The sequence below is a fragment of the Netta rufina genome (genome assembly GCF_964035555.1).
Source record: "Netta rufina genome assembly, chromosome: 3".
Taxonomy (NCBI): Eukaryota; Metazoa; Chordata; class Aves; order Anseriformes; family Anatidae; genus Netta; species Netta rufina.
This window is the reverse complement of record NC_140125.1, coordinates 55748652-56037009: the sequence shown is the minus strand read 5'-3', so window position 1 is coordinate 56037009 and position 288358 is coordinate 55748652. Positions and strand designations below refer to the sequence as shown.

The 288358-nt window shown below is 38.1% G+C and overlaps 4 protein-coding genes across 6 annotated transcripts; 2 read left to right on the top strand and 2 right to left on the bottom strand.

Moving 5' to 3' along the window:
* Window positions 1-90351: 90351 nt before the first annotated feature.
* NOX3 (NADPH oxidase 3) lies at window positions 90352-130049 on the top strand (the record flags this gene model as incomplete). The annotated part of the gene is made up of 13 exons (XM_084284049.1): window positions 90352-90396; window positions 91068-91163; window positions 91379-91489; window positions 93286-93370; window positions 102198-102343; window positions 105343-105524; window positions 108302-108431; window positions 111458-111550; window positions 112708-112961; window positions 116184-116346; window positions 124423-124569; window positions 127665-127789; window positions 129923-130049. 13 exons carry the CDS (start codon window positions 90352-90354, stop codon window positions 130047-130049), a joined length of 1704 nt encoding a protein of 567 aa, XP_084140175.1.
* Window positions 130050-152379: 22330 nt separating this feature from the next.
* Window positions 152380-179715, top strand: TFB1M (transcription factor B1, mitochondrial). The gene is made up of 8 exons (XM_084283767.1): window positions 152380-152438; window positions 152974-153164; window positions 154734-154885; window positions 158125-158233; window positions 159946-160097; window positions 164248-164367; window positions 175997-176124; window positions 178811-179715. The coding sequence occupies exons 2-8, from the start codon at window positions 153032-153034 to the stop codon at window positions 179061-179063; spliced, it is 1047 nt and encodes a 348-aa protein (XP_084139893.1). The 5' UTR covers window positions 152380-152438; window positions 152974-153031; the 3' UTR covers window positions 179064-179715.
* CLDN20 (claudin 20) lies at window positions 168206-168911 on the bottom strand (the record flags this gene model as incomplete). The annotated part of the gene is made up of 1 exon (XM_084283936.1): window positions 168206-168911. Exon 1 carries the CDS (start codon window positions 168863-168865, stop codon window positions 168206-168208), a length of 660 nt encoding a protein of 219 aa, XP_084140062.1. The 5' UTR covers window positions 168866-168911.
* Window positions 179716-179950: 235 nt separating the features above from the next.
* TIAM2 (TIAM Rac1 associated GEF 2) lies at window positions 179951-268223 on the bottom strand (the record flags this gene model as incomplete). Of its 3 annotated transcripts, XM_084283886.1 has the most annotated exons (25): window positions 179951-180906; window positions 181761-181915; window positions 182485-182572; window positions 183116-183221; window positions 184020-184078; window positions 185219-185327; window positions 186511-186629; window positions 187977-188156; window positions 188790-188898; window positions 190109-190234; window positions 190611-190679; window positions 192318-192497; window positions 210272-210375; window positions 228451-228711; window positions 229768-229860; window positions 230611-230689; window positions 231181-231285; window positions 233966-234133; window positions 238906-238968; window positions 242675-242821; window positions 244023-244208; window positions 254303-254527; window positions 255572-255744; window positions 260735-261170; window positions 267027-268223. In XM_084283886.1, 25 exons carry the CDS (start codon window positions 268221-268223, stop codon window positions 180266-180268), a joined length of 5178 nt encoding a protein of 1725 aa, XP_084140012.1. In that variant the 3' UTR covers window positions 179951-180265. The 3 variants fall into 3 exon arrangements, with proteins under 3 accessions (XP_084140012.1, XP_084140013.1, XP_084140014.1); XM_084283887.1 differs by lacking the exon at window positions 238906-238968 and having other exon boundaries at window positions 231175-231285; window positions 233966-234130; XM_084283888.1 differs by lacking the exon at window positions 238906-238968 and having other exon boundaries at window positions 231175-231285; window positions 233966-234130; window positions 242678-242821.
* Window positions 268224-288358: the final 20135 nt, after the last annotated feature.

The window sequence follows — 288358 nt, the reverse complement described above, 5'->3', positions numbered from 1 at the left end:
GCAAATTTTGGCAGGGAGGGATAATATGTTTTATCCCCTTATGATATGGGGAAAAAATTATATAACCTCTCCAACACCTAAGTACTTAACCACGTCTCAAATACAAACTTGAAACAAAAGCTTGCAGTAATAAATGGGTGGTCTGTGCTAAAAATGTTACGGCCCAAAAAGACATATTGGATCAGGTTTACTTTCAAAGTAGCTGAAATCTAGCTAAATCTTGGCACTGCTGTCACAGAACAGGTACTGCTGTTTTATAAAAGAAATTGAAACAATGACATACATTTCCTTATGAACTATCAGATGTTATTTTCTCTATGGTTTCTACTTTAGTTTAGGATCATTTTATTTTGAATAATTTTCCTTATTTAAGAAAGAGGGAAAACTTCAGACCTCATGGCCAAAAAGATATTTTTTTTCCTTATAAAATAATAAAGTTGAAAGACCTTTTTAAGATGGCTCATGTTACTTTTGTGATCATTACTGTAAATACTCCAAAGTGGTAGGTAATCTTAATGCACCTACGTTAACTACAGTTTTCTGGCAGATGCTTTTATGGTGCACTTGCTCCACTGAGGTTACTGGGCTTTCAGATTCCTACTCATATTCTGTAGAGAATTAGAAAAATACTACATATATTGTTTCATAGCTGTACTCACAATGTGCAACACAGAACATCACTTACAATTTAAGGGTCCATAAAACAGAGAGCTTATTTAACTCCTTTGCTTCAGTGGGTACTGAACTTGCAGCACCCTTTGATTTGATTTTATGATTCTTCACACTAAAATATGACAAACCTCAATATATGCTGTAAGACATTAGAACTTTTTTTTTTTTTTTTTTTTTTTTTCATGAGGATACTGGACTTCAGGCAGCAACATTCAGTTGTTACCTTAATACCCAATTGAAAGGCCATGACAAACACTGAAAATAAAAGTAGAGTAAAATCTATTTATGGAACAGTATATCTTTAAAAAAAAAATCTTTTTTTTTTTTTTTGTTCTTTTTTTCTTTTTCCCCAAAGCAAGCCGTCAGAAACCTCTCAGTGCAGTTGAATTAAAATCTTGCATTTTTGCCAGAATCACTATGCAACATGTTGCCAAAAATGCCGGGAAGTCAGCCTAATTTTCAAAACCATGCACCTTAATAGGATATCCAAATTGCACATTTGGTTACTTACATGGATGCTTAGATATGTAAATGTCCACTCTGTGGATTTAAATACTAATTTGAGCATTCCTGTCTGAGATTTAGACATGCTATTAAAGCATCCATATTGTACCCATAGTGCATATACATATTATTAATGTTTAAATAGACCAAGAGTATATGAGCCAACTATGTATTTTATATAAGACTGGGTATCTGAACACATTTCTTCTGTGTAGAGATTGTATATGATAAATTAAAAGCATTGAAATTCGCAGTAAGTGTACAGAGAATACCTTGAACATATCTTTGATGGAGAGAGTATGCATTCTCTACAGTGTAAAATAAGAACTTTCAGGAAAATCTTTTATTTCTAAATACATGCACTATAACAATGTTAGGTATATAAATGTAGAAATAATCTCTGAACCTTATTTTTGCTCCACACAGTTCTATTAGAACCCGCAGAAAGGCCAGTTATTGTAATAAAGATATTTATGGTTTCAGATGTTTCCCTAAGCAGCAGTTGCCCAGTGTGTTGGATATTAAGCATTCCAGACATACCAGACACATAGCCTCATTCGGTCAGGAATTCGTGTCTCTACCAAGCTTTTTCATTCCCTCCCCTCTTGCTCATTGAACAATCTTCTTTTATGTTTCTGTGGGGCTTTCCAAGCACTCTTCCATGTACTCTAGCTTAAACATAATCTTCTGTGTTAGAAGCACTTCAGGCATAAAGAAAACATGATTAGGCAGGAAAAAAAAAATTGCAATCAACCTAGCCTCCCATGGAACTCCTCTGAGAGGTTTAAGAGCATTCTGAAAACTGTTGTGTTGTCCTTTTAACGTGCCAAAGCATTTTGGGGGGGGGGGGGGGGGGGGGGAAGAGGGCAGTGAAAGTATCAAAATACTGTGAAAGACTTGAATGGGATTATTTATTATTGTTATTATTATTCTTTTTTAATGTCACACAAATGATAAGAACTATTTGGAGAAGGATTGGCAAAGGATTGTGAAGGAGGAACCTGAAGGTCCTAGCACATATATCATGGGTCCTTCTCATTGTTTCCCTGCCTGAGGACCAAGAAAATTGGTGGCTCCACCTCAGCTATTTCACCCAAGAGCTGAGAGGAATCATATCAGCTTTGCTTATGTGCAGGTGCAGGAATTCTCTAAATGGCTTTTTTCTTATCTGCAAAAGAAATGGGAAGGTAGAGCTGTACCAGGCTTTTCCCTGAGGATGTTTGTTGCAGGTACTACCTCAGTGATCGGTGGCTTACTGAGCTCTTGTTTATGAAGAGTTGGTGCAAGATCTAAAATATGCATCAGGCAGGAAAAGGCAGAAAGCTTATGAAAATGAATATAGAGAATGAAAGGATAGGGGAATGGGTAGGAAAACACACGGGTCTTGGCATTAGTTAGCTAAAAGGAAAAAGGGCAGTCTGAAGCAAAAGTACAAGTAAGTAAACCTGTTATTTTTTTCACTATAAAAAGATTTTATTTTAGTCAAACATCTCAGATTACAAAAGAGTGACATAATTTTCAGAGACGCAAGTTACAATTATCTTAAACAATCAGGCAAATATAAATTGAGTTAACACTTCAGTATGTGAATTAATGAACTCTATGTCTGGTTTTTAGACCATTCACTTTGTGGTAACTGGGAATAAACAATGATTTTTAATATTTTGAAATACACAAGAGGTTGCCTAAAATACACTTCAACTAATTTTAGGCAATATTTTTTTAAAGCTGGCAGTTAGCTTTTCTGTTCTGCATAGCTTGCAGGATATTTTAATGCCATTAGTTGCCATGGTAAAATGTATTGCAAAGACATATTCACTTCTGATGCAAAAGAATATAAATTGTGAGTTGTTTTGCTTATAAAGGGCCTTATAGGTTAGGCCCATTTTCTTCCCTGTACTTGAAGATAATGACCATTTATTTTGTCACTAAAGAAATTGTCTTTGCTCATTGTGCATAAAGGCATGAGTGAACTCAATAGTGAACATTATTCTTGATTAATAAAACTTTTAAATTAATTTGAGAAACACTGACTTAACATGTAACAGCTGTTGCTGAAGAAATATGTTATGTCAATAAAAAGAGATTACCTTTATATTTCAATATCAATAATTTAATATTAAACATCTAACTTCTTCAGGTGGGAAAAGTCCCCCCCATATAATTCATCTTTAAATATAAATTTAGGATCACAGTTTATATGATTTCAAAATAAATGAATGACTTTAAGAAAATATTTAATCAACTACATGAATATGTTGTCTCATGAAATGTGACACAGTAAAAAAGAAGATTTAATGAACCAGTAAATCTTACTTATACTATAACAGTTTTCTGGACTTTTATTCATCTGTATTTTTCAGGCTTTTTAAGTTTACTAATGTCACAGTAAATTGAATACATCTACCAAAGGTTACCTGTTCCACTTAAGATTAGTAAACCCAAATTAAACACTTGAGTACAAGCCTTACAATACTTCACATAAACAATGCACAACCACAGATGTTGGAAGAAAACTTTTTTTTGGCAGACTAGTAGTTGATGTATCAGCCTGACAGTGATTTGTTTCACCAGCAGACAATGGGGAAAGCCAATATCTTGTCACCATACAGACTCGAATGTTGAAGTATGCAGTTCTACAACTGTAGACTCTTATTTATTTTTTTTTAGTGGAAAAACAAACCAAATGCAAAAAATAATGCTTCATTGAGTACTGAGAAAAGTATAAAGCTTCAGTGAAGGTCAGTTTTGAATAGAATTGTAAAAATTCTTCAGCAGTCCTTACAAAAAATAAAAAAATAAGCAAATTGAAAAACAAAACAAAACAAAAACCTACAAACAACCTCATCTCAGATCAAATTAATAATTAGTGTGTTTTTTGTTACATTTTAGGAGAACTAAAGCTTTTGTAGCACTAAATAGCTTACATAAATGTTGCCTGCAAACGAGAGTACAACTGTGAACCTGACACCTTATAAACCAGGTCCTCAGGGCAACCACCTGAGATCAAGGACACCTATGCTGAGGTCCTCCTCTCCCCTGGTACTGTCTAGATGTTTTCTGCTATGCATATCTTGTGAGATAATCAATGGCTAAAAAGACAGAAACAAGCTCTAAAATTTCTGGACAAAAACACTCTGAAAGAGGTGAGGAAGTCCTATGCCTGAAGCAATGTATTTTTATTAAATGGGGTGAAAAGAAAATGACTTTTTGATTTCCTTCATGGCAATAAAACACATATCAGATTTCTAGCTCTTGAATCCAAAGGTATTAAAAGTTTAAGAAATGTCAAGATGAACTGGTCTGATGTAGGAATGTGGATTTTTTTTGTTGCTGTTGTTAGAAACTATTAATTACATATGACTCATATTTTTGCTCAGACACAGAAATATGATGAATTCATTTTTATAAAATATAAATAAATTACTCTGTTCTATTTGTATCTTATAGATTGTGATTTGCCAATATCTTATCTAAATGTTACAAACTGGCTAAAAATAGAATTCAGTTATATACAGTACTTACTTTCTGTGTCTGTCTGTCTTGAACTAGAGATGGTCTGCTTTCCATTTCCTACCTACTGAAGATGAACATGTGATGTTACAACACTTGCATCCTTTAAAAGAAAATTATTATAGTTCTGAACTACAGGTGGTGTAAAACAGAATATATTTCAATCAGATTTCAGTCTGAGAATATCCAATGCATTTTTCAAATCAATCCAAGTTTATGAGGATTTTGTTGTTTTGGTCTTTGGCATTTGAAAACAGAGATTATTTGTCCTATCTATTACATTAAATGCCTGTGTCTGTGCTCATCTTTGAAAGAAATATTTTGTGAACAGTTTAATTTGAACAAAAGAAAATATCTGTGGACCTTTGATCATCCATATATCACTCTTTTGCTTCATCCATTGCAATTGAAACTGTACTGCAGTCAGAAAACATTCTCATCTGATTCTGCAAGGAATCTTGTAAGATATTAAATGCAGTTAAAGAGAAAGAAACTGCTTCCTTAAACTTCTAGTCAGTTTATAAAAACCTGGCAAATCCTTTGAAATGTCAGTAGTCCAGCTTAATGCTGCGTGAACAACCAAGGTTGCATAAGTGATAAAACTCAATGAATATTAATCCGAGTCAAGCACTGTGCATGGAAGATTTTTTTTTTCTTTTTTTTTTTCCCCACCTGAGACCATTTTCAGTGAAATACTCCATTATAATGAAAAATTAATGCTTTTAAACATGAATCTAGGAGAATAGAGAAGCAAAGACATACATATATATTTTATTGCAAACTGGTCTGTTGTTCTGTTTATAAAATAAAGTTAGTGAGACAGTAGTTTGAGCGTATGGCATATTCAGACACCATCAATCAGCTAATTAATAATTAGGCACATTTCACCTTAGTTTTCAGATTTCTTTCTTTCTTTTTTTTTTTTTTTTTTTTCTTTTGCTTTCATCTGGGTCATAAAGTTGGCAGATCATTTTGTTTATTCACATTTTTGTAACAGATTTGGAATTCAGAGAGCTATGTCTCATCTCTAATTTTATCTTTCACAGGGCATGAGAGATTGTATCTAAAGCTTCTTCCAACTGAAATCTTTCCTAGACAGTTATAATCCTACTCTTCTATGGCTGAACTGGACGGTTGTAATCTTATTCTTCTATGGCTGATCCTCAGAACTGTATGAAAAAAATAATGGTTATTAGCCTCATGGTAATCATTTGTTTTCCTTGGCATCTTGCAGATATTATTTTTGGCTGAATTTTAAATTGTGATCACATTTTGGCAAGATAAGATTACTTGATTGCAGTCTATTTAATAAGCTACCGGAGACAATTTTACTCCTTCAGCTAATTTCATTATTGCATGAATTATTTAATAGAAGCTGTATCTTCTGTTGATTTACAATAATAATTCAACTGTATTGACATTTTCTGATTCTTAAATGCTCTGTCTTGTTGCTCAATGTTCTTTGGAGATGGCATATTTGTATGGAACATACCATGTAAATCTATGTGCAGATATACGTGATTGTTACTTTCAGATCTTTTCAGCCTGAGATTGAGGTTATGACAGAACTATTTCTGTGTTCAGGGAACTTTGATCATTCCTTCACCAAGCTCAAAGAGTATTTTTTTCTTAATGCTTTTATCTGTTCTTGAAAGTTTTGAAACCCTTGTGTTGGTGAAGTATGTGATCTTTTCACATTTTGGAGGGGGATTTCTGTATGCTATACTGCCACCAGAATGACATAAATGTTTTTTGCAAGCATAAGGTGCGTTTCCACATTGTGAAGTTTTCTTGCAACAGCTAAATAGTGAGTACTTTCTAAAGCAGGCAGGTCCAAAATCTCAGTCAGCTGCTTAGCAATACCACTTTCAAAAACTAATATGAGCTGTTATGTCAGGGCTTTACAGTGCTGACAGCCTATGCCAGGCATGGGAAATGGAGAGTTTAGATATAAGTATTGATTTTATTTATTTATTTATTTATTTTCTGTGATACAGACCATGATGTTCTGTGACCTTTGGACTTTATAGAGATTTAACAATATTTCTCCATTTACCTGAAAATGGTTGACTCTTCACTACACCTCAGGTGTTGTGTTGGTATTTCCCATTGCACTTGTTGCCTCTAATTTAGCTCCTCTTTTCTTAGCAATAATTATAAGCAGATCGAAAACGCATTTGCCTCTGTGGATTTGAAACAATGCTGTCTGTCTTGCTTAATGCAGAGTAAAAGTTAAAGCAAGAAAGAAAGAGGAATACATGCTGAGTAAAAGTGCCCAATAGCAAATCCCACTATTGGGTATCTCTGACTGACTGAAGGTCCCAGGGAATGACCCACCATCTTGGATGAGATCAGGTCTTGAGACAGAGTCAGGATTGTCCTGAGTTAAAATCCAGAAAAATTCTGCTGCTTTCTTTTCTATCCCCTCCCTTTCTGAAGTTATTTTGATGCTCTTAGCTATGGTCCTTTCCACCGTAAAGGGCTGTATGCTGCACTGACTGGAGAAGAGAGTCGGGGACCTAGCTGATCAGCTTGGTGACTGAGGGCCCAGTTATCCTGATTTCTAAGGCTGCCTGTAGTCCTAATCTTGCTGATCTCATCACGCTTGCTGATTTACTGTTATAAATGCGTTCCTGAAGCTGGTGAAGGAATAAGCAGTAGGCTGTTGGGCAGCACACTAGAAAGTAAGCTATATTAAAAAAAAGGGGTAAAAAGGGGAAACAGGTAACATGATTCAACGAATAAGGAGAAAACCAAAAGAAGAACTAAAAACTCTAAGTGAAAGCCAGAAGGATTCAATTGAAAGATGGAACATCAATTGAATGGGACTATAGTCAGATATACTTCTGGGTGTATCTGAACAACTGAATGTTCAGTTCAGTTGTTCAACTGAATGGTGTTTTAAACATACCATTTATCAATGAGATAACTGTAGCTAGCAAGGGGCTAGAGAAAGGGGAAAACAAAGCTGGGGAACTTCAGGTTGCCTTGAGACACTTTACAAGTTAGCAAGAACTCCTAGATTTCTATCTTGTTTCAACAAGACCCAAGCACTTGAGATGTGATTTGGATGAGTGCACAGCATGACTAAGTTATATCAAGGCATGGGAGTGAAAATTATACCTCCTTGTGCCAGAAAGAAGGTATAATTTGATTGCTGAAGGGAAATTTCTCAAAGCTAAATTGCAGGAGGTAGTAGCTTTAAAATCTGCTAGAACTGTTTGGAGAAGCCTGTGGTATATTTTAGTGGTCTAAAGTAGCTGTACAGGAGATGTTTTATTGCTCCTTTGGAGACATTTTCTTTGCACTCTACATTTCTATTTCATACACTTTGCTAGACAGGACTTGAAAAGAATTATGAGTACTTCTTGGTTAAAGAGCTGCCCTTTGACAGAAAAAAAAAAAAAAAAAAAAAAAAAAGTTTATGAGGTTAAATCCTTAACCTTGGGGAAAATAAAATGATATTTAGAAGAGATGTTGTTGTTCTGGATTGTGATCTAAATTACACCACCAGTATTTTGCAAGTTTATATGTCAGTTCAAGATCTTTAAAATGGAAATACTTTCCTCTGTAGTACAGAAGGCTATCTAGGTTTTTTCTCAGATATGAAATACTAGAACAGTGGAAGAAGTGGAATTGCTCATGGAAAGCTCTTTACCATAATAACACTATGATAGGTGGCAGAAAGAATTAATGATAGAAAGAGTAATAGGGCAGCATAGAGATTTAAGTGAGTTTTTTTTTTTGCTTGTTTTTTATACTATTATTTATTATTTTTTTTAAGTAAGGAAAAGACAGAAGGTTATTTCTTTTTTTATAAAAATATGTAACTTCCTTAATGTAATTCATTTTGATGGATTTTCAGCTGTCCATATAAAGCACTTGGGATTTAAAACAAGTTTTCAAATGTTTTCAGAATCAATATTAGGGAAAAATCTGTTTGCTGAATGTGTCTGATACCCTGTTTTTCTGTTGCACCCCTTAGCCTTGACATGCTTCACAGAACAATGAATTAACACACACTACAAATTGGGCATTTTTAGCCTCTATTTTTTTTTCAGTCTTTCTCAATTCTTTATGCCTTCAGATACTCTTAGCACAGATGATCATGCGTTTAAAATGTCATCTTCCTTGACCTCTTGTACTTGTCATGGTGACTCTCCTACCTCTCTAGGATCTCTCTTCCAAAGAGCTGCCAAAAGGGATTCTTATTCATCCCTTTATTGGTTCTTCTCTGTTACAGAAAACAAAACTGATTTCCTTGTCTGTCGTCATTTTGTATCCTTGCCCTGCTGCTGCCTTAAATTCAGACAGTAGGTCTTTTGGATCTATTCTTGGGCAGGGCCTCACTGCCTAGGAAACTGGTCTTTGGTAGATTTGGGTTCTTTGGTAATGCAATGGATGAATAAGAATCATAAGTCTAAGGTCTTTTCCAGTCCGCAGTGAGGCGAAATGGATACAAATGAGTAAATGATCAGCTGAAAATAAGACAAATTTCCCTAGCAAGAAGAAAGTGACAAAAAATGTATTGACTGTATAATTGCAAGTAGGGTATGGTGAAAGTAGTGCCTTCAGAGTATATTGTAGAATTTAACTCGATGTTGACTTCATTTTGATATATCAGTAAAAAATTATGTTACCTTTTAGTTGAAATGTGTTCAGCTCTAACAGAAAGTGGAATGCAAAGATATTTTCCAAAGTTGTACCTTCCCTTTTTTGTTTTTAATTTTTGGTTCTTTCCCTTTCCCAATACTTACACAAAACAGTACCTAAAGAGTATGTTTACAGGGTGAAGCATTCTGCTTTGCAGATTTTGCTCTATAGGACATTTTATGGATCAATGACTTGCTCAAGAGAGTTTGTATGCATATTTACGAAGCCATGTCCTGTCTGTTGCAGTAACCCAGATGCAGAAAATACTGTACAAGTGAAACAAATGCAAGTCTCAAGTACAAATGAAGGTTTGATGTAGTTGAAGCACTCTGTTGTTGGAAACAGGTCACCAAGTCAGTCATGCAACTGAACATGCCACCTTTTCTCTAACAAAATATCATCGTTAAATTAAACTGGTGAATCCCTGAGTGACAGAAAAATATATGAGCCAAGACTATTAATTAAGTAGCCAATACCAACCTCATTCCAAATATTTGCAATAAGCAACATGACTGAGTGCATAGAAGCAGGATTGCATTTAAGCCCCAGATACTTATCGATACTGGTAGAAAGCACTCCAAGAAATTGGATGTTGTTTGTAGTGGATCGTTTCAGAAGTGATTCATCAAATGCTATCATACATATCTGACAGAACTCAAAACTGGCAAATGTTCTAATGGAACATAATAACAATGATGAGTCGTACATTTGTAGCACTTACTAAAAAGAATTCCAGGATTGACAAATTGGAGTGGCAATGTTGGCAGACTTAAAATGAAGCATTTGTACAGTATATACAGTACTCAGAGATGTGGAATAGATTCCAACAAGAAATGCAGAGAGGTTTCTTAACATCTTTCTGAAGCTCCATGCCAAGACAGTGCCTAATTTTCATCCTGTCACTCACAAAACCCTTTGCATCTGTTGTTTCAACATGTGAACAGTGACCCGATTCAAGCTGCTGCTAAAACTTGAGCATTAATTAATAAGGGAGAAACTGGCTGATGGATAATTAAGAGCAAAGAAGGAAATTCTAGACAATGTATTTGCAAATTTGCACTTGTAAGAAAAATGTAGAGTGGATTAAGAAAAGTAAAAGTTATTTGGAAATAACATGTTTAGGGCGGAGTATTTGCAGAAAGTACCACACATTTCAATCATTATGGAAGGCACCAACCTTTCACCTTTCTGGGAAAATGCACTGTAATCTTACCAGCTGTTGGACTGGCCTTGTATTTGAATCAGAGCTGCATATCATCTCTCAACAGCACATAAGCAATAAATCAAGTTTTAAATGGCTCTTGCTTATCAGTGCTACTTGTCATTGCAGGTCTAATACAGGAATAACTGCTAATTTGCCTCTTCATGTGGACATCACTAATGAGGAATTAACAAAAGGATTCTCTTACAGCAGTCTTCACAGAGCCCCCCAATGAATACTATGACAGTACTGTAGGAAAACCCCCTTTCATCACCAAGAATCACTCGAGGCAGAAGTCCTGTGGCATCTCTGTGTGGACATTAAAATACTAGTTTGTGCATGATTTTTGAAGCATCACTCAGACAACTGCAGTCTTTCTGTTCTAACTATGGTTGCCACATATTTGTGTGGAACTTGTCTTAAATCTGTTTGTCCATTACATTTATGATTTATTTCTCTGCGATGCCAGGAGGCAGTTCTCAATATTGGCTCATCCTCAGTTACATCTGTGCTTTAGATTTGCTTTTCCATTATCATAGAGATTAAAAATTGTCCACAGTCTTCTAACAAGACACATTGTGTTGTGCTAATCTATTGTACTTTGCCATCATATGCTTATTAAAAATTCTTCTTTGAAAGTGTTATCTATTTTTCACCTTCTCTTTTCTTATTTCTCTGTTGTTGAACATGATAGGGCAGTAATTTGGATCAGAGCTTTCCACAAAATAAATAAACACAATCTCATATGTAGCTCTACAGAAAACATTTTGTATGTCCCTGGAGGTTCTTTTTATCTACTGCTTACTTCACTTTAAAATATTTTAAAATACAGTACCACCAATCTGGTTGTTGTTGTTGCTGCTGTTGTTGTTTTTATTTATTATTATTATTATTATTATTATTATTATTATTATTATTATTATTATTATTATTATTATTATTATTATTATTATTATTATTATTATTATTAGAAGGTGATCAAGTTAAGTGGAAAACCACTAGCTAGATACCCACAAAATTTAGTTTACACTCATCCCAGTTTTCACTGACATGTAAGATCATGTTAAACTATTTTATTCAATGGTATTTACCACAGCTAAAACACTAGGCACAAATTTCTAGGAAGCAATCCCTACCATTTTTTTGTGTAATAACCACTAGTTTGTACTGCTACATGTACAGACACAATTGTCAGAAAACACAGTAAGGGCTCTGGGATGATGAACAAATCATCCATATTTGCTTGAACAAGTTATACTAGGAAAGGCACAATACTACAATTGGATTTTCTGAGAAGCATCCCTGTGCACTGGAACTTCTGGTGATGTCAAATCTGCCTCTTGAACCACTGCTGATACTTCTTTCATATATCTCAGGTCTTTAAGAAGATGGAAAACAAGATCTGAACAAATTAGTCAAAAATCATCCAATTAAACTCAGTAAGTCCTTTTATGGCACATACCTTGATCAGTGTCACACAAATGTCCACATACAGGTTTATACACACACTATAAAAATGCATCCCAGAACTGAAAAAAATAAAGATGTTATCAGAAATAAACATTTTATGTACCTGAACAGAAAGTCTATGTACTTTCCTTCTCTTCAGTTACTTTCTTCTAAGCACTTGCTTTCCATTTTTAAACTTCACATTCAAAAAAGATGCTTTAATGGTCTTTAAATACTGTATACATTCTGCAAGGAAGATGGCTTCTTCTATAGAAAATGAGATGTAGCAGAGCAAATTCTGCTGGTCATGTAAATGTGATCTCGGGAATCCCAACAATCTTCCATTGTGGAAATGTGTTTTGTTTTTGTTTGTTTTGGTATTTGAGGCACCCATGTCCACAAGGTAAGAGAAAAATTAAATATTTTTTTAAATTCTACTTATCTGAGAAAAATACAATTGTTATTTCACTTTAACATTATTTATTTATTTATTTGCTCATTTATTTATTTATTTTCCAGGTAAGTAAATAAAGTAAGTGCTTTCTTCGGTGCATCCAAGTGCTTTCCTTTGGATGAAAGCAGCTGGACTATATTTTGTTCATAGATGCTGGGTTCCTGATGAACCTGGCAGAAGCAAAGAGCCAGCAGCTGCCTCTGCAGAGAGAGAAAAATTCTACCTGAAAGGCAGAGAATCTGTTTTGCAGATGGAGCTGGATTTTCTCTCTGGTGATGGGTGAAGGTTGCTGGGTCACTGCTCCCACCGTAACCTTGCTGCTGCCAGGGGCAGAGACTTGTCTTGTGGCACCTTGCTGCGGAGCTCAGCAGGGTGCAGTGGGCCCTGGAGTGAGGCCAGGTGAAGAACAGACCTGAACCTGCTGCTTTGCAAAGCCTGCAGAGATGCAGTGGGAGAAGTGGTTACTGCTGAGCTCTTCCAGGCACCCTGCATGGAGACCCCCTGTAAAGAGACAGAATCATCAAAATAGGGTAGTTATGTATCCTGCCTCCTTCACAGCTGCTCTGGCCCATTGCATGCTGTATGTATAAAAACATCACTCTTTTCAAGGTTTGAGTAGACACAGCATGTAAACATCACCTTCCCCGGTCTGAGAGGGTTTCCGTTTTCCTCCCCTTTCCTTGAGCAACAAGGTTAGAACCAAAGAACATCATTCATTTTATTTATGCTTCTGTAACTTGGGAGTAGCTCCTTTACGGTCAATAGCAGTACATCAGGATGAAAACAGTGAGCACCAATTCCTGATGCAGTTAAAAGGATGGTAGAAGAAAAAAAATAATCTGCAAATAGTACTGTTTCCAAGCAGGATTTTTATTTTTTATTTTTATAATACATGAACTGTAAATTTAATTATTTGTACTGTTCTTGTAGAAATTCCATTTGAAACAAAGATCACTCTGTATTTATATGTATAATACTGACAGATCTGTTCTATGAGTTGAAATGGTTCATTTTGGTCCAAACATCTAGTTTTTATTTTGTAATTTGGTAATTTGATTTAGAGACTAATGCTCTAGGTATCTTTTTTATTTTTATTTATTTATTTATTTATTTATTTATTTTGTAAAACATGATATCCTTTTTCAAAATATTTTATAAACTAAGATAAAAGATAATATTGTTTAGTAGCTCATGTCATTTATATATAAATATGTTTCTATATCTAGACTGCCAAAACACTATAGTTGCTAGTCCCAACTCCTTTATGCACATGACTGAAAGGTGTTGATTGTACAAAGCAGGAAGTATTAAAAGATTATGAAAAAAATCTTTGTAACATGTCTGTTCTAGCAGTCTGCAACAGGATGGGCTGAAGGGCTAGAGTAAAAACAAAATATATTGGAAAACATACACTAATATTCACTTCAAATAGCCATAATTACCTAAGTTTATAATGGCATGTAATCAAAATATGATTTAGGAGAGGTGTCTTTTCCACTGCAAAATCCTTTCTTGATGAAAAAAAAAAAAAAAAAAAAGGAAAAAAAAAAACAAACAAAAAAACATCATAACAACCACATTTTATGACAGTCAAGATGTAGCTAGATAATGATTTGATGTGCTCTTTCATAACTATTTCAAGGTATTGGCACATCTGAATGTCATACTTTCCATGGAAAACTATTCTACTTTAACATCACTGATGTCAGTATGAAGGTTTTTAACCTATTGTATTAGGTTAAGATCCAAAAGAAGTTTGTGTATGGTATCTGCTGCAAATAAAAATCCTGTGGTGGCAGGTGCAGTTGAAAGCATGGTGAGAGGTAAGAAATCCTGATTGCTCCTCAGTACAGATTTTGTTCGCTTTTTTCCTAGGATTTTTGGTGAACAGGGAACTTTATAGGCTTTGGAATCTGTAGGTCACTCACCCTTGAACTACAACCATCCAGAAAAATTATTATGTTTTAAGGTGTTCTGGACTTCATCAATATTATTTGAGGAACACAAGAAACTCTAAAGTGTCTCATTTAACGCTCTATCCAGAACATTTAACTGTCATTTGAAATTTTCTGGAAACCAGAGCAGCCCTCCAGCCTCAGAAGCTCAATACCATCCACAAGAACTGGAAGGGTCTAGAGTGAAAGAGATTGTGTTATCACTCACTCCTCAAAACTCCTGTTAATTGGCACGGTTAGAGGTAGCTAGAGAAAAGGAGAAAATGTAGTTGTTTTCTCCCATTAGGCTTCGTTATGCTTCTCCTTATCACTGTCTACATTCTGAATCCAAGACTTGACTCCCCCACAGCAGTTTGGAGCTTGCCTCTCTGCCTGAAACAAATGAGAAACTTCCCTGCTTCCATGCAGAAGAAATAATAGTGTGGTACCCTCTTCATTGACTTCATTCATTAATTTTTTTCAGACGTGACTTCCTACCAAAGCAGATCTCAGCCTAATATCTTATGAGATCAAGCATGGCATTAGCTTAAGAGGTACATGTATGTGAAACTGGAACCACTTTGTGCTTTCCAGACTCAGCAGTGAGGATGAATTCTCCGTATGACTGATGCAACCTACTGCAGACAAAAACTGAGGCTGGTACTTGATGTATAATGAGTAAAGTATTCACCATTATAAAACAAGGAAAAGTCTGGAAACAATCTCTAGGCAGTAGCATTTAGAGGCAGAAAAAAAAAAAAAAAAAAAAAAAAAAAAGAGAGAGAGAGAAATGAATCTGGGGATTGTGCACCTCTGCTGAAAACTAGCAGGCGGTTCCCACCTAGCTGCCCCTCTGCAGGGGACAGGCATGCAAGGCAAGCTCCTGCAGATTAGTGTTTAAGTGTGCCTGTACAAATATTAGGCAGCATGTCATCCTCACATTCAGGCAGTGCCATTTGCACATGGAAGGGATTGGAAGCACAGCTGAGGGCAAAGATGTTGAGGAGGTAATCAGCAACAGCAGCTCTTCGCCAAGCAGACACGTACAGCGCTTCTTGCTATAAAGTGGCAGAGTTCTGCATTTCTCCACACTCTCTCTGTTCTGCAGTGAGCCATTCCCTGGAGAATTCAACCTGCCGGAGTACCTGCTGATGCTATCTGGCCTTTCAAGCCTTACATGCTCCCAAAATTGTGTGTGCGTGTTGTTGTTAAGCTTTAAGTATAAAGTCTGTATATTTATACTGTTGTTTAGCCTGCCATACAGGAATACAGCTCCATGCTATAATCACCAGAGAATAAAAACAAAACACTTACTCAGCAGTATTAAAATATAGTAACCTCTGAATATTTTATGACAATGCTTTAGGTGTAAAATTTTACCAGAGGCCGCTACTAAATTATTGTGTAAGGAAATGAAAAGAACAAGTGGAATGTGGAATATGGCAGGAGAATTATACAAATTAAATCATCATTTACTGTCCTTTTCCTTTATATTTTCCTTGTACCAGACCAGACTTCTCTTATCATTTAGAGGTGATTAACACCAGTGTCCCAATAAAAGTTATTTTTCCACCAATAAATATATATAATAAATAAACTTTCTCTGTCTGACATATATGAGGATTTGCCACAGCAGCCTATCTGAAGCAGAAGATGTAGAACACGACACATTATGCATTTGCGTAGATATATAAAAATGGATTTTTCCCTGAAGCATAAAAATGAACCAGTTCCCAGACTTTGGTGGTATGTTCCCCATAGCTGGAATGGGATGACATAACATTACCGCTATTTGTGGCAAATTATTGCATGTTTCTATATGTGTTTAACTTGACCTTCTGTGTGTTATCACTTGGACCACTGGAAATTTTACAGGATGTTGTTGCTTAAGTGAATTTTCCCACATGTTCTTCAAACTTCCTTGGAAAACATGCAGTCAAAATATGTACAATAATTTAAAAGTAAATTCATGCAAAACCAAAACAGAAAAATATGCCATGAACTATAAATATGAATAGCTGCATTTTAAAATTCTCCCTTACCTACTATGAAAATTATCTGTCTTTAAATGTTTCCTTTACCTTTCTGCTCCTCTGGAATATTTCTTGTTGTCTTTTCTTTTTGTGATGCAGCTTTTCTGTCCTGATCCTCAAAGATCTTTTTAAATCTTGAACCTTCTCTTTGTCTTTGATTTCATGAAGATAAGGAAAAAGAAAGCCTCAAACCGTAATTAGTCTGGAAAGATATTCATAATGAATGTTCTTTGTCAGCAGGATTGGATTAACAATAAAGTTTATTAGCAAAGTGTAAAGTTTATTAGCAAAGTATTGCACTACTTTATTTTTATTTTTATTATTTATTTATTTATTTGTTTTATACAGAGAGCGTCATCAATATGCTTCAGAGGTAACAATCAGGAATGGAATGGAACAGGGAGAGTAAGTCTTTCAGGTGTGTGTGTGTGCAGAAACAGACTTCACATTACTGTGGTGTTCTGTATGGAGGCAGAGACATTTGACAGTCTATTTATTGAGTTTGTTGGCAAAAAAAAAAAAAAAAAAAAAAAGTGAAAATATTCAGTGTTTAACAGATCCCAGGGTTGTGTCAAAGCAAGAGGTTCTATGGCAGTCCATTATCTGAGGAACTTGTCCTTACCCTGTGGAAGTAAAAAATGCTTTCCACAGTCACTCTCATTTCTTCAAGTGCTTGTTATGCAGAAATAGCTACTTTATGAACCTGTACTTTATACTGTACCTCCCTCCAAAAATCTTTTCAAACCTGAATAGTTCTCCAACCTTAAGAGCTGTTCTTTACCTGTGAGAGTAGTTCACATAGCGTAGCCTAGGTCACCATTTCACCATCTTCACAATAATCATATATATTTTATTATATGCAAAATAAGATATGAAACAACTACTCAGACCAGTCTAAAGCGGTGCAGATCTTTCACCTTTATATATTTCCTCCAGGTTGACTGAGTTTTACAGAAGTAAACTCTGAAGGTGCTTTCACATGTAGATAAAATATTTATTAGCATGTGCCAGTAAATGAATGGTAACATACCAACATAGAAAACATCTCTGTAGTTTGAATGTACCTTTATTTCCTACATAATGAGTTTTCCTCAACCTGTTAAAGCCTAGCAACTACATCTGCCTTGTCAGTACTGTCATATTACCCACATTTGCAACTACACAGTTAAAAACAAAAACACCACAAATAAATATATTTTTCCTTCTGCTGATGGCAGAGGAGGAGGAGCTGTGACACAGGGAGGAGCTGTGCTTGCTTGTGGTTACTACTGTTTTCTGTCTCTCATCTGTCCTGTTCAGCCCTATCACACACTCACATTAGGGGTAAGCTGGCCTTACAGCATGTTACCTAACCACAACATCAGGACCACATCCATATATCAGTGGGAAATATTTTGGGTGTGGATATTATCATAAGTTTTGAGGAGTCTTTGATAACATCTTTGATTTCCTTACCCACCCTTGGGGATCCTTAAGCAAGGGACTCTCTGAGGTTTGGTTGTGCTCTTCGATAACTCTATCATTAGTTCGGTGTGTGATAAAAGTAGATTTAATTTCTACTTCTTCAGGCATCACAACTTGCTGTCTAATCTGCTAATTGGGTTGGAGAAAAGAGGGAGGAAGTGGAATAAAATGGGAGTAGTGATGATAGAGGGTGAAAACACATTGCTGTCAGGATTAGTAACAGGTCTACAGAGGAACATGTGTTCAAAAGTTTTCTGAAAGATCAAGGATTGTTCAGACCTGCTTTAATCACATAAGAAATGGCAGCTTTCCTCATAAGTTGTGGTTTCTCTCTGTGCTGTAAAGTAGCCAAAGGAAACTTTCGCATGCACTAAAAAAATGCTGCCCCTCTGTCAGAAGTTATGTAGCCATCTAGATCAGTTTTCTAGTTGCTCCTGTTTCCAAATCACCATTTTATTATAATTAATGTGCTATTGTACTTTTAAATATCATTTATAAATATGCACAAACTGAAATAATCTGTATCAGAGAGGAACTGGAAGTAAAAACATCATGAAACCCATGACTCTCCAATATAAAATATTATAATGTAAACATATTGCACATAATTACATATAATGACAAATGTGTTTCTGTGTGGTATGATTAGTACTGCTATAACAAAAGAATAAAGAAGAAGAATATATCAGTCTTGTTGTCAGTTATGTCAGAAAATAAATACAGATGGAACACCTCTCTCTCACCATTATTGTTTACACATTAAATGATCACTACAAACAAACCAGCAACTTGTATTCAACTATAGAGTTACAGAAATGAAAAAAGGAAATATAAAAAATGATCAGCCTTGCCCCTTTACTGGGGACAATGAGCTGGATTCAGATTTGTGTATCTCATTTAGACAAAGAATATGCACAAAATGACTTATTAAATTCACAAAGAGTAGGGGAGCTTGGCTGGAGTTATTTAGAAACCAGATGACAAATTATGACCTGGCCATGTCTTCAAAACATGGGAAGTCTAGAAAATGGTTGGGCCATTAGAAAATAGAATCTAAACCATATTAAGTACAAGTTCTTATAAGTTCTAGGAAACTTCAAAATTTCCATTTCCATGGTCTTTCTGAGAATATACATAAAGGATAAACTTTTGTGAGGAAATCTATGGAAGAACACCACCATCACCACCCCCAAACAAACAAACAGCAACAAAAAACAACAACAGAGAAACAAGCTTGGAGCTAATGATGTAAATAGAATTGTCTGGGACTTTCTAACAATCCAAAACCTCTCTGTCGTTTCTCAGGCCTTACCTGGGAAGAAAGTCAGCTTGAGAGCAAACAACAACCAGCCCCTTAGTAGGATGGGAGAGGCCGAAAGTAAATTCAATGCACTAAGTAGGTGAATGGGCCAACCATTCAACCATTGGTAATTGAACAATGTCTTGGTCTTGACATCTCTCTCTCTCTCTTTTAAAAAAAATTTCTAAACATCACATTCCATGAATTAAAATTCTTGTTTTCTGGACAGGTTGGACACAGAGAACCTACCACTAAAGGCTGAATCCAACTGTCCTGGAAATAGAATGATGAAAAGTAACACGCGTGTCCAATGCTAGCACTGTGTTATGTTTCTGACCTTCCAGTCTGTCCAGGAGTGCTTGTAAAGTACAAGCATGAGAGCTGCAGCCAGCTATGCACAGACAAAAAGTGGAACAGGAAAAAATACTACATGTTCCCTTCCACATAAAATAACTACTGTGACAGTATAAACCAGTAAATGGTAAACAGAAATATAAAGGTAAGCCATATTTGTCTTGGCAAACATAAAAGTAATTCAAGTAAATGTAGAACCTGCTTAGAAGTCTAAGCCTATTGCTGGCTAAATGTCCACAATAATTTTCTTCAGACTTGAAAAATGTACACTGTCTTTTTGAAATTGTAGACTGAAGGAGAGTGCTTCTGTAATTGCTAACATAGTAATAGACATTTTCTTGCTGTCCACACCAGTGGATTGTGGAAAAAAATAGCAATCTATGAAATATTTTGTGGGAATTATACAATAAATCTCTTCTCTCCCTCTTTCTTCCTTTTATTTTTTGAAGAAAATTAAGTAACTCATGAAAGACCAACTGAATATCAATGAAAAACACACACACTTTTTTTTTTTTTTTTTTTTCTGCATGCAAAAGATTAATGATCAGAAAGCAGTATTTATTATGGTGCTTTCTTTCCATAAGAGCCCTTGATTGTGCCAAGAATGAAAAATGCTTATCATCTACCTACAAAATCACATTTTAAGGTGAAACCAAAATATCACAGTAGAGCTCCTGCAAGCAGAGGGCTCCAGCCCAGACTTGCAACAATGAGGCTTAAGGGGCAAGAGGGGAATTTCAGGTGTGCAGAAGGACCTTCTCAATGGGAGAGAATCTCTTAACTACAGGACTGTGGGGACCCTCCTCTGGGCCCTTCCCTTGCTACCCACTTCCCAAAGCAACCTTTTCCTGAGCTTCTGGGGGTGATTCCTTGAAGGAAGAGAATTAAGAACTGGGCTATAAGCAAGAAGGCCTGGCAGGAGGGAGGACAAACCTACTGTGTTTTGGTGGTGCAATTCATTTGCAGTAACTGCCTACTCAGCATAGGATAGGAGGCTAGCTGTATATGGCTTTTAGCTCTGAAGTCTCATGTGATATCTATGGTTTCAGATACTATTTAATATAAACCTGGAGAAGATTTATCCAACTTACTCACGGAACATTTCCTTCCCTGTTTCTGTAGAGTGCTCTTTCTCTCCATGTGCTACCCAACCCACAAAAAAACAAAACAAAACAAACAAACAAAACAAAACAAAACAAAACAAAAAAAAAAACAAAAAACAAACAAACAAAAAAAACACAACACCTAATTCATTGTCTGAGCTGTAACAGGAACTAATAGTGAAAACATTGGGCATCCACCCTTAAGTTCCTGACAAGGGAACATAACAACATAACACCCTTGCTATGTTCAACTGCTGTTGAGAAAGGAATGGAGGATCTTGGAAAACTGGAAAACTGAAAAAATATTCTGTGTTTTTTTGTTTGTTTGTTTTTGTTGTTTGTTTTTTTTATGATAAGGAAGGCTGAGCAGGAAACAGGCATGAGCCTTCTTTCAGACAAAATATACTGGAACTAGCGATAGCTAATTCAAGGGGGGTGGGCTGTGGGGGAAGTGAAGGAAGAAGTTGGATCAGCCCAATTAATTTTTGGACTGTCTGTCACTACTCTAAAAGCAGGGCTGGGTGGAATACCACATCCCCTTTTATAACCTAGTCTTTGGAATTATTCTTGCAAGCACTGAAGAATGCTTTCATAGAGAGAGTCAGAAACCTTAGAGTCAGAAACCTTTTCTGTCCAAGCACTACCATGGGTGCATCCTCTGAATGGAAACGTGGAAGAACCATTGCAGTGACAGCCACATTTCCCCCTGCCTTGTGATAAACTGCTGGCTTCTGCTAACAGCTGCAGCATCCCAACACACATTCATCTTGTGATTACAAATACTCAGAGGAGAAACAGGGCTGTGTTCTGAAAAGATTTTGTTGCTTGTAAGATAGACTCTTCTGTAGGGCCTAAAGCAATCTCAGACCTCTGGGATCTTTTGTTTATTCTTAATTGGCTTTTAAGATCTGAAAGAACTATTTCAGAATGTCACTTTTAGTCAACATAAGGCTCGCATTTCTCATCTCTTTTTGTAAGCATCAAGGCCTTCTGAATTTTTTAGTAAATTTCATCTTGGACTGCAGGCTTAAAGTGGTCAGTTTGGGAAACTCTATTTCAACATTTTATTTAAAATGTACTGTGAAAAAAGTACATTTTCAAAGGCAGTTTTTGTAGCCAGTTTTCCTGAAGCAAAGTTTCTGGTAGGGGATTTCAAACATGTCATTTTACTACTAGTTTAAAATGTTATCTTATGTTACATCAGTTTAAGACACATCTGAGAATCAAAACTGAGACCCCGCAAAGCCACCTATGAGGAGTTCTGGAGCAGAAGAGACTGCAACACCAGAGCATACAAGTCTCCATTCAGACTGGTCTTCCATCTCATCTGTATTTGATTTTTGCTGCCTGATTGGAAGAGGTTTTGAATTCTGAAATAGGCAGGTATACATTAAGGTGAACTCCCCCTGACCAGATTGCTAAAGGTTGCCGAACCCCACCAACCATACAAATTTTATCACTTTCAAAACTATTAGCTTTAAGTCTTTTACTAGCATAACAGTGGGTATTTTTGTCATTTGTTAATGTCATTTGTTTGTGGCTTGTTCTGTTTGGCGTTTGCAGAGCTTTCATAATTTATTGCCTGATTATGCCACTGAATAGCATACACAACTCTTATTGACTTCAAGGGGAGTTTCACACAGAGAACATGGCAATACAATGCAACACTTCTAAAGTACTTCCTATAACTATTCATGATTTTGTCTACATTGGTGTTAAGATGTAAACTGAAGAATGGAAAATCATTCCAAGTAATTCCTTTTGTCATACTCTACTTTTGTGCCTGTTATGAAGACAATAAGAAATTGCAACATTATGGTTGCTATCAGAATAGAAGAAAGCAAACAATTTGCCATTTAAAGTCACTACAGAAGCAGACCAGATACAAACCTATTTTCAAAGTTTCCAGTACACATGAAATTGTGATAACTGACCTGAGCTGTTCTATAAAAGGGAAATGTCAAATGTTAAGAAATCTCCCAACAGAATAAGAATGATTGCAAAGACTTTTTTCTGTTATTATATTGCACATAGATTATAGCAGAATATTCCCGCCTCCCTGTTAAACACAGGAAAATGGCTGTGCAAACACAGGACAGCCATTTTAACTGTTGATGCACTCTCTATTAGCAAAGGTAATTGTTGTTCATTTGCTGCATTTGGGAACAGATATGTTAGATCATAGAACTAGCCTCAATGCGGGCATTCTACCAGCATATGAAATTTGGTAATCCTGATGAGAATCAACTCCAAGGCTCAACAGATATCAGAGTTGAACTCATTTACCTGGCAAATTTGAACCTATATTAATGAAGATAGGATGAGGAGGAAGATAGAAGATTAGTTCCAAAATAATGCAATATCTGGAGTGTCCTTAAATGGAAGATTTTGTTTGCAAATCTTTTTACTGAGAAAAGAATTCAGAAAGGACAAGAAATCTGCCTTTGCAAGGATGAAAGAAAATTCTGGGCATATAAATTCTTCTTAAGAACATAAACAGTGGTTTTTTGATTCAGGTAATTTTTGATTCTATGTGCAGAAAAATGAACTTCAGCAGAGATTAAAAAAGACACTCTGGAGACAACTCACATTGCATGAGGTGTCAAGTTCAGAAAATAATTTGCTTAATTTATTTGGTATTTTGGTAGGTTATCGCAACAGGACTTTTCAGGAAAAACAGCGAAGCATGATACATTAAAGTGTTCAGCCTGCAAGAAGCATTCAGTAAGAAGCAGTGTAATCCTGGCAAATGAAGTTTACTTGTGAGAGAAAGAAAGGAAAAAAATAATTCATTCTTCTGTTTCTTTTAACCTGTGTTAAATGAAGACTGGTGAAGGTGGATGAAGAAAGAACTTCATGGAAGGTTTACATCATATCCACAGAGTTTTTGAGGTTCCCTCTCTTAAGATATTGGCAAGTGGAGATATTTCCAGTTCTCTTCTGATATTGCCTCTGTGGCATTTGAGTGCATTTACTGTAAGAGAGAAACGTCCACAGAGCCCAAGGGCTTCCTATGGATGCAGCAGGAAAGTGGAAGACAGTCATTGTTGAGACCTAATCTTAACAGCCAAGGGCTTGTCACTTGCATAGCTCAGAAATGTATGAGGAAGAAGAAAACCAGACTTCAATCCCTGGTAAGACAGTACAACTGTTTGAAAAGTTCAAAACCTCAGGGAGTTAATATCAGAAGCTGCAGCTGCAAAGTGTCTGACTTGGAAGAACAACCTGTGAGAGATCTTGGCCAGGCACCTTCAGAAAATAAGAACCATCTAGCTGGCTACTGAAAGAAGCATGGCCGAATGGGTGATACCAAGATTCTGTTCTAGAGCAAGGACGAGAAGCCATTTATTTGATTTAATGTTGGCAGTTGCAAGCAAACTGCAAGGGCTGGGGAGATTTTAGGTAGCTCCTTTCTTTCCACTGTACCATAACTTCTAATGTGCCAAAGAGGACAGAGAAGAATGAGTTATGATCCTTCATGGCCCTTTCTCTCCTTGGCTCCCCTCTTTTTTCTTCATTTTGTTTTCCCTTTTTGTGATTATCCTACCACACCCCTCTCAGTCTCATCAAAGGATGAAGTCAGACATCTATTGCATGAACCAGGGATCAACAGAACAAAAGGGGGGGGGGGGGGGGGGGGGGGGGGAAGGAGAAAATGCAATGAGAAAGGGGAACTGCTGTAGTTACTGAAGAAACAGATATTTTATTTTCACATACATGAAGCAAGAATACTGCCTTAAGACAGAAGATGTTATCAGAATATAGTACACACACATCTGGTGTTAACTGGTTTTGAGCACACTATGCACTGGTTGTAAAGTACCTCACTACAATGCCAGTGAAATCAATGAGTGAAATACTCTTCTGTTACACCCCTGAAAACCTGCAAATCTTCAATGCTGCTGTATGTACCTGGAGGAAAAATTGATCCAAGGTGTAAAGTGTATTCTGGAAGATGCTTTGAATATGTTATGATCTGCATTTAATTTCTTATTTTTAACTCAGATATGAAAAAAAAAAAAAAGTTACATGTTTTTTCTTTGTTTTACTAAACAAACAGTAAATTGGAACTTGATCAGGTGAATAAGATAGAAGAAAAAATTAAAATTAAAACTCTAAACAGTAACTTTTGGGAGCTGGAAGAATTACTGGATTATGCTAATATTCAGCAAGTACTATAAAACCAAAAGTTTCCATAAATGCAGAATAATGCTTAGGTTCTTTCAAATTACCAGTGTCAAAAAGATAATTTCTGAAACAAAAAATGCACATACACAAAAATTAGAACATACACAGATATAACCTGATCAACCTTCTCAGGAAAAGCAGACAATCAGAAAATAATCCTCTTCTTTATTTAGCAAATTCTTTCAACTATGTTACCTGCAGTATACAAAACCATGTACTGCAAAAGCAGAATAAATGTGCTGATGTTTTCTGCTATACCCAAACCCTTCTTTGTCACCCTGTCTTTTGTTACAGCAAATTGGTGAACAATATTAAACACCTAAAAGTGGCAGCAATATCTTTACTAATCATTTTAAAGTCATCTGTTGTCTCACTTTTAATGCCTGGCTTCTTATTTGCATTCTAGAAAGACTGTGCCAAAGAGGTCCCCAGAATTTGTCAGAGTTAACTATTTCACTAAACTTAAAACTGCCACCTCTGGTGATTAATCAAATTTTGCTCTAAATAGGATTAATTCGGGTGTATGTGTGAAGAAGACTGTCAGAGTGCACATCCCTCTTCTCATCTGTCCTCGGGTCTTTTTTTCTTGCTGAATTTAAAATGAAGCTTGAGCTATAATCTTGCATGGCAGATACTGGATCGTTCCTTTGATAAACATCTAAAATGCTAATGAATGTGGGCTGCAGTTCTGAAACAGCAAAGCAAATGATTTGACAAGAATCTGGAGGGTAAAAGAAAAAAAAAAAAAAAAAAAAAAAAAAAAGAACTTTCTGACTTAAAAGAAAAACTCTTTTTGTTCACATAGAGTATTGTTTCCGCAAGAAATTTTTTTCTGCTCTGCAGAAAACAGAAAAAATCCTACTACATCAAAATGCGGAAGCATGAAAAACTGATGAGCTTTCAGATTGTCCTCTTTTGCATGCAAATCATATCAGAAGTTCTCATTAGCATAAATGCATGAGCAACTCTAAATGCTTTTAATTTCCAATCTCAGCCAGCAGAGGAGTAATTTGTCACTGTCAGGGTGAAAATCTAAAAAGAAAAAAAAAGAGAGAAGGACTCCATGCTAAATTGGAATCATATAAATTTTTGATTTGCTAATTGACTGATGCTGCAGTTCAATCAGCTGCCTTGAAGGTGTAAATAATTCAGTGTACAGTCAGAAATAAAAGCATAATGTGCTTCTACTGAAGGCATATTAGCATTCACTGCACCAGGACACACCTGACCATGTCTTCTTCACAGATAACCTTTAGTCGTGTTCTAACTCTATGCTGCCAAATGCACTACACTACTAAACAAATCTGCTGCTGGAAATACTGAGGCTTTCATATTAAGAAACATGTTACAAACGACAGTTTAAAATATTTTCACTGCAAGTAATCTAGTAAACCAGTCCTAGTACTTGCAGAAATGGTGGAATACATTTGTATAACACTAATGCAATTATAAAACATAGAAAATGCATAAATGGAAATCCAACATTTCTACCAACTTTTAATTCTCTCTTTCACTTAATCAACTGCATTAAATGTCATATGCAAAGTGTATTTATTGCAAAAATGCTTCTCATTAGTATGTGTACAATAAGGGCATGTTTGAATCTGTATAGGTAGTTGCAATAGTGTGTGATTTACAATACAGGAATGATATTTGGATTGCTTTGTAGTATTTGTGTAAATAAAAAAAAAAAAAAAAAAACAAAACACTATATTTCTTTGCAAGATATTGCTTAAGTAAAACCTATTTTCAATAGAATACACATCTTCTCCTTGCCTAAATCAAATAAGATTAATAGCCATCTTACATATTTGTAATATAATTATTCTTCCAAAGAGGTAAATGAATAATTAACAGAAAGTACCCTAAATATACAAAAACCCTCCTATGGAACACCTATGAGGAAAAAATCTGGTTTATAGACTAACAAATGCATTAAGTTAATCATTAATATTTTGTCTCATGGAATGGTGGATGTGAAGATAACCAAATATAGCCATACTGGCCCACAAAATGAGTAAATGCCTTAGCTGTGAATTACATTTTGCACAAAATCTGATTGCACTGTTTTGCTGACATAGTTAAATATATATATATATAATACAACTTCAACTTATCTGATATTCAGATGCACTGTCAAACCTGTTTTTCCCTTTCCTCACCCCTCCAAATATATATTTAAAACACAGTGTTTTTAAAAGGGTTGCTTTAAACAATTGGTATTGAGTCCTTATCCCAGGCAAAGAACAGATTTAATTGCCAGTAGCAGTCTTGTGATGTTTTTTGCAATGGAAATTTTGGTTTCTGATAATGAAAGGCTTATACCAAATTCCCTCGTGTTTTCAATGGGGATTTAATCTGAATAGTCTGTAGGATTAAGTTCCAAGGTGCTCCGTTTGATTCAACATTTGACTCTACTTTCAGTGAAATCAATGATGGCCTTGATTCAGTCTTTCACACCATTTGCTATAAATTCCATATCTCCTTTTAAAATAGTGTAAAAAAATGAACAACAATAGCCAAGTAGTGAGAATACATGAGACATAAGGGACTAAATGCAAGTGGAAAGAACACGGTTTCCAAAAGAACAGTTCCTGTTTAGTCTGATAGCTAAGGAGAAAGGATAAATCCACCCTACATCAACCTAGGGAAAAAAAAAAATATATATATATATATATATATATATATATATATATATATATATGTGAAAATCAGATTTATGATGATAGACAACAGTAATTTCAGATTACCAAAAGGGGGTGGCAGAATGGGCAATGAAACTGAAGCCTTCTGCTTCTGTCTCCCCATCACTGTAACAGGGTAGCTGTGCCTGCCCAGCCTGCCTGCTGGCTCATCATGGTCCCAGGCACTCGCCATTGCTCAGCTAAGAACCACTTTCTGTAGGTTGTGCTTCTCTTTTCATCAGGGTCTTTCACTCTCTGGGATCCCAATTAAAGGGGAGCTTTATGGGGGAAAGTTTTACTGAAATATAGGCTCACCACTCGAAAGGGAAGCTGCTTTGTTCTGCTGGTCAGAGTGAGTTACAGCCTGAGTCCCCAGTGGGAAGAGAAAGGGATCAGCAAGGGGAAAATGAGCTGCATCACAGGATTAAACAGTGGGGAAATATCCTGGAGTCTCATTCAAACTGTAAGAAGGCAATTAAAATTTTGCTTTAAATGAAGAAAGCTCAAAGTATAGAATTTTTATTTTTTTAAATAGCTTTTCAAGTTCCCTTCAAATATTTGTATTTTGGTGGTTTTAATCTCTTCTGTAGCTGCCTCTAGTTCTCCTGTGTCTTGTGCATGATTCTGGCAACAATTGTGGCAGCCAGTTAGATGCAGCAGAAGGGAGATTACTGCAATGAGCAAAATGCAGACTTGCTCTATCCAATTGTTTCTATCTATATTTTAGTAGTTCATCTGGAGTACAGCTATCATCTCTGACAAAAGCATCACAAATAATCACAATTGTAGCATTATAATAATTTAATACCCATATCAATATATTTGCTTATCTTTTTTACATAGTTTGTGAGGATTATAAGAAGGAAGGGCAAATTTGGAAATATATTTTGTTAGTAGGATTTTCTTACGATTTGTAAAGCTGGGGCTCATTCTCTTCAGCCATAAGACTCTGGCCAAGTTACTGACTGCCCACTGGTACAAGTCCAAGGGTGAAGCAGATTTCACAACCCTCACGCTCCTGTGCCAGGAACTCTTGGATAGGGATAAATGCAGTTATGTTATGGGAGCTTTATGGCACACTAGGAAAGGGCTGTTGAGTGGATGTGCTGCAGTCCTGCAACCTCTCCCACCATCACACCAGTAGGAGCACATTTGATCAAGCAGACTGTGGTAATAGGTGAGTTGGTAGACTTGTGAAATGAATGTCACAAATTTCCACCTGGTCATTGTCCAATACCAACAGAAAATTGTACTGTATTTGTCTGAAAAAAAGAAAGAAAAAAAAAAAAAAAGACTTTTCCTTTGCCCTCATTTTCACATTTCTCAAATGAGCAGACAGAAGTGGATATATTCATTTGTTTGTTTTCTTTTTTCTTTTTTTTAAACTTTGCCAATGATAGATATGAAATACTGAAAACTTCTTGAGGCTGCCAGGTTCATTGCTCTCTCTTCCTTCCTTTCTCTAGTGATTTTTACTCCAATTTATTGTACTCACCTTTAGATTTAAAAATAAATAAATAATAAATTCATTAAAAAACAGGGCCCAGATAGTTTACTTCTCAATGCACAGAAGCAAAATCATGGCTGTAACCCCCATAGGAGATGCAGGGTGCAGTGAGGGCTCACTGCTGACTGTTGTAATCCCTTCAGTATGCAGACACAGGATTGCTGCTGCTCGTGCGGCAGCAAAGAGGTCTGATTAAGGTGCTGAGCTCCAGGGCAAGGAGGGCAGCTGCTCCCCGCCCAGAGCTTCAAAAGACTACTTTTGGAATAAAGGGAAGTCCTCTTTTCAGTATTCACTGATGCATTGCTTGTCTGGTAAATCCCAGGGCCAGGTTGTGTTGGACATGGAGCCTGGGGACCACACTGGGGACATCACCAGCCGTGGGGAGCATGTGTTCAGAGCTCAGTACTGAGCCAAGCTCATCTGTTCTGTTTGGATTTAGCCCCCAGACACTCTTGTGATGACCAGACACACAAAATAGGACTCTGGTTTATTACAAGAGGAAAGACAAACCTTTTTTTTTTTTTTTTTTTAACATGAAGGCTTGGTCCTGAAATGTGTTATGTGATTGTACTTCACCTTTATTTTCATTTTTTTTTTTTTACTATTTTTTTTTAATGTATGGTAGATTCTTTCTCTTTCAGATGATTCTTAGAGCTTTTTTTTTTTTTTTTTTTTTTTCCCATAGTAACATGGTTCACTCTTGCAGAAGTGTATGCAAATTAACTTTTTATGAAAAATGGGGGCAGAAATAAAATATTATGCTGCTCTTGCAAAATAAAAAAAATCATTAGTGATTGCCAAAAGCAACAAAGTTGATCTCTTGGCAGCATATTGTATATAATTACAAATTTTCTGTTCTACTTTAGTCCTGTGAACATTAGAAGAATAGCCCTACCATAGGACACAAAATAATTCTGACATTATGGTAACTCTCTCGTCTACCTCATTCTGACCAACTTCATATGTGCATTGTTTCAGACAAGCCACATTTTCAGTGGTGCTTTGAGAAAGAGGGTAAAAGCAAACACTTTTTCATTACTTGGAAACTGCCAAGGATGCTATAAGCATACCTCAGGCAGATTTAATTGTAATATTAATTAACTGGTTCACTTATTCACTAATTAATCTGCTGCCCTCTCTTTTCACATTGCTTTATTTTAGAAACAGGTTTAGAAGAAATGTTAGAGAAGTTTGGTTTTTTTTGACAAACTGAACTGAAAGTTTGCAAAATATATGTACAAAAATTGCATTAGGATCAGTGGCAAACTTACAACCTTCATTTGCTCTAGTAGGAGTAGTCAGCTACTTATTGTCTGAATAACATGATTAAAAACAATCAAAATGTATCTTGAGAAACAATCCTTTCAGATGCTATATGATAATAAATGTAGGTACTAGTGGTATCCATGTAACAGGTAACAGCAATGTCTTCAATTGCAAGACTTTCTCAGCCACATAGAAACACACAACAGGTATTAATATTAAATTAGTATTAAAAAAATACACAGAAAACTGCACATAGGTTGTATTCTGCACACTGTACCATATTACTCGTTCTCCTTTAATTTCTTTCAGCTACTATGTGCAAATAACTGCTCCCATTTCTAAGAAAGCCAATCTGAAACAAACCCATTCCTCTACTGGCAGCATTTCCACCTTGTTGATTTGGAAACTAGACTTCTGTCATCAAAAGGAGGAGACTGCCAGTCTACTGATGAGATGTACAACACTGTTGTTCAGTAAAGTTTGATAACACTGGAAATTAATCTAAGGTACTTTTATGCATAGACCAGGTTTAGAAGCACTTTCAATATATTGGTTACAATTTTTGACTGAAAAACTTTTCCAAGAGAGCTTCAATTTATAAGCAAATGGACAAAATTGTAGTTCATATTTTTCTTGCTGCTTTGCTACTATGAGGATAGTCCTTTGCAGAAAGCTTCTAAAGGAAGACCAGGTAGACAAGAACATATTCAGACCTCTTGTTTTAGGCTGTGGTAAATATATGATTCAGGTGCTAGTTGAAGGGCCAAGATAACATTTACACATGCCACAGCATGATAAACTGCAGCCTTGCAGCCATTGCCTGCAATTCTAAACATTGAATGCAAACTTTCATCACCTCTTGGGACTCAGGACCTGTTAAAGATGGAAGAGCAAACCACAAAGCCTATGAGCAAAGCCTATAAGCAAACCACAAAGATCTCACTGTCCCAAGATCTAACCAAATTGGGTTAAAATAGGAAGCAAGTCAATGTCTTCAAGAGATATTTAGCACTGAGGCCCCTTTTCTGCCTTTAACCTGCTTTTAGAGGTAGGTAAAAAAACAAGTGTCATATATAGAAGCATAGCATAACATAACTTAATGTGTTATTGGCAATCTCTTGGGACAGATTGCATCATTTTCTCATGGCTTCAGTACACTGAGGGTAAGTTATTTCCCTAAAATCTAATATTTGCCAAGCCATGATCTATTTCTTCCTCACTAGAGTTGAACTTTTATTTAGATAAAGAGACAAATGAATCTTGCTAATAAGCATTGTTAAACTGTTTCATATGGATAGTTCAGTGTTTTGGCTCAACTATTCCTCTAAGGGTTCATTCAAGCTTATACCTCCAACAGTGGTGATGAAATCAGTGTTCAATCTTCAAGTGAACCATCTCTGAGACTGCAATAAAGTTAAAACATTTAATACTCTTTTTGTTGGAAACAAACAAACAAACAAACAAGAACTATCAGAACCAAATAAGGATAATCTGGTTTATGGCTAAAGATATTGATTTTACTAAGCTAAAGGTACTAAGCGTCTTTCTGTGGGCTACATGAAGCAATGTCAGTGGTCTAATTTATATTTTTAAGTAGGAGAGATTACCAGTGGTAACATTTCAAACAGAAAAGGATCAAAATGGGTCTAAAATATTTAATGAGCAAATGTTTGAGACTTTTTGGTTAGATGAAGACCTGATTCCACTGTATTAATAATTTTTACAAGAGTTGTGTCTAAGCAAGACGTGGTGACTATTACACATGCCTTTATAAACAAAAGTTGATAAAAAAGAAACTAATTCTAAAGTCTTATAAATTATTTCATCAAAGAGACACAGGAAAAACATCGTGACATTAAGTCCCCCATAAATTATTATTATTTTTTATTTATTTTTTTACACTGACTAGGAATTTTACTTTGCTGTCATAAGCCTGCCACAACTGATATACTTCTTCCAAAGCTTGGCCAAGAAGACCATTTCCCTTCCCATTAAAAATCTGCCTGGGAATATTATATATTTGCTATCCGAATTCTTAATATGCTTTGCAAGTAAATGGTCCAGCTGTCACAGCGGTAAACCAATATACATTTTAAGGTAAAATGCTCTCTATGAGAAAGGTGCAAGCTGATATTTGAAACTGCATTTCATATTAAATACATTTACATTAACTGTTACTTATCCATACTGAAACTTAGTTTCTTGCAGATATTAATGAAGAAGTGGGAGGAAACTTCTTTTTGTAGCAGCCTTTCAGGAAGCTCTGCATCTGTAAATGATTTAGGTAATTTGTTTTCTGTTCTGCATCTGTAGCTGAGCCCTTTCAAAAAAGCAAAAGTTTCATTGGCTATAAATGGACTTTTTTCTAAGTGAGGTGGTAAGTTTCTGTTTGTATCATTTTAATGCCATACTCTGTTTACAGAAGAACAATTTTGCAGCAATTTCTAAATCTATCGGATTACTCCAGATTTTTAGTAATTTGTGTAGACTTGGTTGGTATTCAGCATTCTGCAATACCTTGTGTTCACTTGCAAAAACAAACAAGAAGGAAGTTAGCCTATATAACTGAGAGTGAATATAGCATGCATCAGTGTGTCACTCTCTCTTTAACATCTAGCTCTTGATAGAAAAAGAAATTTTTAAGAGCATACGAGTCTGAGAAAATATGATTTTCTGAAAATTGTTAGACATTTTCCTTGCTTTCTGGATTAAGAATTCACCATGCATTTCTCTACTTAATTGCTGTCCTATTTTAAAGATGGTCCACTTTTGTTTTTGCAAATTTAGAGATGGTAGTGGCAGTTTTTCTTGTGAGGCAGTAGCATCTCCCTTTCAAATTGCTAATGAAAGCCTACTTTAACTCAGTGAAGTAAGAAATATCATATGTGTGAGAGGGAGTTGTCTTAAGAATCGTATCTAGACAGGGACATATTTATATTGCTTTCTGGGCAGGAGAGTCTTGAAACATTATAAAATAGCCCTTAGATTCAGCCAGGGCATTTTCAGCTCTTTTCAGTCATACGATGAACATCTTCTGGTCACTAAAAAATGAATCCTGAGGCTTATGAAATAGATTTTCTCCTGAAGTCTGGGTGAAGTAGGAGCATTTGTCACCATTTGGATGTAAGCCCTGTAGAGAAGCTACTGATGGGCATACTTGCTATTTAAGTGGTAGCCATATCCATACTGGTGTGCCAGTGAGGAAAAAAAAATATTTATTTGGGATAAAAACTTCATATATTTCTAAATTTTATGGAGGAGAGGAGAGGGGAGGCGAGGCGAGGCGAGGCGATTCCTGGTTGTGTCAAATCTGTATATATATATATTTCAAATAGGCAGAGAAGTGACCATATTTTACTCAACAAAATTCTGAATTATCCTGGATGGGGTGGGGGAAAGAAGAAAAATATTTAATTATTTTTCTGATATATAGAAGAAAGGAAAAGCGTGTGGACTCCAAAATGGCACCTTTCCAGGAACTTGATGAAAAATCTGTTATATTTTGAGAAAGAAAATAAGTTCTGTAGGTTTATAAAATGCACAATGGAAAGCTTATATTCTGCAAGCATTCTTAAGATTTTTTCTCTACATTTTCGAGGAGCTCCTGTTGTTCTAGTTTAAAAGGAGGTATATATTTACTGGATCTGAATGTGTCATCTATAGCAAAAGCATAACTCCTTTCTAATCTGATTCAGAGATCACTGACTGATACCTTCCAATTTTACTGCATGTAAATCTATTTCACTAAAGTAACTAATGCACAGCTACTTACAAACCTTTACTCTTGTATAGACCAGATACAATTACAGTTTTAATAACTATTTTTAGCAAAAGTCTCAACATTTGAGATAAGGACAGGGAGATCACTCACCAATTATCATAATGGGCAAAATAGACTCATCATAGGGAGATTAATATAATTTATTACCTATCACAGGCAGGCTAGAGCAGTGAGAAACTAAAAGAAAAGTAAAAATGCCTTCCCCCACCCCCTTCAACCTCTTCTAACTCCTCTCCCTGAGTGGTGCAGGGGAACAGGGAATGGGGGCTGTGGTCACTCCCTAATGCTTTGCTGCTCCTTCACGGTCACTCTCTGCCCCTACTCCAATGTGGGGTCCCAACGTGGGGTCCTGTATTCTACAGTATGAACTATCAGTTGCTGAAAAATGGGATCAAAATCCTTATTGCCTCATATATATCAAGTTAAGTATCTGCTTTCCCAAAGAAACAAACAAAAATGTTTTTATGGCACTGGATGAGCAACAAAACTGTGTCTAAACCAACAAAAGCAGAGCATTACACTTGTTCAACAGAAAAAAAAAAAAAGAAAAAAAAAGAAGAAAAAAAAAGAAAAAAAAAAGAAAATATTAAAGGAAAGTATAAAGGATATATGGTATATTCTGGATTATTAAATTACTGCATAAATATGTACATATTATAAATTTGTTTACATAATTTATGTCTTTCAAGGATCTTTCCTAGGAAACTGGGCAGCACTTCAGGCAAAAATAAATAAATAAAATAAAAAGCACGACTCCCAAAGAGGTGTTTTTTCTGTGTGTGTGTTTGTTGTTCTTTTCTTGAATGGCTTTATTTAAAGACATTTGGTAAATGTATGTTAAACAAGCATGGGGTGCAAACCTGCAATGGGACTCCTAGGGCTAAATTTATCGCAGCATGCTTTGGAGTTAGTATATCTCTAAATGAATGCAGGGTGAAACAGTGGGTGGAATCTGGAAATTTACCACTCTTGATGCTATACCCTAGAAATAAATCAGTACCTGGCTCTTGTGGCCAAGACACTTGTTACTTTCTAACATTCTATGCTGTCTTGTTGCAGACTCCACACACCTGGACTGCAAAAGGGCCAAAAGGCAGAGCACCAGTGAAGTGACTGAGGGTTGCTGTAAATGCACATATTTATTGTCTGACAAATCCCCTGGACAACGAGTAAGAGTTGTGAAACAGCTCTATTTCTCTCTCTCTCCCCCAGTGCTGAGACCAAAAGGAGATTAAGGAGGAAACTAGTGTATAAGCATGGCTCTAGTTTTTGATCTTCTCATGGGATGTTATAGATATGTGCTGCTTGCCAAAGTGGACCAAAAATTGTAGGCTATAGTCTAGATCACACATTTGCAATCTAACAGCCTACTTCATAAGCTACAAGTTTTTCATCCAGTTTTGGTTTCCTGTGTGCAGTATCTGCCAGCAATGTGCACTGGAATATCAGGCAAAATCCATTAAATTTTCATATCTATAACTTCAGTGTGAATTTCTGTAAACTGTCTCCTGTGTACATGAGCAAACTGCGTGTTCAGTATTTCTATTCTTAGTGAGACAGATTCAAATAACTGAAATATCACAATGGTGATTGGTAAAATTCTAAAAGATGCATTTTTTAAAGACCTATATATTTGTTCAGGTAGAGGTGATCTGTGAAGAAGCTAACTGATAAAGGGAGGGAAAACAAAACAAAACAAAACATTCTCCAAATCTGCAATCAATGTCTGCTTGGCACTATAAGGTCCCAATCCTGAGGAGGTACATTTCTACTGTTAGTTCTTCTCAATGCAATCAAATGCAAGAAGCTTTGACTTCACAAGTCTTCACCAGCAGGGGCTGCCTATTTTACCCACTAGAAATTAGATGACAGATCAGCCCTTGAATGTGGCAAAGCAGAAGAGAGAGTGTCCAGGATGAGGGACACCAACATTTATTTATTGTAAATTAACATAGTGAAGGACATATCTAATTCATAGGAGCACATTCTGACCTCTGGCTTCTGATGCGCTATGAAGTAATCAAGTAATCACTACCCAATTTTCTCATGAAAGCTGTTTTGCTAAGAACAGCCTGGTGGTTTTGTTGTTGTTGTTGTTGTTGTTTGGGGGGAGGCGGGTGTTTGTGTTTTGTTTTGTTTTGTTTGGTCTTCTGTTGGAAGCACAGGTTTACTACAGCAGGATCTGTAACTCTCCAGAAACCAAGTTATTTTTACTTCTCTTTAGCCAAAGGAAGATGATTGACTGAAAACTGACTGCTATGAGTCCAACATGGAGGGAGCAGCTCCTCTTTGCCTGGAGGGCAGTGTCTTCATTCTTGACAGTTCCTAGTCCTTGATTTAGGTCCTTATTGAAGGTCTGGCATCCTTATACCTTGTGTTTTGATGTCACACTAGGGGCAGTAGGTGCTGTAATACTAGTTTTATTATTAGTTGCTGTAATACAGTTTTATATTTGGATCTAGATAGTGATAATCCAGCCAGTATAGTTTGCCTTCTATGATTACTCAACAGACCACTGTAAAACTACATGTAAATGTAATTTATACCCTACAAGTAACCTATATCTCATTCTCACAGAAAAGTATGCATCTTGTGCAAGTATTCAACTAAGAATATTTGTAGCATTTAAAAGTAAACTAATCTCACTGATGTAAATATATTCTAAAACAAAACTCTCTTAGAATATTAGACATTGTAAATGTTGTACTCTTTCTCAATAGGATCAAATTAAACTTCGCAGATGTTATTACTGTGCTACACAACTATGATGTTTTTTCTCAGAAGAGTTGGGTAAATTCATTGTTCTACTTTAGTCAGAATAATGTGATCTATAGAATTTGGGTTTCAATAGGTTCTAAAAAATCATACACACAGACATGAGATTTATACACATAGAGAAATACAAAGAGAGAGTTCAGAATATGCAAAAATTTAAATTAATTCTGGACATGGCTTTAATGTTTTCCCAAACTAGAGGGGTACAGAAATGGAATTACTGAGCAGAACTTAATGTCTCATATTTATATTTCATAGGTTTGGGTCATTAGTCATCAGTTTTTTGTGTCATATTAAATTGTTCACATGTTGTCACAATATTTCTATTAAGACTGAGAAGCTTTTCTAAATGTTAAATATTAAATAATAAGGAGAAGTTAAGAAAACAATTAGAGAAAAACACAAACCAAGCCAAAGTTTACATGGGAAGAAACAGAGAATGTCTTATTGGCAGAATATTTTTGTGTTTAGGTTGGGTTTTCTGGTCAAGAGTAGACAGAGATAAAAATCCCATATAAATGAGCAATGTAACAAAGTACAATGTTTTACTGAATATGGGGGTATGAGAACAGCAATCGAGGACGTTCATCTTAGCTGTCAGCATCTAGAGTAAGTGCCATAAACACAAGGCTACCAGCCACTCTGTGGGTGATGTGACCCTAAAAATGTGAAGAAAACTTCTGTGGGTCTGAGTTCTGACAAGAACTGAGCAGAAGAAATCTTGAAAAATCACAGTTCAGTGGGACGAATACATTGTTTCCTGCTTGATTATGTTCATTAGTTGTTGGTCACTGAATATAGAAAAAGAAAATGAAATGTGATGTTCTGACATAGTTTGCTAAAAGTTATTTAGCTAAACAATTAAAAATATATACATATCTGTAAAATAAATATTCAACATTAAGCTCCCAATGAGTTTCTTGTGTAAAACACATAGACCACTGATCTGATCTAGGAGATCATTCCCTATTTAATACTTTATATTATTTCTAACAGTGCTCAGAGGACCAGTTGCAGAGGCAGCTATAAAACTGGAAAATGAAGAAAGTAAACATAACTTATGCAGATATATATGTACCTATGGAACTCTGTATTTATTACATTATCTAATATTACATAATATGAAATTATTTTTAAAAAGACAAAAGCACATTTTTTCCCACTGCAGTCTAAGAAGTTTTTGAATTGAACAGTATCAGCTCAGAATAGCTCGGCTCATACTTTATATATGGTAATTTAAATATATATATATATATATATTCACAAAGGGTAGGTAGTCATCCAAAAGTGTTATTCTTGCAGAATGTACTTTTATTTCTATGGAGCAAAATATGTCTACCACTATTTAATTCAATAATGATCTGTGCACACTCAGCTCCCAACAGCTGGCCATGTGATTAGTTCTTCTAGACAAATAGGATTGTTTCTCCACTCCTGTAATTGATTCTGATGTGCAGGTCTGGACATTGTTTCTGTGTTGTGCCACTTTGATTCGCCTATTTAATTGAAAATGTGTTATGTTTACAGAACATCAGAGGGAGCATATAATCTGTTTATAAAAGTCTGTTAAAGCAACTTTAAGCCACAAGATGGCAATGGTGTTTACATTTTTTATTAGCACTTAGATTATGTTCAGTTATATAATGTGCAATTTGGTTTATGATGAAAAATAATTGAGATTTCACTCCAGAGAGGTTTAAATCTCCACTGATATACCCAAATATTTCAAATGGCCTTGACAGCACCAGGGACCATGCAGTGAGTCACACTACGGAAGTCATCCGATTAAACTCTGCCAGTCACCTTTCCCAAGCCAAAGGAAAGCACAACAGATGTCTCTGTGAGGCACCATGAGTCCAACGACCACAATTCATTCACTTTGGACTGTGTTTGAGCTACCACACCTCTGCTGGTCTGCTTGGCATTGTGCTTTACCATGCAGATGGACTTTGCATCCTAGATACTCCAGCCAAACATATCTATACCTCACTGCTTTATATTGGATAGATAGAAGCTGGCATCCTGGCAGAAAGCAAAGCCGAGAAACCCCTGATAGAAGCTCTGTGATGGTGTATAACAAACTTCCTGACTCCCTGATCCCTTCAGCGTGTCCCTGACCCCTTCCACTCCTCCCAAGCTTGGGCAAAGCAGCTCTGACTGTCCCACAAATACCTGTGTCCTGCAATATGGGCTGCTTTAGATATAAACATATAAACTTTTTTTTTTTTTTTTTTTTTTTCCTGGAGATGTTCATTTACTAGCATGGATATATTTTCTTCATTAACATCCTAATATCCACACTTAACTGCTTCTGAAAGTTTAATTGTCCATGTCCTTTACATTTGCAGCCAGCTGACCATCTTTGTTGGTTAGAAGAATTTCTGTGTTAAGGTGGTTTCCTTTCTTCACCCTTTTGGGACATAATATAAAGCTTACTGGAGGGAACAGAATAGCAACCTTATTTCAGCACCTAAAAATTCAGTGCTCCTGACAATTAGTTTCCTCCCTATGCCATTACCTCCAATCCATTCTTAGTCCACCATGATTAATATAATTAATAAATCTATATATGCACATTAACACCCACAACAGAAATAAAGAAAAAAAAAAAGAGAGAGAGAGAGAGAGAAGCAACAAAGCAAATAGAGGATTGTCAAAGGAGACTCAACCCTGTAACTACTTTACATTCCTCAGCAAGAGGCTTAGGATTTAGTTTATTTAACAACATGGTTTAATTTGTAGTATACAATTTTAGGACAGGGAATATAAGCGCCTTTTTTCTTTTTTCCTTTTTTTTTTTTTTTTTTTCCCCCAAAAACATACCTACATTACAGCTCTGGACAGAAACGAGTAACACAATATAGAAACATTATAACATAATAAACATCCTTACAATAATCAATATTTCTGGACATCATACTGTCTGCTTCATTATGATCTCAAGTAGAGTAAAGTATAGTATGTAATGACTTCAGACAGAATGCACCCACAAGGTGGCTTCAGAACATGAAAATACTTTTCACAGACAAAAACAAGGGGGACAAAATGAGGTCTTAAGGAAGAAGACATGGTTCAATTTTGGCCATGAGAAGATTAAATCAACATTAGGAACTCACGAAGATGTATGAATGAGTCTCTCTGACACTTGTGTTGGGCAGAGGGAAGCGGGATGGGAGTGGACAAAGAGATCTCTTAGAGATGAAATACTGAGAGATATTGTGCAGAGCGATGGAGTATTGATCCCAAACGTAAGAATTATAAAGAGTAGCATCTAAACCAGAGCTGCTTGGGCTTTAGTTCAGAAAGGCATATGAGTTCATTGTTGCCCTGAACATAAATGCTCTTAATCACAGTTTTCTGAATAGAGTCCTAAATAAATATTGAGAGGTAGGAGATAAGACAGCAGAGGACTGAGCTGTGAAAACAAAGGGAAGGTAGTATTTCAAGGCAGTTACCCTAACTTTGAAATGCAAGGAGAAGCCAAGGAGAAAGAAGATAACATTTGATTATGAGTATGGCATTAGTTATTTAAGTATGATCAGTGTTAACACTATGAAAATGGTCTGAAGAAGGTCTTTGAGGAAGTAGTAAGGGAAGAACAAGGGGCAACAACAGCTCAGGGAAAGGCAGGTGTTGAATACAGGGTTGGGAGCAAAAGTGCAGAGAAAGTTATCATGTGTGTTGTGAAGTGGTGGTTGTGACAGGAACAAGGATTATAAAAAAGATGGAGAGAGGCAGCAGGAATTGGAAATGGAGCTTTTGAGGAAGGGTGAATAGGATGAGAAAGGATACCATGCAACTCAGCTGGCAGCCATTAGGACCAATTTGGTATATATAATGTTTCAGTTCAGCTCATCAGTTCTCCCCAGAAGATGGTGGCAACCTATGCTGGTGCTTCTAGAAAATGCAATGCTTCTTCCTGTGTCTGCTGCTGTTAAAACAGGTGATGCTGAGGAACAGTGATTGTGGATGGAAATGGGGCTTACTGAGAGCCAATGCTTCCTCTTGCCTTTTACTCTGCAACCTTGCTCCATATGTTCTGCATCAGCTTCCTGCTGCCCTCCATTGTGCTCCTGAGAGGTAAATATTCAGTGAGGTTCAGAGTGAGTTGACTTATAGCTTAAACATGATTTTATGTTAAGACTATTTATCAGAAAACTTCTTGTGTCATCAAAAGATGGAGAGTGATGGATGTGCACTACAGTGCCTGGCTGTGTATGCTCAGTCGAAGGCAGCTGGCATTTTACCTCAGTACAGATTGCAGAATCCATCTACATGAAAGAAAGATTTCAGCATCTCACTCTAAGCTTGAAGAATCAAGACTGGATTTTCAATCCTATTTCTCACCCTAGCTACTTCAGTGACCTAAGGTAGAACATTTTATACTACGGCTTTCAAAATGAGTGGTAATTTTGGTGCCACACAGCCTGATCTTAAGACATGTTCAGCTCCAATTTCCAGCTTAAAAATTGAAGACTATATTTGAAAATTGCCTCTGGCCCAATATCCCTGTTTGTAATAAGGAGTTAGCTTATTTCCCAAGAATGCTGAGAATTTAATTACATAATGTCTGTAAAGCAATTGCAAGAAAAGCACTATATAAGTGTTAAGCATTATAATTGTATTAAATGTGTATTCCCAGTATTGCAGGGAAGGGATGTGATTATCTAATAAGCAATGACCTCTCATCACCAGCAATAAAAGACTTTGTGAAGACCACAATGTTTTGCTGGAATAGGATGAATTAAATGTCAAGAATATCAAGCAGTGCTTTCTAAGTTTTCATTGCACAGAAGGTTAAAAGAATTTCTGTTAAAACATGCGTTGTCCAATCAGAATATTCTCAGTACTAATGGTTTTACAAATACTGGTACAGATATTAACTGGAAGAGCTAATTTAAGGTTATCTACTGCCACCAGTACAGCTTTAGATGAATGAATTTTAATCTGACCCTCAAGAGCCAGTGTAGCCGAATAACAACAATGAAAAATGCATGAGAGCAGCAATTTCAATATGGCTATTTCACAGACAAGCTTATTTTATGCATCAATAGCAAATAAATCAAGAAATTGGATGGTCTTTCTGAATGTCTTTCACTGTTCTAAGTAAATCCATCTAGCTAGCATAACCATCAGTTCTAAAGATTGGAGAGTAAACAGGGAAGGAATATTGATTGATTGCTTTATTTGGGATAGAATTCTTAATGTCACCTTTGCCAGAAATTTAGTTTATGGGAGTGAGACTTACTATCTTGTTTAAGTAAGTTGTAAGTGAGACTTACTATCTTGCTTAACTGCAAGATATATTAATTGCTAGCACCTGGATTTCACTGATTATCTAAACAGAAACTCCATCTTAAAAAAGCAGTTGTGCAAACTTTATTTAAATACCATGGCCCAAAAAATAACTATTGATCATTAGCAACAGCTTGTTGTACAGCATTTCTAGAAGGGCCTAGTGAAGTGTTTTAAAAAGATGTCTTCAGAATCTACTATATAATATCCATTCTAATTAATAACAGTGAGATTTACATGTTGTCACAAAAAAAAAAAAAAAAAAAAAGGGAAAAAAAAAGAGAAAATACGGTTCAAATTTAGGTGCCTAAGAAATAATTCAGTCTATTTTTTCATAAGAAAATGGACTATCACTTCTTACTCTAAAACAATTTCCAGTGAGTACATATAATGTGCCACTATTAAACAAACTAAAAAATATATATTTTTGATGTGTCATTTGTCTTCTGCTAATATTAGATCCTCAGATTTATATTTTGGGCCTGGTTCCCAGGACATTTTTCATTTGATTTGGAAGAAGGCACAGATCTTTGTATTAACACAACACAGACAGGTTTTTCTATTAGTATTTACCAATGGATTCAAGAGGAGTTCAAACAGCTAAAGTTTCTTTAAAACCATTAAGCACTAAACAGTAGCTTATCAAAACAACGGATTATACTTTATTTTTAAAAGAAATTTTGACATATTTTACTTGAAGAGAGTTCAGTTTTGCTATACAAGAACTGTTGAGCCTCAGAACAATATTCCTTAACACAGATTGCATATATTGCGGTGTCTGAAAATCTACAATATCAAGATACTGAAATCTCTCAGACTTTTTAATTATGATTTTCACTGGAATCCTCAAGCATGCTCATATGTATTCTTCTTCTGTTGAATAAAGTGTTGTAACAGTTCTATTAAAGAGAGGCAAGCTAGATTATTGAAGCATCATACCTTAACAGGTGCACAGGAAATGACTCCTGGATGTTACTATTTTAAATGAATGTACAAACATGAATGTTTGTACACACACAGTGCTGAATGGCTAAGACAGAAGATTATTTTTGAGAAATCTTATTTAAAAAAAAAAAAAAAAAAAAAGCTTGCTTCATTTGCCCTGTCTTGTGTTTATCTCCACACATGTGGGTAATTTAAACATGATATCAGAATTACAAAGGAAGTAATTTACTGGAGTTGTATACTTACTTACTGGAGAATTGTATAGTCAAGAACAGAACTAGGCAAATGTTAATGAAACTGTTATTTTCCAAATCTGGCAGAAAGGTGAAAGGCCTTTGGAGCTTTCTTTTCTAATATATCTCTCTCCTGGCCTGATATTTGCAGATTGATACAGATGAGAAAGAAATCCTTGCAGGCTGTTTGAGGCAACTGAGCCCATTGTTTTCTGAGCAAATTCCTCTGTGAAACTGAATTTATGTGTAATATATCAAGAACCTATCTGGAGAATGGATCATCTAGGAGAACAGTTAGGGGAAATACCCAACAAGATTCAACAGTAAAAGAATGTGATTTCAAAGACAATAACAACAAAGAGGGGGTTGTCCTTAATAGGACAAATGGAAATAAATATACATTTTTAGTGTTGTAACACAGGTATTTGAAAAAGCCTAATTTCATATATCCAGAAGAAAACCAGAATAAATCTCCACAATATCCATCCTGCCAGTCATGTCATTAAATCACATCTCAAAGAAAAGTTAAAGTTCCGTGCCACATGTTCATACTACATAATTAACATCACTATCATCGCAGAGACTAGGAGGCAATATAATACCTCCACTCTACTAAACAGAGAAAAACATTCTTAAGTATGAGTACAAATATTCTCCAGGGAAATCTCTGTCCCAATGTATTAAGCAAATATTATATCATGAATTGAAATAATGAAATCTGTAGAAAATCTACTGACAGCTTTGTACATCTGATACGATTCAGGAGCATATCTGGGTTTACTCTTGTTAAACATTTATTTTTAAATATAATACCATAGCAAATGAGCCAAGATAAGTGCTATCAACAGCAAAAGCCACATCATTGGAAAAGAAATCTTGGAAGGTCATGAGGAAGATGAATGTAAAGAGGTTGAATATTAAAATGTGGGATATGTTTGTTTCTGTAACAAGGGATTGTGGTCCAAAAGCTTGAGACAAAGCTTGAGCCTCCCTATTCTCAGTTGGATCAAAAGTATTTTCAGAACAAGTATATTTGGCAAAGTAGATCTTCAGTCCTACATTAGCACATCAGATAGAATGATTGCAATGTGTTATTCTTTCAATACTTTCAATGCTTGTAAAAAGTGTTCTCAAAGTATGATAGCGTGAAATAATTGCTGGAGGTGACTTAGAAATTAAACTTATATTCACACTTCTAAGAAAAGGTACAACACTGAAGAACGTGTTGGAACGTGGGTGGAACGTAGCTGCATTCCATAGAAATTTTCTAGGTCTCTAGCCTTAGATGTTGACCACACCAGAGAAACTTGGTGTGATAACTCTAAGATAAATTCTAAAAGAGTGGAGTGGAATGGAGACACTGTCCAAGCTCTGTGATAAGTTGGGAACTGAGAAACTGCGCATTTGCTATCCTGGTCCAAAGGTCTGGCATGTTTTGATAAAACGCTGTCCTTTTGGTGAACTTTGTCCATTATAATATAATTAAAATACCAAAACTCATCCCAAAGGCTACCCGCCTCCAAGGTGCAACCACCCCTCACCAAGCTTGCACTTTAAATTTTTCTAGTCTATACCTTTAAAAGCAAAGAGAGAAAATTTAGCACCAATCATAACAAAGGTATGTATGACTAGAATCATTCACATTCCACCTAAAAGATAAAAAATGATATAGATTAACTTAAAGAAGAGAGGATGTTACAGAAGATGCCATCATGTAAGAAAATACCATCATGAAAGATACCTTCTGACTTCTAGGATCAGTCAATGGGCTGAGCCTCTCTTCCCATCAGGACACCTTTGGGTAAGATTCACACACTTGGCTATGCCAAGTGCCTCCCCGGGAAACTTATAAATCTCTACAGAGTCACTTTATATCTTTTAACGTGTTGGCAGCCAGGCTGTATTACTCGTACTTCTAGTATTTGCACGTGTTTGCAGACAGTGAATTTATCACTGGTAATCCAAAGAACCTGTGTATCTGTTGCTTTAATAAATTGCACTGCTCATTAATCTAGCCATGATAGTTCTCACTGAATGCAACCAAACTCTTGAAGTGTGTCTGTGGTGATTCATGGAACGCAACTAGATCGAGGGTGTGTTACATTATTTGTGCATCCATAATCGTGATAGTTCAGTATACTGAAAGCGACTGGATTTATAATGATGCATTGGGCATCACTCCCAATTACTTTAACCTTTAACACAACAGATAGCTATCTAAAAGCTTCACAGTAACAAATGGCAAACGTACCAAATTAAGAGTATTCACGCCCTCCAAACAAAGCTGAATCCTACAATGAAAATGTGAAACTAACAATACAAGTAGGTGTTTCACAAGAGCAAGTGAAGGGGCGTTATTGGGAAAAGGCACACAAGAAACTTAAGCAAATTATAACTAAGATTGAAGGACCCAAAGGCTGGAAGTTAAGCCTTACACTGGGAATAAATACATAAATAGAAAAGAAAAATATATATATAAAAAAAAGAATAAATGCTTTCTCTAGCTGGACACTAGAATATCCTTGAGTGCACGAGGAATTTACACCCAAAAATATGTGAGATGGAATTTCCTGTCAAGTCAACATACATGGATTAAGCTCTTGTTACTTCATTGGCATATAGTCTATCTTTAATAGCATACAGTGCATTCATTATACCTAGTTTCCAATACATTTTTCATGCTACGCTGTGTCAGACTTGTCAACATCTATATGAAATTCTTAGTGTCCCACCTTGTCAAACTCACGCTCCACAAATGAATATTACCTTCAGAATATCTTCCTAGTGGACATACCTCTCAGCTGTTCTCCGTATAGCATCTCTGCATAGAAAGCAGCTTTACCAGCTGAGCATTAACAGGTAAAACACATGATTCTTGAGAAAACTATCAGCTCACTGAGATCACCTTATTATCTTCAAGTTACAAAGCATGAACTGAAAGTGAAAAGCAAACACAAAGCAAAGTGTTCTCTAGCAGATCTTTTCCGACAAGTTTCATGGGAAGATATTTTTTTTTGAAAAGTAGAGGAAGACTTAAGGAGAAAAAGCGTCATGTGATATTACAAAATATTTGTGCATCTGAACATAAACCCACAGCATAAATGAGGGAATTGTAAAGAAATAAGAAATCATGAAGAAATGAAATATTTTCTCTCTTTAGGTTTGCACTACCATGCATCTCTGACCTCAAATGGGTTCACATGGCTTTTAAAACACATTCAAATGAAAAACAGGTTTCCTGAGTAGAAGAGGCTACTGCTGAATAAAGATTAAATAGTGATCCCTATGAAACTGTCTTTGGAGATTCAGAAAGACTCTTGAGGGATCCCTGTGCATACTGCTAAGTAAAAGATAGGGAAGAAAGCAAACAAAAAAGTGTCTTACTGGCAGCATGAATGTACAGTTAGAAGAACTAGTTTCAGATTGTTTCATTTGTGCAAAATATCAGGACAAAGCTGCAATGGACCTTAGACAGTTTGTAAAGAATCCAGCAGAGCCTGGCGACAACTGACCATAGAATGACATACCTGAACAAAGAGAAACTACTATTTCTGCTAGTTAGTTATTGAAAATTCATTTATGAAGTAAATTCAATGATGTTATTCGGTGCTGTGATTAATCATACCATAGCAATGTGCATCAGATTTGGCTTCAGAATGAGCTTGTTTCAGCTAATGGCTTACCATATGTAATCAAGGTAATCAATGTAAACAAAACAAAACACCAAACCCCAACCCTCAAATATGTAGAAAAGGATTCAAAGGATTCAAAAATCATAAATGTCTAAACACTGAAGTTCTCCAGTATAACAATAACAAAAAGGTTGAATGATCTTTGAATCTTTGGTGCCTTGTCATGCTAAGTGAACCTGGCATACTCTAGGACAACCACTGTCTGTTAGTCTTGTAGCCAAACAAACATATATATATATATGTGTAATGATCATATATTCCACTGAATTACTTAAAACTAGGCAATGCAACTGCCAGGTCTCACAGTTGTCACTTCTCCCAGACTCTCTTTTAAATTGGTGGGCTTTATTTTATTATTATTATTATTATTATTATTATTATTATTATTATTATTATTATTATTATTATTATTATTATTATTTATTTATTTATTTTAAGAAACACTCAAATATTTAAGCTAGATTCACAGCAGTCCCTGGCAGGATAAATACCACTGAAAGTATCTTGTTCTTGCAATACTCTATGTTCCAAAGAATTAGACATTTATTTTATTTATTTTTTTTCCTGCCTTGGACAAATGTGAGTTCTTGAAAAATGAATAATATAGGTTTTATTGTTTGCTAATGAGTATCAGTAAAGAAATTTCTTCTCTAATGCATTGTACACCTGGACAAACAACAATAAAAATTTAAAATAAGAAAGGGAAGAGGAAGAAGAAAACAAATATAAAACATAATTGAAATTATTTTTCATTTTTCATTCAATTAGCAACATTTTTAAAAAATATATTATGCATGTGGACAAGAGACAATATAATTGTTTTTCAAATACTTCTTTGGCTTCTCTGATTTAGGGAGGAGATCTTCCTGACAGCTGGGATGAGCCATAGAGCAGTAATTGCTCCTGACTTTCACTTGGTGAGGAGCAAACCCTTTTGTCTATCTTTAAATAAAGTTGCTGTAAACGTTCTGCCAGTGCATTTATGAAGAATGTCTGAATTCTTAATGGGAAAAGTACACTGTGCAATTCCTAGAAAAACTAACATGATGAGGAATGTATGGTAATACCCACACACAGTTACAAATGCAATAATTTCTGTTCTTCATTTAGGGCACACACAAAAGAAGCTGCCTTATTCAGCGCAGATGGTTTATTATACAGCAACATCCTTTGTTAAATTGCAACAGTTACTTGGGAAATAATAAATATGGAACAGTTATTTCCCACTTGCTACTGAATCTTTAAACTGAAGGCAAATTTATTTCACCAAATTTACAAGCCTACAACATTGTGAGCTTGTCACTTTTCACTCCCTTTATAGCTGATGGACAGAAAGGAGTATTGTTAAAGAACAACTCATTTGACCTAATTTGGATGTTCACTTTTGAAGAGTCATATTTTAAAAGTGCCTCTGTCTATGGACTATAAAAGAAGTCTAGAGGAGCTGCTCAAAATTAGGCCTACATAATTCTTACATGTGTAAGAATTCACTAAAGAAGTTCTAAATTGTTTTGATATTATTGATTTATTACGTCTTGTAATGACAGAAACAACATCTTGTTTCTGTCAAGAAAGCATTATGAGAAGAACCTGACCAACCTGATGTACACACTTTGATTTTACTGTCAACATTTTTTTAAACTATTTTTTTTTTATTTTGTTTGTTAGTTTGTTTTCCCTCCAGTTGTTTCCTGCATGTTATTTGAATTCATCTAGAAAATCTAGGATGAAGTTCAGGTATTAATATGTCACATTTAGAAATATTTCCAATAAATTATTATTTTATCTCCAAATCAGCTAGAAGATCTGTTCATTAGTTAAGTATACATCTTAATCTTATGCATGACTAGATAATAAACCATGTCATAATGTTGTATTGGTAAAGCTCAGCTTCATTTTTCATTTTCAGCATGGTATCATTAAAATCATGGTATTATCTTTATTGAACATTGCATCTCTTTATCAGACACATTAGATTCAAAATAGTTTACCTCATATTTTATGTGTCAAAACAATATCTCTCTTGACTTAGTCCAAACACATTCCAGTCCTAACAAATCAACACATCATGAGGTTTGCTATAATAATTAATAACAGAAGTTGTCTTTTATGTCAAGAATTAATTATCTGTATTCTATTATACCCCACAGTCCAAAATATTTTAGCTCAGTAAAATACATATAGGCATAATATATATATAATAGATTTTGTCTTTCTAAAGTCCATTCTTCTCTTACTAGCTTTAATAAAAGAACTGAAAGCAAAATCTTTACACAGAAATGAATCCCACCCAAGAAGAAAGGCATCCTTCAGAAACAATAGCATGTGTTCATGCATATAAATAAGACAGTAGAGTTAAGTCTGTGTGGAGAGTCTTGACTTATATTTTCACAGTCTAGAATGCTTTGATCTACTACCTTTAATGTATTTACTTTTTTTTTTTTTTTTTTTTTTTTTTTTCCTAATACAATTAGGGAAAAGCTATAAACAATTTTACCAAACACAGTAGCTCAAAGATTGCTATTCAGGATTCCACAGCAATCCTATCACTGTGATACCTTATGCAACAAAATTTGCAACAGAGATTTAACTCAGGCATGGAAACTATTTATGGGTCTGATTTATCTTTGCAGTCCTGGGTCATTCTTGCTAAAACTTCTGCCAACCCTCCTATTGAATATGCTCTACTATAAACTTAAGAAAGGTCCTCTGCATGAATAAAAACAAAGATGCTCAGTTTCAACTACACCAGTGTTACCTAATTTTTCCAACACTGTTCTGACATCTTCTATGAGATAAAAAAAATGAAAAGGTTTTTGGTTGGTTTGTTTTTGTTTTGGTTTGTTTTTCTGTTTTCTAGGTAGCAGAAGAAATTGATAGGAAAAGGTGCCTGATTATTTATGGACTACCACATTGTCTATATAGGCCAAAGTTAGGCCAACAGAATCAAAAGTCTCCTCCCAGTATGCAAACAGTGAGATAAAATATAAAAATATTAGAGAAGACAAAACCCAGAAGAGAAGTGGGATTATTTTTCAGAGTTGTGGAGAAGGCAAGAAGGTATTCAATAGAAGAGAAGAGTGGGCACAGTTTACATTTATTGTAGTAAACTGAAGTGTAGGAACAACACTTGAGGACCAACGCAACCATAACATTACTCAGTGCTTAATATTTAACGCACTCTGTATCATGGCTGTGGCTGAGCCAGCTACCATCTCCCCAGTCAGTGTCATGGCATGAACTTCTGGATACCATAGCCAGGAAATGATTCCAGTGAGATGTATGGGTGGAGGCATCTGTTTATGAAGAATGAAGAATGGAATTTAGCTGGACAGGTGTAAGCCAGGATATGCCCTGAGGTCCAGAGAACAGATCCTGGTCACTGCTTTTTATCAGTTAGCATAGATTTGGTCACAAATGTATAGAAACATGGTGGAATAGCCTTACCTCGTTCCTGACACAAAGTATTTTATTACCCTATGAGTCATAGGAGCCCAACTTGGTTGTTGGCATGGGGCAATGAGAGAGAATGGGAATTTTACTACCTTTGTGGGAATTTACATACCCATTATAATTATTGCTGCAATCTCAACAAATAAACTAGACCTTTGACTTCATTTACCAAAAGTCTGAGAGGACAGAAAGAAAAAAAATCTTCCTTGTTATCAGAATTGCACTGTGTCCACTACTGAGTAATTTTACTGTGTTTCCCTGCATGAGTAAAGATTCTCTATAGTCTAGTAACGACCACCTGATTAGAAACCTTGCGAAGATGTTCACAGTTTAATAGAAGTGACACTTATTTGCCTACAGCCATCTTTCTAGTAAGTAAAGTAACTTAATGAATAATTGAAACATTGCTGTTTGATACCTGCTCAATTATTCAAAGGTAAAAGAATATAAATTTTTGTAAACATTGCTATCCTGAATTTGTTTAGCTGTGGTGATAAGATCAGAGTGACATCTTTATCCACAGTGAAAAAGGCCAGAAGTTTTTGAGTTGCGCAGCAAGATATTTTTTATGCTTGGCATTGAAAATGGTATCTTATAGAAAATACCAAATTAATCACAGAACACTGGAGCTGAGCTTTCTACAGTTATTGACTACTGGATTAAATTTTCAGCAAAAATTTTAAGAAAGACAAGATAAAATAATTAGTCTGAGGATTTGAAGAAATAACCAGTGCATAGCTTTGGGAAAACAAAATTTATTATTATTTTTTTTTTTTTTAAAAAAAAAAGGATTTGGGTGCTCTAGGTTACACAAGTAAACTGGTGACCCAGAAGAATTATTTACAGAAATAGAATTATGTGTGCATCAAAAGTTCAGATATAAACAGAGAGTTTATGATTTCTATAAGAACTGGCAAGAATGTTTGAATGTCTCCTTTGGAGGCAGGTGGTCTGAAGCGTCTTTAGGCTGGTTATAGTTCTCACCTACAACAAACTGACTTCCTCCAAGATGTAAAAAAGTCACTGTGTGACTTTTTAAATAAATAAAGTGTGCCTAGGCTTTCTGGAATTAGCTTTTCTTACTCCATCAGGTATCAACCAGACATTCAGACCTGTTTAATGGGTAAATTAAATGTTCTGAGCTTTGCTCTTTGTATAGAATCAGACTATAAGTAGAAGTCACAATTACTTTGCATGCACATTAATGATTCTACAACTCTTTTTGAGGACTTTCTAGTTCTAACTTGACTAAGTGCTCCCTTGTGAGCAATGTTTTTTTGCCTCTGTTTTGTCTGGAGTAGGTATATGTGTACATTGTTAGACATGCATACCTTACATGTTAGACACAGTTTTAATGTCATTAATCTTTATTCCTGTAGGTGTAACTTTTGCTTGTGTTATCTCCAAGAACCTGAGGTTCTAGTAAAATAAATTTGTTTACATTTCAACAAAAGATATAGCTTGAACTTCTAGATCTCTTGCAAAGGCTACTTAATAGTCCTTTCATTGTTTATTCTAAAAAAGACAAAATATTGCAAGAAGAAGCATAATGGCATGATTTCCTAAAGTAATTTAATTGTCCCTGATGTTTTCCCAAGTTTGACAGCAGTATCAGAAGAAACGAGGTACTGCTTCCACAACTTAATGATAATGCCTTCATCCAGGACAGCAATAATTGAGTTTTAATGTCCTGCACTGTTGCTTGTCATAAATCCTCTCTATGTGAAACTCTAACCTCTGCTAGGAAAGATTAATGGTTAACAGTGTATATAATATTTATTAAACCTCTTTTTATATTGCTTGGCAATCTGTGCTACCATCAAACAACTTGAAATAATTGACATTTAGCGCATCAACCTTCTTTTGACTAAGAAGCATGACATTCATGTAGATAGTAAACATTTGGCAATTGCTGTAAATGTCTCCAAATTTAACGCCATGACCTTTTCTCAGGTAAATGTTTTGGGATAAAATGTAAATAGTGATTTGCTGTATGTCAAATATCATGCAACGTCAAGTTTACTGTCTTGTTATTCTTGAGAGGTTTGCAAGTTGATTTTGACCTGTTGCTTCATCTTTTAAACTCTCTTGCAAAATACATACAAGTCTCTCTCTCTCTCTCTCTCTCTCTCTCTCCCCCCCCCCCCCCCCCCACCCCACCTTTATTTTTATCACTTGAAGACTGGGAGAAGCTCACTGGATCTTTTTAATTACAATTGTTATTATTTTAGTTTTACAGTTCTATTTATAAGAACACAGTAAAATTATCTCTAAAATAAATAAGATAAATAACATAAATTTTAGCAAGGTGACCTTAGCAATGTTGCATATTTCAGAGCATGTTTTGAAAAGATTCGTTTGTTCTCTTCTTGTCCTGTCAAGGACAAATACTTTGAAGACAGTACTTGAGAAACAAATAAAAGAAACAAAATTCACAAAAGAAAAAAGCAGATGAAGAAAAAATTACTTTAAAAACAATAAATGTTGGTTTATTCAGGGTCAAAAAGGCATTATTACATTGTGATTGATTTGGTCCAGAATGACCACAGCAGGTGTCTGATTGCATTTGAGGTCAGCAGGTAATTATGTGTATTTAGCTAGGAGTACAATGAATTAGGAAAGAAAAAGTGGAACAGTTCTATATATGTCTGTGGTTTAGAAATGAAGGTACTTGGTGACTCACAAGGTTCCTACCAGTGCAAACACATAAAAATAAGGAAACACTTTCCTGCAGTGACAGGAACATATGGATTTACTAACAGATCTACTTTGGTCAGTGGGGAGCTGAAGCAGTATGTTATTTAAGAACAAAGTCCCTGAGACTTAAAACACCAAACACGCAAGTTTGAATCTCCCAACTTGTCTTCCAAAAGACATCCTACTCTGTTGCTGATTGGCTCAGATTTAACATATTCCTTCTAACCCTTGACCATTTTGTGAGGTCCATAGAGATAGGAGTAGCATTCCTGTTCCAGAAGAAGCCTCAGATGTCTGAAGGCAAACCCAAATCCTTCTGATATTGCTGTCTGCCATTTTAGTCATGAATTTGGAAACAGTTTCTAACAGTTTGGAAACAGTTATCTCAAGGACAATCATAGATCAGAGCATGTATTTGCTATGATCTGACTGCAGTTGTTTATCGTTGTCATCAGTGGCCTGGTGTCACCTTTCTTTTCCGAAGGATGGTACTGCTCCTCCCTAATTTTCTGCTTTCAGAATAACAGTTTACCCAGGAAATTCCAAATACAGCACATAAACTTCAACAACAACTACATGTGTAACACTTAGCTTTGCCTCAAAGATCTTTTTCAGTTCCTTCCCTTCATAACTCCATAGAGTGTTGCAGGACGCATGAAGAAGTTGGGTTGCCATTTAAGAGCAAATGTTTCTCTAGAAAATTAGATGCCCTATAAATCTCACACTTACTGTCAGAAGACAACAAGTAGTCTCTACTTCTAATCCTTCACCCTACAGAACTTGGTATATGCCAAGAACAGACTCTTCCCCAACCAGCATACTTCCTATCAGTAGGCAGCAAAGTGTCTTGTCTCTACAAGCTAGTGAAATCCTCTAAATGGGCAGCCAGAAATAGCTTTCCTTTTTACCAGCTGTGTTGTGTTTGTTGTTAAGATTCACTCCTCTGTGTTAATGTGTTACTAGTAGATCTCAGTTAAAAACAAACAAACAAACAAACAAACAAACAAAAAAACTACCAAAACTCAGTTGGGAATGTATTTCCATTTCTATTGATGAAAAGGGTATAAAAAATGTCATCATATTTTAAACATGGGACAATGTGACGGATGTGGGATAGAAGTTAGAGGAAGTCATTAGTGTCATCATGAACAACAGCACAACCTGAGAACACTCTTACAGTCTACCAGAAAGAGTCAAATATATCTGCAGAATAGCAAGGAGCAAAAGTCCCATCCCAAGAAATCCATAACTCAAAAGACTGAGTGCAATGTTCTGTATTATTTTATGACTTACATGACTGCTGATGGGACAGTAAGGATGAAACATATTTTGCCAGTCTGTCACTATCTGCAGACTACCAAATAATATGTGTGCATATGCTTTTTTAAGCAGTAAAAAATTAACTTTGTATTCACAGTGACATATTCAGTGGCTGAAGATGTCTATCAGGTAACTACATATTTGCAGAACAGGCAGTATAAAACTCATTATCTCTTGACTCAAACAACATTCAAAGACACTGATGAGCAAAAGAGCTAACTCCATCAAGTCATCAGTAGCTATTATCAATAACCAGAGCCACAGGTTTGGCCATCAAAATGTAAGTGGCAAGAGAAGATAAAAGCAGCCATCTGTTACAGTAATAATGACCCTATAGTCAATAATAATGTTTCAAACATATAAAAGTTCAGTTGGATTTCACCAGCTTCTAATTTCCTTAGATACTTTGTTTCTGGATCACATTTAGAAATTTTGACCTTCCCTATTGATTAAACGGCAATTTCATATGGCCAATGATTAGATAATCCAATCTTATCTGCCAAAAGTGATCAACTGTATATGAAATAAAGGGCAGAAGTTGTGTAATTTACAATACAAATGAGCTGGTTCCTGTGGCTCTGATTAAATAAAACAAAAAATCAAATTAAACAGTGATCAAATTATAAGGGTGGCACTGTAACAATTTTAATTTTTCATGATTCATTTAATTTAAGACAGCACTTAGCTAAAAAATAAATAAGAAAGAAAACCCTTTTTACTACTTCCTTCTTTGAAGTTAATTAGCCTTACTTAAAGCTATTTCTTGAAATGCCATGGTGCAAAACACTGAGAGATATTTTCAAAATCATCCAAGTATTCTATACCACACAGAAAAGTGCTGACAACATTCTCAGTGATAAATTTCACTTGAAAATAATGCTTTCATTTTTTTAAAAGATTTTTCCCAAGCTCTTTCTGTCCATCACAGAGAAGGTGCTTCCAGTATAATACAGAAAATATATCTTCAATGAATCATCTCAATTTATTGTGTCCTAAAGCTCACCAGACTATTCAGCCTGGAAAATATACAGTTTAGGAAACTATATCTGAGCATCCACTTGATCTCTGTGCCCACATGCAGCAGAATGAGAGGAGGCAGGTGGTTCCACCAGTCTGCTCCTGGAGGACTGGTGACAGTGGTCACTGATGTGCTTCAGGCAAAAGATATGGATTTGAAGGGTGGACCATCCAGTGAAAAAGTAATTGGTTCAACGGCTGCACTGAGAGAGTAGTGGTCAATTGTTCTATGTCCAAGTGGAGGCTTGTGATGACCAGTGTCCCTCAGGGACCTGTCTTGGGACCAGTAGTTTTCAATATCTTCATCAATGATGTAGATGGTGGAACTGAGTGTACCCTTAGCAAGTTTGCAGATGACACCAAGCTGAGAGGTGCAGCTTCCTTCCAAAGAAGGAAGAGATGCCATTCAAAGGGACCTGGACAGGCTGGAGAAGTGGGCCCATGTGAACTGCAAGAGATTCAACAAGTCCAAGTGCAAGGTGCTGCAACTGGGTCATGGCAATCCCAGACAGGTGTATAGTCTGGGAGAAGGACTCATTGAGAGCAGCCCTGCAGAGAAGAACTTGGGGGTTCTGGTGAATAAAAGGCACGACATGGGCCAGCAGTGTACGCTTACAGCCCAGAAGGTCAACTGGGCTGCATCAACAGAGGAGTGGCCAGCAGGTCAAGGGAGGTGATTTTCCCCCTCTACTCTGTCCTCTTGAGGTTCCACCTGGAGTACTGCATCCAGATTTGGAGCCCCCAGCACAAGAAGGATGTGGATCTGTTAGAGCAAGTCTTATAAAAAAGATGGAGAGGGACTCTACTTGGCTAGGTAATGAATGACAGGACAAGGGAAATGGTCTTAAACTAAGAGAGGATAGATTTAGTTTAGACATTAGGAAGAAATTCTTCACTATAAGGGTAATGAGGTTATTGACCAGGTTGCCAAGAGAAGTTGTGGATGTCCCATCCCTGGAGGTGTTCAAGGCCAGGTTGGCCAGGTTGGATGAGGCCTTGGCCAACTTGATCTAGTGGGTGGCATCCCTGCCTATGGCAGGGGGATTGGAATGAGATGATCTTTAAGGTCCAACACAAGCTATTCTATGATATGATATTCTATATCTATGATTCTATGATTATTAGACAGCTTTGATTGCTTTGATTTGCTTTGTTTGCCAATAATATGGAAATAAATGTCCTCTGGCTGGAGAATTCATATCAAGCTTGTGCCCAAAATGAATGCCCATTTTTAGTAAAGAACAAAGCACTAAAAGGTAACAAGACTCTCACCATGCCTCTGATATCCTGATCAATAGTTCAGATGTACAAGAATGCATGGATGGTAACTTTTTAACAATATGGGGTCAGAGAAAAATAAATAAATAAATAAAAATGAGCCAGGGAAGCTCATGGAGCAGATTATCTTGAGTGTCATCACGCGGCACTCACAGGGTAAGCAGGTGATGAGGCCCAGTCAACATGGGTTTATGAAAGGCAGGTCTTGCTTGACAAACCTGATCTCCTCTATGACAAAGTGACGCGCTTGGTAGATGAGGGAAAGGCTGTGGATGTGGTCTACCTTGACTTCAGTAAGGTTTTTGACACAGTTTCCCACAACATTCTCCTCAAGGAACTGGCTGCTTGTGGCTTGGACTGGCGTACACTTTGTTGCGTTAGAGACTGGCTGGATAGCCGGGCCCAAAGAGTTGTGGTGAATGGAGTCAAATCCAGTTGGAGGCCAGTCTCTAGTGGCGTCCCCCAAGGCTCGGTACTGGGACCAGTCGTCTTTAATATCTTTATCGATGATCTGGATGAAGGCATTGAGTGCACCCTCAGTAAGTGTGCAGATGACACCAAATTAGGTGCATGTGTCGATCTGCTCAAGGGCAGGAAGGCTCTGCAGGAGGATCTGGATAGGCTGGACCGATGGGCTGAGGTCAACTGTATGAAGTTCAATAAGGCCAAGTACCGGGTCCTGCACCTGGGGCGCAACAACCCCAAGCAGAGCTACAGGCTGGGAGATGAGTGGTTGGAAAGCTGCCAGGCAGAGAAGGACCTGGGAGTGATGGTTGATAGTCGGCTGAATATGAGCCAGCAGTGTGCTCAGGTGGCCAAGAAGGCCAACAGCATCCTGGCTTCCGTAAGAAGCAGTGTGGCCAGCAGGTCTAGGGAAGTGATTGTCCCGCTGTACTCGGCTCTGGAGGCTGCACCTTGAGTACTGTGTTCAGTTTTGGGCCCTTCGTTACAAGAAGGACATCGAGGTGCTCAAGCAAGTCCAGAGAAGGGTGACGAAGCTGGTGAGGGATCTGGAGAACAAGTCCTATGAGGAGCGGCTAAGGGAGATAGGCTTGTTCAGCCTGGAGAAGAGGAGGCTCAGGGGCAACCTTATTGCTCTCTACAGGTACCTTAAAGGAGGCTGTAGCAAGGTGGGGGTTGGTCTGTTCTCCCACGTGCCTGGTGGGACGAGGGGGGATGGGCTAAAGTTGCACCAGGGGAGTTTTAGGTTGGATGTTAGGAAGAACTTCTTTACCGAAAGGGTTGTTAGACATTGGAACAGGCTGCCCAGGGAAGTGGTTGAGTCACCATCCCTGGAGGTCTTTAAAAGACGTTTACATGTAGAGCTTAGTGATATGGTTTAGTGGAAGACTTGTTAGTGTTAGGTCAGAGGTTGGACTTGATGATCTTGAGGTCTCTTCCAACCTAGAAATTCTGTGATTCTGTGATTCTGTGTGAAAGTGGAAAGCAGGCTAAAATAAAAGGAGACTGAGGTATATTTAGTGCATTCTTTATCAGTATTTTTTAGAGACAAAAACAATGCTGTAGAAAAGAACAATGGTTTAAACGCTAAATGGAACTGGTGAAAGTATGACAAGATGGTTTTAATAACTGGTTTCCGTTTCTAAGAAACATACTAATTAGATATAGCCTTAGTGTTTCACTAACACTTTTCTTCTGTATGCCTTTTTGTCTAGTATTCTATTCAACTGTTTTGGAACTGAATAATTCATTACTATAAATTCTAAATTATTGTTAGAAGTCTTTCTGAACTGTGTACTCAGGGTATTTTCTCCTCTCTTAAACTCTAAATTGGGTTTTAGTTGGCTGGGAAAACTACTTCATGAAGACCTATGAGTGGAGTGAACAAAAAGAGACTTCACTGGCCATTTCTTGTTTTGCAAGTATTTGTTCTGTCAGTGAAAGGGAGAAATAACAATTTGTATGGAAACAATATGGAATCACTTTGACCTACTAAACAAATGTGTCTTCTCCTCTTCTTCCTCTTCATTTCCCTCTTCATTTCCCTCTTTCTTTCTTTCTTTCTTTCTTTCTTTCTTTCTTTCTTTCTTTCTTTCTTTCTTTCTTTCTTTCTTTCTTTCTTTCTTTCTTTCTTTCTTTCTTTCTTTCTTTCTTTCTTTCTTTCGAGTCTTTAGAGTTTTTTAACTCTATTAAGCATTGGTGAAGTCACACATGAAATACAGTGTCCAGTTCTGGACCCCACAGAGAGACCTTGATGTACTGGATGTTGAACTCTTGTTCAACAGAAAGCCACCAAGATCATGAAGGAAGTGGAGCACCTCTCCTCTGAGGAGAGACTGAGAGAGTTGGGCATCCTGGAGAAGAGGAGTTTCAGGGGTATGTTATCATTGTCTACAAATACCTGAAGGGAGGGTGCAAAGAAAGAAGATGGACCCAGGCTGTTTTCAGTGGTTCCCAGTAGCAGGACAAGAGGTAATGAGCACAAACTGGAATACAAGACATTCTATCTAAACATCAGGAAACACTTTAATGTTCAGGTAACCACACACCGACACAGGTTGCCCAGAGAGGTTGTAAAGACTCTGGAGATCTTCAAAAGCTGCTTAGACATGATCCTGGGCAATCTGCTGTAGGTAGCCCTGCTTGAGCAGGGTGGGGGGTGGACCAGATGGCCTCCAGAAGTACCTTCCAACCTCAACCTTTCTGTGATTCTGTGATTCTATAAAAGGTATGAACAATTCAGGGTTACATTGGTGCCATTGTTTATATTGGATTGTTACCTCAGAAATAGTTCTATTTTTAAAAGGCTGACACTGAGCTATCAGAAATATACTGCAAGTCAATCTAGACAGGTGACCAACATATGTGTGTGCCTGGAGAACAGAAATTTTGAGACTTTTTTTTTTTCCTCAATTCTCTCTCTGCATTAATGCATTGACCTGCATATAAATTTGTGTGTTTCAATAGTTTTAGCATGTTTACATGTTTTCAGTTAGGGTATCCTGGCACTAGGAAGGAAGGCAAGAAGAATAACGATTAGAGATAATCTTTTAACACTAAAGACAAAAGTGTAACTTTGCCTTGTTCATAACTACTGTTTATTTGATGAGCTATTAATTTTTTGAGATCTTGAGCACACATTAAATTCAGTAAGAGGATACTACTCAGAATTTATTTTTTTGGGTGGGGTGATACCTATAAGAAGTTATGCAAATTTAGTCAATTTCCAAACTTATGAAATTTCAAAGGCTCTGAAGAGCCATGAATGTAGATGGCCTGAGTAAAATGGGTAGTGATCTGTGTGGTTTTAATATATTTGCATATAACAGGATTTGTTTTCATAATCACTGTAAATAACATACAAAAAGAAGAAAATTACAGTTGCAAATTCAAACACATCAAAGGTGATGCACTCTTAAATCAGCTCTCATTTATTATATATCATGATACTGTCTTTAATGACATGATAACATACCCCTACTTCATTAAGTGTGCAGAATGTACTGTGATTAAAGGAAGAATATTTTACAGTAGGGAAAAAAGCACCTTCTGTTACAACACAGGATGAAAGCCCAGGAAAGATAGATGTACCTGTGGTTCTGTCACAGTTTGCATATGTGAAGGCTATCAGAAGACAGATAAAAAAGGATGTGGAATATGACTGCGTGGCCAAATTTGTACTTGCTAATTTCTGAATACATGGCATTTTCAGAGGTATCTTTCCCTTAGCATCATTTTCTACATGAAATATAAGTTACATGCAAGACAACTACAGCAAAGTTATGAGATGCTCGGTTATTTTTCTGTTGATGATAAACTATTTCTTATTTCAATAAAATTAAAATATATAGTAATTCTTAGGAATAGTAAGCTAGAAAGAGTTACTTTTACCACAAAACAGAATCAATTGGTACAAATGAGTGCAAACCAATAAGGAAATTAAAATATTCTTGCTGTGTGAGCTCATCTGACACACATTTAATGATTCAGTCATGAAACAATGGACATTTACAATATTCAAAATACAAGTGTACTTAAACATTTGATCTGTCCCAATAAAGCTCTTCCGTACAAGGCTTTTTGTTGGCAGACAGTCCCTCTCTACACAAACAAATTCTAATTCTACACTTGAAAATACCCCACTGAAAACTAAGCAGTGCCTTACATAGCTAGGCTTTCTAGATATTTTTCAACCAACTTTTCATTAAAATGCTTTCTTCCATGTTTGCTTTCAAAGTATTGCAGAATCTCTTTCTGAAAGCCAAGCAGAAGGCATTGTTTCAGTTGTAAAAGATACTTCGTATAAAATGAGTGGTAAAATAAAGAATACGTTAAATAGCAATTAGTATACTAAATATTGTCAAAATGTAAATGAACATTTTTATTCTCTGACTCACTACTTTCTCATTTTATACAGGAACATGTTACACATTTTTCAGAATATTAGCTAAATTGCAATAGGCGTCTGAATCAAAAGTTTAGTGGCAGTAAAAATTTTCATCAACTGTTAGTTCTGCTAAAATTTGAGTTAATGTAATTATTAAAAAAGAATAAAATGCTATAATTTGAGAAACTGTAAACCAAAAAAATCCGCTCTGATAAGAAAGAATTTTCTCAAAGAAATTCTTGTGCTCCCTGAAACTTAATTCTAGTTCATAAAGTCAACTCTACTTTTTTTTCTGCAAGCTAGAAGTTATAATAGAAGTTAATACACACAAGTACTGCTTACAAATCTGAAAAATAGATGTTCTAAAGCCAGGAATATTATGGTGTTGGTTTTTTGTTTGTTTGTTTGTTTGTTTTGTTTGTTATTGAATGCTAAAAAAAAACCTCTTTTTAATACTACTGCAAACAGCAAAAGTCCATCATGGGGGAAATTAAAAAAACATATATGAACTCACTTCCAATTTGTCAACTAGTTCAGGATCAGGTTTTGAAACTCATTTTAGAATAGTGCGGTATATTTAACTTATTTAAGACTTATTTTATATCCCTACCTCTAATTATCTTATGATTGTAATTCTATAGAAATTCATAATTTAATCAACAAGAAGGAGTAAAAGTGCTCTGAAATGTGGAAAAGGATATTAAGGTAGTACTCTGCAAACACTGTAACTGCACATTGCCTGTTGTTAATCTTAATCAATGTGGACTTTCCAGGATTAACAATTGTAGCTTGAATGTTGAGTTTTCAGTATTGCTACAAATGCGAAAAAGATTTAACATATCTTGGAGTATGGACTTTAATATAAGAGGGAAAGGAAGCTATTCAGTAGCAATTTAGAGAAGATTTCAAGTAAAAAAAAATAAAAAATAAAATAAAATTCATCTAGGTTATTATTTCCACAGAACAGACACTTTCCCTAGTATAAAATGTTAGAATATTCCAGATTTTCACTGTTGCACTAACAGTACACCAATTTAAACTTTTTTTTCTTTTCTTTTCTTTTTTTTTTTTTTTTTCTTGGTTTATAACAAGTTCAGATTAGACTTCATCAGTCATGACATCCTAAAGTGAATGAAGCTCCTTGATTTTATATTTCCAGTGAAATCAGCATTCAGGACACTTTCAGAGCTGACGTTGCAGCTTAGGCATATGAAAAGACTTTTCATTTTCTTAGGATGGCTGAAAATGGACCAGAGATTCTGAAAATAATTTGTAATTTATACCTGAGGGGACCAGTTAAGTGTTTTTAATTTATGAATCAGAAATCGGGCTCCATGAAACCATTTCTCATAATGTCCTAGCTACTTGTTCTGCTGTTATAGAAAACAGCCATCTGTAGGTAGGGAGTACTAAGACTCCTTTTGAACCTCCCTGCATTAGTTGTTTCCTGGAGGAAGCTATGTTGTTGGATAAAGCAATTCAGTGACTGCTTGTTTCAGGATTGTGGGCACAGCAGGAAAGGGATATTTGCATCCCTTCCACTCTACTGTGGACTGAATACAGCTGAGCCAAGTCAGAAAATACAAATCTACACTGCCTGCATGAATCCTGGGATGAACTACGTAATACAAGATGAAAAAATAGCATAGATAAATATTGCAGATTTATATGTAGCAAAATGAGACTGTGGGAACTCTGTTAGCATCAAAAATGTTATCTATGAGATATTGTTATTAGGACATGTTTTTACTTAGAGAGCACAAACTGCTTTTAGAATAACAGGAGGGACACGCTTCTCCTGTCCTAACCTCTGGAGGACTTCATCTGCCGCAAAGAGCTTGTAGCCTGAGCTGCTTAAAAAGTACTAATTTAAGTACAGTTAAAAAGTACTCATTTTGGTAGGTGGGTGGGGATCTTGATATATTTTATTTCCCAGTCTTCCTCTGGTACTAAGCTGAATGTCTGCCAACCTTTGGATGAGCACCTGCCTGACACTATGTTTTTATCCAAGTGCTGAAACTATTCTTAGACAGTGTTTGTTTAAATCTTACCTTTTCAATACTCTTGCTAGTTGTCGATTTCTAAATTATTCTGTACATTGACTCACTACCCAGCTTACCTGCAAAAATTCCAAATCTTAATACTTGACCTCTATTATTTTGGGGATAAATCATGATTAATATTTTTTAATTTATATTTTACAGTGTTTAATTTCAATTTGAGGGGAAAAAATGAAAAACTTGAAACACCCTTAAATTCATGAATCTGTTCAACTTAAGCTCATGAAGAGCTACAGGAGTTCTGATGTCAAGAAGATAATCCATTATATTTCCTGGAGATAAGACAAAACACAGGAATGTTCTCCATTAAATAAGGTGGGATCAGGAAACTCTCATAATACTTTTACCTTAAAGCCACAGAAGCTTTCACTTATATACATCATAAAGTGTCTCTGTAAATGCTGGAATACATATAGAAATGTGTAGTCAAAGGCCATCCAAGTCATAATCACTTCAAGATCTTCAAGAATATCAAGTTCCTGAACCTACACTGACTCCCAAAGGCTTTGGTGACCTGAATAGCTTTGAAGAGAGACTAGTTAGAGAGACTTCATATTTTTTCTCTTGTCCTCACATGACCAAAATGCCCGTTCCTTACAAGAAAGTGACTATTACTGCACAGTGCAACAAAAGGAGACTCTCAAGCGTAAAATTTCTTCTCTTAAGGAAACAGTGAAAGAAGAACTCTGCAGGAAGTGTGTCCTAAACCCAAATGTTGTCACTGAGATCTCATAGTCAGCAATGGAGAGTTATCTTTTCACATGAGATCACGCAGATTTTGTGTTGATCTCAACACTAGATCTTTTTTGCACAAATGAATCTAGATGTATTTTGCCTCTTCTTGTGCAATTGACATAAGGCAGTTTTTAATGTATGAAGAATGTATGAAGAATATATGAAGTTGTTGAAGTCTCAGTGTTTCCTTATTAAGGTAAATATTCCCAGAATAGGGGATGGACATGTGCCCTTGATGGGCAGCCATATGTAGACCGATAATGTTATGTTTCAGCAGTGTTCTGTTCTAACAGAAATTCTCAATGTAAAAGAGAAAATTAGGATAATCAATGTATTTTTATACAAAACACAGAAATAATTTACTAGCTCATCTAAAATGTTCTGTGTAGACATCATAACAACTCTTTAAAATAAAATACATAGAAAAAAATAATCAAAATCTTAAGCATACATTTTAGAAAGACTAGAAATGTAGTCATAATCAGCTCACTAATAGATGTAAAAATTGTTGTTATTTTTTTCCACATAGTGCAGCTACATGCATGGAACTACCTCACTGTGATGTACCAGATAGTTTTTGTGACTGATTAGCACCAGAACAGTGTACCAAGCTGAACACTCAGACAAAATGCCATATTTCTGATAGTATTAGGAAAATATTTAGTGAATAAATAAAAAAAGTTATGAAGCTGTAACTATAAATAGAGCTTTGAACATTTTACTTTTAGCTCCTTTTCAGCGATCAAGCAAACCAGTTATTAAGTGCAAAGAAATTACTAGTTTTCAAATGTGGTTATTTTGAGCACACTTACCGAGTAATAGCGGTACTATTTAGGTTAAAATGCATGCTAGTAAAATGGCTATGAATTGCTAATAATTAACAGGAGAAAATACAAAAGTAATCTTTTCCTTTGTTAGTGAACTGATGGTAACTAGTTTTTATCATATTCCAAATACATATGTTTATATTAAAAAAAAAAAAAGTGAATCAAGTGTTAGACAAATAAGATTATAGACAAATGTCAAGAATCAGAAATATACATCAGTTTAATCCTTTACTTTGTCATTGGAGCAGCACAGGAATTTGTTTTCACATTAAACATTTTACAGTGTACTGCACACAAGAATATATAAAATTAAGTGCCGAAAGATGATGGCTCACAATTTAAATTCTAGAATGTGATCTGCATTTAATAAATCTGACAGCCAACATCACTTTAGAAGGAGCAAAAGCAAACCACAAGCCGGCAGAATCAGATTTCTTCCAGCTGCCAGGAAAATTAAAGTCTTAAAAACCCACATCCAAATTGGCCAACGTTTGCATGTCTTAAACAAGCACTATCTCTACAGACAAGTGCACAAAACTTGGTTCCAAGCATAGGATTTTCTCCCAAGTCTCAAAGATTAATTCTTTTTTTTTTTTTTGGTCTTCTTTTTTATTATTTATTTTTGTTTTTATTTTTATTCTTTTCAGTAGAGTAAAAAGGTAATGACTGGGCAAATGGTTCTGAAAATATAAACTGATGAGACTGTATTGGAGCAGAAGAGTTTGCTACCATATTTCATCTTTCATAAAAAATGAGGAAAATTGAAAATATGGGAAAGATACATTTCCTTTCCCACAACAGAAGCAACATGTAAGACATCTAGCACCAGCTTTCAGTGAAATCTGAACAGCTCCCTGCTTTAAAAATAAAAATAAATTATTATTTCAAAGATTTTTAAAAACAATTATCTCCTCAAAGACTCTACTAGTGACTGTAGTAGGTTCTCTGCCAATAAAAATCGTTCTTATCCTTACTAATCTCATAGTTGTTTGGTTTAGTGATCCAAAATATTTGACCCTTCTTTGATTATGTAGCTCATTATTACATTATTTAAGTGCTTGAATTATTTTTCTCATTGGAATAAAAAATACAATGACTTTTCATCAGTTTCATTGTTTCTTGGGGATGGATGCATCCTTCTGCCCTCTTTTCTGTGCAATCCTTATTTAGAAGCAATAAGATTTTTGTTAGAAAAGGTTTCCCTCTATTTTTTTTTCTTCTTTTTCCCACATCTTTCCATGAAGAAAATTTAGATAAATATAGGATTCTAGCTTGCACCTAAATGCTTGCTGTGAATGCATGGTCAGTAGATGCATTTCACTTATGACTAAAAGCATCTGAAATGATAGCATGACAATGTTGTTATGGAAATGCCTTACATGTGAAGCCATATGACACAGTACTTTTAAACATACCTTGTCTGAGAACTAGGGATGAATTCTCAGCTGTATCACCAACAGACATATGGTCTGAAATCTGTTCTGTGAATGTGAAACTTTTGCCAGTGGAATTTATAATCATTATACTGAGTGGATTAGTTGATAAGGCTTTATTTTTCTTATTGACTTTAAATCCTGGAAAAGAAAAACACACTTTTCAGACTGAATAAATTTATAGCATTTTCGCAAATCAGCAGAAGTGTTAGAGGTAAACTATAACTCCAGTTATTTGAGTTGTTATTAACAAAAGGATGGGAATGCAATTGCTGATAAACAGATCTATGGGATGTAGAGTGGAAATTCCTGAAGCAGAAGTCACCATGTGGAAGCCAAAATGGGTGATTTAAATAATACAGTAGATGTAGCCAATCAGTGTGAGATATGTTTCCAGTCCGCCCAAGTTTATTTATTTATTTATTTATTAAGTAGAGAGAAGGATGGATGAGAAGTAGAAGGCAGTGACAACCTTTTCTGAGCAATTATTTGAAATAACAAATCAGTTCTGACATGGTTCTGTAAAGGCGATGAAGTTAGAGGGGGAGGAGGCAGAGACTGGGACTCAACTTACAAGCACAACGGATTTTTTTCAATGCCCACTCACCTATTGTAATTCCTACATGGAAGTACTTGGAAAAAAAAAAAAAAGAAAAAAAGAAAAAAATAAAAGAGTAAGAAGCCAGAATACAACTCTGTAAATCTCTGCAAGATTCTCATTCATAAGGTGATATTTGAGAGAAACTACTCCTGAAGTGGGAAAAGCAGATGAAATACTTGCTCTGTCTAAAATCCTCTGCATTGAGCTGATGTTCTTGATCTTTTGTTCTGAAGATCTGAAGACACTAAACATTTTTTTCTGTCTGTGTTTTATGACTGTGTGTACAAACTTAAAGTTCGTTTGTTTGTTTGTTTGTTTGTTTTTTGTTTTGTTTGTTTGTTTGTTTCAGGCACCAAGTCTCAAGCTTATTCACAAAAGTGCTCTTTTTGACACCAAAGTTAATCTATGTATACCAGAGTTCTTTCTTTTTTCTGATACAAAAATTCAAAATAATTTCTCTTGTATTTGGCGTTCTGTAATCTGTTGTCACTTTATCAGTGAATTTAACCACTTAATTCCACTTCAGATAGACTTATTACCAGAGGTAACATATCTTAGAAAATATCAATGCTTCAATTTAATGGAAGTGTGTGTCCTCCAACAAGAATGATTTCTCTTCTTTGGGGCAAGATGAAACAGGCAGCTGTCTACTTCACGGGTTACAAGCTGCAACTCTGAAGAGGACCAAGATTGGCAAAGAGATGTTGGATTGATCTTTATTCTCCTGATCTTTATTCTACTGATCAGCTCCTTGCATTTTGAAGCAACTGTGTAAATCCTGACAAGTTTCACCAGTGTATGAGGCTATCTGCAAAGTGCTGCAAGTTTGTATTCCTTTGCTTACAACATCTTGAGGGCAACCTACAGTCTGGTGTTAATAATTTCTCAAAAGCACTGATGTCACCTGAGAAAGAGCTAGAGGTGGTGAGGCTGAGGAAAAGCAAAAGGTGTCAGTGTTTTGTTATCTTCTTCTGTCAGTATCTGTTTTTCCTTTTAAATGGATTCACTTTCATGAGGGAAAAGATCTTGGAGGCTTACACATAAAATATTTTTTTTTTTACAGATCTCAGACATATTGTGGCATCTAGTTCAAACCCTAAGGCTGAGGCCCAGTTTAACATTTGCTTTATAGTAAAGCCCCACTCTGAAAATATTTCCCTCTAAAATTGGTGAACACTGTTTTGCTGGTGACAATCCTAACTTCTCTTTTACTTCCACAAGATGGGAAACATCTCTGAACCTCCTTTTAGAACTCTCAAAGTCTATCTGCTCCTGGAGACTTTCACAAGCATCACACAATCCGGCTATTTCCCTAGACATCACTCCCAAAGTAGCTCTGTTATTAGACACTTGCAGAGATCACATTTATACACACTGGAGGGAAAAAAATCTGTCTAGATAAATTCAATTTCCCACTGCTTGTTTCAGGTAAGCTGATGACAAATGTGCAACCATGCACGTTTAACCAAATAACACATGTAGAGCTAATTTCAAACTAAAAATTTGAACATTACCCTAACTGATTTATACCTAGTTAGATGTTTGTACAGATTAACTTTACCATAATATTAAGGTTAAGGAAAACAAACAAACAAACAAAAAAACATAGGGAATACAATAATAGTCATGAATAAATTCAGTAGTGGTTCAACTGAAGGATCCATATTACATTAAAGAAAGTGTGAAAATGAATTATTATAGCTAGATGTGTATGTTTTATTGTTTTGAGTTTCATAACTAATATTTCCTTTTTTTTCTCAAGACAACATAATTTAATGTAAAGATATATTAGAATACCAGAAATGCCAAAGCCAAAGCATAAGATGTGACACATAATGTGAAATGTAAAGAGGATAGGCATGACCCTATCCTAGATTTATTCCATGAAATAAAACGGAATCACTTAACTAGCAGATTTTGAGAAATATTGCCAAGTACCTTTTAATTATACTAACATTACCAATGTCCTTGAAAGTATTTGCGATTCAACAATTAGGAGGCATATAATTTTGTGTCTCATAGATTGCCTTTTCTTTATTGTTATTTTTTGTAATGGATAGTGATATAGTTGCTATTCCATATGGAATTTCTTCACCAACTTCATATAATTCCATTTCCTCTTAGAGCACAGATGCCTTTATAGCAAGTTGAAAGTCACCAGATGATAACTATGCTCTGCTTAAGCCAAAGATAGATACCAGAATTTCAATCACTGTATCATAGGAGCATGCTTTTGAATTTAATGTTTACTGAGTAATTAACAGAACACATAAACAGACTTAATGACAATATATAAACCATGATAATAGTGATGCAATATTACACATCAATACAAAATGCATCTTGACAGCTCACCTACACAATTAAAAAGTTGAAAGATTGTGAGACAAGTTTATGATCTTTTATAGAAATAAATTCCTAACTCAATCTTAGAGTAAATACCTTCCTCTTTCAGATATGTTTCATCAACTAGACTTGTTTTAACCTAATAATTTAATTCCAGTGTTTGACCCATCCTTAACTATGAGTGTTTCCTTAACAGCTCCATCATGTAGTTAGGTTGTGAAAAAAAAAGTAATTTCAAAAGTCCCCAAGTTTAAAGCTATCTTAAGGAAATTAGTTTTGAATAATTGAGTACCCAAACTGTATAAAGTGACTGGTAAGTAAGGTGTTAAACTGTATAAACTATTCAAGTTTGATCTAACAGCTTTTACTGTTACTTTGTTGTGTGTTTTATTTATTTATTTATTTATTTATTTATTTATTTATTTATTTATTTATTTTTCTCATCATTTAGAAACTACATCTTCTTTTGCCTACCAGATTAGAGGTGTAGGTTATTTTAGTTCTAATTTATGCCATGTTGATTAACAAACAAAACTTAAACTTGCTTACCTAATTTTGCCACAGTAAAGTGGACTTATACTGCCCTATTTTGGCACTCAGTACCATAAATCAGCAAAGTCAGTAGTGTGTATTTCCAGTTTGACTTCAAACTTTGCATGTTGTTAATTATCTCAATGTTGCTGTTGGAATTGATTAAAAATAAGAATTCCAGTATTGTTCTCAAATGTTACAAGTCCTATAATCTTTTCCTATGAAATAGAAAAGTTCATTCAACAGTCATAGAACAGCCTTAAAGCAGTTGCATCAGCAATAATAATTGGAAGACAACTTAGATACTTTTTCACCTTCCAGTGTACAGGTGCTTCCTTCTAAGGCAAAAATTTCAGCTCTAGCTACTGATATCAGCTGAGGCATTCACTGAGAAGTATCTGTGGGCTATCATCATCCTCTGAGGCAGATAAATTTAGAGGAAAAGTGAGTGGTGCAACAGGCATTTTTAGCAGTTCTAGAGTGTGACATACATTGGTTTCATTAGCTAAAGTATTGTTGGATGCATTGAATAATTATATAAATAACATAGAAGCCTTTTAAAAAGTAAAAAAGTAAAAAAATAAAAGAGAGAAAAATACTGATGCTTCCTATCTGTATCACTCTGATAAGCAGTTGAAGATGTCACCTGACATTAGCAGTTAGATTCCAATTGCTCGTTTCATACTTCTGCAGATGAGAAATAAACTCAAACAGTAATCACTTGTCATTATCACTCCTCTTGTTTTTTTTTTTTTTTTTTTTTTTTTTTTTGTAAGACTTAGGATACATTATTTGTTTTGTGGTGTGCTCTGATCTTTAACATTATGCAGAGACACCTGAAATTTCTCTTAAGATCAGAATTTAGCCCTCTTAGTGTCAGTGATATTTACTGTTACTGTGATTCAGCTTTCATTTCTAATCAATGGAAATTCACTGGAGATCTTGTGCCAAACCGGTGCTAATTCCCCCATCATGCACACTGTCAGAAGGTGGCATTTGCACTTTGTCCTCTAATTGTGCCTGGGAGATAGCCCCACAGCAGCCCTGAGGGTGGGTTGATGGAGAAATCACACAGAAGCTTGGGTAGAAGAGGAGGAATAGCTTTTTAACTCATCTTTGCATGTGTCAGTGTGCAAAATGAGGCAGGCTAAGCAAAACTAGAATTCATATATTATCTAATCCTCTTTTTAAAGCCTTACCTTCCTTCAGAATTGAGTGTTTTCTGGATTTTTATTCCTCCTTTTTTGTCTAGGACCATGAATAAGAATCTTGCAGTATAAGGTAAGAAAACAAGAAAACAAACAAGCAAACCTGGTAACAAGGAACAGGGAATAAGGATTTGACAATATCTTGGATAGTTAAGAGTTTATTATTGTGCTAGTCATTATTAAAGAAACAAAAGTAAAATAGTTAGAAAGAGCTAGGGCCACTCAGACAAGAAAATGATTGCACATAAATTTAATAACTTTCCTTTACGGATTATGTGAGAATACTAAAGATATATCATAGAAAAGTATTCATAAAACATAGCTCCATTTATACACACAGCATGGGCAGTTTTATGAAATGATTCTTTTGATCAGCTTTAGATGTAGGAGAAAAATTTAATTTCAAGATCATTTTTGTAAGTAGAGTAAGATTTCCAGAACAAACCACAACAATACTAATGTGGGACAGGCTATCAATTTTTCTGCATTAAACTGTACTGGTTGCAACTAAATTATGAGAGAGCTTTAAAAGCATGTTTATTGTATTAAGAGCTCGTGGAAGCCATTAGTAAAAAGTATTTTCCAAAAGTAGTAAGTAATATTTTCATTTTTTTTTCTCTGCTTGTTTTTATTAAAAAAAAAAAAAACTCATATAAAAATTTCTGTTGCTTAGGAGTACATTTGTTCCATAGGGATTTTGATTTCAAGCTAGGAAAAAGCAGCAGCAGCAGATGAATTCCTATGTGCATATTTTTATGCAAATATCTCTAGTAATCAATAGGAAAAAGTGATAAAAAACATATATGCTGTAGAAACAGAATTATTTCTATATAAAATGTTTTCAGAATTTCCCATGAGAAGACTATTGTTTTAAAAAGTAAGTTGCAAATGCCATCCCTAAACAGGGAAAAAAAAAAAAAAAAAAAAAGATGAATTTTTCACAATATATTTATGAAAGGCATAGAAATAAAGATTTAAGGATGCATGCACTGTCAACTTCGGAAACAATTCACATTAATTAAATATGTGCACCCTTCTAGCAATGACACTGAAAATACCTCTATGGGAGCATCTGGCTGAGCACTCCTTGTCAGCTAGTTACCAGGTTACTGCCAAGGAGGGTATAATCCAAATATTTTAAGCCTCAAGAGTTTCAAGAGAGCCCAAACACTGTCTCATGTCCCTGCTCACTCAGGGAATGCTGCTGTGCTGGTTAGATTCTTCTATAGAGTTTCCTCTCCAGAGACGCTTTGCCTTCCTGTCTTGTTCTTATTGCCTCATTGTTTTTATCACTTTTTCACTGTAATACAAATTTGTCTTTTCCCATTATTCCTATCAAACCTGCAAGTTTTCTGGTTTCTACATCAGCTCCCTAGAAGGTACACCATAAACATGCAGTGTATAGGGAAATGAAGTAGATGCAAATGCACCATAGATTGCCATAGAATCATAGAATATCCCAAGTTGGAAGGGACCCATAAGGATCATCAAGTCCAACTCCTGGCACCGCACAGGTCTACCCAAAAGTTTAGACCATGTGACTAAGTGCACAGTCCAATTGCTTCTTAAATTCAGACAGGCTTGGTGCAGTGACTACTTCACTGGGGAGACTGTTCCAGTGTGCGACCACCGTCTTGGTGAAGAACCTCTTCCTGATGTCCAGCCTAAACTTCCCCTGCCTCAGCTTAACACCATTCTCGTGGGTCCTATCACTGGTGATTACAGAGAATAGGTCACCTGCCTCTTCACTCCTCCTCGCGAGGCAGTTGAAGACTGATAATGCATTGCATTTTCTTGCATCATTACTTCTTTCTCAGAAAGATAGAGCCACTAAGCATTCAAACACTAACTTCTAGAAAACAGTGCTGCTCAGGGTGTTTTAGACTTCTCAGTTTAGCCAGTTATATTTAAGGATACTTGCAAGATCATGGTTGTCTGCCTTGCCTATAAAGAGACTTGCAGCTTAACAAACATGCAAAAATGAAAGGTCAAACTCTTGCATGACTTCTCCAGTTGTTTCCCACACCCTTTTTCTTCTGCCACCTTGAGATTATTTTTCGCACTATTGCATTTATTCTTGTTTTTCAATCCAGTCCTTTGAGACACCTTTCTGTGGATCAGGTGCAAAAGCACCTTCTTTCCATTGCAGGAAGCCAATAAGATATACTCATCTTTGCCTAAAACATGAAATGCTCCCAGCTCATAGTACATATGCAGATACAGGTATTAATTTGCATGACTTTAAGAGTATCAGATATATTCTGTCTAGCCCAAATACAAAACGGTCTTGAATCTAAAGCAATCCTCTCCTTCCAAACAGCAAACGTCATAAAAACAAACAAACAAACAAACAAAAAAACACATTTAAAAAATGAAACAGCCAATGCACATCCCACTGCCTTTTCGGTCTGACTCCATCCCCTATTTTCCTCCAGCAGGTAGTTGCATGAGAAGTAGGAAGCTAAAGAAAGTTCATATAACTTGTTTTCTTCCTAGTACTGTGATATTTTTTTCTCTTTGAGGAGTTATACAGATAAATAGCCTTTAGGCTGTCATCCACTAACAAAGGGTGAGTGGTATCTTTCAAATCTTAATGACTCAGGTCAAAAATCTGGCTTTATGTTCAAGATAATCTGTTGAAAAATTCTTAATATTAGCATTAACTCCTAAACTGTATAATTAGTTTCCTGAAATTATTGCCTCGAGTCAATCAATGATCAGGTCAGGGTGAGTTCAGTTTCACTGCCTTCACTGTCCTTTGGGCAAAGGGTATATAAGCTACAAAATAGCCCACCCTCAGTCCATCTCTAGCAATAACAAAATCCCTTCACTGCATAGTAATTTTTGTATGTACTTAGCTAAAAATATTCACATTGAATCTAATAAATACTCAGAAAATGATGGGAGCTTTCAAAAGAGAAAATTTTATACAGAAATTCTAAGACCGTTTCAGTATTGATAGGAGAGTAATCAATACTGGGCACAGATAACTTCTTATTTCAACTTCTTTTACTCATTCTTCACCAAAATAAATAAATAAATAAATAAAATAAAACAGTTTTCATAAACTTGCAAGCAAACACATAGTCATGATTATTGAATCTTTATCAGTCAACTTGCTGCACAGTTTTAGTGGATGTCTCACTTTTGTCAAACTTTCTATGCCATGAAAAATTCAGGCTGTGAATTGTTTTCTTTTCAAAATTGAGATAAGGAAACTGTTGTAATGATAAACAACTCAAATACCACTTAGGATAGTAAAACTGTTTTATTAGTATCAAATATAAGAAACTTTATATAACTATTTTAATCTAATTTATGATAATCTTTCTTTTCAAAGACTAAAAAAAACAAAGCTCAAAAAATATAAAAGGATGTTTTAATGTGCTTTAAGTATAAACTACCAACGTAAGCAGGTATTACCAGATTTAATATCATATTTTTGACCAATACAAATTGGACCAAATAGTATTCTATGTTGGAAAATTGAATATCAACAAATTTTATGATGGCTTTGAGGGTCAGAAAAAGGATGAAAGAGAATGGAATTTAAAAAAGAGAAAAAAAGGCAGAAATTGACATTCAGTGTATGTTCAGACAGTGTAATTTATATGTATAGGAGACAGAGTTAAGTCATTAAATAAAAAGGAAATTATTGGAAAGGGAAGTCAAAATCTGTTCCCTTAGGACTTTAATTAGCCACTCTCATCATTGCTTTTTCTCTTTTAGGCACTTCTGCCCCCTCTCATTCAAACTGCTTGGTGTTGCATGACACCTAAATTCAGGGATAAATTGCATGTTTTAATAAATATACCCATCCTTTGACAGGCTCAGTCTGCAGCTTGTCAGTCTTCATGATGTTGCTAAAGTTAAGCCATCTTTGATGGAAGATTTGCTCACTTATTGCAGCCCAGATTTATCTGTCTTGGAAGAACAATCTGAGGCAAGCTCCTCACACTTTGTGAAACTGCATTGGAAATTTTATGGCAGTAAATATTTACCTTTAAGGATTCTTGTACATGAAGATGTACAAGAATATTATTTTTTTTATTTTTTTTATTTTTTTTTATTTTTTTCCCAAAATGATAGACAAAATAATAAAATTCCTGTGAAGTGCTTATGAGATCTGCCTAAAAATTCTAAATTTTATTCAAGCCCTACTAGAAATTGCCATGCCTCCTATGGCAAGTCATGTCCCCTTCTGATTATTTTTTCTTTTTATAATCTTATATTTTTCATATAGTATTTGATTTAAAGAATAAAATGAAATGTTTGTACTGTACTTTAACTGTGACAAGAGCTACCAAAAAAAAAAAAAATAGTAGTTTTTTTGAATGAAATCTATATTATTTCTCCATATCAATTGAGATATGCAACAAATAGAACATTTTAACTGAATCTGTGTTAAAATGACTTAAAATTTTTCATGATTTATAAATACAGTTCCCTCAAGGTTCTTGTTTTGTTTTTAAATGTTATTCAATTTTTATATTAATAGCATTTAACTGATAGTCCATTAAGTGTCTTTTAATTTCTCTATTCTCAAAGCATAGTCAGTTATTCAAATTTTTATGAGATCTGAAATGAGCAATATTTGAATATAAAGCTACTTTAATCTCTTCTGTTTTAAAACACTATATTGGGAAAACCTTTAATAAAATCAAATTCATTAGATTAATTTGTAACTACAATATAAACAGGCATACGTTAAAGACTTTAATCACCACATCCTTGCAGTTACCTTTATTTTCCTACTGAAAATAAGGTGAATTTATGGCTCCACAGCACGCAGCTCAAAGCTGGAGAAGACAGGCAGTGTTCATCTAAGCTTGGTGTGATATGGTGTAAGTGCTGACTTCCCCAAGGCCTGGTGATGGGGTGATGCCATGGCAAGTAGTCAGGGCTGTAGTGTGGCTACGGGGCTGGGGTAAAGGAGTGGTGATGGGTCAGAAGGGACATTGCTGGTCACTGCCAGAGGGGAGCTGACTGTGCAGCTTGTGGTGCTTTCCCAAAGCACCATGGCAGGAGACCAGCAGGTGTATGGTCATGACTCTAACTTGGTATTTGTACTCAGTAACATCATCGACTCTGTATTTTGGAAACTGTATCTTGGAAACTATTAGCAATTATACCTATTGTTTTTCTCCATTAGGGAGTCAATCTGTGGAGGGGAAAGGAGAAGATATTTTTTCTTACTTGATTACTCTCCCTTTCTCCTGAACCACCCCTGTATCCTCCTGGATCACTATGCCTTCCTCCTTCACCACCCCCTCACAGCTGAGAGGTCGCTGTATAGGTGAGCAGCTTGTCACCTGGCTGCTCCGATACTGGGACTCTGGAGCCAATTGTGTGGAATTAGACGGCAGGGAAACCAAGCGACTGGGATCCCTTGCTAGAGACGCAGGCATTGACAAAGCAATTGCAGATGGAGCACAATCTCACAGCCTCTGGAGGCATCTCCTCTAAGCTGTGAGGGAAAGGTATCCCTTCAAGGAAGAACTTTTATGTCTACCAGGCAAGTGGACCACTACGGAGAAGGGAATCCAGTACCTGAGGGAATTAGCCATACGGGAAGTGATTTATGAGGATCCAGACCTCAGACAAACATCCAAAGATCCAGATGAAGTCAGGTGTACACGACCCATGTGGCGGAAGTTTGTACGGAGTGCACCATCATCATATGCCAGCTCATTGGCAATAATGTCCTGGAAAGAGGATGAGGAACCCACAGTGGATGAAGCGGCTAAACAACTCCGGCAGTACGAAGAAAGTCTCTCTTCTTCCTTACAGGCCTGCATCTCAGCTGTGGAGAAACTTTCTGAAAAGGTTCACCAACTTGAAGAGAATCTATCATCCTCCCCACCTGAACCAACCAGTGTCCACCGACCAAAAGAGAACACTTGGGAGAAACTTTCTGAAAAGGTTCACCAACTTGAAGAGAGATTATTCTCCTCCGCACCTGTACAAAGCAGTGTCTCAGCTATCAGGGGTAGGCGTTCATCCACACAAGGAAGACGATATGGTGGGTACTCACCCCGTGCCACCCTGTGGTTTTACTTACGAGACCATGGAGAGGACATGAGAAAATGGGATGGAAAATCTACTGCGACCCTAGAGGCATGGGTATGTGAGTTGCAAAAGAAAACAATCAAGAAAAAGGGATTCTCTGAAAAGTTTGCTGCTCCAACTTCCAGCAGACAGTCCTTCAAACACAGAAATGAAGAAGATTCTGACCGGGATTAGGGGGGCCCTGCCTCCAGCCAGGGGGAGGAAAGGGACAATCGAGTTTATTGAACTGTGTGGATTCGATGGCCTGGCACGTCAGACGCACAGAAGTATAAGGCTTTAGTAGACACCGGTGCACAATGTACTATAATGCCATCGAGATATAAAGGACCAGAGCCCATCTATATTTGTGGAGTGACAGGGGGATCTCAGCAGTTGACTGTATTGGAGGCTGAAGTGAGTCTGACTGGGAATGAGTGGGAAAAGCACCGCATTGTGACTGGCCCGGATGCTCCATGTATCCTTGGCATAGACTATCTTAGAAGAGGATATTGCAAGGACCCAAAAGGGTTCCGGTGGGCTTTTGGTATAGCTGCCTTAGAGACAGAAGGCATTAAACAATTATCTACCTTGCCTGGTCTCTCAGAGGACCCCTCTGTTGTGGGGTTGCTGAGGGTCGAAGAACAGCAAGTGCCAATCGCTACCACAACTGTGCACCGGCGGCAGTATCGCACTAACCGAGACTCCCTGATTCCCATCCATAAGCTAATTCGTCAATTGGAGAGCCAAGGAGTGATCAGCAAGACTCATTCACCTTTCAATAGTCCCATATGGCCAGTGCGAAAGTCTAGTGGCGAGTGGAGACTAACAGTGGACTATCGTGGCCTGAATGAAGTGACACCACCGAGTGCTGCAGTGCCGGACATGCTGGAACTTCAGTACGAACTTGAATCGAAGGCAGCCAAGTGGTACTCCACAATTGATATCACTAATGTATTTTTCTCCATCCCTCTAGCAGCAGAGTGCAGGCCACAATTTGCCTTCACTTGGAGGGGAGTCCAATATACTTGGAATTGGCTGCCCCAGGGATGGAAACACAGCCCTACCATTTGCCATGGGCTAATCTAGTCTGCGCTAGAGCAGGGGGAAGCTCCTGAACACCTGCAGTACATCGATGACATTATTGTGGGGGGTGACACAACAGAGGAAGTTTTTGAGAAAGGGAAGAAAATAGTCCAAATCCTTCTGAAAGCCGGTTTTGCCATAAAACAAAATAAAGTCAAAGGACCTGCACGAGAGATCCAGTTTTTAGGAATAAAATGGCAAGATGGACGTCGTCAAATCCCAATGGACGTGATCAACAAAATAACAGCTATGTCTCCACCAACTAACAAAAAAGAAACACAGACTTTCCTAGGTGTTGTGGGGTTTTGGAGAATGCACATCCCAAATTACAGTCTGATTGTAAACCCGCTCTACCAAGTAACCCGTAAGAAGAATGAGTTTGAATGGGGCCCTGAACAACGACAAGCCTTTGAACAAATCAAGCAGGAAATAGTCCATGCAGTAGCCCTTGGGCCAGTTCGAACAGGACCAGATGTAAAGAATGTGCTCTACACTGCAGCCGGGGAGAACGGCCCCACCTGGAGCCTCTGGCAGAAAGAACCTGGGGAAACTTGAGGTCGGCCCCTGGGGTTTTGGAGTCGGGGATACAGAGGATCTGAGGCCCGCTATACTCCAACTGAAAAGGAGATATTGGCAGCATATGAAGGAGTTCGATCTGCTTCGGAGGTGGTCGGTACTGAAGCGCAGCTCCTCCTAGCACCCCGATTGCCGGTACTAGGCTGGATGTTCAAGGGAAGGGTCTCTTCTACACATCATGCAACCGATGCTACGTGGAGCAAGTGGGTTGCACTGATCACTCAGCGGGCTTGAATAGGAAACCCCAGTCGCCCAGGAATATTGGAAGTGATTATGGACTGGCCAGAAGGCAAATACTTTGGGATATCATCAGAGGAGGAGGTGGGTCGTGCTGAAGAAGCCCCACTGTACAACCAGTTACCAGAGAACGAAAAGAAATATGCCCTGTTCACTGATGGGTCCTGTCGTATTGTGGGGAAGCATCGGAGATGGAAGGCTGCTGTATGGAGTCCTACACGAAGAGTTGCAGAAGCTGCTGAGGGAGAAGGTGAATCGAGTCAGTTTGCAGAAGTGAAAGCCATTCAGCTGGCTTTAGACATTGCTGAACGAGAAAAATGGCCAGTTCTCTATCTCTACACCGATTCATGGATGGTATCAAATGCCCTGTGGGGATGGTTACAGCAATGGAAGCAAAACAACTGGCAGCGTAGGGGCAAACCCATCTGGGCTGCTGCTTTGTGGCAAGACATTGCTGCTCGGGTAGAGAACCTGGCTGTGAAAGTACACCACGTAGATGCTCATGTGCCCAAGAATCAGGCTACTGAAGAACATCGAAACAACCAGCAGGTGGATCAGGCTGCTAAGATTGAAGTAGCTCAGGTGGACCTGGATTGGCAGCATAAAGGTGAATTATTTATAGCCCAATGGGCCCAAGACACCTCAGGCCATCAAGGTAGAGATGCAACATACAGATGGGCTCGTGATCGAGGGGTGGACCTGACCATGGACGTTATAGCACAGGTTATTCATGACTGTGAAACATGTGCTGCAATCAAGCAAGCCAAACGGTCAAAGCCTCTTTGGTATGGAGGACGATGGCTGAAATATAAATATGGAGAGGCCTGGCAGATTGATTACATCACACTCCCTCAAACTCGCAATGGCAAGCGCCACGTACTTACAATGGTGGAAGCAACCACCGGATGGCTGGAAACATATCCTGTGCCTCATGCCACCGCCCGGAACACTATCCTGGGCCTTGAAAAGCAAGTCCTATGGTGACATGGTACCCCAGAAAGAATAGAGTCAGACAATGGAACTCATTTCCGAAACAACTGTATAGACACTTGGGCCAAAGAACATGGTATTGAGTGGGTGTATCACATCCCCTATCATGCACCAGCCTCTGGGAAAGTTGAACGATACAACGGACTGTTAAAGACTACATTGAAAGCAATGGGCGCTGGGACATTCAAAAACTGGGATACACATTTGGCAAAGGCCACCTGGTTAGTCAATACTAGGGGATCTGCCAACCGAGCTGGACCTGCCCAATCAAACCTGTTACGTACTGTAGATGGGGATAAAGTTCCTGTAGTGCATGTAAGAAATATGCTGGGTAAAACAGTCTGGGCTACTCCCGCCTCAGGAAAAGGCAAACCTATTCGTGAAATTGTTTTCGCTCAGGGACCTGGATACACTTGGTGGGTGATGCAAAAGAACGGAGAGGTCCGGTGTGTACTGCAAGGAGATTTAATACTGGGTGAGAATAGCCCATGAACTGAATTGTACCATGTTAATTAATATATAATACTGTATGTTATCACTACTATGACTACTGTAGGTGACTAATTAGAATCTCTGGAAAAGAGTGTAACCTGAGCATGACATAAATGGTATGGAATAAGGGGTGGATAGATGTCCTGGTTTCAGTTAGAACAGAATTAATTTTCTTCCTAGTAGCTGGTGGAATGCTGTGTTTTGGCTTAGGATGAGAAGAGTGCTGATAACACCCCGATGTTTTAATTGTTGCAGAGCAGTGCTTATACCAAGCCAAGGACATCTCAGCCTTTCGCTCTGTCCTGCCAACAGGCAGGCTGGGGGTGCAGTAAGAGCTGGGAGGGGACAGACCCAGGACAGGTGACCCAAACTAGCCAAAGGGGTATTCCATACCATCTGACGTCATGCTAAACAATATATAGGGGTGGCTAGCCGGGGGGAGGGGGCCGGACTGCTCGGGGTTAGGCTGGGCATCAGTCAGCGGGTGGTGAGCAATTGCATTGTGCATCACTTGTTTGTACATATTATTATTACTTTCCTATTATCACCATTGTATTATTATTATTATTGTTATTATTATTTTGTTATTATTATTTTCATGTCTTATTAAACTGTCTTTATCTCAACTCACGGGCTTCACTTTCCATTTCTCTCCCCCGTCCCAGAGAGGGAGGGGGGAGGGTGAGCGAACGGCTGCGTGGTGTTTAGCTGCCGGCCGGGTTAAACCACGACAGGCAGGTAGAGTAGGAAGAGGTCCCAGTGCCTTGTCAAAGGAGAGGGGAAGTGAGAAAGGGGCATGAGCTGGTCTGTTGCTTTCTTCTCTGTGTTCAGACTCAGACCCCTATTAACTGGAAACTCATCCATTGTAGTGGGAAGGAATGAGCTTGGGGTCTTATTTAAAAGAAATCACTAAACAATTTCAACTCTGAGGATCAAATCATGAGATACATTAAGAACAATGATCTGGCTCTTTGGAATGGATCCGACGCCCTAATACCTCATTTGTCCATAAGTGCTTTGTCCATAACACTTTAAATCAAATGTGTTACAGACTGTAAGTAAAAGATATTTTACTTATGCACACTATTGCTGTGAGATGTTGGAGAAGACTGACAAAACTAATTAGTTTTAGTTGCTAAAAATTGCAGAGCTTTTAGGAAAAAAAAAAAAGTTTGGGGGAAGAGATGAAGATGTGAGGAGAAAAAATTGAAAGGAGAAATAGCAGGCATCAGCTGGAAATCTTTGCTCACAAGGGTATTATTGCTTAGACTATGAAAATACGGTTTGAATGTGTCATCTTCCCAATTTGTCTTTATTCATTGTATCTTCTCCTTTTTGTGGTGTATTCATCCATTGTTCTCCCCTGCTGCCTATGTCTCTTCATGGATTGTTCTCAAAACAGAGAGATTCTTTATAGACAGTGCCACCAGCTTATTTGAATTTAAGGTAATGGAAGCAAATAACGTTTTAGTGGCAGAGAAATGATTCCAGAATACTTACAGCTTATTCCTTTATATATTGCTATACTGCAGTGTTAAAAATGATGGCCTGAAATTATTTAAAATACAATTTCCACTTTGAACATGCTAGAAAATGCTGTGAACTCTTAGCTCTTGACCTCTCTTGTGCGCAGTAGTGAATAGCCATCTGGAAAGGTTGTAAGTATTGCTGCTCTTCCTGTGAGTGCATATTATAACTGACACCAAGGAGTACATACAAATGACCCCTTAATCCTCCTGTGTGTTAAGCAAACTGTATTTTATTTTTAATTTAATATGGATCTAGGTTTTAACACTAATCTCAGAATGAATTTAGGAAGAAAATAAAGTCCAAACGAAGAGAAGTCATTCACTGTCTAAAAATTGTTCAGATAGCATACAGTTTATCAACTCTAGTAATTTTAATGCTACACAAATGAGAAATTTGCATGGTTATGTGTTTTTTGGAAAAATGTGATTTGTGGCAAAACAGTCTTAAAAACATACCTATATATAATGCCTTACATTAATTTAATGAAAGTCTTTATTCATGTCATTGCAACTCATTTTAAGGGTATATGAAGTCACTTAAATATCTATGTTTCCCCCTTATCATTTATTTTAATGTATCCAGTGAAAGAATCTAAGACTGACTCAATCAAAAATTGCCATAAAATATTCCAATGAAAATATCCAATCCAGTACTTGGAAACATTTCACCCTCATAAAAACTGACGGCTAATGGGATCATGAAGTTCTGAGTAAGAGCCCGAAATAAAATCAGACAAATCTAATAACTCCTTCATGAAAATTTTAACAAAAGATAAATTAATTTAGTTAAAATAAGAATGCTCATAGTCTAGGTTCGAAACTTCATAATGCTCCAGTCACTTTTTTTTCTAGTAAACTAAGATGAGATCTCGGCACCACAAAATGGCTGAGGTAGGAAGGCCCCTCTGGAGATCATCTAGTCCAACTTCACTGTTCAGAGATGGGTCAACTACAGGAGGTTGTTCAAGGTTGTGCCCAGATAGGCTTTGAGTATCTCCAAGGATGGAAACTCTTGGGCAACCTGTGCCAGTACTCAGTCACACACACAATAGAGAAATGTCTTCTGATGTTCAGAGGGAACTTCCTGTGTTTCACTTTGTCCCCACGGGTTCTTGTTCTGTCTGGACACCACTGAGAAGAGCCTGGCTATATTTTCTTTGCATCTTCCTTGAAAGTATTTTATACACATTGATAAAATCCCCCCTGAAATTTTTCTTCTACAGGCTGAAAAATCTCATCTCTCCCAGCCTATCCTCTCATGAAAGTTGCTCCATACTCTTGAACAGCTCTGTGGCTCTTCGCTGGACTCGTTCCTGTCCTTCTTGTTCTGGGGAGCCTAGCAGTGGACTCAATGTGGCCTCACCAAGGCTGATCAGAGGGCAAGGATCACCAATTGGCAGCACTCTTCCTCAAGCAACCTAGGAAGGTGTTAGACTTTGACACAAGGGTGCCTTGATTGCTCACAGTCACTTTGTGGTCCACCAAAACCCCCAGTGTCTTTTCTGCCAAGGTTTTTTCCAAAAGGTTAGCCCCCAGACTGTCCTGATGCATAGATTTATTCCAATGCAGATGCAGGACTTGACATTTCCCCTTGTAGAATTTACCGGATTCATTTCAGTTCATTTTTTCCACTGGCTAAACACAAAACCTGTTATCACAGAAGGTTATCAGAATGTTAAACCACATTTCCCCTTAATAAAATCATACTGACTGCTCCTAATCACCTTCTGGTCCTTTACATGTCTGGAAATATTTTCCAAGAAAATTTGCTTCATCACCTTCACAATAATTGAGCAGAGGCTGACCAGATTGCAGTTCCTTATAGTTCTTACCATTCTTGAAGACAAGAGTGATGTTTGTTCTTTTCCAGTCCCTAGGAACCTCCTCCAGTCATCATGAGCTTTCAGAGTAATTATGAGTGCCCTTGCAGTGAAACCAGTCAGCTCCCTCAGCACTCATGGGTGCCATCCCATCAGGTCCTGTGGACTGGTGTAAGTAGTAATTAAACTGCATTTGTAAAGATGAACAAATGCTGCTACAATTCCTTAGAATTCCTTAGAATGCATTTTTCACTTCTTAGCCCTTTTGATAAGAATATTATGCTCTACTACTTTTTAATTCTCTGAAAAAAAACTGAATTACTGCCTGTATAAAAATGAAGCCTAGAACCCTGCTGCACTGGAGAAGGCAGATGTCAGACCAAATAACTAAATAGAAAGATGTCAGACCAAATAACTAAAGTGCTTGAACTAAGTTTGAGGCTTAGCTTTGAAAGGAGAAGGCTTTTCCCTCAGAAGCAGGAAGATATGTGTATTTTGCCATGTTAGTTGGAATGGCAGTTTGGATGTACAAGAATGGTGTAAGGGAGGGTTAGTGTTGCTGCTGTGATAAGGTAAGGGTGTGTGAGAGGAAAATACATGTATGAGAAGTGACTGTATGGTGCAAGCTGAGCAACCTGGTCAGCACTGGAGAGCATGAAGGGCATTATACATGTGCAGCAGTGCAGGGGAATTTTTGTGATACCCTTGCTCTGGAGGAGGTGAATAACTAGCTGGCAGCCTTCCGCCTAGTCCATGTCCCCTGCAGATTCAGCTGCCCCACTAACCCTTGCCACCCTACATCCAACAGCAGCACAGTCCCCACTCATCCCGGTCTCTGGCTTCCCTTTTCCTTGAAGCTACTCTGAGCTGTGGTGAGCCCAGGTGTCTCTGCTTTCCTTCTAACATAAGGGAGCAACACCCCCATGTCACGCTCTGCCAGCAACTTGTTCATTTCAGGGCACTGTTCTGTTCTCCCTCCAGCCAATGTCACATAGTGTAGGATGTAAAGCACAGCTGCTCACCCCACATGGAAAGGTGTATATGGATGGGGGGGACATCACCCCCCTCCGTCACCCCACCTGCCAGGGCTATGCCGTCGCTTATCCCTTACCCTGGGTAATCCTCAGCCTGGCAGAGCCTGCACCTATAAGGGGTATCTTGTGAGCACAGTCCTGCAAAAAAAGTGTCATGGGCTGCAGATCAATGGACTTAGTAGTTGCACCTGGTACAGGAGATGAAAAGCTGGAGAAAGGCCAGCTGATGCACAGCCTAGTTGTGCTCTGTTGGAACAAGGCCAGATGAAAAATATCTTCTCTATTATGGGATTTTTCAAGTCTGTGACACAAGAGAAAACATGGATATTACTGTCATCTCTTTTTTTTTTTTTCTTCTTGCTCCTCATTCTTCCCATTTCTCACTTCATTTTTAACCTCTTTTCTACAGCTTGCTACCTATAAAAGAGCTAAAGCGAAAATCCGTCTGCATAACCCATGGACATCTCTCTCTCCTTTTTTTTTTTTTTTTTTTTTTTTTTTTTACAAGATTTCTGCTGCTTTGAGAGGTTGTTTTGTTTTATTAAGCTGGAAAACAGCTCTTGTGGGAAAACCAACATTTTACACATATAATTAGGAAGGTAGGATGCTCTATTTCTGGAGATGTACAGTCAAGAGCTGGGAGATTTTGGCACTTATTGAAACAAATAGCTTTTGAACATCTGAAATTACTCCTGAATATATTTTGATTACAGTGTGAGCATGGTAATAAAGGAGTCCCTTGAGAGATAAAAGATTTGGATTCAAATATTAATATTACTTGGCTGGGAACTGATTATCTCCCAAGCTAAAGCTGTTAAACAATTTCTCATTGATAAACTCTGCCAGCTTGTGGAAAGACTCAGCATTGGGGCTGCCCTGTATAAATGGGGTGAGCCCTGCTTCAGGTAGTAGCAATAGTGGTTCCCAGACTGGTCAGTGACAATCTTCCTTTTAGCCTCCAACATGACGTTTGATCTTAATTGCAGATCCCTTATGTTTTATTGTTTCAGCTCCTTATGTTGATTCCCCTGAGTGTATATGATGTAACCTGCAGTTGCCAGTCCAGGCACTGCCCTTCATTTGAGGTAGCCACCAGTATCAGGTCCAATAACACAGGGACAGGAACCACACCTGCATATCCATTATATTCCATTGGCTCATGGAATTCAAGAGGAGCTGGACCTACCACAAAAAGCTGTTTCCTCCTTTTAAAAGACTTTGTTCTTTTCTGCACAAAGACAGAAGTCTTTCTCTCGATTTTGTGCATTGTAACTGATGTGGTGCATTGTAACAAATGCACAAAATGGCTTGTAGACATACTCCTTGCTAATGGACATAAATATCTTTTAGTTGTGTTCCACAAAAGCAAGTTTTAGAAATTAAGAAATTCTTGGGGCCCTGCTCCAGGCAATTGGTCATAAGCAGAGTAGAGAGATAACCACAAGTACAAAATCTACTCTATCATTGTTAATTCTGGCAGTTGTATAACAAGTGTTTTGATAATTGCATTTATTTTCTTTTCAATCCTACTTTTTGGGCCAAGATTTTTAATAAAACTCGTGCTTTTTATTAAAAATTAAACATATTGTTACTGAAAAAAGCTGCAAATGAGGGGCCATATGCTCTTGAAGTCTCCTTACTCATCACTGTCTCCCCAAAATCCACACTATCTTTTTTAATTTCATAAATTTTAGAAGAATCTGATGATTTTTGAATCTTCAACACTGCTGAGTCTAATATTATTTAGGCTTTTAGAGCTTTAGGGATTTTTTGAATGCACTCAAACTCCAAAACAGTTTCCTCATCTGTAATGGAAGTTCATTTAAAAAAAAAATAAATCCATTAACATTAATGAGACACTTAAAAAAACTATAAGAAAATCTCTAAAAATGATGTAGCTGTTTTTCTCTTACTAGTCACTCAGTCACTGTTTATAGATATTCAATAAGTTCCTTTTACAAAGCTGGAGTTAGAGCACGGAAGAATAACCAAAGCTGAACCTTGGCCTCTGTTCCTTCAGAATTGTCTCTAAAAGAAAAGCAAGCAAGCAAACAAACAAGCAAAACTATTTTAAAAGGAGAAATTTGCACTGTAGTTTCAAGAGCTTCCATCTCTCCACAAAAGTTGAATGGTTTATCAATTGTATTGTTCAGCTCCTTCACCATTCAGTGAAGACAAATATCCCTCTCACTTCCTAGACATTATAAGAAAATATTTTATAACCATAATGTAATGATTAGAGAACCCAAATCCTCATTTGGTATACTCTAATACAAAGTGAGTCTAATACACTCTGATACAACCAGCATGCAAATGATTGTTAGAAGGTCTGCAAAATTAGAGCACCCTGATCCTCTGGGTCACTTGTTTACCTGTTTATATTTATCCACCTCTTTATGTAGCATAGTGATGTTTATTGAATTCCTTGAGGTTACTAACAGACATAAAGACAAGAACACAAAGAAAACTATGAAAGGTCTACGGCAGAGTTCAGAGTCAACTGAAATTATTTTGCCTTTGAGAAACAAGGCATGCATATCTAATAGTAAAATTAGGACAGCCTAGCAAAATGAAATACATATAGGTATATGCATACAGTCTCATGATAATAATTAATTTGTCTTGTAAAGGGCAAGCACTGTTGAAAGTACTTTAAAAAAATTACTAACAACCTCAGACAGAGATTGCTGTCAAACAGAACTAACTGCAATACAGATCTGTAGCAGTAATTGATATAAACATTGACATTAATGTCGAGATAGTTAAATGGAAGAATTCAGCACCTCATAAACCTCTTTCCATGCAAAAACTGACCTTTCAAAGCTAATGACAGAGTTGCTTGTCTTTTCCATGGGAAGTTAGCATGCCCATCACTGCTTTTTCCCCAGTCTGCCACAACAAACCTGTTTTCATCCTTATTCTATATACTTTTTAGGACAGTTTTATCTCATGATAATGATAAAACAATATAGAAATGAAACACAGCTAGTTCTTTAATCAATAAAATATCCTTTCTTGAGTCTTGTCTGAACAGTTTGTGCTAGAAATTGGCTAAGATAACCACAAATCAGTATAATAAAATGATGATGACCAGTTCCTTTGTAGAAAATGAAGCAATAAAGTGTTTTTGTTTTAGCATTATGTTTTTATTGATAGATACCATACTGAAGACCACACACGTTATCGTTATATATGAGAAAAAACATAGCTGTTTCAACAGACAAAAAATAAAGTGCAATTGATTCATCGGCTCCTTTAAGAGCACTGGCATCTGGACCACATGCACTTCAAAGTCTAATGCTGTACTGAGATGTGCTGCTTTGAAGTACAGCTGCTGATCCAGACAAATTTTGGAGCCTAAACCAGCATATGAATCTGCTGTACTCAGAAAAAAAATCTATTTCAGATGCCAGTTTTGACTCATTTTAGAAAATTGCTGTCTGGATCGGCTGAACTTCAAAGCAGTACATAGCAGTGCAGCATTTCCCTTTGAAGTGTAGCTAATCCAGATAGCTTTTTTTTTTTTTTTTCTTTTTTTTTTTTCCCTCCCCTTTTTTTAAAGTAGTTAAAATTGGCATCTGACCTTACCAGTATTTCTCCTCACTCTCTACACATTTTTCTTCCATTCTCCCTTATTTCCTTTTCTTCTGACCTCTGAGAAATACAGCAATACTTGTTATCTTGTTAGCTTCTGCATTATCAAAGCTACTATAAAGAGGGTGGTTTGGGGAATAGCCTCTATCAAGTCACATAATAGGCAATGGCCAAATAATGCACATGGCTTGTCACAAAAATTTATTGATAAAGAATTCATAATTATGCTATCTAGAAAAAATAAAGCTGAAAATAAATTTATTGTAAATGCTTGTATTCAAAATATTCATAATCATGTTTCCACGGTTCTGGTAACTCATATTTGTCATTAGTACTAGTTTAAAAAGTAGATGAGCTTAGTAGCAACTGAATTGAAAATAATAAAAATAAAAATAATGATTTTAAACTATATTGTCACCAAAAGGTCTTTGGGGTCAAGTCAGGAAGGCCTCAAGGAAATGGTTTTACTGGGTAAGGAAGGAGATCACAGGCAGAGTTTGCATAGCTTCGGGGAAGGGGTCCAAGGGCAAATGCAGATCACTCATCAGGACAGGACAGAAAAGGAGCTAAGACCAGGTCAGGGCCTTCCTGCAGAGGCTGTTGACCACATTTGAAAGCAGCCTGGGGGAGAAACCTCAGCTTCCTTCCCCCAGTAAGATCAGCTGCTGTCAGTTCCACAGTATAAGCAGAGCCAAGGGGAAGGGATTCCCCTCCGGAGAAGGGCAGAAAAGGCACTAAATTATTATTCTTTCTTAGCAAAGGAAAATCAGAAAATATGTTCTTCACAATGAATCAAATTATGGTGCTGGCCATTCAAATAACCACCTACTAAAAAGTCCTGGACAGACTAACCTTATTCTCTGATAAACTGACCTGTCAAAAGGTTTTGATCTTCCTGATAGATACTGAGATCTCCTCACCCATTTTTGCAGGTGGCTCATTAAATCCTTGCTGGAACAAACCTCTGAGGAGAAGAAAATAGCTGAACATCCTCAGTACAAACTTGGCGGAACAGAAACATCTGGTTTTGTAAATAAAAACAAATCCTGGAAAAACGAGTAAACTCTAGCCCTGGACAGTATTTGTGTATTGCATTTGGAAGAGGCTTGTATTTCCTGAGTACCTTAAGTGCTGCCAAAGCCACATCAGCAGAGAAATTGTGGGAGCAGGGTCAGGAGCACATGAAGAGCCACCTGCCAGGCTGCTTTAGCCACACATGTGAGAAAGGGACACAGCTTTCCTAATCCCTTTGTACTCAGACCTCTGAAGTAGGCATCCTCCCCTTACCTCATAGATAACGGATGAAGGCAGCTGAAGTTTGTGAGGCTTGACAGGGAAGCCTGGGAGGAAATTACTTTTTGCTTCTCTCCTCCTAGAAGAGAGGGAAGGAAGCAGAATTTGTGTCCTTACACCAAAGAGTAATAGGAGAAAGTAACTGCGTATTTTTCATTGCAGTCAACTGAATGAAAAACTATCATGCATTTTAACATTACCATAGTCACAAGAAATCCAGATGAATGTTACAGGGGCACCCTTTATTCTGACAATTCCTGACTCCTGACTGGGTGGCTTTGCCATCTCCAAGTTTGTTTTGTTGTGTGGTGTTTTTTTTTTTTTTGGTTGGTTGGTTGGGGTTTTTTAGCAGTTCTGAGTACAGTAATGCACAAATACGGAATACTCTCATTTGCTACTAAATTAGAAGACAAATCATGAAGAACTGTGATATTCTGCTCAAATTGAAAACAAACAAAAAAAAAAGTGAAAGGAAAGAAAAAGCGAACAAGACAATATCAGTACAAGAGGACAATTTAGTGACAGCATCTCTCATTTGCTGAGAAATAACTTTGAGGAGAAGGACTGGACAATGACCAGCATTTTATTTACACAGGTCACAAGACACGTCATTTGGGTGATCTGCTCTTGTCGCGGAGTCCTTAATTAGAAAATTCCTAGAGAGCTCCTGCTCCCAGTAGGTGCTTATTAAAACCTAAAGACAAGAGGAGTTAGTCGAAAAGCCTGAGGAATGGATGGAGAACTCAGGTTACACTACAAGGCAAGAGTCAGCTGCTCATAGCATAGGAAGAGGCACTCAGGATGGCATGTTGGATTTTGAATGAAAAACTCTCGGTCCTGTTATTAGTGAGTATTTTTAGTACTAAAAAGAAAAGAAAAAAATAATTGGATATATATAAATATTTTAAGCTTGTTTAAAAGACATTTTATGGTTTGCTTACAGTAATACTCCCAAGCTAAATGTAAAACTTGCTATAAAATATTCAGCAGCCTTTTTATAACTAGTCTTAAAAACAATTTAAAGTCTTACTGTTTTATTTTTAATTATTTCTAAGTCCATATACATTACTCCTCAGATAAAGGCAACTGGGGTTTGGAATTGTGATTCAATTATATTCTGTATCATTTTCAGAGGTTTTGGTGAATGCATGGGGGGCAGAGAAAGGAATTTCCTTAGCTCCTAACTCCCTCCATTTCTGGAATTCTTTAATTTTAGCTTTTATTGCCTTTTTAGAGACCAGACTAAGCTCTGTGTTTAAGATCAAGTTTACCACCACACAGTAAATGTCATCTATATCCTCTGTTGGGGATGTGGGGATAAGGCTATAATCCTGCATTTGCTAAGATAACCTCATTCCAGCAGGCATTTGTGATTTCTATCATCTGTGATCAAGAGCTGCATTGCACACTGATTTTGAAGTATCTCTCAAATACTTTTCAAACTATAACCATAACCAGTTTTATATGCATTAAAAATACTCTAAATGTCACTAATCTGCAGCCTGTCTGCTTTGTAGTTGGTGTGGCTGGGATTGAATTTATATTTGTTTATTGATACCTTCTATTGGTATGAAGACGAAGATGCTTACATTTATACACGGATTATGCTGGGAGTAAGTACAAATTTGATTGTTAAAGTGCTCCACAAGAAGAATGTATGCATAGTCTGATTTTATTCACAGTTTTCATGATAGTATTTTTTTGATGCTTCAACGGTAATTTTCACATATAAAAGTATTATGTTACTGTAGTATTTCCTTTTCTTTTTTTTTTTTTTCTTACTGTACCAAACTTGTAATCTAATTTCTTTATAATGTTATATATACAGTCAACACTGGCTTGGGCAAGAGCTTCTGCAACGTGCCTTAATTTTAACTGCATGCTAATCCTGTTACCAGTCAGCAGAAATCTTATTTCATTCTTAAGAGGAGCAAACATTGTAAGTACCATTTCTCATATAGACATATTATCCTGCCCCTTTTACTTCTGTAGTTCAGCAATATTGTCCATATCAAACAATTTCCAAGGAACTTTAATTTTTGATAGACAAGTTTGTACATTGTTGCCTAGCTATTACCATTTAAATTGTCAGTATTCATGACCGAGGAGAAACAAATGGCTTATTTAACACAGCACTGAATGCAACGCTGATTTTGGCAGCCACTGCATAGTATGGTGTCATGAAGTGAAAAGTGAGGAGCTACAAAAAAGGGACATAAGAATGCAACTCGGACAAATGGAGACAATATGTATCCATCATGAGTATCCTGTGTAACTGCAAAGTGAAAATCAGTAAGAGGAAATGTACAGATAAATGTGTCACAAGGATAATAACGAACATGTTTAAACCCTTTTGACTGATTGGCCACCATTCAGGTCTTCCCTTCTTGTAAACATGAGTATTTGTAATTGAGTTGTCATCTGCTTACAGACATTTACATTAACCTCAGCATTACACATAGGAAGTACTTATGGCTTTATCTCTACTAGCTATAGCTTCAGCTTGCAGTGAACTATTACAGTCACAGCAATTCCAATACCACAAGTTTAGATAAAAAATCACTGATCACTTCCTGACTCAAAGAACAATTGGAATTTAGAAATCATAGCATTAATTTATTCTACTGTGTTTTTTACTATTTTCATTTTTTTTATTTGTTTGTTTGTTTGTTTGTTTTCTTCAGAGCACTGTTACATTTCAAATGGTCTTTAGGGGTTGGGAATTCATACTGTTTTATAATTTTTTGAGTGTAAGAGCTGAGAATTTAAGAAAAAAAATCTTCCTGGACTCCAGTTTGTGAATTATAAAATATTTCCATGCCCACTTAAATGCTGTTTAAGAACTTGGAGAACTGGAACTCCTCGCACAGATGATTAAAATTTTGATTTTCTGAACAATATTCTGCCTTTGGTAGGAAGCAACTTGACTGGCTCCAGCAGAGTCAGCTCAGGGCTTGATCCAATGACCTTCCAAAAGTCATTGCCATCCCACGTGCTCCAAATTTTTGGATGATTTGTTAGTTGGGAAGCAACGTGGATCAGGATCATACATATCAGGATCTTTGGCATGGAAATTTTCCAGGCCAAATGAGCAATCCAGACAGCCAGCACACACCTCAGAAGTTGAGTTAGGCCCGCCAGTGCTGTCTAGGCTCCAGCAGAGCATGTTAGCTTTGGCTCACTGCAGCCCACCCTGGCCCCAGGTGGGTTCTGCACAGAGCCACCCAGCTATCCACCAGCATGCCAACATCCAGCACATCCTATAGTGGAAAGTGTGCTCAGTAATGCACAAGCATGCAAACACCCAAGGTCTAGACAGGCTCACCATCCTAGGGTCTGCATTTCCTGAAAGCAGCAAGAATGCTTTCATTGTAAGTTCTGAGCTTGCGAGCAGTGGTGGCCCAGCCTAGTTATGCACACAGATAGGTCTTGTGTTTTTATGCCAGCAAATGAGTTGTCAACCTAAATAAAACACATAAATGTCACAGAGAAAAGCAGCAGAGTTTTGCCCAACCTGATTTTGAGCCCCTCATAGACTGAATAGTTTTAAGAAAACATGGAGTGTTACTAAGCTGAAAACACACACTTAAACCCCAAAGTTTGAATCAGAACTTCCACCAAATTCCTTCAACATTAGATTTTAAAATGTACTGAACTCCTCTGTTCTCCTCTCCAGAATGTGAGTTGAAAGTAGTAATAGGAATGGTATAAAACAACTTTTGCTTTTTCACTAAGTGCTGTGGAGGAGCACTGAGGAGACAGCTTGACAAAAACATCATATTTCACAAGATGGTTGCCTATGGAATATCTGTAAATGCAAGTAAGCTTTCTTTATTTTACTTTGTTGTTCTTCTTTGCCTTTGAACTGTTTTGAATTTCACAGTGATTCTGTAGTCCCCATCTGCTCTGATGTGTGCTATTTTAGTGCAATCATTCGGTGACTGCAAATTTAAACAGGTGCTGGAGTCCCATCTGATTAATGATTTGTAACCTTTTTTCTCTTTTTCTTTTCTTTTCTTTTCTTTTCTTTTCTTTTCTTTTCTTTTCTTTTCTTTTCTTTTCTTTTCTTTTCTTTTCTTTTCTTTTCTTTTCTTTTCTTTTCTTTTCTTCTCTTCTCTTCTCTTCTCTTCTCTTCTCTTCTCTTCTCTTCTCTTCTCTTTTTCTTTTTCTTTTTCTTTTTTCTTTATTTCCCATGAGAAAAGTTTGATTACAAATAAACTTTCAATTTGGATAGTAACTACTAGTTGCCTTTTAGCTAATGCGACCAGCTTGTGTGTGCTTAATATTTGGTGTAAGTAACTTACACTAAATCCCCACGAACAAATGTTTGGGTAGATGAAATAGCATTATAGTCTGAATTCCTAAGGAAATGGTGTTTAAAAGTCACATTGTTCATCTGTCCACTGCTGCATCCTCTTCTTCTATAACTTTCCATTCAGGTAATACATTTTGTCTGACTTTGAGGCAAGCAACTGTCTCAAAAATATTACATTCCTAAATATTTTTTAAAAATAGGTTACGGGTAAAGGGAACTCATTGCCCCTATGAAGGAAAACCTGTATTTTGAGATCCAAAGTTTTCTGTCCTGCTTGTTCTTGTGACTATTCATCTACAGGTGTTCATTCACCTGGCTGGGAAGAAGACACAGTACTCTCCTGTTCCCTAAATGGTTAAAATACCTGCACAGGACTGAAGTTTGGAGGAATTTAGACTGTATATGGGGAACAGGTGATAACATGGGAAAGAGCAATATGCAGAGAAGAAAGAACAAATGGCAACATAAGAAGGACATAAGCACATAGAGATGGAGAGGTATTTAGGTCAGACAGCATTGTTGTCTTAGAAAAAGTGAAGAAGACACGGGAGTTAATCAGGATTATTTACAATCATAATACATTGGAGGGTAAAAGTTCTACCCCCAGTCTGTCAGGTGGATCTTGGTCCCAATATTCTTTTCATTCTGTATTTAGGAGTTTCTTTCCTTTGCATATATGGACAGTCAATATCCCCATGTAGAGAGAAAAGAGTCTGGCATCAGGATTGTTATCAGGAACCAACAGCTAAAATTTGGCCTTTGTATGTAGCATTAAAGAATTCAGAGGGGAAGGTTGGAGGATGAAAATGTGCATCCTATAGTACATTATGATGATTTACTTATCTGTCATGTCCATTCATCTATCAGAATTCAGTTTCAGCATATAGCAGATTCCTACAGAATGCAACATTGCTTCTCTAATTAACAAATCAACCCAGGAATGTAAATTAACCAGCTCCTACTTGGTGTATAATTTGTCATGCTCCAAAAAGAAAGCAAAACTGCACAGTCAAAGCCTTTATGTTTTGTGTGTGTGTGTGTTTGTTTGTTTGTTTGTTTTGTTTTTTACTTTGTTTTTTATATTCATATAAAAATGTTTGTTAGTGCACTATGATGGACAGTTTTGGAAGTGTAAGTCTATCATAAAGGTGATTACATTATAGCCTCAGTATTTCCAAGAAAAAAACAATCAAGCAAACAAACAAAAACAACAACAACAAAACAGAGTTCATATAAAATATCAGAAAACACCACTATTTAATTTAGTTACTCTCTAGAGAGAAATTGAATGTTAGTAGTTTTTGGTTGTTTTGTTTGTTTGTTTGCTTGCTTGCTTGTGTTATTTTTTTCCAAAATATAAAATGGACAAACAGTTGATGAGATAATTGAGGAAGAAAACCAAATACAGGGAAATTTGATGAAAAAACAAGACAACTCATGAACTCATGCTTCTCTAATGGATACGTTGAAAACAAGTATCTTACCTGGGAAAACACTACATCATGACACCAAGACAGCCTTGGTTAAAGAATGACCAGAAGCTCAGTTGTCCAAAATAAATTTCAAATCTATTAAAAATAATGATAATAATAATAAATCAATCTACAACACATATTGTGAAAGAAAACCAGCATTTCTTCTTTCAGAGAAAAGAGGTACCCACAAGTATATGGAGTCCCTTTTAAAAAAGTGTAACAATATTAAATTGATGTATAAGTAGATGCCATTTTTTTCTCAACAGACACATTATTTATCCAGGTACTACCAATATTGCCTTTTGTTATACAGAAGCATAGTCAACTCCTATTAGACTATTGCAATTTAGTAATTCTTAGTTAAGTGAGTGTTCTACCCTGTATGATCAATAGCTTAAATGTGGCAGCAAGTTAAACCAATTTGCAGATCAGATCAGTAAGCTTATCCTCACAATATAAAATTGTAGACTTCTTTATTGTTAAAGTAACATGCATTCATCTCAGCTTGCCAGGTGGTGTTATTCCAGCATATTTATTCAATAGTGTGCTAAAAATAGTCAGCATGACGTTAGTATTGTCTGGCTTCTAGCAGTCAGCCAGCTCAGCTGAGGTGTGCGTGGCCTTGGAAAAAGTACATCTGTATCTTTAATTTTTCATCAACTCTAATACAAAGTCAAGATCGGGCTTTAATTGGTCAGGTCATAAAGGGATATAATTAGAGACTAGTGGAAGAGGAAAGTTGGAGGGAAGAGAGGGTAAACAATGCTATCTATAATCAAGGGCATCGTTGAAAATTCAGTAAAGGGAATTCTGCTTAGTTTGGCTTCCTGCATCCTGCATGCCTGTCTATGATAAGAGCTGTCTGGGAGTTATTCACCCACTAATAAATCTTCCTTATGGACCTGTAATTCTGCTAGAATAAAATCATTGTTTCATGCACTCAGTCTGATGAGTGCAAATCATTCTATACTTTCTAATTCAAAAAGGGATTTTGCGGTTGAGAGACAATAAACTGAACCTAAAGATATCTACAATAGATAGTAAATAACATTTTGTACAACTCCTTTTTCTCACTGTTTTGTCACTGTCATAAGAACGTATACTTATACATTTTATGAAGCCAGCACTGTTGGGGGAACTTTTTTTTTTACTTTGGCATACAGTGCATGTTTTGAAGAACAATCCATTCCTTGTATGGTTTTGATGCTTGCAGAAAGGTTATACAGATATATTGTTGCAACTGTGTTTGAATTATGAAACGAATAATGCTTAAGCAATTAAGGGAAAGTAGGGGAAGGACAGAAGGTTTCTTTGTAGTTTGTCTTTTTCAAATGGTGGTTCCTGTTCCTTAGAAATTCCCATAGTACATTTTTCTTTAAAAATCTGCTAAATGCAGACAGAAATACAGTGGTATCAGATGTGTTTGTCTTCTGACAAGATCTTAGCTATCTACAATTAAAAAATAAAAATAAATGGGAAACCTTTCAATTTTTAACCATTGTTTGATAGCGATTCCTATGTGGAGGTCTCTGGTGATCTGAGTAATATTTTTTTGTGTAAACTAGGAAATTTTCAGGAAAATAGACTCTTATCTTCAAAGGAAGTGTAGCTGATATCTCAGTATTGTGCTTCCAGAAATTGCAGAAAATCAAATTTCCATTGTGTTTTTTGTTGTTGTTGTTGTTGTTTTTGTTTGTTTGTTTATTTGTTTTCAGTCAGATTGTTTAGCTCTAGACCTAGTGCAAATACTAGGAAGAAAAATATATTAAAGATTATAAGCTTCCATCTAAGATAAAAACAAGTCCAAGTCAAGCTCTCATTTGATGTTTACAACCATTAAAAGATAAAAATCTAATGCAAGCTCATGTGTGGTCACTCATGTACTTTTAACATAATCAATACTTTTTTGATCCACAAAGACAGCACAAAGCTGAATTAAATGTTGTCTGTAACCAGAAATGGCATAAGGCACTGAGTTTCAGAAGACTACAGTTTTGGTCAGGGGCAGAATTGCCTGTGCTTGTCTTAGGTTCCTGCAGAGCTGGTCTCTTCACTGTGGTCATAAAGGCCAGGATCTGACCCTTTGACCATGATGGGCTGGTTAACCAAAACATTTAACTGCTAGCAGCAAGCTTCATTTTGATTACTACCCTGTACAGGCATGCAGAAAATGACAGAGAGAAATGTTGTCCTCAGATAAACACATGCAATTTCTGTTTGGTTCAATGAAAGTTGTGCATGCTTCACTGAAGGCACAATTGGCTGAATAAGACTAGCTAAATTGACCAGACTTTCAAGATAATTTAATTACTTCTCTTTGTATTTAAGAATATGTACAGTAAACACCATGCTCTAATTGCAACACTTTCCCTCCCCCACTCTTTCCAATAAAACCTTTTATTTGATCTCAGAGGTGGACTGCATAGAACATCTCAGGGTCAAATACAAATTAATGCATGTTAAGTGCTTCAGAGGTTCCAGATGTTAAAAACAACAGTTGATATCCTTCAGTCTTCATGCACTGATTAAAAAAAAAAACAAAAAAAAAAAAACACTTTGTTTAAATGATTACATGATTTTTCTGTACTTTATAATTAGTCATGCAGAATGTGGAAAACATTGAACTGAAAATCCTAAGATGTAGTACCTGACACTTTGCTCTCATGATTAGCTTATCTAAGCAGTGCAGGAAAAAAGAAATGCACACACACACACAAAGACAAAAAAAAATGCTGTAAACTCAGATTTCAGAAATTTGCATATTAGTTTTGGAATTACTTGGTAATTTCTATATACTGCAGATGCAAAGGACCTTCAGAAAGTATACTTTTGGGAAGTAAACTATTTTAGTTAATGGCAATGTATTCAGTGCCAGATTTTTTAGTCTGTTACAATTATTGTATACTAAATGAACCACATTGAAAATGGAATTAGATCTTTGCATTACTCTTACCATTCAGCTATAATTCACTTTTAGACTGAATCATTTTTTCCTAGCAGTACAAAAAAACAACACCAGAAATATTAATCTAATGACACTCAAGGCAAAATTTAAGATGATGTGTGATTGAAGTAAACCAATATATTCAGTACATTAGCTTGAATATCAATATTTTTCATTATATCATTATATTCTATACATCAATAGCTTCTACAGAATACATGTAGGTTGCAGACAAGGCTTATCCTTTTCATTCCATAAGTCTTCCACACTTGCAATACCCTCTACCTGACAGATGAAAGTTTGAGAGAATATTCCTCAGAAGGGAAATGGGGTAAGTCCCTAAGAAGAGTTTAGGATGATGTTTTCATTGACAGTAAAGCAGTAAAGCAGAACAATATGCAGCTGGGAAAAAGAAAAAAAATAATAATAATAATAAAGTAAAACCGTGTCTTTTAATAGCCTACAGAAAAATTGTGCTAGGTTAACGAGCAGATAACAGATTTCTTCTTCCAGGGATAAGTCGCAACATGATTGACTTTCTATATATCTTAGGTAGAGACCTTCTTGGGAAGTGATATCTATTCAGCCCACAGGATTTTATTTATTTATTTGTTTGTTTGTTTGTTTGTTTTGCGCAGGATTACAAATACTTTGTTAAGAAGCATGGACCTCTATTGTTCAGGAAGAAAGTACCACTTCATCTCACTTTAGGCACTCAACATGTAGTAGGTAACACAGAGTTTTCTGTTTCTGCTGATGTGACTAGACATCACTGCAGTTTGAGGAAAGTGCACAATTTGGCAGCTTTTTAAACAACAGAAATGTGTTCATTTTGCATGAAGACTTCACAATGTGCAATATCCATTCTTCATAGATTTAGATATTTTGAAGGCAAAAGAAAATATATCATGTTATGAACACAGATTCAAACCTCCAAATCTAGTCAATGTTTCTATTCTTAAGTGAACAAGTCCAAAACCTGCAGTTTAGTTGCTGCAGGGAGCCCTTGGAAAGACAATGTTTTGGATCATAACTGTGTGAAATTCATGTTGTCTCAAGGCTGTGGTGACTATTTACACTATGCCAGAGTTATAAAGCCCATCCCGCAGGGATAGGGAACAAGAAGTACAAGTACCATTACTGATTCCTCCACTAATCACTTGCAGATGCCAAGATAAAACTCCTCAATGGAAGTCCACTCAGAGATTCACTGTCATGGCTTCCCAACCTTGGATTTTTTTTTTCTACTCCTTACCATGGTCAGGTACAGGACTACAAGCAGCATACAGCTCCACAACTTCAATCCCACCTTCCAAGTGAGCTTTTTCAGATGTCAGAGAAATCAGGTCTGCATCAAGCAATGAGTTGGTTCCCTTCCAGCTGGATCTGATAACATCCTTACCAGGCCAAAACATCTGTTCAGAAAGGAGCTCCACATAGGAACAATTCCTTCCTCCCCACTCTGCATTTAAAAATGCTGTTACGCTTAAATACATAAACAATGTTTATATACTGCTTATATATCAGTTGTACTCTTGGGAACAGATTGCCACAGCCCCCACACAGCTGCCACCTAAACCCTGCAGCTTGGAGCCTCTCAGGCATTTGGGTTCTGACAGTCTGCGTCCACACGTCTCCCTCCCTGTTTGTGGTCTCATGCAATCTTCCAGCATACCGAGGGCATGGCTGCAGCAAGCACCTCACGCCTGGTGGTGGCCAGGCTGTTTTACATGCAATGCCTAATACCTAATGATGTACACAGGACATGCTGGGTCACCAAGCCCAATATCCTTTAAAGTCACATCACATATTTTATTTTATAAAATGAGCCTAAAAGCTGCTTAGATTGCTTGATCCCATTATCCAGTTTATTGAAAGGTTATTTTAGAGTTTCATTCCTGTGATGGCTTGAGCTTGTCTTCTAATTTCCAGTCTCATTTTATATCTGTGCAGTTTACACCTTTTCGGATTCAGTCTACACACTGCTGAAGCTATTCTAGTTTGTGTGAATTCATTATTCATTGAAACAAAGATTCAGAAAAAAATGGGGGCTTGATGTTGCATTGTGGATGCTCAGGATATTCACTTGGGATGACAATAAATAGGTGATTATTTTTATTAAGGGTTTCTTCAGAAATGGCTCACAAGAGAATAACCAGTGAACCTGGTGACTAGGTGCTTTGGTTTAAGTTCCTACTCTTAGTTACATATAGTAAGGATTTAAAAGTAGGTCTTTCACTTAAACTAACATTCATTTTGTATGACACAACCTTTTGCATGACAACCTGACAGTCAATCAGAGTGTGTTTGGAGCAACCAGTGCTTTAGCAGATCCCATCAGAACAGAGTGTAAATAACCTCTCTCCAGCCTGGACAGATGCTGTTGGGAGGCAGAGTGCAATATTCCACCTTTTTGCACTAGATGCTTCAAGCACTTCCATGGCCAGCATCCTGCCTTAACTTGTATTCCCATGCCTGTAGCACTTTCCACATGTTGTGTAGGAGCTGCATAGGGAGTGAGAGAGCTCATTAAGTGAATAGACATCTAAAAGAATTGCAATACCAAAATCCTTAAGCATTAAACCCTGTTTACAGCTATAATTACACAATGACTAGTGCAGTAAGGTATTACTTTTGTGCAAGGAGTAACGATTAAAAAGGGGGAAAGAACAAAAAAGGGAAAGGGAAAGGGAAAGGGAAAGGGAAAGGGAAAGGGAAAGGGAAAGGGAAAGGGAAAGGGAAAGGGAAAGGGAAAGGGAAAGGGAAAGGGAAAGGGGAAAAGAAAAAAAGGAAAAAGAAAAAAAAAAACTATTTTAAGAGAATATTGTTCAGGGAAACAGATCGTATTTGTTTTGCTGCAAATACTGCTTTTTAGGTAGGTTTTTTTTGATGGTCAGGGACAGTAAAAGGTAAACAGTGAAGGAGGGATGGTGATGGGAAACTAATTATAAAATCTAGAAATAGTGTATCCTAATAGCTCTACTGTAAACACATAATTGTTTTTCATTGTTTTTTTCATCCTTCAGCATTTAATACTTTGACTTAATTACAACTTTCCTGTAATGGATTTGAGAATCTCTCATACTGAAAATTGTGAAACCCTACACCCAGCATGATTATGACTTTATCTATGTTAGCCAATAATAAAATAAAGTATTCTTTTTCCTCTTTTGAAATTATCATCTTCCTACTCAGGAAAGGGATTATGAGAGAGTTCTTACTTCACTCAGACATTTTTCTAAACTGGCCATTTGCTATCCCTTTTGGGAGCAGGCCAGAAGTAGAGGTGATATATTAATCAGAGTTAATCCTGTGATTCAGACCTCTTCCTTAAAATCATAGTTCCTGTGTGTTTCCCAGGCTCTACCAGCATAATGTGATACTATATCTGCTTGGCTTGTTGATAAGGGTAGATTTTGAATGCGTCTCTTAAATCCTCTTATTTCAAGCTGCAACATAGTCTGTGCCTAAAATGGACAAGGTAGAGTCTTGTGAACCAAAGTTAGACCTTGACACTTCTTAGTCTATAAATTTAAAAAAATTTAAAGTCTATAAATTTTAAGTATATAAATTAAAAAAAAAAAAAAGTATTTTAATTAGTTTGTTTCATACTTTTTAAAAAGAGAGGCAACTGCCTTTATCTCATCTCTCAAGAGGTTCATCTTCAATGACACCAAAGCCTGCAGGGCACTTGACTGTAAACATGGGAGATGACCATGGAACTTCTCTCCAGTTTGAAGCAGTTGCAACTTATGAAACATATATAAGATCAAATTTTCAGTTTATTCTACGCAATGGTCTCGATCCGTGCACAGGCTTTTCAAATAGCCTGGAGTGTGCTTAATGAAGCTCCTTCTGGTGCAGCGGACACACACAAGCGTGTCTAATTTTGCCCCATTCTTCCCTAATGTAGCCATCCATATTGTTGCCCACTTGATCAACATTGAGCGGTATCATAACAGCCAGTCAGAAGAAGCAGGGGAGTTACAGAAAAAACTTTCTGGCCTTGGCAAAAGCCCAAATGAAAGCTACTTGAACCCAATAAGAACCTATGAAATGGTAAGCTGCCACTTTTTTGTTTTCCTCGTGAAAAAAATTTCCTCTGTGGATTCTATTGTCGGGAAAACTATATTTCAAAGCCTTTTAACCAGAGCGAGAAGGTGCTGCCAGAGGTTAACCTCAATTTCAGCTGAAAACACTTACTCAGAGCTGCAATTTTCAGGTTACTAAGCTCAAAGAAATGTCTATAGTATTTTAATTAGTTTGTCAGGAGACAGCTGGGAGGGAGGGTAAGGAGTGTCATGAATAGTAGACAATGAAACAAACCTGCAAGGAATTTAAAAAACTAAAGTAAACTATAAATATATAGAGCTAACACAACTTCTCTTTCTTTTTCTTTCTTCCTTCTTCTAGAAAAAGAAGTAAAAAACAAAGGAAATAACACCAATAGTACATAACACTTCTTTCATTGTTGTTACTTGCCTCTCCCCATGTGTTATCTTCCCAGTCTGGGGGTTGGTTCTACCCTATTACGTGTAGAGTGTAGCTGCCCAGGGAAAATAATAAGCAACATCCAGAGGCTTATTGTCTATGGGAAGCACTATATCCTATGCACTGGGAAGCTAGGGACAGTGTGTGCAAGACTGCAAATAAATGGGTGTGCTTGCTCTCAGCATGGGTGGAGATCTTTCTTAAAAGACTCATGAGGTAAAGAGGAACGCAGTCTTTCTGCAGTGCATAAGTGTAAAACATGCAAAAGTTGCTCTGCTTTTTTCCTTATTCCATTATACTGTACATCAGATGTTATCTGTTTCCTTGTGTACATTGCTGTATGCTGTATGCCCTGCCAAGAATCCCATATGTATTGCTTCTGTTCTTGAGGAAATTCCTGCATATCTAGCATATAGTGAAGGCTGTTTGAACATCCTGAACTGGGGGCCTTTCAATCAGAAACAAAGTGAGATGATGGCTGGACAACCATCAAAGGATTTCATAGTGCTTTTCAGTTACAAGGCATTTTGTCCTGTTTTTTCTCCAGTTTAGATAACGTGACTTCTACATCTTTCTAAACAAACAAATAAACAGTTCTTAAGTTTGAAGAAAAGGAAACAAATCAAGTCTCAAGAGTATGATGTCTTGATGTTAGTGCTGAGAAAATAGCCAAAGCAGAACCGTGAGCAAGGACAAAGCTGCCTAGTCTCTTAAATACTTGGTGCCCATTCTCACCACTTACACTTGAAATGTAAAACATAGGAGAGCTCACAGTACTGAATGGCAACCTACTGCCTTCCAGTACACATTTTTTTCTTCACTAAGTCTTCCCATGGTAATATTATTGATAGGTAGGCTTCTAATTAACATTAAGGTCCTAAGTACCCTTGAGAAGGAAAGCTAGCATTTTCTGAGATTCTTTTCCAGATTTTTCATAGCAATAGACTCCACAATTACTTTCTAATTTACAGCCTAGATTATACTCTAACCTCTAATGATTATATTTCTTTTATCTCACACTTCTGTCTTAGTACCTATACTCAGAATTAATAAATTATGAAGGAAAGCAAAGAAAAGATTTCTTCTAACTTCAGAGAAGAAGGTTCTGAGAACAACAATTCAGGTTTCTTTTTCTGTTCCATTTTAACCCTCCAGTGGTGATGTACTAAGTGTCTTTGACATTTTTCCTTGTTTCATCTCAACATTCAACTAGCCACTGTAGTGGAAATTTTCAAAATATCACCTAGATCAATCCTGTTAACATGTAGAAGAATCTGAATACACTCTTCACAGGCACCAATTTGAAAATGTGCTGTGTGCTGTCAAGTGTGAACATTTGAAAGAATGATTTTACTGTAAAAAGTGACTGTAAAAATGACATTGTGGAATTTTATCACCTCTAGTATTTCCATATCAGATGAGTGCACTTTGAAGCACAATATGTGTTATTTTTTTTTTTCTTAGGATATTAAGCTGTAGAACCAACTCACAATCCAGTAGGCATGCTCAATTCCCTCATTCTTTCACATCAGTCCCAGAAAAACAGATATATATATGCTTTGCAGGCCAAGTAGAGACTTAATTTACACTCTGCTGGCATATTTAGCTTGAGTCTCATGTTGTGTGTGAGATTTTTACTGCTGTTCTTCATGATTTGCACTTTCTGAGATCAGCATCTGACTGTTGTATTCAAAATACATCTTCATTCTCACTTCAGTTTATTTTGGGGGGTTTAGACAGATGTAACAGACTTGTGCTGATGTCTGTGAGTCATGAACAAAAAAGGAACCTGATGTAGCCCAGAATATTAATGTTTCAGTGCTGACAAGCAAAAAAATGTGAATATACATATAGGCATAAACATGTCTTTCAAAAAAAAAGTTAATATTATCCAATGACTGTACAGGTAAATGTAAGGAAAAAGTAAATGTAAGGAACAGGTAAATGTAAGGAACAAGTAAATGAGATATGCTGTTTAAGTAAATGAGAGCATGCCATTTTTATGCACCATTTCAGGGCTGCTAAAAACTCACAGTCTGAGATAAAAAGAACCACAGGAAAGCCCCACACTTTGCAGGTGTCTTAGCACCTCACTTTATCACCCTCACATGAATAGGACAGTTCGTAGTGTTGTTTTGGTTATTACATCTCTAGGCTTAATCTTCTCTTTTCTCTAATCTGTTTCCTTTTTTTTTTTTTTTTTTTTTTTTTTTCTGAGACACTTTTGCATAAGATAAATAGATAAAAGTACAACTGAGACTGCCTAATTTCCTCCTTTTAATTCTTGAAACAAATAAGTTGAAGCAAACATTTACACATCTGCTTGGGATAAACCCGAGTAGAAATAGAACAGGGGGACGTTTTTCCATGTTCTTCTACAGTGAAATTGAAGTTTGCCTTACCTGTGTATCTTTTCATGTTGTTGTCGTGGGTTTTTTTTCATATGCTGAAAATATATTGTAGAATTTGATTTCTTATGTAATAGTCACCTCAGTAACAATATTAACAGTGAAAATAGTAGTAACAACACCAACAATAGTAATAGTAATAATATATGCTCATTCTAGAACACAACAGGAGAGGTGCTGACCACCATAGCTGGAGTAACTGGAGTTGTGATAACTGTGGCTCTTGTTTTGATCATGACTTCATCCACAGAGCTCATCAGAAGATCGTGCTATGAGGTGTTCTGGTATACCCACCACCTCTTTGTGGTTTTCTATATTGGTTTAATAATCCATGGTATGGGGTAAGTATCTGCATGAGCATGGGGTATGTGTACACAGTTTGAGATGAAACACAATTCAAATCTTTCATTCTGCGCTTTTCTATTAACAAACTGATGGGATCTTTGCTTGGAGACAGATTGCAAAATGAAAACAATTTGAAATTAAAACACACCACTTTTCTGAGGACTTTTCTGTGCTTTAATTCTGTCAAACACTCTTCTGGCATCTACCTTTCTTATGACCTGCAGCTTATCAACGCATCAGCCTGAATGAACTTTTATCCCTGAGAATTGGGGCCTTCATGGGCTCAAATTAATAAGGAGTAGTCCTTATGCTCATAGCTCTTGAGAGGCACTTCCAAGAGAGTTTGTACAAACTTGCCAGGCTTTCAGCACTTCAGCTGCTCAGAGGTGAATGTTCCTGTGCACAACAATCTCTTTTGCATCCATAAATATAAAGTGATTCTGCCCCTCTTTCACTGTGGCAGAAGGAATCCCAAATTTCATCACTGCAGTAACAGTAGGCACTACACTATGAACCACGGTCGTTCTCCAGTCTTAAGCAACTCAAGGTTAGAACTAGCCCAGTCAGGTGGCTTTTATGGAGAGAAATGACTGCCGGGTCACTGGTGGTCTCCCACTCAGCATGGGAGAGAGGTCCATCCTGCTGGTACAGGGCTCCTGGTTCTCATGCTGAGGAACAGCATGTTGGGAGAGCCTCCCCAGGAAACTCAGGGGTTGATAAATCATGTGTACAGTGTGAGAGCAAGAAGACTGGTAATTAAAACATTTTCATCTTCTGTTTCCAGTTCCACTGACATCTTACCCTTCCTCTCCCTTGTGCACTTCCCCTCATTTCCCTTTTTTATTTCTCTGTAATAGCATTATTATGAATCTCCAGCAGTGCATCTACATTCTTGTAATTCAGATAGGGAGTGCCATTTTGAGGCAAATCTCATGTTCTTCTTCACTTACTATGTTTTGTTTCACATTATTGCACAACCTCAGACTGTAAAGTGTGGAGTGTTTGGGGATGAAACTATACCAACAGGCTTGTCTCTGTGGTCCAAGCACTGAGAAATGATCTGTTCATGTGACAGAACTAGACCTAGTCCAAAGTCTTTGGTAATGCTAAGACATGTACAGTGTAAGGCCTTCAACAAAAAGTGCTTTGTTCTATAGATTTTTTCCTGCTGACTGCCTAGTGTACACATGACCTCAAGCTCTTGTAATGCTTTTCAGATCTAAGGGCAGTGTCACCTGGTGTGATGACAATATGCTTTTATGTCCATTTCATAAAACATTCAGGTGGTATTGCCCAACTCCAAAGCACATGCAGATCATCACTCTTTGACACACAGGAATTTGTTAGCCCCCACCCAGTCTGTGCATGTCTACTTCCACGAGGTACATGGAGTCACCATGGGACAGGTAACAGACTGGTTCAGTGCTTTGAGGTCTGTTACTTTTCCCATCTTGCTACTTTTCCTTGTGATTTCCTTGTGATTGTGAAGTGTGAAGGCCACACTTAGTTTGGCCTTGAGGGTTTCTGACATTAGCCTAATTAATTAGTCCCAAGTTTCAGAGTCATGTATGCAAATACATGCTGTAAACTATATACTGGCCTGATTAAAAAACACCCCCCAGTTCTCACCTTTAAATCTTTAACAATCCAATTTCAAACAACTACAATGGACCCTTCAGAACTCTTTGGCATTATATGCTCCCTCTACCTAGCCAGCTGATTGACATTTCCCAGCAATAGATTTCCCTGAAAAGGGGACACTCATTTAGCAGCTCTGCTAACAGTATTAGATGAATCTGATGCTTGCACCAACTGGCGAGTGCACTGCAACGGAGCAGCTCCTGCTGCCCAAATACATCTCTAACACCACTTGATTTATGAAAAGTTGAGTCAAAAGTCAAGACTCAAGTCATCCAATCAAGATAAATTCATCCACTTCATATCTCTTCCTCCTTACCAGCTGACTGCACAAAAGCAACTGCTCACTTGAGCCTACCATCTTTTCTGTCCTTCCATTTGAACAGGTGGCAGATGATGACACTACTATGTTAAAGAAGGCAACACTTCTCGTCTCCTTGTCTTTTGTAAGACAAGTGAGCAGGACAGGATAGACTTGTAGAGTCAAAGTAAGTACAGGAAAATTCAGAGAAACTATATGAAACACACAGGGTTTCTCATAAAAATCTTCCTTCTCTATCCATAATCAACACCAGCTGAAACCTATTTAAACTGAACAGTCAAGATTGATATGTTTGGGAAAATTCACATCATTAACATTCTCTGAAGTAAAGAAGCTAGAATTTAATATGTTTAGAAAGCACACATCTAATTACGGTCCTCCAACTTTATTTGCAGCTTTTAAAAATGCATTTAGAAAGCAGCAAAGGAAAGAGAAGGTCTGTCACTATAAAATTTTATTGTTTTTCTAAACAATACCAGATGCTCATATATAGAGGGGGTCAAAGTGTCTGCTCCAAAGAACTTGGAAATCATTCTGATTTTGCCACGGAAAGTAAAACGTACATTCTCTGTGCAAGAACTCTCCACACTTCATTGACACTGATGTATACCAATATTTTAACATACTTCTTGCACTTGGTCAAAAAGTCATGGTAAACTTAAAGGAAATGTAAAGAGAAAAGAATAGACACAAAGCGTCCAGTTCTTGAACTTCAGTTTTCTTCATGTCTGCTTTCAGGTACTAGTACAAAACCTACAGATGCAGAGAAACATTGCAAAGAAGCATATTACTGATGAATATTTTTGTTTTAAGTCAGCTAATCCGAGGTCAGACATCCCAGAGTCTGCTGCTTCATAACGTCACTTACTGTAAAGATCACTACTTGGAATGGGAGAAAGTCACTCAGTGCCCTTTGCCGCAGTTTTCTGGCAAGAAACCTGTGGTAAGAGTGATGTTTGTCTTCTGTTTTTAACCTAATGTCCTTCCCTGAGAGGCTGTGTGTCTTAGATAGTGGGGGGCTGGAGTGTACAATACTAAAGACTGGCATTTAGTGTCATGTTTTGAGAGTAATTGCATATTTCTGCTCCACAACCTCTCCATGTGCACAGAGAAGATAGTGATCCCCACCTCCTATATACTTCCTATACAATCTGTACAGATAGGTAAAGATAAAGATGTGTAAAAATTAGGTGTTATTAATAATTATTATTATTTCTGCAACATTAGCTAGTTAGCCAACATTCCCTTTGAAGGGTATAGATTTCAGAATTGGATTATTTTTTATTTTTTATTTTTTTAGGACATTTAGTTTTTCTCGTTCAGCATCACAAATATCCTTGATGTGTTTATTGCATGAAAATAGCCTCCAAGTGAAAATCTTATAAGGGTAGAGATACAGAAAATACAATGAACAGGAGAGAGAGAGATTCAAATTAATATTATTATTATTTTAACTAGTAGTGTTTTAATATGAATAGTCTAAATACCAAGGAAGAGTAAGTTAGAGATAAAATTATGTCCTTGCTTTGGGGCACATACTTCCTGTTGCCCAGCCTTGATGTCTTAAGTTGGGAAGAATGAAACAATGAATTATGAAAGAGAAAGGCAAAAGACAGGAAAAATGGCCCACGGAAGGGTAGTTTTGCTGCAACAAGATTGCAAATCCACAGGGGGTAATTAAGTAGCAGACTTGTACAGTGTGTCAGATGTCTAGCATCTAAACAAAATCATTTAACATTTACAGCTCAAGATTTAGCTTGCTCATATGCAAGTTTTAGTTCTTTCTTCCAGAAAGAGAAAACATATGAAAGGAAATCTTAAAGTAAAGGAGAAAAATTAGCATTCAGTATCTTGCAGCTCTTTTAATGGCTGACATAGATTTTTCTTAAACTAAACTATTGTTAGCCACAACCCAACCTGCATATTAATGAGAAAATGAATGCCTCTCTAAAAATTTCAGCTACATGTCACCATAAAAATCAATACATGGCTATGCACTGTGAATACAGACAAGAACTTTCTTTCAACAGCATTCTTTGACATTCATTATCATAAAGCTTACTGGAGAGAACTTCTACTTCTCCATGCTAAACCCACTTTGCCACACTCTCCTGCATACCCAAGGCTGTACTTGCAAAGTTACGTTACTTTAAATGAATTGTGATGATACCATATGGCATATAGATTGTCTGTAAGAACAGTGCTTCGCTGGATGGGTGGTGTGCTATGGTGAGATCCATGCTAGGAATTGCAGTGGGCTCAAATCCATCCAAAGGCTCAGAAATGATGGCAGTACTGGCAGGGCAGGGGCAGATGTGGCTGAGCAGAGGGGGACAGCCTTGTGTACAGCTGGGATTGTGCAATGTGGTACCAGTGTGCACACCAAGGCTCCTGTGGGGGGCTAAGGCAGTAGAGTCCCTCTCTCAACAATCCCACCCTGCTCCATATCTCATATCTCTGGCCAGAAGCTGTATTGTTTAGCAGCTCACCCCTCCTGGTGGATGTCCTGTTGTTGGAAACCAGCCACAAGATATTTTGTATTGAATGCTCCATTGCACGGGAGAATGGCACATTTGAAATCTCAGCTGAACTCTCGCATGGGAGAGCCTGCAGCCTTAACATTCCTGTCACGTGCTTTTATTTACAGGTAGCACAAATTGAAGGGAGGAAAAACAGGTCTCATCATTATTGTGCCTTTATGTATGCTAATATATTCACGACATGTGTGATTACCCACTGTGCAGAGACACCTGTAGTATTTAGGGACAACGGATGTGTTGGCTTTCTGCTTTAACTCAGAATCTTCAGGCTTATGATGGTTTCTTCCCATTATTAAATCATGCAATGTTTATTTATTTAATTAATTTTCAAGACTTAACCTTGGGAAATTGCTACTCCATCCTCCAAGCATGTTCTAAGGAAGCCACATAATTTTATTGCTCACTTCTCATAAAAGATACTTTATAACCCGTTACACAGCTTGTGGAGCAAAGTCAAAGTTTTAGCAAGTTACTCTGGAAATTTTAAAAGCCACATGATTGTGGAGTCCTCAGATCACTAACATGAGTTATGCATGTAGCCAAACTGGAAATAAAACTGTATCTCCTAAAACAAACAAACAAACATTTTATTTTTATTTTTATTTTTATTTTTATTTTTATTTTTATTTTTATTTTTATTTTTATTTTTATTTTTATTTTTATTTTTATTTTATTTTATTTTAATTCTGAAGATTCAATTACATCTAATTATCTAGGCTGTCATGGTAAAATTCAGTAAAATCATCAGCTAGTAGCCTTGAATAGCCAATAGCCATTCTTGTGATCAGGATGTACAATCAGCAAGTACAAGTACAGCAATCCTCTGCAACAATTAAAGTACAACCATCTTAGTATCCTAGATAGAAAAAATATGTTTATGGATACAGAGACGACTAATGGATTAAATGGAAATACATTTTATTTCTCTAATTGCATATTTGGGACTGACTGTTTTCTCATGCAGCTTCAGAAAACACAGAGCTGACAATAAGAGGTACTCTTATCTGACCCTTCTGAAATATTTCAGACTTTGAGGAGCAACAAAACAGTGAGGCTATAATGGGTATCAATGTATGCATCTATACTTCTTCAGGTCCAATAATCTCTCTCTATATTTCCTAAATAGATTAGTCCTTTTGCCTTTTAGTAGGAATGGATTTTAAAGGACTCTTCTTGGCCAGAACACAGATAGATATTAGCACTGCTTTTAGAGTGTGCCTATGATGGAGTCCCATATGTCTGTTCTGTGAGAACGCCAGAATTGCTGCAGTAGCAACAGAAATACTCTCTTGAGAAAGGCAAATGAAAAATCACAGAAAAGAAAGCAAACACTTTCATTTTAGGCTATCTGCTGATTTAAACCAGAAATGCAAAACATTTTTGTAGAAGTTGAAATAAATGTTGTTTTTTAATATGCAACTTCCTGCAGGCTTGGAAGTGGGTTTTAAGTCCTGTGGTGTTGTATATCTGTGAAAGAATTGTTAGATTCTGGAGATTTCAACAGGAGGTGGTCATTACTAAGGTATGTAACGTAGCGTGCATGTCTGTGTAAAAAGAACATAATGCCAATGACTTCTTTTATCTTTTATAGATAACTTCTCTATATTATGACCTTATTTTTTACTTCCAGCTTCAGCAGCTCTTTCATCATTACTATGGTTTCAGCCAAGTATTGATTTTAGCATTTTTTGCATTTATTCCAATAACAAGTCCATGCGAATATTCCATATGGGACCAAGCCTGATTAATGAAATACCAGACTTATAAGGCTACACTAGTATATCACAAACCTCTGTGCTAAGGCTATCTCTTTTCAGTGAACTGAAGCACATCTTCCACTGCAGTAAATGGCAGAGAGGCTCTTGACTTTAGCACAAATCAGTATTTTCTTTAAAATCCGGAGTCTTCCAAGGAGATGAAGCGTTACATTATCTGTCAGCATAAATAGTCAAAGCATCATTAAAACTAGTACAACTGTGACAATTTATCCCAGTTCTAAATGCCTTTGTGTGCTGAGGCCCCATTTAATTCGTGGTAGAATGAATCAGGGATGTGACTGTTGGAGCAGCTGTGTCCGCACATATCAAGCCAGCGATCTGAAGCAGGCTTATCTTGTGCAAGGGGGAAAGCATCCAGGACAAGTCATGCCTCTGATTTCATAGGGTGGTTGTGATCTGAACATCTCAGAATGCCACGTGTGACATATAAAACTGTCTGCTTAACTGAGATTACCTCTTAATAAAAGTATTTTAGGATTGAACTCCACTGGGCTTGATTCTTCTTGCCAAACCAGCAATAATCCTACCCATACATACAAGTTAATTGTATTACATGAGAGTAAAATTGGAAAATTATTTTAGCCTGTCAAGGAGTACTTCTGTGTAGGCTCTACTAAGATGGAAAGTTGACAAAATGTTGCTTTATTACAGCCTTTAATCTGTCTCTTAGACTCACAAAGCAAGCTGCTGCATGTTTCATACTGCATCTGCTTGCACATTATTGGGCAGCAGCAGCACTACAACACAGAGATTAGGCCATTGCCTTCAAGACATTTAAAAATTTTTATTAACTCGTAGCTGAACTCAAGTAGAAATGATTAAATCTACAGCTGTAGCTTAATGGAAGCAAACTATTACTCTTCTCAAGGAAAACAAAGTCTTCCCTTTTATTATTGTTCAGGTGGTGACCCATTCTTCTGGAGTCCTTGAGCTTCACATGAAGAAGCATGGCTTTAAAATGGAAGCTGGTCAGTATATCTTTCTGCAGTGCTCATTGGTGTCATCGCTGGAGTGGCACCCCTTCACCCTCACCTCAGCTCCTGAGGAAGACTTCTTCAGTGTTCACATCAGGGTGGTTGGGGACTGGACTGCAGCCCTCTTCAAGGCCTTTGGAGCAGAGGAAAAAGCTTTCAAGGAGTTGTGGATGTTACCAAGGTTTGAATATCAAACAATACATTTTAAAATATTAATTTTATATTTTAAAATAAAATTTAACATTTTTAATTTCAATTAATTCTGTGGGTGTTCCCTATGGCACTGTATTAGATCATAGTTCTGGATCCAGAGATATGCCATTATGGTAATAAATAAATAAATAAATACAGCCATGAGCTTAGTCCAGTAGCTATCAAGAAGACCTGATGAATTGAAAGTCCATATTGATATCTATATCATTATTGCTATCATCTAAATCTTCACCACCTATATCTGTAGATATCCATTTTGATAGAGGGGTACTTGTGAACTAAATTAAAATAACCTTAGAAGGTATTGGCTAGATTTTTACTTGGATGCTTATGTTCTGGCACACATCACCTGTCATCCACATGTCAAGTTTACCTCTTTGGGTTACATAGATATTTGGTGGCTGCAGAAACCTCTGACTGAACCTTATTTCTTTCTAGCAGTCTCTCTCAACTCTGTCTCTGACGCCCAAATCCTGTCCTAATGTATAAAAGTTATTGACATTTATATTCTGTATGTGGCATCTTAATCCAAGTGAAATGTTGATCCTTCTTTGTTGCAAACAAAGGGATCTGCTGAAGTTAATGGAGCCATCCTGACTTACACCTGCTAAATATCTGGCTCTACATGTGATGGATTCAAACCATTTAGCTACTCGCAGCCATAGTGGAGTTTTTCACCACAGAAAACAGCCCAGCACAACAGAGGATCATTTCTATTGCAGGGGAATGTGTAGGGTCTGCCACTGAAGTGACTGCTTCTCCCCCTAAAAAAATTGCTTTTGATGAGGTGGTTCCAGTAAAACTAAACAGCAAAAGGCACTTGTTTAACCACATTTATATAATTTAGTGGGACTTGGATGCTAGTGAGCTTTCCCCTAAAAAGCTTATGGATGCCATTAAGCTCCAGAGGCAAAAAGACTGTGGGGGCAGAGAAGAAAGTCTAGCGTGGTCCTTGCATTATCAGTTAATAAGAATTAGAAATGAAAGTTGAGCCTTTGTTAAAGGCAACTGGAATGAGAATTATGCTATTTCAGCAGAACTGGAGCACAAATGGCCCAAAGTGATTGACAGCGAATGTAAGGGAGAAAGAGAAAAATGTTATCAAATGTTGCTGGCCATAATACAGCATTGAAATAAACAACACTGTCATATATAAAACCTCTTCCTTATAATCTTTTTAGGCTGCCTAATACCACAGTCCAGTTGCTTTCTTGAAATATATTAAAAAGATTATTTCAATAGTTAAGCTAGCAATAAAGCAAAAAACAAGTCTTTTTTACATTTTTCTATATCTAAAGATAAATACCAAACTGGTAGCTACAGTCAAAAATACCATTTTGCAGAAACCAAGCAGAAGACAAAAGACATTTAGCAACTGAATGATAAGGTAAGGTTCTAAAAACAAAGCATGCATACTGCAATTAATAAAGGAATACTAAAAGAAAATATACATGTATCCAAAATATATTTGTAATAGGAACAGCCTATATCCCTATTTTCTAGTCCTCTCTTGGCATACACAAATGAAATATATTTTTTGTTACTTTGTTTACTATCTTCCTACCTTCCAACACACTCTCTGGTTCAAATGAATGGGTTGTATAGTTCAGTTTCTCTTTCCCTGCCTTCTTGGAAATCTTTGTAAGCTAAGCTCTCCAGTTTCTGCACAGCAAGACATTCAAACCAATGATGGGATCTCTGTCACCTGGTGATTTAGGAACATACCTGTAAGGAATGATTTAGATATAATTCTGGTTTATAGCATACTGACAAATTAAATAATCTCTTGAAATTCCTTCCAGATCAATTTCTTCTCAATCTACTAACAATAATGAGAATTGCTACCAAGCCTACATTGAACTACGTAGAACATTTTGCATATATAACCTAAATCATTCCTGTTTTACAAGAAATGTTGAGTGTTCAAAAAGCACAGGGCTTGACAGTAATCTGAATAATGACATATATTAAAAATAATTTATTTTGTTTATATCTGAGGCCAGATTTTCAAAAGTTATCCCTGAGTTGCTGTTTCATTTGCTACTGCAATTGCAGAGCATTTGGAATACTGAAATTAAAACAAGCCATGTGACAAGTATGAATGAAAGGGAGAACATTTGCTAGGACTTCAAGTACATTTCAGGAAAACAACAATCAGGTTTCAGATCCGTTGTGTCCCTATATTGATGTGTACTGTTGCTTGGTGATCCTACTTTCCTTTCCTGTTAAAACACTTAATTGTCCCCATGTCTGCATATTTGTTCATACTGTTGAAACTGAACTTTTAAGATGATTTATGCAAGAAAGAGCACAAAACATCAGAAAATCGGAAAGAAGGAGAAAAGGCCATTTTTCTGAAGACTTGGTGTTAGATTGTGAAAAAATCTTCTAGAGCACTTACGTTATTTAAAGACAGACTAGACAGAGCACTCCAAAGCACAGTGTGTATTTACATTTCATGTTTCTAGAGGAAATAATCAGATTATTTAATAATCTTTTTCATCTCTAATGTTGATCAAAATGAATGTTTCAACATCAGCAACATTGATTATAGTGGCTAGCAATATAAATAAGTGTTTCTACTTACAAATTTCACCTCTATGTCAGATACTAAGTACAGTATTATTGCCAAAAATGAATTTCTGAAATATTAGTTGTTCTGAAAGAGCTGAGAAAATATTATTTTCCTTGCATATGATGACCTCTTTTTGTTTTCTCTTTTATTACTTTAATACATAAGGAGAACTTTTCAAAATGATTAATATAATCAGTTTGTCTTTACTTTGATATATACAATACAGAAAATAAAGCTCTAAAACAGGATGCTTTTCAGTAATTCATAATTAAATATGCAAATTCCTCAGCTAAATTTGGACATGCAATTATATGACTAATCACATTTCAGAAAGCCAGAAAATTGCAATTGCATGCTTAAATAGATGGCCAGGCCCCAAACCCACATGGGTGCTCTTTTTCTCTCATCTCAGAAAAAAACAGTTGCTTTGCTATTAAATGACACCCAATGAAAATTAAATGTGATTGTATGGGTTATTCACATGCCAACTTAGGCACATCATTCCTCTTTTATTTTAACAGAAGCTCAATTTTGAAAACATGTAGCCCAACACATTTTAACTTTTCTGTCACTTTATACTTTGCTGACCCCTGACTAAATGTTTCCTTGCTGTAGACTGGCTGTGGATGGACCATATGGATCTACAACCACAGATGTTTTTCACTACAGAGTGAGTGTGTGCATTGCAGCAGGGATAGGAGTCACACCATTTGCTTCTATTTTAAAATCCATTTGGTACAAGTGCTGCAATCCTAACGCAGTACTGGCGCTGCAGAAGGTAGGTGGGAAAGTTTAACACTCCATTAAAAAACTCCACAAATAAGCCAATTGTGCCAGGGCAGAGGGGCAATTCAGAGCTGGAGACTCACTTGTGTGCTATAACCTGCCCAGAGTCATATAACCTAACACAGTCATTCACTTTCCAGCTGCTTCAGGAGTCGTTGTGTGGTAAAGTCTACCAAATTCTCTGTCATTTCCTGAGGAATTAAGTAGCCCTAGTTGCAGTGTTTTTAGTAAAAGCTGAAGAATAAGATTTTCCATAGAAATTGGAGACAAATGCAAAATGTCTTTCATAACTAGACTGAAATAGAGAGAGCTAGAAGACAAGATTTTCTTATTTCCTATAAAACAAATCTTGCAGGGTTATTTCAGGGGGCTCTGATGACAACACTTGCTCCTTGTCCAGCCACAAGCTTCACGCGGGCCCTTGGGGTGCCTGTCCTTACCCAAAACTGCTTTCAGCAACCACCAGCTGCTTTTCTCACCTTGCAGAATCAGAGGGACATTAGCAGGCAAGAAGGAATGAAAAAAGGCATTTAAGCTCAGGATGAGATTCATATATCAAGATGCATATTGCTGCCTGTAAACCACTTTAATTATTCCATTGAAAAAATATACTGTGGGCTCTAAGTCATGGATGGCACCAATTAACGTAACAAACTCTTGATGGGAGAACTTGTTATACATCTTCTGCTAAAGAATAGTGTGGCTGCACACAAAGAAGACAGGTGAAGAAGAGAACAAGTGAGGCAGGTGAGGGATAAGAAGGTAACAGAGAAAAAAAATCAGCATTAAACATGTTCTTTGCTACCTACCATGGCAAGTGGTAACTTGCAGATCTTACAGCTTCCTTTAGCTCTTTTCTTCAATATAAAAGCTGAATCAGGAACTGTTCAACATTTCACTTTTAAGGACAGATGTTGAAATTGCATTGGAGTGGACAGATCTCTGAGAGGGTCAGTACATACGGAGCTGATTGTGGGGCCAAGGGGCTGATTTTTCTAAATGAAAGAGTGTTAAAGCTGGCATCTTAATGACAAGCTGCCACTGAGAAAGCGTCTGGGATTTTAGCAACTGAGGAGTTGAGGACAGGTTCAAATTGCCAGGGGGGATCTTTGAGGCAGAAAAAGTTGTGAGAAAGAAGGGAAATAAAAATGAAAATATGTGCTAGATGTGAAAAGTGTACTTGCAAATATTCCCATTGTACTAGAATGATTATTTCCAGTGGAAGGAGAGCTACATATATGCATAGATGTGTTACAAATGTATATTTCACATATTATATATGCAAACATTTAAAATTGTTATTATTATCATTGCTGTCATTGTCTTAAGGGGAAAAGAACTGAATTTAAATATACTTTGAGAGAATAGTATACCTCAGGGTGTTCATCCATAGCTCAGGGAGAATATTGGGTAAGTGAGTCTACAAGGAAAATTGTATGGTGCATTCTGCCACAGTTTTCATCTATAGAGTTCCGCTTTTTGAATTCCCATGAAATACAAAATTATAATGATTTCTATATGTCCTTTCCCTATGTCTTGTTTTCCTTATTGGTGCAGTGGGAATAGCAAAGCCTATTTTTCACAGGTGTTATAAGGCTAAACTTCATCACTGTTTGTAAAGTACTTTGAAAGCCTGGATGAAAGGTTCTGGGGAAAGTTCACAGCATTCCTAAAAAACAAACAAACAAACAAACAAACAAACAAAAACAGTCATATTGTAAAACAGTCATATTGTCGAGAACGATTATTTATCTCCCCTCCGTTGGTTAAAACCTTCCACTTGTGGTATAATTACAAATAATTTAATCTTCCTCAAAGTGTTCAGCACTCTCTGCCATGATGAGTACCATAGAAATATCTATTAAGGAAATAAATAAGAGGTTTTTCTTTTTTTAACAGCTTCATTTTGATTTGAGTACAGCTATCATTATGCTTATTGAACTAATATTTCTTAGTGTTGCCCACATACAGTTGAGATATAAATACTCATAGCTTCCATAATGTCTGCAGCTGTATAACTTAAAAAAAATAATTAAATAAATAAAACCCAGCAAATCAAAATGAGTACACATTTATCTAATTGATTCTTCACAATTAAGTAGCCTTAGAGCCTTCATTTGCCCATCATTCTTTGTGATGAGGAAGGGAACTGCTACTGGTTATGGCTGGAAAGTTTCTACTGGCTGTAGTTAAGCAAAAAAATATCTTTTTTTTTTCACATTAGTGATATAATTTTTCAGACCAAATGCTGTTGAAATTGATTAAATTGTACAGATACATCAGATGCAAATTTTAGCAAACATCTACTTTCTACTTTTACCCTACATAAGGACATAAGAAAGAGTCTCACCAAAGACCCATCTAGCTCTATGTCATTTCTCCAACAGTGGCTGTTTATGGGTGCCATGGGAAAAATGTACAGAATGAAAAATCATACAGTGATATTTCTTTGTTGTACACTTTCTTGCCTTTGAGCAACTTGCAGTTCCGTAATGACTTGTTACAAGAGCTGCCTCTCTGTGTTTAATAACCCTTAATAGATTTTTCTTCCATGACTTTTTCTAATTGCTTTTTAAACCCATGTAGACTTTTGACAACTATAGAATATCATGGCAGTAAGTTCAACAGCAGTCCAACTACTCATTGCTAAAATACCCTCTACCATATTCTTTGAGACTGACCGTACCTATCTGAGGTAACCTTCTTCTTTAAAGTACACCTCAGTCCATGAGTTCCTCAGTATAACATTTTGGCCTGAAAAACTGGGCTTACTTATCAAAGGTGACCTCAGCTGTCTTTGAGAGAAGTTTTGGCTTCTTGCATCAGATGTAGGGGTACGAATTCTAGTCTCATCCTGCACTTATATTAAAGGTTGCCTGTCATGCCCTGTTGTGCATGTCCCTGGCTGCCAGTACTGCTGCACCTTGCCTGTAGAGGCCCAGTGGCTGAGGCAGATCTCTGATCTTTTTTGATGTGCTATGGGCAGCATGGCTTATCCAGGAGCAGGAGGGGTTTTTCAAGGAGGTGTCCAGCTGCAGATACAGGAGGGCTTTGCAGTGAGCAGTCTCATGTCTAAGGGGGAGCAGCAAGATCCAGGGATGCCTCTCTGACAGCCCTGGCCTCATCACCTCTTACACCTCATTGGTGGAAAGATGGCTTTGCTCAGAGCCACAGCTCCCCTTCTGTCTTCAGGGAGCAGAGAGAAACAGACAGATGGTCACCAACAGATAATTATTAATGACTTTCTGTGTGATGGAAGATGATTTACACAGTGTATTCCTTCACCTTACAGGAAAGAAATATCTGAGCTTTTCCGTGTCTGTTGTACAAAATTAAGAATAGGGGAAAATGAATATGCATGCATTGCAAGGGAGTAGAATATTATAGAAATATAGAAATAAGCGACTACTCAAGCCCTTGCATTACATTTCTGATTAATAGCAATACTGTGTCTAACTCAATTTGCAAAAAGAGCACTTGGAAAATTTAAGACAGTTTACTTGGGCAAGCCATCAAGCTGATGAATGTAGTTGATGGGGGTAGGGTGGGTGGAGACTAATGAATCATAAATCTAAAACAGATTTTAAGGGTTCTAAATAATTGCACAGTCAGTTAATATTATCAGGCTTACAAGAAAAATACAGGATTCAGAATAATTGTTTAATTATAGAAATGCACTGATTCTGGTCTTATTCTAATTTTAATAAGGATGAATTTTATGGTGTGTTTATTGTATTTTAATTATATATGTAATATGCTGTGCTACGTTATAGGCACTCCGTGTAAAGAAAGGAAGACTCCTTCATAAACAGCATTTATTTTAACATATTATACTGGAAGTCCTCCTTGATCTAAAGGAAGAACAAACCTTTTATCCATAGGCCAGCCCGCTTCAGTAGCTCTTTTCTTTCTAAGATTATAGTCATGGCTGAAAATACCTTTTATAATGACAATCTTTCTTCATTAGCCAATGTTCTCCACTGCTAACATGAAAATTAGAGGCAGTGCAATGGATACAGCTTCAGCAGAACTGTAACAGGAATGAGTTTAAGGAATTTCTGCAGCTTCAGAAAGTGATATCCTTTCTCAAGAGGATTGTGCCAGAGGCAGCTTGACCTAATTCGGTCGAACTGGCTGTTACTGTGACAGCTAGGTCTGTAACCAGCTAAAACCACTCCTTCAAGTTCCACAGCCCGATATTCTGGAAAGTATTTCTGCATTTCCAAGACCACATTGTCTCAGCTCATCAGCTGTCTTTTCTTCCTTCTTCCCTGAACGTGCTTGGAGCCCAGTCCTGCCCACTTGCTCCCAGTTGCTACCCTGAACACAGTTCATTATTCATTTAGGAGCATATGCCTCCTCTCCACACACACATACTACAGATATATTTCCATAAAATGAACTGCTGAAAAGGCTTGAGAAATAAGATGATCAAATAGAGACTGAGAGAAGAAATTTCTCACTACAAATCAACAGCCACAGTGTGATACAGACTGACAGCACTCCATGGCCTCATTTTCAAGGTGCAGTGGATGTGGAAAAAGCAGGGACTTCATGATTCATCCACAAAATAATAAATAAATTAAGCTTAAGGCTATAAATTATATATTTCTGCTAATTTAAAATAATGCTGTTGTTAGTCACAAAAATGAAATGCTATGAAGTCAGTGCTTGCTTTTTCCTCATAACCTATGTCAGTGTAAATCAGCAATGAACCCATGCAAAGCATTATTTAAAGTAAAACATTAAAACAGAATAGGAAAAAGAAAACAGCAAAGATAGTTGGTACTAACATTCTGCAGACAGTCCTGTTCCTGGGCAGTAAAAATACCCTATTTAACCTTGAATGATTTATCTCTGCTTACTAGGCTCATACTTCATTTATATTTCTTACAGAAACCACAGATGGTCCCTTACGGCATGCTCAGATCTAGGAAACATCTCAAATTACTGTTAGCCTCTTTCACCAAATCTCCAATGAAGTGCGGTATTACCACATTTTTCTCCCACCACCTTACCAGAAATCTGACAACTTGCTATATTAAAACGTTGGGAAATCTCTTTATAGCTTCCTGGTTTCTCCTCTGATTTTTCACTTCAGAAATGTCTAATATGCATCTTTAGCTCATTGATCCTATGGAAAAGATCTATAATTTCCAAATTTTCAGACCTCCCCAGAGTGATCATCTTGGGGACAGACCTTCTAGATTACATTTTATACTGAGGTATAATAAAAAACAGAAGGGCCTGGTGAGCACAAATGGAGATGTGTTGGAGGAAATTAAGAGATTTTGCAACAATATAAAAAATCATAGTCACAATAAAAATAGTGCCAGCCATCCCATCATTATAAGTTTATAGTTTATATTATATAAGTTTATAGGGGACCTCCATGTCATTCCTTTTTAATCTGAGTTTGTGTATTTCTAAGCTTCTTCCATGTTTGTGAAGTATCCCTTTGGAGGCATTATATAAATTACACTCAAAATTACATTGTCCAGAGAGAACCACTGTCTATGAGCTGTTGAAATGACTGACAGCAGTCGGTCTTTGAGTCTTTGACAAAGAAGTGCACAGAACAACAAGCGCTCTCTCCATCACTGGATTTTCCTGATCCTGCTTCCTGGTGAGCAGAGGAACTATGAAATTTAGGAACGTTGGGTTCTACCCCAGCATTTTAGGAAGAAAATTATGTGTAGCAAATATGACCCTATGTTCTCTTTCCAAATTGTTGATGTCCTGATCTTTTTAAGATCTCATCACTGGTTTCTTGTCTCATCTCTGGTTCCAGTCCCACTCCATATGCCTCGGATGTTTCATTACCTCTGAGTTTCTCAGTGGTCTGTTTTCCAAGAGTTCCAGTAACTCTCCTCAAATTTCTGGCCACTATTTCTTTATTTTATGTCAGTCCCAATTTTCTCTACACTAATTGTCTTTGTTTACCTCTTTACCTTTTCCATGATATTTTTGTCTTATCCTTTTGCCATTATACCACAAAGATACAAACATCTTGCATTCAGGTCTTGCTGCCCAGCCTCATGCTGGTCTGGAGAAGCATCCATTTCCCCAAAGGTAAAATTTACATTGGCTGAACTCATATCCTAAGCATGCAATGGGGCTATAAATAATTGAGGAAGAACTTCTAGGTCTTGCAGTTAGGTTTCAAAAATTCTCCACTCAGTATATGCAGAACATCTCACCACACAAGTTTGGACATCAGGTATCATTTTTGGAAGGACATAATGGCCTTGGAGATGTATGCTCAAGACTCTTGACTGAGAGACCTTATATTGTTTCCAGATGGTTGTCCCTGCATGCAGCTGTGCCTGGCACACAGGGTATTTCAAGGTCTGCTGCTCTCTGTTTGAATGTAATGACGGATTGCATTAACATGGCAAGAGCTCCAGAACTTAAGTAATAAGAATGGCAATCAATTTGTGTGTATATATATGCATATATATTTATATATAAATGGTATATATAATTGTGGTTCATTTGTGCTTCATGGCAGTGGCTGGGCAGACACCAAGTGCTATCCCGAGTGGTTCAGGAATTCCCCTTCTTGTCCTGTGCATAGCAGGATGTGCTTGAGACAATGGACTTAGATGAAATGAGGTGATGGCAACACTGCCAGACACCTTCACAGCTCAGCATTTGACTGATTAGTGGAGGAGGTTTCCAGGTGGTAATTTCCAACTGTTTTGAAGACTCCCCGAGGCAGCTCCTGCTCTGCCTAAGCCAGCTATATGTTTTAGTGTGTTGATTAAGATCCTGGGAGATAAATCTCACAGGTTCTGAGACTCTGCACATGGTTCCAGATGAAAATTTGATTCACTTGTACATGGATAACACACTTGCAAATAAACAGTTCCAGCAGAAACTGTTCCTGCAGAAATGGTCATGCAGGACAGTCTTTTATACATAGTTAATTAGTTTAAAAATGCTTTGTATGTAGGTAAGATAATTGATCACAATAGATCATGTGCGTGCTGGAGTGGTCACAGAGGTCCCTGGGCCACCTGGATTTAAGTATTGAGCTGAACAGGGATTTGGGGGAGTCTCACCTGATCCACCTGAAGATACCACAATGAGGACTCTTGAAATAGAAACATGCATCATCATATGGACAGTGACTGACCATCTGGTTTGAACAATCTGATTCCCTATGCAAGCATTACCCTATGCCAAGATCCCAGCAAATACAGGACAGCTTGATCCCAGCCTCTAATTTCTGCCTGGGAAACAAAGCTTTAAAAGTAGGCTTTCCAATCCAGACTACAACATTAAAAATAAAATAAAATAAAATAAAATAAAATAAAATAAAATAAAATAAAATAAAATAAAAATACAGCATATGGAAGATGAAACTAGAGAAATTTAGAGGAAAAAAAAAAAGTGTAAATTTTTCATAGAGAGGAGGTCTTTAAACAATAGAAAACAAAATCATGGGATTGCGGTTCATTAGACCCCTGTGGCAACTTTAAAGTTACAGTTTAATGTTTTTCTAGAAATTATATGCTCCAAATTAAAAAAGACATAAATTAAAAAAAAAAATCTAGGGACATTCTGTAGACTTTTTTATATAGGGTATTTAACTTGAAGTACATAGCTAATAACTTTTGACCACATCAACTGTCAACCTATGGCACAAAGTCTTGAGAAACAAGAATTCCTTTCTTCAGTGCTGAGTAAAATTGAAATTCCCTGTTCATCATAACCAAAAATCAATGCAAAGTTTCAAAGGATTTCAAGCGATTTGCAAGAAATGCAGGATTAGGTACTCTTAGTTAAAGGTGTACTGGCAGGAGAAGTTGGGAAACTTGTGCACTGCCTAGCTTCACTGACACGTGAATCAATCTTCAGTCAATCATTAAGATGAAAATGAATGAATTTATTTATTTATTTATTTTAATTACAGAGCCTTTTCATCATCAAAATGATGTGTGATTCTGTTTAAATTTACAGTGGAGAGGAGTCACACACACTGTGTTTAATGACTTGAGCTTATCATTAGGAAGTTTTATTGAAAGTTTTCTTCCTGCTTAATCTCTTTACTTTTATCTGACAGGTTTATTTTTACTGGATCTGTCGAGACCCATCAGCATTTGAGTGGTTTGCTGATCTTCTGTTCCTTTTGGAAACAAAAATGGCTGAAAAAGGGAAAAATGATTTTCTAAGTTATCATATATTTCTTACTGGTTGGGATGAAAGTCAGGTAATGATGAAACTCTTATGAGTCTGAGTTAATGTACCTTGCTTTTCCAGTATGGTAACATATGGAACAGGAACAGATGAATGAATGATGGATGAAACAGAGAGACAAAGAACTGTAAATATAAAGACACCAGACTGTTTCCATTTCCATCTCACATTTAGAAAACCAGGAACAGAGAAAGCAAGCCAGTGATCCCTTCAGTCCAGTCTCTTTTCCTGGGCAGCCCTGACTACCAGGTGTTTCAAACACAAGTGCAGAGAGGCTTTTGGGAGCTTGTAAAGGGACATTTTGTTCATGTTTTTGGAACATCCTTTAAATAGATACACTGAAATATGGAGGGTTGTATAAAAAGTATTGGTTTTGTTTACTCATTATTTACTATAATTTTTGTTGTTCACATATATGTCCAGTACACTTTTGAATCCTGCTGCATTCATAACATTCTGACAACAAACTCTATGGACTGATTTATGTTGTTTGAAAAGATATTTTCTCTGACTGAGTTTAAATTCATGATTTTATAATTTCAAGTTGTCATCCCACCTTGAGGTACTTAATCCTTAGACTGTGTGGCTTTTATTCAACTTCTTTAGTCTTTACCTAAACCTAAAAGAGTTGATTTTCTCTTTCTGTATTTTTTTAACTGATCTCTCAGATCACACTATGATCAGAGTTAGGCACCTGCCAGAAAGTCTCTCACAGAAAAGTCTTTGCTCTACTGTTTTATTTCCTGCTGCCTCTACTGAATACTGAATACAAGGACAGTCTACTAAAGATTAAAAATCAGATTTCAGAAATCTTTCCCCTTGCTGTTTACCACAAAAAGAAAAAAAAAAAAAAAAAGTTTATTTCTGCCTTCTTCAGGGATTTGATCATGTAATGAGGTATGTGTAAAAAAATATATTCAGAAAAATCTCTTCCGATCATGGATCATGAAGTATAGTAGTCATAGAAGTAAGCAGTAAAGCAATCCTAGAAGTCACTACTCTGCATTACCAATAACATGAGGTATTACCTAAAATCAGTTTTGAAAGAAGTTATTCATGAACCTAACAAAGCACAAAGCTGCCCTCATCTCTTAGCTGTCAACATCTCACTTCCCTCTTGGGCAAATATCAGACCAAAAGTCAGGTAGGCAGACAACTATTCTTGCTGAGATGCCTGACTCTCCTCAATTGTGTGTTCCACACATTTCTGAAGTCTCTCCTTCCCTTCAAACCCCTTTGTCCAGTCTCCTGTCAGCACTGCTGTGTTATCTGGTGCTGCTGGTTAGGTGATATAGAAAGATCCCTGGAGTCGTGCTGCCTCTCCACTACACTGGTACTGCTTTTGCTCCCAGAGTACCTCAGCACTCCACCTCCAAAGGGCTAGGGCAGGAGAGGATTGTTTTTCAATGTCTGCTTCTCAAGCAAAGCCCAAGAGCAGCTGTGCTTCTTAACTGCTCCCCCTTCTTCAGAGATCCACAGAGCTCCCTCTTCTTATAGGCCTTCTTTACTGTCAGGAAATTCTAGTTCATCAGTCATCATAGTTTGAAATTCATCTCCACTAATATTTGGATGATGCTTAACTTTACTTCATATTGAAATGAAGTAAATTTACATCTTCTAGTGCACCTTCCACTTCTGGAGGGTGTTTACCCCCAAACCCCAGCCCCCCACAGACATAAGTTTTTTTCAGTGTCTCAGGCTCTTTGTATATTCTTTCTTGGTATTGGATGGCCAAACAGATATGGCACAGGTCTGCTTCTTCCTGGATAAGAAACTAAGTTTCAGCCTATTGTTTCTTGTAATGCTCTTGAGATTCTTCGTTAACACTGTGAGCTATACAAAGGACTGACACCAAAAACCCTGGAAAAGTTCCACTTGATCTGAACCGAAATATCCCCTTTGCTCAGTGGCATAATTTTGCTGTAAGCAATTCAAATATCCTACATTGCTCCCTGCCTCCCACTCCTACCAAATACTTCGATTTTTTTCTTAGACTCTTCCAAGCCCTCCGTGACACTGGCCCAAACTAACAAGGAGTTTTTGTGACCTCTTGTGACAAATGCACTTGACAAGAATAATAGATTTGTTAATCAACATGGAAGACTCGTAACACTCATTAGCATGAGAAATATACAATATTAGCATGAAATAGATCTAAATTTCAGCAGCCACTTCTGAAAGAGATGATAGTGGCCTGAACTAAATGCAAAGCCCATTTTTTAATTTAGTCTTCTTCCAGTAATTTCTCGACAGTTATAGTAACAGCGATATAACAGTAATGAAAACAAGTGTATTACTCCTACACAATAGCAGCACAATTAAGAGAAATGGTGGGTTTGTTGTTATATCTAGTGGTACTCAGATAGCATGGAAATGAGTGTAGCATAAGAGCTGAGGGACAGTAACTGTCCATGAAAATCAGGATTTGTTTTCTTGGCACTGACACATGCAGCTCACTCAGATCACTGCTTCACCTGAGCTGATCTAATTTCTGCACCTGCCTTCATGCCAGGAGAAGACAAAATACTCAGGGTTTTACCCCCACAGAGCTGATACATCTGTGACTATATTCTGGTACATCAGCAGCACAATGGTCAGGACATACCAAGAGTCCCTAAGGTGCATGTAGTTTCTAATATTTATTGTCAAATTCTGTCTCAATACACTTTTATTTTTTCCCTTTCCTAAACTCCAACTTGGCCTTAAAGCAGTGACTGTCACTGTCACTGCAGAGAATGAAGTGTAGGGTGTGATATTCAAAAACTGAGAAGAAGTTTAGGAATCTTGCCTGTAAAAGTGTCATTGGCACTTAGGTCCAGACAGTAAAAACAGATATTTAATCCCAACTCATTTCAAATGTTTTGTCTCAAGAAGCTGAAAACCTTTGAGGTCATGAGCACTTTTGGAAGTGTTTATTAGACTTCTTGAGTACCCCTACTCTCCTCTCCTCCCCACTCTTCTCCTCTCCTCATTGCCATTTGATAATTACAGTTTTCTTTCTTATTAATACTTCTGTCTTTCACTGAGAAGCTGTATTACTGCTTTCTCCTATTACTTGGAGTATACACTGTTGATTCTAAAATGATTATCTTGTGAATTTGCCTTTAGGCTACTCACATAGCCCTACATTATGATGACAAGATGGATGTAATTACTGGTTTGAGACAGAAGACCTTCTATGGAAGGCCAAACTGGGACAATGAGTTCAAGCAGCTAGCCGAAAAACATCCTAGGTAAGGCAGGTTGGCTTCTAACCTTGTTAGGTAACTTGTCTCTCAGCATAAACAGTGGGAGGAGGGGAGGGCAAACCTTTCTAAATGACCCTTTTAAAATAATTTAGTTTTTTTTAGCTGTGTGGAAAGAAGATTTATGCTTAATGAAGCTTTTAATGAAGAAATCTCGGAAAGAGAATGCCAATAAAATCTAATTTTTGGACAAGAAAATCTAATATTTAGAAGTATTTCAATATCCTGGCCTTTGTCCAGATATAATTGAAACACACAATCCAATTACTGTTCTGCACAAAGGACAAAGTAGCATTAATTTCCCTTGAAGATGGTTATTAAAGAGATAAACTGTGATTTTTTTCTTATGATGTCAAGGATATGTTTGTTCCCTGAACATATTTGGCTACTCTTGCAAGACTATGCTGTTCTGTTATTAGTTCATCTCTGCTGGCAAAGACAGTTCATTTGAACTTGGTGGATTCGCTAGTGGTCTGAGAAAAGCTTCTTTGTTCCTGAAAGTCTTTGAAGCAAGAATTTGAAATATTTTTGTGTTCAGTGGTAGAAAATTCCAGAATCTTTGGGACCCTTTATGATTTCCAAAGATTTACCTGCTAATGCAAAATAAAGGCTTGCACTTGGGAGACAGAGATACAAAAAGAAAAAAGAAGAAAACTTTTTTTTTAAAGATGAGAAAGCTGAAAAGGAGTAGATCAAAGAGAAAACAGTAAGCTACAAGAACACCATAAAATTACAAAAATAACAGTAATACAGAAACCACTTGATAGAGGTCAAAATAAATACAATAAGGAAATAAGGGAAGTTTAAAAATAGAAAGAGGCCAAGGGCAGAAAATATGATTTTTGAAAGACCTTTTATAGGGGTTCTACAGCAAAAACAGAGCTTTTTTAAGTTATAGCTGAAACATTATAATTTTGTTACTTTTTTAAGAACAGCTGAGAAAAGTATGGTTTTCTAATGCTCAGGGAAGGAGATGGGTATTAACTTTCTTTACTGGGTCTTGTGATATTTCCTTAGAAAGCCAGTGCTCAAACGACAGAAAAATCTGTATTGCTTCTGAACCTAGATGCACATGTTGATGGTCAACTTTGAACCTGTTAAGGAAAACACTGCATGAAATATACACTACTTGTGCACACTGAATCAAAAAAACACCCTACCTTTTCTTGCTCTGAGTTACAGAAGGTTCAAGAAGTGAAGAAACTTGGGAGTTTCTACTGTAGGATGGAACAATCAGTTTGTATGAACTAACTAAATTTTAGGTTGCTTCATCTAGGTCCAACAAGTTTCCCATGGTGCAAGAGTGTCTTTTTGCGGATTAGCAGGAATATACCACTCAGGTGGAACCTGAGTGCAGTCAAGAACTAGAGCAGTATGGGGGGACTACAACTTTGGCACCAAAATCAGATCTACAGCCACAGCTTTACAGGAGCAAACTTTTTGAAACACACTATCACTTGTCACTTACATTGTGCTTAAGCAGAATCGGCTTCCCCCAGTAGCACAGCAGGTGTGCATCTGTGTGCACCTATATACATGTATACACATGTATGTTTAAAAGAACATGTGTACTTAAAAGCAAACTCTTTACAGCCCTTTGCAGCAAGAAAACAGGTTTCCAGTTCCTTTTAACATACTTGTGCACTTATGAACACAACTGTTTGTTACAATGGTCATGTTCTTGTTATTTATGAGAACTATTTACCTTATTTATTTATTTATTATTAAAAAAAAAAAAAAAATCAGCCATCAGTATTAAAATTCAACAAAAAAAAAATATACTCAGAAACAAGTGAACATTTTATGCATTTTTTAGGGGAAAAAAAAAAAAAAACATTTACTCATCTGGAAAAAACACTGAACATTTTCAGCCCAAGCAGTGTGTTTGTTTCTCTGAATTAAAAAAAAAAAAAAAAAAAAAAAGCATGACAATCAAAACCAAAGAACTACAATTCAAAATAATTATACTGTAATACTTTGTGACAGTAACACAAAACTTTTCAAATGTATTTCTCAAAAAGCCATTTCAAAAGATACAAACAAAGCTGGAGGCTGTCAAAAAGTGCAGTTTATCTATTTATTCTGCTGTTTTTATGGTTTTTGTTGTTATTGTGATTACAGCAACAGTATTGGAGTATTCTTCTGTGGACCCAAGACTCTCTCTAAGATCCTTCAAAAGATGTGCAGCTCCTATTCATCAGTTGATCCAAGAGGAGCTCAGTTTCACTACAATGAAGAAAGTTTCTAGGCTGTACTTCTCAATTCTGTAATAGCTATTACCAAGTTGTGCATTTTTCCTCACCTTCTCCTGTCCTCTTCCCATTCTGCAGCATTCAGTCCAGATGTTGAGAACTGTAAATCGAAGCAGCTGCACTGACTTCAGCAGAAAAATGCCAACTAAAGTTTTGGACCCTAGCCTAAACTAAAGTTTTGGGTCCTTAGCCTTTCCTTCAAAGAACTGAAGGGCTGATTCTTCATTGCTCAGTCAATGATGCTGTGAATCCAAGCACACCTCTGTGAAAACAAATACAAATTGCTACACTTTATAAATCACATTCAAATCACTAAACTTTAAAGAAAAAGGTGTAAGAAAAATGGCCATTTAGATCTGTATGTTGCTATTGTGTATGATCAAACTACTACTGCAGGCAATACTATCATTCCTGCTGTTTAAATCATGCCCAGTCATTCAAAGCATTTTCCTTCCTGGTGTTCTGATCTTGCACTTCTAGTCTCCTACTGAGCACACATCTACATTGTCTTTTGTGCCATAGCAATAGTGCTTAAATATACACTTCCTAACAAATTCCTTTTAACCTACTAAAGCAGGCACCATTTAAACCTGCCATTTCTGCAGTGATACTGGTGGTGCATGCAATAATATAATATTTTCTGAAGGTTAAGTAGACCCCAGAAATTTTTGTTGTCAGCAAATGGATCTCCTGAGACAGGCACCTGAAACTGAGGGAATAAGTAACAGGTGTCTTTTAAATGCCACACTGCTTCATGGGCATTGAAGAACAGGCTTTAAAATATACAGATTCACAGATTCAGAGATATCACAGGGTGGCTGAGGTGGGAAGGGACCTCTGGAGGTTTTGGGTCATGTATCCCTTCTTCCACGTCTTCTGCACTTCTTTTGTTTTGTTTTGTTTTTCTTTATGAGAGCCTTGTTCATCCATGCAGACCTCCTACCACCTTTGTTTGACATCCTCCACAGCCAGATGGATCATTTATGAGCTTGGTGGAGGTGATTCTCAAAAATCATCCAATTATATGGATTTCTCTTTTCATCAGGACCTTACATGAGATCCTTCCAAGCAGGTCCCTACCAGAGTCTACTCTCCTGAAGCTTAGAGTTGTTATTTGCCTTGTATCTCTCTCTCTCTGGATCCTGAACTCCACCATCTCATGGTCACTGCAGTCAAAGCTGCCCTGAACCTTTACATACTTGACCTGGTTTGTAAGTGTGAGCTCCAGCAGATTTCCTGCCTTAATTAGATCCTCAAACACCTCCATAATTAAGCCATCGTCACTGTGCTCCAGAAATCACATGAATTGCTTGGTCCCTGTCATGTCCCTCCAGAAGATATCAGTGTGGTTCAAGTTCCCTATGAGGACCAAAACATGTGAACATGAGACTTCCATTTGCCTGAAGAAGGTCTCATCTGCTTCTTCTTTATTAGGTAGTTTGTAGCAGACACCCACCACAACATAACCCACATCGGTCTGCCCACAAATCATTACCAGCTCTCAGCTGGCTTCTCAACCATCCCTAGGCTGAGCTCCATGCATTCCTGCTGCTCTCTCACGTACAGGACAGCTGCCCTCCTCAGCATCCCAGACTGTCCTTCCTAAAGAGCCTGTAGCCATCCACTGCTGCTCTACAATCAAGTGAATTATCCCACCATGTTCCTATATTCCCAATGAGATCACAGCCCTTCAATGGTATGCAAACCTCTAATTCTTCCTCTGTCCCCTCTATGCCATGTGTGTTAGTGTACAGCACTTTAGAGAGGCATCCTGTCATGTGGGTTTTTCAGAGAAGGTATGAGAATTTCCTTCACCATGCTGTCCTGCAGACATTTGCTTGTTTGTGTGCGTATTCTTGCAGTGGGCCTCCTTCTGCCCTGTTTTGCTGATTACAGCACCTCTCCTGTTCACATCATCCTGCACACTTGGACAACTGTGTTTCCTCACTTGGTCATCGGCCAACCGCTCCCTACCATCGTCCCTAGTTTAAAATTCTCCTTACAGGCTGGCCAGCATATGTGCCTTTGCCCACTGCAGGCAGATCCCATGTTTTCCTAGGAGTCCTCGATCCTCGAAGGGGGATCAGTTGTGTAAGCCACCTCCCTGTTGTCAACACCAGCTGCACAAACAGATACCGACTTTCAGGATCCATCCCCAAGTTCTGCATCACATTGAAAAGCCTTTTGGTTGGTTGTTCAACAAAATCTGCAGATGGAGGAGGAACTGTATTTGCGTGTCATTTCATCACATGGCAAGCCTTGAGAATGGTGTATCTGAAATGCACCCATACATATATCACTGCCTAGTGTTTTTAGTGTTCTTATTTGCATTTCTCCTGTTTCAGTTTGTCTTGTAACTGATGCAGCCTTTCCTCACAGGTCACAGACTGTTACCCAGAACCGTTTTTTGTTCTCTGATATGCTGATGTAGCTCTGAGAGGTAGTTATGAAACAATAAGTCATTTTTAATCTCTGCAGACCTTCTGAGGTGGCTGCTAGGAGTCCAGACATACAGTTCAGGCCAGCTACTGAGCTGTCTGACAACCATGTGGCAAAGAAACCAGCAAGGGGCCAGCAGTCCCTGGAGTCACATCTTCTAATGTGGTGGGACTAGTGTAAAGTTTTGCATGCCACAGTACAACCAATGGTGCTGTCTCCAAGAGACAGCTGTCTCCAGCTAGTTAGGTTAGCCAGCCTTGCGGCACATTGTGTATCATGAAACTATGTCATGAAACTAAGTCATGAAACTATGGCCTTCAGGAGACCCCAGTCTTTATTCCCACCTTCTAATGTCTCTCATTGGCACAACAGCTGCTATTGTGTAGTGCCTGTCCTCCAAAAGAGGTGCTTCCCTCGCAGCTTTGCATAGCTCATCCTCCAAGTCTACCTGAATGTATCATTACTGCCTTTCAAGACCTGATGTTGTCTTGCACCTTCAAGTACTATTTGTACTTATCTTTGTGACTTCAGCACTGTTAAGCATGTGGAACATCAGATAGTTTTAGAAGGATAGGGGGAAACAAAATAAAAAATGTGGGACTCATGTAAGCTAGAAAACCATGGAAAATATTTCCTTACTTAAGGAAAGTACTTAAATATTTCCTTATTAGTACTTAAATATTTCCTTACTTAAATATTTCCCCCAGCACAGAAAGTTAAAGAAAAACTACGTCCAAATTGGCCTGAGGTGTAGTGAAGTTCACTGGGATCACATAATGCATTTACCCAGCCACACAATAAAGGTGGGAGGTAGAAAACGTCCTGTGTATATCTTGAATAAGATGAATGACAACATTATATATGTACACTTATACATACACGCGCGGGAAATGCCCACTAGAGGTGACATAGCTTTATAGACAAAAGAAACAATAATAAAAATTATGTCACAGAGGACTACAAGATTATTTTATATCTTTTCTATTGGAGGTTAATGGTATGTGTGAACTAAGCTTGATCTACAAGATACGGTTGTATTATTATTAAGTTTAGGGCAATGCATCTTTATTTTAAAATTGTTGAAGTTTTCTTAAACGCCTGCCTGTGTGAAATGATTAATGTGGTGCATACTGTGTAGCAGTAGAGTGAGTAGAGAATTAGAGCCTCTGCCAGTTCACCTAGAGGCATTTATCTTTTATTTTTTCCCTGGTGCCCGTGCTGAGCCTCAGGGTAAGCTGACACATTTTTTAATATAAATTAAGCTTCTTTTTTTTTATGCGCGTTGAAAATCTTGAAGGAAATGAGAAATGTGTGTAGGCACCAATACCAGCTGCCATTGCATGAAAGAAAGAGGTGACAATTTCCTGCAGATTCTGAATGATTGTTTTAATGGGGTTGGATCGGAGGTAACAAGCACAAAGATATTGTGCTGCCAGAAAAACAGGATCTGTTCTCCCCCTAGCCTCATGCAACAAGATGTAACATTTAGCTTCTGGCTCAACATGGCATCTCTTCACTGCTTTGATTTATTCCCACTTTTGCAAATCACTGTGGTATGCTACAGGAGATGCATTTAGAGCCCTTGTTATAGTTCATTGAGTAGCACTGCTGTTATCACCACCAGAGGAGAATTTCACATGTATCAGGACTGAGTGACCTAGAATAAAAGAAAAAAAAAAAATAATAATAATAATAATAAAAGAAGTGGGAAGGTTTGTTGGACTAGGATGAAACTGCATTTAGGTTGAATGAAAATCCCTTTATTACAAATACAATTTAAATCAAAATGGAAACTAGGAATATTTGGCTTCCTGCCTTGTTTTGAATAACACTGAGCACACAGCAGCTATGATAATGTGAGTGCATATGTAATGACTCTATTATTATGTTTATATATGGAAACATCATTCAATGTCATGGAAAATGAAACATATCTTCATGGATTTGTCCGTTCAGCTTCTTCAGCAGGAAGTGTTCAGCACTGTGTAGGAAAATAGTAGTAAATAAAATATAGTCATAACAACACAAGCTGATCACATCCTGTGACAGAAAACTAATCATAGACAAGGATCATAAATACACAGATCAATTATTTTGGCTCTAACAATAAAAATAATGGTATTACAATAAGAGTTGTGTTATGATAATTTAAGCTTGATCACTAGTAAGCATAAGTTGAAATATATATTTTTATATGTTTTGGGCTCTCCTCCTTTCTCCCTCCCTCAAAGTTACACATGTAGTATAAATTATTTGAGCAATTGTGTGTCTTAGGTTAAACAGGAACCACCACTTTTAACAGGATGTCTGTCATATGGGACATGTACCATACCATTACAAAGATCTCCTGCTTCTTTCCTGCTTTCAGATGTAATAAAAGGGTTCAGAGGAAATGTTAACTGCAAAAAAAGTGCAAAACTTTTCAAATGTTTGAGTATTCCTGATTAGCAGGAGATCTTATGAGAACTGCCTTAAAGGCAGCTCAGCCACTCTGGAAAAGTAATAAACTTAAATGACATGGTAGCTTTATAATCCCAGCAGGTCAACAATTTCAGGGATTTATTTATTTATTTATTTATATTTTTGAGGGGGAATCACCTGAATTCCTTCAGGAACAGTGAAAAGGCAAAGAAAAATGTGACACTGCTTCCACGCAGCTCGCCATATGAGTACCAAAAGCTAAAACAAAATGTGCGTTTGGGGAATGCAAGCCCATGGTGGTCAAAGCTGTATAGCAGGAGATAGCCCGGAAGGTGCATGACCACGTGCAGCAGAGGCTAATTGTCCCCAGGCCATTCTCTCTTCTCCCGACACTTCTTAGACGATCAAATGCCAGGCACAAATCTGCTTTGGTCATGGGAGACGAGACCTCACAGGTGGAGGGCAATCTACCAGGGACCTGCCTAAACCTTCAGAGTGCTGAAAACTGTCTGAGCTGAGGCTTTCTTCCATCAGTCAGGGTATCTGTTCTATAGCAGCAATTCCATCTCCTTCTGTCTGATCATTTAATTGTCTGAGAAATTCTGCACTTCTACATCTGTGAAATAAAATCAGGTGTCCATTACATTAAAGCTGCAGACAGGAACAGAAACATATCCCAGGAATGCCTTCTTACATGTTGCTGAACATGTTCAAACAAGAGTGAACTGATGACCTGTGCTTTGAAACTCTAGCCAGATAGTCCATTTAACATGAGTCTTCTTGACCTTCAACAAACCTTGTCTTACAGTGGAAAAAAGAAAAAAAAGAAAAAAAAAATACTCATTTGCACAATGGTTTTAATATATGTGAACAAATGTGTTAATTGACATGGAAACATACCTTTTCTCCTATCAAAAGCAAGGAAGGACTAAAAGGCTTAAACATTACTATCCTTTCAGAATACATAGAAACAAACAAAAGTTGTATAGTATAATGAACCACTCAAACAAGCATATTTCAAAGGCCAGCTGCTTCAAATATTTGCAACTATTATTTCTAAACAATAATGACTTCTAACATGGTAAGACATTTATATTCATTGAGGATAAAAGCCCTGAGCCTGCCAATACTTACACATGTGCTCTACTAACTTCAAACAATCTTTTTACTGTCCTAGAGGACTAAATATGGTTCCCTTTGAAGCTCATGCATAGAAGACTGATGTCAGGCTGAAGGTTGGGTCCGGAAGGCTGATCTGTATTATTCAGCTATTAAACTACTGGACTGTCTTGATTCTTGGGTAGAGATTGTTTCTCTGGTGCAGTAATTCTGAATATGAAAGACAATTTACAATCATGTTTGCCTTAAGGTACACAGATAAGATTGCATTTATGCACTTTAATAAAAGACCTGGTTTTCAGTGGTCTTGTAGCTTCTTGTAAGGAAAAAATGTGGCTGTTCAGAGTTTTCCTCTTTTTTTTTTTTTTTTTTTTTCCCTTTCAAATGATGAATAACTAAATCTGAACGTTTTATTCTCTGGAAATACAAAAATAAGCAGGAGTGAGGGCAGATACAAGTCTGTCCTCTGAAACAGCATTCCTGGTCTCCAGCCTATGTCTGACCATTCCCCAGCAATGCTGCACTGAATTTTAAATCTCTTGTCCCACTCAATGGCTTGTGCCCCAGCTTCTCTACATAAAATCTTTCCTTCTGCTGCTGTCCAAGGCTGCAAAAACCCACACAGAAATCATTACTGTCAAAAACTGAACTAAGTGGAACTTTGTGAACAAAAATAAAGAAGTATGCATAAACCTAAATTAACACACATTAGCTGTGGAAAGTATGCACATAAGAAATTTGCAGAAACCTGTGTACTTCAGATCTCACAGGGACTAATGTTCACTATTCCCTCGTACTGTAACAGATACAATGTATATGTATTTATTCTTGGGTTTCCAGGAATTGATCAAAGTTTAAAAAATGAAAGAAAAACTTGAATTCTAAAGGTCACAGGAACCTGATCATCCCGCAACACTGAATACTCATTAATTACACGTTACTATACAATTACATTACATTTAGACTCAATGTTTCGATTGAGGAATGCCTACCATTTACATGTTAATAAAATAACGATGATGTTTTCTGAGTTTGTATGCTGCTAAGGGGGTTATGCAGAGGGCTATGCAGGACACATATCAATGCAGAGCTACCCATTTAAGATCACTCTTTTTTAGATTCCTTACCATGCAGGCAAGAGGAAGATAGTTAAGAGGCACAGTCGGACAATTTTGAATGTAATATCAAAAGTCTGAGGATGAAACAAACAACGTATGCTCTGATACTGGTCAACATAGAAGTTACTTTAAATATAAACATGTGGAGAACAGGAAGATTTGACTGAACTGGTCTTTGGGTAACACAAACATGTCCAAGTACAATTTCTCAGACAGGAATATGCATCGCTTGCTTTATTATTTAATGGAAGCTGTGGTTGTCATTACAAAGATGTATCTATAGTACGAGACATCAAGCATAATCACAAACACTGGCCACCCTATGCATATTACAGCAAATACCTCATCCTTTTATAACATTGTGCATTCACAAAGGAGCCTGAAACACTTTAAAAATAGCCCAGTGCTGGGAGGTGCTGAGTTGTAAGAGGTTTTAGTAAAACCAAAAGAAATTGTAGCTGCTTGGCATTCTGCAGAACCAGACCTTTGCAGTCCAGTCAATGAAATTAACTGGAGTTTTGCCAGAAAGAGGACAGTATAATTTGGCTCAGATAGTCAATGCCAATGCAAAATTACATATTACCAATATTGAATGCTGAACTTAAAAAAAAAAAAAAAATACTTTAAATGGTCTGCTTTGTTTATAGTTACATAGCCAATGCTTTACTACATGCTGATTGTCTTATTACTATAGGTATAGATAGCCATCAATAATGAAGTCCATAAGTGGGAAGACATCTCTTTGGGGAAGCATGCAATTATATCCAGACGTTACTGTTACTACACTAGGCTCCAGTTCAGCAAAGCATTTGTGCTTATGCTTAATTAAAGGCATACAAGATGGGTTCTGTGCTTCAAGGTTAGCACATGCTCAAAGCTTCGTCCATATCTTGAGTTTTCTTCAAGTGAGACCCCAAATGCCTCGATGTGGCAGTGCTTTCAAAATAAAAGACTCTTCTCACCAGGTTACTGAAGAAACTGTGAATTTCCTGGGCTTTTTTTCTCCAAATAAATCATATCAAGGACAGGCATGAAATTGGTTGTCTTCTTTTCTGGGGATCCAGTAGGACCAACCTCAACTTTTAGATTTCCATTTTCCTGTAATAACTGGTTGTAACCCTAAAGAAAAAGGATTCATGCAGCCATGCTGTCTGTCTGTATGCCTGCCTATTGGTTCCATTTCCAGCCTCTCTCTTCCTCAGCAAATATTGCTTAATTCGCCAACCAATTTCAACCAAGATTTAACGTATATAATATTAATCTGAACTCTTATATAATCTGTATAACCAAAATGGTCTGAATAACTCAAAAGCTTGACAAGTGAGCAATGCCACTGAGCAGTCAATGAAACAAAGTGTATGAACACTCCTGACTGAGAAGCTGCACATCTCAGAGCATGGAAGGCATTCCAAGCTCACAGCATAGTGCTGAACTATGGAAATTAGTGACTCTAAAGAAGAAACTGAAGCTTTACCAGACAAATGTCCCATCACACTCACTCAGTAAAATATTGCAGCAAAAGAGATAATTGTTTCTTTGTACACAGGAGGAATGAGACTAGTATTGGTATATTGCAAATTGTTCTGTTGTACATCTTAGAATGTTAAGAAATGAGGGTACAGGAAAAAGCCACAGACATACTCGAGGACTTCAGAAAATACGTTGCAATTAAAGGGCCCAATTAGTTTAGCATATGAAAACTTAGATTAAGAGATGAATCTATAACAGTGTGCAAGCACCTTCATGTGGAGAAAATCTAGGCACCAGCAGGCTCTTTAATCTAGCAAAATGAGCAATTTCATATAGGAAATTATGTGGTTACTTTTAATAGACAAGCAGTATAGCTACTGGAAAGACACTGTCATAGAACCTGGTAAAACTTCTATCTCTTGTTGTCATCCCATCAAGCCTGGGTGCAACTCTAGAAGATCCAGAAGATCCAGTACATATCCATACTGAACAGGTACTAGTTAGGCTCAGTTAAGTGGATGTATTGCTGCAACTGAGTAACAAGGTGCCAATAATTGGCTGCTGCTGCATAAGCATCAAAGGAAAAAGGTGCAGTGGTCCTTTTAGTGTTCAAAATGCTCTGAATGTATGTTTTCTCACAATATCCTTGTCAGGTGGAAAATTTAGAACTTCCAGTCTTAGATGGGGGACTGAGACATGGAAATGCTAAGTCATTTCCCTCAACTCTCAAAAAAATGGCAGAACAAGGAAAAAAAAAACACAACCTTCCAGGACCAAGACTTGAACTGCTACAGCAACCTTCTTCTCCTATAAACTCCATTTTGTGTATTTGACATGGCCCTTAAAAATATTTGAGAGTGAGCTTTCTGAATGACCATGAAACAGAAATGAATGATTTTCTTAACTAAAAGCAATCATTAACATTGCTATTAGACAGTACGACTTGAAAGGCAAATATTTTGATTCCCATGAATTGGATGATACATGCTTGCTTGCTCTAAGAATTGAATGCATAATATAAAGTATTTACATGAGAAGTAGGTCCTCTGACATAGAGTGAGTGATTTCTGTGATTAAATGGGAGATTAAAAAAAAAAAAATCAAAAAGTATCAAAAAAGAAACAAGATTTAGGGTTTTCTACTAAGAAATAGTGTCCAAATATCTTTGTACAGATTTTGATACTGGACTCGAGCCTGATTGTACTTCAAGCAAAGAACACAAGAAAATGCCTGTTGCCTCACATAGTAAGGGGATCCAACTAAACACCGTACAGTGCAGCATGGCACAGTAATGGGCTGTCAGGAAGGCCAAGGTTTCATTTTCAAGTACAATAGATCAGAAAATTTTAAAGCTCCTCTTTAAATATTTCATGTGAAGAACAAACAATAACAAAGAATAAAGCTAGGTAAATAAATAACAGTCTGCTTCAGTTTCCTGGGATGCACTTATCCCCTTTATGACTATTTGAGCCTACACTGCATTTGTTTGCTCTCTGATTTCTGCCACCTTGCTCATACTTAGAGAATTTTCTGAGATTGCAAAGGTGGACCCATTTATTTCTTATATCTCCCATTAACAGCTTAAAATAAATTCTAACAGAAACAGATATGATGTCTTCATCCTGACTCTTTATCACCTCTGCGTTATTGGCTCCATAGTAATCCAAGCTAATGGTATTTAGTTATTGCCCTGCTTAAAGATACATTAAAGCTGTGTCTGCAATAATGCCATTTACAAGAGTAAATTCATTCCTTCTCATTCCATTCACTAATATTTTCTATTAAATTAATGCTAGGGGAGGAAGGATTTAGTACACTTCATGTCCTGCAGAAGTAATCAGAAAATATTTATGAACATTTGCAGTTGTGATAGGAGGAATAGAACAGAAGCTATTTTATTATGCTGCTCTTACCCTTTTTTTTTTTTTTCCTGACATTAACTACTGAAAAAAAAAAAAAAAAAAAAAAAATCCAAAGCTTATCTAGGGAAATATATCTATGAATTTTCAAAATTTCCCATCCATAGGGGGAAAAAAAAGTAATTCATACCTTACCAGGTAAGTTCAAGTCCAGGAAGCACGGGAACACACTCTTAAACAGAAGAATGAAAACTACTCTAAAAGACAATATCAATCTAGAAATTCAGTCACTGAGAGCTTGCTTCATGAACTGAAGCTAATTAATGCTCTCATGTAGGGTTGAACCCAAACCATCATAATGATAGCAGCTCCACAGCTGAATTACTTTTTTAGTATTCTGCCACTTAAAATTCCACCCAGTCGCTTTAAAAGGATTGAGCACATGATTAAATTGTTCTTTGGGAAGGGAAGAGATGAACAATTAAAATCTCCTAAAAAACAAAGCTGACCTAAAGTATTTAGATACAGACTGACTTGCAAAATACTTTCTGCAAAAAGCATCTTTTAATTATCTGCACAGAGTTACTCCTTGCCCAAATACATTTGGAAGCTCTATAAAAAGCACCTTCGTCCTCTCAGTTTTACATAGCCACTTCAGCAAAGTTGAATATCCTAATATTAAAGCACAACACAGAAAGCTGACAGCATGAACTATGCAATTTTTTAAAATCAGAGCAATTTGTTCATGAAGATATCTGGAATAATGTGGAAATAAAAACCAAGGGTAGATTGAGCTGAACTCTTTACTTTGAGAATGGAAAATAGCTGAGATCGCTCTTAAAGAGGATATAATTTTGGAATATTTGCAAGTTAATTTTACATTTTACAAAATGGCTTTAACTTGGGACATTCTCCATGGCTGCACTTTTGTGTTCTTCCAGTTTATATGAATTCCTATTTGCTATTGTTTGTATACTTTGCTTTCTGTAATAGACAAGAATGAGATTTCTATGTGTGTTTAGGCTGGGAGACGATGATCAGATGTATATGGCTATAAAACCACATCTGCTAATGTCTTTAAATGATGCTACAGCTGCTTAAAATCATAACATTTACTCATCTAGGTTATCAACTGAATCAAAATTATATTTACAACTGGATTTTTCATCAAATACAGGGGATTATCAAAGGTAACATTTCAAAAGGAATTGAGTTAGGAGACTAAATCACATTGACTTTCAATACAATGCAGGCATCTATGTGACATAAATATGTGACATATATGGATTCGTATTTTCAATACTGACCCATGTCACAGGTATGACAAGCCTTTCGCTGTGTTGGGCAGCAGCACATTCAAAATGAGAAAAAGCCAGAGGCCTTAAGCGAAGGAGGGGCAAAGGAAATGTAAGTGGACACAGAATTTGCAGTTCTGACTGTTAAGTGAAGCATGGTCTTGCCCTCAACCAGGAATAGCTGCAAGGCTTGCTTGTGCTGCCTGAAGGAGCATTACTGTTTTCTTCTGTCTGGTGTGTGGATTGCCTTAGAATTTATGCAAGTCATGCAAACTAAGCCAGCTTGTAAGACTCAAACCAACATGGCTCTGGCGGTCACTTGTCATAGCCTGAAGATAAGATCAGTTCTGTAGTGGGGCAAACATGGGCAATGAGGGTATGGTCAGTGAGCAAAATGATTCCAAAAGTTGTGACAGGATGGGTGGTAGGGTAGCAGAAGCTGCAAGGGGCAGTAAGGCAAACAGAGGCTCAGCAACAATTATTTTAACTACTGGACTGGGCTCAGATACGTCACACAAGGTAGCGTGAATCAGAAGTGAATGCTAATACGGCAGCAGCTCCTCTACAGATATTTAAGTGACTTGCAAGGCCCATGAACGCAGCAGCCATGTATGGTCTCTCTCTCTGTGATTGACACAGTGAATGGCACAGGGCATAGCACTGCCATCTATTCCTGTAACAATGCCAGTGAAGATGCTTATTGATGATACTGATAATTTAGGCTAAAAACATGTTTTCCAGACTTGTGTTCAGGACATCAATGCAGCCCAAGAATTTGTGCAGCTCGCCCACAAGTATGTTTCCTTGTTGAATCAGTGATTTTGTAATAACTTCTGCCTGGCACCATACAAAAAATTTTTTGCTTCCAGAAATGTTTCTAGCCCTGAGGAAATGACATAATATACAAAAAACTTCTAGGAATTTTGACTTGGTCTTTAGACAACCAGGAGAGCCAAAAAACTATGAACCTTAACTCAAGTTTGTCAACTCCTCCTGAACTCCTAAGCTGGGCTCCACTCTGAGCTGTGTCTGGTTTTTAATGTCCACACTGACACTGGGAATCCTGGCAGATACCAGAAGAGATTTGGAAGTAAGCACCTTTGCAGAAAGGAGAGACCCTTAATTTACTTCACTGTGAAGAAGTCACAAACCTCATGTTGTGTACATTTAGTTGTATCCCTAAGGTTGTTGGAAGGCTTCTAGAATTACAATGAGAGGGACACAGGTAGCAGACAACTCAGAATGCCCAAACCCAAACAAGCCCAACAAAAATGTATGAGGCGCAGCTGTGGACCCTATCATGTGGCCACAGAGACAGTGACACTTAGGTAAGGTGATGGTGGCAAATGCCTGACCTTGCTGCAAACAGGTTTAGTCTGGAAACTAGAACCTAGGAGGCTGATTTCTGTTATGGATCAGGAATGAAGTTCCATACACTGGCATAACTGCCTAGAATAAAACACCTTTTCCTCGTATTTCTTCAAAACGATTTTGTCCAAAATGGTGGATCACTAGAGATGTACCCTGGAAAAACAGTCTCTGCAGGTTGACTTGAAAACCACTTGTTTCTGGGGCAGGCAAAATTCCAAGAGAGCTCACCAGGCTTTAAGGTCACTCTACAGATGAATGGCAAAGGGGATACCAACTCACCCAGGATTGCTAGTATCTTAGGTAAACATCCCAGTGAAGATAGCACATGAAGAAGGGATCAGGGCTTCCCAACACCAGATCTTGATTTCTAGTCAGACAAGGTAATACAAAAGCAACAACACCCCATGCTGCATTACTGAAAGCACTGCCAGCAGGTTGAGGGCGGTGATTCTTCCTTTCCACTCAGCATTGTTCAAACACACTTGGAACGCTGAGTCTGCTGTGCTGGGCTACCTAGTACAGTAAAGATATGGAGCTACTGGAGTGAGTCCAAAACAGGACCACATAGACATTTATAAGGGACTCAAACATCTTTCACGACAAGACAGGCTGAGAAAGCTGGGACTGTTCAGCCTGCAGAAGAAAAGCCCCAGAGAATCTTATCAGCATGTATAAATACCTGAAGGAAGGGAATGAAGACAAGAGAGTCAGGGGTGCCCAGTGACAGAGCAAGAGGCAATGGACACGAATTGAAACAACACATATATTGCCGTCTAATCACAAGAAGAAACTTTTTTAACTGTGAGGATGGTCAAACACTAGCACAGGTTGCCCAGAGAGGTTCTGGAGTCTCCATCCTTGAATATATTTAAAAAAACAGGGGGGTTGAACAAAATTATCTCAAGAGCTCTCTTCTATCCTAAAGAATCTTGTGATATTATAAAGATGTTGCTGTATTTCTGTTTGGAATTTAACAAGTCACAGGGTGATCTATGGACTTTTCTCCCTTTCTGTAATTGTACATACAGGAGCACCAGAAAATGCTGAACCTGCAGGGAAAAAAAAAGTGGGGGGGACAAGAAGTGAAAATGTGAATATACGCTCAGTCTGAAGGGGAGGTTGGCATACTTTGCAAAGAATCTATACATCATGTAGTATTCTCAATAACAACATAATTCAGTGTTTAGTGTTACTTTCCAAAAATGTGGTTGGATTTTGCTTTCTGCTGGAAAAACAACACCAAATTCTCAGCAATTCTAATCACAGAATCACAGAATCACAGAATTTCTAGGTTGGAAGAGACCTCAAGATCATCGAGTCCAACCTCTGACCTAACGCTAACAGTCCCCACTAAACCATATCCCTAAGCTCTACATCTAAACGTCTTTTGAAGACTTCCAGGGATGGTGACTCCACCACTTCCCTGGGCAGCCTGTTCCAGTGCCTCACAACCCTTTCAGTGAAGAAGTTCTTCCTAACATCTAACCTAAAACTCCCCTGGCTCAACTTAAGCCCATTCCCCCTCGAACTGTCACCAGGCACGTGGGAGAACAGGCCAACCCCCACCTCGCTACAGCCTCCCTTGAGGTACCTATAAAGAGCGATAAGGTCGCCCCTGAGCCTCCTCTTCTCCAGGCTGAACAAGCCCAGCTCCCTCAGCCGCTCCTCGTAGGACTTGTTCTCCAGGCCCCTCACCAGCTTCGTCGCCCTTCTCTGCACCCGCTCGAGCACCTCGATGTCCTTCTTGTAGCGAGAGGCCCAAAACTGAACACAGTACTCGAGGTGTGGCCTCACCAGAGCTGAGTACAGGGGGACGATCACCTCCCTAGCCCTGCTGGTCACACTGTTTCTGATACAAGCCAGGATGCCGTTGGCCTTCTTGGCCACCTGAGCACACTGCTGGCTCATATTCAGCTGACTATCCACCATCACTCCCAGGTCCTTCTCTGCCTGGCAGGAGGATGTCTCATTTAGAATCATAATGTCTCATTTAGAATCACAGAATCTTTTCCATTTAGGTTGGAAAAAAACTCTTTGATCATCAAATCCAATTGTTTATTTAAACCATTATTCAAAATACCAAGGTGAGATGGAAAGCTGAAAATATCATTTGTTTAGTAGGGAAATGTGACCATGATAATCAACTGAAATTATGGAAAATTCAAAGTTGTGCTGTCCAAACTAACCATAAGGATTCAAAGTTGTATGTTGGCAGAGGACCTAAATGGCTCCTCAGAGAAAACCTATCATAGATCCAAAAGAGGAAGCTACAAGACGAGTTATGAAGTTGCCAGATGTGTTTATAGAGGCCAGACGAGCACCTTATCTTTCTAAGCGTATGACTTAGAAATCACTGCCTAAGTGTAAGAAAGCCCCTTGCAAGATGGTTATCAAAGACAATCAAAAAATAGTTGCAGAAAATAGTTAATTTAAGCATCTTTGAAAATTCCTAATTGTATCAGTTTATAGTATCTGCATTTTGTATTGATTTCTGGCCTTCTTAAATGCTTCCTTGCATCACTTGTTATAACCAGGAAAAATCACTCATCCTTCATCATCTACCTCTCACTTTGGCAAGATCCCTCCTTAATTTGTATCATCCACTACCTCTCCTTTTATATTGCAACATATACTGTGCATCCTCACACTCACCCCTTTACAAAGGTCTCTGAGTCTGCTTCCCAAAAACCTATGCATTGTTGAGGGGCCATCTGGTTCATGAGAGCAGCCCATGTTTCAGTGAAGAACCTTGATGTTTTCTCCCCTTTGCCTTCCCTGTAAACATCCACAAAGATCCCTTATCGTGCCCTTCAGATCCTTCTTTTGTGATGCGATAAGAAAAATGCTGCCTTGCTGAGGCCACAGCTTGCCATGCTGACAATTAGTAACTTATTCTCTTCATCTGTCAGTATACACATTTTCTCTATTATTTTACACATACACAGCAAGGATTTCCAGACAGAGCTTGTATCTTCTGCTGTGCTAGACCCCGGTCTGACATGCTGGGGTTCTGCTGGGGGCCTCTGGGTGTAATTACAATATCAAAAAAAAAAAAAAAAAAAAAAAAATCTAAGTTTTGAATGCAACATTGAATAATGTCTATTTAATATACAAGGCTGAACAGACACATTCATTAGCAGTCTGAATGGAGCTGTGAATCCAAATTAACTTCAAACAAGTTTTGGAAATGAAGAGAAAGAAAGAAATCAGTTTACCCTATCTACCTCCATTTTCAGATTACAGTATGACAGCAAGTATCTAGAAGTAAGCAAATCACTGCTATGTTTTCAAAGATAACAGAATATCTTTAAAAGCAAACCAAACCAACAAGACATAAAAAAACTAAAACGTATTCCCATCTGGTGAAAATCAGCACAGTCGCCATGGCTTTAACAGAACTGTAGCAATTTACAGCAGTAAAAAGTCCAAGCACAATATATTTTGAGACTATTCACACTGTTGATTAGGAGAGCAACTTCTTGTGGATGATTTTTAATTTCAGTACAGCACTTCCCTTCGTCTCAACAGTAAAATCATTCCAGTTTGCTGTACTCTTCACTTCTCATCACTACAGTAATGGTGGTTGTTTGCTGCCTCAGAAAGACATGGTCAGAATGCAGGGGCAGCCACAACATCCTAATGACACAACCAAGTCAAAGTTCAAGCAGAGGTACTACATTTTGTTGTACTTGTTGTAAAATACTGTATTTATTTATTTATTTATTTATTTTTATCAGAAAAGAAATATGTAAAATCTAACATGAAACAAAATTCTTTCTTTTTAAAACAGATTTTTGAATCAGTCTTCTTACCCTTTTCTTAGCAACACATAAATGCTGACCTAACCTACTTAGAAGCTTCCAAAGAGCAGAGCTGCTGTGATTAACAACCTACCCCTCCGTTTGGCATATTTAGTAAACCTGAACCTCGAGGTTTTGTAGCTTGGACTTTGCTTGCTAAATCTTCCTTTCTTGTTTACTGTAAGATTATGTCATTGACCTTCTGCTTTTTATTTCTGCTCGGGAGAATATACGGCCTTCATATTCCAGCAGCCTGACTCGACATAAGGACATGAAGTAGAGTCAGTAAACTTTTTCTTCCTTGCTACACTGTGCAGTTCATTCACCATGGAACAACAGTGGCACCCAGTGGCCAGAGAGCTTGGTCCAAAAACGTAGGCCCTGAAGTTTCTGTCTGCATTTTATAAATCCCTTTCCAGTATTTTGAAGACAGAAATACTTTCCTGCTCAAGCTCAGAGTCCTCTCCCACCTTGCTACTTGAAAGGCAGGAGGTAGAGAACTGAAGGTTTCCTTTCTGTAATCTGTTAGAATATCACTTTTTCTTAACGCACAAATAGTCAGCCATAGGTATTACACACTTAGACAGGGTAATGCTTATTTCTGGGGGATCAGGCAGAGACTGGCTTGCTTAATATGAGTGCAGAAAAGGGAGGAGTGCAAGAGCCTTACCTTACTTCAACACATTGTATGTTCTCAGTTGTGACTTTGTGTGTGACTCAGTTGCCATTGTATGTGACTCAGATGAGATACGCTTATGTGTCAAAACTGCCCTGCAGGACATGTCAAAGAAACACAGCAACAGGAAGGAAAAGCCCAGGGACCCTGCCTGTTTTGTGATCTGTCCTCACAGTGAACACACAAATTCTGCACTGCTTCATCAATTCATTACACAGGAGGCATAGCTGATAAAACAGTGTGGCCATGAACACTGTTAACTCTAGTGTGTGTGATATTACAAGTTTCATGTGTTCCTTAGAGGTTCATGTAATATTGTAGTAATTTTTCATGATACACAGAGTATAAAAATTCTCTCTTTCAGTTAATAGGTATGCTGGACTTTCAATGAAATTATTTGGGGGAGCTATTGCCAGTAGTGAGAAAACTTCTACTCCACATCTTTTTTTCTTCAACTTTTGTGACTTGTTTAAAAAAGGAACATGTCAACTTTTGTGACATGTTTAAAAAAGGAATATCAAATTTGTAAATGTTCTGTCAGAGAGCCAAATTAAGATGCAAACTATTATGTTTATGGGAAAAATCTCCAAGAAGGCGACTTGGTGTTGGGAAGCCTGAACAAGACCAATCTTGCTGAAACACCAATGTTTCAAAATGCTGCAAAATGCCAAATTTTTGGCAATGCTCCAAATGGGTGATCATGGAGCAGTGGCTTACTGTGCTGAGTCCATTTTTATGTTTGCGGTGTGAAATTCCCCGGTCCTACAAAGTCTGACAAATAACAGGTGAGAATGGTCTTAATGCTCATCATAGTTCCTAGCATTCCTAAAATGTTACCACAAGCTTTGCATTAATTTGCATTAAAGATAGTCTTTCTAAACATCCTAGAACCTAAAAGGGTGTGATCAAGTGGAAATCAAAAGTGTCAACTAAAAATAAACTTTTTAGCATGGATGGCTATGGCTAGAGCTCGACAAATGTCACCAGACTAGATTAAGTGGCTCAGAAATGGCACATCAGAAGGATAAGCAGTAAAAGAAATTCAAATGCTTTAAAGTAAATATAATGATTTTTAGACATCTGCTGTGGCAATACTGAAAGCCATGGATTTTTGTATTTCCTGAGTTATGTTAGGAAAGAACTCAGCAGTCTGGACAGCATTTTCTGCCAGATTTTCTGTTAATGGGAAGTCTTTGTTCCTTGAGAGTTTAGTTTTGCTGCACAATGTTATTGAAGTGGTAACAGGGAAAATACTGTTCTTGATCATACTGTGGCCTGATGAACCCAGAATGGTACACTGTCACAAGGAGGAAGATTTTCCCCATAACTGAATTGTTTTGCTTTAGGGCAAGGAATGGGTGTAGTATTGTGTTTTATTCCACATTGTATGCAACTATTGCATTTAACAGAGTATTTATCAAAAGTGGTGCTCTAAATTCCTTTCCCTTCAAAAAGCAAGGAAGAGCAAGAAACCATTTTATGGATCACACAGTTAATATGGAAGATGTTTCATGACAGTTTTGTTTTTTTCTTTCAGCCCATGGCATCCAAAATTACTGTGAATATGCAAATGTCTCTCTCCCTTCTGTTATCTTACCAAAACTTTTTTGCCATTTGCTAATTTATTTTCTTCAGCATTTTATATGGTGGCAGAGCTTTTTCTGAGGGAAGGCAGTCACTGTGTTGTTTGTATAGTGCCTGGTGCAATGGGCTCCTAAAGTCTATTTAGGATCCTTATGAGGTAGTGCAGTAGAAATAATAAACATTTTATTTTAACAAACAATAGAAAAGACTGTATACAAGAACTAGCTGAAGAATAGAGGCTTTGTGGTACGAAAACACTTCCAGTGGTGTAAAAAATAAGAGTTTCTCTGTCTGAACTCTTTTGTGTGTCACATTTTTGTATCATTTTCAATGCACTCTGTCTATTTATAATTTCTCATCCTACTTACTTTAAGCTGATATAAAATAATTACCAAATAGATATTTTTTTTTCTGAGAATTCAAATGGAGTGTGGCATTGTGGGAGCACGGTGTGATGCCCGTTTTCTACAACAAGATGCCATAATTCAAAACTAGTAACAATAACCCCAGACAATACAATCATTTTAGACCAGTGGTATCATGCTTTCTTTTTCAGGAATTATTTTTAAGTTGTAGCAACATGAACACAGAACCAGTACATAATTAATATGTATGAATGAACACAGCAGGTCTGTAAAAATAACACCTGAAATCAACAATGAAATTCAACAATTACAATAAAGACTTTTCACTGGTACACTTGCTTTTTTTGCAATTATGAGTGTAACTTTGGTTTCAATGCTTGCAATACTGGCAAGTGAACATTAATTGAAGCTGCACTCATGATAAAGAATTGTGATCCACATGATCCCCTAAGAGTGCCTTTGCACAACTGATCTCAGGTCTTGAACGTGAGTGTCTTCAGATGCCTGTTTTACCTTTCTTGGTATCTGTCTATCTAACCTGTTCTTCCTGCAGGCCTTCCATAGTTTGCAAAGGAATGAAAGGACCAGAATAAGCAGAATGAATAGGTGAATGCTCAGAAGTCTCACTTTTCCTCTTGCATAATATCTGAGATTTTTAGTTGGAGACATCTACTAGAAACAATCAGATGATGTGATGGGTTAGGGGTTAAATCATCTACTTTCCATTCATTAGTTTCAAGGACCACCTTGACTCTCCAACCCATAAATTAAAACATTACAGTATCTATAGGAGTCTGAAAAACCTATGCACTATACACTGTGATTATTATTTTAGCAAATTACTTTTCTGCCTTTTTTTTTTTCTGTAAATAAAAATATTAGCATAGATTGTGACATTTCTTTAAGTTACTTAACTATGAAGCTATTATATCTTGCTATTATTAGCATATGTGCAACTCATCAGGAAGGAGACAGCACTTTATCAATGATGGAACAATTTTAGTATAGAAAGATATGGTCAACTTGAGGTTGCAAGATGAAAGTGCTCAGCCTAGGTGACAGTCAAGTATGAAATGCATTATTAAAAGAATGGTCTGACATAACATTTTTCAGGTACTGAGAAAAACTACTAAAGTGGCAACTTTTTGCTTTAGAGGTAAAATAGCCTGGATGCCTCAGCTGGTGATGAAGCTGTATCGTTGCATGCCATTATTACAGTTGCTCCTCTAGTCCATGTTTCTTCAAATTTCACATTTCTTTGTATTTTAAGTAGAAAAATCATCATTATATTATTTTCTTTTTTCTTAACTGATGCCATTTGAAATCCCATGTTTCCACCATCAGATGGAGCTTGTATTTTATTATTTCAATTATAATGACTTCAAATTCCCTAAAACACAAAAAAGCAAATACTTTATACCTCACAAATTCAAAATTCCAGTGTTTCAATTAGGATTGCCATGACATTTTATTCCAATATTGCAGTATATATAAACAATGATTTATTGTCCAGCTCCTTTTCTTTAGACTAATTGCAATGTTCCTTACATTTTTAATGACTCTGTACCACTACCTGAAAGGAGTATGCAGTGAGGAAGGTTTCAGTCTCTTTTCTGAGCTTACAAATGGTATGACACAAGGAAATGGCTTCAAGTTGTGCCAAAGGAAGTTTAGATTGGACTTTAGGAAGAATTTATTCCAATGCTTAACCATTGGAATGGGCTGCCCAGGGACGTGGTGGAGTCCCCATCCCTGAAGATATTTAAGAAATGTGTGGATGTGGTGCTTAGGAACAGGGTTTAGTGATGGAACTCAATAGTTCAGGTTCATGGTTGGACTTGGTGATCTTTAATGTCTTTTCCAACTTAGGTGATTCTTAAGTAGAACATGCTGTTGATGGCAGAAACTATGTCTAATGCCCATTTACATTAAGCGAGGGATTACTTTTTGGTACTCCTTTAATGTCTGCATTTTCTTACATCTATCTAACAATATCCATGATTAATTGTGGCTTCTTAATAACTGCTTAGCTTTCTAGAAACATATTCTCAGCAATTACCTGTTGAAGCAACAGTAATTACTTGGAGCGAGTCCAGAGAAGGGCCACAAAAATGATCATAGGGCTGGAGCACCTCTCCTACGAAGGCAGGCTGAGGGAGCTGGTGTTGTTCAGCCTGGAGAAGGCTCCGGGGAGACCTTACTGCAGCCTTCCAGCGCCTAAAGGTGGCCTACAGGAAGATGGAGAAGGACTCCTTGGCTGGGTGTGTGGTGATAGGATGGGGGAATGACCTTAAACTGAACGAGCATAGGCTTAGATTAGATGTTAGAAAGAAATTCTTCACTCGGTGGCGAGGCCCTGGCACAGGCTGCCCAGAGAGGCTGTGGATGCCCCATCCCTGGAGGTGCTCAAGGCCAGGCTGGATGGGGCTGTGGGCAGCCTGGGCTGGCGGGAGATGTCCCTGCCATGGCAGGGGGTGGGACTGGGTGGGCTGTAAGGTGCCTTCCAACCCAAACCAGTCTGTGGTTCCTTAATTTATGTACACTGCTTTAATAACGAGGCACATTATAGAAGCTAAAGAACTTTTAACCCAACACCTCCTCGAAGCAGATGAAGCACAGGCGCAACACGCCCCCAGCACGCGCCTACGAGCCCCCCCCCAGCCCCTGATCCCCCCCCCACCCCGCGCATGCGCACTCGCAACACCCGCCGCCACCGGCCCCCTCCGCCGCACGGCGCATGCGCAGCCCCGCTTCTCCGTGAGCGCCACGGCCAACGGGGGCGCCGAGGCAGCACATGCGCGTCCGGCAGGCGGAAGAGAAGAACGAGGAGAGGAGCTTCCTGTTCCGGGGCAGCTCCCGCGTGACACCGTAAGGGCCGGCGGCGCCGCCTGGCTGCTGCTCGGGGTCTCCTTTCCGCCACGGCGGAGGGAGAAAAAAAAAAACGCTTTGCGGCTGCACCGCGGCTCGGCGCACAGCACCTGTCCGCGATCCCTCCGCCACGGCCACGCTGGCGCCGGTCGCGCATGCGCAGTCGGGGGCGCTCTGTTAGGGGCGAGGATTGCTTTAGGGGGCGGGGCTCCGATAGACCCCGCCCCCTTGGGGAGGGGAGGAGAGGGGAAGGGCTGGGGCTGAGGCAGCCTCCCCTTGAGGGCTGAGGCCTTATTTGCAGTAAAAAACAGTAACTAAAATCTCTGAGAGGTCTTGTTTTGCCTCCTGGCTTGTCAAACCCACACAATGAGGCTGCTGCCCAAATCCCACGTACATGTCCTCAGTATAAGCACTGCGTACAGTAATTAAAATGCTGACAGTTGAAATATAGCACCCATGTAACGATGCGTGAATCAAGTCTCACCTTGTAAGCTCTGCCAGGCTTTTAATATCGACGTATTTTAATGTATTGCAGGTACTAGAGTCAACTCTTCTTGGTTTCTGCCAGGGGGAAGGAGCAGGAGCGCTGCCCTATGGCTGCTCGGGGGAAGGTGGCTGCCTTCAACCTGCCTCCTCTGCCAACCGTTGGCGAGATTATCAAGCTCTTCCGGCTTCAAGCACAGAAACAGCTTTCCCAGAACTTTCTGCTGGATTTGCGATTGGCAGGTTAAATGCTTACAGGCTTTAGCTACTCTAAAACATAGTATCGTGGTTTTCCTCAGGATCCAGGTCCTAGCTAAGGAGGTGATGTTTGCATGATGACAACTGTCAAGCTTATGACAATCAGAAGATTACTTTTAAAAGCAGTTTTAGCTTAGACGACTTGATTTCACTTGTAAATTTATAGAAAATGTGTTTCCTTACAGAGTTAATTATGGAATAATTTTTAGGCAGAAAGCATATTCCTATATGAAATGTGAGTTATCAATTCAAATGCAAAAGTCAGAGCCTCCCTAGTACTGTTTCCATTGAGTTACTGTCATTTATAAGTACTATCTATCAAGTATTATCAAACTATTGTCAAGCTTTGATAAGTTACAAGTAAATTCAGTTTGTAAGTTTGATTCAAAAATGAAGGATATTTTCAGGTTATTATGTATCATAAAAAGTGTAGTAACTGTGTGTTTTAAAAGGTAATTTGTCTCATCTGTTAGAAATGTAGCTCTTTGAATCAGTTACATTGTTCTGAGCAATTCAGTTTTCTATAGCTTCATCTCAGGTGACAAAGATGGCAGTGTTCAATTCATAGAGGGTTTCTTTACTGTCCTAGTGGTGGCTGGGTTTTGCAATAATAAATGCAGTGCAGCTTCATGTATCTGATGATTTGATTATGCATTGTGAATCAAGTGATAAAGATTGAGGATGTGAACATAAAACTCAGTTCCCCATCATGAATAACCAGACTCTTACTGTGGAATAAAACTGTATGTGTGGGTTTAGGAGTACCTTATAGGTAGGCACATTTTCAGATATCTCTTGTTTTTATTGCATATTTAGGAGGCTTATAGACTGTGCAGTATAATATCCCTTATCATTCCATTCCTTGCTTCCTAAGAATGTCTTTTTTTAATTAGCTACATTTTTAATGCTTAATTTAGTCATTTTTCTATCATTAATATGTTTTCCTCCCAGTCTGTAATCAGTTTTTATGTTGTATCCTTCCATCTGCATACAGGAAGGAAATGTCCTTTCCTTATCATTTAACTGCCTGCCTTTTTATAATTACCAGTTACCTGTATTCCAACTTTAACTTTACTCCAGCTCTCCCTTTTTGCTCTCTACATACTGTAGTCTTATTAGAACTTGACTGTATCCTTTTTGCTTCTTAAATGTCCTTGAAATAGGTATTCTGTAGTGAAAACACCTTTGTAAAGATAAGTAGTAGAGACTTAAGGTTGATGAAGAGAAGTGCTTACTTAGAGGAAGAGTAATAGTACTGCTGACCCACAGATGAAAAATAATGTTCTCTTTTGATTTGATTCTGCAATAAGCAACATTGTAAAGAGAGTAAACTGAAAATAGCCTTTTTTAAAAAGTTGATTGTATCTTTTAGCATGAAACAAATCTGAATTCTGTGCAGTCTAGCAGGCATGTGATCATTTATGTGGGATGTGTCACTGTTTGTGTCTACTCTGAGATAAGCATGCTTGCACTTTAACAATAAACAATGAATTTATCTTAGTGAGCTGGATCCTTTGGAGAATAAAGGCTTAGTATGTTCTTTATGTCTTGCAGACAAGATAGTGAGACAAGCTGGCAAGCTGAAAAATGCTCATGTTTGTGAAGTGGGCCCTGGGCCAGGAGGAATTACCAGGTCTATTCTCAATGCTGATGTTGAACAGCTCCTTTTAGTTGAAAAAGATCCTCGATTCATTCCAGGATTGCAGGTATCAACTGTAGAATGATTTGTGGTGTAAATGTATGCATAACATTGAATAAGAACAGTTTAAGAACATGGAAAGGTTCAAAGTGTCCAAAAAAAACCAACAACCAACCAAACAAAAAAAAATAAAATTTTGCACCTGTCTTTGAAACTGATACAAGTTCACAACTCATTGTGGTATTTCTGAAATGCTGTCTACTTGTATTGCTATTAAAATGTCAAGTTTATAGAATTTGACTATGTAGACCTAGCAAGAAAAACAGCAGCTAAACCTCATCATATTCGGCTGTTTTCATATGCTTCTGAAACATCAAATCATAGCAATTTGAATGGCTTTCCTTATATTGCAGTTTAATGTTTTCTCTAAAAATCAGCGGTGAGAAAAAGTAACTAGCTCACTTGAGAATGGCTACCATCTCTTTGTAGGACATTAATAATTTAAAATATCAACAAAATGGTTCCTATCCTGAAACCTGAATATGCATGTAATTATGTCTTTGTGGATTTAGCTGTTGGTAATTTACAGTATACCACATATACCTTATGAAGTATGAACACATAGTGTTTTCACTTTTCTTGAACGGTGGCAAATCTGCATTTGCAGTTTAGATTTCAAGAACTGCTTTGGGATTGGAAGGAATTTGAGGTTAAACGATACTGACATAACAGATTTTTATGTAGTTAGACATTTCTTCTGGTCTCCCAAAATGCAGCTACTGAAACACGTGCCTCTGAATGAAAGTGTGCTTTTCAGGATCTATAATCTTTGATAGGTAATCATATTTATTGTTCAAGTGAGTTAACAGCAGTCATTTTTCGTTAGCCACCTCTTCACAGTAGACATAAATATGTCTGAATGAGGTTGTGAAATATAAAGATGCTAAAACTCAGCACCTGTGAACATGAATGGACAAGAAATATATTGCATCCATTAATGTTAAATTAGATGGTATTTCTTTTTGTTTCTTTCCCCTCCAAATAGGATGATGCATTATGGAATGATTCTTTCGTTTGTGACAGTGTGGGTCATATTACCTCTTTTTTTTTCTAGTTTCCCATTAAAAGCTGTATCAAAATTTGAATGCTTATAAAAGGTTTGTGATTTAAGTAACAAAATAAATCAGAGATTAAAAATACAAATTTGAGACTTTTACTTAAAAAAAAGTCTTATACTGAAAAAAGTCTTTTTCAGTATTTATAAAATCACTGATGTAAAGCATACAGCATTCTTCATCGACTGTTTTTCAGGCGGTGATCTCTATTACAAAGCTGAAGTTGGGGTCCTCTTTACTGCAAAATGGAAATATAGGAAAAACATATGTGTACAGAGTGACAGTTTGCACAAGCTGAGAGTCTGTCAGTTCTGTCTCACCCTATGCTATATGCCCTAATAGTTATTAGGCTGGAAAGATTTACCAGGAGGAAAAAAAAGATGCTCTCAGACAGAGTGGCTTGAATATAGAATTCTTCCAGAAAGACCATTTCATTTTTTTGAACTGTACCCTTTGTTTTCTTTATGCTTTTTCACTTGTGTGCAAAGAACAAGAGGGTCTGTATAATGGAAAATCACTTGGCTCATGTGCTTGGTGCACAAGAGCTCCTGGAACCATGCTAGCTGTACACATTGGCTTTTAAACGGAGAAAGTTTCAATGAGTTTCCTCAGACTTTATTTCAAATTAGAAGTATACAACTGTGATTTTCTGCTGAGAGGTGTGTTCTCAATGATATTAAATGTGATTATAAAAAAAAAAAAAAAAAAAGAACATATGTTAATAATCCGTTATTGTGTAGGCAGCTGTCTGTTTTCTCATGTTCTGTTTTCTAAGTTTATTGATCTTATATTGCCTTTCATCATGTTACAGCATTTATGACAGATTCAAAGAAAGATTTGACAAATCATGGCAGATTAGTGAATATGTATGCAATATAATTGCTAATGTAATGCTGAAAAAAAACATTAAGTAGTTTGGAGTTGAGGTTAGATTTATTTTTCTAGTTGAAAATAATTGCTCTTAAAACCTGTAGGAACACTTAGTTTTTAGTTAAGCATTTTTAGTATTCTACACAGAATAGCTATTTTAGCTATTTTGAAGTTAAAAAAAAAAGAAGTTTTACTCCAAAAATTTTAATGAAAACATTTTCATGAACATTCTCATGAAGTATGAGAAAGCAGCACTTTCGTTTGGCTCAGAAGCTTGTGAAACCTCTGTGCCCCTTAGCATATTAGCGGGATTTAGACTGAAGATGGAACTAACAGTGATGAGCAGCTTATTTCATCAGCTAAGCCAATAGCACTTAACTATTTATGCATTTGGATTCTGCACAAAAGCAAACTTGCTCTTTAAGCCATTTTTCATTATTCTGACTGGTAAATATCCCCCAAAGTCATCTTTGTAAAAATTGACTTTCCTTTTGAATTATTCTGTTTGTGCATAGTATCATACTATAAGAGAAAATATGGCACTAAAAATTGTAACAATTTTGTTGTATAAATGGACACCAGAAATGAAAGAATTGGTCATCAGACTGCATCTAGTTCTAAGCTGGTATTTCACCATTTAAGTACCAGGTAATTTGCAGAAATAGGATGGAGAGATGGGATAGAGAACACGGTAGATTGTGAGATGTCTTACAAGATACAAAGGGTTGAGATTTCCTCTACTGCTAGGTATTCATACAGCCTGTTGTTTTGTAGAACTCCTTGGTTTCTAAAGGTTTGAGTTCAGACTACTTCCGGGAATATGAAGACAACCTTCTTTATGGAAAAGGAAAAAATGGCTGAATGTTTCTACAGTCTTGTATCACATGTAGCTAAAATAATAGACCCTAGGTAGACCCTACGGGGGCAGACAGAATAAACGTTTTGAGCCTTGTTTCCATAGGTAATAGATCCAACAACTTTTCAATACCTGCTCTTTGCATTAGCACTTAAATCAGGTGGGGTTCTCTTAGTGGCCTGGGGCTTGTTAATCATCCTTGTTGAAGAGAACTTTGTTGGCCTTTTTAGGTTTAAATCCTCTTTTAGGAATTCTGCAGCTTTTAGGCATGCATTGAACTTCTTTCATTAGTGTTCTCTTTTTGAAGGTAAATACTTGTAAGCAGTGTGCTCAGTTTGAACTGTTACTCTTTTTTTGTATATTGAAGATAAACGTATAGCAGGGGTTTAATTCTTACTGTCGCTGATGCTGGAAATCAGTGTGGTTAATACTCACTGTAGATCCTACTTGCTTGCTTACAAACAGATGCTGTCTGAAGCAGCTCCAGGAAAAGTGCGCATTGTTCATGGAGATATTCTGACATTTAAGATGGAGAAGGCTTTTCCAAAGCACTTAAAAAAGAACTGGGAGGACGGTTAGTATTCGGACTTGGTTCGTTTTATGTTTAAGGCTTCCAACTTACTCTTTAAGTTTGGATATATAGCTGGAGTTCACTCAGTGCTTGTGTTGCTCTCTTCAGATACATGTTGAAGGTAAGGATAGAGAGTGGCTAACTTACTTTCTAGAAAGAAACAGTTAGAAAATTGTCATCCTCTTCTAAGACTGAGCAGAATTTGTTTGATACTTTAATCAGCGTTACTGCTGCTTAATATAATTGCTTTGCAGTTATTTGCCTTAGGGCGTCCTGACTGTACAATAGTAAGTCTTGGAAAGTATAAAAGCAAATTAAATTGTATACTTGCTTCCTAGCTTCTTCCTCTTCTGGAACAAGACAGAAGCAACCACTGTTGTCATTCCACTAAAGACACTTCTGTAGGTTTCTCAGAAGCCTTTAGGATTTTCTTATTATTGCTTTAGCTTCAAATAAATATATTTGACAAATGTAGAATCCAATCAGAGATTTATTTATTTACTTACATATTTTTAGATCTGAAATTCTCACAGGGCTTGATTTCACCTTCCTTTTGAAACGTGTAACAGTATTTAGATAAATTGGAAATGACCTCCCAGGCTCCTTTTCCAAATGCCTTAATTTATTGTAGAGTCACTGTCTGCAGTGCCTGAAGAACAGTAAACTGCTTTCTAATGTAAGACATAAAAGACTATGCCACATTATCTTCACCTTTAAAAATGCCTTGCATATTTGCAAAGGGTTCACAAAACTGTGACCAAATGCATATGTGAAGGTGTGCAGTTTTAAAAAATTAATGTTTCTTCTACATACATATGTTATTCTCGTCTTTGGAGCTGACTAATTACTAGTAAGATATACTTTTATATTATACTACATATATATAATATTGTTGCCATGTGAAAATCTGAAAGTCTGGTGGATTTCAGAAAGTTTAGAAACTGCATAATAAGTAAAATGTGCCCAAGAACCAGCTGAATTTAATAACATCATCTGCCAGCCACGTCATTAAATGCTGTAGTATCTAAGAAACTGCAACACTTTATTTTGTCCACCTCTACTGCTCTCCTGCGTAGAGGTGAGGATCCTTACTAATGAAGTGCCTGCTTAACACATACACTGATGCAATACATAATTGAATGATACTTACAACTTCATATGGCTAAGGAGCTGTGCTAAGCCTTGTGCTTGTTAGAAGACCTTTTGATTTCATAGGGCTCTATACAAAAGGAGAGCTCTCTTCATTTTGAGCTAAGTGATTGTTTGGGGGGTAATGAAGACAGTAAAATGTGTCTGGGAGTAACATGTTGGACAGAATGATGAGTGTGGCTATTTACTCTGTACCTGATAGTTGTAGTTAAAGATCATTGAATTGTTGTCTGTATGTCTGCTGTTCTGAGTATCTCAGCTGAAATCTACCGAGCAGCTGAAAATCAGCTGAAAGTTACTGATTTATTCTAATGTAAATGAAAACCAGACCTAACCACTTTTTTTTTCTAGCTAATTACCATGAACAGTAGCACCGTTTTGTCAGCATAAGACAAGCATAAATGGAAAGGCATAATTTTGATGTGGCACAATAAAAATTGTTTTCATAGTTTTAATCTAGATTGATAGGCACATATCTTTCTGAAGTACTCATTCATGGCAAAATCTTATCCCAGACATTTTGCAAGTTGTTTATTGGTTTTGTTTTTCCCATCAAATGTTAACAGAGCCACCAAATATTCATATCATTGGGAATCTACCCTTCAGTGTTTCAACTCCTCTAATCATCAAATGGCTTGAAAATGTTTCCAAAAAGAATGGGCCTTTTATTTATGGCAGGACACAGATGACACTGACTTTTCAGAAGGAAGTCGCAGAGGTAAGATGTTACCATTTTCCCAATATTTAAAAATGATAAATGGAACAAAACTTGGTTGACATGCAGCATTTTGTTTAAAAGTTCAAAAACATTCTTAGTTGCCTCAAAAAAGAGAGGAAAATATTAGTTCAGTTTTTAACATTGAAATAATCATCTGCTCTGATCTTTTCACAGCGCATATTTTTTTTATTTATGATTTCTTATAGAGGGTTATATTTTCTTAAGCTACTTAATGTGTGTGTTTTTTTGTCTGATTTCTTCAACCTGAATAGATTCCACAGCACTCTTCCGTCCTTAACTAGTTTCCTTCGCTTACAGTCATTCATGCACCATTTCATATCGTTTTTTTTAACTTATTTTATAAAAAATAACAAAAGAGACTTTTTTGTTATAATTATGAAAGTAGTATGCCTCTTACCTGAATCCAATTTGATGCTTAAAAAACAATATATATGAAAAAAAATAATTGCACATCAGTCTGAAGACTGAATTTCCATCTAATTAGTTAGTAATAACAGGTTTTCTCTATGCAAGCTAAGTGTTTGTGTTGGTTTAATTAACTTTACAATTAAAATTCTAAAAATAAAATTTTACTGTGTTTTACTGTATGTAAATTAATAGTAATTATATATGCAAGTGTCTATTGTCATTTGGGGTCATAGAGAACCATACTGTGCTGTCATTAATGTAGCCCTGAAATCAAGCTTCAAGGTGAGTACTGAAGTTGTTCCAGTAGGTGGCTCTACAGAACACCAGGGACGAACATTTATTATGAAACGAGCTGGGGTTCTTAATTCACTTCTGAGCTCATGTGGTTACTGGCATTAAAAAATGTGGTTCCATTTTCTAGAAGGACTTCACGTCATCTGAGATTATATCTTATTGCAAGATATGGCTCACAGACTGATACAAAATGCAAAGTGATGATGAGTAAAATACAACGATTTGTAAAAACAGTGGAAAAAGTGGCCTAGTGCTGAGAGCATAAATGGACTTTGTGCTTTATATAGCTCTAACCAGCTGCATACACCACTGGTGACATGTAGATTATAGTGCTTCTGCACTCAGCATAGATCAAATGAGATGCAAAACACCATGCACTCTTAAGTTCTTTGTGTTTAGAAAGTGAAGCTAGGAAATTGAGTGATATGTTCAAGGTTGTGCAATGAATCAGTGTTGTTGTTGACTTTACATTTTGGGACCTCCTGATTCTTGTTCTTATGCTTATTCAAGCAGAGAGCTTCCACTGAAGACAAAATTTTTCATAGTTCATGGTTTGTGTTTCCATAATTGGTTTGACATAATGAATACTCCTTTGGGAAAAGCTACTTGGTCTTCTGATTAGGAGGAATGGTAATGAAAACCTGTGTCTTTTTTTTGTGGTCTTCTGAAGTAGCTTAGCCATTGTGATTTGGCAACTACAGGCATATTCAGTACCAGCAAATACAGAACAGTTTAACGCAGATAATAAATTAGATCTTTAATTTTCTACTAATATTTTGTGTATCTATGGATTTACATTCCTGAAAGGAAAATTTCTTAACAGCTTGGTGTCCTCACTGGTCCCTTCTAAGAGCCTAAATACTAAAGAAAGTCTTGGTGCGTACATGTATACCGTGCAGTCAGTGGAAGGGTAGCCTGCTGTGATGGAATGGACCTATGTGCTTCGTAATTAATTAGGATATAACTTGATGTTAACAGTAAGAAAATAAAGGAGTGTGCCATGTTAATTTGCAATCAAGCTAGGTTCTACTATTATAAAAGGTTAAAATATCTTTGAATCACATTTGCGTTTCTCTCTGGTGTTAATTTCCTGCTTTTCTGTTTTCTTCTAACAGCAACACTGTCATGAGTTATGTCAGCATAGGCCTATTACTACTGAACTCTGTGTTTGATATGATTTGATTAAACTGTTGATGAAAACCAATAGTTATGTTGTTATATGCTGAGTTCTGAGGCACATTAAGGAGGATAAGGCCAGATATCCACAGCATTAAAATTATGTTTGCAAGTGTCAGGCAAATCATTTTGCCTCTATAGTTTATTTTTGTAAAATCAATCCTTATTTTGAGGAAAAGATTTTTTACTTTGCCACAGGTTACTCAGTACTTCACCTCGAATTTGGTACCTGGGCTGGATACTTCCTGACCATTAATATGAGTCTTATTTCAGTTTAAATGGAAGATATTTGTTAGTCTCTAATATTAAGTAAAACTGAGCACAGAGTGCAATTCATCTGAACTGCTCTGCCAGTGCCATCTGAGGGCTGCCAGGCTGGGTGATAAGCTGTTAGGCATTTAGAAGATTGGCATGTTAGAAGAGAAGAATACTTAATTTGGGTCTAACACTGCTGTCTATTTAGAACACTAGAAAAAAGACACTAATCAAGTGGGAAATAGTTCAGATTTTTGAACAGCAAACAAGAAAAATTGTCACGTTTTCATAATTCTTATAAATTGAATATAAATATATTCTAAAAATAAAAAAAAAGGCTTGTATACAAGGATGTGTTTAAAATTCCTTCAGATGGCCAGCTTTGCCAATCTTAGTTCTTCACGTACATTAATTCTTGTGATGGATTTTGCAGATTCATTGATAATGGGGTTTTAATACATGCTTATGAAAAGCAGTTGTATTGGATAGCTTACTGGGTAAAAAAAATAATAATAATCCCTGAGGTACCTTGAGAGGAGTTGGTAGAGAGCACTCCTAAAGAGATGTCAAGTACCACCTGGGCTATATGTTCTCAGCATTTTTGGGTTCATTGAGAAGTGCCATACTCAGGTATGTTCCTGCAGATGAGATGGAAGTGATTTGAAATGTTACTGCCCAGACTTGGATGTTGCTAAGTTATCCCTTCTGTAGCTGAGAAGTAGGAAGCCTGAGGCTTGCTGTTTTCATGGAGAGTAAGAGTAGCTTGTTTAAATTGTGCTGTCCATTTCATTTCCATTGCAGAGGTAAAGGAAGTGCATATCTGATTGTTAGACTGTAATGTGGTGCTTTTCTTTAAAAGGAATAACGACTGTGGCACATATATATATATAATAGGTTTCCTCCAAAATAAAAAATGAAGGTAGTTTTAAATGCTGATGTAGGCAAACAGAATCACTAAGCTTTCTTTCTGAGAAGTCACTGAAAAGTATTTTATTGGTTCTATGCTAACATGTGAACTGCCTTTTAGGAGACTTGTTGAAAAAAAAAAAAAAGAAAAAATCTTCAGCAATGTGTATAATTTATTTTTCAGACATAATTTTAATAAAAGTGGCAGGATATCATGAGTATGAATTTCATGTGAAGCTGCATAATGTACAGATGTTAGCAGATACACAAATTGACTTTTTTTATTAATTTAATGATAAGTAAGAGCAGGAATCTTCAAAAATTTGTATCTATATAGTTTCTGTAATGTTTTCTAGCATTTGAGAGTTGTTTTACTGGGGCTTTTTGTGTTTAATAATTGTTTGTGCTAGAAAAACAGAAATAATGTGAAAGTGTAGAAAACCTCCACTCTCTGGGTGACTTTTTGACTATCTGTGTAAGAAATCCCTTGGGAAAACTAGAAAACTAGAAAACTGCTAATTTCAATTGTAGGTATTAAATGCTGGTGTTGTTAGGTATCTAAACTTATGTAAAGTAGAGTGAACTTACTTGCATATATAGTAAACATACACCACTTTATAGTGAAGAAATTTCATTTGGTATCTGATTTTGAGTTTATGGAGGTTTGTTGTTGGAGAAGAAAGAAAAATACTTGATTCAGAAAGAGTGGAAGGAAAGTATGTGAGAATACCATCAGCCAGTGGTGTTCAGTTTGAATTCTGCAGTCAGAGTGTTTCAGTATTCTCTTGTGCCCATACAAAATAATTTGAACACTCATTAAGTTCTGCAGAAGTTCAAGGAGCTCCTTTTCATGTGCATTTGATTGAAGGACCGAGGTTGTAAATTACCATGATATCTTAATGAAATGCTATTACAGCAGAGGAAAGAATTCCAGATGAACTGGGCATAAACTCTGATGTGAGTTCTTAAGAATTAATTTTCTTTTTTAATGTATCTTTGTCTTTGATTATGCTGATAATCAAGCTTTAATCTAATTGACCACTTGGTCAATTCAGTTTCACTGATTTGTGCATTTTTGATTCTTCAATAGAGGCTTATAGCTAATACAGGAGGCAAGCAACGTAGCAGACTGTCCATCATGTCTCAGCATCTCTGCACTGTTGAAAACCGTTTCGTAATACCAGGTCAAGCCTTTGTTCCAAAACCAGAGGTAAGTTTGTTTGTTTTTTGTGTGTGTGTGTGTTTTATTGTTAATTTTTCAGACAGGTAATATATCTGATTTTCAGTTCAGCATCTCTGTACTACTAAGTAGAGTGGTGTGTTACACCTGTAAGTGAAGCGTACATGGTTCAAGAAGATACTTTTTTGTTTTTTGGTTCCTCAGAACTTGGCTTTGACCTTCAAGTTTTATCTGTAAGATCACTGTACTTCTTTGGGTGTTTCCGGAGAGGGTGATATAAATTTAGCAATAGGATAGTCTGCTAGGATTGGAGCATACATAGAAAGCCAGTTATTTTGCAGTTTGTAGTTATGAACAGTTTGGGAACCGTGCCTGGAAAATTTGGTGGGTCCTCTGAAAGACCCTGATAAATAAAAGCTTTTCTTATGTCAAAGATCTCTAATTTTACCACATGTATAATCTTTACATTTCACCCTGCTTATCTTCAGTATATTTAACACCCTCTTATTTGCTATACCACTTAGTCACCTACATCCTACTCCCTGTTTAAAAAAGTAACCATCTGATCTCTCTCCTATCTGCTTTTGAGAGGAGAACAGTGGCTTTGCTATCCTCTTATTTACTGCCAGATTTTTATTAATAGCCATTAGGATTACAGGAATCAAGAATGATATATTTAAACTAGATTTTGGATGTAGATCTTTTTTTTTTTGTTTTTGTAAAAATGTGTGCCTGATACACTGAGTGGGGTCTGTGTGCCCTAAGTGCATGTGGAAATCTACTTTCTGCTTCTGAAAGATCCTCTTGAAATGGTTTGTTCACTTCTTCAATAAGTCATCCTTTCCCTTTATCACAATCCCTCTCTTGGTCTTTTTACTCCTCAGACTTCTCTCTTGAGAACATTTTTAAGCCCATTCCCTCTCTCTTACCACAGTGAATTTTACAGTCTTTTGCTGTGCATATTTTGATAATGGTTTAAAATTCTTTTAGTATTTTTTGAGCAAGTAACTGTCCAAACATTAAATTATTATTTGTGACAGCAGTCAGTTGTGAAGTAAACTGATCATACATAAGACCTTTTTTTTGTATTTTTTTTTGTTTGTTTGTTTTGCCGTCTCTTATCTTTTTCAGAAACAATTTCAGGATTCCATCCAAGTGCATGAAATAGTGTTCAATAAGGCCCAAATTCCAATTTTGTGGTGATTGTTTCTCAAAGGTGGCTGTGATTTGAGAACATAGTAGAGCTGTAGTGAAAAGGCTCCTGCCATCTGTATCTCAGAACTGGGAAGCTCTAACCAATACTCCCATTTTCCTATATTGAAAAGGCCTCAGCTGATTGAGAGAGAGGGAAAACTCACAGAGATGTGACAAATATCTCAGTATAAGCAAATCCTATAAAAAGGGAGTACCATTAAAGGCAGGCATGTATTAATTCAATATATTTTTTTGATTTAAAGCAAAAATTGATTATATTGCAAAAACAGGAAGTATAAGCTTTTCAGGTGGTCCTGGTTACAGGTGCTCTATGTTTTGTTTCTTTCAATCTCCTGTTGTAGATTGACCTTCTGTATTGTCACTGTTTCACTTAGCAGTAGACTGACATAGTTTGAGATGTTACTGTTGCTGATAGAACCTTTGCATTCTTGGAAAACTCTTGCAGTGCATTGTCAATGATGCAGCTCAGTGCTTGATTTTTATTTCATAGGCATACAAAGACATTCAGGTACTTCTGCGTAAAGTTTTTAGAAAGAAAAATTTGCTGCTTATATAACTTAAGCATACTTCATTTCTCTTTTAGTATGCAATTAGTACATTTTTTATATGTCCTCTAAAAACATCTTTGGTTCTTGTTTTATAAATGTTTGTTTTAATTCACATATATTAGCAATGATCACAGCATAGTGTCATGTCAAGCCCCTTACTAAAGGTGGAGAAGCATGGTTTGCAGGAATGACTTGATTACCTCATTAGCTCAATGAATAAATATTTTTTAACAATACCTATGAACATTGAAACGTAATAGGTTTCTGGTTTATGGAACAATGCTGCACAGCATTGTGTCTTAAACAAAGAAAAATGGCTTTTTGCTCATGGTTAATTCTCCACAATACTAGCTAACAGCTGATGACAATGTTAGGAATAGTACAAAACGAGCTCCTTGATGAATAGCTCAAAATGCCATGTAGCAGTAAAGCTCAAAATGGCCATGTAGCAGTAGTAATAAAAGCAAGATGAAGTTCCATTCAGAGAATATGGGCAGTAGAACAAAGACTCTTCACATTATTAGATGTAGAAAGCATTTCACTTTCTAAAATGCTGTAACAGAAGTTTTTACTTTCTCTGACAAATTAACTCTGTATATAATGTTATATATATATATATATATAACATTACACTGTTGTAATATATAACAGTATAATTTATACTGTTCTTATGAATTTCAGGCTACTAACATGGGAAGTGAAAGTTGTATATAGATACACAGAATACGTATCAATTGGATTTATTGAAAGACTTGTCTGGAATTATCATATTCCTAAATGTAGAGGCCTGCATCATGGCCCCTTACCTGTGCTAGCAAGTTAACATCAAGTTGATTTTCATTTGGGAAAGCATTTTGATAGGACATCCTCTGCCAGTGAGCAATAAGAAATAAAATCCGTGTGTTGAAAGAAAAGGTTAAAGGATCCAAGATTATTATTCAAAATAAGGGAGTTAACAAAATACCTTTAAATGAAGCAGCAGTTTCTTTAGCATCATTGTACATTACATTTTACAGTAATGGGATACCTGGGTGTGGGCCTGCAGTGTACCTTAGTGGAATTATTAAAAGCACCTGTGAAATTCTTCTAGAAGGCCAGAAATGTTCAAGACAATGGATGGTAGCTGTAGTATCTGAGCTGGTAAAAGTTAATTTAAGCAAGTGTAAGCCAGAAGGCTTCCAGATTTTTCATGTGCATAGTTTGCATCCTGTGCGCTACAGTTTACAGATGTTTTCATAGTCTTGGTTACATTTCTGTTGTACTGCTCATTATGTAGTGATAGATTAGTAGCAATTGGAGAATGCCCAATAGGCATTTCTGTAACAATAATAAAGGAAACCCACAGCAGGTGGCAGTTTGAGGCGGGAGACACATTTTTGGCACCATCTGAATAGTACTGCTGATTCTTCATCCTGATAAGCAAATAAACAATGCAGCTAAGGTGTGTGGGGGGGTACAGGTCTTTGTGTGTGCTTTTTGTTGTTGTTCTTTTTCTTGCTTTGTTTTTTGTTTTTGATTTGTTTGCATGGTTGGTTGTTGGGATTTTTTCCTTTTAGGAAATCTAGTTACCAAGACAATTTGGAACTGATAATGAAAGGCAAGTGTGCCTGTTGGTTAAAGGCCATTCAATTGGGCTTCTTGGACAGAGAGGTGTTTTTTGTTTTTTCTTTTTTCTTTTTTCTTTTTTCTTTTTCCTTGCATCTTAGAAAAAGAGAAAAAGTAAAATGCTCTATAAAGCATTCTATGTTACTGATAGCCTGATTTGATAAATAGATTGTTTTTAAGCATCTTGGCTGTAAGAAACCATTAATTGTGCTGTTGCTTATGTTGAAATAATTACTTTCTGTTCAGCAAATGTTACTTGGAAAGTTGAAAAGAATGGTTTGAAAAATCAACTGAAAAGTACTCTTGCAAGAGACTTAAGCATTGTTTCCTATCACATTCTTTCTGCTGATCTCACTAAAACCAAAATACCTTGCATAAATATAATTGCAGACCAGATGTAAGAAAATTCAAGTGTTAGACATTCTTTAAAGTAATCAAACTAATCAAACTACACTTAGCATACAAAAAAAGACCACCTCAATGAATAGAAACAACTATATTTACACATAGTCCTTCAAGTTGTAACCTGCATTGTTCTCCTGCTGTGTGGATGGGAAATGCTGCTGCTTTGGAGGGTAAATCCATGCTCCTTGCTGCTTTTTGAAGCAGGAAGTGCAGAAGATGACACCTGCGACAAGCAGAAACCCTGCTGAAATGAATCCTATATAAACTGCTCCTCCTGGTTCATGCTTACTGCTTTCTGGAATGGTCTGGTCCAGGAAATTTGAAATGATTTCTCTTGTGTACCACGATGTCGGTACTAATCCAAAGATTCCCGCAAGAACGAAGCAGACTCCTCCAGCAAAGCAAGTGTGACTTTTGCTGTCAGTGTCCCCTCCCAGTTTTGTGCATTTCATTCCAACTGTAGTGATGCAGATGCCAAAAGCTGACAGGATGCAAGACAGTACCATGGTGGTCCGTGCAGCCTGGATGTAGACGGGCAGTGAGAGGACGGAGTATTTCAGGGTGCAGCTAAACATCCCGGTGCTGTACCACGTGCAGTCCATCCAAAGTCCTTGCATCTGTGTTATAGCTGTTATGATATTGGAACCAACATCTGCGTTTACTTTCCAGTTTGGCAACAAGGTGGCTGCGATGTCTCCAAAAGCACCAAACAAAGCCAGCATAAAAGCAAAGAACTGCAGACCTGCTGATGCCATGGTTAGCTGCTGTCCCCTTTTGTCTGCCCGTTTCTCTCCTGTAAACGTGTGTAACTGGTTGGCAGCTTCGTAGCCGGGGCTGGAACCGTCTGTGTGATAGGGAGGAAGGGGAGGAGGGGGAGGAGAAGTGCAGCCAGAAAGAAAAAGAAATCAGCAAACAAAAAAAGCTTGCATTTGAAATCAGAGCTATCTGAATGAGTATCTGAACGTGACCCTGCAGCAGATGAGAGCAGCTGCATGCAAGGCACTTGAACGTAAATGGTGACAAATGGACAGCGTTAGCATGGCTTGTAAGAGGGGGCTGCTCTTTCATACGTGATTAAAAGCCATCAAACAAAACTTACTTTACTGGAGTTGCACTCAGTAATCATATACAGATTGCAGGCTTACTAGACAAATACACATTTTGAATGAAATGTTAGAAACTTGCAGGTTAGAAGCCATTGTAGAAAAACACATTGGTGAAAAATATATTCTACTCTTAATGCACCTTAAGTGTGTTGATGGATGTAATTGTAGCTCCTGTTGACTGTTTTTTAACAATGAACATTGTTATCTTTTGTTTAAAGTATAGTTCAAAGCAACCCTTTATTTCAGGTCTTTAAATATTGCTGTTCTTTTCTGTAGTAACTGATCCCAATTTTCATGTTTTTGAAGAAGAATAAAAAGGTGCTTAGTTTTTGCAGTATTTCATGGTTAACTTACATAACTAACGTTTCTGAATCACTGTTTTATTTTCAGCCAGTGCTTCTCAGACCTTGACATAGATCAACAGTCTTAGCAAGTGGATTATAAGTGTGAATACGATGTGTTGTTGTCTATAAAATAAAATACTGGTTTTAATACTGATAAGGATCAACTCAGTTGTGTAAGTGCATTTTTAATCAGAAAGCTATTGGAAATAATTTGCAAATTTACCATACAGTGAAAGATTTAAAAAATTGTTTAAAAAAAAACGATCTTGCATAAAGGATCAAGTTTAATTTGACAGACTAAAACATTTGGGTAGTAGGATGCACCTGTGAAGAGAGAACTATTGGTGTTAGATCAGTTGGACCGCTGGGATAGCAGATGAAGAAAAATGGTTTGAAACCAGTGATGAGGATTATAAAAGGCGTGCAGACTTTTGAGGGGGGCTATATATTTGGCAGTTCTTGTTTTTTATCGGCATGATAAAGAAAGAGCAGTCTTTATGCTTTCACAGGCATTCTGTCTAAATAAGACCAAGTTTAATGTTACTGTTCAGTATTGTTAAAACTTTTTTGAAAAGCCATAACAATAGGGATAAAGTTGAATTAAGTGGAGCACAAAATAACAGTGGCATTATACTCTTATTTCACCTTTTTGTACATAGAACTGCAATTTTTTGACCACTGTGTCTTTAGTAGCATTACATATCAAGTAATTCTCTAATTTTGTAGTGCAGTGTTAGTAATAAACTAGAATTTATATATTTCACTTAATTCAGGTAATTGTTTAAGGATGTGCTAACTCTGTCCAGCATAAACATATGTATATATCAAATGATTATAGTTAGGGTGAGTATGTTAACAGCTACTCTATTTAAAAATCTTATTTCCAAGTCTTTCCTATTTCCAGATCCCTTTGGTTTGTTCAGTCTGTGTAGAGTTGCTTTGGCAAATATATATCATTTGCTATATCAGGCCCATGGGAAAGAGGTCTTATCTTTCTTTTACAGAAGGAACTGACATGTCTAGGTAGTTCAAAATCACTCAAAAGCATAATCTGGAAGAGCTAATTAGGATCTTGAGTTAGCCTTTTTATTGCATCCTTTTTAAAATTTCAGCATTTTCAAGCATGCAAACAAACCCAAAGCACTGCAAATGATAATCATATATTATAATTAACAGGGTGAACTGATTTAAGGGCATGATAAATTCAACTCTAAGCACTGTAAGTGTAATAAAATACACAGTTATCATACATTTCTGTTTGTGTAGCACTTACTGCTCGATGTGAGGTCTGAGATGTTTTCTTCACTGTAGATGTCTTGGAAAAATGCGGTTTCTCTTGAGTGGAACTGTCCCTTCTCATATAAAACTGCATTGGCGTGTATTAACAGAATTTCTTGGAGTGTTGTTTTTTCTGTTCTCTACAGCAAGTGCAGTACTGTTGTTTGTTCCCTCTCTTAGTTCCATCTAGCAGAGAATAAAGGACTACTTTGTTTAATGAGTTTTGTTTGACAAACACTTAGTAAGGGAAAGCAAAGAGATTATAGAGAAAAATACATGGAGGCCCTTCGTGCTAAATACATCATGATACCCAGCCTCTATGATGAAAACTGTAAACAGTGATTAAAAGGTGGAGTAAAATCTTGATAATCCAGAAACCATAGATTTATGAATTCAGGGATGGGGGTAGGTAGGATTCATTTAAGTTGATCTGAGAGCTAGACAGTTTTCTTTTTTTTTTTTCTTTCTCTCCCTTTTTTTTTTTTTTCATCACATATAATCTTATTATGAGTTTAAACTTCCTAGGAAAGAACTATGCAATGTATTTTAATTTCTAATTGGAACAGCAGCATATTTCCATTCAGCTACAGGTTTTCCTCATCTGTCCTTCATAGCTTTTGCCTTCTGTAGATCATCCTTTACTTTGTTATCATTCTATATAAAAGAATGAAGGAATAAAGCTACTAATAAAGTTTACATGGTAACTGCAATTTATTGGTGAAGTGGCCTCAACAAGTCAGTATTAGAAATTGAGAGGCCGAGAGAAGTCTTGCTGCTTACAGCAGTGATATAACTGTAGGTTCTGTTTCTGGCTTTCAGTTTCCCGTGTTCATCTTTGTGGTGCAAGATTTGGAGGATCAAAATTATTTTATTTTCATTTGCCAATGAGGAATCCTGGATTTGTTTCTTTAGACATGGTGACGTTTAACAACTTGTCAGCTCTCCCATCTGAGGGAAGCTTCTCAGTTCCCAGGCAGGCACTAGTGTGATGGTTCAGTAACTGCAGTATGAGCTAATATCATGTGTCCGTTCTGACATAACATCTTCAGATGTGCTCGGGGTTTTCCAGCTGGTCAAGAACTTTCTTACAGTACTGGCCAAACTGGTAGAAACTACTTTAAAAATCAAAATAAGCGGATAATATATAAATGCTGCAGAAATGTGTAATGTCTCATAAGTCTATTTGGGGTTCTTTGGAGCAGTAAGAGAATGTGTGGATGGACCACAGTGAGATTTACTTACGTTATCAGAAAGCATTTGTGATGGCCTTTCCAAAGTTCTTGAAAGAATTAAATGGTCACAGAGTAAAGTAGAAAGGTCTTTACAGGGGAGAAATAGTTGGTTGGAAAACTAGATATGAATAGATGGGTAGAAATAAATGGTCAGTTTTCGCACTGAATGGAGTTTAATTTATTAGCGGAATTGTAGAGTGAGTCTAAGTAAAACCTTGTGCTGCATAACATCATCAGTCTGTAAAAATGTGAAGACTGTTCTGAAGAATGTTTTGCTCATGAAAATTTTGAGAATAGTAAAGATGAGATTTAACTCTGAAAAATTGCAAAGGGAACTTTATAGTACTACAGATTTGATAAAGTAGCAAATTGAAGTGAAGCATTAATATAAATGACGCAAGGGGAAGAACACATGCATCAATAGTTGAATTCATTAATCTGTTTTTTTGTTTGTTTGTTTGTTGTGTTGTGGGTTGGTTTTTTTTTGAGTTTTGTAGTGAAATTCACTGTGGTACTTTGTAAAGCCATATCTTGATGGCTCCTTGCTCCATCAAAAAAGTGGTTGGTTAGTAAGGCAATCAGAAGTTTTAACTTCTGTATGAGAAACAATCTAGTGCCTTTTCATCCTGGAATGGTGCTATTTATGAGAAGGGCTAAGCTAAAGCACTGAGAAGTCCAAAGTATGATTGGGAAGGAAAATTCCATATTTTCCAGTATGATAAGAAGGAGTTGTATATTAAAAATAGCAGATGGCACAGCTACAAATTGAAAGAACTACGCTGCCTCCATGCATAAACTGTAAAACCTTGTCTCCACACAGTACAGGGAAATACACGATGTTTGCAGGCATTCAAAAGCAACTAGACCAAATTCTTGGTAGAAAAATCCCTTGAAACTCGTGAATGTGAAGACAACATTTTAAACTCAGCAGGTCCCTGTCCACAGATTGCAGGAGAATGGGCATCCTGGACAAGTTTTGCTGTGTGTTTGACCTGTTCTGGGTACTCTTTCTCTGTACATGTGCGTGCTGCTTATTAGACTTGGTTCAAACCAAGTCTATGGTTCTATGGTTCAAAGGTTCCAAGGTTGAAACTATGATTCAGCCTTCGAGTTGAACCATACTTATATATCCTTAGTTTACATCAGAAAAACACCAGTGCCTTTGCTACTTAAAAAATACTTTGGGAATGATTCTTAACATGTAGTATCAGCAGTAATAAACTTTTGTCTGAAAGCAGTTTTGACCTTTGTTTCTACCACTGCTCCTTCTGAAGAAGCAGGGAAGGAAACCAGATGAAGATGAGCACCGAAGGTGTGAAAGAGATTATCGTCTAAATTGTAACTCAAAAGCACAAAACATTCAAGGGACTTTTTCAAGCCCTGGAGGTGACATGAGCCTAGTGGCAATGGAGTTAAGTTGTTACAAGGCTGTTGCACAGGAATTAGATTATTGCTATAAGTGCAGTGCTGCAGTTATTTTCTGCTGGAAAGGAACCAAAATGAAACCCTCATGTCAGAAGAAGACCGCTATGAGACAGATGTATCTGGTGTTAGATCTAACATTTGCCTGTAGTAGACAGGTACAGTGCTGGTACTGAACACTCTGTTGATGAAAGTGCTGATTTAGGACTACCTTTTAGGAACTCACACGGTCTGTTTTAATTAAGTGTAATAACTTTGCTTAGGTTTCAGTTCCCTATAGGAGAAAATTACAGCTTGGAAGGGGATATGTGAGTTTTCTTTTGATAAAGCCTTGTTGCGGATACATGCATTGCCCATCATGAGACCTTTATGTTTAACGATTAGTAAAATTGTCTCATTTAGGTTTATTCTAATTTCAAGTGTTGATTTCATGAGCAAGGCAGCAGACTGAATTAAATTGTGCTGTCACGTGTTCCTCCTGCCTTACTAGAACATGAACATTCCTTGTACTCATATACTGAAACAGTAAGGGAGAACAGCTGTTATGCTACTGACAGTTCAGGATATACCAGTAGGATAACTTTCATATTCATTATTTTATAAGAATGGAGTATTATTTTGTAAATATTACGAATGTACTTGGTGGGCAAAAGGAGTGTTACCAATAAAATTATCCTTTAAGAAAAGATAACATTTAATAAAATGAACTTGTGCATTCTAAGTGCTCTCGTGAACTCTGTTTTGGTTTTCATAATTCTTCTCTCTGTTTTATGCATATTAAAAAGGTTACGGAAAAATAGCTTGTGTCATTGTAAAGGAGCGGCCCATTACAAGGAAAAAGCTTTGCCCTGTATCTGTTGCTATAGCTACCAGGCAGCTTTCCTGGGGTCCAAAGAAAACCGTGTCTGCAGTGGAACAAATGCTGAGGAGTGCTGCGTTTTGTTTCAGAAGCAGAAATTATTGCCCACTGGCCTTGAGATTGCAAATTGAGCTCTTTTTTACTCTTGAATTCTGCGCTGCTTCTAGATTGTGTTCTTCTTTCCTCTCCCTTAGAATTTTATTTTTAAAGATGCAGGTCCTGCTCTCAACAACAAAAGTGTCTTCATACCTCACTTAGGAGCAGTTCTGCAAAACTGGGGGGGGGGCTAGGAGATCCCAAATGGTCTCTGGTGGTTTTCTTGTCCCAAATTTTGTGGGGGAAAGGTATTTTTATATTGCATGATAAAAAAGTAGATAAACATCCACATATGTAAATAAGCCCTTAGTGTTTCTGTTCAAGGAGTTGATTGTGTGAAGCATATACATGTATTTATGTTTCTAAAAGATCAACTTTTCAGACACTCGGTGTGAACACAAGCTTTCACTGTGTGCTGGTGGTCTTCCTGACAGGTAACAGCCTGTGACAAGTGTAGAAGCACATGAGAAATTCAGAAACTGCTTCGCAAAAGCATGTATGTGCATTTCTCTGCATATTCTGTATGTCAGGTTTTGATTTGTCCTCTCGCTTATAAATAAGCTGTGACTTTTTTTTAATTATTTTTTTAAAACCATTTTTATATTTTAGTCCTTCAAACAAATTTTCTCTCTTGGTCTTGACCCTCTAGCTTACAGAAAAAGTGGAGAAGTGGAAAAAAGCATTGTCTGAATGTGTTGTTTTTTTTTCAGGGTGTTTCAACATAATACAATGTCGCTGTAATTGCGTGACATATTGTGTGTGTTTTTATATGTACATCTGTGTATATAAAGTGTACATCTGTGCGTCGAAGGCAGGATGTTGTTTCATTCTGTTTTCAGACACAGGGGAAGTGACAGGTCTGTGAACCAAGCTGATTTGAGAACTATAAAAGAATAAACAAACTTGAAAGAGAGATGTGTGGAAGCATTCAACTATGATTTTGGATTAAGTGTGATGGAACACAGTGTAAATACAGACTTCAGTTGTCACCTAAATTGAATGCAAATTTCTTTCTACCCATCATTCCTTTGAATAGACTAGATTTTTAAAATCTTACTGTATTGAAAGGTAGGTTCTTGGCTCGCATTTTGCGAAAGCCCTAGAGCAGATGAAAATATATAGGGAGTGGGTTTGATTTCTAATTATAATACCATTTTTTTCCAACTGCCCTTCAGTCTGCAGATCAAATACTGTCTAGTAGAATTGTCTTGTGGAAGGATCTCAAGAAAGAAGTGCTAATTACTTTACAGATTACGTGGAAGTTGTTCTCGATGGAGAAGGTGCCATGGGGAAAAAAGTACGAAGGACTACTGGCATGTGAGCTAATTATAAATATGTAGATAACTAAGAAAGACTAAAATTCTCCAGGGCTTTGAAAGTCAAGCCAAATCAAATACTATGACACTAGCCATCACACAGCTGTTACCTGTCACAATGTCTTCCTGTGTTCTGCCTGTTTCCTGCTGCCTCACTTGTTAACTCTAAAGAAATAACACCTCTCAAAGGACTACATCTACTCAAATATTTTATATTTTGCTTTTCCTTATAGGTGGATGTGGCTGTAGTGCATTTCACTCCATTGGTGCAACCAAAGATACAGCAGCCATTCGAGCTAGTAGAAAAAGTGGTTCGAAGTGCTTTTCAGTTTAGAAGAAAACACTGCTTCCGTGGAATTGAGTAAGGAACTTCCAAGAAAAATTCTCGGGCCATGTTTTTGTAAATGCTACTACATCAGTTGATAACACTTCTAGCCATGCATTTTATTTTATTCACTCCATTTATAGATGTCATCATGGTTCATCAAATCTTTCCATTTCAGAATGATTTTTAGATACAGAATTGAAAGGTGAATGTGTCTCTGCTTTAGCTGTAGAATAATTGCTCTGCGTTTCTGTTAGTGTAATTGAAGCTGTTAAAATTACTGGGATAAATTGGTGATCTTTCCAATAGTCTGTCTGTCTCTGATACTTTAAAGCAAATGGACAAGCAAACAAAATAAAACCACAAAATCAACATCATTTGTTGGTTGAGTTCAAAAATAAGTCTCAAAATTCTGAATTGAAGCTTGCAGTGTGTGGGGAAAGAATTTGATCTGTGGGAACTGTTACTTATTTCGAGGGATAGTGGCAAAAGGTCAAATTCTTGTTTCAGTGCCTGCCCTTGTATGGAGTTCTTATTGCCTCTTTAAAAAGCCCCACGTCTTGCTGAGAGAATTTACTAGGTTCTGTAACTGATGCAGGAAAACTTCTGTCTGTTCTCCAGGGGTCCTGTTAAAACTCTAGCACAGACATGTGTCTGACTTGGTATGGGAAAAGCCGGCTTTCAGCCTTGTGGAAATATGGGATATGGCTGGGGTGAGGTACTAGAGGCATATAGCTATAGTTTTGGCTAGCTGAAATTTGTTGGACAAGGTTTGGAAGCAGTTTAGAATTAGAGAGGATAAGACCTTGTTGAACTATATGCCTTATTTGTTACTATTTTGAAGGTGAACAGAGAATTTTGCCTCTAGTTTTCAGATGGGGTAGTGTTATATTTTTTCTGCCTGAGGCACTGTATGATATTAATGTCTGGGATGTAAACATTTGATCAAAAGTGAAAGTTGCTTCACCTGTGCTAATGTTTGAGTATCCATTTGGAGGTGGTGAGAAAATGAGTTATCCAAACTGTCTGGGTTTGTATTTGATTTACTTTTTTTTCTTTCTTCATGAAACAGTGGCTTCAGTTGACAATATAAGTAGAAGGCGCACACAGTCAGCATGTATATTTTATGCAGAATATTTGTGCCAAAGTGGTTTTTTTAATAAAATAATCGACTATTGTGTAATTTGAAATAGCTAATAAGCGCTCCGCATTCTTTTGCAGCAAGGAAGGCAAATCTGAATTTTTGGACATCACATAGTCCACAACAGATTAACGTGCTTTAGCCCTAGCATGCAGCAAAGAACCACAATCCTCTTATTCTTTAGTTGACCTGAAAAAAATTAGCAACTTCTAGTGCATAATGGAGTTATTGCATTAGTTACAACGTACTGTATAAAAACAAAAATCAGTGTACATCTGTGTGCAACTTCTGACACCTGAGTGAGACATGGCATGCTGGATTAAGATACTAAATTGATGAAGAAAAATAGTTTGATTTACTGCTCATGTATGTTTATAAGATGGTTTGTAGTCTGTATGTAAAAGGTGATTAAATATATTTGGCTTGAGGAACACCTTTTAACTATTAGTTCAAAGGTGAGAATAACTTAAGAAAGGATCAAAATCCTGATCCATTTTAACTTTGCTGACAACGCTGCTGAAAATATTGGAGAAATTTGTAATCAAGGCCTTGTGGCACACTACTTTAAACCAGGTTGTTCCTCGAAATTCCATCCTTTTCTTGTCTTTTTAAAGCCCTTTTTAGCTTTGTGCTCTGTCTCCACCAAGAGACAACTTTCATTTATACAAAGCCTTCTGACTAGCTTGTCCAGGCAACCTGCAAAGCACACTCTGGGGGCGTGGGATGTGCTATTGTATTCACTGCACAGCATTTTTAGGTATGTAAGCCTCTTTAGGTATGTAAGACAAAGGCAGGTAATTTGAAAATTGAGACATGCACATCAACCATGTGCAAATTTTCTGCCTTCCTGGCCTATTGTAGACAGAATGATTGCAAGTAAGAGCTAGTCAGCTAGTACTTGCAGTAGTTGGCACTTTGTTAATGCATTTTTGCAAGACATTAAAAATCACTTGAACTAGTATTATTATGATTTGGGGAACTTGTGAAAGAAAGACGCTAATGTGTCAGGTCACAGAGTACGTGAGCTTATCTGACCATCTGCAAACAGTGACAGAGCAGAAAATGAAATCTAGGACTCCAGGCACATCTTCCATATTAAAACATGAACAATAATTAAATATTACTTTCTTCCTCCTTTGCTTTTTTTTTCTGGCATTGGAATTACACTATTAATGACAAGTGATAACAATATCTGGCCCATTGGAATGATACATCCTAAAAAAAAGTCATGTGCAAAACAGATCAGGACAAAACAAATTTGAATCTGTTGTTGCTCTCTAAATATTAGGCTAATTCCAAGAAGGCTCTATGACAGCATCCATACCCAAAAGCTCTTTCTTTTTTTAATATTTTGAATCATGAGCATATAGCATGTGTTTAATGTACAAGATATGCATATACTTTCCCATGTTGTTATAAATTGCATTTGCAGAAAAATGGCCTTTGTATATTTGCATTTGGGTAGACGATGGCCTATATTAAGAGTATGTAAAAGCCCAAGAGAACTTTGCCTCTCTTAGGGGAAACTTAATTGTCTGAATTGTTTGAACTTTTCTTTCTGCTCTTTGCCCCTGCCATTAGGACCTTGTTTCCTGAACATGAACGTTTGAAAAAAACAGAAGAGTTGATGATGGCAGCAGATGTTGATCCAACTCTGCGTCCTTTTCAGCTGTCCATGTCACACTTCAGAAATCTGTGCAATACATACAGGAAAATGTGTGAGGAAGACCCAAGCCTTTTTGCATACAATTACAGAGAAGAACTGAAGCAGAAGAAGCGGCAGCATTTACCTAAAAGTACCAGTCAGACAGAGCAAACTGAAGAGGAAAATTAGCTGCAACAGCAGCAAACTGAATCTGGATTTAACTCATTGATGATGTTGACTGGTGTTGACTTGCATATTCCTACATCTGTTCAGGTATGGAAGAAATACTTAGGAAAAAGTGGTGGAGAGGGCTTTTCCATTTTATTTATTCATTTACTTCAGCTGTAGACAAAAGTTATAGGACAGTCCAGTTACAAGGTGCCTACAGGTGGTTCTTGCTTGAGGGGAATGGACAGAACAAATACCCAGAACAAGGTATGTTGGGAGATACGTAATTAAGTTGGAATAATTAAGTTTGTATGAATGTGAGTGCATTATTGCAACAAAGAAAGTAACAAATTTTTCATACTTCAACATGTAAGAAAGATGTTGTTTGGGGTTTTGTGCTCTTTTTATCTGGGAAAATCCTACTGTGCAGAGTAATTTAAAAAACAAAACCAAAGGCCTTGTATAAATATACTCAAGTGACTGGCTTACAGGAGGATAAAGTGCACAGATTGCCTCAAGGTCTGCTAATACTCTTCTCATGTATACAAAAGCAAAGAACTTGGGATTTTAAGCTCTAACCAGAGAAAAGCAGCATGATAAAAAGTAGAAAACATGGCTAAGTACAATACTTGTGTCTTTTACTGTACAGGCTGGTAGAGAAAATAAAAAATACAGTCAAATAAAAGATTACAGGCCAAGCTTTGTTTTTTGTATTTACACATATATATAAGTATAAACAGCATCTTGAAACATACAAAAATGTAATTTCTGCACTATTGTGCACTAAAACACATTAAAATAACTTAATTCTGCTTTAAATAAAGCAAAAATGAAAACCAAAGAAATTAAATGCCCAAGGTATTGAAGAAGTCATTTTGTAATGCTGCTTTCCACTGCAATGCCCCTCTGCCACTCGCTAGCACCTTTTCCGCATAATTTAAAGTACTAACAAGGCCCTTCTGCCCCTCCCCAAGAATTCTACATGATCTCAGTAACTGCTTGAAAGGGATGAACTAATTTACAGACCTTGGCCAACTTAATCTATTTTTGATCCACAATAAATTAAAATAACTTAAGAATCCTTTACAGCTGTTCTTGTGGAAAAAAATGTATTAGTGCACAAAATCAGATAGTAGTTTTGCTGCGGCTTCCATGAATTCACTGGTTTTAAAGCAAAATAAGTTTGTTGAATTTTATGTGGACTTCAAATGAACATTTTCAAGCTAGGATTTTCCATGCCTCTCCACAGCTTCATAAAAACAGTCCTCATTAACTACAGACGTTAAACTCTGGACGCTAAATTCCCTCTCTAAAATAGAGTTCAGATCCAGGTTTGCAGCATCAGAGTGACTGTCAAGGGATTGGTGACGTTCTTGCATTGCCGTCAAAGTTCCTCTGTTACGCTTTGTGCTGTTTACTTTTCGCTTCACTGGGCAGAAGTGGCCACGCACCAGCTTTGGATGGTCTCCTGTCTTGAAACGATCTCCTTCCTCCTTTTCAGCAGCTTGATCTCGTTCAGAGTCAGTACTAGGCTCCTCTGAAATCTTCAGCTGTTGGAACTGTATTTCAATGTCTTTAGTAGGGCTGCCCTTCTTTAGGCTCTGATAGTCATCATCGTCATCATCACTGAGAATATCAGATTCCTTGACAAGAGCATTAGAAAAGTCGGAGGCACAGCTCTGTACGTGTTTCTCAGGAGATGAGTTTTTGGGCTCCTGTATGCTCTCTGTGGTGTGGCAGCTGCTGCTCTGAGTGCTGCTGCTCAGGCTGCACTCATCAGAATCCTGGAAGGTGCCTTTCCCCTGCTCACCGTTCCACTCACTGCTGGGTGAACTCTTCAGTACCTTCAGGGATCTTGTGGAAGCTGTGCAGAGGAAGAAGGCAGTTTTATTTTCTCATCAAAACATTATCTGGCTATGCTGTCTGTCTCAATAGCCCACTTCCACTCACAGTGTACAGAGTCTCACTTGATAATGATTCGAGGGCAGGTGTGTCAGCCTTCTGATACAGATGGTGTAATCAAGTGGCAGATTTTTCACTCTACCTACCCCACCCAGGGCTTGCATTCATGTGTAATCTATGCAAAATCTTCCAAAAATGGCAGTAACAATTTACATGCAGCTACAGGAAAGCAAAACTGACTCGGGTATCTCAAGCAGTAGAGGGCCAAAACTGTCCCCATTCCTGCAACGTAATGGGAATTTTACGGTCAACTGAACACATGAAGAACTAGAAATACTAGTAGCCAACACCTACTCAATTAGCTAAAAGATCTGAAGTCTTGCTTAATTAATTAGGGTAGCTGCTGGGAATGCAGATTAAGTGCGCTGAAAGAAGCAAAACCCCTGCCTTGCCTTTTGTCAGTTGCTTTAGCTTTAAATGTTACCAAGGCTGAGTCACTAGAGATAACCCACAGGAAAGAACACAGTATTCTGCATGCCAAAGGGACTCTCTAACCAGCAAAATTAATTTGAGCCTTATTAAATCTTCCCTTAAGCCAGCTAATGACAAATCAATAGTGAGAGACAGCAAGCTTGCTTATCTCCTTTAGCTCTTGGCACATACTGAGTTGTAGAGAACTATCACCACAGCTACCCAGCCTGAAAAAGAAATGGGATTTGTGTGTCTAGTACGACACTACAGTCATGTTAACAATTGTGAATATTCTGCCAACTCTAGATTCCAGCCTGTTTTTCACTTTGAAAACCTGTTTCTTACCCAGTTTAGCTGTTGCAGGCACACGGTTCTTGAGTGGGACAAGGCGATCTTTACAGCTTTTCTCCAGAGGTAGATCACATTTTATGTGGCGTCTGAAATTCTCCCGCAAAATAGAACGGATCACCTTCACGATGTTAGTCTTGTTCTCAGAGTCACTGCAAGTTAAGAAAACAGATAACCTCATTTTCCCTTCTGAAGTAAGGCATCTGTAATAAAATCTGCCCTCCTGCTTTCTGCTGATGTCATTTAGAGTAGTAGTTTTTTTCACTCAATTTCTTTAGTAGTGGTTTTGCCGTTAACATTGCTCTGTGTTGTAAGGCATTCTGCACATTTTGTGTTTTGAGATCTTTGTTACTTGCTTAGAAAAAACAGCCTGCAAGTAACTTCAGGACCCAAGGGATTACCCTCTGAGTGGTGTTTATCAGAAGTATTTTCTGCTAACCAACCACGAATCTGGTAAAGTTAGTTACTTTGCCCATGTCATACTGACATTTATCATCATATGCCTGTGCAGATTTCTGACATTGGATCACTGCACCAAGTTCACTCTAATTTCAAATTGTTGTATTTTATGCAGTTAAACACTGGCGTAGTGCCTAGATTTAAAGAATGAGACATGCTTCAGAAGTGCTGACACAAAGGTCACGGGGGGGTGGGAGAGGAGCTTTTATTCTTTAAATCCATTAATGTAATTTGTCAAGTACAACCTCCATGTAAAGCTTACCTGCTGCATAGCTGAAAAATTGTTTCTGGCCTGCCTTCTAGTTCTGACTTTGTGTGAATCAGTTCCCAGATACAGCTGTTCTCTGTTCCTGTGCATGGAAGGAAGCATTATTTTTGTATTTACTTCACAAAACCATTGGTATTAGAAAGAGCAGTGTAGAGATCCTTCCTCTAGTGACACCTTACACAAGATACACAACTGGATAGGATCATAAAGATCAACTCATAAAGATCAAAACAAAACCACAGCCCTACACTACCACAGATTATGCAGTCAACTTTCCCACGTTTGTAAAAATGCAAGAGTTAGCACACACAAAAGAGTAGGTGCATCACCAAGATGTCAACCAAGGGAAATGCCCACCCTGTTCACAGTATCTTTTCATGGGGTATTTCTATTCTGTCATTCCTCCACATCATCTTGCATCTTCGTGAACTCATGGAAGAGAGACGAAGCCAGCATATCAAAGGATAGTGTTTATGAATCAACTCCGTGCCCAGAGGGCAGAGACAACAGTAGATATTACTTTCTCACCACCTGTTTCCAGAGGCTCCAAAAAGACAAATCGAAGAAGCAGTAACACAGAATGCCAGAAAACTTCATTCCAAAGTATTCAGTGCACAGAAATTACCTGCTGTGTTACCCAGTCGGACTTGAAGAGCAGATAAAGGAATCAGCCAGCGGAACTTAAATGGATCCAAGTCACCATAAGTATGTCCAGCACGAACGTTAGTAGGCTGCAAAAACAAAAAGAGGATATTTCTAAGAAGTAGAAGTCAAAGAAGTTTTTTTGGTTTTAGTTTTAGAAAGACCCACCTCTCGGGAGAAAGCTTTTTCCTTCAGTACCCTACACTGTAAATGTAGTTGTAATGGTGATAGACACAGCTTTGGAATTTGTACTTGTTTCAACTTTTAAAAGCATTTGTTTTTAACGGATTACAAAAATACTTTACATATAAGTAGTGCTAGGGTACAAATTTCCCGTGAAGAAACCCCAGCTGTAGACTAGCAGAATACATTAATCATGTAGCTTCTACTACTTTTAAAGCCCCTCCATCTGTTACAATTTGCAGGTTGCAGTACTTCACCACTGGTACTCAAGGTATACAGCTTGCTGCTTTAGTATTACAGTTCTGTAAATGGGGCCAGAATAGGTTACATTTATAGGGCTCCCTTTCCTTTCTAAGCGATCAAGGGTCAATAAAAAGTGGTCTTTAACCCTCACTGTGTTAAGGCAGGCCACCAAAAACGCCATCTGAAAGAATATGATTCCCACATGGCTGTCCACCTGGCAGAACTAGTGTGTGGCTCACACAGAGGAGGAGGTGCTCCTTATTAAAGAACCAAAAAATAGTTCTTATTACACAGATACTGAGAATTTGTTTTAGCTGTACGAGCTAAAATTCCAGCCCAGTGAGAGAAGGTGACATTTTATTTACCACAGTCACTCCCCCTTCAGCACTGTTGTGGTGCATCTTATACTGCAGCAGGATCCTGGGTATAAATATCTACCACTTAACTGTCAGCAGACTTACCATTTTCTTTTTCAGTTTGTAGTTCTCCTTATACACCAGTATTACAGCCCTCTTAAAGACTACAAAGAAGAAAAAAAAAAAAAAAAAAAGAAAACTACTATTAATTGCAGGTGTAATGTTTGATGAAGTTATCTTGAAGAAGCTGAATATTATAGGGTAAGATAAGCATCCTGATTGAGAAGCATCTGCCCTGTATTAAAGTGACAACTGAGTTTTTCATTCTATACTTGTTCATGCAATAGCAACATTATTCCTTCAGATTTTGTAGTGAACATTTAGGATGAAGCCATTCTGCACCTCTATTCTGAAACTGCTATCTGCCCTCAGTCCCACATTTTGGGTGCATTTTTCATGCTGCCCACACAGTTTTTGAAGTGGGAATAAAACTTCCCAAGTTTTATTGGTCTAAATGATGAGCGGTCTAAACTAGGCATCAGTCCAGAGTCCTTTCATTCATACACGTCCTGCTAGGAACTCCCAGTTCCTGGGCTCAAACGTCTGGCACGTGTAGATCATTGAGACGCTCATTCAAGTGAACCTGTGGAAAATGCTCCTGCTCGTTCTTCTAGAGGTAAGCATGTCCTGCCCTAATTTCTCACGCTTTCCAAGGGGAGGAGTACACAACAACCCCGAGGAAGAGAAACTTGTCTTCTTAAATGACATTTTAAAGAAAATTTTGTGGTTTTTTTTGCTTGTTTGTTTGTTGTTTTTTTTTTTGTTAAAGAAATGGATAAGTGCGTAGCATGTTTGACTGGAACCTTTTGATTACTCAGGTAATTATTAAATGATTACCAGTATATATACAATTTAGTGAAACATTTGGTTGTATGCTCTCATTTCCACTTCCATCTTTCAGGTTAAAATAATCTGTATGGAGATTGCCAGACAGCACATTTTGATGCAACAGTTGTAAAACAGAGGTGAGGCTGGATTGCCAGGAGTGGAATAAATCACCATTTAAGTCTCCTTTGAAAGACTAATTTAGCATATTGTTCCAGAGAGAATATTGTCTCTTGAAAATCACTGTTTTCCATAGATTACACATAAAGCATCTGAGGTTGGATCAAACAGTAACACCAAATAAATGAACGGAAACTTCATGTTAGGAAGTCTTACAGTTCTGTGTATGTTTTCAGATACAAGTCTAGCCTAGATAGCTAGATCTGAAAGAGCAGAGAGTCCTGAAGGAAGACACTTACCAAACACTGTAAGTTCAAGGTCTTTTCTTGCTTTGCCCAATGATGGAAAAGGATTCAGCCAGGAAACTGTAGAATGCATCAGAAGTTCTCCCATGGAAAGCTCGGTCACCTGCATTAAATTATAACAATAGATAAAAATACAGGCAATTAATAAAAATATAATCAATGCTGTGATCCACAGATGAGAGTAAAATGTTAAAGTGAGTACACATTGATAACACTGTGTTTTCTTTATTTAATGTATGTAAAGTTAGTAAGACAGATCTACACTAAGGCAGGAAAGCATGAGTAATCCCTTTTTAAAAATAGATAATAACATAAAAAGTAATAGCACCTACGTTATGGAAGCTGCATAGAAGTCCTTGCTATTAATAACTTAGAAGAATATTAAGTTGATCTGATGACCTGTCATTTATGTATAGCCAGTTGTGAATGGGTTGATTTATTAGCTGTAAGTATCTTTAATTTCTATGGAGTAATTAGTATTAATGATGCTGCCAATGGCAGAATTAATGGAAGCCTTGTTCTCCAAGGCTCTTCTTTCTTCGGTGGACCACAACGTGAAACTGAAGAATCTCTCAGGCTGTCAGGTTTGTTTCCTATAAATGATGGGAAACTACATAGCCAGTGGAGGGTGATTTGGCTTTACGAGGAAATAAAACAACTGAGCAGGCATCTTTCATATCTGATCTCCACCTTTACTGATTTGATCTGATTAGTAATCATTTAATGTAAATGGCTAAGCTGAGACCTTGCTGCCCCAGTTCAGGGAGATGTGTGCACACAGTTCATTCAACTAATTGCTTTTGCTCTGTCAGATACTCATGGATGCCTCAGCACTAGAAGTGTAGAGAATGAGAGTAACAGACATTAACGTGAATCCCCTAGAATTGCCACTTTCATTTATATGGGTGGGAAGAAAAAAAAGAAGTCTTAAGAACTTAAGAACTCTGAAGCATAAAATCTAAATGCCTTTGGGCATGGATAATCTCTGCAGCATTTGAGAGAAGGAGGATGTCATTATTTTTTGCTATTGAGAATTGTGTCTATGCCTGCTTGCAATTCTTGTCAGTCCAGAAGGCAGCTCTGGCAGCTGTCTGAAAATTTTTACTGTAACCTAGTGACAAAAAGAAACTTCACAGGCATGTATGAAAAAGAAGTCACAATATTAAAGGAGAATGAATTATGCCCAGCACAAATAAGTTCCCAAAATTACTTCAGGAAAGATAAACGCACCAAACAGCTATTGGGATAATGCTTCAGGAGTGAATAAAACATGTTCCTTCTCTTACCTCCTTCTCTGTTCCACTTTGATCTGCAACGAGTTGATCAAATACAGTGCCATAATCTTCATAAATCTTCTGCATCTCATTGATGTGACTTGCTACTTTTTCCATTGCCTTCAGTGCTTCTGTAAGGTTCAAAAATTTCATAGACAGCTATGTAATTCAATTGTAGGTTCTAAATATGACATTTTTTATTGAAATGTACTTGAAGCAGCCAAACTTTTGCAGCATTCCTGGGGTTTGGTGAACAGAATTCTACATTTAGATCAGTGCTTCTCATAGCAACTGCAGAAAGCATGCTTTGTGATCAGAGTAAGTGGAAAATGCTTGTCTGATCTCTTAAGTGCCTGAAAAAGACTGCAGTGTGTTCTAGTGATGAATATTCACATATTTGGGGGCTCACAAGAACATGATAGTAAACACAATTAAGTTTTGCATTTTGTATAAATGGGGCCACTAGGCTCTCCAGAGTAATCTACACCCATACTAGAGTAAGTCATTTGATGAGCTTCAATGGAAACCAATTGAATTTAGCTCTTCACAAAGTGGATTAAGAAATACAGTGCTAGGCTGTGCAAATTCCTCAATGATTGTTATCCTTGAAATTAAATGCTGGTAGTCAGGTTTTGTTTAAATTTTGTTTTCCAGGCAAGAGTGACACTAGATTTCATTACTTTTATGTTAATCCACAAAGGACTTGGAGGAGGCCACTTAATTTCCCTAGTTCTACCAGCTCTTAATGGTATAGTCTTTTAGCAGCTTGGCATTTACCCTGACCTGCAAGTGAGTCACCCCCAGCCTGGCTGTAATGGCAAAGAAACAGTACTAGAAGCTCCATTCGAAGTCAGTAACAGCCTTTTGACTTTTTGCTGACAGTATATTTGGCCTGAATCTATTTTGTTAAAATGAAAATCGATCCATAAAATAAATCTCTGGACTTTCATCTATGAGCTGCTGACAGACCTGAACTGGAATTTGCCAGGGTGAAGTCCCAAGCATCTGAGCCTAGAAAAACAATCAACCCTAATATGTATTAGGCAGACAAGTCTTTCTGAGTGGGAAAACAGCAGAGCTTTGAGTCAGGACACTTCTACGCAAGCAAGAGTCACAGCCAAGCCTCAAACAAATAAAATATCCTTTTGTGATGCTGCTAAACTTTGACACATTTCAAGAACTTATTAACCACAAGATGGAGCTTTGGTCAGTGTTTCCCAGGTGCAAGAACAGCACAATGATCTAACATGCTCCTGTCACAAGAATTCAGGAGAAAGACCCCAGTCCTATTTGTCATGACAAATCCTGGGCATACATACCTCTCACAGGACACACAAAGTGGGAATGTCTGCTAAAAGCACAAGAAAGCTACTTGCTATGTTTAATAAGTGGGAGAAAATTATCTAGGTCATCTTCAGAAAAGCTTGGAAATCAAACTTAATTCATACTCAGTCCAGTAGAGGAATGCAAGAAGTTACCTGTCAAATGATAGTGCTCCTCACTCTCGTTGTCGGTCAGAGACACCAGCTCTTTTAAAAGCAGAGGATATTTCAGCACTCTCTGAACAGGCTTTATGAGATATGACTCCAGTGTAGAAGAGTGTTGCTTTGTGGGATTGCGAGCATCCAGAAAGGCCTTAAAGGCACTATCTGTTTTGGCTAAATACAAATAAAACAGTCGGTCAGCTGAACATGGAAATGATAGCTTGAAAGCACAGAATTGCAACGTGTACCAAAAGCCCCACATTTTTCAATAGATGCCTTACACTATTCATTTCATAATCATGTCCAAATAATGTACAGAAGGGCTGAGAACAACTATTTCAAAGTGACATTTTCCACGGCACTGCAGACCTATTCTGTATCAAATTAAAAAAAAAAAAAAAAAAAAAAAAAAGTGATAAAAGTGATAGCAGAGGAAGTAATTCCTCGCTTACTCTGCCATTTATTGCAGCTTTGATTGACATCCATCCTTTAACACGTATGCATACAGAAACCAAACACAGCTGCTGCTTTTTGGAGTATGAGCTGCATCTGCAGACAGCACAAACTTGTGGCCAGATGTTCGTTGCTCTTCAGGCCACTGCTTACTTATCACAAAAGAAATCTCATCCCTTCAGTTCTACACTATGCTTTAGCAGAACTGCAGATCTCAGCTATTTCTGTTGAAAGATACCCTGTTAGCCCTTGCTTTGTACCAATATTCTCTGCAAGTCAAGGAGATTTGTTACAGCGCTTCACTGACGTTTAAATTCATGCTAATGAATTACAGTAATGAAGACAATAAATTACCTCTCTCGAGAACTTTCTGAACTTTGATGTGGTTGGCACAGAAGCCACTGTACAGTTTAAAGTGGTCAGCATAATACAGAAAGGATCCTCCAAGGGAAAACAGCAATTTCTGAAATCAACACAATCAAAATATTTACTTCATTACTAGAATCCAAAATAAATGTTCAGGCACATAACACAGGCTCAATGATGTGAATATCTGCTATCTTCATTTCTATATCCTATATTACATATATATATATATTAAATGAATACATTATTGGTAGTAGTTCCGTGATGTTTCTGTGTTTTTCTTAGGGTGTAGAGTTCAGCCTATTTAGGCAAAGCCTGCATTTTTTCCTCAGTTCTCCCTGAACAGGTAACACCACTGTAGACATTGACTTACTGTATCTTTGAGGTGGCATAGGAACAAAAATCAACAAGACACCTAATAGGGTATGCTGTGCTGAGAAAACACATGAGCACTTGGAAGCAAGGCATAGAAGCACCAAAGCCAGAAAGGACAGCATAAAACAAACACAGGATTGCTTTCCAACTGTTTTCCTTCTTTGAGGCAGGTAGTAATTACAGGGCACCTCTCATTTTCTTGGATGAAGGGGAGGATGGGAAGATGTGGGAGGGACTGAATCACGAGGGAGATCTTTTTAGAAAAATGCTTCCCAAAGCAAAGACAAGTAGTGAAGGAGGAGGAGGGGGAGGAGAAGAAGGAGGAGGAGAGCAGCCCTCTCCCCTCTTTTTAATCAATGTTTGCTCCACAAAAGGCAGCAAGTGTCAGAGAGACCTGCCAGCAGTCTCACCTAGCTCTTTGACAGTGACATCTCCGAGGAACCTTCCTCCAGTTATGTCAGGTACTGAGAGGTGCCACGGAGGGAGACAGCACAGCAAGGGCACAGTCTAAAGTCATCTACACTTCATACGCCCTCTTAGACCTCACAACGTGAGAAACTTGTGCTGCATTTAACGAGAAAAGCTTCCAGTCTGTAGTGGGTGAACTGGGCATAGCAGGGAGCACAAGGCAGGGAAGAATTCAGCACAGTGACAAAAACATTTCTACAGAAGTGATGCATCACGTAAGCGTTGCTACTTCATAGCATACTCAGAAGTATGACTATTCCACATCTCCCATTTTACATCCTCTGCCACAGGAAAGAGGAAGATAAAACCATGGAAAATAGCACTTATCTTTCACTGCTGAATAGGTGTCTGTAATCCAAAGTAATGCTTCAAACATAAAAGCAACCATATGAAACAGTTTTAAAGCTAGATTTCTACAAACATTTCCAGGCACACTGAGAGGTATTTAATGACCAAATATTTACCCGGAACTGGGATGGTGTTTCCAGTGTATTAAAATCCGAGGAAGAAGATATTCCATCTTCAAGGGTCTCCAGAAACACCTTCTGAAAATCCAGCATTTCTGGCAGGCTGCCGAACAAGGACTCCATCTGTGAAAAACATCAGGCTATGAGGTACAGCACTGCATACATCTAACTGTGGTCTTGAGAAAACAATCCACTAAGGAGACACGACACACAAAGAGGTCACGAAGGCCAGTAACATCTTCATTAATACTTTTTGAATGGGTTTTATAAAAAAAGCTGTTACAAAACCCAAAAGATTTCTTAACAGTTAAGTCAGAACAATTACCATTTTAAAAAAGGAGTGATGCATGCACCAAACAGAAAGACAGTGACTGGTGTAATTCCTATTGTTATGTTCGTTGTTTTCCTTTTCTCTCATGCTCTCAGCAATGAAAAACCCAAATGCCAAGGTCTTAACCCACAAAAGAATTAAAAGAATATCTTTCAGTTATTCCCTCACCTCATCTTGGGTAAGGAAGGTTTCATTTTGAAGAGGCTCCAGGTATAGCTCAAAGAGGCAGCTTAAGTCCTGCAAAAAACAGAATTCATTCACTTTTTATGTAACAATTTGAAATTGTTGCTTATATGACAACTGTGGGATTACAGGTAATTTTCAGGAGTAAAGCTAGAGATAAAATTCCTTTTCTGTAGCTAAGTCACCTGTGTGTTGTTAGCACTAAAGTGATTGCTAAATTAAAAGCAAATTGATTTCAGTGTAATGTTTTTGTTTCATCCTTAAGGCTTCACAGACTGATTATAACAAATTATATTTTAGTATAGCATGAGGAGAAAATGTTACAGACAATGGCTTTCTAAAGAGTACAAAGGTCTGTGTATGTGAACAGTATCAAATGCTTTAATCATGCATGTTAGATAAACCATATAAATAGCCACTCATTTAAATAGCAGAGCTAATATTTGTAAGGACATATAACATTTTAAAATCCTGTAGGCATTAAAGCATTCGGTTATATTGTCAGGGAGGCATGATTAGGGGCTGTTTCAGTCACTTCTTCAACAAATTGGTGCCACTTTTGAAGACTTACTATCCCACACCAAAGCATGGCAGCAAAGTTGGGGCCCACACTGCAGGGCTCCGTGACCCTGAGAAAAGAAACGGCAGAAATTCTTATGGAGAAGGAATAACGAGCAGTTCTTTGAGAACCCCATAATGAGCATTTACAACCTGCTAGGATTCTGCCTGGTACTACTGCATATTTCAGTGACCTCCATGGTCATGCCTCCTTTGTTCAAGCGATTTCTCTATCAGAAACACCAGCTGGACATACACAGGGGTTCGTGTTCGGTAAAGCTTCCTCAAGCTTTCCAGCATATGGTTGTATTAGTATGTGGGTGGATATTCTGAAAACAACAGCCTGAAAGTGCTTTCTCTTGTTTTCCATACACATTACTGCAGCAAGTGCTGATATCACTAAGTATGGTTTTTGAGATAGGTAAATGATTCCTCTTTGCTGAAGGTCAATGATATCAAGCTTACCACATTTTTTTTTTTTGCATTCATCCACATTAATTTTGAATTTATAAAAAGAAGAGACATATCTAACAAATTATGGGCTTATCAGTCAAAGGAGAAATAAGATGTATGATGTTACAAGCAACTGGAGTTGTGTCTTCTAACTTTGCTGATTCAAAAATAATTAAGCACTATTTTCCATAATTACACTTTTTTATACTTTGTAGGAGACTGATCTGTTCTACCAGGATTTATTTTCATTTTGAAAACTATGGAAACCTATCACAGAATCACAGAATCAGTTAGGTTGGAAGAGACCTCCAAGATCACCTAGTCCAACCTCTGACCTAACACTAAACCATATCACTAAACCTCCTCCACTAACCCGTATCACTAAGCTCTACATCTAACCTCCCCTGGAAGACTCCAGTGTTCAAATATGACAGATAACTACTTCCCATAAATTACCACTTTCCAATATAAATACAAATTGACTAAAACTAAAGCTACTAGATCAAATCCTACAGCCTCTATAATAGTTTACTAAAACAGGAACAATTAGGTAAGCAGACTGTGTGTGTTATGACCCTCGTTACATAAAGGTAAGCATGAAATATATTAAGAGCATCTATGAGTCATAGCCAGCCTCAAAAAGAAGGGTGTAGATAGCCAGGTTTTCTGTTTATTTATTACCTTGACATAGGATTTCTCAGTGTCCATAAGTTCTTGGATGACTTTCCTCAATCTGTCTGCATCAGAAAGGTGGCGAGCCAGTGGTCGTGGAGGTTGATCCTGGTTGTCCTTCTGTCCTTCCATATTGCTCGCCTGGACTTCTTGGAAGTTTCGGCACAATGCGCTGATCTGTTCTGCACTCTGATGAATGAAAAGAAAGAGACAAGCACTGATGTTTTAGAATACAAACTGTACTATAATTATTTTTAAATTCCTCAAGTTTTGCTCTTGTTCCAAATTCAGGCTCCAGAGCATGTGCTGATTTTTGTCAAATACATATCCTTGTAGCTTTGAACAGCTTGAATTTGTAACAGATCTAGATCATAACAGTAAAATTAAATAAAAAGTTTCTAGCACTTTTGCAGTGCAAAGAATTTAGAGTCTTTACATACAAGCTTGTGAGATGCAAAAGATGGGAGAGCACTCAGATATATCATGATTTGATTCTTTTGACAATAGCATCACACTATTTTCCACCTGTCTTGCAACACTCACTACATCAATATAGAAGGAATTGGTAGATAAAGATCTTTTAAGCATCCAAAATAACTTATATTTGTTGTCTGCTACCTGTATGGTGATATGGTGATGTGTGGCTTTGTTGCTGGTTGACGGGGGGGGGGGGCGGGGGTTAGGGGGTCTGGTGTGTGTGTGGTTTTTTGTTCAAAAGGCATGGATTGTCAAAAGATGTTTATTACACTTTCAAAAATGAGAAACTGAAACCTAAATTTTTGAAGTTTTTTAGAAGAAAAATACATATGGAAAAAAAAAAAAAAAAAAAAACTACGTTTCAAGCCAAGTAGGAGCTGGAACAGCAACTGTTAATCTTATAAAGCAAAGATGGAGGAAAAAGAGATTTTCTGACAGTATGAAATGGTTGTGTAGTTTGCTTTTGTATGACCACCACTAGTATCTGAGAGCAGCTTTTTCAGGCAATAATGCTTAGATTGAAAATCATTCCACTGTTCTCTTTCATACATAACATTTTCCCGAATATTGCTAACATTTTCCTAGAATATTGCTACCATTACCCAGTTCTACCTTAGCAACTGTTGGTATCTACCTCTTTATACTACATGAAACAATTTTTCTTAAGTGCTTCTGTCTTACGCACTCTCTCTGAGATACTGGACAGTTGCACATGCTGTGCCACTGATTATTTCCTATTTAGTGAATGCACTCAGATGAGGACTACATGAATACTGCCTTATTTCAAGTGGAAGTCTTGTTTCAGTGAAGAAATCAGGGCATGAGTGCATTTCAGAACTGTCTCGATCTGTACTAATTGTGTGCGAAAGCTGTTTCAAGTGGCCCTTTTAGGATCTCCTGATTCACCACTGATTATGTGGAACTGTGAAGTTCACCAACATCCTGTGTCATCAAATGAGCAAACACAGAAGTTATTCTGAAACGGAACTGAGCTATACTAAACCCTCTGTAAGGTGGAGGCTAAACGTACTAGCAATAATAAATCTCAGCCATTCATGTGGAAAAACAGATACATCCCTCACACCTCTCTGAAGGAAATAAATGTTAAAATGTCAAAAACTTGCCACGTAGTCCATATCACTCCAGAGCTTCCCAGCCTCCAGTTTTGAACAATGCCACCACCTCTAAAAAAAGTTGTTACTTCCATCACTAAGATGTGAAACCATCCTCCACAATCCTATCTAATGACAGCTTTCAGGACTCTGAAATTCAGATACATACTGTATTTACAGTATTTATTAGGACCCGATAAAATGCAATGTGAACTGAAAGGTGTTTGTTGGCGTTACAGATGCACACTGATGTTAAAAGAAAAAAAAAAGAAAAAGAAAAGAAAAAGAAAAAAACCACCTCTGTGCTACTTAAAATACTTAATGTTTTTGAAATAAATCATAACTTTTTTTAGTAAATGGGGGAGGAAAGGGATATTTTAAAACAACTTCTAAATAGCTCTAAAGTACCTGAGTTTTGTTTTCATTGTTTTTGATGTCAAAGTTTTGAGTTTGTATCAGAATGACTCAGGTTTTATGCTGTTTGCAGCTCAAGGTGTATGTGGGCAGCCTGATTTACATCAACATGATGCTTGATCAAGGGTACTAGATCAAGGACATGAGGCAGCCTATTGAAAGCCAGTCCTAAACATCATCGTCATGCAATTTTACCAGGAAGAGTATGAAATGCTCTGTTACTCCTCAATCACCACAGCACAAAGGGGTAGGATAGGCAGATGCTGGAGAACATGCTGCATGTCCTCCATACCCTCGGGTTTTGGGCTGGAGCTGCATCTGCCACCAAGAACCATGAAAGGCTAGTCAATCAGAAGTTACATGCATACAGAAGGTATTGCACATCCACTCCTACACATCGTACAGACCATAGATGTAAGAATACATGTTGCCAGTGAAGCCACAAGATGTACATTAGGTTCTGGACCAGAAGCACAATATTTATGAGGAACTTCATAATGATGGACAAATGGAAAGGAATAAAAATAACTCTTGTGCCCTGTTTCTTTCCAAAACTCCCTAACCACCTGGGTTGGAGTCCTCACCCTTTAATGCTACTCTGGATGCTGGTTTCCACCTCCCACACCAACCAATGTCCTGCTCTTTATTCTTTTTGCTCTTTCAAACAGATCTTTCTAGAAGGGCTCTAACGACAACCCCTAAGAACACATCTTTTATAGCTGGTGGGTGGGCAGGAAAGGCCCAGCCTCTGCCCTGTTACTACCATCAATGCCCTGTTAGCATTGACGTAGTATTTCAAAGCCACCTTGGCATTTTGGATGTCAAAGCAGACTTTGGCAGTCCAGTGCCTTTGAACCAGGAAGCCTCAAGAGGAGCCCCAAGTTACATCCTTGAGTTAAGGTAGGAATTAGCCCTGAATTTGCTCTGAAAATGGCACTGCAGCACCTAACACTGGCAATTTGACTCTCAGATACATCTGGTAAAGTCCTCAAGCACACAGCTTCTTTCATTTGCACAAGGCCACGACTGTGAGTCCTTAGTAAAAATCTATGCCAAACTTTGTAGCATGCAACCCATCAGAATAAAATTATGTTAGTTGGTGGATAGAAAAGCCCAGGTGACTGACTGTGGCCAAGGCTGCAATGCAGCTGGGTATAGAGAAGAGACAAAGAGTATGCACTGGAAGCAACATACCTTCCCCATAATCCATTACTTGAGATTATGTACACCACTTTCAGCAACAGTTGTAGGAAACTGCAAAGCAGCTTCAGCTTATCTTTGGCTCTGGACAGCAGATAAGGCTAAAGATCCAAAAACTCAGACTAGTAGTGCTAGATTTGAATGGCAAAGTTGGGAAAGAGAATGGGAGGTTATGCAAGGTTTGTAGAAAAGCAAGTACTTGCATTCCAGAAATCAAGTTAAGCAGCACTGCTCCACTTTATTGGCTGCTTTCACAGATTTTCCAATAAACCTGTATAAACCCTTCTACCAGACCCAGCAGTCAAGGGAGGAAGCTTCTTGTCCCATAAACCCTCAGCCTCTAAAAAATGGAAAGATATATAGAAACAGCCTTGAGAAACTCTTTCTTTTTATCCCTGTATGTTTGTGACTCATAATTAGCTCCTACATTAGGACCTAATTAGGATTGTTCACAGCAACCCTAGCAGGGAAAGTTCCAGTCCACATAATTGTCAGCTTGACCCATAGCTGTCAACCACCACGGTGGCACTCAGCTTGTAAGATGAAGCATGTCCCATTTTCTATAATAGTCATGAGAAGAAATATTAGAGATTATTCCTTCAAAGTGAACAAAAGATACTCTTACAAGGAATGTCTTACAGATTTTCTTTGCTCCTTGCAGACAAGCATATCATCATCTGAGGCTGTGCTATCCCCAACAGAGTTAAAAATCTCCATAAAATTAATTGGTGAGAGTGCAGAAGACATTAATCAACAGTGGTTAAGCATTAGCACAACAATTTCATGGCTACCCTGTGACTTTCTACTGAACGATAGTGATTGAGCATAAATGCTGCACAAGGTCAATTAGTGTTACGGTGTCTCTGCTCATTGCTGTTTGTTCTACTCTCATTTATACACCTCATGTACTCTGTCAGTAGGGTTTGGTGTGGGGTCTTTTTACTGTTGGTAGTGGTGGTTGTTCGTTTTTTTTGGAAAAAGTGATGGAAAGGAAAATATTGAGTAGGCTTACAAGACTCTTCAGGCTGAGAAAAATTCCTTGGGAAGGTTACAACGGAGCATGTCCTTTGACAAGTTTCCAGATTCCTGTACCTTTGTGAAGGACACTGACCACACCAATGTGCAGATCACTAACCCTTTGAATTCTTTATCCATAGAGGAAGTGTATGCTCAGAAAGCAAGCTGCTGAAACAGATTAGTCTTGTATCCTTTAAGAATGAGCAGCCTACAGCTCAGAGCTATCTGGTGTATATTTTTCCAGGAAGTAAGACTGGAAGCACCAGTCAGCAGAAGAAACACAATTACACGGGATTTTCAGAAGGAACAACTGGCCAAAGACATTTTTACACCTCTCATTGTGAAAAAGGAAAAAGCCTTTGGAGGTGTCCATCGCATTCCTTTTGTATCAGAAGACATTTCTTTCCGGAACAAAGGCAGGCCTTGCAGCCATCGCGTTTTGTGTGTCTATCACTGTACAGGCTTTTCTGTCGCCATCAGTCTGGCAAATGCTTTGTAAGAAGTAATGCAAAAGGCTGGAAAGTCACAGGTCTTAGATCCTCAAGACTGATGAAGAAAGCAGCCGCATGTTGGACACCAATACAGTACAGGCACTCCTCTAAACTGTTCATTAAGACTGAAAAAAATCAGCATGCTTTTACTGAAAACAGCCTTGTGGGATTTTCACCATAGGTTTCTGGGCAAGGCTTCTGCTCAGCTTTGGGTAATAGATGTTAAAGCAGTAGATTCACTCATCACAATTTTTGTTTTGGTCTTTCTTTTTTTTTTTTTTTTTTTCTCCACAACTTCAAGGCCACTTAGAAAATGAAACTGTTCCTGACCAACCCTGCTAAAATTCTGGGGGTCTCTTTTGTTTAGCTGTCTTTCTTGCATGCCTTTTAATTAGAACAGTTTAAAAATTGCTAAATGGAACCAGTCAAGGATAAATAAAATCTTTCACTCAGAATTTCCCAGTTACAGTGAGATTTGCACTAGGAAAGTTATCCTGTGCAGGTAATGCATGAAGGCATCACCAAAGTTACGCAGAAATCAGCAGAGCAGTAAGAGGGCTTGCTGCTCCCCTAACTCTTTCCTGACAGCAGAGGGCAAGGCCTGAAAGAAGGCTGAATGCAGGGCTCTGCAAACCAACCAAGACAATTCATCTCACTCGATGCCTAAGGTACAGTAACATGAATTGTGTGGTGGGAAACCTGCACCCTCCCTTGCCCATCTTTCTCCTTGGCTACACAGAAAGAACCTCGGGTGACTTCGGTATTCAGTGGAAACGCGAGCTGTAAGCCAAGTCTGTGAGATGGGGTCTGGGCCCAGGAGCCTGCGGCAACCAGGCCCCAAGGAGCAGCAGCTCCTGCTGAGCTCACAGATGCTGTGCTCAGCTTCTCTGGAAATCACTCATTGAAGTCACCGGATCCAAGGCATATCAAAGGTAAATGCAAACCAGAAATCATTTCCATTGTGGAAGGTTAAACCCTGACCACACAAAATGTAAAGATAAGGGAAAAGGGCATAAAAAAAAAAAAAAAAAAAAAAAAAAAAAAAAAAAAAAAAAAAAGAGAGAGGAACCCTGACAGTCCAAGTCACAAAAAGGAGGAAGGCTCCCATCAGGTAACATTAAAGCACAAAATACAGACTTTCCCAAACCCCGACCCTGTGAAAGTATTGTCTCTCCTCTTTCCCAGGTCCCTATCCTGATGCTGTCACTCTTTAATACAGAAGGCTCATGTATTTTTCTACCATCTGTGTACTGTTGTTTTATATTTCCCAGCCACTCCTTGATTGGAGTTCTTAATTTTTCCATGTTTTTTCTACAATCCCAAACTATTTTTCAAAAACCAGGGAAATGGTTAAAACTGGTCAAAATTAACACCGCGGATATTTCCAAATTTTCCTGAAGAATCATCCTAAAACCATCCCACCTCTTGTCAAAATCTGGATCATCACTTAGTCCTTTCTCTGACAGACACAAGAAATAACCATTTGCTGGAGCTCAGCAGCAAGCAGCATACACAACCAAGCACCCCCACCTTCTCCCCCCCCCAAAAAAAAAAAAAAATCAGAAAGCCCAAACCTTGTCCAGTGCAGCACACTGATATAAACTCACCCACCGAGTGCACATTACCAGCATCCACTCCCTGATTATCAGAGCTGCTATTCACCAAGCACAGAGACCCTGGCAGGGGTGTGCAGCCCAGTCCCCCTCCCCAGCCCTCCCGGCTGCTGCTGCCGAACTCACCATAGAAAACATCCTGTGCAGGGAGCCGTAAGCTGCTGCTGCCTGCTGCTGGGTTTTGCGAGCCAACGCTAAACTCTTCGCTCTGGTTTTACTCCTCCTGAAGGCGGGCATTGTGGCTCGTGAATACAAAGTTTGCTAAAGGAAAGGGCCCTTCTAAAGGAAGGCAGGGACGCTTCGGTCCCACAAGCACACCTCTCTGTGCTGAGCCGCAGCGTGCCAGCACACGCAAACACAGTGCACAAGTTTTTCCTTTTGTGCAGATTAACAAAAATGGGAAACACTGTCAACATCCCAGTTTAAGTGGGACACGAGAAACAGCCGTGCCTCCTGTTATTACTACAAACAACAGTGAAAACCTGCCAGATGAGATTTTTTATACATTGCCTGATGTAGCAAATGCTGGACAAAGTGCAGTTATAGCAAGGGAACGTGGGTTTTATCTCCCCAGAAATGTACCTGCCTCTCTGCCTGTGAAATTTACTGCATAAACAAAACATCAGGTGCTTTGAGAAAATTAGCCAAATATCTAAAAATATCTAGAGGGTGCTGACTGCCCTGAAGGTCAGCGTGAATTATCAATGGTACTGATGCTCTGTCAAGGGTATATGCCACTAAATGGTGTGGCATACAAATGAACTTACAATGATAAAATGAGAAACAAATAGGCAGCTCTCTGTAAGATTTGTTCACATAATTGTGCTTGTCCTTTGTTTGAACTTTCTCATAGTAATTACATCGATAAAAAGAAACATAAACTGTGCTCAGTAATAAATTCAGGCTTGAAAATAAAAGTACTTATGTTGATATATTTACACAAAACAATCAAGTCCACAAACAGACTATTCTAAGCACAATGCAACTTTAAATATAACATTATAGAACATTATGCCATGGAGTTGAAGAGTTACAAGACAGACAAGCAATTCATTAATAAAAGGAGAACTATACCAGTGACATAATAAAACACAGCAACTCCCATGTTCCCTGTATTGCAGCACTGTTAGGGTGCCAGGATGCTAAGATATAAGGCTTCATTCAGCACTGCCCTTGCCACCACCTCTTTGCTCTCTCACAACCCTTTTTCTTGCATCCAGATGACACACTAAACCTGGGCGCATATATCCTTGGTTATGAGTGTGCTACTTCACAGGTTTCAAGGATATTCACCTCTCTACAAGCAAGGGAATAACATAGGCTTCTCCTTTAATTACTGCAATTAAACTTACATCCATCTCTTTCCAAACCGTTAGCACAACTTGACAGCTCAGCATTTGCCAAACCATAAAGCTCAGCAGCCGGGCAGCACACTATCTGAAGAACAAGGATGCTGGCTCCCTGAAACAACACGCTGCTGATAAAGCACACAGAACACATCAAAGGAGTAGGAACCGTTCATTTAGCTGATGTTTTTTGAAGACTGGGCTATTTTGCAGGCAGATATCAGATTTACTGGGCAAGACGACTGTGCAACAGAAAACTAAAGGAATGGTCTCAAAGGAGTCAGATTTTCCAGGATACAAAGCCTGGTATAAAAATCCAATTACATGGACCACCGTGTAGCATATACATTTCTTATCCACCATTTGTGGTTGCTTTCACAATAGCCCATAGACACTAGGGATCCACAGATCAAGTTCAAGAATGAAAAAATGAAAAAAAAAATATCACTAGTTTTCGGAAATTAAATGTTTACAGTACCACATATGGCACTGAAAAAATCAATGACAGATGTCAGGTCAACATTAATCAAAAGTGTAACTGTACTGTCAGGAAAGGCATTGTTTCAGCTTTGTTTTTAAAATCAGCATGAGTTGTGGCAACTTCAAGTTCTGTTTTTGTAACAGATATTATGTTAAAAACACAGTGCATCCACTGGGACTGGGAAAAAAAAAAAAAAAAGAAAAAAAAAGGCAGCTAAATTTCAGGTCCACGCGATATCGTCAATCTTGATTAAAAATAAAAATAGGACAGGCCTTTTTAATTCCGTATTAGGAAGTTATTCTTCCCCAGATTTTCTAATTAAGCCTGAGTTATTAGCTAGCCATATGCCAGCTAAAAGATGTCACCAATTAACAGATTTTTTTTTAAAATGTGTATTCGTTAGGAAAAAAACACAACATTTTAGTAATATTTCCAACTCCTATTGAGGGACTGGCATAAATCAAAAGGTAAAAAACACAAACTAAAGCAAATCAAATGAAAGAAAGCCTTTTCTTTAGCATTTCTTCTTCTCCGGAAACATGAAAGAAACATTCAAACCCTTTTAAGAGACCTATGTCTCTTAAGTAAAATGTACAGACAAAATAATCAATCACCTTGAAATACTTTTAAGATGACTGGAAAAACAACACAGTCTCATTGTTTGTTCCTGTGTGCTTTGAGCAACACTCTTTCCCTTTACAGACATCTGTTTTTCATCTTTCCATTTCAGTGGCAGGAGGCTTGATAGTTACCATAACAGTAACCTCCTTCGCAATGCAGGCTTCCCTCTATTGTCCCGATGCATCTAGGTGCACTGAGCTGCAGAGTTCGTTTCCCATCCTGCTTTTGCCCTTAATCCATGAAGGTAAAAGGCTAATTTTGCTCTGTCTCTATGCGCTTTGAATTAAAGGAAACAGCGGCTTGCCTCTGGGACAACTCTGAGCACTTGTAAGCTAACTTTTAACGTTACTCAGGACCACTAGTGAAGGAGAAAAACAACTTGTATATGCAACATATATTTTGTATATGTATATGTATATGTATATGTATATGTATATGTATATGTATATGTATATGTACAATACATACATAAGTATCCTGGACTAAACAGGAGCTCTGTCATATTAGTAGTCTCAAAGCATTGCAATCTAAGCTCATGCTTAATTCAGCTGGTCTCTAGATCTCTACAGTGATCTAGAAGGACTTTGTTTTTCACTTATAAATGTGGGTGGATGATTTTTTTTCAGTATTTTTGTCATTCTTATTATACTAATAACATGCTTTAAAATGTCTTTAAAGCATATTTTCAAAGCATAATTGACCAAAATGAAGACACTTGCTTTAATTCCAGTGCTTAAAAAATAGTTAATATTCCAAATGTTTAAAATGAATTCTGGTTTAATTTTTAAATTTAAGCATCTTAAATACAGTTTTTAACATTTTCACCCATAGTGTTTTGTGCTGAATACAAAAACTTTTTTTTTGAGTGCCGAATTAGAAACTATGGCAACCATTAAGACATTATCTTTGCAGTTGCATTCATCTTTCACAATATATTTCCGCTAAGTGACTTTAAAGTCAGAGATGGCTACCCTTACCTTTTCATGCATATTGAATCTCAAACGTTAAAAGATGCAATAATCCCACTGTAAAGACAGAGGCAGACCCCTCAACTCCACACCAACACTCCTCCTGGTTTCATTGGGCTTTTGCTTGGGTACTACAGGAGGACTCAGCTTCAGAATTATTTCAGAAGGAAATAATTAATCAGCACACAAATGAAGGTCTAGATCTGCCTACATTACGCTGACAAGCAGAGACAGGCACACAAGCGCTACGGACAGCAGGTAATGAAACGTGAAAATCTGTTGGCAGCTCCCTGAGTATCTGACTCAACTGATCCCATAATTTAATCCTTCCCCTTCTTCCTTCCTTTCAGGTATCTTTTTGTTTTTGCAGAATCTCCTGCAGGTACTGGATTTTTTCAATTTTGGCTTTTCAGATCTACCTTTGGCCCTACACGTTCCTGACAGAAGAAAATAGGAATCAACGCCTAATTAAAGTACATGAGGGTATCTGGGATGCAGTAGTTGTCTGAAATCCTGTACTGTGACTTTGTGGCCTGTGTGTGATGCATTGTGTGCGACACTGTGTGCAACTGTGAAGTGACTTTGTGTCCCGTGGATAAATGCTGGGCACATCACATACCTCAGCATGCGCTAAAATTGTGTTTAAATGCTTCTCCATGGCAAGGGGGAAAACATATGTTATTGTCAGCACTGTAATGGAACAGTATCTCAGTCTTTAAAAAAGAAGAAAGAAAAAAAAAAAAAAGAAAAAAATATATAAATCTACAGCTTGCAGAGAGCTTTTCCACTTCCCCAAGTCTGTCAGCAGCATGACTAGGTATCTTTGCCTTCCACTTCAAAGTCAAATGCAACCATCCTGTCCTATAATGCAGGTGACCAAGGCTGCCTTTGGAGGCCCAGGGTGGTGGATGCTAATGAAAATTCCTGTCCTGTATCAGTGAAATCAAAAGCATCTCCAGTGATGTTGCCAACCATATTTTCTGCCAGTGAACCAACACTATTCTCACATGCTTCTCTTTTTACCTGCAGCCCCAGGGTTTTTTCCCAGAAGACCAGGAAGACAAGCTGCATTATAACTTGTCTCTCACCATCTTCTTTCATTTGCAAACGTCAGCAGAGTTTCTTCTTCTGACCAAAACCATCTGCACAGTTTACACTGACAGCTGTCATGGTGCTTTTGAGAGGGCATTTCCTTCAGTCAGAGGAAAAACAACCACCACCTCCCCTCCAAGCCCCAGCAAGGCAATGTAACAGCACAAAGCACAACAACACAAGTTCACACCTCTGCATGCAAGATCTGCACAATCTCCTTTTGCTTTTGTTTCTTGCTATTCCCCACCAGTAAGTACATATGCAGCTCTCCATCTAGAGCCTGAGTTAGTGTCTGGTTACACGCTCACTCTAGATATAGGACATTTCATGCTTAAAACTTTATGTCTTCAAGGCTCCCCATTACATTAGTCAAGCCAGGCAACTCGTATTCGAATTTTAGGTCATCCATACGTTAGCTCTGCTGCATATGAAGAACTGCCTGACAAAGGCAATAAAGTGAAATCCAGGACTGGGGTTAGAAGCAAGAACTCACTGGTGAGTTTACAGCTTCTGTAACCCAGTGCATCGGTTTTGGTGCTTTCTCCAGGGGATGGAACAAAATACTGAAATCTAGAGTTATTAGCAAAACACTTACAGACTTCCAACAGTCCATGAGTGAAAACTCATGTCTCTGATACCCTCCTGAAAAGGATGCATGATGACAGCAGGGCTTTGGCTCCACACTGCTGGGGCCAGCCCCTTGGGTTGGGCTCACTGCAGGCTAGGCTGTCTGCAAGGGAAGCACAATAATTAACAGAGCTCCCCACGGCCTCTGTCGTGCTTTCAGTGCAGAACTGTCCCCTCCAGGCAGAAATGAATCAAGGAAAACCACTGCTGAGGAACATGCTTTTTTCCCATGTTAGCTCCCAGACTCCCTAAATGCATCTCACATCTGGAAAGAAATGACACTGAGATTGAAGAGGTGTACACACAATTTTGAGACCACTACGTTTATCATTGTTAAATCCCTTTCCTACAAAGAAGAGAAGAAGGGATGCTAATTGCACACTACTCCCCAAGCTTTTGGATCTTGTCAACTGCTGAAGAGAAGTTCTCATGATTGAAATTAGGGAAAGATTCTTAATGTCCTATGGATGTTGAGTAGACCTTCAGGCAGACATTTCTCTTGCAATTAAGGACATGCTGTGCAAGCAGGAACTGCCTGGGTACTGCAAAATAGAGCTAATAAGAAGCTATCACCATGAACATCATTTAACTGTAATTGCCTCCATGCATAAAATAGGTTTGGGACCACATGGGCGTACCAGTAGTTTTTAACTCCTCTTGTTTTACTTTTCCCAGAGGGACCTCTGGTTGAGCTTCTGGTCATTTCTACTTCTCTTTCTTTCAAGTTAACTCAACAATTGGTGTTTACTTGATTACTAATATTCACCTGCAATCAAAACACAATTTTTACTTCCCAGTTTTGAAGTTTTATGCAAAATATTATTGCAAATCTTCCTTCTAACTTGGTATATTTTAGGAAATCTTTAACTTTCTCACTCAAAAATCATACCAGGAAACTGTTTAACTTTGGTGGTGAAGAATAAACATTTCTTGACCCATTAACGACCATCCACTGCTTACATACACATTCAGACTGATGATTCTTATATCATATCTGAGCATGGATGAGTGTCATCACCAGATCAAAATAAATAAACAAACCACCACAACTGAACATGTAGGATTACATTTACTGACAATGCCTATAGAAGGCTGTTGGGTGTGTTTTGAATAATGTTGTCCTGAGCTATCTCACAGCACATATGCTATAGATCACATGCTTGTACAATGTTTTCTAGGTAATAGATTAGAGGAATATATCATTTCTAGCATCTACTTGCTTTCTTCTGGAAGAAGAAATGTCATTCAAATCATCCATAAACATTAAACAATTATGTTAATTTTCTGCTAAGATGGGACTCTATGAGTAATGATTACTAACTGCTTTAGCTTCCATTATTCCATGACAGCTGCTGCAAATGCCCCTTCCTCCCCCCAAAACCAAAGCAACCACCACCTTTTCTTTAACAAATGGGTGTTCAGACAGACTAGCAATGGGATACACATTTTTACACTCAGGTTTGAACCTAGAACACCATATAGTACACCTGGAGATTTTTACTCTTTTCTGCATTAGAAGTTGACGGCTTTAGTGCTGTTTCTACTGAAGGGTCTTCCACACTAGTTTTAGATGGGTTCAAAAGAAATCATTATTTTTTTTAACCGTACGAAGAGCATCCCTCCAGTACATGGCTACACTGTATACACCAGAGGCCAAAACACTATATGCAGCAAACTTTTTTACAATACTCACTGATTTTTATTACAGAAATAGCTGTGTGAAATCAGTTATTATGTAACACAAAGATGTCCTTTTTGAAATCATGCTGCACTTTGCCTTTGTTGGAAGCGCTGTTTTGGGAAGCTTGTTGTGGTAAGTGTTGCCTTCTGACCCAGTCTCAATCTCTCCAATTACACCACTCAGGGACCATCTGACACGCAATCCAAACACTCAGTTGCACTTATTTTTAGATGGTCTGGAAATAAAACCTCATAGTCGAAACATCAACTTCTCACTACACCTGCCAGACCTCCTTTCTGGCAAATGAGGGACTGTCCAATACTGGCATCACAGTAAACAGAAAACACAAGCTTCAAAGGCACTGACAAGATTATTTCACATTATATGAAAAACTGAAGCATCCCAAAGCAGGTTCTGAAATGCACAAGTTTGTACGATATATTTTTCTATTTTTGGTTTGCACAGTGAAGCAAAGGCAATTTTGTATGAGTCTCCATACCCAACTTATTCCCCAAATCTTTTACTTCATTATTTGAAAGAAATACAGAACCACTTCAGAAACGTTATGAAATCAAACCTGTTGGCCATTCTGTAGAAAGCAAATTCTTGTTAACATTCAAAGTTTCTCATCACACTAGCTTTCATTTCTGCATCTGCAAAGTTAATTTTTGAAGATGCCAGCATAAAGCCATTTTGCATTCATTGACTATTTTTAACTTGATTACAAAGTTTCATACTAGCTATTTTTCTTAAGTGTGAAGTTATCCATCTTTCTTATACTCTATGATATAACTGAGAATGTAATAGTTATTTCATACGTTTGCATAGCTTACTCTACATTTTTTTAATACGATCTGTAAAATATTTGAAATGAAAATATATCTTCTCCCCCACAAAGATGCATTTATATGAAGATCTGTCTTTCCTTCTGTTGAAATTTATTCTGATTTGGAAAATAGTTGTCTCCGATCATATGCAAAAGATTTAGAGTAACTGAAAATCAGATCACAACAGTCTCAACTCCTATCCTTAGGATAGGAGTTAAATATATGGTAAAATTTCATCTTTTAGCTATGCTTATCTTTCATAAAGGGATATTCTCAAAATATTGTAAATACAAAGTAAAGTTAATCATGGTGGTACGAGACTACTGAAGTTAATTTAGAGGAAACCATGGGCTAGAGAAAGGACTTCTGACTGATATGGATTGCAAATAGAAATCACAAGTAACTAAAGGAAAAGCAGTATTCTGCATTCAGTTTCATGCTACTCTGATACAGAGACCTTGATTCTTGGCAACTGTCAACATATTAGGATTTAACAGAGTACCGGGGCGCTGACAATTAGTTCTCAAAATGATTAAACAGAACTAAACCTAATTGTACTGACAGGCATACCAAATCCCCCGATTTTCTGAGGTCCTCTATTCTTCTGTCAACAGGACACCTACATACTCCAGAACCAACAATTGCAGGGATGACTTGCCACTGCCACATAAACAGTATTTTAACACAGTTTGTACATGTACTGCAGCAAAACGTGTTAGAGGTATAACATCTATCCTTGGTAAATGAAAGAGAAAACAAATATAAAGCAAGTTTTCATTAAAGGTATAAATGAGATATTCCAAAGAACATAGAGCTGACAAAACTAATGAGTATCTGGAATGGATGGTTCTTGACATGCACTTGTTTTTAATACTACTTCATAACTGAAGGAGCAGTTTCGGTTTCTGGAATAAAATAATCCTCTATTGTCCTTCTAATTCATTAGTTAACTCTCAGATGAAAGACAAACACAAGGCTCTACTAAATTCATTCATTTATTGGACTACAAAAAATGAATGAGCGCATGTTTGAATGTAGTACACATGTAACAAAAGACTTTTTCCTTTGAAATTACTTCCGAAATTCCTCCCTGCATTTTCAGTTGAGTCTAACCTTGAAAAGAATAATAATGAAAACCAACCAAACAAAAATGTTCCAAATGAGAAACTTAAAATCCAGAAATCAAACATGCAACCATTACATGGAAAGCTTTAAGATTGCTTTTTATTTACTTACATTTTATGGGAAACAAATCAAACAAACTTCAAAGGAGTCTGCTCCCTCAGAACCACGTAATTACATCTACAGCTGTTGTCAACTGGGAAATGAGCATGTCTAGCTGCTTCTCCTCTGAAATAATCCCAAACTGCCTGTTGTTCCAGGCTTTTGCTCAGAACCTCCTAGTGCCACCAACGTCCTCTCCACGAAGCTGTGGCTACAGATCTTCTCTCCCCCATACTTCTGCAACGTTGCGTAACACTGAGGTGTCTGCACTACTGGTCTCCCACAGGCATGGATCAAGTTAGCACAGGCAGGAAACAGAAGGCAAAAAGGGGAAAAAAATCCAGATGCTGTGCTTTTTGCGGCTGCACGATTTCCGCAGACTACCTTTTATTAGCAATAGCTATTGTTCATCTGGTGAGCAGTCCCAAATCACAGCTATAAAAACAGAAATCATTTTAATTCTTTTTATACCCAATCACTGAAACACATATAGTATACACTGCTTCCTAAATTTACTGTGAGCTTTCTTTTTTTTTTTTTTTTTTTTTTTTTTTTTAATTCTCCGTCTGTTGGAGAAATCAAAAGGGTCAGACAAAAGCTCTGACAGTAATAGGCACCCTCCAACAGAAAGGCAGCAATCAATTACAAACCATTTGCAGAAATTGTAGAGCTGTCACAGACTCGTTTACAGCTGCAGTTCAAGTCAGACTGCCTTTGATTGCCAAGCCATTTCTTCCTCCTTGCACCATGAAAACTAGGACAGCTTCAGGTAGTTTTTAACAAAAGGACACTAGCAGACCCACACGCCAGCCCAAGAAGTGAATTGCAATATGGTATGGGCAGTTATTGCAACATATTGTGCACAAGCCATTAATACTGATAGATGTGACAGATCTTCAGCTGGAGAGAGGAGAGGGAGCAGACCTGTCTATTTTCCCCTCTTTCTTTATGACCTACAACTGCAGCACATAATTCAGAGCTTCAGGACAAATTTAGCATGTTCAGAGCAACAACTGCCTTAAATTAATTGCTCTCTGTGTATTTAAATCTGATGAACTCTCCCTAATTTCCTACTATTTGCTGTATTTGACACAGACAATCAGGAGTGACTTTGACAAGCAAAGCCTTTGTTTCTTGGCTAAAGTGAAGCTTGAGCCCAAGAGGCTCCAGCAGGATGGGTGCTCAGTCCTGTTTGTGCACCCAACAAGGAGGGCACCACAAGGCACCTGGGCTGCAGGGGGGACCTTGCCAAGCACCAGATTCACAGGGCAGCCACTGCCTGAGCCTAGGCGTCACCCCAGCTGGGTTCTCACAAAGCAGGTGGTGGGTGCTTTGACCCCCAACCACTAACACACTGCAGATGCCCTAGAACTGGACAGTAGAGAAATCTCCATTGTCCCTTCCAAAGGAATAATGGGCCTAGGGTGAGAAAAATCTCCCTAGGATTTATTCTTTACTGGTTGCAAAGACATTTTAGAACTGTAACCAAGGTGAAACACAATACACAAATTATCTCTGTAGGAATCCCCTGTGAAGCTGGAGATAGGCTAAAGGCCCCAAATCACTGTGTGTCTCCTTACTCTCAGAGTAAACTGCATAAAGTCATCCATAGTGGACTGAAATAGATTACCAAAAAAACTGCTAAATGTAAAAGAGGATCAGTTCTTCTCAGTAAGGTATGGCTAGAGGCACAATGCATCCTTCATTTTGGTCCTTCGAGATTTTACATTTGCCTTACCCTTCTACCCTTCCTGTCTTATCTCTGCTTCTCCATCTAAAAATTTCATTTAACCTAGTAAAAAATAATATATTCCAAACCTATATAAACTTTTGTTTTGTTTTGTTATGTAATTGTGTAATGCAAGTGTTATCACATGTGATTTGAGATACAACCATATCAACAACAAAAGTAACAAAACAACTTCTGCCAATAACTAGTAAAATCATATACCAATAACAAGGACGCCAATCCTTGTTGTCAATAACAAGGATGCCAATAACTAGTAAAATCATTGCTACAGACATGAAAACTACCCATGCCAGCAGCTGGAGGTTTCAAAACAGCATGCACTTGAGCTGGACAGAGATTGCAATTTGAATGACACAGGAAAAAAAAAAAAAAAAAGTGCTCTTTGAAGACCAATGCATTTATAGGTTGACACACTAGTTCTGGGGGTTCCTGCCTCAGTCTCCAAAGCCCTGACTGAGAGAAGGCTTGAGTATCCATTACTCCAGCTGAAGTTAAATAGCAACTGCAGGTGCATAAAGGTTCCCCAAATTAGACAGCAGGAATCACTGGGCTCCCAAAAACCGGGTCTCAAAGTCTGTAGTCCAGTCTGAAATTACTGGTGTTAAGTAAGTGTTGCTATGGCCACTGCAATCTTAACAAAAAGCCTTAAAACTATCAGCAATAACTAACTAAATAAGTATATATATGTGCATTACATGAACTGAATTAGTTGAAAAGCTACAGCAGTTTCACTGTTCTCTTGAGAAGTGGGTTCAAGCAACACATAAAGATGAATTTGATGAGTTTCCACCTACTTGCTATTTGCCCCATCACAATGCTTTCAGAGATGCAGCAGCTATTCCTAAGATGCTGACCTGTCAACCTGACCTCAAGATAACAAAACACTAAGTACACTAGTAGGCATTCAATTTTTCCAAATTAGTGCTGTACATTACATTCTGCCTCCCAGAACGCAGAGCATTAACACTAAGTCACCGCTGCCTTTTTGTTTATAAGGACTGTTACCTCAATCATGTTCTTACCCTGAAAGGTGGATCAGTCTTCTCCCTGTGTGGCACTTGGTCCAGAGTGCCATCAGTACTGCTTCTTTTCAAGCTGGATGTGACATCAGGTACATTACTAAAATCTGCATTTGAGAGAAAACAAATAATTTAGAGGGTTAGAGAAGAGGAACAGGAAAAACATTTGCTTTTATCTGCAGATATTTTCAATGTCTAGCAGAATTACAGTAGGGGGACAGAAGGAATACAAGATTTGCCACTCACCCCATCACCTGAAAAATAACACAAGAGGTCAAAACAAGAGAAACTATGCCTGCAAACTCTGCTTTCAAAACAAGCTGGACTTCTAAGACTATCTGAAGCAATAAGCGTATCTGATCTACAAAAATAAACCTCACGTTCTTGCTAGCGGCATGCTTTCTAAGGTAGCATTATCTATAATCAGCACGCTCTGTGCTGAGACAACCAATGAGGATAATTAAATGCACTCAGTAGTTCTCCTTGGATGAGCACACTATTTGACATGATTTAGTACTGAATCCCTTAAAGATTTAAAAAGAAAAGAAAATTTTGCCTTGGAACAAGGCAAATAATACTGACAAAATCTCTTCCTCTTAACAACAGTCTAACAATTTTACTAAGTTTGGAGTCCAAACATGTAGCACCTGGTACAATGCAAAAAAAAAAAAAAAAAAATAGTAAGAGGCACTGCCCTACTCTCCTCATTGACAGGCTGTAGCTATCAATAACATTTATGTGTAAGCTCAAGATCTATCAAACAATGCTGAACATTCATATAAAATAAGGAATTTTTCTCATTGCATTTCCTCAATTGTCTGCTTAAAATCTGTAGAGACATTTTTAATTAAAACTCTAAGAAATTAAGTAAAATTCCTCTGATCTTTGATCTGCAATGTTATCAACCCAAGCCATTAAAATCATAAAGCAGATACCAAAACACTAATGAGGATTTTTAGCAACCTCATATTACAAAATAGAAATAAAATGAAGGTTTGGTGTTTGGTTTTTATTGTTGTTGTTGTTGTTTTAATTTGCTGCTTTGTCTTCTATCCTGTAAGCCTCTAGGGCATAATTCACACCACATTTTCAAACTTTCCTCAACACCTACAAATGCTGGAGATTTATTTTAAGTGAAAGCTGAGATTCGCATTTAATCACTGACTCAAGAAACTAAGGCGATAATTGGAACAAGTAGCACTCATCTTGCAATAGAATCATGAGAGACTGCAATAAAATTGTGAAGGACAACAGTCTCTCTCCACCTGGGTGCTTAAACCCTGATGCAGGGTGCTTTTTTTTTATTATTTTTTTTTTCCCATTTTCATTTTTAATATGAAGCGGTTGTTGTATCCTCTACACCATCTCATTCTGATGGAGAGCTACCAACCAAACCTCCCTTTCCCAGGCAGCTCAGAGATCTCTTTGCAATCTGGCTTCACTCTGCAAATCTGGCTGAGGGCAGGGACTTGCTGCTGTCCTGTTCCCCCAGAGTGGAAGCAGCTCCTGTCAGCAAGGATTCACAGACACGGACTGAAATGGAGAGGGAAGTGGGAATTTTAGGTCCAAAAGACCACCTTGTAGCCCACAAGGGGCTTTCCTGGGAATACAAAACATGGCAGAAAGACTTCACAGGAAAGCCAGAGAGAAAGATGCAAATGTTGCTTTCTCCCTGAGGATACTGTGAGGAAATGACTCAGTGTGATGTCATCTTGAAACTTTATTTTTCCATATGTTATTAAGGAGCCTATGTCAAGCTTAGTGTCAAGGTTGTCACTTTCCACCCAGGTACCAAAGACCAGATTACTCTGTCATTTCCCTATCCATGTAGGACCAGTGTCCCATCACTCTTCTCCCCTCAAGCTTTTTTACCTTTCCTTCCTGGAAGCAGGTGTAGCTCCTGATATCTCAGATACCCTGAGAGTTACCACCTTTGCAGAGAAATAACACATTTTACACAGCTCCATCAAACAGCTACCCACCTTCATTAAGAGTTTAATGAGGAGCCTACCTTATGTGTTTATTTTATTATGCCTCTACCCTTCTTCTTCCACCATGCCTGAATAATTTTCTTCTACCCTAAGAACTTCTAAAGTCATAATGAGCTCCTCTTCTGAATATGGACATGAATGCCTACTGACTTCAACCACTGTCAGCTCCTGGGTTCACAAAAATTAAGCCAACCCTAAAACATGAATCAACTTTATTTCCCATTAGCATTCTTTTTATTTCCATTCTGGGTTTTAATGCACTTTTTTCCCTTACCTCCAAACAGCATGCACCTGAGATTGTCTGCTTTTCTTCTTAGAGAAATACCTTTCCCTGATTTTACAAAGTGACCATTAAACATATCAGACCTTAACAAAACAGGAAGTAAAACTAACCTACATAAGCAATGAAATAAGCAATGAAGCAAAAGCATAAATATAGGAAGAGGACAAAAAGGTAAAACAATCAGTAGGTAACATGATCAGAACAAACTGGAAATAACAGCAGCCAAGGCAGCCAAACAAAACAGTGTACCGCTTTTTTTTTTTTTTTTTTCCAGATGATCTATCTTTTCCTCTCCTCACCCTTACCCTTTTTTTTTTTTTTTTTCTTTGCAGCCTATATGGCTGTCAGAGGTGGGCCTATTATAGTCTTGCCCAGTTTTATAGCATTAGCTATTGACACTGTGTGTTTCTGATTATAGTTAAGGTAAGCAACAGTAAATGTAATTTTATTTAGTAATAACTAAAAAAGTTACACAGAAAGGATCCAAGGTGAGAAAGGACATCCTACTGCATGCTGTTTGCCAAACTAACATGAGGAGGGAAGGAAGGAAGCATGTCTCCTTGATCAGTTTAGCATCCATATCCTGTCTCCCTTTCCTCCTTTTACTATAGAAGCAGACTTCCTCTGGATTTGCTCCTACACACCATTGAACTATTCCCAAAGAGCAGAGAAGCATCAACATCAGCTGCATAGCTAAAAAAAAAAAAATATAAATGTCAAGGGGTGAAGAAAAATGAACACTAATTTAGAGAATGCATAATTTCAAATGCAAAGCCTAAAGACACAACACAATAGCAAGTTTAATGTTGAAATTCTCTCTACTTGTAGCACTAAGTGGAAGGGGAATAACAAGAGGAGTAACCATACAAACTGTATTTTCTTAAAATTTTTACATTTGGATTCATCTCTACTGAAGGATTCATGTAACAAAGATGTTCAAGTTGCGCTACCATACAGGCCAGGTAACCACCATCCTTTCAGGCAAAACTAGTAACACAAGAATAGAGAGTATGCATGGAACTGAGAGAAATGTTATAGATGTGCATGTATAAAAACTGTTCTAGTATATAACGTTCTGGATCTTTGCTGGAAATTTGCACAGTAGAGTATGCCAGTAGATACACATTCCTAAAATTCATCCAAATGCAAGGTCAAATCAGCGCTTCCTGGCAACTCTTTTCTTCCTCTTAACCACCTCTGATATTCCTTACTTCAATACAATTACTTTACTGACTGGTTAAGAGAAAACATGGACTACTTTGTTGTAAATATGTTGCCTGAGAGACTGTCCAGCATAGTAATGGCAAGTTGCATTAGAGCAGTACATTATATTTATCCTACTGATACACTTGTGATAAACCTTTCTGGAAGAAAAAAGGGACTAATAATGCTGGGTTAAACATAACCTGGTTTAAATATTTTTAAATATTTTTTCTGTACTACAGCACACGATACTGAATGCACACCCCTCTGTCCTGTTCACACTCATACACACTTGTGCATGGTGAGTGGAAATGTGTATCACTTCCATCTGGGAAGGACAGCATCCTCAGAAGCAGATAGCTGCTTCTTATTTAGCAAACCAGAGTGTCTCCAGATGTTAAATACAAACTCAGCTTGCTGTGAGCAAGGAAAGTAGCAACTCCAGATAAATGATAAAATCCTTGGAAAAGTACAGGGACAAAATGCCATTGTGTGAAAAGGTTAACTAAATCATATGATGTGTACCAAGCATTATGCTTAGTTTCTAGCAATGAATGAACAGCACCAAGAACATGCTCAGCACTTTCAGCTACCAACATCGTCACCAAAGAAGGTGTGGTGTGTGTTTCAGAGTTTAAATAAATCCAAATGTTCTGATTAAATCTCCTCCCTAATACCATTACTCCTGCAATACTGTGTCTTGCTGGCAGGCAGATACACAGCTCAGTATCATTCAACAGATACAGTTGAAAAGAAAGAAGTGTTAATGTAACCACTAAAAGCTGAAAGAAAGTGTACTTCCTAAGTCATGCTCCTCACTATTAATTATTCAGTTTAAATTGGGCACAGAGTGCACAGATGGGACAATCATTGAGAAAGATAAACACATACAGCACATCCAAGAGCTCTGTACGCCTACAGGAACGTCTTTTCTGCAAATCTGCGGTGATGCACGTACAAGTGGTCAATATGGAAGACATTCAAATGTTTGTGAGCAATGAGGTACAATGGAAACATATCCTCCAACAGATGTGCGAGACAATAATAATCTGTGCTACAATCCTAGCCAAGAAACCAAAGGAAATCAACTGGAAAACATCAACATCGACCATCCGACAACTCGTTTACCATAAAGAAGTCATCAACAAATGCAAATGTCACTGATCTCCTTTTTCTGCTTAATTAACACAGAAACCTTAATTACTTTCTAGTCACTGCAGCTCATACCACTTCAGCACTCATTGCAAACAAAGGAAGTAGGAACTGAGAATCTTCTTTCATTTATATATATATTTTTTCCCAATACTTTGGAATTTGTTCTGTTTTAGATTTTTCTCACCAATTTCAAAAACATCAAATCCTCATATCAGGCATGTCAAGTGCTATCAGATGTCAAGCACTATGTAGGTGGTTAACCACCCCCTTTTCAAACTACAAAAAGAGGGTGTGTTTCCATCTGCCACTCTAGTAACAACAATAAATTGAATAAAAAATTCCTTCTAGATCTACAGTAGAAGACATCAAAGCAGTCTCTTACTCCACGACATACTAAGAGAGTTGCAGGGGCATCATTTTCAGCTCTTGGCAGCAGCAGTTCTGTGCATCACTTGGTAACTACCCTCTGCAAGTAGTTTTGACACCATGACAGGCACAGGCAGCCCTGAACTTGGTAGCAAAATACACACATATCTTTATATATAGCTCCTACACCAGTATTGAAAATTGGCTTTCCATTTTGCCACATTTCTGAGATTTCAAAACTATATGAGATTTCAAAACTATTTTGCTTTATATCAGAATGAAACAATGTTCTTTTACAGTACATTATTTTACATTATATTCTTTTACATTTTACATTACATTAATGTTCTTTTACTTTTTTTTTTTTTTTTTTTTTTTTTTTTTTCTCCAAAATGCTGGGAAAGAGACAACACAGGACAAAAAGAAATAGCTTGACACCAGGATATTCATCCATGATGTAGGAGAGAGAGAGATGAAGTCTGCTGCTCTGAAGCTTCAAGCAAGGTAACTGAACTTGGGTATGTCTCAGCTAACATAAGTTCCTTGATTAACGGCTAATAGCTGCTAGCCCTTCCTGGTGTCTTCCGCTCCATCTGATCCTCTTACAGCATCAAGAAATATTCACTACAGTGCACAGATTCAGACTCTATAGCTCATGGTAAAGCTAGTCCTATAGGACACAAGCGGCCCAGGCTGAAATCTGTCTATCTTCAGCAGGAAAAGCAGGAAAGGTAGGAAAGGAAATTGTGACTAGAAAATGACCACACCTCAGAGGGGTGCAAACTGAGCTACACTCATGCCCAGCAGAGGGCCATACTTTCTTTATCCCACAACAATTAAAACCTGGCATATGAAATTGAAACACAAGTGAAAGGATTTTAATAATGATCCAACTAACAATAGGGAAGCCAGGATGATGCTATGCTATGCATCTTATGAATAACAAGTAATACCTAAGCTTAAAGAAGGAGTGAAAATATTGGGGGAATCTATTGTAGAATGTGGCAGATCTATGGCCATCATAGTAACCAAAGGCTTTCAAATTTAAATGTTAAAGGAAAAAAAGAAGATTAATGGGATTCCATATACATGCAGCATGGTTAAACAGACTGCATCAAACTAACCTGACATCTGTCTTTGATAATAGATACTTTAAAAAAAAAAGAACATAGGATATATCTAATGTTCCAGAACCTTATTTTAAAAAAAGGACAGCTTTATAACATCCCAAGGGAAATTACCTGCTAAAATGGAAAAATATAGTAATTAAAACAAGGCAGAAGTGGCTAGCAGGGAAGGCAGCAGTAGATTGGTCTGAAAGAGCTGCTAGGTCTGGGAAAGGCTACTGGTGGATTTCTTCCAAGGTGAATTTGGTGACCAATTTAACTTGATATTTTCATTATTTGTCTCAGCACAGAAAGTACAACAGGAATTACTCTGATTAAATACACTTATCATTCAAAGTTAATATGTGCCATTAATTAAGAGCATGACTGGACTACCACAAAGGAGATGCAGGATGACCTTGAATACAGAGCCGCAGTTCCAGAATGAAATCACACAGGAGAAAGTTTCAGGGACTAAGGAGAATAATTCCTTCTACAAACTGCAGCTCATCAGTTGGAAATACGAAAAAGCAAAAAGCGTGGGTGTGTGGAGAAGAGGGTAAAAACACGAAGCTTTGAGCTAAAGCTACCTAAGCAAAGGTCAAGGCCCACAGAGGCCAATCAGTTATAATCAGGAATATGCCAGTGCAATAATAAGATTGGCTTTTAACCATCACACAAATGAATGTCTGAAACAGGCTTACCCAGGAGAAAAGGATGCAAACAGTTTATCCTATTTTAAAATGGAATAGAAATATTGTATGAATGAGGCTATTGAAAGCCTTGACTAGCAAAGCACTGGGCTCAGTGAGTCTGGGAATTCCTTCCCATCCTATGTTCCTTGGTCACTAATGTAACACAAATAGTATGTAGATAGCTAAATGCAGCTATGCAGGAAAATAGATAGAAGAGCCAGAAGCCTCTGTCTATGCAGTAGAACACAAGAAGCACTTTGTTTCATTAGTGCTGGTATATAAAGATCTGGGCAAAGAGCATTTCCGACTAAGACAATGCTTCTAGCACAAGTGCACATAGGTGTAGAAACTGTTGCCAATGGTTGTCTTGCATGCCAGTCACTTGCTGATTCCAGCTTAGACATTTGTTATTAACTCTTGTTTCTCTGCTGCAAACTGATCTTAATCATGGTTGTAGCTCTCTGGCACATGGGAGAGAAATGGCGCTCTCATTTCCTGTCCTCTTGACTGCAGTAGATAGATGTTTCAGATATAAAAACATGCATGCACACACAGCTTCAACCAATTACGATGGCCTTGGTCTAGGCTGTAAAAGACAGATACCCAGATCTCTGATCAGAGCAATGAAGAGCATTTTTGAACACTGATACTGTCTGTCAATTTCAGATATAGGTTGCAAAACAGCAATAACCTTGGTGGTGATTTATATCTGAGAATACCGATATGAATTATAAGCTCAAAAAATTAGGATCCATAATTATGAGGATATGAGGTCCAGTCTATCTTCTAGGGAAGAATGTATTCAATATTTTCACTAATTCCTTACTGTTCTAAAAACTGTCAGTAACACATAACAAAGCCAACTTTTAGTATTCAGGATATTCTCAATCTGTAGACATCCACTACAAAGAGTTTCCATAACATGGCTTTAAGGTTAGTATGGAAATAAGAAATTATATTTGGGCAATAAACTTAAGCCAGGTGTATGGAAAGTTATGTTCTTCATTGCTGTGTGAATTCTCCAGACTGATCAGCTAATTACAGTAAATTTGAGGTTTCCATAAACTTCTAGCCAATGTTACTATCAAGAGAAAAGTAAGTTTCCGAGAGAAGATAACAAACATTTCCAAAACCCCTGGTGCAAATAATACTAAAACCTGAGCCAAATCTCAGAAAGGTACAAAGTCTTGGTGGTCTTAATTCCTTTAGACTTACTGAAAACCAGGGAGTGGTTGGTGAAGCATTCCAGCACTGCCTGGAAACACGAAATATCAGCGTGTTGAACTCTAAAAATGCTCCCTTGGAGACCAGTACTCATAACCTCAGTTAAACAATTGAGCCTGGCAGGTAGCATGCATGTGCTTATTTCTCTTGGTCTGATAAAACTAGATATATTTCAGGTTTTCAACAGTATATTTATTTACTCTTTTGTAATGAAGTTAAAAGATAGGTATGTAAGCATTTCCTTCTGTATCATTTTCCTTTCTGAAAGACCTCACAAAATATCTTTCAAAAAGTAACAGTTGATCCTAAGGAATTTATAAAACATTTTCAAGAGATGTTCTCACAATCTTTGTTCAAGAAGGCATCCAAGTTTTGCAGGAGAGATATGAAGGTTTCTGGGTTCACCGACTCAGTTATGAGTAACTCATATGTCTTGCTTATGTCAGGATCAGACCATTCAGTTCTTCGGCTCACGTTATCCCTTGGGAGCAGCACGGAAGGGGCTCTCAGCTGCTGGCATTCAGGACAGAGCTCACATTATTTCTTCAGTCCTTTAAATTTCTGCCTATGTTGCAAACAGCACTGTAACTGCAGTCAGAAATGAGAAAAACAAGATTGCCCTGGGAGGAGAAAACAGGTTCCTGTGAAAGGTTCAGTACCTGTTCCACAATGATTATTTGCATTGGAGAAAATGCTAGTAAAGTGAGAAGTGTCTAAATGAGGTGTGTGGATAACAATAGGTAGAAAGGTTTAGTAGAGCTGTGATGCAAGAGGACACTGGAGTTAACATCATGAAGGCCCAGGTCTGGAAGGATCAAGAGGAGTTTGGAGGCAGACTGTGCTTTAAGGACCTCATATGAAAGCAGGTCTAAACTCTCTAAACCCTCTTTGGTCAGAGATGGATAGACTTGGTGATAAGTCAGTTGAAAAAAATTCACAACCCATAATACAACAATGTCCCACCAAAAGTGACATGTGGAAAGCTTATTTCCACCTTGTAAGACTCCACTAAAAGGTCCTGATTTACCTCAACGCATTGATCTAGTTCCTCTACATGTCACAGCAGGAAAATAAATATAAAATTGCACTCCTTTGCACAAGCCTCAGCACAATGACTTGTTACAGAAACATTTATTTTCTAAACCGAAAGCTTTCTCTACATAGTTTCTTCACTAAGGAAACAGATACAAGAAAAGCCAGCCTCCCTTCAGCCTGTTCTGCTCTGGTCTGAACAAACCAACAGACCTCAGCTGCTCCTCATACTTCCTCTGCAGACCCTTCACAGAGCAGAGTGAGACAATCCTTTCCCTCAACCAGCTAGCAATGCTATGCCTGATGCACCCCAGGACACGGTTAGTCCTCCTGGCTGCCAAGGGCACGCTCTGACTCAGATTCAACTTGCCATCTACCAGAACCCCCAGATCCCTTTCTGTGGGGCTGTTCTCCAGCCTCCCACCCGCCCAAGGGAGTGCTTCCACTTTGAAGCTAGAGCAGAGTCCTTCAGAACCCCTGGGAGTTCCTTGGTTCTGTTCATCATGAAGCAAAGTAATTTGACTCATTTGCTAAGGTCAGCATTCAGGCACCACATATCCTAAGTGTAGATTCTTAGTAATTTCAAGTTAAGTTTCACAGAATTCTGGGAGTATTCACGTTACATAAATTCCAGTTAAAATTACAGAAAAGAGCTAAGTGTTTAACTATAGCACAGTGCCAGTTCAGTTGTTTCCCTGCAGTTGGTACTCACAAGCAACTATTACTACTTAGGCACTCAGACTCTATTGCTGGAATAAATTGAAAACAATTTGTGGGCAATAACTGTAGGTATCTGTGCAGTGGTTTATAGCTTTTATGCTGCCTTAACTAACAATTTAAAAGGTAGTGACATACACAATTTATTACCAATTCAAAAACTTCTTCCTCTTTCTGTTTAGGAAATTTTCACATTCTTCAGAAAACCTTTGACATAACTGCGGATACGAACTAGCTCTAATTCTTGCTAAATTAACATGACTTCACTGTACTAATATTAGTAAACTATGAAGAAACTCCAGTTCTAGAAAATTAACATCTTAGAGAAACACAAAAAACGTACGGCATTTTCTCATTCAGAAAAATTTTCTTTCTTCAAGGCACATGGGCTTTTATCATTTGGTTGTCCGAAGTATTTTGTAACTTATTCTAAGACTAGCTGGTAGGCTTGTTCTCAGCTTAGCTTCATGGTTCTAATAACTCTTTGCTGTAGTTAGCAACTACAAATTTCTTTCAGGAATTCATTCACAATACTAAATCTTGAAAGAAATTTATAATGCAGCTGTCATAACATCAGTCTTCACAGATAGGGTTCAAACCAGAATTAAAAGATGCCTGTCACTGACATGACTAATTGTTGCCAAATAAGACATGCAGTTACTGGCCAGACAAGAAGGTTCCACTCGTGGCCCCTCTTGTCCAGATGTTTTGGTTTCAGGGAGCCAGCTGTGAAACATCAGCAGGTGCTCTATCCACTTGCTGAAGAACACTACAACCAGGCTTCTTTTTGCAGATCTGATACAGCCTAGATAAAGAGAAGCTTACTTCTGGCAAGAGTCTGAAATGCTCAAGTAGGACCTTTGTTCTTTATCCTTCAGCGAGGAAAGTGATGCTTCTTCTTTAAACATTCCACAGTTTCATGTTTAAAAAAATCCAGTATGCTCATGCAAATATTCTTGTCTCATAAAGCTTAAGGCATGTTGGGCCACATACTGAACAGTGGCTTAGCTCCAGTAAGCCACCTACTTCTGCAAGTGCGACTTTCTGTAGGCTGCTTTATGCTCTTTTCTTTTTCTTTCCTCTCAAATATCTGCAGAAACATCCATTTTGAAGTTAGAGCAGAGTCCTTTAGAACCCTTGGGAGTTCCTTTGTTGGTTAACTGTTCATCATGAAACAAAGTAATTTGACTCATTTGCTAATTCAGTAATCTATAGGAGATACAAATTACCAACATAATAGGAAATCACTGCCTACGCTTCTGTAGCAATGCCTGATTACCCCCTGCATTTCAATGATATGTTTTTATAGGGTTATTTAATTTGCTAAACTTTCTCTGTCCAAGTATCTGCCATTCAGACAACTATTCAAGCTTTTTGGTTTTAAGATTAACACTTCACACTGGCTTCTGAATTGTTACCTGGATACATGCATTTCCTAAGTGCATACTCCTAAATGCCCTCTTAGATACAGTCTCACTGAAGGCCAGCGTTAGCTGTATCTAGCACATCACCCTTCTATTCCATTTCAACAACTGGTGATGTGTGACTGTGGTACAGAGGAAAACAGCATTTTTAGGGTGGCCACCATTCTCTACAAGTACTAGCAAAGGCTGCAGCCCACAGCTGCCTTTAGGTCATCCAGGCTGGGGCTGCAGGACATGCAGGGCTGCTGCCAATACCTCCCTTCCTGGCTTCTGCTGCTAATGTGGGTTTGCTTACATGGGACAGCTTTGGCCATTCTCAGTGGTCATTTGCTTTCAGGAGAGATGGAAAGCAAATGGAGCTGGCCAAGTGCAACACCTTAGAGGTACATTTTCTCCTCCATCTAAATCACAAAAGTAAAGAAAACAGGCAATAAAAAGGGAAAAAGAAGTAAATAGTTTAGCAAGAATTTGTGGCTAGCTTAACCAGCTATTTTTTATAATTACTCAACCTACCTTACCTCTATGAAACACATAACACCATCTGCTGCTTGATGTGTTTTAAACGTGCCAAAGGCAATAGTCTATATGTGGATGCCTCTCTAACTTTATCATTATTAATAAATCTCCCTGTTGTCTGTATTGTCACTCTACAGGATTCAGTAGGATGGGCAATGTCATGATTTATGCCTACATGTTGTCACTGAGCCAGAATGTGCAGTTCCATGGGGTTTAATGGAGTTTACACCAGGAAAAAACAACTTTGGGACACTGACTTCACAGGGATTATATCATAGCAGCACTTAGCAAAGCAGAACAGAATGCTCCCTCAGTAGAAAAGCACAACGAAGAGCAGTTAAGGATGTCCCATTTACAGCATAAACAATCTTTTCATTTGCAACATGCACATCTAGCAGGAAGCAAACAGGACAGTTTGTCAAGTGCCAGTAAGAGCTCATTAAACCACTGCTCTTGGGAAACATTCTGTATTACACAACATGCAGTCAGCAACAAGTGCTCCTAGGAGGAGGCAAATGCTTTCTTTGAATGAACTGCTACATCGTTATAGTCCCAGGTGTTGCCCAGGGCCACGACTGATCCTTTCCCAATGATGCACCAGAGCACAGCACCAGGATATTTGCATTAATGGCACAAAAGCAGTTGTGGCGGAAGCCAAAGTAACACAGTTATCCGAGGTTATTTCAAACATACCCCTCATCTCTGAGCTCTACTTGACAACCAGCCACGGCATGTCGTCTCACGCTTACATTGCTTCCTGCTCAACTGCACAGGGTGACGAGTGAAAAGAGAAACCCCAAGTCATAGATCTTCACATAGATAACCAGTCATGCTGCACAGACAGCTACATGGCCACGCTGGGATGTGACACTGGTCTTGTCCCATGCCATGGAAAGCCACTAGGTATCTGGTACTGGAGCCACCAGGCAAGAGCCAGCAATGTGTAGGAACCTGCAAAATTAGCATGCCTTCCTCACAGATGAGGACTCATATCTATAACAGGGCTGTGGGAGTCCTCAGGAAGATAAAAAGCAATATTCACCTCCTCAGAGCTCAAAAGAGCTTCCTGTGAAAGAATAAAAATAAGCTGCTTTTATTCCTCACACACACAGAGCCCCCCAGCACCATGAAGATCACGTCCTACAGCAAGATGAAGTGAATTTGACATTGAAACAGCAGCTCGGTAAGCAAACAGGATGTGATTTGCAAAGAACTACAAGAGGTTATTTAGAAATGTTTTTCAATTTAGTTTTACTTTTGTTTGCAAAATGCTTTGAACTTTAGCTTAAAAGTGGCTTATGAACCACTTTAAAAACAATGGACAAAAAGCAACAAGCGGGGCAGCAGGAGCCAGTGCTTCCTATTACAGGCAGCAAATTACCTTTGCTTTCCTTCTGACTTTCCCTCATTTCTTAAGAAGGGACTTGCAGGTCTTTCCAAATCAAATGCGGCTGGAAGAACATGCAGGGACTGTTCCTGTGTTACACAGCAAGGCTCACACAGTGACATGAGCACAGGCTGGTTGTGGAACCAACCTTGGCCTTTTCTTCCCTAGGCTCAACAGCACCTGACGGATAGAGCAAGGCTTTCTGGAGAAGTTGTGCTTTGCAACTGAACTTTACAGAGCCACCTAAACCATCCAGCAAAAATGTATTTGAAATAGTAAGCACCTTGGGATTGACAGCAATCCAGTTGTTATTACTACCACATTTCTAAGAAGGCACATTATTAGGTATACCTAATATATTAGGTATATACCTAATACCTAATATGTTAGGTATATTGAAATCAGACTTGTGGCCAAATGATGTGCTGTGCTTCCAGGCATGCTTTTGAAGGTTAAAATCAGAAGTCATTTATTTCCTTGGAAAGAGAAGAGCCACTTTCCATGTGAGTGTTCAAACCACTGATCCTCCTCCTGAAACAGTTACATTCTGCACAAATATCTGGTAGGTATTTAGTAGATGAGCTGCTGAAGCGTCATCGCTCCTCTCCAGCATGTCCCAGCTACCTGTTATACTGCACAAAGCCTGACTGTCTGGGTCCAGTCATGCTTTATACAATGTGAAACAGCTTCATGTGGATTAACACAAACAGGTGTATCCAAGCTAACCTGCTGCCTGGGGATCAGATCAAGTGGTGGGAAAGCATAAGGCAAAACCCATGCTCCAAAACGATGAGAGGTGCTCTGAGGGAAGGAAGGTCATCCAAAAAAGAGCTTGCGGCCTCCAAAAGCAGCTCTCCTTGCAACCAGCTCTGCCTCCCAAGCCTTCCCTGCTCCCAGCTGCAGGTCCTGCTGCTTACCTGACTTGGCCCTTGTCAGACCTCTGCACCCGCCAGTTCAACTCACTGAGTTTGCAGGAGGGAAGTAAAAAAAAAAAAGAGAAGCTTTCTCCTGAACTAGCTTCAGCAAGTGCCACTGTCAGCACAGGGGTGGGACCAGTGCTGGGGGCTGGACAGATGGGTCCAGGGAGAAGGAGGAGGAGGAGCAAGCCTTCCCCTTTGAAGCCACAGCCACTCTTGGCTTGCCTGTGGTGCTGGTGTCGCAGCACCTCCAGAAGGGAACAACCCAGGCCTCTCTAAGGGTGCCTTGCCCCAGAGATGATGAGTACAATGGCAAATGAAGAAACAACATGTCTGGTTTTATGTGATTTTTTGTTTGTCTCCCCTTCAAATTTTTAAATGCTTTCTTTGCCTCTTAGATCTCTGACCCTCCCAGATTAAAATTTTCCTCGTGGAAATTTGTTAAAGTGTATCCAAAGTACTATCTCCCACTTTTTTTTTTCTTCTTCTTCTTTTAAATCAGAACTATTTACAAATTAGGGTTGATTTCAACAGTGTCAGCTACCCAGAAATGACAGCTTATTTGGCACAAACCCACTTGCTGGGGGAAAGAAAAAAAAAGTCCAACTCTGACAGCAACTCGAACACTGCCATGGGTTTTCACACCTACTAAAGCTTCTGCCTCCTGCTTCAGCACTCTATAGATAACCCACTAACCCACACGGGGCCATCCTGAAAATGCAGTTTTCAATTATTGTCCCTTCTCTGCTGTTTATTCCTGAACTTCCCATGCCATCTTAAAATGAGGCATTTTTCCCTCCATAGTTGTAAGAATCCTACTCCAATTCCCTCTTCTTTTTTTTTTTTTTTTTTTTTTTTACTTTTTTTTTTTTCTTCTATACAAATATTTGCTTTATTTCCTTAGCACTGGAGCTTGAAGCAAATGTAGCTGCTCTGTTATTTGGTTTTCCACATTTACGAATATGTTTTTAAAAGTGTTTCATCTCATTTCTTTTCCAGGATAAGCTTACTACCAGCCAAATGGCTAAGCAGCAAGCATACAGCATTGCCATGTGGAAGGTCAAATGATATGACCGCAGGCAGGTCCAAAGTACAGCTACAAGGGTATGGCAACCTCTTGGAGAAAATGAATCACTTTGACAAAAAAATTTCACTGGGAATGGTTTTTAGGAGTGGCAGAGTTAGTGGCTTTGGAAAAAGTCAATCACTTCCCTTCTGTACAGTAAAAGCTGCCAAAGTTTGGCAAGAGGTATAATTGGGTATCCTCAGCACAGCAGGGTATGTAGGAAAAGGCATTCATCAGGGTTATGCTAAGCAGTCACAAAACTGTAAACAACTGTGGACAAACTATTTCCACCCAAGTTATATGAAGCCAGAGATTTAAAGTAAATTCTGTTTTGCATTTGGCTGGTTGTTACAGGCACCAGGCAGGGTATTACCATATGACTCTCCAAGTCCTGAAAATTTCCATTTTCCAAGCACTCCATTAATTTTAGCTTATTAACCCTCAGATAATTCTAGAAATATAAATAGCACTAGTGGTTTTTGCTTGTTTTTGATTTATTTATTTATTTTTTTGGCAGGGGTGGGTGGGGAGGGTTAAACAAGAAAGTGACAGCAGAAACAGTAAGGCTTTTAATTCCAGGTATGTATCTTGAGACAAATTGTGCTTGATTTGATAAAAAAAAAAAGGTCCACCTCTGCTGACTTTCAAAGGCACTGCTCAAAATGGATGCACAAATACCAGAAATTATTTCTGAAAACTGTGGTCTTAAGAGTGACTTGCTCAACTGTACCAAAGGAGACAGAACAATATCAAAAAATGTATGAGAATTCAGATGTTCCTGGCCTCCAAATCCCTGGTAAGCTTATTAAATATCCCCTCTTCTTATCTAAAATCTTATTGAATTTCTGAGCAAGTAAAAAGGACATAGAACAGTTAAACCCTTTAAGATGATCTCTTAATTCAGAGAAATGTCATTTTCTTCTGTTTCCATTTGAACATGATCAGGAGATCAGACACTAAGCACTGATACTCGGTAATTCAATAAACATGGAAGGCCTTCTCAGGAAGCTTAATTTAGAACTATTTGTTCCTTTTCTGAATAAAATAAATCTTCTTTCACTGCTTTTAAGCAGGAAAGCAAACATGCTATGTCCCTTTATACACTAGTGCTTGGAGTATAACACATAACTTCCTAATATAATGGACTATTTGCACAGGTTGCAAATTTATCCCCAAGGAATGACGAGCCTAGTGAATGGACACATACATTTATTATGCCAAATACTCCAGGTAATGCTGGCTTATGATATCAAGCCAATAAGCTGAATGATAGTGCTGGTATAATTATGTAATTAATTAGCTCTATCATAATTTTTGTTTTATGACACTAACTTTTATGTGCTACTAGTCAATTTAATGGCATTTTAAATTGAACTAAGGCCCCTGAGAGAGATACTACTTACTGTATCTCAAATCTTGTATTCAGATTTCTTTTAATTTCAGAAGATGACCTAATAAAATTACTTTATAATTAAATCCATTCTAACAACTTCTCCTATGTGATTCTTTCTTTCTTTCTTTTTTTTTTTTTTTTCCTCCCATTTTTTAATTACAAAAAAATCCAATCAGGAAACACTTGCTATCATAATCATATATGAAACCCAGAGATCCTTTTTTGCACCTCTTATGGCTCTCCCTTACACAACAGTCCACTCTTGCTAGCTTTCCTGCAGAATTTTACTAGCATCCCCCAGAGGTGCTATGAGGAAATTACACCTTTTTCATTCAAGAAACAAGTTAAATTTGCTTGAATCTTGTTTGAAAAACAGACAGGGCATGGGAGAGATGGGGAGCAAACTCCCAAATCCCTCCTGTTTCAGACATGCATTTACACGTATTCTAACATCACAAGATGTGTTTCTCACATGAAGTACGGTGGCTGAAACAAGCTGGATCACTCCACAGTGCTTTGTAAATGCACAACATGAAATCTCTCTTACACGCCTCACACACACACCTCACCCAGGACACATGAAGCCCCCCAGAAGGGTCCCCCTCATAGCATGCTCCCTGTGCATGAGCGCAGCAGAGGACTGCACACTGCAGCAGAGAATGTTAATGGAAAGGATGCAAAGGTTTTTCTTGAGTTAAACAGCTTACAGCAATTCCATAGCAGTGGGTCTTCATCTTTTTCTCACTGAGGCTTGCTTGAGGACACTGATAGCTTTGCATGTTATCAGTCTCTCATGTCCCCCTGGCTTGGAGGCCCAGCTATGAAGGCCGCTGGAGGTGGCCAGCTTTACCTGCAGCCTGTCATGCACCTCCTCACAGATCCTGTGTAGGATCCTTTGCCCCAGGGAGAAGAAGGATGACCATGGCTTTCCTCTGCCCAGCATGGCTGTGCCCCTTGACATACCACCTCCTACTTCCAGCTGGAAAGGCAACCCAACAGTGAGCACTGGCACTTTCCTTGGGGCTGGCAGGGCCAGGGGCAGTCCTTACTGCAGAGGCTTTTAGCACCTCCATTGCCTGGTGCTCCTCACACAGAAACCCATCATGATCTAACCCTGACACAGCTCTCTATTCGATGTTTAGTACAGTGGTTTGCATTGAATAAGAAATATGAGCAGGTATGGTAGCAAAACAACTTCTGTGAAAGCTGTTTTCTTAGGCTTTTCTCTACACAGTGAGTTGCTGTATTCAACTGAAATGTGCTAAAGTTAGTATCTTTGGGTAGGAACAGAGCTGAAGGACTCCTTTCTGAGGTGATAATGATTACTGCATTTAAGGCACTCTTAATGTATGTAGTACTTTAGCTTATGTAAAAAGCACTCTAAACATTTCTGTCTCTGAAAGCCATCAAATCACTTCAACCACTAATGCCCAGGAAATGGATGTACTGGAAATACCCATCGGCACACAGAAATGTGCCGTTAATACTGGATGGTTGGCTGGTGCAGCCAAACACATTAAAAGAATTTAATCTTCCTGCAGAAATAATCATATCCCATTCCACTTCTACTTTCTAGAAAATACTGAAATAACTGACAGATATGGAGCATAAATGGAACTTCATTGGTTTGCATTTGGGTTTCTCACTGAAGCATAAGCAAAAATATAAACATAAATTAATTTAAATAGATTGTTGTCAACTTCTTACCATTTGCTGTGTTCTTTCTGAAGTTATCTAGAAACTCTTCCAGGAGCTGTGACTGGTTTGGAGGGGGCAACAAACTTTTTGGATCCCTGGAAATGTCACCATCTGACCAGGATGCACACAAGGGTTGCAGAGTTCCGCAGTGGCTCATTCTCAGAGTGAGCATTACGCTTCTCTCCAAAAACAGTAGCTCCATCTGCCTGAGGTCAAGATCAGACACAGCCTCTCCATTTATGCTTAGGATTTCATTGCCTACTCGTAGCCCTGGGAGCATGTGAAAGGAAAGAAAAGGGAAGAAAAAAAAATGAAAGAAAAAAGGAGGGAACATAAAATGGAAAGGGTCACAAACCAAATTTTACGCTGCTTCACCTTTTAATTTTGTTTTCCATAAATCTGTTAGAACTGATGAGAGTTTTATATGTTATAATTATACAGTTTGCCTTCGTGTTTACTTTGATACTACTACAATCAAGTTGTTTATTTCTAAAGAGGATATTTGGGGTGGGAGGGGAGCACACCTTTTGAAAAGATCAGAATAGAAGCACCTTTCACGACTCAGATACCCTGAATTCATTTCAAAAGACAGCCCATCAGCATACAGCACAATAATACAAATAGTATTATCCCACTCTGAGAAGACCAAGAAACTAGTCATGCAGATCAAATCATTCATGATAAACTGGAATAATAACAGATGGAGTCTTTATTAACCTTTGTATAAATCTAAACAGTGGCAACTGATGTCTTTCAAGGTTAGCAGCAATCAAGTGATCATTAACCTCAGGTAGCTACTGAAACTTCTTGTCTATGCTTTATGTTTTTGTATCTCTATTTTTCAGAGAGCAGAACAAACACAATCCTGCTGAAAAGAAACACTGTTTCTGAGCACTGTAGTAGAGAAGTTGCCCAGGGAGATGTATGCAGAAAACTATTTGGGGGAGGGAGTCTACTTTTCACTGTCAGGAAAAGTGGAAGTGATGGGTCTTGGAGACTGACCAAGCCCATGTGGTTCCCCAGTGTGAGATAAATTTTTCCTCCAACTTGTTTCTTCATGCAAAAGCACTTGGTTGGATTGCTGAATGCAGAATTTGTCTCCAAGAGTGAACAAGAACTCTCCCCACTATACTGGAAGGATAATTCAGTTACTCTGTGTACATTATCTTTCCCAACATCACATATTTTCCAATGATTTTAAGGAAAGAAAGCTATGCATAGTAAAAGCCAAGAACCATTTCAGACAGCAGTACTAAAGCTCCTTCATATAAGTGAATTTAAAAAGATAATTAAATGCAGTGTGTTAAGCATCAATATGATACATACCTTCCTTGTATGCAAGTCCATCAGGGAGAACGTCACTTACAAATATATGGGTGAGATGCTGATTTTCATCAACTTGAGCTGTGACTGCAAAACCTGAAGTAGAAGAGGTCTAAATCAAATAAACTTTCTCTGAAATAACTCTTACCTTGTGTGTTTAATAGACTTTACATAATCAGTGAGTTGACAATTCTCATGAGAACACTCACAGATTACAGAAAAATTATCACATAGTTTCTGAGTGATTGTAAGGACAGCTAAACTTAACAGGACATTTCAACATTCAGGAAATATCATGCTGTGCTGTAAAATGATAAATCACATTTCAAAAAAAAAAGTTTCTATCTTAGTCCCACAGGACATTTCAATAACACAGCTCATTATTATGGTATGAGTTCTATAATGTGTCCATCAGACACAGAGTTGTTTTAAACATTTCCAGAAACACCTCCTGCAAATAAAAAGTCTGTCAGAATTTATACCACAGGATAACCTGTTGACACTCTGACAACAGAGGATCCTACTACCAAAGAAAGGGCAGACCTTGACCATAGCTGATAGTATTAATTTCAGTATAGCTGGCATATTCTGATAATTTCACACTTGAACTATTTGGCCAATGAATCAGAACAGAAAACAGGCCCTTCCCAAATGGAGACATAAGAAATGTATTTGCCAATGTAAAACAACCAGTTTGAGACTTCATTATAATGCCACGTGTCCTTTGCAGACTCAGATATTGTCAAGGATGGCTCTACCTGCTCTCAGAGACAGAAAGATCCTGAAAAGAGAAAGTAGGTAATGAGAAGAATAAAAATTCCTGAGAGATGTTTTGGTTAAACTTACCAAAATCAGTTATGTTTTCAGTCTTTGTAAGATGAACGTGATAAACATTTAATGGACAAATTTCTATTTCATCATACACCTGTTGGAAAAAAGAAGAAAAAAAAAAGTAAAAAAACCAGCAGAAGTTATCAAATTATGAAACTACAAGCATCAAAGCCTAAACATACATTATGGAAAATAAATACAGCACCATTTATATTAATAAAGAGCCAAACCTTGCTATATTTACACAGACAGAATTGTGTTACTTTGCAAGCGTCATCGGCATCAGTGGGACTAAATGCAGAGTAAACTAAACATAGAAAATCCAGCCTGGAGTTGAGACTGACACTTTGTGTCTGTACCAGAAGCCCCACTTCAATCATCAAACAGCTCTTGAAGAGAGTGTTTGTAGTGCCTAGCCATCTGAACGTCTGCATAGGCATGAGCTGTGTGAACAAGGATGGCAGAATGCAATTCACGAACAGCTTTAAAACCTTATTTTAGATCTAAATCACACATATTCATAGGTGATAATTTAACTGTAGCTACAGACAACATGGAGCTTTATATAAAATGAATCACACTTTCCTGGTCTACTATGTATTCATATGGTTCAGGAGCACTGTACTCAGTATTTTCATCAACCAGTCTTCTGAGTTGTAGACCGTAGTGTCTCGGCTCCAGCTGTTTCATCTAAGGAATATAAAAAAGAAATGGGGTTTGCAATTTGTTATTTATTTCCATAATCCCAGCAGACAAATAAGCCACACATACACACACTCCCCTTTAGGAATCATGCAATCTTAAACAAATAATTTTCTAAATACTATTTTTGTGATATAAACAAAACTAGTTGCATTGCTGAGAAGATAATGTTGAAGTGCAATTTCCATTTTCCCTTAAAATCTTCCCTACTTCTTTCATAAGCACCTTGTCTTAGCTAAAAGATTAACTGAATGTTGTTATATGTTTCCAAAGATATTATAACTGCTTTGTGTCCTTTTGAACTTACATTCACAATCATCTTTTTCTGTAACTACTTGCAATGACTCAGTTCTGCTCAGCAACTTTTTCTTCTGATGTAGAAAATGTATATGCATGCATGGGCTGTTAGGAAAGGGGATGGGATGGGAAACAGATTCCCTAAGGGTTTGCTTTTTATTGGATTGTATTTTTATTGCTGGGTTTCATCTACGATCAGAGAGTTTCACCTATTTTTTTTCACCACATGAGGTCAAAGCCCAAATCCTGTATCAACAGGAAGTCAAAGGGAGATAGGAGTACTCCCAAAGGATATTAGCCTGAAAGTGTTGAGCCCCTGATGAGAGTCTCTCTGAAAAATCAGGATGCTAGTGAAACCACTGCAAAAAACATTTTGTTTTAACATACTAATAGAGCAGCATTGCTTAAAAAAAGGAAAAGGAGCAATGACTGCATCCGTTTGGATTATTTAACCTCTTTAGCACAACTCTGCAGCTTATGAAAACTAAATTTACTGAGTAACCAGTAATTACTTGAACATTTTATTATGTGTAACAGTTTATGAGTTGCATGTGTACTGTATCCTAAATAATTGTATTCAAATACACGTTTCCTCTATATGTGCTATCCAAAAGACTCAGATGGAAAACAGAAATGAGAAAAGTATAAACCCCATAAAGCATGAATGAAGAAAAAAAAAAAAAAAAACTTTGAAATTTATATTTATAACATTCAAACATGTTCTGTTGTGAAGAAAGATTCCTTACACTCAGAGCAGAATTAAAATGTAAGAAAGAAAAGAACCAGAATAGAAAATTTAGCATTAGAAAATGCTTATGAAAATCTTTACACACAGAGTAGGAAAAAATAAATAAAACAGAAAAATATTTCAGAGAAAAAAATATATATACATGTATATATATTTAAAACTATACTTTCATGTAAAACAGACGTTAAAAAATTAAGAGCCAGATTTAGAATTACAAGTATTTTGGAATGATGGAGTAAGAGAGGTAAGGCATTTCCTTTTCAACTTAATTTTATAAATATGAATTTTTATTTCTCTTTCAGTGGTCTTCTGTGTTACTGTAATGATTTCCAAATGTTTCAGCTCTACTGTGCCATCTACTGGTCAAACAATGTTTCACCTGTACAGTGAATTTTTAGGAAGTAAACTAGCCTAATAAACTGTTTCTCCAGGATTCAGTCTCCACTAACAAGAGTAATGAGAAGGTAATTTCTTCTCAGAGGTGCCTGGTATATGAACTGTGACTTGACTAAGAAGAATGTGCTTATTTTGATTTAAAACACATAGTACATCATAGATTTTTAGAAACTTATATAATTCCTTTCTTTATTTATTTATACAACATTATCATGTGGAAAGAGCTATTAAATTAAGGCCTTTCCATCATTAGAACCCTCAAAATTCATTAACTTCAAGCCAGTTGAAAGAGCTCACCTGAAATTTCACATTAACTTATGCCAAAAGCTACAGATAGTTTTTGTATAGAGTGGGACTGTGTACCAAAAAAAAAAAAAAAATCCTCTTTTTTTTTTTCTCCATTTTTTTTTCCTCTTTACTTGTGAAGTGAATAAACTATACTTACCACTTGTTAGAAAATAGGAAAACATGATTTGGGTGTGAAACTTTAGCTGTTCCAAAGAACTTGTTTGTGTAATTTGATTTGAATCATGAAGTCAGAGCCAAATTCAACCACTAACACAAATGAAGACCAAGGTGCCAGGTAAGTTGTGATGCTCTAGAGGTGGTGGTCTTTTGTTGGTAGTTTTTTATTCTACCCTCCATCTGTGACTCCACTTTCTGTCCCAAGATCTACTGCAATCCCTCTCAAATTTCTGACACTGACTGTCAAAACATAATGTACTCTTTGAAATTTTGAAGTAGAACAAGTGCTTCATTAATCAAAAGCCAAAATAGGGCCCTTGAAGAAGCAAACATATATGTTAGCCATTGTTAACAGCAGTTTTCAGTGTCTTCTCTCCTGACATTAAATCAAACAGTCCCCGTTACTCCTCTGACTAATTTGCACAGAAAGCTCAGTTTGCTGCAGTGACAACTCAGACTGGACATGGATGGAGATCTCTCAGGAGCTGATTACCTGGCAAACTGTCACCACTCTTTAAGGATTCAGTGTGCACAGACTTGAGCAATGCCTCTTGAAAAGCCTTCCACATCCCTGCTACCTTGGCTACAATACAAAATAATACTGCTAAAGGAAATGGTGCAAACGCTCAAAATGTGCCTTAATGCAGAGACAGGGAGATGCTGGTATTATTCGTTCACTATTAAGGAGTCCTCAGACGTATTATGGTCCTTCTGAGGTCCACAGTTGTTAATGAGGTGCAATCGTACATGAAAAATGCATACCTTGCAGGCCAGAGAAAGAACATCTTCCACTCTGTGTTCTGGCTTAAGGGTTAATGCCACTCCTTGGCCATCACAGAAGTGCACATATGTCTGTGTTTCCCATGCACCCTCCTTTTGGATGCTGTCTGGCACTGAGCAGTAGACATTCAAAAATTCATCAACTTGCTGCTGGAAACAAGGGAGAAAGGTACAACACATGAGGATGTTGCTAAAATAAAAAATGTACAGTTCCACTGATAGCTTGCAGTGCACATATATCACCATATCTTTAGACACAGTACTGTGCATTTTCCCATGGTGAGCAAGGGACAAAGTTCTGTTACCTGTTCTCATTCATTGTATGACTCAATTTTCTTGAGAATGGATTGCATTCCCACTGAGTTCCCATTATGGGCTTTTATGCCTTTTCATATTATTTGTTGATTTAACTCTAAGTGAAAATACATAGCTACCTGATATTATACCGCAGTGGGAAACATTTATTAAGAAGAATTGACTACTACAAGTTTATCTAATTAACAAATGTGAGAAAAAACCATAATTACTATAATTTTAGCAGAAAATGATAATATAGCAAACTTCCAGCAGAGAGCACTGTAGAGCAAGGCTTGCCATAACATAAAGGACTAAACAGGAATAAAATGTTCTCATTCTATTTACAGTTTAAGATCATATTATTTGATAGGTAGCAGAGTACTTGCTTGTTTACCATTCTGGCTCACATCCACATTCATTGCAAAGCCACTCAAGCTTGATCAAATACAATATCCACCCTAACTAAAATTCCTGTCATTTTCTCACCCTTCATTTTCACACTTTCTTCTGCACCACACTTCAGGCTAGACGGTTCAGAAGCCACACAAGGAGAAGAAAAACACTGAGAGCAGTTCTGAACTTGGAATTTCACCCCTCTATTTGGGTCTGCCTGTTCAGCATGTCACTCCACTGCCCCTATCAAGGCGTTTAAGTTTACACAGAGGGGCTCCCTGGATTCCCCCTTTCAGCAAAAGGAAAGTGACAATAACCCAGTAAAGCAGCAGAACTGTGACCCAAGACAGATCTTACGATAGCCTGAGCTGTTCTCAGGAGTGCCTACTTCCCGGCTGCTTTTTTTTTGTTGGTTTGTTCTTTTCCCCTGTTGCTGTGGGTTGGGGTGTTTTTGTTGCCTACACAAAGCCCCTTGATTATGCAATTCTTCCTCCTGACTCTGCAGGGACACAAGCCCAGTGGTCCACTGCAATTAAAAGCTCCAGCAAAATCACTGCACAGGGACTGCTTCCCTTGCTGCAGGCAGCAAAGTTATTGACAACAATCTACCAGTAGCAACAAAGAGACCAATATTATTTTGTTTTTTTAAATAACAACTGTGGCTGTAAAAATGATGTTGTAAGCAGTCCTACTTGTGTAATTACCAAACAATGCAGAAATTCAGGTTGCAAACGAACCACAGTAATAATTTTATGCAAGAGTAATGCTGGTTTTGGCAGAATTATATTAATGAACTAATAGCATGCAAGAATCTTATACTGATTGCTCAACTGTCCTTTTTAAATAGCTAAAAATGACACATTGATTAACATAGGTCCATGGAAATCCTACTAAAATAGAGCAACTACTATGCATAACGGCAGTACTGTTATGCTACTGCAATTAATGGAGCGATGAAATCTACACCAGGTGAAGTTTCACCTCGGTGGCTGTGGCTCCAACCTGCTCATAAAACTGTTGTTGTTGAAGAAGATAATTCCAGCAGAACCGTGGTGCTCTCAGAAAGCAGTAAATCAAGTGCCTGGTAATAAATGATGACCTCCTTCCACAGTGCAAGTAGGAGGAATGAGAAAGGGCAAGGCATGCACGCTGCAAGAGTTGAGATGGAAATGGTCAGACTGAATTCTCCAGTGGCTTCCTTCAGGGAAAGACGAAGCCATGTTGACTTAGGTAGGGAGATGCTCCCAGCAATTCAGACATTTGTAATTACCAAAATGGTTAATTGCCCTGCAATAGTAGCTCTCCCTATCTGTTCAACAGAAATAAATCTCACTATTGCCAAGGATTAAAATAAAGAGGATGAAGGTGATGAGAAATAAGTTTAAAGTCACCTTCTTCTGGCAGCTTTTAAGACAAGACAAAGTTCTTCCACCCATCTAAGACTCTTTCCTTTCTTTGCCATGCATACTGGTGCCCAAACATAAGCCTCGTATCTGTTACTAAACAAAAATATGTTCCTTAGCTGCCGTTGAGATACTGTTGCTTCATCCACATTTTCCATCTCAGAAAATCTGACATGAAAAGAGATTTTTTTTTTTTTCCTGTTATGCCTGCAGTGACTAATACTACAATACTTCATTCATTCATTGCCACGTTAAAACAACCCATCCAATTTTCCAGAAATATGCGCCAGGATTTGCAGACTGTCACACGTTGTGCCATAGGGTTGCTGCAGGACCAATAGGTTACTTCATAATTTCCCCCGCTATTTGTCTCTGTTTTTATCATCCTTTTTGGGGAAAATATAGCCTTCCTGGCAGACTTCACTGTTTGTAATTCACTGCATTCCTCAGGTAGCATTTTATAAAAGTTTTGATCCTGTTTGTGTTTTTTATTGAAATCAGCCAATGAAAACGGGCTAACGCCAAAGTAACGGTTTTCAGAGTTATGATGAATCACTTCTGAGTTGTCGGATGATTCATGAAAATGTCAGGATCTTAAAAATGCCCACACTATATTTAATTCCCATTAAAAAAAAAAAAAAAGTTTTGAAATACAGTTCAGATGTTTTTCTAGAAATAAAGTTGAGATTCAGAGCTCCACTTCAGCACCTGAATTGGGGTGGGTTTTGAGTCCTGAAACAGCCCTGCTAAGCTCTGCAAACAGCCTCTCCAACCTCTGCAGTGAGGCTGACCACACGCCAGTCCCCTCCACCCAGGAAGCAGGGCTGTGAGCCCCTGCCTGAATTCAGCAAAGTAATTTGGAATAACACATAAGCTCTGTTGCAAAAGCTGGGTCGATACATCAGACCTTGTCCCTTCCCAGACAAGGCACTGAGGGAAGCAGACGTCTTTCTTCCTGCCCTGCGGCACCTCCAAAACCTGTTTGTATCTCTTCAGAGCGGAGCAAGAAAAGCAAGCTGACCCAGAGTGGCACCATCAACCCCAAAGGGGTCAGTGCTAAAGCGAGGGAGCACCACAGCATCCCTCTGAGAGGAACCTTCAGGAGTTGCACCCAAGAGATTTTGCCTCATCTGTTTTAGGAGAGACCTCATGTTCCCATGGTTTAAGAGGACCTGTCAAGAATGAATTGTCTTTGCTGCTGCAGAGGTGTGAAACTGAGGCAATCTGACACCACAGCCATCAGTACATTTTGGAGGAATTGGTGAGTGTTCTCTACAGGAGACCGTGTCACCCAGAAACCCCACATAATCGTAATTTATTTGGAAAAGAGAGAGATGATTTGATATAAATGCCTTCCCAACCCAGGGAAGTAAAAGGGTGGTCCAATAATGAAGGGAATTAATTTGTTTCGGTATATTTCTTCAAAAGACGCACAAAAAGTGAAGATACTTTCAAGAGGCAAAACGGCACTACAGGATTTGCTGCTGTCAGGTGGAGATGCCTCTCAGTGGTATCATTTGTGCATAATTATATATTTACTACGTAGCCACTAAATGAATATCCTTGATGGGAAAATAAACCTTGCATCACGTAATATAAAAATAAATAAATAAAAATAAATAAATAAAAATAAATAAAATTAAAAATCCAACAACACATAAAACTATGAGAAATGACGAACTTTGTCCAAACCTTTGTCATGAGATTCATTACAACTGTTCGCTATGGTTAATCATTTCCAAGAGCAATATTTCATTCTAAATGCAAATTTTTACTTTTTGTCTAAGACCTCGTATAAACATATTCATCTGAAAATGAATAGTTCTGTGGTATGATTTTTATTTATTTATTTATTTTGTCTTCTTCCAAGTTTTAAACTACATTGGAGAATATCTGACTCAGGAAACAAAGGAGAAATATGGACAGAAGGTTAAGTAGAAAGACAAATATCCCTTTCCGTCTGGTATGTGTTATAATTAAAGCAATCTAGTTATACTATACACAAAACAAAGTCCAGAAACCCTGTGTCTAATATTTAATCTTTTATTTGGAGCTTATCTGCACAAGCCAACTAAGGGAGAAGTCTATCTATATAAGCTCTGCAGTAGGTAGACAACCCTTGGTGGTTCTATGCACATGTTATTATGAACTTCAGAGCATCCAGCTTTGCTTCTAGACCAGGGGACAGCAATGCTATCCCCAGGGAGGCTGCAGGAACAAAGAGGGATGGTGCCTGATGTGCTGGCATTTTGCTCTACTCCTGCACAAGGTTGTTTTCTGTGGGCACTAAACAGTATCAGCAGCAATGTTACTGGGCAACGCGGGGATGCCACTTCCTCTTACTTGACTTGGGTAATATCTAGCTATACATTAACTCACACTTCTCTGCTGGTATGCCCCACAGGATTAAATTAGACTTCATTTGCCTTAATACTAAAAATATACAGGTTCTGTTGAACTAGGCAAAGTAGAAAACACAGCTTGGGTTTTGCCACGCTATGAAAGATGTTTTCCAGCAAATTCAGTTCCAAATCTCTCTGTCTCTTCTTAGACACCACCCTACAGATAGTATACACCTGTAAGGACTAGTGCTATAAATAAGCTTCTAGGGATTTTTATTTGTTTATTTATTTATTTAAAGCTACCATGCATCTTCAGAAACTTATGTTAAAGTGGTTTCATTAGCAGAATTATAATTCTGACATCTACGCTAACTATACTTTCATGAACCTTGATGGGGTTTCTGAACCAGTCTCATCATATGCTTAGCGAAACATATTCAATAATTTGAAAACCAGATGGTGCACAATAGGGACAGGTTTATCTTACCTCAGCAGAGTTGGCTGAATTCTGGACACCAGCAAACCCATGTCCTCCAGCTGAATCAAAAATCTGTTAAAAATAATCCAGATAAATAAATGGATTAAACAAATTAAAAACTTTATTTATGCATATTAGGCAAATTCTTTGGATAATTAAAATCAAAAACTAAATGAATATATGAAATCCCTAAAGACCAGGGATTGTTTTGAACCTCTGATGGATTTATTCTGGCTAGAAGTAGTATTAAAGACATGAATTCTTCCTCCATATAGAAAATTTAAGTAAGTTCTCAAATTCAGACCACATGTACACATACATTCAAACATATACCAAAGAATCCACATGCTTGTTTCCTTGTTTTTCTGTGCCTTTTTTTTTTTTTTTTTTTTTTTTCCTATCTACTATTTAGCAATAATGTTAAGGTCATTTACCTTCAAATCATTCATTGTGCTCCAAGATACAGTTCTACCCTTTGGTATATCATCTGATATAGCTACAAATCTCATAATGATTTAAAAGAACTATTTCAAATTAATGTTGACACTTTTGAAAAATTTCCCCTATAATTTTTCAGTTCTTCTACCTGAGCAGTTAGCTTGACTCTATTGGTGGCAAATTACCTTTAGCTTGAAAAGGAAACTTGACCCCCACTAGCACTAGCAAGGAATGAAAATATCTGACTATTGTGCCTGCTTTGGAACTGCAACTTACATTCCCCATCTGTGTAGAAACTCGTAGTTTCTAGAGAGATAATGTAACTAGCAGTTGTTGGTATCTCACAAAGGTGGAGAGATTATTCAAGTAATTAAAAAACAAAACAAAACAAAACAACATGTAAATCAATAAATAGCTAAGTATACAATCAGATATTTTGGTGAAAAGGGCTGTATAAACATAAAGATAGGTCTATCCAGCTTACATACCAGCTTGAGATTTGCAGGTACTAACATTACTATCCCCAAGTGCAAACAGAAATATCATTTTTAGGTCTACTGAAGTCAACAAATCAGGACAATATCAAACTTAAATCTTTTTTTTTTTTTTTTTTTTTTTTTTTCTCCTAGTAGAAACCTTTTGGATAATCCAAGGCAATGGATTTCTAAAATTTCATATGTAATGCAGTTTCTGACAATGTGAATAACAGGCACCACTTTTTAACTTCTTAACTTTTTAACTTTTCCTTGTCTTACCCACAGGTGTAGTCAAAGCATTTTATTGTTTATTATTTCTCAAAATAGTTTATCATTTAGATTGAAGAAAAGCAGATAAGCATTTAAGAAACTGAGGATAATGTGAGCCTAGACATCCCCCATCTGCTACAGTTCTGTTTTATTAACTGATTTCTAAAAGACTGAGACACTTCAATAATATTTACGAAAGCCTCCCAGCATAGAAGCTCTGAACACATTTTTTCCCCCTTTCAGTTTTTTTCCAGATTACTATTAACAACATACAATTAAGTTAAAATTAAAAACTTCTCTGACACAATGATGTTCAAGAACACAATATCTAATTTTGAAGCTAGGGCACTGTAGATAAACACATACTAGCTGTAGTCAAATGAACTTTAATTAAATCCATGAAAGCAATAAATTTTTAACCTATTTTTTGAAACAGACATTGGAGTACAATAAGGAGAGAACCAAGCTTCACTTTTCTGCTTAACCCAGTTTCCCATCATTTGAAAGAGATGACAAGAAAGACAGCCCCAGGCCCATTCTGATTTTGATACACAATTATGTGCATACACGCAAGTCTGAGCAATGACATGGTTCCCTTTTCTGCCACCTTCCAGGTTCATGGGTCAGTTTTTAATCCATGCTTTTAAAATGCTTCACTTTTATGGTTGAGTCATAGCCCGGTGTTATTAATATGCAGCAGTCAGCATTTACATTTCCTTAATTTTATTGTAGGATGTTTAAGAAAGAAAAAAAGAAAAATAATAAATACAAGAACCTGAGCTCTTGGATGAAAATGAACACTTTTTTGGGCCAGCTGGTTGCAAGCTTTGTAACAAAAAGGGTGAGGACATGCCAGGGACACCTCCGCCTGCAGCCAGGGCTCCCTCCACTGTGCTCAGAAAAGCACTGGCAAGGCAGCAGGAGCCTCCTCTCCTTGCTGCGGAAATGAGATTCCCTGTCCCTGAGCTCCACAGAATCCCCTTCACGGGCTATAAAGCATACAGGAGGATGTATCACGCAGTTAAGACAGCGAGAGGTATCAGCCCAGCTGGGAACAGAGCTAAGGGACATAGCATCCCTTCCCCCAGTCCTGTTATTAATAAAGAAATAGAGGTGCAGGGCTCACAGACCACCTTCTCTTGCCAGGGAGTACACTGAAAAACATTAAAAGGACCACCTGGAGAAAATCCCTCCTTCAGTTCCCTCTTTCAAAAGGCAGACTTGAGTTTCTATTCTTATTCAATTTCACCATGTAAACACATCTCGATTGATATACTAAAATTCCTAGCAGTCACCCAAAGATTTTTCAACACAGCACAACACGTAGATAAATATTTACCCATTAAAAATATAAACCACTAAACAAGAAAATCCTGATGTGCTCTTTTGCAACAGTAAATCTGTTGCATCAGCTCTGGGACTATTGCAATGCAAGCACAGATAGGCTTGCTTAAATATTCCACAAGCAGAATGCCACATGTGCAACAACAGCCAATTTTCAAGTGCCAATCATAGATTTTTTGTTTACTAATAAAATCAAAATACAAGACTCAGGGAATAGCAGGAGCAAGGTCACCAGATGAACACAGCACAAAATATTGCTTTGCAGTATTAACAGCAGACGTGGCAAAGGGCAATGAAAATAGTAATGCTCTGAGTGAGGGTACACATCTACTACTTCTGCCTTACCATCAAGGAAGTGTGTCTGCTCTTTACTTTTTTTTTTTTTTTTTTTTTTTTTCTCCCAGGGAGAAGGCTGTGAACTTTTGTTTCACATTTAGTTGTGTTTTTATTGAAGAAATACAGATTCTACAAGTGTGAGGTTTACACTAAATGCATGCACAGGCTGTTAGTTTCTTAAACAGAAGAGGACCCTGCAAGATGCTGTTGTGTTAGCAGTGATGCAGCCCTCCAGGGAGGCATCTGTGAGCCTGGCTAGAGTCAGTGGTGCAGCCTTTCTCACAGGGGCCTGCCTGCCCCAGCATTTGTGCCAAGCCTTGAACTTATGTAAACTGGCACAGCTTCATTCGTCAGCTGTCTGCACCTGCTGGAAAACTCGCCTCCTTGCATGAAAGCAGTCTTCACCTTGTGGCTACTTCCAGGCAGAGCGTACTACTTCGTAGAGATGATTTCAAGACCACCATCCACAGACCAGTCACTCTTTTTCCTTGAAAACTCACCTGTGTTGTTCTATATTAAATTGCAATAGTACTTCAAAGTCCTAGTTATGTGTCAGCACAATGCTGTATTAAGGATTTGCATATAAGCCCTCTCAAACAAAACCCTACTTCCAGTTTACAATGCAGCCAAAAGATGGGTTTTCTTACAAATTCAAACCTGATGGTCTTGCACTGCAGGTAATAAACTAACTCACTGTGTCAAAAGCTCTCATTTACCAACTGCACTTATCAAAAAGGAATCAAAATACAGATATGTGCTGATGCCTACTCACAAATCTACTGAAATTGCAAAGGCAAGTTTGATAGACAGCTGTCTCCTTCCTCATGCACCAACAGCATTTGGCAGAATTAGCCCCAGTAGAAACAAGCCCATCTCTGCATCCAGTATCCCAATCATCATCAAGTAAGATTTACCTGTGTTATTGAAGGTCGCTTTTCTTTCCCTTTTCTTGCCAGTGTGTCCAGTCCTTTCAGTGAAGAAAATAAACCCTTTTTATTACGGACTCTTTGAGACAGAGACAGGGTACGCTTCCTGAGAGCAGCTTCATCCCTGGAGCAGATCTATTTAAAGACACACAGGCCTTCTTATAGCACTTTCATAAGAGCAAAAGACTAACAGTTATTTCAAACCGAGACATCAAATGAAAGTAACTTCAGTTTATCTCAATGTAATACGCTAACATGCAAGGACAACGATTAAACTTTAAGCACCGACACTTCTTCTGGTATTCAGATGGTGTGGCAGCATAATTATTTGTCATGGGGCAAAATCAGACAGATTGTAAGGAAAGAACTGAGAAAATATTGCTCTGTACAACAGAAGAAGTTAACGAACAGACTCAAAGAATGATAATCTACTAGTCAGATGTAAAATTGCTAGAGGAAGAAAGACTCAGAACTGGTAAATACAGGAGATAAATGTGCTATACTATTGTGTTATTAACAAGCAATGACACAAAACACACAGTTAAAAACAGCAGTAAAGAGAAACACATTCTCTGATGAGACTTTGAGGGCTACTGTTCCTTGTAGCAAACAAAGTCCACCCCTCTTTGCAAAGACCAGCCTCTCAGCCCTGTAAAGGATAAAAAGCAGGGGCAAACCTGCTATTGCCATAGTTCACTTGAATCCAACAGGTTGACAACAGCTTACAGTAGCTAAGGAGCTTCCTCATTCTTTGCAAACAGAGGCCATAGTTTTTAAAAATGACATTTCAGCCTATTCTAAAAACACTTTCTGTTCAGGAGGGTATCAAACTGCTTGTAAAAACTAAAAAATGTTTTAGTTGGTCTGGGACCTCCATAAAAGATCAGCTCAACCCAGAGGGACCAGAGTTACTTGTGGAAATCTTAGTGTTAGTCTCTTTTCACTATAAGTGACTTAGGTCCTATACACTTTAAACTCCTAACTCAACGGGGGTAAAATCACAGTGACAGAATTCCAACACTATGACTTCTTTATATTTACATCTACTTTCATTTATTTATATATATATTTTTTATATGAGTCAAAAGTGCCCGATTTTGGATTCCTTAGGGACCAAAAAAAGTCATGGTCATATCCTCATGGTTTCCAAGTCTGTCTCTGTGAAAGAACATTTTCTGCAGTCAAGAAAGAGACAGAAAGGGTGGGATGGGAACAAGGCCATCTGAACAATGAATGTGGGTGCACCCATGAATTATCCTAGCACAATTCCACATGTAAGTACAACATTAATGAAGGCTTTGTGTAGCACATCCATAAAAAGTACATTCAGACTTACCAATGCATGAAAGGATGAGACAGAGAAAATTCCAAGCCTTCCCAGTGCTAATTTTGAAGGACGACTGGCAGCAGCCAAAAGGCTCTTTGGGTTTGGGAGCTCCCCACCTTGCAAACTGGCTAGGTAACATCGCATTCGGAAAAGGTCCATATTAAATTTTTCCAAGTTCTGTTCCCATTGCTGGATCTGTTTAGATATAAAAAGGGACAATTAGAAGAGGAAAAATGTCTTTGTGGGCTGCACTGAAAATCTGAGCTCTTCCACAAACCCATAGTAAATTACTTTCATCTGGTGGTATATGGATTAGATTAGTTATTCCCTGCCAAAACACATTCAGTCATATTGTGTTACATCAACCCAAAAGATGGCTTGAAATAAAACAAAGCTGGTGGTCTTAAATGCATACTGACAAGATGAACATACCATGAACTTCGGGTAGTTTGATAGCCACAAAAGCAGTTACATAAAAACATAACCCTGTGGTTCATGAGGGCTTTTTTTTTTTTTTTTTTTTTTCCCCTCCTTTTTTGTTTTGGAGATTAGTTTTGTTTCCTTCGTTTTTATGAGCTTAGATTGTATAGCTGCCTGGCTGAAAGCAAGGCTGCGTAGCTACACCAATTCACTACACTAGGTGCAGTAGCTGTGCTGATGGGTTCTGCTCAGGCTTTACCATCTTCCTACGGCCTCTCTATCTGTAAATAGGAGACAATACTGGCAACATGAGCATGTACAGCTCTTTGTCTGACTAATAGGTTAAGACATGCTTATGCTCAGGCATACTGCAAAAATGAGTTATATATACTCAATACAAATTGCTGGACCAAAAGCAAGAATGTATACATACTCCTTCATGAAATTTTAAAACATATTTAACACAGAGAGATGCAGATGTAACAGACAGGTTTAATCCAATTTTAAGGTAAAGTTAAGAAAGTGAAAAGACCTAAACAAAAACTAGTTGAGTACAGTTCAGAATCAAGATTTGGATGACAGATTTTAAGTATTTGTGTAGATGCACACTCGTCTACACAAACACATAAACACTGCACTGAAGTCAGATTTTGCTTTTGATTTTCCCAATTTACAAATTGGTAGCTGCAGCTAAAATCTGCACCACAGTGTACAACATAGATTAAGATTGATAAATAGTACCAATAAGAACACAGCTGTGTTTAATATAGTAGACATTCACACATGAAAAGGCAGAATAAGCATGTACATTAGGTTAATGTACATTAAGTTCATGTACATTAGCTGAAGATTGTTAAAATTCCCTGACAATACTCTCCTTCACATATCAGCTCAGATCACTGTAAGCTTGTTGTTAAACAGGTGGTTTAGGGTTGTGGAGAATGTTTATAACTTTTTCTAACATGCATTGCCTTCATACCTTTCACCGACACGCCTTGCCTGTCCCTGTGAGTACAGGACATTATCACCTTAAATTTAGATTAATCAAGGACAAGCGGCTTTATGACTTAGAAAACAAAGTGATAAAAACCATAAAAATATCAGGTGAACTATATCACCTACGGGCTCATCTAGAAGCAAAATCAGTTCAGTTTCCTTATAACGCTGACAAATACCACAAATTACACAAGTGTCTTGCCTCTTACTTTCTACAATGATGAGCGATCAATGAAAGGGCAAGAACTGCCCTTTTTACAAAATGGTGCTAAAGGCATGTACAACTGATAGAGATGTGACCTATTCTGGCTTCCTTACACATGGCCTCACAGACTATAGCATCAGTTATATCTAGCTAAACCTGTGGAAGCAAGAAGTGATCTTATTTGGCAGGGAGGATGCATCTGCAAATATGAAATTACTGGTTACTGTACACTAATAAAAAAAAATCTTTCAAGAAAGAAATGTTAAAAGCAAAATATTGAATTTACAAAAGCTTATAACCAATCAACTCACAAAAATTCAGAGAAAAAAGGACAGAGATATGCACACAATGAAGATGCCTCTTCTAATCTCTCACTACAGACATTCGAAATGTGCATCCTTGCATCCTTTGTGTCCCAGAAAGAACAATCATTTTTTCTTGGATCTATTTGATCACTCTCCTTTACTTTGCATTCTTTTTTTTTTTTTTTTTTTTTTTTTTTTCCTGTCAGACACTCTTCACCCAATATTTTTCTGCTTGCTAGTACCTTTCTTGTGGGATGATTCCAGAAAGAGGCTTTGTGCCTATCTCTTTCACCATGTTGACAACCAACTAGAATGAGAACATGGTGAACATGGTTGCCAGTTTTTCACAAAGTCAAAAGCTACAAGTTCAGGTGAAGTCTTTCCTTTTGGGATGACACCTCCATAGGTACAGAGCCAAGCCAATTTTGAACACCTCAGAAACAGAGCAAGGCTTGTTCTGGGCGCTGCTGGAGTGGAGCATCCTGTTCCCACTGAACATGAATTGAACACAGGCATTCCTGTGTTTCTGAGGCTTTCTTCAAGATCCTGATTACACATTTCTACTCAGTTGTACATTCAAATAAAGACAATCTAAGAAGGGGGAGTGAGGTATAACATAAGGACATTCAGAAGAAATAATTAAATTACAGTGTTTATCAGTCATGCAGGATGCTCGTTAATCAGCTCCAAAAGCATCGGTAATCACAATGTTACATTTAATGGCATTAGCAAAAGCTGTAGGCAGGGAATTTCTGGAATTGTCTTGCAGTCTTATCAAAACCAGGGATGTCTGGAACCAATTGGAGACCACGAACCAGTGCCAGCTGCTATTTGTCTAAGCCTTTTAAACTATGATAATTCTTCCTAAAGATTTATATTCTTGAAAACTAAATGGGGGAAGCTCACAAATAAAAAAGCAACAACTTCAAAGTGCAGTATGACCTGGTCCATGAAGTTAATTTACAGTCTGCAGATTAGATGCTGCAATCGTCATTCTACTATTGTGTCAGGAAAATCTCTGACCCACGTGGGAGGACTGCCTGAAAGACAGCTCAAGGACTTAGCTTCATTGTGCACAGATAAGACAAACCTTTTGAAATCTCTTCTAAAGCAAATGGGAAAAAGTGGATGCAGCAGACAGCAATGAGAGTGGGAATGGGTGACAAACAGCAGTATGAAGTGAGTCCGCAAAGAGATAAGAGATAATGGCCTGAAGTGAGGCGCGCCAAAACAAACAAGCATACATGAAACCGCACCCTGTGTGACCTGCTCAGTTATTACTGCTTGCCTGCGCTGCAGGCTTGAGCATCCGGGGCATCCAAAACCCTTCTCTCTCCCAGTTTCAATCACAGTTGAAAAACCTCTGTATGGACTTCTAGGAAAAGCATTAAAGGAGGTGAAGCAAAAAGGCAAGATGGCATCATCAGAACAGGTAAATTTTATTGCAAGGATGTCTGAGTTTAGTGGCAGAATGAGAGAGCACTGGAGAAAGACAAGGAGAGGCCACCCAAATAAATCTATCAAGGCTAATAGGATCCCTGTAAAGTAGAGATAAAAAGGAGACTATGGCAGAAAGGTAGAAAGTAGTAAAATGTGAGAAGCCCAAAGAGTTAGGGCCATGGATGATTTAGTTTGGGCTATCAGGAGAAGTTAAGGCAAAGAAGCCTGGTGCAGGGACAAGACAGTAATTATGTGGGGATCGCTAAGTGAAAGGGCTCGTGTTGGCAACACAGATTTAGACCAGGCAGGAGATCTTAAGGGTTAACTTACTTTTGGCAGTACTTCAGCAGTAATGATCTTTTTCAGATCATAAACAGTAAATAGTCCTCCAGGCTAGTGAAACAATTGTAAATTAATTACATTTTAAATCATGCAAACAGGTGAGCTAAAGGGGGTTTCTGTTCATTCAATAACTCTGCCAGGTTTGCTCCATGTAAACGCTAAATTGGGAGCTTGGGAAAGCCAAGGGGATACATTCAGAGTAGGCAACTCAGACCAGGGGGTTCCAGCACATGATACAGGATCCATCAAGTACTGCTTAGGAGATTATAAAAAGTGGACAGGGAAGAACAATTCCTATCTTAACAATTCCAAGCTCCTTGCCCATCCCATCCTACAGTGCAAATGGTGTCCTTTGGGAACAGGGAAGGACTCTCCCTCTTTCAAATACACAAAGACAGCCCAATGTAATAAAACCCAAACCAGAATATGAATAGCCAAAAGCTGTGCCAGACATGACACCATATCAACTCAAACAGGAATACTTCAAGGAATGGGAGGAAGGAAGGAAGTTGCCTCCTGGACAGCTCACCTGACAACAAAACCAGTTTTCCACTTTGCATTTATTTAAGTTAGCATAAAAGAAAAGACACAGAGGGAGGAGGGTGTTCTCTTAGTGCATAAGCCTTTAAAATTGATTTGATTTAGCAGCAGTTCTTACACTGTACAGAAACATGAGCTCCTCACTGACATAATTCACTATCTATAGAAACAAGAAATGCAGATTTTTCCCCTACAAAACATCTTCTGTCCAGATTGAAAGCGTCTCCACGAGCTGATGTAGGGAACTCTGTGGATTTAAAAGAAACTTCTGCTGCTGTTTTATATGAACAGCTTTTTAACCACATTACAAACAACACCAAACTCTTTGCATTCCAGTCCCCGGTTCTCAGACACAATTCATATTGCACCCATCTGGATAAATGAGTCACTCAGCATCTGGGGACAGGGAAAAGAGTTTTATTGTCATTACTTCCTAAAGAGAACTCGGAGAAGCAAAAATATCACTCTCCCAGAAATTCCATTACTTTAAAGGATACTACAGAGATACTGTTATTACTTTAAGTTCAAAGAAATAAAAATAGAACATAATACAGAGAAATAACAATGATGTGCATTTGGCAATAGCCTTTACTTTTCATTCTGGCTACTGACTTACGAAACAGTTAAAATTTCTTGCAATAACATGACGATAGTTTTATGTTTTGTTTTGTTTTTTGTTGTTTTGGTTGGTTATTTAAATGTCATCTTCCTGATTGTTTTGGATGGACAGAATCGTCATGATTTCTAACCAAAACAGAGAGAAGAAAACCTATTCCCAATACCACTGGTAGCACAAAAGTGCACCCGCATCTACCTAATTTATATTCTCATCAATAATCTGACTGAAACTGGCAGTACTACATGCATGACATGCATGTCTATAGCCAGGGATGTAATTCAGAAAGCCACTGTTTGTTATTATCCAGCTGCCCCTCCCCCAAAAACAGAAGACAAGATCTTCCTGCACACACTCCTACAGCAGCTTCATCCTACAAGTCACTGCTACGCAATTCTACATTCAGAAACAGTTTATTCATTATACTAAACCTTCCTGAAACAAAGATGGAAATTCAGTCTTCGGCCAAACAGTAATTACAACAGCGAGGAGAAAGGAGATGATCTTCCTTAACTTTCCTGGCTGCCTATTCACTTCATTCCTTAGTGACAGGCTACTACCAAAAGAGAAGGATTTTACTAATAACGCAGAGAGGGACCATCCCACACTGAAGTGTAACACCCGAAAAGAACTGAATCTCTCAGAAAGCAGAGCTCTGCTCTAGCCAGTTCAAAGACCACCCAAACTGAAGATCTGTTATAACAAGTTTAGATCATGTTTTTCAGTTTAGGAGGGTATGGAAGAAAGAAAACTAACTACTTATTGCAATTAAATTTGAATTTGTATGTGGCAAAACTGGCAAGTGCTAGTAAAGTTCCCTGAAAAGATTCTCTTTGAGTTGTTATTGTGACTTTTCACCTAATGTTGGACAATATTTCATAAGATGCTTTGGAGAAAATGAAGACATACAACTTGGTCTTCTGAGGGAAGCCTGTAGACTAAAATTCCTGAAACTATTCCAGTTGTCTTCCTGTGCTCATTAGCGAGAGGAAAAAGAAATAGGTACATTTTAAACAAAATGTAATGGGGTCATGTCCTGTGTAAAAGGCCAAAAACCGCCACAAGCAAAAGAAGAAAGGTACCAATGGATCTAATGGCTATTCAGAGCAAACAGAACATCACCTTAAAGATCTTTTTATTTTGCTTTTTATAGTAACAGATAAACTACTTTTGGTTGCAGGACACATACGAAAACTTCCATAAAAATCATCTCCAACCATATGCCTGTTCTTCTCATTAATGCCTCATCATTTCAGTGCCTGCAAGTAAATACCTCTGTTCATAACCCATCTGATAAGTAAGTTAAGTATCATGCACACAGAAAATATGAATCACATCAGAAAACTCTGAATAGCTTGGAAAACATGATTATACCAATATATTAAAATTTGAAGAGAAAAGCCCAGAATGCTTTCAAGCAACCATTATTCATATTACTGTACTAAAATGAGACAATAGAATAGGCTTATGTACCAAGTACATAAAGAAATACACTCAGAGCTGCTGTGCCCTCACTGTGAGGCTGATTTTCCATCCCATTAAAAACAGTTCTACAGGCAAAGACAGCCCTGCTTTTGACTTAATGTGTACTATTTTGTTAAAAAAGCTCCAAATAAATGCTAATAATCCCTTTTGCTAACTTCAATGGCAGTTAGACAGGGCTCCATATTCACAGCAAACACTGTGATTTCTCTACCAGGTTAAATAGCTAGGTAAGCTAACGTTTTTTTTTAAAGACAGACTCCATGGGCTTTGAAATCATTCTCAGTGCCATGGGATTTTCCAACTTGCTACCTTTTGTCTTACTCTCTTTGTCTTGCAGGAGAAGTCACACCCTGGGTAACAGCACTACCACCAACATATTTATTGCATACAGTAATATAAACATACATCGTCATGGTTCGCACAGGCAGACTTGGGATTTCCAGCCACGTGGCCAGTGGCCTAGTGGGAGTAGTTACTGTATGTACACTGCTTTCACTGATCTCTTCTAAACTGCCCAACAATACTGATTGCTATACAAATGGCTGCCACTTTCTCATACACTGCTCTTAAGTCTATTATTATACTGGAACAGTGAGCCTGGAAGGAGGGAATTCCTGATCTAGGCTGCAAGGCTGAAGACATTTCTTAACCAGTTTGATAGCATCATGTTTATAAAACAGTCGTTTCTCTAGAGAATAAACCTTTTCATTCTAAATTTTTTTGCCAGCCTGCAAATCCACCCACTTGCTGGACACCAAATAAAAGAAACACGTGCGTACATTTAAGTACATAGAGCAATTTTAGAAGTCCACATTTCCGTACTGCAACTGCCTTTCAGGTGATTGTAACTGAAACTAGAAAAGGTTTTGCATACTTGTAAAGCCTTGTGAATTACTAAGTCTTCAGCAGAGAAGTACTGGTTTTAAATCAATACAGATGTGAAAGAAAATAGAAACGTAGGGTTGTGTGGTTGTTTTTTTGAGGAAGAGGAAGGAAAGAGAGAAAGGATTTAGAAATCACAATTTCTGATATAATTCCCCAGAGAAAATAAATATTGTGCCTCATCTTTTTACACAAAAACCACCATGGTCCCTCTGAAGTCAATCATATTATTTCCTCTGACTTCCCAAAACATATCACTAGTAAAGTTATCTTGAACAGGATGTATACAATATGCTTCAGTCATAACTCCTACATGATTGAAAACACCACCAAACTTAGAGGAAACAAACCCAAGAATTTATATCCCTTTTGCTTCTAAATGTAGGCAAAAGACAACTAAACAACCACAGCTCTAAACAACTGAGCTACATATATGCAAACTTCTCCCTCAGGAATAATGCTTTTTCAAAACTGTTAGCTTAGTAAGTATATAACTTACTTACTAATTATATCAAGATTTTTTTGTTGTTTGTTTTCAGAAAACCATCCCTGAGACATTAAATCAAAAGATTAGGAAACCAAGTTATCTACTGACTTTTCTCTAAAATGACTTTGCCAACAAACCTTCAGCAATTGTAAGGAGAGATTTTAAAGAGATCAAAGGCTTCAAGAATGGACAAAATGCTCATTATAAATTTATTGTTTGCTAATGAGTGGATGCTTGCAAACAATCCATCTCACTCTTTGTCTAACTGCTTTGCCCCCAATCAATGTTTTGCGAAATTAACACCCAGATTAGCAGGAATAAATCTTCTGCAGCCCTAGTGATGGATTGCAGTTATAGCAGAATGCAGCCAACTTCTTCCAAGGACTGAACTGGAAAACAATGGCAGTTGTTCAAGGACAGAACATATAATTAGCAGAAATTAAGAGACCATCATTAATACTGTTCAGCTGACTCCAAATAAACTACTAGCATCAGTACGTTGTGGGTGGGCAAATTAAGCTGCTATACATAAGGATTTTTCTTCAGTGCGTCACATATGATGGGTCATATTAACCACTAGAGCATCTCTAGAAATCTGTATATACTTATAGATCTCAAAACCTACAGCAATTAAAGGATGCCTAGTTCATCCTCCATTCAGATCACTGGGCTCTGGGCCATAAAACAAAGTGACATGGAAATTATGAACACTCTAAGAACTTATGAACTCTTATGAACACCACATATCCCTACACACACCTGCATACCTTCTGAACTCTGCTCATATCGCTTCAGACTGAAGTGTTCTACAAAGAGCTTGATAATGAAGTCAGTATCAGTCAGTCTGCCCTTGGTCAAGTTCAAACCAGTAAAATAAGAATTGTAAATAACACAAGCATCAACTTCATGAAAGTAAGTGTTTCACCAACCAAAGTAACATAATTATGCTGTATGGAATCAAAGAAAACAAACTCTGGTTGCTACCCAAGAGTCCTTAATGTGCAGCTTGAAGTAATGCTAGAGAAATAGCTACTCTGACTGAGAAGGCAGAGCTCTCAAATGATCTAAAATTATCAGATGTCTTTTGTTAATGGCCTAATAAAATCAAAGATACAGCAACTTCAATCCACAAACCTATTAGGCTGAACTACTAGACAAGCTTAGTACACAGAAGAGGCCCTGGGCAGTGAAGCCTTTGCCCAGACACTGAGCATGCATAATTGAAGCATCATGTGACAGTTGCTGCCTGCAAATCTGTGAGCATGGACAAGATGTCAAAATCTCAAAACGTACTTCCATAAGGTATCACTGGAAGGATTCCTGGTTCTCTTGCTGGAACTGGGAGCAGAGTAAGGCTTCATGTCTTATGCACCACTGCACAGACAATAACGTAACTGTTTCAGCTGAAGAACAGTTTTAGCTGTTCATCAATCTGCCTGGTCTTAAGCATGGCTTGGCTGGAATCCCAAGACACACACAGACCAAGAAAACTAAATTTCAAGGGGGAAAGAGGGGCTCCAGTTTTCATTTTAGAAACAAACTTTAGTGGTGAACCTTCCTCAGCACTAAGCTGCTGCTTTAGCCAAGATTCAAGTATTCCTAACACCATCATACAAAACTGTGATCAGAATAACACATTAGGCATCCAAAAGCTATTTACAGGGGGAGGCACCTTATGATTCAGCTCAATTCCTGCTGCAGTGAAACAAAATTAGCCTGGTTACAAGCTTGGATGAAAACATTTTTGTCTGTTCCAGCCACAGGTGAAGGTTTTGGCTGGAAGGCATTAGCTCTCCCAAGCTAAGCACCAATTGTCCTGGGCTTACACAGAGACAAATGATTCCCAGTACACAACCAGAGAGTGTTACAAGAAGTGCTGTTAGTGACTAGCTGCACCCCTTTCCTTTGAATTGATACTGGAATATTGCTCCAGAGACTGCCAGTGGTATTATTGGAGGAGCTTTTCTCCCCCAGGATGGAAAGCTCTGATCTTGACTTCTGGTTCTCATTTAGACACCTCTGGGGCTATTTAAGAACCCGGAGGATCTCTGACCTTTTAGTCATGGCTAAATTTCAACTGAAGCACGTTGTTTTGTCTGCCATAGTCCTTCCAATTTCATTCGGATAAAGCACACTTCACATCCCATCTAAAGGTGTCAAAAGGTATTGCTATGTACCTATACTAAAATCTTTACATTTTTCATGGAAGATGCTATATATTCTGTGGTATGCTACATAACATCCAGATATTATTAATAGCTAGGCATATCATAAAACAGAGAGGTGAAAATTAAATACATTTTTTCTGGAAGTGAAAAGAAATAGCTTTGTGCTCATAAAACAGACTGATCTGATCCTCAGCTTTGAGTGCTGGCCTACTCCATGAGCTGCTCTAGATTGTTGTAGAAACCTGGCAATAGTTATGAATACCATACCATGCCAGCTATGCCCAAGACAATTGCTCTCAGGCCTAGAAAGCATCAATAGTAGGGGGCCAAAGCAAGGAATGGCGATAAATATGCTACTGCAGTAATAGTCTGTAGCAGAAACAAACCGCGCTGTTTCCAATACCTGATTCTCTATGGCCTTCCTGTTTTTTGGATCACTAACAATTGAGAGCTGCAACTCTGCCATCTTTTTCATCTTACTGTCCATGTCAATCTTCTGGAAGAGACTCTTGGTCTGATTTTTCAGCAGCCGAATGGTGTCCTCTTTCCCAAGCTTCTTCGCAAAGAGGGAAGCACAGGCTGAATGTATGGCAGTAACCCAGTTTTCCAGATCTGTCTGGCTTGTCGCCTGTGAACAAACCAGAGGTGCAACATTACGACCAGACAAGAGAAAATCAAAATGAATCTGCAACTCTGGGATGCAAATTGCTTGACAGGTTCACTGAGATCTCAAGCACTTTATCTCAAAACTTCTCAAGTAAGGTTTTACCTTTAAAACTATGCAAAATAAAGGAACTGTGAGTTTTTTTCTGCACTGTCATAACTTGTCCCCAGCCTTCAGCTTCTGCTTCTTAGACCTTCAAGGTCTGAGGGCTCTTGTGGGAGTGCATCAGAGCTCACGAGCTGTGGACAAGATGTGACTTGCATCCTCTATCCCTCCAATTAATTAAGGTGAAAACCAACACATTTCAAAGATAAACCTCCTGTTGTGGAGGTAACATAGCAACAGGGATGATTTTAAAAGTAAGGTCTGAGGAGAGGTGTTTGCTTACTTAAAAAATGCCAAATTAGTGGAACACAGCATAGCAAGGCAAGGAGAATACATCTGCACAAAGTGTCTCCAGAGATATTTACAAGTGTGCCTATGAATCAACATGTTTTTATGTAGGCGGTTCCACATAATACTGTTCTTTATTAACATTTCCAGTGCTGCAGTTAAGCAGCCAAGGTCTTTAGACTATTTTTAACCTTATTTTGAATGTCTCACTCAAGTAAACTCTCTGAAGCCAGCAGACTTAGGGTTGAGTCCATTATTCTGTAAAGGCAGAATGCTGACAGACCTGAAGCCATTTGATAACACAGCTGATTTTCTGGAAGCTTGTGACAACTAGGGATCAGAAGTGTCTTGCTTATTTGTGATCTCTGTTCTCTCTGTTTCTGAATAGTAATTGTCTGAGCCAACTGGTGTAATACCATATACCTTAAGTCATATCATACACTTAAATCAATATTATAGTAGTGTACTCTAATAGTGTAACTATATTATTCATTTTAAGTCACAGGTACAGACGTGATGTGTGCATGTGTGTGCATATACATAGTCACACACATGCACGTGCATACTCACAGACACATCCTAAAATGGAAACAATCACAGTATGCATGCTGTTACCTGAAACAGGTAGACATCTCCAAAAGAATTGCTGAGACAGAACACGTTTTCTTTCTTGGGGTGCTCTGGAACAGACTGTACTATACTGTCTTCTGCAAACAGGGCGTATCGAGGCAAACTGCTCTGCTCCATCGAATTCCTTCCATAGGTCTCATAGAACAGCAGAGTACAACCTTTGTAGTTCAGAGGGACAAAAAACGTAAAGAGAAAATAAGTTGGATGTCCCATTCAAGTTCTCTTACATTAATATTTCTGTGAATTAAAATTCCCAATGACAGGGAATGTTAGTTACCCTCTTTTGAGCTAGAAAAATAAGGAGGATCTTCTAAACTGGGAAACAGGAGAAGTTAATGTTGAATTTGCCAATGAAAAGTTAGAACAGAAATCTAATAGAGATGTAACTAAAATGCAGGACTGAAGAAAAAAAAAAAAAAAAAAAAAAAAACACCAGGATAGCTCAGTAAACTCAGGCTATTAAAATATTTTAGCATGTAGAAAAATTCCTGCTTAGTTAAATCAGCTTTTGTGTTCTGTTATTATTTAAGGGAACCAACTCTCAACAGTTGTTAAAGGAATCTTTGTAGAAACATTTGTCTTCCAAAAACATGCTAAGTGAATAAACTTCTCAAATTTAAACTGGGCTTCCTTCGCAAACTGGGGATTTAGACTATGAACATTACCTGGATAATTTAAAACAGTTTAAAAGGGTTGAGTTTGATCATGTTCAGTCTCATAGATGGTATAATATGTAAGATATGAGACTTGCGTCCACAAAGTAAATTTCATCCTTGACGACAACAATCAGAGATGCAACAAGAGAAACAACTTCTGGAGGACAGCAGAGCAGCCTTGAACCCAGTTCCCAAAAGTACGATGACATTGCTTTTGGCAATGAAGCTCACTTAACAGGGGCCTGTCTCTCCTACATCCCTTGTCAGCCATTCATTCCTGCCTCATGTTGCAACCTACTGTCCTCTGAGATGTGTTGGTTTACCTGCTGATGGAAGTCATAGTCTGAAGTGTATACTAAAATCATCTATTTAAAAATTATCTTGTATTTCTGAAGAATTTCATAGCCTATTTATGCATCTAGAAAAAAGATGTAAATACACCTCACTTCCATACCTGGGAAACAGCAGCTGAAAAATAGATTTTATTTATGATTCGATTTGATTTCTTTATTTTTAAGTAATAAAAACAATTTGATTTTATATATTTATTTTAATTCATAAGATTGATTAATTACTGTGACTGGATGTTTAACCTGGAAGAAGTAAGAGCAGATGTTATAAATACAAAACAAAACTGAGGATAACCTAAGCAGTTAGGAAAAATCTGAGGTTGGTGGTAGACTCCAGCAACTATATTCTTCTCCAAAAGATATGCTTGAATTCATTCAGGAATTAATTTAGGGAAGACCTACGGCCACATTACACAGTGAGTCAGAGTAAATGATTGCAATGGTCCCCTAGGGACCAGAAATCCATGAATACATTACTGTTGTAACCCCTATACATATTCAGTAGAAGACTTGAAACTCAGCCAATACAAGGATTGAGTTTGCTAGGGCTACACCATTGTTATTTCTCTGGTCTGCTTTTTCTTGTTGTTGTTTTTCCTTCAAATTGAAGAGGCAGCACAACACAAGCCAACACCAAAACTTAAACAAATATACCTAGGCAGTGTGTATGCATGGAATGTTGTAAAACCTGCAAAATATAAATGTTCCTTTTCTACACACATTTAAAATTGTTAGGTAAAAGCAGACATCAGCCTTTATTCTAATTCTCTAACATTTACACATAACACTGCATTAAAAGTCTCAAACACATCACTCAAATTCATGAAATTTTGAGGTGAAGATTACTCAAAAGTTAGATTTGAAATCAGAACCAAAATCAGGAGTTTTTTTTGGACTCTTCTGTCTGATTAAGGGGAACAATGGGCTGGCTAGAGTTTGTGGAGCACATTTGCTGTGAAAAGTTATGTGCTTGAGTCCACTCTTCCTCTTGTGGCCCAGATCTACAGCATATGAAAAGAGAAAGTCAGTCAGATGGATCTCTTCACATTCTCCATCACCAGTGTATGTAAAGCAGTTATACGAAAAAAAGGAAATATTTATTAGAGGTTACTAACCGAGTCAGTTGACAACGGAAAAATTTTCAAGGGAAGGCATCAAATAAACCCAATTGCCTGTGCGTTATTTAAGTGCAGCTTTTCCTATTGCTGTCTAGAGTGTCTGGCAGAATATTTAGAAGAGTAGATCCTATAGAGTTGGTCCTACCCTTTCCCCTTACCCATCCTCACTTGCTCTCCTTTATGATACAGAGACAGTTGGAGATCTCTGCAGTAGGAAAAGAAGGATATGGTTTGTTACACTGCATATCATATGTAGGAATTCTGTAGTCATTTCAACATAATAGTGCAAACAAAACCAGTAAACCAAGCCTTCTGCACTCTTCAGCAACAACACTGTACAACCACTTCCACTTCTGCATTTCAGGAAAAAGCAAATAAAATTCTATTTAAAACTTCAGTATTTCCCTTCCGTGTTATCAGAAAGGTAACTAAAGTTATGTTGATTTTTATCCTGATAGTTTACATGTACAAAACCAAACAAATGAGTACATAATAGATGAAGAGCATGAACATGTGTTTAGGTGTATGGCACCCCAGATATATCTTTGGGTCAAGCCAAGTGATCGCTAGCAGTAAGTAGTTTCATGAACTCTGACAGAGTTCTAAGATTGATTATAGCCCAAGTATTTTGATCAAAATGTGAAATGAGGGGGGAATTGGAAAGCAATTTCCTTCATTAAAATAAATTAATTGGACAAGACAGATGGGAAAGAGAGTTCCTCATGTTAAAGGGTTACTAATCAAGCTCGGGTCCTGATCGCCCTGAAAGTGGAGCAAAGGCCTCAGGACATGTATACTTTTAAGTCTGGCAGGTAACCAGATGGTTATAAGCCTTCTGCATATTTATAATTAAACACATCTCACCAGAGTGCAAAGAAACATGCTGTTCTCCATTTGCATATGTGGCTATTTTAAGTCATATTTTAAAATATCTTGGCTATTTAAATTTCCAGAACAAATTAAATACAAACTTATTCAAAATCCTGTATAAGGAAGAACTAAAGCAAGTGCCTTGATCTTGATACAGCATATTACAAAAACAGAACTACGCCTTGATATCCAGACAGGCGAGTTTATTTTGGCATCAGAACTCTCTACAGGACAATAAAGGTATGAGATCAAGGAAATTAGGAATGTATATTTAAAACAGCAAACAAAGCGGAGGAGATCCTGTACCACTAATACCATATCACTCGTATGACACAGAAAGCATTATATTTAATACTTCTTATAATGTTAGAAGTTAATAAACCTTTTACAAATAATTTTATTATTTTCTTTCTATGGCTGGGTAGATTCAGCTAACAAGAAGGGATGTGACTTGTTCAAGGTCACCAGTAAGTCAATTTCAAATCAGAGAACTGAAAACAAAGCACCAGACCTCCTTCTCAGAGCACCATAGCTTCATTATCCCCAAAATGTATGGACTACTAGTATATAACATATCTTACAGTTTAGGCATTTGGCAGGATTGTTAAGAAACTACTTGAATTTTAGAGGAGGTAGATCAAACTCACATTCACACTCCATAACACAAACACATACAATAAAAGGGTGGCATTCAGATATTGTTTTTCCTTTTGTATATACTGCTTGTAAGCATGAATCATGCTATCTGATGATCTGGATAAGTGATTTAAACTGTTAAGACTGCCTACATTTTGATCCTTTGATAACAGGTCTCTGAATTATTAGGCAGAATTGCTACATTCTTGCAAGTTTGCTTCTTTTAAATCAGCACTATCAAGGGTAACATTCTCAGCAGTTGCTGTTTGCTGTTCATTTTTCTTCAGGTCTACACCCATGCAGAATTTTGAAAAGGGCAACCTGTGGGAAAGTTGTTATTTTCTCTCCTCCAGTCCCAGATATGCTAGGAAATTATTAAGTTTGATCATTTCCTTACTCATTAACTTAGCATTATATTTACTGAAAGGCAAATCCTTTGGATGCAGTTCAAAAAAAAAGGGCGGGGGGAGAAAAAAAAAAAAAAAAAAAAAAAGCTTATGAACTCAGCCGTTAAATTCCTCTTCCTCCCCACAATAGATGTTATTTTCCTTCTCACACTTCCTGACACCTATCCACTTCTTGTGGCACACCTACCTGCTCTATTACTCTGAGCCATCAACGTGTGCTGTTGGCGTAGGGCTAAACACAGTAATCACACAGCAGCCCACTGGCAGCAGCCTCTGTTAAGTGGATTGCCTTCCCACAGGGCTGTTTCATGACAGGGGAAGGTGGGGGAGATGGGAAAGCAGGCATGCTGAAAGGCAAAATTTGCCTGGCAATATTGGGATCAGGTCATGTGAAAGACCATCCATGGCAAAAGGGAAAGTGGTGAGTGCTCGGAGTGGCCTCGGGAGCCAGCGCCCCACACTAAGCCCAGGGTGCTGCAGGCTTTCTCCTGATGCTACTGCTTCTGCCCTGAATGGGACCTCTGTAGGGCAATGCTTTTCTGTGCAAATGACTCAGCATGGAGGCACTGACCTCTTCATTATGTTGCCACCTGATGCTCTGGCAACAAACCGACTGTTTTTACAGTAACTTTTAATTTTAATTTTACAATTAAACTGTATAGCAGAGACAGGGAAACAGCGTGCCTGTTCCAGGGATTCAGGCACCAGGGGCTTTCTGATCCTTGAATTTTGACTTCCCTTGATATACTTCTACCTGCATGTAAGTTATATGTTATGTATTTTTATCTGTTTCAGTTCAGTTTGGTCTTTGACCTCCAAATATCCCAAAATATCCAAAGAACACCTAATTCTGTGTGAGTACAGAAACTGGGAAGTCAGATGAAACAATTCCCACTACGGTAGTAAATGCAAGGCTGCACATGCAATACAAAGCACATGAGCAGCACCTCTATTTAGCAGGCTGATTTGGCACACGCTCCACTTTAAGCGTGAGGGTAGACAGCATAAAGTTACTGGAACTGCTAATAGGACCCGTCATGCATGAAAAGCTGCGGAAACCCAATGGAAACAATTGCTGCTGCCAAGCCAGAGGAGCAACACAGCACTTTACCTTTGAGCGTTACCCAGTACTGCTTCCACTTTCGCCGTGTGACCAGCTCCAGCTTCTTCTCTTTCTGCAGGGTTACCAGTGGTTTGAAGAACAGCCACCCTGCCTTGCGCACCACTCCTTGCTCCTTCTCATACAACAAATCCAGCTGCTCCAACGAGCTGAGGGACTCGCTGCTGGAGTCCTCTGTTTCCGAGGAAGTCTCAGTGTTCTCCAGGTTTGTCCTGCTCATCTCCAGCTCCCGCATGAAGTTTTCATAAATGTTCTGCCTCAGGGCATCGCTGCTGACCGCATTGGTAGACTCACTTCTCTGGGACAGGACGTGGCTGGAGCCGGGTGACCACAGCAAAGCAGAGAGCTGTGATGGTGCCAGCGTGTCTGTGCTAAAGTTGTCCATTCTGCTGTCAAAGTATTCACTCCCATCTTTACATTTTGGCTCCTGTGCATAAAAGGAAATTGCCAGCAATCAGTCACCAGAACTCAAAGTAAAGACACACCTCGTTTGGAATTTAAATTTGTTGCGTGTTTAGCCACAGTCAATTCCTTCCTCAAAGGCTACCTTTTCACAATGACATCACAGCCTTTATTTACCTCAGCAGCCACTGCCACCACCTCTGCTCACTCAGCAAACCCCCATTAAAGCCTCACCACTAAGTCAACCAGCCTTGGCAACTCAGACCAGGTTGCATGGCAGCAAGAAGCCTCCAAATTCAGTGGTAACTACTGGGGCTGCTGCTTTCTGAAACCTGATGGGCTCCAGGCAACAGCAGACCTGCCGTCAAGGCTTTCCTTGTTTCTCCACATGAAACTGCCACTTACATGCCTGCCAAGCGGGAACAATGCCATTTCAAGTTGCTTTATTATTACAGGGCTTTCGATACTTTGCTGACACTGTTCATGTAAGGCAGCTACCTTTACCTTCAGCACAGCTTGGCTGATTTTACCTCTGCTTTCTCTCTGTTATACAAACTCTGCACAACCAACACAAAAAAGGTCAAAAGTTGAAAATATTTTAAGCCTGTTAGCATTGACCAACTGACAAAAATCTAATCTAACAGAAGATGCAATTAAAAAAAAAAAAAAAAAGACAGACAGGCTTGCTGACTGGCAGGAATCCAGTTTCCAGACTGCAGAGGTGTATGTTTTCTGACTTGCTGGAAACCCCACAAGAGCTTGACTGTCTCATCAGGCACCCATGGGCCTTTCCCCTAATTGCATTGTGCAATTTCATCCCTGCATCGAGAGGGCCGGCCAACTTAATTTGAAATACCCAGGCCTGGTGATACGTTGTGCATGACTTCAGCTGTACCTTGTGATATGACTGCTAATATATGCCCAGATCCTGCTGCCGCTTGTTGAAATGAGACCGAGTTGGCAGCTTGGGTCTTGCCTGGCTAAGGCCTTGCCCAGCAACGAGCTGTCCGCTCCCACCTCTCCCAGGCTCCAGAGATGGCCGAGGGGTTCATACCTGGAGTAAACCCCCTGGTGAGAGCCATACAGTACATCACAAGAGGCCACTTGTTGTCTTTCCTACTTGTGTGTTACTGATGCTATTTAAAAGCAAATGAGATCTAAGAGCATATAGCACAAAAAGTCCAGTGCCTTTTGCTGTAGAGAAAATTTAGGATTGTTGCTTGGAATGTATGAGGGAAGAGAAAACAAGAGATGACTACAAAGAATCAAAACAGCAAAGCTATTAACCTTCAGTAAAAATAGAGCTATTATACTTTCAGGCTGTCTCTATAGTAGCATTTATTTGCTCACAGATTTCTGCACACAGATAAAGTAAATAAACCTTGGTCTCCTGTGAGTTGCTCTCACCAGCAGCTTTGAAAGCAACTACTTTTTTATTTCTTTGCTTCCTACTCAATGCTCCTCCGAACTGCAGAGCAAAAGCAGTGCCGTGTTTTGATGGTATAATGGCCTTCAGCACACAGCCAGGAGCTACAGCGAGCTCACGTGCAGGTGCAAGTGTCACAGGGCAAGCCACTTCTCAAGCAGCAGGACACTGCCGTTGGTGGCCTCCCAAATACCATGCTCAGTTGAAAACTATCACCCGTTATGGTACAGTTAGTTTCTCGTTATGGTGCAGTCTGGCTTCTCTGATCACCCTGCCTGGCCACAAGGATGGAATTGTCACAGTAAGGCAGCACCTCTCACAAACTTCATGGTGTAGTTTTCATCAACGCTCTTGGAGAGTAGCTCACTGAACGTCAGCAGTTTTGCTTTTTAGACAATGATGCCAAATGTGCCTACAGGAAAAAAACTAAAATTCAATGAATGGGAATGCATTTTCTAATATATACAGCTTGAAAAGATACAGACTTCCAGTCAGTGGGGCCTGTGAGAACAGATGAATAAATCTAAGGCATCAATGACAGTAAACAATTTTCCACAGGCAAGCTGAGAGACTGTTTGAAGAAAGGGGGAATCACATATGTAATGTGTTTATGCCCACAAAACGACTGTACAAGATGGATCACACAACTGCACTGGCCATGTGCAGTTCTGTGGGAAACGGGAAGCTTTCTCCACCCTCTTTTTAATTACTGTCACTGAACATGTGTGCCAAAATTCTGTATTTTAATTGTTTGACTATTCTCCAGAAACTGACAGAGTACTCCAGAAAGCATTAGCATACAGTTTATGGAACATATTCTATTTCTTTCAATCCCAAATCACTAATAAGAAAAGCAAAGAAAGAAGCAGATATAAGAAGGTGACCTCTGTGAAGGGCCATTACTGGAACAGCACACAGGATATAACCTGCCCACCAGCACATCCTATGTTTTCTCAGAAAGGATCTAAAATGAATGAAACTTTGGGATTATACACACTTCACCATGACAACATCACTCATATTAGTTTTAAAAGAGCAGCACTGGCACAGTCACAGTCACAGTCACGCAGTCTCTGCTGATCCTCAGGGAGGCTGACACTGTAGCAGTATCTGGTCACTGCTGAAACAACCTGACCCAAACTGCTGTTGGGGGCGTTCACCCTGCCGGGTGAGTTTCTGCTCATTTTCAGTCTGTTGTATCTAGCAATGATAGAAAACTACCAGTGTATCTGCTCAGCTGTGTTCAAGCAGATCTCTCAATGTCTGAGATATATCCTGGAATAATTGCAGATAATGCAAAAGATAAAGCGGCTAACTAAGACACCAATTAGACAAAGTGACGCATTTAATAATTAGTTGTAAGGAACAGGGCAGGAAATAATGCAGGCTGTTAAATTCATTAGGACCCAAGCTGAAAGTGGGAACTAATACCTGTTTTCAAACCAAATAAAGAAGTTACCTCAATTCAGTTTTCTTTTAAATTCTCTTTATACCACCAAATTTCAGTGCTCTGTATTATAAAAGCCTTTACATTTCAGAAACAATTCCTATAAAGAGGCTACTTACTTAATTCAAGAACCTATCTGCACAGTTGTTTCTGGTGGCAGGATTTTAATTTTGCACAGAATAAACCTGTTCTCTCCATGTTATATAGACAGACACACACACAGTTGCATATGGAGCTTACATGACCATCTTTAGCAGGGATGGTTGTGCAACAAGTCTGCCTAAGCTCTGTCCACATATCCATCCCACATGCCCCACTCACACCTTGATGCTGACATATACTGTGATAGAGCATCTCCTCAGTGCTGTTTCAGCCAAGATTAAATCTGTGAGGATGGGTCCTGCAGTAGACCACCAGTGACACAGAAAGGGAAGGCATTAGGATACCCTCCTGCAAAGAAAGCTGGGTGATGGCACAGAACAACTGCAAGCTTTTGGCGTGAGACCACTGTAAGAAAGGCAAACTCAGTTCCAGGATATATCAGATCAAGTCAAGCATAAGGATGCTTCCAGCTCACCAGACAGGGCACAGCCTAGGGCTCGTCCTGAATATCCCATATCCAAATCTAGTTATGAATGATTCAAAACAGGTGCAGGGAAAATGTGCCAGAATTAAAAGGAAACAGACTTCCTATCTTAAGACAGAGAACCACAGAGAGTCTGTATGACCCAGCAAAGGTGGTCCATAAGATACAATTTCTCCCTTTAAATAAATGATAACACATTAAATAATAAGGAAGGATTACTAATGGACAACACCAGCATCAGAATGGAGTGGCCAGTCTGCAAATTAGATGACGAATTCCAAGTATCTGAATAAGAGGGTTTGGAAATGCTTTTCAAGCTGGGAGACAAATGTACCAGATTTTAAGCTGCAATTTGTTCACAGATATGAAGGAGATTATAGTCCGCTGCTTTTCCGATGGCAGGGGACTGACCTCAACACCCCAGACTGGCCTTGAGCCCCTGTGAAGCAAGAGGCTTGGCCAGCTGGAGGGCCCAGCCACCTAGTGCTTAGGCCTGCTGATAGGGAAGTATTCCAGCTTTCACCTACACTCAGCCTAAGTGACTCAGCCAGTTATTAGTAATATAACGAGGAAGGGACACAGTGTTCAGAGCAAAGCACAGGGGCTGCAGTTTCCATGAAGAACTATTGACTGGGACTAACCAGCTGCCAGCAGAACCATGCATGGTACTTCTACACTTTTATGCCAAAGGAGCTGGTGAGTGTGTAATTGTCACCACACTACACCACAGCAGTCCCTAGAAAAGATCACAGGTTAATCACAGCATGTGATGCAGAAAGGAACTGACCAAACCTCATGGTGAAGGCAAAATCATAAATAATCTGCTGCCTGCTTTGTCTTACCTGTGGATACTTGTTTGATAAAAATCAGTGCCTATTTACTACACCTTTTTCTAAGAAATCATCATTTCTGGAGCTACGGCTGATTCCCTTCTATAAGAATCAAATTCCATTTTGATGCAATCTCACCAGCAGAATTTCCTCGCTGTGCCTGAAGTCAGCTCAGTGCGTAGTGAATTCAAGGCAGCTATGAATCCTGCACCACAAATACCATTCTGAAAATGTCATAGCTAAGTAATACATGGCAAAGGTCTGGGATGCAGAAATCATATGTAAAGCCTGGCTATAAAATCCAGAATAGCTACGGATGTCGAAATCAGTGAAGAATCCTGGCAGAAAGCGCTGAGGCCCACTTTATTGATTCCGGTTTTTCTGCCTTCTCTTTCACAGCTGAGTAAGAAGGTGAAAAGACAACATCTGATAAAATACATGAGCATCAACTCACAAAGAAGTGATTCAAATACATGGCTTTTATTTTCATCTTCCCGGTTCTGTAGCCCTTACCTAGGATTTATGCTGGCAAACCATATAGTGACCTCATTTATAAGCCACTGGAGTTTTACACTGCAGTGACAGATGCCTCAAAGCAGGCACAATACCTGTCCAAATTTCCAATATGGGAGATGGCGTTTGCTTTACATGCCACAGAAGGATTGTTATATAATCTACTGCTTAGCTGCTGTCTAAATTGCAGAAGTTGGTGTTCCTCTTAATCCCTCCAGCTCAGCTTGTGAACTCACACATAGAAGTCCAGGCATAGCCTGGCATTTAATGAGCTGACTTGGGGGCCTACAACTAGAGATGAGAATTTCATTCTTGACCACAGGCATCCTAAATTCCTATTAATGGGATTAGCCTTAAATTCTTCTAAAGAAACGTCTTTTCCCACCCTCTTGCACTCCTCCTATCTCCTCCATACCACCAACTCCTGGCGAGCCAGATGGCAACTCAAGCTCCTCCATCTGGTGAGCTAAGCTCACACACAGGAAGGAGGAGGGCACCCCATGTAATACCTTCATGGGAGGTAGAGGCAGACCCAGCAAGTCTGGCCAGCGGTCTACAATTGCTCGCCTTGCTAGGGGTGGACCAACAGTGAAACCAAAGCCAGTGGTGAATCACACAATACAAATAGAGTATTTGCAAAGATATTTATAACATGCTATGTCTTGAATTTATTTCTACTGCTCCTTTCATGGTCTTTAAATAATATATGCTGATTTATAGTATGTCTATATTATATTTTTCATATCTGAAACAAAGAGGGCTTAAAAACTCCAAGTCACTTCATAAATAATCTAATAATTTCAAAAGCTAATTCACTGAGACATTAAGCTCAAATTAACTAAGACAATGACCAAATACAAAGAGAGAATTTGCATACACAAATGTACATCTTTTTGTTCTTGTTGCTGATACTTCACACAATTTCTGGGTTGGAATATTTCACAGAATTCCACAAACTAACAAAGGAAATTATAGTTAACTATTCTGGTAGAAAGGAAACATAATGCAATCATTACATTTATAGGAGGAATCTACAAACCAACTTCAAGACACTTAGTCTTGGGTTTATTTGTTCATACCTGCAACTTCCTTTTCTTCCTTGAGAGACTTCCAGTCCAGTCACTAATGCGTCGCATACGGCTTTTTAACGTATCCTTCTTGGATGCCTCCTCAGTGAGAGGCTTGGACTTTCTGCATGGGAGCGTGTAGGAGGAGTAATGTGCGGGACTTCCCTGCTCTACCCTGGAGGGAACATCAATGTCTGAGGCAAACGACACACGATTGCTTAGACTGCCATGAGTGTCAATATACTCATCAGACAGCCTGATCCCAGGTGAAGGAGTGCTTTCCAAATTTGTATCCTTATAGAGATCTCGAAGTGAGGAAAGAGATGAACTTTGATTGAAGGTCTTCTTGTTGTCACTTGCTGGGAAACTGGCATGAATGCTTGTGTCCGGAGTGCTCCTGGTCAAATACGGACCATCCAACTCATTGATATCCCCGGCATTTCCCCAGAGAGAGTCGTACCATGAAGACTCAGAGCTTAGCGAACTTCCTTTGCTAGATCGAAGCCTTGAATCAGTAGGTGACAGACGATGGCTTGAAGAACAGTCTGCACTGGAGTTCCTCCTGACATCAAGCAGGTTATTTGACTTAGACTCCAAGGTAGGCGAATACCTCAGCAGCTGGACCGGTCCACTGGACTCCTCGGTCGGTACTTTGTTGTTGCTACTGTTGTGGAATTCAACCCTCAAGCAACCGTCCAGCTTCCCCAGTGTTTTAATGAGAACTTTTGGACTCCTCCTGTCCTCTGATGGGGAGGTTGATGCAAGGCTCTCGTTCTTTCCATAGCAATTTAAAATGTGCCCATTGCATTCTCGGGATGCAGCATGATTACTTCCGGCTTGAAGGCCAATATAGTGGAAACCGTTATCAGGCAGAAACACTGCATTATTTTCTTGGCAGTAGTCCCCTGAGGGATTTGTCCTGTGCTTGGCATGGACACTGCCTTTAGAGACCTTCACTGCAGTGTCACTGAGTCTGGCTGAATAAGGCTGACTGCTCTTGAAGTGCGAAAGGCAACTTCTGGCAAGAGACCTCGACTTGTAGTTTGAGCCACTGTTGGTATGTCCCCATCCATGCAAGGAGCAAGACTTCTCATCTTTAGCATGAATGCTCCGAATTTTTAGAGAGCAAGGCTTCTGCTTGGCACCAGCTGTGGCAGCAGCATGATTTTTTGATCCCTGAAGACTGTATTGGCTTTCTGAATTCCCCATTTTCCACTAAATTAAGAAGAGTTTCATTAGAATCTTTGAACAGAAGACAAAGTGAAAAGTAGCAGACCATTATTATTCTCTACACAGGAAAGTGCATTTTTTAAAAACGATATGAAGCAATTGTTTGAAAAAAAGACCATTAAATAGCCATTTACAACATCAAATTCATAATTGAATTTATTTTAGGGGCAGGCTAGGAAAGCCTATTCTCTGTATGGTTCATTACCCCTCTGTTATAAATCTGGAATCTAACTCCATTGAAATCATGTCAACACCTTTCTCCACCCACACCCTTGGCAACATCCTTTTCTTATAACTTACAAAACCTCTGGCTCCCTAGAACAATGGCATAATGAAAGGGAGACAGCAAGATAATCATTACTTAGATGTAAAGTGAACTGTACTTTCAGAGAAATCCCTTTTGCCAGGAGACAAGCAAACTGCAGTTTCAGCTTGACTGGCTTCTGTGCAACCAAGTGTTGCCTCAATAAACTTTTCAGCAAACCCCAGCTTTGTGTTTAAATGGAGTCAATCCAGGAGAAGGAAAAGAAAAAAAAAAAAAGACTTCATTAGTGAAAAGTCTCATCTTCCATTACAGCACAGAACTGCATTATGTTCTTTCAGCATGGGACAGTTTGGTAGTTCACTTACTAAAACACTCTTCAGCTTTTTACTGGATTCGCAGGGAATGACACACAGTGGAGTAGTCAAATCGCCAGAATGAGTTAAGTAAGATTTTGGACCTTCAAAAAGTGTACTCAAAAGTAAAAATGATCCTTCTGTTCTTTTTGTTACTTGGAATGAATCTCTACTCTTTGTAATTTACAAAAACAACATCAAAGCACATTTTCAATCAGCACTATGCCTCTTTGTCAGATCTCAGGCTGTCACTTTTAGGAGGATTTACTGTAGTTTCATCAAAATTTTGCCAAAATAAGCCTTTGTGATGACAGAATCTTATTTTCTAGAGTTTATATATATTTTAACATCCTAATTTCCAGCCCTTACCACTTTTAGCTAGAAAGAACTGTATTAAACAAGGAACATACCTGCAGGAACTCTCTTAAATGTGGATATGGTTATCAGTTAGCATGCTTCACATCGTCTTCGTGGCCAGCCACTACACTTGTCAAAAAAACAAGGTGGTGGTGTACACAGGCTCTCTAGAAAACACCAAAAAGACAAAAAATGGCTCTTAATCAAAGAAAACAAACTTTACTCAAGCTATAAGCAAAATGAATACAAAAAAAAAAAAAAGCAGACAGGAGCAGAAACAGAATGGAGAATAACATTAATACTTGAACAATTGACACTGAATTAATACAATTAAGTCACTGGGTAAATGTTTGATTTTCTAAGTCTATCCTTTTCCCCTCTCACTGATGTATTACCGTGAACTCTGAGCACCCTCCATTTGGTTTTTGGAACACCAATTACAGATCACTGGACTGTGCAGTGATCCACAATTCAGACCAAATTGATCAGGGCATATTCTACAACATCTGTTTATCTTTCCCTGTTCTACCTAAATTCCAGCTATAACCCCTACAGTGAAAGGCCACTGCACAACACACTCCACCAAGCACCCAAGCAAGCCCTCTCCTTAGGTTTATTTGATTTTAAGCTAATCTGCCAGGCAAACACCAAGCACTGCACATACCAACAGGTAGCAAGATCCAGGTTCTTCCTGGCCATCCAAACATATCAACTCTTCACTCAGCACACAGATACCATAACTCAAAAAGGATGGACAAAAGCCAAATTTCACAGAAGACAGCAGCTGTGCAGAGACTAAAATGTTCAATACAAGCTGTACAAGAGCTCAGGCTCAGTGTTGGAACATATATTTTAATTAGAAACCGTTCTGAAAAAATACATTACCCGACAAAATATTATTTGCTGCATAAATTCAGTGGATATTGTTCATAATTTTTAGTTGAATAACTATCTAATTTAAACAGAGTTTTGCCCTTTTTGACTTGTTTTGTGGCATTTTTGTGGCATATTTGTGGCTCTTCATAAGAACCTTGCAGATATTTATAAGAATTCACTAGTAACCTAGGTATTTTGTTACCTTACAGGTAACCAAAAGTAAAGGTTAGCAATGAAAATTAAAAATAGTCTCAACAGCAAGTTTAGAAAAATGTCAGGAAATAAATAACTTAGAAGAGATATATCCTTTTGGCTCATGTTAAAGATGCTACAGACCTACAAACACAAAACCATGGCTACTATCACAAAGATATTTGGCAAAAGAGGCCACAAATTTCAGTTTACTCTTGAAAACAAAGCGAAAGAAAGAATATGTTTAACTTGTTTACTCTCTAACAATTTGGAAGGTTGCTAGTTAGGACACCCGTACCTTGCAGGTTGGGTGTTCCTATGCTGCTAAGTGCACCCATTGATGTAAACAGTGTTAATGACATCAAATGTAACAAGCATCGAACAACAGAGACTTGAGATTGAAGGTAAACACAGGACAATACACAAGCTTCATGAAGTCCCAAACTTTTGAACAAATTGCGACCCCCACCCAGGAAAACTGCCTTCCTCAGTCAAGGAGGCGACAACCACAAACAAGCACAAGTCTGCATTCACAATTCTTCATCTGGGAGCAAAAACTACATTCAACAAGGGGGCTTTGAGGGGCTTATATCTATTCATAAGGGAACACTGAACCCAATTTGTCTAAAGAAACAGGCAAAAAGACCATCTGGTCTCCATAGCAATTGTGCAGTGGTTAGGTAATCCTTTTAACAGAGTGGGTAGCGAGCAAGCTGCTGTCATGAACCTCAGAAGATAGACAGTCAATTCTTCGAGCCTCGAGCTGCTGCTACAGCATCCATTGTACTCGTCTGATCCAATACACAGATCACATAATGGGTGAATGAATAGATTTATCTCAGGGTACAATGTCTACAAAACAGTGTCTCAGTCTGTGCAGGAATCAGTTAGCACTACAACAGAACAGTCAATAAATCCCATAGACATGGCCCCAAGGGATTTTTCTCAGCATCCCAGCCATCCAGAAAGCTACGGTAGGCTAAACATTCACGCACACTGTAATAACCAACCGCGGCATCTGCGGAGTCGCACAAAGACCATCACCCTGAAAATCAGCTGGGATGCCTTTCTCTTGCCTCACACTTGTGTGGAGCGATTTTCTTTCTGCTAATTACAATAAGGGGCACCGGGGGAGCAGGCTTGCTCTCAAAGGCAGCGTGACACCAGGTCACGGAGGTGGTCAAGGCAAAACTTTGGCTGCACTGTTTCCAAACACTTGCACGTTTTACGCTGTTTTAATTCTGGAAGTTTTAGAAATTACAGTGCAGGGGACTGAGTTCAGCTTCCCTTCTGTCTCTCAAAGCAACCTCCTACCCCAGAAGACAGCGTGCTTTTCTCTGTTTGTTTGCAGAGGTAGAGGGATAAATACTTCTTGTGAGCAACACCAAGGTCTATGAATATTTGCTGCATTTATAATCAGTATATTTAGAAGCAGCTCACAGCGCCTGAAGATGACTATTAAAAGTTTATTTGCTTTCAATTATAACCACATTCCCTAAAAAAGAAGTTTTTAATCTTCACCCTGGTTCCCCTTGACACATTAAAAAACACAGCTATGCAAACATGCTAATCCGGGAACCCCACCACCACCACCACACCCAATAATTAACGCAAATCATAACCCCAGAGCTAAAAACGTATTTCCCCACCTTTACAGTCCTGCACATAAAGCCCTCCTAGATGTTTTTGGCTCAGAAAAACAAACACAGAAGCTCAGGAGCCTGCCACCTATATTCCCTCATTAATAACACAGCAGCCAGACTGCCTTATAAATGCTAGAGGGGAAAACATCTTCCTTAGGATCGAGATGTGTGCACATGTAGGGCAGCTCCCTGCCACTGGATGGGTGCTCACCTCCTCAGCCTTCATCTCTCAAAACAAAGGTTTACAAAGCTTGACTCACTAACTACATTACAAGCTAAACTGAACCATATCAGTAACATTCCAGTATTAGGTTTGCTTATGGGATAACTAGGATTTTTTACATTATGAATTGGTGGCAAGTTTGAGTCAAAGGTGATGGGGCTCCTGCGCTGTTCTGGGCTGCTACACCAGCAGTGTACACCAAACGCAGTTTCGCTGCTGCCAGCCATCTGCTTCCAGTACTGTCATACTCACCACACTAAGACTTTCTAAAACTACAGGTTAGAAAACCACAAACTCCAGACTGACGGGAGGTGAGCACAAAGACGTAAGTAGACTGAATGCTCTGCAACCACAGTGAGTATCAGACAGTGGCCATACACCAATGTGCAGAAAGACAAGAGATTGTGGTAGATCTCCCTAGGGAGGTTCTGATTTCTGGAGTGACAAAGTCACCACCCAGGGTGTTGTAAGAAATCAATTATGTAAGCTTTAGCAATGGTAAGCTTTAACCTGGAGAAAGAAGTTATGTTCTAGAGACATGAAGCCATGCACCAAAGCTATAGCTGCTGTATTTTGACACCTTTTTTCTCTGGATGGCTGGTGACAGTGAACCATCACCCATAGATGTGATCTACATCAGAAGATGTGGTCTGGATCAAGTGAACTACAAACTATTTAATCCCTGTTGAAGCTTTCCTGCGAATCCACTGGTGAGATGCAGGGAAGTTGATTCTCACTCCCCTAAACATGGCATTGGTGCAAAACTGCTGAAAGCAACAACAACAAAAGAGAGTAATAAGGGTTGGTCAAGATTAGGATAACGTTATCTGTCAATATCAGCTGTCCCCTCTACGGGCAGGACACCTCTGAGAGGGCCACTGAACCAGTTCCCTAGTAGCTGCCACCATGCACGGTCACTCACAGCTGTCAACTTGGGTATATACGTTTGACAAAGAAAGTCAAGGTTTCAACTCACCTTGCAGTGAAATCAATACTATTACAAAGGGCCTTTATATATGAAGGGCAGTGAGTATATCCCACCACATACTCTACAGTAACGAAGAAAGAGGAAGCAGGCAGAGTCATGTATGCTTTTTTCGTATTTGGAAAACTTATTTCCAAAAGGGCACTTCAGGACTCCTCTCCCAGCTGCCGCGTGTGAGTGTAATATTCACCTCCAGAGTAAGGAAGGTGGAGTGGGAAGGTACAGAGGGGAGCATGGAGGAGAAGAGAACAGGAGGTGCCAGAGCCCTGCAAAGACGGCTGCTCTGGGTACGTATTTCATACGGGCACCATGGGAGACTGTCATCAGGATTTGTGGAGCTGTGATAACAGAGAATCAGAAAGTACTTCAGAGAAAGAAGAAATGAAACAGAACCCCTCCTCATTTACACGAACTGACCAATTTGTCATTTCCTTTTCTAGTTAAACATACTGCAGGCTGTGATGCAGAGCACCTACTTTCTGTATATACATACATATGTGTATGTGTATATGTATAGCCAGAAAAGTTTTTTTAATTGACCAAGCAATTCCTGTTTTTCCTTCTTTCTTTCAGACAATTTCAACATTCTCTAATGCCTTACTCCAGGCTACAAGGCCAGCCATTTTAAATGGCTTTTGAAGCCTTTGATATTTTAAATAATTATCTTTCAGATACTGACCTGTTCATAAGTTTTGCAAAGAATCGACGTGCTCAGTGAATTCTCGCAGGGACAGAGAACTGAAGTTTAAATTAACTTTTAATCTACTTTGGTTTTTAATATGAAAATAATAGAGAATGCTAGAACGTAAACCTGTCCTCACCGTCCCACATGGCTGCATATCAACGGGCACACAGAACTAATGAGGGAGGCACGATAGCACAACACTGAAGCTGGATTAAATATGGAGTTTCTTACTGGAAACAATTTACTGTATTTTTTAGAACTACGCACTTTGGTCACATGCCTCCACAAATCAGAAGCAGATTTCTTATTCCTGCAATCTCAATCACATTCCTATTACAAAAATATACCATAATAATTGTACCGTAGTATTCTTGGCAGGATATTTTGCATTATATACCACTGAATTCAAAGAATGAATAACCCAAACACCACAAGTATGTCCTTAAAAAAATTGGATAATTTTGCCTTAAAAATCCAGTTTGAATCCAAAACTCCTCACTCACTCATTAGTCTCTAAAGAATTATAGCCTGTATAGTTATGGTATTAGAAATTACTTAGTAGCTCACAGATAGAATGAAAAACAATATTTTTTCTCATTAAACATAGTCATCATGACCTTAGAAAATCTGTTTTATGCTGTTCATCATACCAACATCGCACATAGATTTTTCACATTTTAAGCAAGAAGGGGTCAATCCCCTTTTCTGGTTCCTTCTCTTAAACTAACATTGATGCCAACAAGTCTATGCTGCATCACAGGTATATCACATCAGAATGACACATCTCACCTGGGATACGATCCCTTCTTTTCTTCAACCCATTCTTCTGGGTCCAAGGCATTGGCAGTTTAATTAGATTAGGCCTTACAGCTTTCAAGTTAGAGCAATATGGAATGTTGAGTCAAGCCTGAAGATCCTTATCATATTATACCAATGCTGATACAATCTAAATCTCTAGAGACGTATTTTTCTTGGCAGGAAAAACAAATTTCACCATTTGTAAATGTTATTGAATTTATACACAATGGCTAAAGTGACCATCTATTTAAATAAAAGCCATTAAGCTTTTTAAAAAATAAAAATAATAATAATAAAAAAGGAATGCCAGCTCACATCTTGGCTTAATGCAGTATCTGTAGTAGTTAAAGAGTTGATATGTCAAAGGGTCTATTACCTGCCCTTGGAGAGGAAATGAACTCAGTGATCTGAAAGGTCTTTTCTTTTCCACCTACTCTGGTTGTGAGCACGCTGGCAGGCCCTGAAGCAGACTCGCATGGTGCTTTCAAGAGATTTCCAGGACTGAGGCCTCGGGTGGGGAGGATGGTACATCCGAAAGGGGCTGAGATGCTCCACACAGCTGCAGCTTCAGGGACTGAGACCAAGCAAACCCCCCAGAGGTTTGCCTCAGCCATCCTTGTAATAATGGCAGGAGGAGAGTCTGGAGCTCTGTGGCTAACCGGTAAGTCTCAAATCCCAGCCAGGAACATCTGCTCTCCTCCTCTTTTGTCCCCTTCAGTAACCACTTTAGCAACCACCTCATGCTATCAAATACAGCCCCAGTGCTGCACTTCAGGCTGAGAGATGGAGCCTGCCACCCATGACACAACTCGCCTCACAGCAAGGAGGGGAAACCACGCTGCATTTGGCGTGGTCTGTCCTGCCTCTCGGTGTACACATCCACAAACATCTGAGGGTGCTGACGCCAAAGTAAATGCTTTCCCACCGCTGGCCCTGGGACTTCCTGAAGAGGACAGAGGATCTGGGGCTCAGTCACCGGAATTTAACTTGAGACAGGGTCCTTCGGAAAATTAAAAGCAGATCTTGATTTTAGCATGCCAAGAGCCCTGCAGCAGCAGTACAGTTTAGGGCTTACTTTCCTGTACCTCCGTGGTACCAGCATGTTACTCACACATTACAAGAATAAAAAGCACACTAAGGATTATGTTTCCTTGCTAAAAGACTCACTTTGTAGCTTTACAGCTATAGAAAGTGCCAGTTCTCTCTTCCATAGCATACAGATACCCTTTCCTGTTAAAGCTGATCAGATTAAAAAAATTCCATCCCTTGCCTCTAACCAGCAATTTGCTATACATTGTATAATTTTACCAAATCATCCACTCCAAAGGGAACGAAAGGCATGATTTCCAGAATGAAGTATGAAGTCACCAGAGTACAAAATTAACTCAGTGACCACATCAGCAAGAAGCATAAACAAAGTGGCAAACTTTGGTTGCATTGCACAAGCAATTAATCACCTCCCTCTTAAAAAAGAAGAGAGGAAAAAGAGACACTTCTCTATTTCTCCAGCATTTCCCTCTTTTTTTTTTTTTTTTTTCTTAAATTTTCCTGTGCAACTGAACATAGTGTTTGCACAATTTCTGTAGAGTTACGTATTTAAAATTTAAGTAGCATTAAAAATCTTTGTAGAAAGATCAAAACCTGTTCAGGACCTACCTCTGCCAGAAGCAGCAGCTCTGCTTTTCCACATCATCCCAGTTCAGAAGTAGCAGTGGCGCTGACTGAAACATTTTCCTCTAATGCTTCACAAAAAAACTATCCAACCTTTGCTTGGGTACGCTGTCTATGTATTGTGAGTTAACTTTACATTTTGGTGAAAATAGACAGAATCAAAAAATAGAAAAGATTTGGAGGGATTATGAATCATATTTTATTAGTAGAGTCACTTTTAACGTTGCAGAAACTACAACACTGAACATACTTTCTCATACTTTGCCTTGGAAAAAATCCGTCCGTGCTGCAGCAGAGCTGTAAAACGATACCGGCGGTGGTTTATTTAGCAATTCAGGCAATCGGCTTTGATAGATGACCAGCGAGAACTGTTTTCTAGAGGCAAACCATTCATCTTAGCACAGCCTGCGACGGCAGAGGAAGCGCGGTGCCTGAGCCCACTCTGCTCTCCAGTCTTGGAGGGGGATTTCTCTCCTCTCCTCCCCTCTCCCCAGCCCAAGCCCCCTTCCCGCTCCCACTTACCTCCCCTGGCTGCCAGCTTCAGCCTCTCAGCCCCACGTTCTGCCTTCGGGACACACGGACACACGCAGACACACCGACTCTCCCTGCCCCAGGCAAGCCAGGAAACTGTGTCTAACACTTCCAAACGCTCAGCTCAGCCGTTGGGAACTAAAAACAGCCCCTGCCCGCGCAAGGCTGGATGTATTTTTGTCTGCAGGCTACACACCCTCCTCCTGGTGCTCAATTTTTTCCATTGGCGGAGCAGCACGATGCAGGCTTCACCAGAGGGTGGTTTTCCACCGGCCGCCCGAAGTGGTGCCGGGAGCAGCCCTCATTGGGCTCTCGGCCGACCCCGCGTGCCACAGCCACTGCCAGCTTCCACAGCAAGAATGCTTGTCCGAAAGGAGCTCTGGGGTCTCTTATTTTCTCTCTTTGTTTGGGTTTTGTTTGTAGTCCTTCTTCCCCCCCCTACTTTTAAGCTCATTAGGAGTGAGTAGGTATTCCCAACATCCTTGGGTGAGCCGCCCTGGTGAAAACCTACCGCCCAAAACCACAGTAGGAATGTCACAGTCATGAAAACCCTCTCTTAAGAGTAGCTCTCAGTCGCATTTAACGTATCTACGCAACAGCATCATGTATACAGCTGCAAACTAACACTCTCTTCACTGCTGCTTTCCTCTGCCACGCTCCTTATAGTGTCATATGGAGGGAATTAGTTGCTTTTTTAATAACTAGCCTCAGATAAAACCAGTCTCTTTAGATGCAAATGACATCTCCAAGTTCCAATATAGGGAGCTAGGCTGTTAAATCTGCAGTTAGGTGCATGAACAATTGCATTGTTATCAGAAGGGATCAACGCTTCATTGATTGCAGCAACAGTTGGTGAATGAACTCAGCCAAAAAAACAAGGCACTTATTCAATTATCCTAATAAAATTACAGGGTCACATTTAAGTGCCAAGTATGAAACTCTAGCCAAATTACATTGCAGATGATGTATTAAATCAAAAAGAAACACATGAACACTCTAACAGAAATCATCAGAAACCCATGAAAGCCCCAAATCAATATTTACGTCCACAAAAGTGAAATAAATATTTGCATAGTAACATAGGAATTGCTACCTAGCAGTGGACTTCTGTTTCACAGTTTCCAGTATCCTGTCTCACTGGAGAGGAAACTCCAAGACTCAGCAGCTTTGGCATAACTGAGAATAAAATTCTAGTTAATCTCCCAAGCACAGTTAAAGTTAACTTCTCCACTCAAAAATAACAACTCAAGTCTCTTCTAAAACTTCCAAGGTTAGCAACATTAGCAATGAATATGCTTCAACTCTACCAACCTCAGTTAAGTTTTCTGTAAGTGAGTTCCACAGCTTAGTTTTCGTAAAAGGCATCAGAGCAGTACAAAACTTAGGTCTGTACTCCTGGATCTACGCCCGAATGTATGTCTGGGAGCTCCGTGTCTGCTCATCGTTCTGGTGACAATTTCACTCTCTGTGAAAAGCAAACTATTTTCTCTTTCCTGTTCCTGATACAGTTGTATTCACTTCACTTAGCCTTGCTGTGGTCCAATGACTTCCATAACAGGCCAGATCCAAGTCCTGGGATTAGTGTCACAAGCCATGTGGAAGTAATGACAGCTCCTGAGCCAAAGCACTGGGTCTCTCTCAGAAGCACTGGTTGGCCTCTGCTCCCACCCCAGTTCCCACAGTCCTGCATTTCTCCCAGTAGCCCTTAGTAGATTAAATAAACCACGTTCATGTGATTCCTTCAGAAAGGTTAACATCCGCTCATCTCTGCAGCCTTTCATCAGCACCTGTTTTGCTGAATTTCTCTTTCTGAAACATGGATGTTCAGAAGTATAAATGCCATTCCCAAAGATTCCTCTCGAGCACCTTGTACAACAACAGTAATTCTTCCCTAGCACAGCCAAAAATACCTGGACTGACACATCCTACGTCCCAGCTGAATCACGTTAGCGGCACACAGTTTTCCAACAATGGATAATAAAGCTGTCTGTTCTGTTCCTTTCCTCTTTCGTTTTCAGAGGGTCACTCCCAAACATCAAGAGGCAATTTTGCTATTAGTGCAAAGCACTCAACCCTGCACTTTCTCCTTTTCCAAGTTCATTGTACTTTATCATTCCAGTCCTTGGGGTCACGCAGCTCTTTCCTACATTATTTCTAAACCACCTCTATATTTACTATGTGTCCCACTTTGTATCAGCCAGTGTCACCAACACATAGCCATTTGTTGTAGCAAGCCCATCAGCAATCAGTTTGGTCTTAAGAACCCATTCAATACCCCCAGCTCTTTCATTATTGCCCACATACTTGCAACGTACTGACTTTAAAGTACTTTAAAGTACTGACTACTTTTAGTGTACTGGTATTAGATGTTGAAGGTGTATTTTTCTGACTTCTACTTGACTTACATAGAGATGTAACATCCTCCACCTCAGGTGGCTACGCATGCCTTTCCTGATCCTCCAGGACTCCTCCTCCTGCCCTGCTCCTAGGGAAGCTCCTCAGGGAGCATGTGAGTTGGGCTGCCTGGGCTTTGTCACAGACTAGGTCATGGCTTACAGCATGAGGGTCCTTCTTTGTTACAACCCCAAAGTAAGTCTCCACATCCACCTCCTCCTCCTTCTCTTACCCACTGTGTTGCCATTATCAGCTTGTGACAACCTGATAATGAAATAGCCTTTGGAGATCAACAAGGAGCAAGCAAGCTACATGCTGCCCACAATATTTTAATCTCTTAGTAATATCTGAAGTATTTATGTGCCTCACACACTTCCATAAACATATCATCATAACACTGCTGGGATGGAGAAAGATGCCATTATCCTACTTTTCTAGAAAACTGCTGTGTCTCATAGGAAATTAAAAGGTATTTCAGTACAGTGCGAGGAAGCTATGCAGCTTGTGTTACTGCATGTCTCTGCTAGCTTAATGGCTTGTAACATCTCTGTTTTGCAGTAAAAACAAACCGTAGGATGTGCACAAAAGTCCATAAGGGAAGCAAAAATACAAGTTGTGCCTTTGGTAGCTGGTGGCTATATAAATGCTCTAGATTAACATACAACCCTCATAACATATTTTAAAGCATATGTTCTACAGAATGCTTTAAAGCCAAGAACTTATTTTTATAGATGGAGATACATGAATTATCCAGATTAAACAGACAGCTATTTAAACACATTTTTACACTGCTTTTACACTAGGGACATGTTCAGATTTCACTTTGAAGGTGCTAAGAGATCCCATTGTCACCACTGTTTTGTCTCCTAAGCAATGGAAATCCACTAAGAAAAACAGAGAATGCAGATGTCCCCAGCCTCCAAGCTAAGAAAGGACACCCATTTCCTTTATACTGAAGTCAGCCTACTGTTACAGAATGTCACCCCTATAAAATATCTTTTCCTAGAAACAGTGTGGTCTGTGTGTGAAAGACTAGTTCTCTACTTTGCCTCCTGCCCTCCCTGCCATGCATACCTGCAAGGACAGAACGGACCAGCATACAAGCCCTTGATGTACAAGGTTCCTTGGCTGATATGCAGCAGAATCAGACGGGCATGTGCAGCCAGAATTCAGTACCTTACTGATTACAGCTCAGCCACAGACTGGTTGATGTGCACAGAGATTTTGCATGGAGTTCAGGGGTTAACTATAAAATTTTCCCCACTTTGTCTCCCAAAACAAATGCTTATAGGAGTTAAAGATGTCTGGAGTAGCAAATCAGGCTTCCCAAACCAGAGCTCTAACAGAGCTCTCTAGAAAGCAGGGAAGTTGTGCTATGCAAGGTATAACTAAGCTGCTAAAAAATAATTACATGTTATTGTCAACAAGATAGCAAGCAAGCATGAATTTAGAAGCCTTGTTGATTTCACGACTAAAACATCTGAATCATGCAACTTCTGATAGAGAAATGTTCTCATTAAACCACACTCAAGGTCTGTCCTTGGTGTCTTTGGCCCTGGAGGAGAACAGCAAGAAATGAAGCAGTCTCCCATTCACCCTTGGTGAAGGAAAACCCTACACCACACAAAATTCCTCCAGAAGACCTGTTTGCAATTTCTCTCCTTTCTGCAAACCAGTGCTCAAACTCTCAGCTTCCTGGTGTTATTTCCAAATGTTTGTCAGCTAGGAGAGGACATAAATAATTGAGTAATTGAATTTTATTACTTAATTACGATTTATTGGAACTTGGGAAGAAGACAAAAAGGAGACTATGCATTAGCACATGCCTTCTCTCCAGAGCTCACAGAACCAAAAAGGACATTTCACCTACTGAATGACAGCATCAACATACCTCAAACAGCTCCGTCCGCAGGTCAGAATAGATGTTAAGCTACGAAAACTGGTTCAGATGGGGAAAACTTTATAACTTCATCTCTAACAGAGACTTACAGTGCTCCAAATGGCACTGGTGGAGGCTCCTGTGCTCTGTGAAATACTGTAATACAGGAGATCAAAGAGATGCTCCCCATCTCCACCTCCTCATGGAGCCAGCATGCCCTCGCCCAATGCCTGCTTGTCCAAGAGACACAGATGCACACCTCATTCCTCTTGAATGGGTTTTCCCAGTGTCCAAAAGGGGACATTTAAGGTACACAATAAACCACAGCTGATGTTTAAAGAAAGACTTTTTTTTTCCTTTATTTTATAAAGGTTCTTTAGCGCTGTTGCACACGTGAGCTTACTATTTGTTGTTATGAGCTATTTTCAAGTGAGTTATAGAGAATAGTTGGGGAATCTAAGTGCCTCTGGTTACTGTCTTATTAATTTCAGTGTAATTAAATGAAGAAAGATAAAGCATGACCACTTGATAGCAGGGCACGTGGCAGAAACACTACCGAAAACTAGAAAATCAATTAGGAGAGAAAAAGAGAGGAACTATGCAGCAAACCCACCTCCTCCATTTCAATGACTGAGCATAGCAGATGAGAGAAACCAGCCTGCAATGATCAGTACTGCTTACAAACAGCCCTGGCTCTGCTCAAAATCAGTGCCAAATACTAGCAGGCCACATGGAGCTGTGAGCATCTTCCCTTCCCTGGCGAAGAATGACAAAGCTCCTTTACTAGGGGGGCAGCACTGTCACCATAGGAGGACACGTCTGAGACAAACGTGGCTCTCATAAGCCCTGGTAGCTATTGCTACAGAGAGGCTCACCCTGCATGGCCTGAATGGCTGACATCTTTTAATTTTCTTTTTCCTTCTAAAGCTTTGCTTCTGAAGAACAAGGTGATATACCAGATCAAGACAAGGACCCCTTTCTGAGTAATATTTACTACTTTCCGTACCACAAGAGCAGCAGTGATGCATCTTTTTTGACAAGCATGCTGTTTCAGGGATGCATTTTTTTCATTAAACAACTGGCAGTAACAAATCTTTGTTAACTAGGGAACTGTTAATTGTTTCTTCCTAACTATAATTAGAAGTTGTTCAACTACAACAGGTAGGAGTAAACATGCTCTCAATTTAGCACCATTCCTATGCAGGGACTCAAATGCAAAACGGAAAAAAAATCTATCAAAAATATGACCAAAAACATTTAAAAAATACATTAGGTTAAAAAAAAAAATTAGAAATGAAACCTTCACACATGCTGTTAAAAAAAGCACATGTCTATTAAACATGTAAAAATATTTGAAGGTGGAGTCATTTGTCACAAGAATATACTAGGAGCTCTTACAACATAAATATTTATAAAGCACAGATGTTATTTCACATAGCATTGCTGCCATAGCTTGTTCCATTAACTGATCCAACAGACCAGCTAATTGCTTGTGCAAGACTGACTATTTGCTATCACCCATTTAAGACAGAAGCACAAACATTTGCAGGAGGCAGGGAATATATAAGGGGTTGTTTTCTAACCAAATATATGAAATAATGTTTCATTATAATACTGATTATCGTTTCATCAATTAATTTAGAAAAAATTGCAGGCATAAGTATTATTATAACAGGATAAGTATGCCAAAGATTCCAAGAAAATGACATCAAATCAGTGTTTGCTTCAATAGCATGCACCAAAAGGCATACAAAACAGATTTTATTACATAATGAAGTTTAACTAAAGTAGCTCTGCATGGGCATATGATTTTATAGGAAGTTTCAAGATAGAATTTTTTCCATAAAATCTCAGATTCTAAGGTTATATGAGATACAACAAATTCAGTTTAAAATACATCTAACCCTTCTGTTTGTAGAGGGCTTGAAAATAATAATAATAATAAAAAGATTAACACAACAGATGGAATATTAAAGAAACACAAGTTTTTTTGTTTGTTTGTTTGTTTGTGTTGTGTTTTTTTTTTTTTTTTAAGCCTTGATTGTTGTTTCTCGTTGTTAGCTGGCAAACATAGTTAAAAGCAGTAAATCACAATGTTTGGAGATTACAATATTATTCAATTAACAGAAAGAAATACCAGAGTATAAAAGCTAGAGCAAATCTGGCCAACATGTGTTGATTATACCCACACGCACTGACTAAAGGGAGCGATGCACGGATCTTGTAAGTTGCTGCAAAGATATTTGCCTGCAGCAGAACTAACAATAAGAACAAGTTCAACATCTGCCAGTGTGTCCAACTGCTCGACAATTTTTCTGGTCAGAGGGGGCATTGTTTAAGTTGACAGGTTCCTAATGGTCTGAATTATTTAGCTATTCTCCAAAGACTCTTTCTACTCATTAGAGGGGAAAATGCGAAACAACACAGGCAGGGTTCTCTTGCTCCCCAGGAGCCGATCATGCTAATTGAGGAGAACATCACAATGTGTCCCATTTTAATCACATGAGTTAAGCAGGCAAGGAGCTTCCATTATCCCTACCGTACAATAAAAGACCGAGGCGCCGGCTTCTGCAAGGATGCACACCACAGTATATCAGCTCAACTTTTGTTTTTTTTTTTCACTTTGAACAAAGAGGACATATGTGGTTGGTAAGCACTGCACCTACCAAGCAAATAAGTAAATTCTGTTAAGGAGAAATTCGAGAAGAGGGGGCAAAGAAAAAGCTATTTATTGATTTTTCTTCTCGGCTCTCACATGAGAGATGACAGGCATAAATAAACTAATAGAGCGGCATGGGATGTTACAGCAAATGGCACTCCTACTTACAAAGCCAGATCATTCAAAGACATTCCCAAGTCTACTGTCTACAGAAATGAAGGGGAACACTACCAGTGAGGGAGCAGAGTAACAGCAGCTTTACTTTTGATGGATTATTTCTCAGCCACTTATCTTAACAGTAATCAAACACATTCTACAGCAGTAACTATCTCATGTAATCCTAGCCTTACTGAACATGGGAAAAATGCACAGTTTCAGAATCAACAGGACTGTGGTTCTTTTTTTTTTTTTTTTTTTTTCCCATGGCATCAGGAGACCTCCAGTAATTTGGAAACACTTCAAAATTGCAGCACCTGAACAGAGTTCCTCATAGAAACTTGGTAATGAATTGCAGTGCAGTAATTAAGCATGTCTGCAGCACAACTCTATTAGCAAAACACGGACCATGTGTGAGAAGAAAGAGATTTACGCATGCATTCAAAGGCTATAGAGGAAGACATGTAAATATTTAGGAGATTACCATATGGAACACGACAGCTATATGGAATAGCCAGTCTGATGGAAGGACAAATGGAATAAGGAGATTCAAAATTAATATCATTACTTCTGTTCCTAGGCAACCACAATATGGATAAGAAATAGCAAAGATAAATTACCTTAATGCTTATAATAGGAGTTCAAATATTCAGGAAATTCCTTTTCCATTATTTAAAATGATGCTACAGAGATAAACCTTTCAATTAACATGAACAGAAATTAAGCCACTGGTTTACATACAAAATCTATATTTTGTCATCTGTGTATAAACATTTCCAGAAACCGAAGATTAATTCAGCAAGCTAAATGGGAAGACATAAAATATTTTGCCGGCATGACACTGTGAAAAAATAACTAAAAGCCCAAAAAAGCAAAGAGACAACACGATACTGGCCTATTCAACCATAAAATTCATTTCCAATAAACACATTTCAGCATGCAGCTTAGATCGTATGTAGCATTCTCTTGTTTCAGAGCATGCAAGATTGATTATTATGGGCTCAATTGTCCCATACACAGGCAAACAACATGTAAGGAATAATTAAATCAGCAAGACTCCCCCCACAGAGCCTCCTACACATGCTTACACTCAGGCAAAGCAGAGGTGGGGTCTCTCCCATGAAACAAAAGTGCAGGATTAGGCTAGAAGCCTGAGACCATCTGCACAAAGTCATGTGGCCAGGGATTTCCTCTTCCCCTCACTGTGCATAGGGCATCCTTTCTCACTTCTAGTCTGAGCCGCACGGGGGGCAGCCAAGCTGGGCTTTAGCTCCCGGCCCAGGGACAAAAAGGAATAAGGGACTGGAGGGTTTCTGAGGTCCTCATTGCCTGTGCTTACTGCCTTCAAAGCTAAGCCACTTAAGGATGTAATCCTTTATACCTCCATTTGCAGAAGTTGGTCACGTCTGGGTCATTCTGAAATTCTGCATAGGCTGGTCCCAGCCCAGCCCCACTTGTATCTGCCTCCAGGCACAGGCACCACGCTCTTATCCATCTCCTGGGGATAGAGGCAAGGAGCTTTTCCCTTGAATCACGAAAACTGCAGGAAAGATTCAAGCCTTTACCCATTCATGTCCCCCAGTTTTGTGTGAATTAACAAGCAGAGCATTGGCATTTTCTGTTTCCTATTTTCTTTCTAATTTGAGTTCCTTTCTCCTTGCCTGAGGTAGAAAACTTGGATCAGGGAAGGAAAAAAAAAACGTTCTTGACCTCAACAGGATATTTTGTTAGGGTATGGCAGCCTCAAGGACGCTTTCCTCTTTCCTGGCATCTGAGAAGGGGGTTACAATTAACGTTCCTGCTGGTTCACTTTTTCCATGCAAGGCCCAGAGGGGAACTCTATAGCATTTTTCCATATATAACGAAACATTAACTCTATTCTCAGCAAAGGCAACCCACAAAGCAATGTTTGGATGCTCTTTGACTTCAGTATCCCTAAGCAATTTGCAGAAGCAGATCTGTTTTTTCCGAAGTTTCTGTCTAAACAACATTCAAACCCACATGAAGTCTATTCAGAAGCAGTGATTTCAGAGTCCTGCCTGTTCTCTCCCACCTTATCAAGCTGCCTTTCAGCTTCCTGAAATATTATTGATGACATAATGATATTATTAAGATAGAGCTTGATCCAAGCCAAGTGCAGAGAATAGAAAGGCTCCCACTGACTTCCGTGGGCTTTGGTTCAGGCCAAAAACAGTGAAAGTACCCAGAGGATGAAGTCACCCAGATCTGCTTTTAGACTTCTTTTTAGTATGGTCCTTAACAATAGGCCTAACTTCAGATGTCGCACTCCTGACTTTATGTTTGCCTGGCAAGGTACACTGAGACAAAACATTAAAACATAACTCTTGCCTTGGTTTAAATTCAGCTTAATACCTCTTTACTTTTCTGCAAATTTGAGATAAAGGAAAAATCAGGGAAATGTTACTTTTAAATAAAGCAAAACCACCATCCTTTCTAACTGTGCTAAATACAAAGAAAAAGGAACACTCTGCTCACCCAACACATTCATCACATAACAAGTTTATCAAGAATGACTCTAGTTTTGCAACATATGAGACTTTCTACAAGCTCTTCTTGCTGGCTGGATTTGTGAAATGCAAGATGACCTCAGGGCCATCCCCAGGAAATCCTCAGCTCCTCTCTATTCATCAGAAATATTAAGCAGTCATTACCTTCCAGGTCCAATCAAATCTTGTTAAATATCCTCCAGTGATATATAAATTGGTCATCCTTCCAATGCAAGATTCATGTCTGGACCTCGATTTTGAACAATATTCAAAAACTAGGAATGTCTGGATCTCAAGGCTTCGCTTAATTGCGTCTGGAATAAATCAAATCCACAGTCTAGTTTGCATTTCAGCTCTACACTTTCCAAGTGGTTTCAATGTAACATTTTAATGTGGACCTATTGCTACTTTTAGAAGTGGTCAAAACCGTTCAAAATTAATGTGTTTAATAACACCCTTTTCTTGAAGTGTGAAATTTTGGAAATAGCAAGTCTAACTCAAAATCTGCATCACGTTCTTGTGAATTACCGTTTTGCAACAACAAACTGCTAAGATTGATAACTATGAAATTGTGTGTGTGCACATTCATATATCAAACACAGAACCCTTTATTTTTTAGTCTGTATTTGTAAGGTTTAGATCAACTGCCAGCACTCAACATCCCAAGAGGCAGAAAGTCATCCCCAGTGAGGACAGCTGTTAGGCCAACCAGCATTTGAAGAGCTGAGTGAAACTATAGGGACAGTGTGGCAACAGCATGCTGTTTTTAATAAACCAGATTAACTCCACTTACACAGTTTGTAGCTGTTACAGCAACCAAGCCAACACCTCAACATGAACCAAGGAGAAAGCTCAGCGGTGAGGCTTGCAGAGATTGCAAGCATTTTTGAGTTGAAACTTTGTCAAGGCATGAAGAAAAAAATTATTTAAACTATGAACAATTCCATTCCTAGGAAATGAGAATGGCCAACTAACCTAGGGTCATGCCAGGTTTAGGGACAGAAGGGCAGAGGAAACAGCCTGTTTGTTGTGCTTGGGGTTGGTTTTGTCACAATTGCTTAAGAGAACTGTTGCTGCAGCAGAGGCAGGGTTCAGAAGTGCTGTCAGAAAAACATGGAAGGGAAGGAAGAGGACCAGAAATTTTTCAAAGCTCCACACCCACGGCTGCCAGACTTTCTGGGATGTTTAGTCAAGAACAGAAACAGAAACATATCTTCACATGGTCTGGCAGTGGGAGCTGAGAGGCCCTTAAGCCGAACGTTTATCAGCACTTGCTAGCCACAGGCTGATAGGAAAATGGAGATGCTGGCCAGCCCCTCACAGGAGTCTGACTTGAGCCTTCTGACCCACAGCTAGCTTTCCCCAGGGCCAAAGCCCCTTTTCTTGGCATGGAGAGAAGCCCCCCACAGTTATGAACCCAAGCTGGTAAGTGTAGCTCACTGGCTCACCAATATTTAGTGCCTTTTTTCATGCTTGCTTCCTATGGGTTTTTGTGGTGGCTCCTAGTCATTACAGACTATGAACAAAAGCAGTTGCCCTATTTGAACATACTAGATTATTTGGCAATAACAGGCAAAATGCCTTTTCCTCGCTGACCTGGAAATACAAGAAGTTAAGAATAAACGCAAATGGATGCATTTCCTAAAGACAGGATTACAAATCAAACTCTGTTGCCCTGAAGAAAATTCATCTCTTTACAAAGTAGTCTCTAGAGACTACTGTCTCTTATTCTGCCAGTGCAGGCTGGGCATCAAATTTGACCCATCACAACATGTGGCACTGTACAGCTGCTTTGCACCAAGGTAAATAAATGCAGAAGGAAGGTTCTTGAGAGATGCTTCCTGGGTAAATCACTTCTTGTGCAACAAGAAGTGGAAATAGCAGATCTGGTCTCCCCTTTGCCTTCTGCCATTTATTCTTATTGGTTGAGAAAATAAAGT

Bases quoted from the DNA above. Each gene is read 5' to 3' on its own strand.
- TFB1M (XM_084283767.1), top strand. From the start codon at position 153,032: ATGGCTGCTCGGGGGAAGGTGGCTGCCTTCAACCTGCCTCCTCTGCCA. The intron at 153,165-154,733 runs GTTAAATGCTTA...TATGTCTTGCAG, and splicing joins GCTGGATTTGCGATTGGCAG to ACAAGATAGTGAGACAAGCT. The intron at 158,234-159,945 runs GTTAGTATTCGG...AAATGTTAACAG, and splicing joins AAAAAAGAACTGGGAGGACG to AGCCACCAAATATTCATATC.